The 288,358-nt window shown below is 38.3% G+C and overlaps 3 protein-coding genes, 1 long non-coding RNA gene, 1 other non-coding gene and 1 pseudogene across 5 annotated transcripts; 4 read left to right on the top strand and 2 right to left on the bottom strand.

The window, feature by feature from the left end:
* Positions 1 to 598: 598 nt before the first annotated feature.
* MAGT1 (magnesium transporter 1) lies at positions 599 to 48,573 on the bottom strand. Its single transcript, XM_070291871.1, has 10 exons — positions 48,198 to 48,573; positions 33,740 to 33,909; positions 30,016 to 30,133; positions 18,908 to 19,048; positions 18,030 to 18,170; positions 17,461 to 17,550; positions 16,742 to 16,805; positions 8,955 to 9,029; positions 3,877 to 3,967; positions 599 to 2,613 (listed from the first exon to the last, which is right to left on the bottom strand). The coding sequence occupies exons 1-10, from the start codon at positions 48,297 to 48,299 to the stop codon at positions 2,598 to 2,600; spliced, it is 1,008 nt and encodes a 335-aa protein (XP_070147972.1). The 5' UTR covers positions 48,300 to 48,573; the 3' UTR covers positions 599 to 2,597.
* On the top strand, positions 20,219 to 20,290 carry TRNAW-CCA (transfer RNA tryptophan (anticodon CCA)). Its single transcript has one exon. It is a non-coding gene; the product is annotated as a tRNA-Trp (tRNA).
* Positions 48,574 to 59,049: 10,476 nt separating the features above from the next.
* On the top strand, positions 59,050 to 63,367 carry COX7B (cytochrome c oxidase subunit 7B). Its single transcript, XM_070291872.1, has 3 exons — positions 59,050 to 59,209; positions 61,911 to 62,035; positions 63,166 to 63,367. The coding sequence occupies exons 1-3, from the start codon at positions 59,155 to 59,157 to the stop codon at positions 63,241 to 63,243; spliced, it is 258 nt and encodes an 85-aa protein (XP_070147973.1). The 5' UTR covers positions 59,050 to 59,154; the 3' UTR covers positions 63,244 to 63,367.
* A 1,002-nt stretch (positions 63,368 to 64,369) lies between these two features.
* On the top strand, positions 64,370 to 68,472 carry LOC138931099 (uncharacterized). The gene is made up of 2 exons (XR_011446406.1): positions 64,370 to 64,502; positions 66,804 to 68,472. It is a non-coding gene; the product is annotated as an uncharacterized lncRNA (long non-coding RNA).
* Positions 68,473 to 74,886: 6,414 nt separating this feature from the next.
* On the top strand, positions 74,887 to 226,157 carry ATP7A (ATPase copper transporting alpha). Its single transcript, XM_070291873.1, has 23 exons — positions 74,887 to 75,113; positions 152,778 to 152,918; positions 170,599 to 171,088; positions 171,588 to 172,313; positions 176,569 to 176,775; positions 180,259 to 180,422; positions 193,620 to 193,781; positions 195,596 to 195,672; positions 195,870 to 196,095; positions 197,213 to 197,446; positions 198,717 to 198,808; positions 200,631 to 200,758; positions 201,760 to 201,914; positions 202,128 to 202,262; positions 206,022 to 206,216; positions 210,821 to 211,003; positions 212,701 to 212,917; positions 217,705 to 217,851; positions 218,679 to 218,821; positions 220,315 to 220,518; positions 221,037 to 221,154; positions 223,193 to 223,295; positions 223,675 to 226,157. The coding sequence occupies exons 2-23, from the start codon at positions 152,799 to 152,801 to the stop codon at positions 223,949 to 223,951; spliced, it is 4,503 nt and encodes a 1,500-aa protein (XP_070147974.1). The 5' UTR covers positions 74,887 to 75,113; positions 152,778 to 152,798; the 3' UTR covers positions 223,952 to 226,157.
* LOC138931106 (small nuclear ribonucleoprotein G pseudogene) lies at positions 92,360 to 92,663 on the bottom strand (annotated as a pseudogene).
* Positions 226,158 to 288,358: the final 62,201 nt, after the last annotated feature.

Raw genomic sequence — 288,358 nt, forward strand, 5'->3', positions numbered from 1 at the left:
AATTCCATCATCTCCACTAGCTTTGTTCGTAGTGATGCTTGCTAAGGCCCACCTGACTTCACATTCCAGGATGTCTGGCTCCAGGTGAGTGTGAGTGATCGCACCTTCATGATTATCTGCGTCATGATCTTTTTTATATAGTTCCTCTATGTATTCTTGCCACCTCTTCTTAATATCTTCTGCTTCTGTTAGGTCCATACCATTTCTATCTTTTATCGAGCCCATCTTTGCATGAATTGTTCCCTTGGTATCTCTAATTTTCTTGAAGAGATCTCTAGTCTTTCCCATTCTGTTATCTAGTCACAATATTTACTGACTAGGACAAAATGTAACAAACCATTGAAACAGTCATTCATTTACATATCTTGATTGTTGTGACTAATCTAGAGGGTGACAGCATTAATAAAGGATAATGAATAGAATCCTGGAAGAACTTATTTAAATTGAGAAATGCCTAAGTAAATTGGCCTACCAAATTTACTGCCATTAGGATAATAGTATATTTAATTATAATTTCAAAATGGAATATCCTAATATTATACTTCTAGCGTAGTGTTTTCAATTCACCCTTCTTTAGATGTTAACCAAAAACTCAGAATTTAGATTGTAAAAGTTTATTGATATGATCAAAAAGCAAACAGCCAGACATTTGGTTATCTCAGCCACTACAATGTATAATTTTGAATAGTATTTTAAAATGCATAACAAATAATATTTAAATCAATACTAGAAAAGTAAATTTAAGAATCTACTTAAGGCACTTCAGATGAAATCTACTTTCAACATTTCCACAAAAGTAACACTATTCTAATTATAGTAAATCTGCCCTCTACAGAGTTTAGCCAGAACACAACTTATCTCCTTAAAGAAGAATGTGCTCTTAAGAGAGACACAAAAAATACAAAGAACTGTCATTCTTCAATGCTCATTGCAAATTATCTGGAGCTATAGGTTACATGGCAGTAATATTCCCCTGGTTAGTCTGTACACATCAGGGCATATTCATACAAGTCTCATAAGAATCACAGCGTAAATTTATTTGGCCTGAGACAAGTACAAAAACAGCAGATAAGGAATCTAGAATCAAGCAAGTTACAGTGGAGTAACAAAAATGGGCTTCAGTAGAGAGTAAATATCACCTCACCCACCAAATCTACTTAAAAAAAAAAAACACCAAAAAGCCCCACATAGAACATTTCTTCTTAGGCAACTATATTCATCTCTTCTTCAAACGTCTATTATGTAAGATTTCTAGACCATGAGGGAAAGTTATTAGATGGTAAATAGTAGCAGGCAGTCACAACATTATCTTAATGTAATACTTCTAAGATTTCTTAAAAATTTTTCACAATTGGAATTTGTATATTTCTATAATAGTGGCATTTCCAGATACTCTCTACAGTCATGGAGGAGATTATAGCTGTATCTACTGATAACCATCAACTTTTATTCTTCACAGAAATTTGGTTAGCACATATGCTTATTTTCACTGACAGAGAAAAGATCAAATTCAAATAGAACTTCAAATTATTACTTTGTTTCTCCACATAAAGTGAGAAGACTAAGGTTAAAATAATAGCAACAAAACAGAACAGTTTACAAGAAAAATTTACTTTCTATTCATAAGCAACAACAATGTTTCATTTTATTTTCCCAGTCTAAGGGAGTCCTTTTCCTAAATACAAGGGTTAATAAAATATGTTGTCACTGTAATACAGAAATTGATTTAACCAGATAAATCCATTTTTTTCTCTTAGGTACAAATGAAATAAGTGATCATCTCTGAGTTGCAGAAACATTTTGGTCCATTCTAAATTTACACTGACTTTAATACTAAGCTACATTTTTATTAGAGAGTGGCCCATCTTAAATAAATTAGGTAAACAGAATGAGCCTGAAATCATTCCAAATATAGGCAGCTAACACCACACTCATGAAGAAATCATAATCTTGTATTTAGGAATACTTCTTAATGTCTACAGCTACCAAGAAACATAGTCTGCACAGAATTTCAGGAGGGAAGATGGAGGACTGGCTTGTGATCTTTTTCTAAAGTCTAGATGTGAACTCTGAAGAATGGTGTTCCATTTTCAGAAGACACATAGCATATATGATTTATCTGCTCAAAAGGAAAGGTGTGTGAAGTATACACATCCATGCAACAATGGAAAAGCTAAGAATGGATTCCTGACGCTGTTATCAGTAACAGGCATATGCAAGAACACCTGGTCACCAGTCCCAACTACCTTTGGATAAGATTAAAAAACCACATGGCCAAAAGTTAAGCAACACAGTTTTGAACCTTGTTCTAATTAAAATGTAGTAGTTTTAAATTTTTTATAAAATTCCACTAAATTAAATGTTCCAGAGAGTTTACTGGGAAGGGAAGGTTAAGAGAAGAATTGTATCCAAATACTTTATGAAAATTGCTTGTTAAGGCACTATACATCTTCTTTGGTTAAATGATCAACTATTTTAATCACATGGAAAAAAAAGAGGTAATCCAAAATACATAAATTGCATTCTTCTTTTCATACACATATTTTTCATTTTTCAATTTCCATTACTCCAGTGTCTACATATCTCCGGAATCCTTTTTAACTCATCAGAAAGCTGAAACAAAAATATATACCAGTCTATTAATACCTGAAAGAAAAACAATCTTTACCTCTAATAAATATCTTGATTTTATCATATCAGATCAAAGAACATCTGGGTACATGTATAATAAACTTTGAGTACCAATAACAAAAAGTAAGAGACACTGAGATGCTGAGGTAGTCTTAGGAGAAAAGGAAGTAGAAATAAACTCAAATTAAAATATCTCCTGAAGAGATACCAATTAATAACTGAATCAACCACAGCGATCAAATAAGTAATAGAAGTACCAGAAAGATTACCCTTGCATCCCAGTTAGTATTCTATAGGGAATAAATTATTTTAAAATACATATAGACAGAAGAATGAAAGTATAGAGCTGGAGTATTATTAGTCAAGGATCAAAGTTCTAGTAGGTTTAAATCTTCAGAATTAAACAAGTTTGCAAGAAATGCAAAAGGAGATTAATTTAAGTTGTTCAGTGATTAAACTACATTTAGAAATGTTACAATATAATGAACTGGCCAGGGAGTTATTCAAAATTATCTATTAAAAACTTATGTTGAAAATACGAAAAATGAATTTGTGTCTCAAAAATACCACTTGATATACTTTACGTTAGTGTTCATGGTCCTTTTAAAACAGGACAAGGTTGTATTAAAGCTAGAATTGTAGTAAATGGCACTCAGATTATAAAACTAACTCATGATATTGCCTGTTATGTACAGGTACATTTCTTTTGGCTATTAACAGAATAAAATCAAGAAGTTATAACTAGGAGAATAATTTCTTCTCTGAGCTTTAGAGATCACTAAGAATATTTCAAGTCAATTAGACCTTCTTAAACACTCTTATTCTACAGTCTACAAATTGGATTCAATTCAAATGTTCTGTTTATTCTACCTAAACAGCCTGAAAAGTAGAGTGAAAAGTTTTGGAAAAAACATTAAAAAAATAATTTGTCCTCAAAAAGATATAAAGTATGCAAATATGGAACTGTGCGAGGGTATAAAATGTTCTAATCATTATGTGTTTGATAGATTTCTAGGTTAAATTAAGTGATGTCAGAATAGTCCTGAATGATTTTCCTGAGAAATCACATAGTTTTATTCACTATATCATAATTACTATAATTTCTATATGCAACATAACTCAATTAAAGCCTATCTCTATGTCAGAAGCTAGAGTAATCTGGAGGTAAAGTAAAAAAAATTATAAAGCACATCAACTCTAATCATTGAAAGCATAGGTAATCACTATACAAATGAAAAATAATACCTATATGGATATCCGTGATACTTAGATCTGAAAATAGAGAGCATCCAACTGAAGAATAATACAACAAGTCCAATACCAGCCACACACATTACTGCAGAAAAATAAAAGGAGAGTAAAATGAGCATGTTAAACATAGTAAAGAGTAAGAACATAAATTTTAGGCTACACTACTAAGAGTAAAATGCAAGGGCTATATCTACTGGTAAATCTAAACTACAACAAATTTCATTCCCATTTTTATATCTTCAGGAGTCTGCCTTCACCTTTAATTTGCTCTATTACACTATAATGGAGCAGACTCTTGGAGGGCACAAACAAAACCTTGTGCACACCAGGAGCCAGGAGAAAGCAGTGAGACCATAAGAGACTGAATCAGACTTGCCTGTGAGTGTCCAGGAGTCTCCAGTGGCGGCACAGTTGACAGTTTGGCCTCAAACAACAGTAAGGAAACACAGCCCCACCCATCAACAGAAAACTTGATTAAAGATTTACTGGCCCCATCCATCAGAACAAGACACAGTTTCCCCCACAGTCAGTCTCTCCCATCAGGAAGCTTCGGGAAGCCTCTTATCCTTATTCATTGGAGGACAGACAAAATGAAAACCACAATCCAGAAAACTAACCAAACTCATCACATGGACCACAGCCTTGTCTAACTCAATGAAACTATTAGCCATGCTGAGTAGGGCCAACCAAGATGGACAGGTCATGGTGGAGAGTTCTGACAAAATGTGGTCCACTGAAGAAGGAAATGACAAACCACTTCAGTATTCTTGCCTTGAGAACCTCATAGACAGTATGAAAAGACAAAAAGATTATGACACTGAAAGATGAACTCCCCAGGTTGGTAGGTGCCCAATATGCTACTGGAGAAGAGTGGAGGAATAACGCCAGAAACAATGAAGAGATAAAGCAAACACAACTCCAGTTGTGGATGTGACTGGTGATGGAAGTAAAGTCCAATGCTGTAAAGAACAATATTGCATAGAAACCTGGAATGTTAGGTCCATGAATCAAGGCAAATTGGAAGTGGATGATGCCACTTCCAACAGGAGATGCCAAGAGTGAACAGCAACATTTTAGGAATAAGTGAACTAAAATGGACCGGAAAGGGCAAATTTAATTCAGATGACCATTACATCTACTACTATGGGTACAAGAATCCCTTATAAGAAATGGAGTAGCCCTCATAGTCAACAAAGAAGTCTGAAATGCAGTACTTGTGTGCAATCTCAAAAATGAAAGAATGATCTCTGTTCATGTCCAAGGCAAACCATTCAGTATCATAGTAATCCAAGTCTATGCCCCAAACACTAGTGCTGAAGAAGCTAAAGTTGAACAGTTCTATGAGGATCTACAAGACCTTCTAGAACTAATACCAAAAAAGATGCCCTTTTCATCATAGGGGACTGGAATGCAAACGTAGGAAGTCAAGAAACACCTGGTGTAACAGGCAAGTTTGGCCTTGGAGTACAAAATGAAGCAAGGCAAAGGCTAAAAGAGTTCTGCCAAGGGAACACACTGGTCATAGCAAACACCCTCTTCCAACAACAGAAAAGAAAACTCTACACATGGACATTACCAGATGGTCAATAACAAAATCAGACTGACTATATTCTTTGCAGCCAAAGATGGAGAAGCTCTATAAAGTCAGCAAAAAGAAGACTGGGGGCGGACTGTGGCTCAGATCATGAACTCCTTATTGCCAAATTCAGACTTAAACTGAAGAAAGTAGGGGAAACCACTAGACCATCCAGGTATGATGTAAGTCAAATCCCTTACAATTTATACAGTGGAAGTAAGAAACAGATTCAAGGGATAAGATCTGATAGATAGAGTGCCTGAAGAACTATGGACAGAGGTTCATGACATTGTACAGGAGGCAGTGATCAAGACCATCCCCAAGAAAAACAAATGTAAAAAGGCAAAATGATTGTCTGAGGAGGCCCTTACAAATAGCTGAGAAAAGAAGAGAAGCTAAAGGAAAAGGAGAAAAGGAAAGATATACCCATCTGAATGCAGAGTTCCAAATAGCAAAGAGAGATTAAGAAAGCCTTCCTCAGCAATCAATGCAAAGAAATAGAGGAAACAGAATGGGAAAGACTAGAGATCTCTTCAAGAAAATTAGAGCTGCCAAGGGAACATTTCATGTAAAGATGGGCACAATAATGGACAGAAACCTTATGGACCTAACAGAAGCAGAAGATAATAAGAGGTGGCAAGAATACACAGAAGAACATCCAGTTCCATCACTTCATGGCAAATAGATGGGGAAACAATGGAAACAGTGACAGGCCTTTATTTTCTTGGGCTCCAAAATCACTGCAGATTGTGACTGCAGCCAAGAAATTAAAAGACACTTGCTCCTTGAAGAAAAGCTATGACCAACCTAGCTGCACATTAAAACAGAGTCATTACTTTGCCGACAAAGGTCCATCTAGTCAAAGGTATGATTTTCCCACTAGTCATGTATGGATGTGAGAGTTGGACTATAAAGAAAGTTGAGTGCCAAAGAATTGATGCTTCTGAACTGTGGTGTTGGAGGACTCTTGAGAGTCCCTTGGAATGCAAGATCCAACCAGTCAATCCTAAAGGAAATCAGTCATGAATATTCATTGGAAGGACTAAGGTGGAAGCTCCAATACCTTGCCCACGTGATGTGAAGAACTGACTCACTGGAAAAGACCCTGATGCTGGGAAAGATTGATGGGAGGAGGAGAAGGGGATGACAGAAGATGAGATGGCTGGATGGCATCACAGACTCAATGGACATGAATTTGAGCAAGTTCTGGGAGATGGTGATGGACGGGGAAGGCTGGTGTGCTGCAGTCCATGGAGTAGCAGAGGGTCGGACATGACTGAGCAACTGTACTGAACTGAACACTATAATATTTACACACTTGTGTAATTTAATTGTGTGAAATAATGAATTCCATTAAACATCACCACAGAATTTAGTGTTAGAAACAGTTTTACAACTAACAAGAAAATAACTCACTCTTTTAAAACAATTTGTTTTTTAATCAAAGGATAATTGCTTTAATATAACTCACTTTTTAAACTTCTTTTAAGTCCTTATTATGTATGGCCTTATTGTATTATTGATAAATATTGACTTAAAGACATCTGGTAATATCATTCTGACAGCCTTAGTTGAAAGTACTTTATTCATCAACACTGCTTGTATGAGGAAATCCTTCAACACAGATTCCCTATTTGAATTATGAGGGGATAAAACCCCTGACTCCTAGCCCTAAATTCATAGCTCTCTCCATTAATCCCACATGCTCTGGTTCAGCACAGCAGTTACCAACCTTAGCCCTAGATGATGACCCTACAATGCTCAAGTATGATTCCCATAACATGAGGATTTTTAAATCCCTAGACTAAGACTGGCTAAGAAGCAGAGAGGTAGGTGTGGAAAAGCATGGAAGCTTCAGGGAAACATATTTATTGGACAATACTAAAGACAATTTTTAGTTTTGGTATATTTAGAGAATAATCCATTTTCCCTTTACAATTCTCACACAATATGATTAGGGGCCAAAAATTTAAATCTTAAACAATTTTTTAATGAGTATTAACACATGCTCTTTGTAGAAGTCTTTTTTTCTTCTTAATCAAATGCACATATACATGTATATATAGCTTCACCCAGAATATATATTTGTATTCTAATTTTTTCACATATCTAAAAGTGCTTAGGAAAGTTCTTGATATATAATAAGTGCTAAAGAAATATTTATTAGTAATATTTGTGATCATCTCATTAGATTAGAATCTTATAAATAGATCAAATTGTGACTAACTTAATATATGTCACCAAAATGTTTTACAACTTAAATTCATCCCAGCATTGCAGTAGCACCCAGATGGCCTTTCTCCAAAAATGAATAGTGAAATAGGCATTTTTTCAAAAGTCATGAATTAAAGGATGTATATTGACTGGATAAAAAATTGCTGCATTAGCTCTATTTTTCTAATATGTAAAACTTCATTTCAATGCAACAGAAAAATTATCTTCCAAATTTAAAATCTAATATCATCTTTTTTTCTAGAAGGAAAAAGTAGATAGATTTATTAACCTAGGTTAATTTTGATGACATTTAACTCTTTAACCATAAAAGAAGAACTCAAACTGATTTCATGTTAAGCAAAGTACATTGTTAGCATTTTTTGTGACAAATATTAGCATATGAAAATTCTAATATATAAAAAGTCCATGCAAACCAATGGGAAAAGGAGTAACATTCTAATACATAAATGGCAAAAGACAAAAAGGTATTTTAGACAAAGGAAAACAAAACAGCTAATAAACATCTAAGAAAATATTCAACTACAGTAATAAACAAAGAAGTACAAAATAATATAACATCTCCCCTTTATCTGATAAGCAAATACACACTTGCATACATATTTTAAATAAAGTTCTCTAATGTTGATAAAAAGTTACAGTGAAAACAAGCATTCTGAAATGTCACTGGTAGGAATCTAAACTATTAAACATTTGGGTAAAGAATTTGGTATCATCAGCTTAAAACATCAAGATAAATGAAAACACTCATACACAGGACCACACAGTCACACTACTTTAAGGAATTAATATGAAAAGAGGATAAAGTTTAATATATACCATAATAGTCACTAAATAACTATTCATTATAATGAAAGGAAAAAACTAAATGTTTAACAAAACCAGAATGGTTAAATAAATAGCATAAACAGTAAATTAAAAATTATGTGTGGGAAAATATTAGTGAAATATTTTAACTCCAATTAAAAAAGGGGGTATTAAGATTCAAAATATTATACATACAGTTGAAAAGATGTTTTTAGAAATAGAAGAAACTTGTATTACAATGCTAAAATTATTAGCTTTTTAATGGTGGAATAATGGGTAACTCTATCTCCAAATGTTTCATTCTCTTATTTCCTCCAACACTTTCTACAATGAGCACATATTACTTTTATAATAGTGAAGTAAAATAATATAACTAAGAGGAGAAGTGATTAAGAGGACATTGCTTTTTTCTGTATAAAGGCAGAACTGCTACATCTTGGCATATGATATGACTTACTCTTTCGCTTTCCAATATCCATGTCAGATGTAGCAGCTTCACATAAAAGCACCATCCCTAAGGTAACCCCACCATCTTAGAAAAATCATTTAAGGAAAAATTCACAGAGAGAAATAACACAAACTTTAATATTCCTAAAGTAATACAGAATGAATAAATATATAAACCTTCAATTATAAAAACTAAGTAATTTAAAAAATTGTATTTGGGTAGAACTGATTTACAATGTTGTGGTAGTTTCAGGTATGCAGCAAAGTGAATCTGTTATACATATATCCACTCTTTTTCAGATTCTTTTTTCACATATAGGCCACTACAGGGCATTGAGTAGAGCTCTTTGTGCTATACAGTGAAAGTGAAAGTCCCTCAGTCACATCTGCTTCTTTGTGACCCCGTGGACTGTATAGTCCATGGAATTCTCCAGGCCAAAATATTGGAGTGGGTAGCCTTTCCCTTCTCCAGGGGATCTTCTCAACCCAGAAATCAAACCCAGGTCTCCTTTTATTACAGACAGATTATTTACCAGGTGAGCCACCAGGGAAGCCCATACAGTGCTATACAGTAGGTCCCTATTATCTATTTTATATATAGTAGTGTGTATATGTCAATCTCAATCTTCCAATTTATCCTCCCCATAACCAAGTAATCATGTGCCTATATAGTATGACAATTATTTACTATGAAAATATAATAAAAAATTAAGGTTAGAAAATTACTTCATTTGTACAAATAAAAACTGATATTTTAAACAAATGTCCCAATATAACTTATAGATAAAACATGAATTTTTCTCTAAAATTGTACTTTGAAATAAACTTCTGAAACATTCTTCCAATTATTGAGTCAATTTTGTATACATTAAAATAAATTAAGTAGCCATTTTGAATATTTCAACTACTTGCCAAAAAAGAACACATTTGAAATGTACATGATTTACAGAGAACATCAACTAACTTTTATTTGAAAAATAACTTAACAAATATTTTCTAGAATTTCAACAATTAACCTCAAAGCACAAATTACTACTAAACTACTTAAATTGTCCTATTTTAATAAAAAAAGAAAATCCTATGAGCCATGACTTCACTTTTATTCACCTTAATATAGAAGCTACATAAATACAAAATAGATGTACTCTTGCAAATAGATAGTACATGGCTTGGTTGAACAGTAAAATAAGAAAAATCAAATTCTGAAACAAAATAGAATGTGTTCAAGTAGAAAAGACAGATTTACCCTGCAGTTTGGTGAATACAAAGATTAATTTAAAATGCTCATATTAATTATTCATATACACATGCACATTGTATGCTATCTCATGTAGGTAAAAATAAGCAGAAAGGGAAAAATAGGTATTCAGATAAGGCCTGAATTTATAATTGGCTCTAAATTTGTCTGTTCATCCTTTCATTTCCATTTTACACACTCTTCTTAATAGTCTCTTTTTAGGGATGATACTCATTCATAGTTTTGTTGCTTAGCTAATTTGTTTTTTTCAGTTATCTTTTTTTTCTTACTAGGATTCTTTATTATACACCTTACTAGTATTCTGTATATTATACACCTATGCATACAGTGATGACTTTATTATTTTGGGCTCCAAAATCACTGCAGATGGTGACTGCAGCCATGCAATTAACAGACACTTACTCCTTGGAAGGAAAGCTGACTAACCTAGCTGCTGCTGCTAAGTCGCTTCAGTCGTGTCCAACTTTGTGCGACCCCATAGACAGCAGCCTACCAGGCTCTGCCCCTGGGATTCTCCAGGCAAGAACACTGGAGTGGGTTGCCATTTCCTTCTCCAATGTATGAAAGTGAAAAGTGAAAGTGAAGTCGCTCAGTCGTGTCCGACTCTTCGCGACCCCATGGACTGCAGCCTTCCAGGCTCCTCCGTCCATGGGATTTTGCATGCAAGAGTACTGGGGTGGGGTGCCATTGCCTTCTCCGATGACTAACCTAGAGAGCATGTTAAAAAGCAGACATTACTTTGCCAAAAAAGGTCCGTCTAGTCAAGGCTATGGTTTTTCCAGTGGTCATGTATGGATGTGAGAGTTGGACTATAAAGAAAGCTGAGTGCTGAAGAATTGATGCTTTTGAACTGTGGTGTTGGAGAAGACTCTTGAGAGTCCCCTGGACTGCAAGGAGATCCAACCAGTCCATCCTAAAGGAGATCAGTCCTAGGTGTTCATTGTAAGGACTGATGCTGAAGCTGAAACTCCAGTACTTTGGCCACCTCATGCGAAGAGTTGACTCACTGGAAAAGACCCTGGTGCTGGGAGGGATGGGGGGGCAGGAGGAGAAGGGGACGACTGAGGATGAGATGGCTGGATGGCATCACCGACTCAATGGACATGAGTTTGGGTAAACTCCAGGAGTTGGTGATGGACAGGGAGGCCTGGCGTGCTGCAATTCATGGGGTCGCAAAGAGGTGGACACGACTGAGCAACTGAATTGAATTGAACTGAACTGATGCATACCTGTATGCAGGTATGCATAAAGATGGGCTTCCCTGGTAGCTCAGCTGGTTAAGAATCTGCCTACAATGAAGGAGACCCCAGGTCGATTCCTGGGTTGGGAAGATGGCCTGGAGAAGGGGTAGGCTACCCACTGTGGTATTCTTGGGCTTCCCTGGTGGCTCAGCTGGTAAAGAATTTGCCTGCAATGTGGGAGACCTGCGTTCGATCCCTGGGTTGGGAAGATCCCCTGGAGGAGGGCATGACAACCCACTCCAGTATTCTTGCCTGGATAATCCCCATGGACAGAGGAGCCCGGTGGGCATCACAAAGAATTGGACACAACTGAGCTACTAATACATGCACATGCATGGAGATTGATCATTTCTAAAGGCTCTGGCCATAGACACTCTGATTAACGGTCGAGACTTGTTTTTGGACTGGTTTGCTTCTGTATCATGGTCTAGAGCTTTCCATCTTACACTATACCATCAAGGTTTTTGTGGGCTGTTGTTCTTAGCTATGAAGAGCTATGATGCACTTCCATATGTATTGCTTTATTTCATTTATAGACTCTTTAAACTTTTACTGTCTATTATAGGCAGGCACTATTAGTTGGAGTTACAAAGTTAGAGGAAATATAGACCATTCCTTGAACAAGTTTACACTCTAGTAGGGGATACAAACAACAAATAGTAAATAATTACATAATCATCTTACCCTGAGAGAACTGAATAGAAAATAGAGGAGGTGTTATTACATAACAAACAGGAACTAGGCTATTAAACAAGCTAGTAGATTTGTGGTTCAAGGTGGCAGAGTAGGAAGGAGAATGCAAAGCTCACCTCTCCACAACACACATGCCAAAAATACATCTATACTGGAATAATTCTCATGGAAAACTAACTGGATACTGGTAGAAGAAATCCTATACAACCAAAATTGCAAGAAAGATCTCCATGTAACCAGCAGTGTCAGCTTAGGACCTACCCACCTCAGAGGGATCTGTAAGGAAGAGAAGGTCCACACAGGCAGATCTTCACTCGGGGTGGGGGGTGGGGGCGATCACGTGGAGCCACAATCTGAGTATCCCAGTCTTTGCCTTCTGGGAAATCCACTGGGACAGACAAAAGGGCAAGAGGAGCCTAGACTCTACTTGCAAGGAGCACACACATGATGGCAGAGCGGACAGAGCCTTGCACTGCTGGCTGTCACCTAACCACGACTCCAAACTGAAGGGGCGGAGAAGACCCTGGCTGTGCTCACTCCACACCACAGCCTGGCATGAGACCTGGGCAAAGACTCGGTCTAACTATACAGAGACATATCACATTGCCTGGGGTGGTACTACAAGAACAGGCAGCAGCTAAGTGCTGAAATACCAAGCAGAGAGACTCAGGGACAGGACTCATGTAGGACAGACTGGAGGGCCTGGGGTGTGGTCTGGGTGTACACAGTGGTTCTATCCCAGCTGCGCTCAGCCTCTACCCACTCCACACCCAGCTTAGCTCTTGATCTGAGACAGACAGGTCCTGGGAGAAGACTGCCACAGAGGTAGCCCAGATCTCTTGTGGCAGTGCAGCCATCTCAATTCCTGCAGCCACAATGCCCCAGTCCCCAGCCTATTCCTCACCACAGCCTTGCACTAGATCTGGGACAAACACAACCAACGGACACAATCTTTTGCTGCCTTTGAGTGGAACCATAGACACTTACACAGACAGCATATAAGTCCTCTGTGACTGCACAGGCCTCACTTGCTTCAGCAATCACCTCTTCTGGGGCAGGGCATGCATTCAAGGGCAATAGAGCCTGATTGAACCTGACCTTCAGGGCTTCTACTCCAACAACTGAGGAGCAGACCTATCCCTGACAGGACAGTGACAACCACAGAGCAGGGAGGAAGCTCCACCTCAGTCTAGCACAGGCTCCAGAAACTCCAACACCAATCACATCCCCTATCAAGGGGACAATGGCCAGCACACCCTGAGGGAAGACGTGGCTGGCGCCCATACCAAAACTACCTTGTAGCAGAAACACTGAACATACTCAGTCTATACAGGGATACTCCCACTTAAAAATATCCCTTTAACATCACAGTAGATAATTTTTTCTCCTAAAGTCATAGAGACAGAGAAAGATAAGTAAAACGAAAAGGCAAATTCCAATGGTTAAGACTTCAAATTTCTACTTCAGGGGGCACACCTTTGATCCCTAGCCAGGGAACTAAGATCCTGCATGCAGCAAGTGCGGCAAAAAAAAACCACACACACACACACACACACACACACACACACACACACAAACACAAGGCAGAGGAACTACTTCCAATTAAAGAATGGCAGAAATCCCCTGAAAGAAAAAATAATGAAATAGAGCTCACCAGTCTACTAGACCCCGAGTTCAAAAAGGCGGTAATAAAAAGAACTGAAAGATGATGGATAGAAATCCAGATCATTATAACAGGGAACTAGATAAAGAGAAGATTCTAAAGGTAGCAAGAGGGAAAAAGAGGGTCAGTTACAAGAGAATGCCAATAAGGCTATCAGCTGATTTCTTTGTAGAAACACTGCTAGAAGGGAGTGGGATGATATATTCAAAGTACTGTGAGGGAAAAACCTGAAACCTAGGGTACAATACTCAGCAAGATTATCATTTAGAATAGAAGGAGAAAGAAACAACTTCTCAGACAAGTGAAAGCTAAAAGAATTCAGCAATACTAAACCTACCCTAAAAGAAATATTGGCATGTCTTCTCTAAATAGAAAAGAAGCAAGTATATATGGGAAAGGGAAAGAGTCACATTAAGAAAGGCAAATATATAGGATTTAAGGTCACTTAAATAAACCAGTAAATAGATTTAAAAAACAATCTAAAAATTGTAAAAGTGATTATAACTAAAATAAACAGTAAAAGGATGAGCATGAAGATGTAAAACAGGACATCAAAATCACAAAATGTGGGGGAGGGGAGTATATGCACATATATGAATATATATATATACACACACACACACACACACACACACATAAAAAGGGCTTCCCTGGTGACTCAGATAGTAAAGAATCTGCCTGCAATGCAGGAGATCCAGGTTTAATCTCTGGATCAAGATCTTCTGGAGAAGGGAATGGTTACCCAATCCAGTATTCCTGCCTGGAGAATCCCATGGACAGGGAAGCCTGGTAGGCTACAGTCTGTGGGGTCGCAAAAAGAGTCACAAACAACTGAGCAACTAAGCATGAGCATGGTACATAATATATATATATATAAATCCATGTATGAAACAGAAACAGGCTCATAGGCATAGAAAACAAACTTCATTATGAAAGGGGAGAGGGAGGGAAGGAAAAATTAGGGGTACAGGATTAACAAATACAAACTACTATCTATAAAATAGATAAACAACAAGGATTTATTATATTCAATATCCTGTAATAACCTATAATGGAATATAACCTAAAAAAACCTGAATCACTACCTGTATACCTGAAACCAACACAATATTATAAATCAATGATACCTCAATAAAAAATAAAAAGAGCCAGTAAAATAAAGTGTATCATAGATGATAAAGACAAAGATATTTGTATAAAATGAAGCATACTTACAGAATTCTAAAGAAATGTTTAAGTTACTTTGATTATTATTGTCCAAACAATATTTAAACAATTTCTTTTCCTACTGAAAGAGCAGTTTTAAAAAATAATGCATAACAATAATTAGGATTTGCCAGGGGTAGCAGAGTACATACGTATTTCTGGCACATATGTATTTCCCTACCCTCTGTTGGGGGGTGGCTGCGCTGTGAGGTATGTGGGATCTTAGTTTCCTGGTCAGGGATGGAGCCTGTGCCCCCTGCAATGGAAGCACAGAGTCTTAACCACTGAACTGCCAGGGAAGTCCATCAATTATTTTTATGTGCAAGAAAATATTTTTTGCAATATTCACCAATAGAGAATAACTGAATTATGACATATCTATTATGGACTTCCCTGGTGGCTCAGATAGTAAAGAATCTACCCATAATGCGAGAGACCTGGGTTTGATTCCTGGGTTGGGAAGATCCCCTGGAGGACATTTGCTAATGGTGACTGTTTTCCTTTTCCTTGCTTATATTTTCTTATTTTTCTGTAATTATCATGCATTTCATAACTACGAAGGCCATACACAATTTAGTAAATGCTTATAATACATTAAAAAACTAAACTGTATGAAAAGTATGTCTATAAATACAAAATATGGAATTCCTCTAAATCATCCAGATGACACAAAGGAGGGCAAATAACATTACCATCAAGCCACTGAGCAGATTCTCTAACTGTCTGGGCTACAACTGATTTCAATATGTCAATATCAGGACTCCTTGCCTGAGAAGCACAACCTAAAAGAACATGACATCTGTTCACCTTGTTGATTTGTTTCATAGAGTCACTGCTTATGCATTCAGGTAGGTAAACTATACTCAGTAATACTAAGAAATGTATACTCTTACCTATCTGATATCACTGTTATCTACCCTTGCAGCTTACAGAGACATCTATTTTCAGATGTGAGAAAGTAAAAATCTGTCCTATGGGACAGAGAACAGGAAAACACACATATAAAGTAGCTGCATAGTTCACAGGAAATAATATTTCTCCCTAGGACATGCTGCAGCTGTAAATGTCAAAACAAACTCCATCTTTGAGTAACTACTGCTTTCCTACTCAATGAGGAACACTGTAATCTAAAATAATAAACTGACTCCATCTACATAAGTAAGAAGGAAATATTCCATTCTTACCTGGAGGATTTAAGTCACTCGATCTACAAGTACAATTTCTAAGTAGCCTCAATTCAGAACCAAAGTGACAGAGCTTCAAAAAAGGAGTTTCTGAAAACAAACTGTACATTTATCTGAACTTTGTAGTTTCCAGGAAACAAAATTCTGGATCCACTTCAGTCCAGACTTGACACTGACCTCTTTACACTTAGCCTGGCTTTGCTTTGAGCTCATCAAAACATTGCTTCATTTACATTTCATCTAAGCACTATCTTTCCTTAAGTCCTATAACAACTCTATCTTTCCTTAGATAAGAAATCCCATGGTTCCTCTGATTTAGTTTCCCTTGTAGCAATGATCCAATAAACTTGGCTTTATCAGACTGCAGGTTTGTCCCTAGAGGTCTTCAGCTGATAAGGCTAGGGCAAGTGATACAGTAATAAAATTCCAAAGATATTATGCCTTGCATTAATAAGACAGCAACCTCAACCAAACGCTACAGAGAAAATACTGGAATGTGAGAAAACAGACAAATTAAAATGTGGCACCAAGAACTTATTATAAAGAGGATACTGAACAGAAGAACAATGTGTGTTTCAGCTACAAATTGAGCTTGGCTGCTTCCATGGATATAATTCTGGGGAAAAAAAAAAGACAAAATTTAATCTTTAAATAAATGTTAAAATTTGGTAATGTAATCCTAAAATTGGCTATTTTTAAATACTATGAAATTATTAATTCATCTGATGTATATAAACACTGGATCTGTAGAATTCACCTGTAAAAAGTTTGACTAAAATAAAAGCTATCTCTGTGTTATTTACTATTTATTCATACTTATATTTATTTGTACTTATTCATTATACTTATACTATGTTTTCAACAAATGAGAAAACTAGTATTTTAGTGTACAAGACCATGAGGTAAAATAATATAAACTCCATGAAAACAGGGACTACATTTTTTGTATCACTCTATCTAATAATACCTAGTACATTGCCTAGAAACAGTAAATGGTCAAGTACTTGATCAATTATTCTATTTAGTTGAAGACTGACTTTCATTCTTAGCCAGCTTACTCAAAAGAACTCATCAAAAAGGATTAAAAAAAAAACTTCCCCGTTTTAAGAGTATGGCATAGTCTTTTTAGCAATCGAAGTTCATTAATACAGAGCGATTGAAAAGTCAAAACTAAATCGGGTTCCTTCATATACTAGCACTGATCTAACAGGATATTAATCATTAAGGTTAACTTTGGTATATAATGTAAAGAAATTCTGGACTTCCCTTACCACATGTCCTGTGTGGGGATTCTTATGAGCATACGGTGGTCCTCTTATATGGTTCCACATTTGACCAGATGTCATAGCAAGCACAAAACACTAGGAAACAAAAAAAAATGAAATACTCATATAATATGGTATGGTCCCACTTTAATTAAATTAACAGGTATATGAAAAGTATACCTCTCAAGTAATACATGAAAAAAAATTTTCCATAAATGACAAAAAAGCTTATATTTCATCATAAGGATCACAAGAATCAATATTTACTTTGAAAGGAAAGCACTGTTTTAAAACTACAAATAAACTGATACAAGTTTAAAATTGAATACTGAAAAGCCTTTTAGAAGAATTTAAAGAATGGAGATTTTCATAGGGGTGACAGTCTTTCAGGTTGAATAAAAACTAGGTACAAGCTACTAATGAGATGATGGAGGAAACAAACTGATTTTACGGTAAAAAATAAAAATATCAATATATAAAATCTTTTCCCACAGATAAGAAAGAAACAAAATGCCACCTAACAATGTAATATTAGGAGTTTTATCTAAACAATTTTTCTTCCAACATTCACTCACCAGAGCAGCAAAAGCCCATCCAGTTTTATTAAAGAGAAATTCCATATTGCTCCTTCGAAGATACACAAGTCCACCAATAACAGCCAAAAGCAATCCCAACATCAGGGGACCAGCATAATTTGGGGGTCTAATTACTCTAATCTAATGAAAAGGAGAGAAAAACATTTTAAAATATGAAATTTATTCATTAAGTATATAGATCAAAATAATTTGAAATGAAAATCAAAATTAGTATGGTTACTTTCATGAAAAAATTACACTTTTTCTTTTCATCCTAATTAAAATAGCCTACAATGTATCCTAAAACGGTATGGATGCAATATTCTTTTTAACCACAACATAACATCTTTTAGGGAATTCCCAGGTGGCGCTAGTGGTAAAGAATCCACCTGACAAGGCAGGAGATGCAGGAGACAAAGGTTTGATCTCTGGGTTGTAAAGATCCCCTGGAGGAGAAAACGGCAACCCACTCCAGTATTCCTGCCTGGAGAATCCCACGGGCAGGGGAGCGTAGTGGGCTACAGTCCATGGTGTTGCAAAGAGTTGGACATGACTGAAGTGACTGAGCACACATATACATCTTTTAGATTAAGAAGTATTACTAAGTATTTACTAAGTATTACTAAGTATTGCCAAGTACAACTAGATACTCCATGGATTTAATGAGGACGAAAGAGTGGTTTCCATGCTGAATTGACTAAGTAATAGAGTATGTTTTAACGTCACTCTTTCATCAGGATGATTCTGTTAAATGCTACTGATAAAGGGACTGACAAACTATCACCATCTCAGTGATGTAAGGATGAGACCAATTAGGACCTCCCAGAAGAATAAGTGGATAATGACAAAGTAACTTTCTACAAAGCAAGGAAACTTACATTGACATCAGTTCTGTCAGCAATCCACCGGGCAATTTGCTCAGCTGAAAATCCACGCACCTGCAACTCATATGTATCACCCCGCTTCGGCTTCCCTTTTGCAGGAAAGTTGATGAAAGTTGGAGCTGAATTCATGTTTAGCTGAATAAAAAGTAGTCCATGAGAATACAAATTACCAAAAAAAAAAAAATCTTAACAGCAAATATCTTGAAATTTAGGCATTTTACAAAGACAAATAAGCCCAGGTTTAGGTGGGTTAAGTGATTCATCTAAGGAAAGTGGTAAGTGATCCAAGAGTCAAACCCAAGGCTGCTTGTGACCTTAACTAGTACACTTTACTGACAAAATATAAATTCCTAGCTAAGAAACCTACATTTTACTCCTTTAAAATGGAAAATTTCCCATACCACAATTAATCTGTTCCGACATTATGCAAAAAAAGAATACATTTATGAGAACTAAAATTCTCATGTAGCTTAGGTAATAGGAGAAGGCAATGGCACCCCACTCCAGTACTCTTGCCCGGAAAATCTCATGGATGGAGAAGCCTGGTAGGCTGCAGTTCGTGGGGTCACAAAGAGTTGGACATGACTGAGCAACTTCACTTTCACTTTTCACTTTCATGCATTGGAGAAGGAAATGGCAACCCACTCCAGTATTCTTGCCTGGAGAATCCCAGAGACGGGGGGAGCCTGGTGGGCTGCCGTCTATGGAGTTGCCCAGAGTTGGACACCACTAAAGTGACTTAGCAGCAGCAGCCGCAGCTTAGGTAAGCTTCAAATAGAGCACATTCTCAATGTGGAGGAAAGATCAGGTAAGAGAGTACTTTATTGTAGGGAAAACCAATACAAAATGGTAACCAATCAGCAGAAATAGTCAATTTAAAAGGTTCATAAGTATTTAGTGATAAGCATAACATTTCTCTGTCATGAGACCATGATATTCTTAAGATAACACTGGAATTGCTAAGGTAAAGAATCTAAGACCTACTCATTTGCATTGTATCTTTCCTGATGTGATAATACTTGCAGAAAATAGAAAATGTTAAGTCCAGGGAAAAGATGATCACCAACAGATGCAAGCATTCAGGTACCCTCAGCAGGTAACCCTTTAACAGACATTGGCTTGTATAAAGTAACTATAACTTAAAGACTTCCCTGGTGGCTCAGACGGTAAAGCGTCTGCCTACAGTGTGGGAGACCCAGGTTCAATCCCTGAATAGGGAAGATCTCCTGGAGAAGGGAATGGCAACCCACTCCAGTATTCTTGCCTCCCACCAACAAAAAGGGGCTCAAAGAAATATTTTGGGCTTCCCTGGTGGCTCAGAGGTTAAAGCGTCTACCTCCAATGCAGGAGACCCAGGTTCAATTCCTGGGTTGGGAAGATCCCCTGAAGAAGGAAATGGCAACCCACTCTAGTACTCTTGCCTGGGGAATGTCATGGATGAGGAGCCTGGTAGGCTACAGTCCACGGGGTTGCAAAGAGTCGGACATGACTGAGCGACTTCACTTTCACTTTAAAGACATCAACCAATAAAATAACCCACTCCCTTGCTTTGATTCTGTACTTAAGAGTAACCCTTCTAAGAGTAGTTTTTTTTTAACTTTCCTATAAGGGGAGAGGGTATACCGATTAGGTATATGATTAGTTTGGTCTTCTTGGCAGTAAAAGATGCTGAATTAGTGAATTTAAAAATTTAGCTCTTTGATTACCAATGTCCATGGATTTTTAGGGTTTGGCGAGTGTACACAAAGTCTGCAGAGCTAGCTAAATTCTGGCTACGCTGTTAAAAATTCAGTTTGAGTCCACAAAACTAAGACCTGAATAGTGTTCATGCCACCAAAGTGCTTCCCAAATTTTAGGCCAAACTCTTCAATAGTTGTTTATTTATATGGTGGTCCCCACTTGTCCACAGTTTCACTTTCTAAAGTTTAAGTTATCTGTGGTCAACTGCAGTCTGAAAATACTAAGTGGAGAATTCCAGAAACAAACAATTCAAAAATTTTAAATTGCAGCCATTCTGAGCAGTGTGATGAAATCTCTCACCATCTTACCCAGGATGTGAATGATCCCTTTGTCCAGCATATCCCACCCATTAGTCATTTAGTAGCTGTCTTGGTTTTCAGATCAACTGTTGTGATATCACAATGCTTGTACTCAAGTAACCCTTATTTTACTTAATAATGCCCCAAAACACAAGAGTAGTGATGCTGGCAATGAGATATGCCAAAGAGAAGCCATGAAGTGCTTCCTTTAAGTGGAAAGGTGAAAGCTCTCAATAAGGACAGAAAAAAAATCACTTGCTGAGGTTGCTATCTTCGTGAAATTGTAAAGGAAAAGAAATCTGCTAACTTTGCTGTTCCACTGAAAAAATTACGGTAAGTGATAAGTGCTTAATCAAGATAGAAAAGATAAATTTGTATAATAAGATATTGTGAGAGAGACCACACTCACATAACTTTCATTACAGTGAATCTGTTAGTCTCTCAGTCACCCAGACTCTTTACGACCCCATGGACTGTAGACATCAGGTTCCTCTGTTCTTGGGATTTCCCAGGCAAGAATACTGGAGTAGGTTGTCATTCCCTTCTCCAGGGGATTTTCCCAACCAAGGGATCAAACCTGGGTCTCTTGCAGTGCAAGCACCTGCTTTACCATCTGAGCCTATATTGTTTTAATTCTTCTATTTTGTTATTATTATTGCTACTCTTACTGTGCTTAATTTATAAGTTAAACTTTATCATAGGTAGGTATGTACATATGTATGTATAGGAAAAAATATAGTTACATATAGGGTTCAGTACTATTTGCAGTTTCAGAGTCTCAGAATGTATCCCCTGTGGATAAGCAGGGACTACTATACCACCTTTGGATTTAAAATATACATATATACATATGTGTCTAAAAGACCTATGTAATATATGAAATCCATTTCCTGTATGAAATTAAAAACAAAAAATTACAGGGTTATAAGGACCAACTCCAGTCCATTCTGCCAGCCACTATTACCATTTATAGACCTTTCTGAATTTATTCACATACATGTGTATATACTAGCAGAAAACATAATATTGTTTTGTGTCTGCCTTATTTAACAAAAATGGTATCACATTAACTGAAATATTCTACCTTTCATTTTGCTTTTTTTATTCAACCGTGTTTGAGATCTATCCATAACAGTGTGTATATATATATATATATATATATATATACACACACAGACACACATATACACACACACACACCAGGGAAGCCCCATATAATATGGGTGGCTCAGATGGTAAAGGATCCGCCTGCAATGCAGGAGACCTGGGTTAAATCCCTGGGTTGGGAAGATCCCCTGGAGGAGGGCATGGCAACCCACTCCAACATTCTTGCCTGGAGAATCCCCATGGACAGAGGAGCCTGGAGGGCTACAGTCCATGGGGACACAAAGAGTTGGACACAACTGTGTGACTAAGCACAGCATATATATATATATATATATATATATATATATATATATATATATATATATATATATATGTTGAGGTTGGTATACATACATATATATGTATGCTCTCATAGTTTACTAAGTAATTATGCTATTGTTGGCAATTTAGTTTTTTCCTTTTTTCCCAATCAAAAAGGATGTTTTAAGAAATAGTCGTGTACATATTTTCCTGTATATATGTGAAAATGTTTCTCTAGAAATGGAATAATTAGTTCATAGAGCAGAAACATTTTAAATGAAGATGGATAGAGCCAACATGCCTTCAAAAGTGGCTGTACCAATTAACACTCCTACCCAGCAACACAGGAAGGTATGTTTCCTTACATTCTTGCCAAAAGTTGATCTAATGGGTAAATATTGTAATAATATATATAATTTAACTTATATAATACATATAATTATATAACAACATTTGTATACTATATAATTTATATAATAACATCATTATTATAGTTTGTATTTCCATGATTACTAGTATAACATCTTTACACCAAATCAGCTCTTTAAAAGTATTTTGTAATCTATAGACACAATCAACAGTGAAAAAGCAATGGTTAAAAAAAATAATATATCTGATAAGGGGCTAATATTGAGACAACATAAAGAACTACAACTAAAAAACACATTTACTAAAAATTGGGCACAGGAAAAGAAAAGTTGGACAAAGGGACTTCCCTGGTGTCACAGTAGATAAGAATTTGCCTTGTAGTGCAGGGAACACAGGTTTGATTCCTGATCTGGGAAGTTCTACATGCCACGGAGCAACTAAGCCCATGAGCCAAAACTATTGAGCCAGTGCTCTAGAACCTGGGAGCCACAACTACTGAGCCCATGTGCTACAACTACTAAAGCCCGTGTGCCTAGAGCCTGTGCTCTGCAATGAGAGGCACCACAATGAGAAATCCACACACCACAACAAAGAGTAGCCCCCATTCACCGCAACTAGAGAAAGCCCACACAAAGCAATGAAGACCCATCATAACTAAAAATAAACAAATAATTTTTTTTAATTGGGCAACAGATATGGATAGACATTTCTCAAAAAAGATATACAAATTGCCAACAAGCACATGAAAAGATATTCTACATCTAATCATTAAAGAATTACAAATCAAAACCACAATGAGATACCATCTCACACTCATTAGGATAACTACTATCAAAAAATAATGCAAAATGGTGCAGCTGCTATGGAAAACAATATGAATGTTACTAAAAAATGAAAAATAGAACTACCATATGAGCTAGTAATTCCACCTGTGAGTTTAAATCTAAAAGAACTAAAAGCAGGGTCTTGAAGAGGTATCTGCATACCTATGTTGATAGCAGCATTATTCACAATAGCCAAAAGGTAGAAGCAACCCAAGTGTCCATCAACAGATGAATGAATAAATAAAATGTGGTATATGCATACAATGCAACATTATTGAGCCTTTCAAAGCAAGGAAAAAATTTTTAAATATTTATTTATTTATTTGGCTGCTCTGAGTTTTAGTTGTGGCATGTGAGATCTACTTTACCAACCAGGGATCAAACTCAATCTCCCTGCATTGGGGGCGTGGAGTCTTAGCCACTGGGGAAGTCCCTGAGACACATTAGGGCAGTCCCAAAAGCAAGACAATTTGGATGCATGCAACAACATGGATCAACTTCGAGGACAGTACACTAAGTGAAATAAGACAGTCACAAAAAGACAAGTATGTATGATTTGACTTATATGAGGTACTGACAACAGTCAAATTCACTGAGATAGAAAGCAGAATGATAGTTTCCAAGGGCTGGGGGAAGAGGGAATAAAGAGTTATTTGATGTGTAAAGAGTTTCAGTTTCATTGTACAAGGTGAAAAAAGTTCTGGAGATTGGTTATACAGAAATGTGAACATACTAAATACTACTGAACTACATTCAAGAATGGTTAAGATAGTACATTTCAGCACTAGTGGTAAAGAACCTGCCTGCCAATACCAGAGATACAAGAGATGCAGGTTCAATCTCTGGGTTGGGAAGATCCCCTGGAGGACATGGCAACCCACTCCAGTATTCTTGCCTGGTGAATCCTATGGACAGAGGAGCCTGATGGCTATATTTCATAGGATCACAAAGAGCCACACACGACTAAAGCAACTTAGCATGCACACACATATATTTTCTCACAATTAAAATTTGTTTTTAAATCTTATAGGCTTTGACAATCCTTAGATGTTAAAGAGCCAAAATAAGATGTATGGTTTTTGGTAGCTTATCACTTTTTATCCATGCATGGCTTTGGTATGCTGTGGCATATAACAATATTCTTTGGAGAAAGATTTGAATTTATTCCACAGATGGACACACTAACATCCTTATACCACTAACTCTAAATATAGCTCTAAAATGGTCATTGATATTAAAAGGTGTTTGATGTAGAAGAAAACTTTATGTGTATCTTGGTAAAATAAGTGAAATTACAATGTTTAATTTCCAAAACAATCCTTGCTTGAATAGTAGAGAATGAGAAAGCAATTTCTTAAACTCTAAAAACTGTTTCCTTTGGTCTAAAAAAGCCTAAATGCACTAATCTTTTAGGTTGCAGCATGTTTTATGAATACACTGATTGTGATTTATGGCTCTGTGTGAGACTAGAATATGACCAGCACAGTAACATACTGTAAAATGGAACATTAAGCCATTTGTTTGACATTTACTTGAACATCTATTATGTGCTTAGCACTAATAGCTACAAGATACTGGCTCTGTCCATAAGTAAGTATACTCTAAGAAGGGCTGTCAAGCAACACTAGGGCTGAAGGATAAAGTAGACAGCAAGCAAAAATAGATGAATAACATGAGAGATGGAAATCCTAAAAAGAACCAAAAAGAAATACCAGAGATGAAAACCACTGTAACAGAAATGAAGAATGCCTTTGATGGACTCAGTATACAGGACATGGCTGAGAAATCTCTGAGCTAGAGGATCTATCAATAGAATCCTTGAAAACTGAAAAGTAAAGAGAACAAAGACAAAAACAAAACAAAACAGAATATCCAGGGACTGTGGGTATACAAAAGGTGTAGCATATACATAATGGGAATACCAGAAGAAAGAGAGAGGAACAGAAGAAATATTAATGACTGAGAAATTTCCCAAAGTAATGTCAAACTCTAAATCACAGATTCAGAAAGCTCTAAGAATAAGTAGTGGATAAATGCCAACAACATTATACCCACGCATATAATTTAACTCAAAGAAATCAGAGATAAAGAAAAAACTCTTAAAGAAGTCAGAGGAATAAAATGCTTTACCCATAAAGTAAGAGAGATAAGAATTACATCCAACTTCTTTTCAGAAACCATGCAAACAGGAAGAAAGTGGAGTGAAATATTTAAAGTGTTGAGAGGAAAAAAATACTCTGTGAAATTATTCTTCAAAAGTGAGAGGGACTTCCTTGGTGGGCCAGTGATTAAGAATCCACGTTCCAATGCATGGGATCGGGGTTCAATCCCTAGTCGGGAAACTAAGATCCTACATGCTGCAGGGCAACTAAGCCTGTGTGCAGCAACTACTGAACCTGTACACTCTAAAGCCCATGTGCCACAACTAGAGAAGCCCTCTCACACTGTGACTGGAGAAAGCCTGCACACCATAACAAAGAGCCTGTGTGCTGCAATGAAGACCTAGCACAGTTAAAAATTTAAAAAAAAAAAACTTCTTCCCCCCAAAAGTGAAGGAGAAATAAAGACTTTCAGACAAACAAAGCTTGAGGGAATCCCTTGCAAGAAATGTTAAAAGAAGTTCTTTAGAGTAAAGGGAAATAAGGTAGGCTGGAAACTTGAATCTACATAAAGAAAGAAAGGGACTGAAAAGGGAATAAGTGAAGGTAAAATAAAAACTTGTTTTTCTTATTCTTAATTAACATATAACAGTTTGTTCAAAATAATAGCAGCAATGTATTCAACTGTATGTGCATATGTACCTATATATAAGTGAAATGAATGACAGAAATGAGCAAACTCCAGGAGACAGTGAAGACAGAGAAGCCTGGTGTGCTGCAGTTCATGGGGTCGCAAAGAGTGAGACTTGACTTAGCAACTGAACAACAACAATCAAAACAGTGTGGTATCCAAAGGAACAGAATAAAAAGCCCAGAAGTAGAACCACATATAGTCATCTGATTGTCAACAAAAGAGAAAAAGCAATTACGTGGAGAAAGTATAGTTTTAACAAATGGTGTTAAAATAACTAGATATCCATGAGCAAAAAAAAAAAAAAAAAACAAAACAGACCAAAAAAACCCCACAAAACCTAGACACAGACCTTATCCTGTTCACAAAAAATAACTCAAAATGGGACTTTCCTGGCAGTCCAATGGTTAGGACTCTGCGCTTCCAATGCAGGAGACATGGGTTGAATCCCTGGTTGGGGAATAAGATCCCGCATGCTGCAAAGCATGGTCAAAAACAGAAAAAAGAAAATAACTCAAAATGGATCAAACGCCTTAGTAAAAGACAAAATATAAAGTTCCTAAGAGATAACATAGTAGAAAATCTAGATGACGTCAGATATAGTGATGATTTTTTAGATACAACATCAAAGACACAATGTATGATAGAAATAACTGCTTAGTTGCTCAGTCATGTCTGACTCTTGTGATCCCATAGATTCTATGTAACCTGCCAGATTCCCTTGTCCATGGGATTCTCCAGGCAAGAATAGTGGAGTGGGTTGCCGTTTCCTTCTCCAGCAATCGAACTCAGGTCTCCTGCATTGCAGGCAGATTTTTTATCAACTGAGCTACAAGGGAAGCCCTTAATATATTATATGATCCAGCAACTGTGCTCTTTGGTATTTATGCAAAGGAGTTAAAACTTGTGTCTGCATAAAAACCTGCATACAGGTGTTTATAACAGTTTTATTCATAACTGCTAAAACTTGGAAGCAACCAAGATTTCTTCAGTACATGAATGAATAAACAAAATCTGGTATATCCAGACAATAGGATATTATTTAGCTCTTAAAAGAAATGCGCTATCAAGCCATGAAAATACACGGAGGAACTTTACATTCATATTACTAAGTGAAAGAAGTCAATCTGAAAAGTCTACATACTGTATGATTCCAAGTATATGACATTCTGGAAAAGGCCAAACTGTGGACACAGCTAAAAGATCAGTGATTACCAAGGGTTAGTGTGGAGGGAGGAATTAGTAGAGTACAGAGAATTTTAGGGCAGTGAAAATACTATTTATGAATACATATTGATGGATACATCTCACTATACATTTGTCCAAATCAGCAGAATGTACAAGACCGAGAGTGAACTACTATATAAACTATGCACATTGGGTGATTATGATGTATTAATGGAGGTTCACCAACTGTAACAAACATACCATTCTGGTGGGGGATGTTGATAATGGAGAGGCTATTATTCATGTGCAGGGGCATAAGACATAACATGAAAACTTTGTATCTACCTCTCAATTTTGCTGTGAACCATAAGCTCCTCAAAGAATAGTTTTAATTTAAAAAAACACAGGTAAGAGAGGTCATGATTGATAGAGCCAGTGGTATGGGATATAGGGCACAGGAAAAAGTTAAGTGTTGAACAAGAAGGAGCCTTTTCACTAAGACAAGCTGCAAGAAGTTAAAGGCAAGTACCTAGCTCTTACCAAAAACTACAGTATTACACTATCAGTCAGTTCAGTCGCAGTCATGTCCGACTCTTTGCAACCCCATGAATCGCAGCACGCCAGGCCTCCATGTCCATCACCAACTCCCAGAGTTCACTCAGACTCACGTCCATCGAGTCCATGATGCCATCCAGCCATCTCATCCTCGGTCGTCCCCTTCTCCTCCTGCCCCCAATCCCTCCCAGCATCAAAGTCTTTTCCAAGGAGTCGACTCTTCTCATGAGGTGGCCAAAGGACTGGAGGTTCAGCTTTAGCATCATTCCTTCCAAAGAACACCCAGGGCTGATCTCCTTCAGAATGGACTAGTTGGATCTCCTTGCAGTCCAAGGGACTCTCAAGAGTCTTCTCCAACACCACAGTTCAAAAGCATCAATTCTTCGGTGCTCAGCTTTCTTCACAGTCCAACTCTCACATCCATACATGACTACTGGAAAAACCATAGCCTTGACTAGACAGACCTTAATCAGCAAAGTAATGTCTCCGGTTTTGAATATGCTATCTAGGTTGATCATAGCTTTCCTTCCAAGGAGTAAGCGTCTTTTAATTTCATGGCTGCAGTCACCATCTGCAGTGATTTTGGAGCCCAAAAAATAAAGTCTGACACTGTTTCCACTGTTTCCCCATCTATTTCCCATGAAGTGATGGGACCAGATGCCATGATCTTCATTTTCTGAATGTTGAGCTTTAAGCCAACTTTTTCACTCTCCGCTTTCACTTTCATCAAGAGGCTTTTGAGTTCCTCTTCACTTTCTGCCATAAGGGTGGTGTCATCTGAATATCTGAGGTTATTGATATTTCTCCCAGCAATCTTATTTCCAGCTTGTGTTTCTTCCAGTCCAGCGTTTCTCATGATGTACTCTGCATAGAAGTTAAAGAAGCAGGGTGACAATATACAGCCTTGACATACTCCTTTTCCTATTTGGAACCAGTCTGTTGTTCCATGTCCAGTTCTAACTGTTACTTCCTGACCTGCATACAGAAATCTCAAGAGGCAGGTCAGGTGGTTTGGTATTCCCATGTCTCTCAGAATTTTCCACAGTTTATTGTGATGCACACAGTCAAAGGCTTTGGCATAGTCAATAAAGCAGAAATAGATTTTTTTCTGGAACTCTCTTGCTTTTTCCATGATCCAGAGGATGTTGGCAATTTGATCTCTGGTTCCTCTGCCTTTTCTAAAACCAGCTTGAACATCAGGAAGTTCACGGTTCATGTATTGCTGAAGCCTGGCTTGGAGAATTTTGAGCATTACTTTACTAGCATGTGAGATGAGTGCAACTGTGCAGTAGTTTGAGCATTCTTTGGTATTGCCTTTCTTTGGAACTGGAATGAAAACTGACCTTTTCCAGTCCTGTGGCCACTGCTGAGTTTTCCAAATTTGCTGGCATATTGAGTGCAGCACTTTCACAGCATCATCTTTCAGGATCTGAAATAGGTCAACTAGAATGCCATCGCCTCCACTAGCTTTGTTTGTAGTGATGCTTTCTAAGGCCCACTTGACTTCACATTCCATGATGTCTGGCTCTAGATGAGTGATCACACCATCGTGATTATCCGGGTCATGAAGGTCTTTTTTGGACAGTTCTTCTGTGTATTCTTGCCACTATTACACAATAGTGGGATTCTTGTTCTGAATCAAAAAGTTACTTGATAAATTGTTCACTTAAAAACAAAGTGGTACATTTTTTATTATATTTTACCACAATATATATATATAAACTTATATATATATAAGTTTACATGATTTCTACCCAATGTCCATATTCTAAGAAGTTAGTATTTACCACCATATTCATGTTTAGCTTAAGTTCAGCTTTTATTTCACCAACTACTCTAGATCTTACACAAGACAAGTCCTATTTAACATCTTGCAGCCATTGAAAAAGAGGTATTCCACATTATATATAGTTTACCTATTTCTATTTACCAGAATAACCAAATAACTTACCATCTGAAATACATCAGAGCCTTCATCAAAATCCACCATAGCAAAAAATATCCTGTTGGTAAATGCACTGGAATATCGCCAGGAGTTTGCAAGGATCTGGAATTCTTCATCAGCTTGCCTGGATGCAATTGGATTTGTAAAGATAACATATAAAACATTTTTAAGAACAATCTAGTGCAAGTCAGGCTCTGTTGATAGGGTTAGGACAAACCTTGGAAAACATTGCCACTGTTTTGGCATGAGAAATCTTATATCAAGAGTTGGGGATTTCAACAAGAAGTAGTGATTATCTGACTCTGCTTCATACTTTGTGCCTGTTTCTTATCAAAAAGCTCCTTCTAAATTCACTGGAAAAAAATCTAGCTACAATTTGTAATAGGCTAAATTACTTCTAAGAGTTCAAAGACAAAGAATTGAGATTAGTTGAAAGCTCAAGCTATATTTTACTTTTCCTGATTTCCCATATGCTTTTAATTCTAAGAGCTGACACTTTTTCCATCTGTGATTATCTTTTTTTGGTTTATCTTAAATTTGAATTTAATAGTATCATACATTTTCACTTCATAAATATGGTAACACTAACAACTGGCAATGACAGTTACAAGTTAACTGAAAGATTAAGGAGTGTAAATAGGAATCATAATATTAGATTAAGTGAAGAGATGAGTAACAGTATAAGAAAAAATATTTTCACCGGATTCTAATAGATAAGAAAACAGCTTTCCCCCTCAAAATGGAATTTACATGATTGTGAAATAAACCTTAAAGTTTATTCTACAGTTTCCAATTGTTGTTTGTTGTTTTAGTCGCTAAGTCATGTCTGACTCTTTGCGACTCCATGGACTGTAGCCTGCCAGGCTCCACTATCCATGAGATTTCCCAGGCAAGATATCAGAGTGCATAGCCATTTCCTTCTCCAGGGTGTGATTATCTTTTAATTCTATCCCTCCACATTTATTTTCATTGCTGTCACCTAAAGTTAGATCTTTACTATCTGACATTTGAATATTAACATTCTTTACTTTCTCCTCCTCCAATCCTTAAACATTGCAATATACCTCAATCTTTCTAAATAGTTATTTCTTGATACTCTTCCTCTTCTCAGAAACCATTGGTGCTTTTTTATTACCTTCAGAACACAATCTCCAAGCTCTTTCACTGGTTATTCAAGGTTCTTTATCATCTATTTCCAAAGAATTCATCTAGCTTTTACACAACCTTCAGTCAGTTCGGTCGCTCAGTCATGTCCAACTCTTTGCGACGCCATGGACTGCAGCACACTAGGCCTTCCTGTCCATCACCAACTCCCGGAGTTGACTCAAATTCACGTCCATTGAGTCAGTGATGCCATACAACCATCTCACCTTCTGTCAACCCCTTCTCCTCCCACCTTCAATCTTTCCCAGCATCAGGGTCTTTTCAAATGATTCAGTCCTTCGTATCAGGTGGCCAAAGTATTGGAGTTTCAGCTTCAGCATCAGTCCTTCCAGTGAATATTCAGGACTGATTTCCTTTAGGATGGACTGGTTGGATCTCCTTGCAGTCCAAGGGACTCTCAAGAGTCTTCTCCAAAACCACAGTTCAAAAGCATCAATTCTTTGGTGCTCAGCTTTCTTTATGGTACAACTCTCACATCCACACATGACTACTGGAAAAACCATAGCCTACTAGATGGATCTTTGTTAGCAAAGTAATGTCTCTGCCTTCTAATGCCTCTGTCTAGGTTGGTATTACTCAATCTCAAACAGGATCTCTTAATTCCAGCACTTTACTCCTATCTCTGTACCTTTCCACACATCATTACTTCTAAACAGAATATCCTACCGTCATATAAATCTGATCCGTCTGTCTAGCCCTAGTACAAGTCCTACCTTCTCTATTAGGCCAAACCTAACCATTCCTGTTATATGTCCTTCCTGAAATTTTATAGCATTTATTATGTGCACAATTCATTTAGTACTTAATCATAAACTGTCTCATTTTGACAGCTAAATTTTCATATGTGGAACTCATTACCCTAGCCAGATGATAAGAGTGAACAGCACTCTGGGATCAAGCACTCCTATACTTCTCATCCTAAGAGCACCAACTACATAGTATTATACTAATTACTGTTACTTAATTTTAGTTATTTGAATGAATTTAGGAAAATGTGAGCTAATTTAAAATTCGGTCTTGTAAAAAGATACTATTAAAAACATTAAGAATTCCATTAATTTGCATTCAATGTATAATTATGAAGGACTTTGTTTTCTGACATTTTTGTATACTCATGATTGCCAGTGAGTAAACTGACTGAATTATGAGTAATTGCAGAGTTTAAGTTTATTCATAGTTAATACTATTATTTTTCCTTCTTCTACCTATTTTCAATTTATATTCAGCATAATCCCATGCCTGAAAAAGAAGAACAGCACTCTGGGACCAAATATCTGGCCTATCTCCTACCTCTGGGGAGGAAATCTTTTAAGAAGTGTTATAGAGGCTTGGGGAAGCGTAACACATTATTCTGAAAGAAGGCTGTCTATTCCTTCACATGGGCTCAGGCTATCAGAATTTGGAAAAACCTCTCAAGATTTTACTAGTTTTTCACAGGGTAGCTGTATCATTTCCTTTAAAGTGATTTCCCAGACTACACATATGATCTAAAAATATAAGTAAATGAATAACAAAAAGCAAAAGCTATTTTATTTTTTAGTATCCACTATTTTTAATTATCTATAATGTTTTTGTTTAAAGAAATACCTTTTTTCCTAAAAGCATTCAGAAATAGTAAAATCAAATCAACTAAGCATTGTTTGATCAAAGTTTAAGTGAGATCAGTCTCCATTTCTAAGGTTTAAAATTACTACAAAATAATCTAGAAAAAAGAAATACCTCTACATCATGAATCTTTGTTTTCTTTAAAAGTTCTCCTGTAATTCCAAATTTTGGATGCAGTCACCATTATTGCATTAATAAATATCTCTAGCTTTCAGTATAGCATTTAAAACACTGGAAACTGTTTCTTCCAAAAATGAAAGATTTGTTTTACGTAACTTCTGGGACTGTTGTCATAAAACAAGAGCACAAAAGTACTACATCAATGCTATCAACATCCATTTATAGAACTTGGTATCAATTTATGATTTTTAGATTTTCTGTTATTTCTATGATGGTTACCATGATACTTTATCCTTGCTTTTTGTCCCTCCCCCACTAATACGGACAAAGACTGGGGACTTCCTTGGTGGTCCAGTGCTTGAGAATCTCCCGTCCAATGCAGGGGAGGCAGGTTCAATCCCTGGTCAAGGAACTAAGATGCTACATGCTTCAGGGCTACCAAGCCTGCACACCACAAATAGAGAAAAGCTGGTGTGCTGCAATGAAGACCCAGTGCAGCCAAAATGAATAAATAAACAAAACCTTAAAAAAAAAAAGACTATAAAAGAGTAGTACTATTATGTGTTAGTGAGAAGGGGATGGCAAACCACTCCAGTATTCTTGCCTGGAGAATCCCCATAGACAGGGGAGCCTGATGGGCTGCAATTCATGGGGTCACAAAGAGTTGGACATGACTTAGCAACTAAGCACAGCACATTATGTGTTACTACAGACACACTAAGTAAGGTATACACATTCATTGTTTATGTACCCACTGAACTAAACTCATTCTTCTGGGATTGAAAAATGGTTAAAATCTTTTGAGTTTTTTAATTTTTAAAGTGTAGTTGAAAGTTCATACTTGCACACGACACATTGTCTATGAAGTTGGAGAGCAGTGAACATGACAATAACGGAGTAGTTTCTTGGTGGGGCTTTAACAAGGCGACGGAACTTGTCTCCATTCATTCTTATTACAGGCCTTTTATTGGTCCATTCCATCAGTTGACTAACCTTTTCAGACAACACCATCTAAGAAAAAGATAAAGAATGCCATTAATACTCTCAACCTGGAATTTAAAGTTTTTTTTAACTAGGCCACTGAAAACCAAGCTAATAAGCAGAGGTACATAAAAAATATAAGAGAACTAAAAATTAAATTTTGTACTTGCGCCTGATGATGATAATTATTCTTAAAATTATATTATTTCATGATGAGATTTAAACATATACTACATTTTTATGTGCATGACTTATTTCCTAATAAATAAAATAAGATAAAATCATAAAAATTTTCATTGGCCAATGATTCCAAAGAATGTGGGAAGAGCTATTCTATCTAATTTTAAGGCTTATTATTCAGCTTCAGTAAGCAAGGCAGGGTGATACTGATAAAAGGATAGATACATAGATCAATGGAACAGAAATAAGACCTTGAAATAGACCTACACAATTATAGCCAAAGGTGCAAGATCAACTCAGCCTTTTCAATAAACAGTACTGAAATAACTGGATATCCATAGTCAAAAGTAAGAACCTCAAACAGAACTTCACACCTTATACAAAATTAATTTAAAAATGGATCACAAAATTAAATATAAAAATGAAAAGTATTAAAAATTAGGAGAAAATATTCAGGATCAATGAGTAGGCAAAGAGCTCTTAAGCTGACAACAAAAGCATAATTCAAAAAAGAAAAAAACAAAGATAAACTGGACCTCATCAAAATTAAAAACTTTTGTTCTGTGAAAGACCCTGTAAGGAGGATATGAAGACAAGCTATAGAGTGGGAGAAAATATTTTGAAACTACACACCTAAAACAGATTAGTAGTTTGAATATATTTTAAAACCATCAAAATTCAGAAAAACAAACAAAATAGACAAGACATCAAGAGACTTCATCAAAGATGATCTACAGATGACAAATAAACACACAAAAAGATGTTCAACATCAGTCATTACTAAAATGCAAATTAAGGGCACAATGAGCCATCAACACATATCTGTTACTAAAATAAAATATAGTCACAATACCAAATGCTGGCAAGGATGTAGAGAAACTGGGCCTCTCCTACATTGGTGGTAGGAATATACCATGGTCAGTCTTTGAAAAAGAGTTTGGCAGTTTCTTTAAAAAATTAAGCAAGTGACCTGTGAAAGTGAAAGTCGCTCAGTCGTGTCCGACTCTTTGCAACCCCATGGACTATACAATCCATGGATTTTTCCAGGCCAGAATACTGGAGTGGGTAGCCATTTCTTTCTCCATGGGATCATCCCAACCCAGGGATCGAACCCAGGTCTCCTGCATTGCAGATGGATTCTTTACCAACTGAGCCACAAGGGAAGCCCAAGAAAACTGGAGTGGGTAGCCTATGCCTTCTCCAGAGGATCTTCCCAACCCAGGAATCAAACCATGGTCTCCTGCATTGCAGGTGGATTCTTTACCAACAGAGCTATCAGGGAACTAACCATATAATCCAGCAACTGCATTCCCAAACATACATCTCAGAGAAATGAAAATGTATGTCTGTACAAAGAAAGAGCTAAATTTTGTTTGTTCCTTTTTATAAGTCAGTCATCATGAGGCAATGGAAAAGAAGCATGGTTAGTCAATGAGAATTTCAGTTTGAAATAAATGCAATCATATTCATTTATCATTCCTCTCACCTCTACCCTTATGTTCAAACTTTGCAAAAGTATTAAAAAGGGAAAAGATAAAAAAGAAGTGCAGAAGACAAGAATCTCAGTGCAAGGTTAATGCTAATTCATGGTTTTGTTCTTTACAAGACAGGGGTATGTTTGTTAATGGTTGGTAAATCATGGAGTGGTACACTATTCAGAAGCATCTGACCAATTACATTTCCCATTATTTACACTAAACTTTGGCCAGGGCACTGGCATTCAAACTGTAAAATCAATTCCTTCCCTTTAAACTCAATCATCAAGGAACAGATGTTAGGATGTGCCTTTTCACTTTGAAAGTAGATCAGGAATCTAATAGAGAAACAGCATTCTTTGAAAGACAGATGTCACTGTATGCCTGCTAAGTCACTTCAGCATATTAAAAAGCAGAGACATTACTTTGCCAACAGAGGTCCATCTAGTCAAAGCTATGGTTTTTCGAGTTGTCATGTATGGATGTGAGAGTTAGACCATAAAGAAAGTTGAATGCTGAAGAATTGATGCTTTTGAACTGTGGTGTTGGAGAAGACTCTTCAGAGTCCCTTGGGCTGCAAGGAGATAAAACCAGTCCATCCTAAAGGAAATCAGTTCTGAATATTCATCGGAAGGACAGATGCTGAAGCTGAAGCTCCAATACTTTGGCCACCTGATATGAAGAACTGACTCATCAGAAAAGACCCTGATGCTGGGAAAGATTGAAGGCAGGAAGAGAAGGGGACGACAGAGAATGAGATGGTTGGATGGCATCATTGACTTGATGGACATGAGTTTGAGAAAGCTCCGGGAGTTGGTGATGGACAGGGAAGCTTGGTGTGCTGCAGTCCATGGGGCCACAAAGAATTGGACACAAGTGAGCAACTGGACTGACCTTTAAAGCATGTCTGAATTCAACCAATACTGAAAAAAGTATTTATTTCCTGAGTACACTTTTATGAACAATAGAGAAAGATAGCATAGAAAGATAGTTTTGCAGCTGGGACTTCCCTGACGGTCCAGTGGTTAAAAATTTGCCTGCCAATGCAGGGGACACAAGTTCAATTTGACCCCTGGTCCAGGAAGATTCCATATGCCATGGGGCAAACCCATGCACCACAACTAGTGAAAACTGTGCACCCTAGAGTTCATGCTCCATAAGAGAAGTCAGGGCAATGAGAAGTCTATATACCACAATGAGAAAGTAATCCCCACTTGTCACAACTAGAGAAGACCCGGTACAGTAAAAATAAATAAATAAATTTTAATGAAAATAGTTTTGTAGCAGATAAAAGATAATTCCAGTAGGAGTCTCAAAATGAATATGTCACATGTGGAAAAATGAATATAGTCTTTAACAAGCCCACAGAGAAATATATACACTCTCAAAAGACTGGTATAACAAATAATTAACAAGACTTGTGGAACAATGAATGATACTAAGGAAACAGGCTGTGAGGGAGGGATAAATTAGGAATTTGCTGTACACCTAAAACACAACATTGTAAATCGACTATACTTAATTTTTTTTAAAAAAAGGAAACAGGTTGGTGGTAAAGACAGTAGAAGAGAGTGAAACAGAAGGCAGACAGGATAAGGAACAAGTGGTGGAGTCTAGTTCAACAATAGAATTAGTTACGAAAAATTGTCAAGAACAGAATATTTGATTTAAAATAAGGCTGCATAGATTAAACTCAGTTTTTCAAAACAAATGAATTGTTATCTGACACAGAATTAATGATCCTCTTAGCTGAGAGAACAATATTAGTTCACAGTTTAAAAATACACATTCAATATTCTAAAGCAGTCATCAATTTCTTTATATTTCAAATTAAATTTGACAGTTACCAGCAAATTGAAACATAACTTGGCTATTTTATTAACTTTAACTACAGATTCTATTTGGAGCTATTTTAGAAAAGAAAAAGTAAAGCAACAGCAGATATAGTTTCACATAGTCTATCTCTATTCAGTCATATAAATACATGATCATTCCAATAAAACAAATAAATATGCTTTGAATTAGTGATAAACAGTTGGAGTCTCGTTAAACAAAATCTCAAATAGGTCTGGGTAAAATTTTGTGATATCCCTCTTTCTGTTTATAACTGGAGAGACCAGATTTCTGGCCATACAATCCCTAAGTAACTTACCAAGTAGAAGAGATTAGTTCAAAGGAATTACAGACACTTTAAAACTCTGAAGAACTACACAAGAAAGGTCTTAATGACCCAGATAATCATGATGGTGTGGTCACTCACCTGGAGATGGACAACCTGGAGTGTGAAGTCACGTGGGCCTTAGGAAGCATTAGTACAAACAAAGCTAGTGGAGGTGATGGAATTCCAGCTGAGCTATTTCAAATCCTAAAAGATGATCCTGTGAAAGTACTACACTCAATATGTCAGCAAATTTGGGAAACTTATCAGTGGCCACAGGACTGGAAAAGGTCAGTTTTCATTCTAATCCCAAAGAAGGACAATGCCAAAGAATGTTCCAACTAGCATACAATTGCACTCATTTCACATGCTAGCAAGGTAATACTCAAAATCGTTCAAGCTAGACCTCAACAGTAGTTGAACCGAAAACTTCCAGATGTAAGCTAGGTTTAAAAAGACAGAGGAACCAGAGATCAAATTGCCAACATTCGTTGGATCATAGAAAAAGTAAAGGAATTCCAGAAAAACATCTAGTTCTGCTTCACTGACTACACTGAAGCCTTTGACTGTATGGATCAAATCATAACAAACTGTGGAAAATTCTTTAAGAGATAGGAATACCAGACCACCTTATGTCTCCTGAGAAACCTGTATGCTGGTCAAGAAGCAACAGTTAGAACCAGACATGGAAAAACTGACTATTTCAAAATTGAAAAAGGAGTTTGTCAAGGCTATATATTGTCACCCTGCTTATTTAAGTTACATGAAGAGTACATCATGCCAAATGCAGGACTAGATTAATCACAAGCTGTAATCAAGACTGCCAGGAGAAATATCAGCAACCTCAGATATGCAGATGATACCACCCTAATGGCAGAAAGCAAAGAGGAACCAAAGAGCCTCTTGATGAGGGTAAGAGAATAGTGAAAAAGCTGCCTTGAACTCAACATTCAAAAAATTAAGATCATGGCATCTGGTCCCATCACTTCATGGCAAATAGAAGGAGAAAAGTGGAGGCAGTGACAGATTTTATTTTCTTCGGCTCTCAAATCACTGCAGATGGTGACTGCCACCATGAAATTAAAAGATGCTTGCTCCTTAGAAAGAAGGTTACGAAAAAACCTAAACAGTATTAAGAAGCAGAGACATCACTTTGCCAACAAAGGTCAATCTGGTCAAAGCTATGTTTTTTTCCGTAGTCGTGTATGGTTGTGAGAGTTGGTCCATAAGGAAGGCTGAGTGCCAAAGAATTGATGCTTTTGAACTGTGGTGCTGGAAAAGACTCTTGAGAATCCCTTTTGACTGCAAGGAGATCAAACCAGTCAATCCTAAAGGGAATCAGTCCTGAACATTCATTGGAAGGACTGGTGCCAAAGCTGAAACTCCAATACTTTTGCCAACTGATGCAAAGAGCTGACTCACTGGAAGAGACCCTGATTCTGGGAAAGATTGAAGGCAAAAGGAAAAGAGGGCAACAGAGGATAAGATGGTTAGATAGCATCACCAACTCAACCGACATGAATTTGGGGAGATAGTGGAGGACAGAGGAGCCTGGCATGCTGCAGTCCATGGGTTCCCAAAGAGTCAGACATAACTCATCGACTGAACAACAACAACAACAAAATGGGATTATCACCTCAAAACACTGCTTAATACAGAGGCAATTAATTACTTTCTGAGTTCATTTTTGACAAATGAACTGAAGACAGATCACAACAAAATGTGAACTAGTTTTAAACTTTTACAAAAAAAGTACATAAACATAGCTCAGAGCATAATTAAAAGTTATAATCCTTATTCACAATGATCTAACCTTTAAAATTTTAATATGTCTCAAGATGGTAAGCCCATCTTGAATTGGTTTTATTGAGAAAATATAAGCTACTATTTGGAATGCCTTCCATGTATGTGTCAGGTAGCAACTTCTCTTCTTACAGAATGAACATTCAATTCAATGGGAGGCTTCCCTGGTGGCTCAGACAAGTAAAGAATCTGCCTGCAATGCAGGAGACCCAGATTCTATCCCTAGGTTGGGAAGATCCCTTGGAGAAGGGAATGGCTACCCACCACTCCAGTATTCTTGCCTGGAGAATTCCATAGACAGAGGAGCCTGGGGAGCTACAATCCATGGGGTCACAAATTCCTACAAGAACACAGTAAGGTTAAATACTCTATTTTTATTTCATTTAAATGTTGAGTAAACAGGATCAGAGAGGTTAAGTAACTTGGACAAAGTGTCACAGTTAGTAAGACACAAAGCTAGGATTCAAACAGATCATTCTAAATCAAGCAATAGCAGCATTACTAACATGTTGGACCAGGTAATTCTTTGTTGTGGGGAGCTGTCTGGCACATTGCTTACTAAGCAGCATCCCTGACCTCTACCTGTTGGATGTCTGTACCATCACCAGCTACCACCAACAAAAAATGTCTCCATACATTGCCAGGTAATCCTTGGGAAGTAAAATTCTTCACTCCCTCATTGAGAAACATTGTTCTAAACTGAAAAGGATTTTAACAGCTCAACTCAAGCTTTTATAATTTTATTATGTATTCAAAAATATTTGTATTAATTACTGATCAGAACACAATATAAAAGAAAGATTTGGTAGTAAAAGTAAGTAAAAACTTCCTGGAGAAAGCCGTTAGCACGATAGATAATAAAATTCCTAGGCCTGTGTTTCCCAAAGTGTGGCTAATGTAAAGGAGCCTATTAAAAGTACAGACTTCTAGGTTTCATCCTCCAGTAAATCTGATTCAGTAGATCTACATAAACTCCACTCAAAGGATGCTGATTAGCAGGTTAGCTGATATAAAAGACCTAGCAGCATGCCTGATTAAGACATATTGTCTGTCCAATAATGTGCTGGGTTTCCTGTCTGGTTTGGTGGGCCAAAAACACAGATGTTTTTCCATGAACCCAATACGAATTGAGTGTTATAAATCCATTCACTTACTTCTAAGAAACTGCTTGGTGAGCAGGTTGCTGAATTTTGTCGGGTTTATCAGTTACTGCTCCTGGCTACCTCTATGGTAAGATAGCACCACCATCAGTCACTGAGACTGAGGCTTTTATTTGCCAAGAAGGCATCATCCATATAGTGAACTCTTTAAACATGGAAAGGGAGAGGAACTTATGCTAAATCCTGACTCACCAACTAGTAGCAAATGGCAGAAGAGCTTCGGTACTCGCAGGGGAGACTATAAACATATATAGGAGGCCTTGCTACCTGAATATGAACGGACCTTGATCCCCACATGTCAGTAAGATGGCACAAGAAGGTGTTAGTGATGTCTAAGACTGTATAGCACCTGTCATCAGACTATGAAATGGATTTAGTTGCAGTCACAATGTCTGGGAGCAACAGTTGCAATCAGCTGGTAATAAGCTGCTATAAGACTTCAGTTCCTGTTAAGTCTTTTTTTTTTAACTGGCATTAAGGGCTAAGATACTACATCACTTACCATCTCTGATGCCTTTAAGTCTTTAATCAAGGCTGTGATTTCCCATTTTCTTTCTGGGGGAAGGGGCGGTTCTTAAGCTTCTGGTGGATTCCAAGAATGTGGAGTTTTAACATAAACCCAAAGTGATTTTTTATGCATTGAAGTTTCAGTATTGCTGTTCTACATTTTAATTCTTATGAGCAAGTCATCAAGACAGTATGGTACTGGCACAAAGACAGAAATATAGATCAATGGAACAAAATAGAAAGCCCAGAGATAAATCCACACACCTATGGACACCTTATCTTTGACAAAGGAGGCAAGAATACACTATGGAGAAAAGACAATCTCTTTAACAATCTCTTTCCCAGTGGTGCTGGGAAAACTGGTCAACCACTTGTAAAAGAATGAAACTAGAACACTTTCTAACACCATACACAAAAATAAACTCAAAATGGATTGAAGATCTGAACATAAGACCAGAAACTATAAAACTCCTAGAGGAAAACAGAGGCAAAACACTCTCTGACATCAATCACAGCAGGATCCTCTATGACCCACCTCATAGAAAATTGGAAATAAAAGCAAAAATAAACAAATGGGACCTAATTAAAGTTAAAAGCTTCTGCACAACAAAGGAAACTATAAGCAAGTTGAAAAGACAGCCTTCAGAATGGGAGACTATAATAGCAAATGAAGCAACTGACAAAGGATTAATCTCAAAAATATACAAGCAACTCCTGCAGCTCAATTCCAGAAAAATAAATGACCCAATCAAAAAATGGGCCAAAGAACTAAACAGACATTTCTCCAAAGAAGACATACAGATGGCTAACAAACACATGAAAAGATGCTCAACATCTCTCATTATCAGAAAAATGCAAATCAAAACCACAATGAGGTACCATCTCATGCTGGTCAGAATGGTCGCTATCCAAAAGTCTACAAGCAATAAATGCCAGAGAGGGTGCGGAGAAAAGGGAACCCTCTTACACTGTTGGTGGGAATGCAAACTAGTACAACCATTATGGAGAACAGTGTGGAGATTCCTTAAAAAACTGGAAATAGAACTGCCATATGACCCAGCAATCCCACACTACTGGGAATACACACCGAGGAAACCAGAATTCAAAGACACATGTACCCAAGTGTTCATCATAGCACTGTTTATAATAGACAGGACATGGAAACAACCTAGATGTCCATCAGCAGATGAATGGATAAGAAAGCTGTGGTACATATACACAATGGAGTATTACTCAGCCATTAAAAAGAATACATTTGAATCAACTCTAATGAGGTGGATGAAACTGTAGCTGATTATACAGAGTGAAGTAAGCCAGAAAGAAAAACACCAATACAGTATACTAACACATACATATAGAATTTAGAAAGATGGTAATGATAACCCTATAAGCGAGACAGCAAAAGAGACACAGATGTATAGAACAGTCTTTTGGACTCTGTGGGAGAGGGTGAGGGTGGGATGATTTGGGAGAATGGCATTGAAACATGTATATTATCATATGTGAAACAAATCGCCAGTCCAGGTTCGACGCATGAGACAGTGTGCTAAGGGCTGGTGCACTGGCATGACCCCGAAGGATGGGATGGGGAGGGAGGTGGGAGGGGGTTTCAGGATGGGGAACACATGTACACCCATGGCAGATTCGTGTCAATGTATGGCAAAATCACTACAATATTGTAAAGAAAAGAGAAATTCTTTTACAGAATTTAGCCTGTAATTAGCCTCCAATTAAAATAAATAAATTTATATTTAAAAAATTATTATAAGCAAGGACCCCATGTTATATAATTTATATGCAATTATATACAGAAATTAAATAAGCATTAAGCAATTTAAGTTATAAACAACAGGAAAAAATACACCATTCCTAAAAATAAACCTCCACATGTTTCTGAAATGGTTGATGAATGTGATATATTCAAGATAACTCAAATATAACACATATAATACCTTAATAATTCCTAGACACTTCTTTTACTACTCCTATCGTCTTTTCTGATTTTATAAAAGAATTTCTCTTCTCTTAATATTTGAGTTAAAAGTTTTCTTCATTGGAGTAAATCTCTAGTAATGAAGAAACTTCTTATTTAGGGGTGCTTCTCATCCATTGTTAAGAGCCCTTTGTTTCTGAAAGCTATGGCTCAGAAACAAAAGTTTCATTTTCCTATAGCCTCTACATTAAGTCCCACTAATCACTCTCTAGATATTCCTTTATCTTACAAAGTCATAATAATCAAAAGTAAAGGGTTAAGGGGCTTTCCTAGTGGCTCAGTGGTAAAGAATCCACCCTGCCAATGCAGGAGGCACGGGTTTGATCTCTGGTCTGGCAAGATCCCACGTGCCAGGGAGCACCTAAGCCTGTGCACCACAGTTATTGAGCTTGTGCTCTAGAGTCCAGGAGCTGTAACTACTGAGTCCACTTGCCACAACTCCTGAAGCCTGTGCACCCTAGAGCCTGTGCTCTATAAAGAGAAGCCACTGCAATGACAAGCCAACACACCACAACTAGAGAGTAGCCCCCACTCTCCACAACTTGAGAAAAAGTCCAAGCAGCAACAAAGACTCAGTACAGCAAAAAAAAAAAAAAAGGAAAAAAAAAAGAAAAAAATATATATATACACACACATATATATATTTAAAACGTAAACAGTTAAAATGTCACCTGCGCCCTTCAGGTCCTCCGACTTACTATTCAATACTTCAAAGTTATTAGTAAGAAACACACTTTCCAAGGATGATAGTACATGAAGGTAAGAGATTTATCAACCGAACTCAGCAACTCAAAGTAATAATTAATTTGGAACCAACTTTATTTCAAATACTTTTTCCACTAATTGTTTTAAAAAAAATTTGAGAAAATATATCCATCCAGTTTTAAAATGTGCTCTGGATATATTTATTCAAAACAAAAGTTTACTATGAAAAAACATTAGATTTATTTCTCCCCTTCTTGGAGTACATTACTTTCAAGTACTCAAATAAAACAAAAAGAAGACTGATAATATTCACAATCAAAATATAATACCAACAAAGTTAAGTAGTAAGCTTAAAGTCTTTCTCTCCTCTTGAAACACATAAATTAGTATGGCCACAAAATAATCCTGCTAACAGGAAGTCAATTAATATCTCTAATTCTGTTAGTAATAATCAAGTATGATGAATCTTTTAGGAATATAAGAAATTGCAGTGACAACAGTTTAATTTTATTCTACTTCCTTGCATAATATCTCAATTAGCTCTAGCAAAGTAGATTAAGCTTTAACAATTACAAATTCTATCAATGAATATCACTTATCAAAGATAGCATATAAGAATTCACTATCATTTAAATTCTGATTCTGCCATTAAGATTACTTTTAAATTTCAGAATAAAGCTAAGCATCACTGGTCTGAATTCCTCTAAAATGCACCTCCTTTTCCCTCAAAACTTACTTCATTGTATCTGTGTTCTAGACCATCATGGTTTATTCATAAAAATTCTTGATTTTTAGCTTTCCTGATAATCCACTAGTCTACAAGTGTTAGTTTAGAAAACTCCTGGTTAAGGAATAAATTTCCAATTCTATCCTTAAATTAAGAGTGAGACTTAACAGATCTGGAAACATAATTGGTAGATAATGATTGAAGGAGAAAGACAGTAAACAGAGAAGAGAGTATTTGTAATTCTTAAATGCTATCTGGTCTATTCTCAGTTTACATATTTCCTGGATAGGGCTAAAATATTCCACTATCCCTTCTTCTTGATGTTTTATTTTTGGAGGATGTCTCAATTTGCTTGTTTTGCAATGCTACTGAGTCTTTGGTTCTTGGTAATAAGGTATTTTCTAAGTAATTGCTGGGGTTTTTTGCATGTGACATTTTTATGTATCAGTTCTCAAAGCAATGTCAGAGAATATAGAAGTTTTTTCAGTATTGCCTGACTTGCCAAAATATGCAGATAATTTTATTTTCTGAATAATCTTCATAAAATCTTGACACAAAAAGATCAATTGAAAAATATTTTATATTGGGATTTCCCTGGTGGTCCAGTGATTAACAGTACACCTTGCAATGGAGGGGATGTGGGTTCGATCCCTGGTTGGGGAACTAAGACCCTACATGTTGTGGAGCAACTGGCCCCATGTGCCACAACTACTGAGCCAGCTCCCACAACTAGAGAGTCCATCTGCCTCAATGAAAGATCCCACGTAACACACAGGCCACAACTAAGACCCAACACAGCCAAATAAATTTCTAAAAAATGTATACTGCAGAGAAACAATTTTATTTTATAATATTCATCTAATGTCATCTACATGCCAGATATATTAGGCATTTTACAGGGTCCATCTCCTTTAATTTTCACAATATGAAAAGAAATAGGCATTTTCCCATTCTACTTTAAGGAAAATGAGACTCAGAGTAACTGGCTAAAGATCACCTGGATTGCATTAACATATATGCTGTTTAAAATTTTACACAATATTTTGAAAACTGAGTAAACGGAGGGAAAACTTTATCTGCCATCCTAGCATTATTAAGACCATTTTTTAATGTTTCGGTATGCTTCATGCATTGACTCTTTTCCAGGGAATTCCCTGGCAGCCCATAGGTTTGGATTCAGTGCTTTCACTCATGGGGCCCAGGTTTGATCCCTGGTCAGGGAACTAAGATCCCACATGACTTGCAGCTAGTATAGGGAGGAGCTTGAATTGAGATGAGTCTGCGAAGAAACAGATTATATAAGTTCTTTTGTACTTTGCAAAATACATTTTTTTAACCTTTTGGTTTTCAGTTTTTCTCCTTACCATCTCTGGCAACACTATGAAGGATGAGTTCAAGGACGATCAGTTAGACAGTTATGGCAATAAATTTGCAAGAGCATAACAGTCTTGAACAGTGGGCATGGTGAGAGGGGAGTTAGAATCTGATTCCTTAAAATATTTTATTGAGATAAAATTCACATAACATAAAATCTGTGTTAACAATTTTAAAGTGCACAATTCATTGCTGATCCCTTTTAAAAGTACTTTAATCCCTGCTAGTTTAGTGAGAGGCCAAATGAATAAATAATTTAATTAGCAGAAATACTGGTTATTAAAAATCTACACTTTTTTACTTAAAAAGGGTAAGTGGTGGTTGTAGAAATTTAGACAATACCAGCATACAAGGCAAAAAGTTAAAGTCTTCCCCTAATGAACAATCCCAAATATCCAGAGGTAGCCACTGTTCTATATTCTTACAAAGGTTTCTTTCTATATATACCTACCTAACTTGTATTTTTTTTTTTAAACATAAAAGGTCTCCAGAATATAAAACTATGTATTTCTCTACATCTTGTTTTCCACGTAAAAAATAGCTTGGAATCCTCCTTAAAAAGCCCATCGATTTCTAGTTCCAGTATAGGTGCTTGTTCATTTTGTACTTTGTATATTTTTAACTTCACTTTTTGCCAATCTAATATGTAACTCATTTTAATATGCTACCTTTTTTTATGGAATAGGACAAATATTCAGCAACAGAGAAGGCAGGTTCTTTTAAAATTCAGCTCAAGTTGACAAGCATCTGAGCCGATTAAATAGCATTTTTAAAGTGCATGTTAGATGAGGGGTCCAATACCTGGGTGGGGAAGACCCCCTAGAGGAGGGCATGGCAACCCACTCCAGTATTCCTGCCTGGAGAATTCCACGGACAGAGGAGCCTGGTGGGCTACAGTCCATGGGGTCACAAAGAGTCAGACACGACTAAAGCGACTTAGGAGGCACGAACACATAGGTATTGTGTACAAAAGGAAGCACAAAATGTACAGAAAATAGCATAAGACTAACCAAAGATCTTAGTCTTCATTCTTCAATGGTTAACCGTGTAAGCTTAGGACTTAGGTTTCCTCATTTATAAAATTAGAGCGCATAAACAATTGCTAGTAATTTGTAAAGCTCTTAAGAGCAAACGGCTCTAAGTCACAAATGTTTCAAAACAATAATGTTAAAAAATCCTCACCTTGGATTGCTTAACAGTGAGTAAAGAACATTGTATCTCCTCCACTTGTCAAAGCCAGTAAATTCCACAAGGAGGGACCTTAGTTTTGTTCACTTATGTATACTAAGTTCCCAGAACAATGGCTGGAACGCTTGATATTTGGTAAATGGTTGAAAATGGGTTAAGAACTTCACTCCCGTAAATAAAGAAAGCTGAGCCCGGAAGAATTGATACTTTTGAACTGTGGTTTTGGAGAAGACTCTTGAGAGTCCCTTGGACGGCAAGGAGATCCAACCAGTCCATCCTAAAGCAAATCAGTCCTGAATATTGGAAGGACTGACGCTAAAGCTGAAACTCCAATACTTTGGCCACCTGATGCGAAGAACTGACTCAATGGAAAAGATCCTGATGCTGGGAAAGATTGAAGGCAGGAGGAGAAGGGGACGACAAAGGATGAGATGGTTGGATAGCATCACCAAATCTATGAACGTAAGTTTGAGTAAGCTCCAGGAGTTGGTGATGGACAGGGAAACCTGGCGTGCTACAGTCCATGGGGTCACAAAGAGTCGGACAGGACTGAGCAACTGAACTGAAATTGCTTTCAATCAATTTTTTGGACAATGAAATAAACTTGGCATAGCTCCGCTCTTCTGTTTAATCCTCATTCCTGAAGTGAAAATGCTACATAATATAGTTCTTACACGTCTAAAAGGAAGTTACATCTATTGACAGCAGCGTCAGATATTCTACCCCTTGAACCTAAAGTCGAACTTCCCTCCACCACCTGATGGGGCCCATATTCAAATAAGTGTCAAAACTCGTAGTTTTGTTTATCTACACGCCTACAGAAGCCAGGCTGTCACCTACTCCGCATCACTATCAGACTCGACAATCCCAGAAGGAAAAGTGTTACGGTTTCTTCTCTTGCGAATCCCACAATTCTAAAAACGGCAGAACTGAAGCCACCAAAGACACAGAACTGACGGGGAAAGGGATCGGGAAGAAAAAAAAAAACAGATTCTCTCAAGCCCCTCTCGTTCGGAAAAGCCCGTGTTGCTGGAAACAGCGTCCTCACCTCCTTCTTTCTCTGGGCAGAGGCTGAGGGAACCCCAAAAACGAGCAGCAGTGCCACCGCCATGATTGCAAAGACACACCAACGCCACCAACGCGCTGCCATGTTCGTCTTCTCTCCCGCCTAGAAGGGAAACTTTCCTAGGGCTGGGTCTGAGGGTTGGTTGGGCGTGAGAACAGGCAAACCAGCCCCCTCTCCCCTTCTCATTGGCCCAGCTCAGCCCTGTCGGTAGTCCCCTCACAAAACGTCACGACGCTGTACTGCCAAAGGCCCGCTAAAAGACGGCTCACTTCTAATTGGTCTCCGTTAGCCAATACAAAAACGATAATCTGGAGGTTTTACATTGGTCCGCTAAGGATGATGGACCACCCCTTTCGTTAAACGTAAAGATGGCGGGTGTAGGCTCTTTAAACGCGCCTGCGCAGTTGTGAAGCATTGCGGCTTTTCAGTGTTGGAGATGGCCTAAGGTTACTAAAACAGGATATTTTCTCCTCAGATACTTTTAGAAGTCTTTGAAATCGACCGGACTTCACTGGTGGTCCAATGCTTAAGAAATCGCCTGCCAATGCAGGGGACATTGTTTGATCTTACTCCGTCTGGGAATATTCCACATGCTGCGAGGGCAACTAAGCCCCAGGCCACAACTACCGAGCCAGCGGGCCCTAGAGTCCGTGCTCCAGAACAACAGAGGCCACCATAATGAGAAAACGGGCATCGCATTTAGAGAGTAGCTTCTCTCCGTTTAACCAGAGAAACTGCCGGACAACCCCGCCCTTTCCACCACCACCGCGATACCTCCCCCCCTCCCCCAGCCCAGGAAGGGAGACACAAAGACTCAGACTAGCCAAAAGAATATAAAAAACTAAATTAATTTCAAAAAAAGAAACCCACCTCTTTCGTGTACTATTCTAGAAAAATTTTACTTAGCCATGTAACTGATAAGACCTATCCCGAGCCTGTCGTTTGGCCTCCAAAGTGTTTCAAATGCAAAAAAGGTAGAAAAGGCAAGAAAGGAAAAACAATATTGCTGAAAGAGAATTTTTTTAAGACGGTGCCACGTGTGCTGAACAGAGCACATGTCAAAAGTTATTTTCTAAAGTGATTATTCATGGCAATCTTTTAGATGTATGAGGCGGGCACCAACAAGGACTTAAATTTGATTTAAGACAGCAAATTTAAATTTGATTATAGACAGCAAAGGTTTTTTGTTTTGTTTTGTTTTGTTTTTTTACTTGTCATTAGTTTGAGGGGTGGATGGCACACTAAGGTCGTAAGAAAGCACTTAGGTCTTTTTTAAGTTTCTGTTTCATAATCGGTTATCTTAAATATCCAAATCCCTTTCCTAAAAAATAACAAAAATCCTACATAGCAGAACTTTCCCTTTATTTGTCCCAGTTCTGTTTATCATCAGTTCAGTTCAGTTCAATTGCTCAGTCGTGTCCGACTCTTTGCGACCCCATGAATCGCAGCAGGCCAGGCCTCCCTGTCCATCACCAACTCCTGGAGATCAGGCAAAGTCACTTCCATCGAGTCAGTGATGCCATCCAGCCATCTCATCCTCTGTCGTCCCCTTTTCTTCCTGACCCCCCAATTCCTCCCAGCATTGTCTTTTCCAATGAGTCAACTCTTTGCATGAGGTGGCCAAAGTACTGGAGTTTCAGCTTTAGCATCATTCCTTCCAAAGAACACCCAGGGCTGATCTCCTTCAGAATGAACTGGTTGGATCTCCTTGCAATCCAAGGGACTCTCAAGAGTCTTTTCCAACACCACAGTTCAAAAGCATCAATTCTTCGGTGCTCAGCTTTCTTTACAATCCAACTCCCACATCCATATATGACCAACTGGAAAAACCATAGCCTCAAGTAGATGGACCTTTGTTGGCAAAGTAATGTCTCTGCTTTTCAATATGCTATCTAGGTTGGCCATAACTTTTCTTCCAAGGAGTAAGTGTCTTTTAATTTCATGGCTGCAGTCACCATCTGCAGTGATTTGGGAAGCCAGAAAAATAAAGTCTGACACTGTTTTCCCATCGATTTCCCATGAAGTGATGGGACCAGATGCCATGATCTTAGTTTTCTATATGTTGAGCTTTAAGCCAACTTGTTCACTCTCCTCTTTCACTTTCATCAAGAGGCTTTTATTTCCTCTTCACTTTCTGCCATAAGGGTGGTGTCATCTGCATATCTGACGTTATTGATATTTCTCCCGGCAATCTTGATTCCAGTTTGTGCTTCTTCCAGCCCAGCGTTTCTCATGATGTACTCTGCATAGAAGTTACATAGGCAGGGCGACAATATACAGCCTTGACATACTCCTTTTCCTATTTGGAACCAGTCTGTTGTTCCATGTCCAGTTCTAACTGTTGCTTCCTGACCTGCATACAGATTTTTCAAGAGGCAGGTCAGGTGGTCTGATATTCCCATGTCTCTCAGAATTTCCCACAGTTTCTTGTGATCCACACAGTCAAAGGCTTTGGCATAGTCAATAAAGCAGAAATAGATGTTGTTCTGGAACTCTCTTGCTTTTTCCATGATCCAGCAGATGTTGGCAATTTGACCTCTGGTTCCTCTGCCTTTTCTAAAACCAGATTGAACATCTGGAGGGTCATGGTTCATGTATTGCTGAAGCCTGGCTTGGAGAATTTTGAGCATTACTTTACTGGCGTGTGAGATGAGTGCAATTGTGCAGTAGTCTGAGCATTCTTTGGCATGCCTTTCTTTGGGATTCGAATGAAAACTGACCTTTTCCAGTCCTGTGGCCACTGCTGAGTTTTCCAAATTTGCTGGCATATTGAGTGCAGCACTTTCACAGCATCATCTGTCAGGATTCGAAACAGCTCAACTGGAATGCCATCACCTCCACTAGCTTTGTTCATAGTGATACTTCCTAAGGCCCACTTGACTTCACATTCCAGGATGTCTGGCTCTAGGTGAGTGATCATACCATCGTGATTATCTTGGTTGTGAAGATCTTTTTTGTACAGTTCTTCTGTGTATTCTTGCCGCTTCTTCTTAATATCTTCTGCTTCTGTTAGGTCCATACCATTTCTGTCCTTTATCGAGCCCATCTTTGCATGAAATGTTCCCATGGTATCTCTAATTTTCTTGAAGAGATCTCTAGTCTTCCCCATTCTGTTGTTTTCCTCTATTTCCTTGCATTGATCGCTGAGGAAGGCTTTCTTATCTCTTCTTGCTATTCTTTGGAACTCTGCATTCAGATATCTTTCCTTTTCTCGTTTGCTTTTCACTTCTCTTCTTTTCTGGAGAAGGAAATGGCAATCCACTCCAGTATTCTTGCCTGGAGAATCCCATGGACGGAGGAGCTTGGTGGGCTACAGTCCACGAGTCGCAAAGAGTGGGACACGACTGAGCGACTTCACTTTCTCTTCTTTTCACAGCTATTTGTAAGGCCTCCCCAGACAGCCATTTTGCTTTTATGCATTTCTTTTCCATGGGGATGGTCTTGATCCCTGTCTCCTCTACAATGTCATGAACCTCCGTCCATAGGTCATCAGGCACTCTGTCAGATCTGGTCCCTTAAGTCTATTTCTGACTTCCACTGTATAGTCATAAGGGATTTGATTTAGGTCATACCTGAATGGTCTAGCGGTTTTCCCTATTTTCTTCAATTTAAGTCTGAATTTGGTAATAAGGAGCTCATGATCTGAGCCACAGTCAGCTCCCAGTCTTTTTTTGCTGACTATATAGAGCATCTCCATCTTTGGCTGCAAAGAATATAATCAATCTGATTTCGGTGTTGACCATCTGGTGATGTCCATGTGTAGAGTCTTCTCTTGTGTTGTTGGAAGAGGGTGTTTGCTATGACCAGTGCATTCTCTTGGCAAAATTCTATTAGCCTTTGCCCTGCTTCATTCTGTATTCCAAGGCCAAATTTGCCTGTTACTCCAGGTGTTTCTTGACTTCCTACTTTTGCATTCCAGTCCCCTATAATGAAAAGGACATCTTTTTTGGGTGTTTCTTCTAAAAGGTCTTGTGTGTATCATAGTGAAGTCACTCAGTCGTGTCTGACTCTTTGTGACTCGTGGACTGTAGCCCACCAAACTCCTCCGTCCATGGGATTCTCCAGGCAAGAACACTGGAGTGGGTTGCCATTTCCTTCTCCACTATGTGGGTATCATAGTGAGTTATAAAACTGGAATTTTTATTGAAGAAGAATAATATATTCAAGAGGAAAAGCAGCAACAAAATCAATCGCCTGTAATTTGGATTTATTTTCATGCTTTTTAATATCATATGACCATTCTTTTAGGCCCTGGTGGGACACACACACACACACACACACACACACACAGAGGAAAATAATTTCATTAAGCTAGAGAGACAGAGATGGGCATGAAAGGGAAAAGAACTGGTTCTGAAGAGATTTGATTTGATAAGAGAGGTGAAAAGAAATTAAAATGTTAAGAGACACTAATATGAAAAATACAAAAAAAAAAACAGTTGGATATGCCATATCATTCCATTTATGTGACATTCTAGAAAGTGAACAGATTAGTAGCTATCAGGGACTGGAGGTGGGGAGAGGGATTGACTACAAAAGGGCCACACAAGGAGATTTTTTTTGTGAGGGTGCAACCTTTCTCTCCTTAATTGTTGGAGTGGTTACATACTGTTTGCATTTGTCAAAACTCAGAATATTACACTTAAAAAACGTGAAATTTACTGCATGTAAATTTAACAAATAAAAAATTAAGGTTTTAAAGTACACAGAGAAATCTCAACTACCATTTTGGCAAAAATTCGATACGTGCTGTTATTGAGTCTTTGAGGAAGCAGGCACCCTCAAACATTGCTGGTAGCTATGCAAAATGGAGGATAACCTAACAATATCTAATACATTTATCCTTTGATTCAGCAATCCCACTTTTGGGGATATACTCCAATAATAAGATATATGTGCACAAAATTATTCATTTCAGTGCTATCTCTAATTGAAATATTATCAAAACCACTTAAACGTTCAAATGTAGGAGAATGACTATAGAACATAGATACCTTGGAGTTTTTCACAACTCTAAGGAAAAGAAATGAGGAAGAGCTGTATAAATGATATGGATTTTCAAGATCTATTTTTAAAATGAAAAAGCCCAATGCAAAAGTATGTACATATTATGCTACATTTGTATGAAATAGAAGAGGAAATAAGAAAATATATATATGTTTTACCATTTTCGCAAAAGGAAACACAGAAAGCTTAAATCAGAAACTAATGAAATTGGTTTCCTACGGGAGTTGGAGGCAATGGATTGAAACAGTTAAGGAAGGGAATGACACTTCTCTAAGTATACCATTTTGTATAATTTTGACTTTCCGAATAATGGTAATGGTTTTAAAATAAAATATAAGAGCAAATCATGTGGTTTTGCAAGATGAAAAAAGTTCTGGAGATGAATGTTAGTGATAGTTGTACAAAAATCTGAATGTACTTAATATCACTGAACTGTATCCTTTAAAAAGGTTAAAAGGGTAAGTTTTATGTCATGTATGTTTTACCACAATTAAAAATGTTAAACATTTTAAAATGACATCAGTAAGAATGGGTTAAAAAACTGAAATTGAATACAAAACAGAAAAAAGGGAGCGCAACTCTATTTCAAAAGAAAAACAACTGCACTAAAGAAAATAGAACTAATCTGAATAATTTATGAACACACTAATTATATACTATTAGTCTAAAGAAAAAAATAACTACAAGCAAATCTTAAACTCTACTAAGTAGATTTGTTTTTCGTAGATAACAATCTGGAATTATATTTTGTATAATGTAATATGTAAAAACATTGACGTTGAGAGCTAGGATTCTCACTGTAATAAGGGAGATACGAATATGAAATAAGGAAAAGTGAAAAAGAACTTTTGGGGGTTGGACTGGAATTGGCAGTATTTGCATAAATTTATCATTCATAACATATATTTCTAGCTCTGTTCACTGAAATGGCTAGAAGCAATGACACTCCAGTACAAATGTGCAAACCTAATGCCAAATGTAGGTTGGTAAATGCCATCCCTAAAAGAAATCAAGGCTCCTTAGGAAGATAGATTCCAGTGCTGGGGTAAAGAAAGTACAAGGTGAGCCTTATGTCAGAAAATAAAGAAGTCCTCAAAAAAATAAAATGATGGAGACCTAAAAAAAAAGACAAATAAGCCTTACTATAGGTAAGCTTATTCTCTGCATTTTACATATGAAGGAAGTGAGCACACTATCAAGATTAAGCAGTTTGAAGCAATATGTCTTATATAAGGCATATAAGTCAGAAGAGAATCCTACTGACTACATCTGAGACTACTGAGCCTTAAAACAAATCATGATAGCAATGGATTATAACCTTTGGAATCCATGAATCCAAACTGATAATAAACAAATAAATAGGGAAGAAGATAAAATTTCTCCTTGTAGTACAATACCTAGTGTTAAATATGGAAGAAATGATAGAGTTAGAAAAATCATCGTTTTGCAACTTTCATACTAATAATTCTTTTAGGCAAAAAGCATCAGTTCAGTTCCGTCACTCAGTCGCGTCTGACTCTTTGAGACCCCGTGGACTGCAGCACGCCAGGCTTCCCTGTCCATCCCAATTCCTAAAGCTTGATCAAACTCATTTCCATCGAGTCAGTGATGCCATCCAACCACCTCATCCTCTGTTGACCCTTTCTCCTCCCGCCTTCAATCTTTCCCAGCATCAGGGTCTTTTCCAATGAGCCAGTTCTTCGCATTGGGTGGCCAAAGCATTGGAGTTTCAGCTTCAGCATCAGTTCTTCCAGTGAATATTCAGGACTGATTTCCTTTAGGATTGACTGGTTGGATCTCCTTGCAGTCCAAGGGACTCTCAAGAGTCTTCTCTAAAACCACAGTTCAAAAGCATCAATTCTTCAGCACTCAGCTTTCTTTCTTTCTTTTGATTTTTAAAAATTATTTATTATTATTATTTTTTTTACTTTACAATATTGTATTTGTTTTGCCACACATCAACATGAATCTGCCACAGGTGTACGTGTGTTCCCAATCCCGAACCCCCCCTCCCACCCCAGTGCACCAGCCCCCAGCATCCTGCACCCTGTATCGAACTTATAGCCCAACTCTCACATCCATACATGACCACTGGAAAAACCATAGCTTTGACTAGACAGACCTTTGTTGGCAATGTCTCTGCTTTTTAATATGCTGTGTCTAAGTTAGTCATAGCTTTTCTTCCAAGGAGCAAGCATCTTTTAATTTCATGGCTGCAGTCACCATCTGCAGTGATTTTGGAGCCCAAGAAAATAAAGTGTCTCACGGTTTCCATTGTTCCCCCATCTATTTTCCATGAAGTAATGGGACTAGATGCTATGATCTTAGTTTTCTGAATGTTGAGTTTTAAGCCAGCTTTTTCACTCTCCTCTTTCACTTTCATCAAGAGGCTCTTTAGTTCTTTGCTTTCTGCCATAGGAGTGGTATCATCTGTGTATCTGAGGTTATTGATATTTCTCCCGGCAATCTTGATTCCAGATGGTGCTTCATCCACGATGAAAAATCGTCGATGAATACAAAAACTAGTGGGTAGAAGTTCGATAAAGAATAGGATATACACATAGTCTCAATGTATTCTCATATTACTTATTAATTAGAAAGAGGGAAACAGTAACTTTTTAGTATAAAAACTTGGAGGCCACACTTTTCACCAAATGATTAAAGTTGGCATTATCAATAATGAGACAAAGACTTCCCAGGTCATCCAATGGTTAAGTATCCACCTACCAATTCAGAGGACATGGGTTCCGCCCCTGCTTGGGGAAGATTTTACTTGCCCCTGGACAACTAAGCCAGTGCTGTCCTACTGAAACCTGAGTGCCCTAGAGCCCTCTGCAGTAAGAGAAGGCACCACAATGAGAAGCATGTGCACCACAACTACAGTAGTTCCCATTCAACCTCACTCGCCGAGACTAAAGCCTACGCACAGCATTAAAGATCCAGCACAGCCAAAAATAAAAAAAAGAAAATTAAAATTAAAAAATGAGACAAAATAATATTATATATAGGCTTACTGATAAGATACCCTAAAAAAACACACTTGTTATGTAGTATTTCCGTTAGAAGTGCTTTAACTGAATCTAACGGAGAAGGCAATGGCACCCCACTCCAGTACTCTTGCCTGGAAAATCCCATAGGCGGAGAAGCCTGGTAGGCTGCAGTCCATTGGGTCGCTAAAGTCGGACACGACTGAGTGACTTCCCTTTCACTTTTCACTTTCATGCATTGGAGAAGGAAATGGCAATCCACTCCAGTGTTCTTGCCTGGAGAATCCCAGGAATGAAGGAGCCTGGTGGGCTGCCGTTTATGGGGTCGCACAGAGTCGGACACGACTGAAGTGACTTAGCAGTAGCAGTAATTATAAGAAAACATCAAGTACACAAAAGTTGAGGGAACTGTTAGAAAATAACTGGCCTGTACTCTTCAAATATATTACAGAGCATAAACTTGTGTAGTCAAAAGGTCCATTACCCGTTCTGTTGCTTAAAATCACCTAATCTTGATACTGTACTCACTTCCTTCATATGTAAAATAGGGAGAATAAGCTTACCTATAGTAAGAAAATAATGCTTTTAAAGTGCTGCACTCAATATGCCAGCAAATTTGGAAAACTCAGCAGTGGCCACAAAACTGGAAAAGGTCAGTTTTCATTCCAATCCCAAAGAAAGGCAATGACAAAGCAAGTTCAAACTATGATACAATTGCACTCATCTCACATGCTGGCAAAGTAATGCTCCAAATCCTTCAAGCGAGGCTTCAATGGTATGTAACTGAGAACTTCCAGGTGTTCCAGCTGGACTTAGAAAAGGCAGAGAACCAGAGGTCAAATTGCCAACATCCATTGGATCATCGAAAAAGCAAGAGAGTTCCAGAAAGATATCTACTTCTGCTTTATTGACTACGCCAAAGCCTTTGACCAAATCACAACAAACTGTGGAAAATTCTTAAAGAGAGGGGAATACCACATCACTTTACCTGCCTCCTGAGAAATGCAAGTGACAAAGCAACAGTTAGAACATGTACATGGAACAACAGACTGGTTCCAAACTGGAAAAGGAGTATGACAAGGCTGTACATTGTCACCCTGCTTATTTAACTTATATGCAGAGTAAGTGAGTAAGTAAATATTGCTCAGTCATGTCCGACTCTTTGTAGCCCCATGGACTGTAGCCCACCAGGCTCCTCTGTCCATGGAAATCTCCAGGCAAGAATACTAGAGTGGGTTCCCATTACCTTCTGCAGGGCATCTTCCTGACCCAGGGATCGAACCTGGGTCTCCTGCATTGCAGGCAGCTTCTTTACCATCTGAGCCACCAGGGTACATCATGTGAAATGCCAGGCTGCATGAAGCACAAGCTAGAATCAAGATTGCCAGGAGAAATATCAGTAACCTCAGATATGCAGATGACATTTCACTTATGGCAGAAAGTGAAGGTGAAGAGGAACTACAGAGCCTCTTGATGAAAGTGAAAGAGAAGGGTAAAAAAGCTGGCTTAAAACGCAACATTCAAAAACTAAGATCATGGCATCCAGTCCCATCATTTCATGGAAAATAGATGTGGAAACAATGGAAACAGTGAGAGACTTTATTTTGGGGGCTCCAAAATCGCTGCACATGCTGACTGCAGTCATGAAATTAAAAGATGCTTTCTCCTTGGAAGAAAAGCTATGACCAAACTAGATAGCATATTCAAAAGCAGAGACATTACTTTGCCAACAAAGGTCTGTCTAGTCAAAGCTATGGTTTTTCCAGTAGTCATGTATGGATGTGAGAGTTGGACCATAAAGAAAGCTGAGTGGTGAAGAATTGTTGCTTTTGAACTGTAGTGCTGGAGAAGACTCTTGAGAGTCCCTTGGACTGCAAGGAGATCCAGCCAGTCTATCCTAAAGGAAATCAGTCCTGAATATTCATTGGAAAGACTGATGCTGAAGCTGTAACTCCAATGCTTTGGCCACCTGATGCAAAGAACTGACTCATTGGAAAAGACCCTGATGCTGGGAAAGATTGAAGGCAGGAGATGGGGACGACAGAGAATGAGATGGTTGGATGGCATCACCGACTCAATGGACAGGAATTTAAGAAAGCTCCGGCAGTTGGTGATGGACAAGGAGGCCTGGCGTGCTGCAGTCCATGGGGTCGCAAGGAGTCAGACACGACTGAACGACTGAACTGAACTGAAAATTAAGAAAAAAATTAATATCATGAAAGACAAAGAAAGGCGGAGGAACTCTTCAGTTTTATAGGAGACTAAAGGTGGCAACCGCTTGCCATGCAGGAGATATAAGAGACATGGTTTTGATAATATTTTATTATGAAAATGTCGAAACATACAGAAATATTGAAATAATTGTATTCTGAACACACACAGCCAAGATTCTATGATCAACAATTTGTTAAATTTCTTTATTACAGATTTTTCTATGTATTGAGAATTCCTTTTACTGTTCTTGCAACGTTCCTCATAACTTGAAATCATTCCAAAATTCAAAATTAAACAGTAGGTAGTAATAGGAAACAAAAAATGAAAGAAAAGAAGTTTGGAGGGAACAGAAAGTACTGGCTAGTGTGGAGCGAGATACAAGCTCAAGCCTCTGAACACCGTCTTGAAGTTGATGTTTTTGATGACTAGTCTAACATTAATGTCTCAGTTCTCCTCTAAAGAGCCCTAAACCTGGCTTCAAGGCAAGCGATTTTCTCATTGTTCAATACCCTGTTAAGGCATTTATAAAGCGTGAAACTACATTTCCCAAAAGGCGTGTATATTTGCGTGCTGTAAAGAGGACAAATTCTATAGGTCTTTAGAGGTCTCGCGAGAGATTTCATCAAATCTCTTTGAAGAGCGCAGCCGAGAGCCATTTTGTTTTTTAGGACTCTGCAAGGGTACTAGACGCCTAATTGATAGAGGCCAGCAGCTGTAGTTGCAGCCATTTTATGTTCAACCGCAGGATGTTTCCCTTGGCCAGAAACGCACTAAGTCGTCTGAGAGGTGAGCAAAAATTCTGAACAGATCATTTCCAACCAACTTTTATCCTTTTGTGCTCGTGGTCTCTCGTGCCCTTTCCTTCCATCTGCAGCCCGACCTTGTAATTCTAAAGGCTCGGTCTCCCACCTCACCCTAAGTAATTGGGAAGATGTCCTTAGCATTAGCCTAAATCGCACAGCGTTTCTGTTTGGTTTCCCAGCTCTCTTTCTGTTACTGGAGTTATAACCCTGCTGTGTTTCATTATTCGGTAGCCTACGATTTCAAGGGGGACACTTAGTGAATACTTCTTGTTCCTTAAGTAATTTCATAAATTTTAGCTTTGGGGATACAATTTACCCGCAAAAGAGCTTCTTATCCAGCTCCTGGTTTCATTGCAATGCTGCTACCTGCTAAATGGTAGCACTTTAGCATTTATGTTCTTTGTGGATTATTAACTGAATAATTGTGGTTGTTTTTATTCTTACCCAAAAGTTAGAAAAGACCCTGATGCTGGGAGGGATTGGGGGCAGGAGAAGGGGACGACAGAGGATGAAATGGCTGGATGGCATCACCGACTTGATGGACATGAGTTTGAGTAAACTCCGGGAGTTGGTGATGGACAGGGAGGCCTGCCGTGCTGCGATTCATGGGGTCGCATAGAGTCGGACATGACTGAGCGACTGAACTGAACTGAAAAGTTAGATAAGTACAGGGAAAATTTGAATCCAGAGTTACGTATTGAGAATGCTCTAGATTAGAGAAGTAGAAGTCATTTCCATACTTCATTTGCACGGAAGGTGACCTTGAGTAACGTGAATAGTTTTAAAATGAAAGTGACCTTGAGCAATTAGCATTTAGTTCATTAGCTACCTTTTTATTTTCAGCTTAAAGTCATTAGAAGTATTACTAGGTTGTATACGAAATACTGAAGCACCTTTGACAATAACGAAAAAATAGTTGCCTGACTGGTTTTTCATATTCTGAAAGCCACGTCTATTATCCCTTTCACTTTGGGCGAATAATTTAACGTCTCTGAACTTGATTTTCCTCTTTTGTAAAATAGGGGCTTAGTAAATATACCTACCTCATGGAGTTGTTGAGGTTTATATAAAATTATCAATAGGTGGTAACTGAACCGTTTTTTGTCACAGAGAAGAGGTCTAAAGAAATCCACTTGTGTAACTTGAGTGTTGAGGTCATGAGGTGTTGCAGAACAGTTTGGTAATATTATTTTCTTTGCCTTCTGAGAAGGTAGGGCCTTGGACTTCAGGGAAGGGGGTTTGGGAGTTGTTACTTTCAATGCGGAATTCACATGCTCACTTTTAACTGCTCTAGAACAGAATATATTGTGAAATGTTATAAATTTGCCCATTCGAAATGTAACCAATGGTGACAAAAACCTGTAAGGCACTTAGGAAACCATTACATGGTGTAGTAACTCTAGAAATAACCCATTGTATCACATAGAAGCCATTATATTCGTCAGTGCTAAGGAATGGGCAACATTTCTCTTCTTTAATACGATTTTCATTACATACTCAAATACCTTTTGAGGCTGTGAAACAATAAGGACCTGCTACTTAGATTGGAAAGGAAGAAAAAAAGCAGCTGGAAATAAGCATTTTCTAGTCTTTGTTCTTTCCCAAGCCCCCCAAGTGCCTCCAGAAGCAGTTTGGAAATTCTTTCTACTAGAATAACAGTAATGACAAGGTTTTAATGTTGTCATTCTGCTCAGAGACTTAGCTCTACCAAAAAAGTGGCTTCATTTCCTGTTACTAATGTATAGGGGCTTCCCGGGTGGCGCTAGTGATTAAGACGCCGCCTGCCAATGCAGGAGACATAAGAAACCTGCAGGTTCGAACCTTGGGTCAGGAAGATCCCGGGAGGAGGGCATGGCAATCCACTCCAGTGTTCTTGCTGAGAAAACCGCATGGACAGAGGAGCCTGATGGGCTACAGTCCATAGGGTCGCAGAGTCGGACACAATTGAAGCAATTTAGCACACATGCACTAATCTATACAACTTATCCTTCAAACGTGATTGGTTTTATAGTACACTGGGTTTTCTGTTTCTGCTTTTTTTCAGATTTTCTTTTCCCATATCTACATAACCAAATCCTGCCTGCTATTCAAAGTACTTAGCTAACATTTTACCTCCTTGTATTATAATGGTTTGTGTCTATGTATATAATAGACTTCTCTAGACTGTAAGTTACCTGAGAACAGTGTCTATGTATTATAGTTTTCAAGTTGTTGAGCACTGCTGAGTAAACTTTTGTGAAAATCAAAATCATAAATACTCAGATTAATGAAATAGGAGCCAAGTTCAAGGATTATACAAATACCAATTTATCATGGATGTTACTGACATCACTTATTCTTTGTTTTACCCACTCAACATTGTATTGGGGAAAATTTCAGACATATTGAAAAGTTGGAATAATTGTCTAATGAACACCCATGTACCCAGCATGTAGATTCTACAACTAACATTTTGCACTATTTGTTACATCACATACTATCCATTTGTCAATTCATCTTATTTGTGAAGCATTTCAAAGTATGCAACTTTGCTTTTAGCTACAATGTTTTAACATTTTATTATACTGCATAATGCTATAGAGTAACTTCCTTGGCTTTTGTTAAGTGGTAATATCAATTACAAATGTTCTCTTTTCCTGATAATTGGTAGATATGCTCCTGTATTCTCTTTCTTTCTCTTTAAGTTCAAAGCATTCAGCAAGCAGTGGCAAGGCAGATCCACCAGAAGCGGGCACCTGATTTCCATGACAAATATGGTAATGCCGTATTGGCTAGTGGAGCCACTTTCTGTGTTGCTGTATGGATATATGTAAGTACTATTGACTGATGATCTGTTTTAGATTTTTCTTATTGCCATTTAGTTTATGTATTCAAAATGTTTTCACCCAGTAGTGTACATTTCTAGTTAGGAGGGGCTTTAGAGATTTTCTAACGTAATTACCCACTCATTGCAGGAATTTTTCCTCAGCACTGAGCATTAGTTCATCTGTTCTTAACATTTTACTTATGGATCAAAAGGCAGTCTTTTCCATATTGTGTAGCTGTTGAAAACATCTTTTTTTTTTTTGAAAACATCTTATATTCAGTTAAAATCTGCCTCCTCCATATTTACCCATCATTCCATTGCAACACAAATTCTGATCATATTTCCATGTATCAGCCATTAGATACTAGAAAATTTCTGTTTCCTGGATCTTCTCTCTCATATTAAACATTCTTAGTTCTATCATTTTGCTATATGGTTTCTGGAGTTTTCACCATCTTAAGTCACCTTTCTTTGCTTAGTCAGTCTGCTGCATTCTACCCTTGGAACTGAGTACAGTGTTTTTGATGGATGAGATATAAAATGACTTGCTTTTAATATTTTAGTTTTTTGCATCTAACATTTACCAGTCTTATTTACCAGTCACTGTACTTGCTGGTTCAAGTAGGAGTCTAAGTGTGTGCTTAATTAGAAGAGTGAACAGATGTTGAACAAATGTGTTATCAGGGGCATTTTTGGAGGTGAAATTCTCCTTGATGAAGGGATATTACAAATGTCCTCCTTGGCAGTACTTCAGTAGTTGTGGTTGAGTGAAACAATAATTCGAGGAGGTAGTATAGAAATGTGAAATATCAATATGAATTATTTAAAAATTTTTTAAATGTACTTGCTCAGTCACGCTAGCTATATCTTAGTTGCTCACTAGCCATATGTGGCTAGTGGTTACTGTATTGGACAGTGCAGATACAGAACATTTCTGTCATCTCTGGAAGTTCTATTGAACAGCACTACCCTAGAGAATTAGAACAGCAATTAGCTTTGGCCTACATGGAGGGCACTGTGTGTTTTTAACCTATAGAGCAGAATACCTTTGCTACTTTAGGAAATAATCTCCAAGGGAGCATGAACTCTGATTTAAACATAACTGATAACTGACAGCATTTTAATTCTTACAGACGGCAACACAAATTGGAATAGAATGGAACCCATCGCCTGTTGGCAGAGTCACCCCAAAGGAATGGAGAGAACAGTAATCATCCCAGCTGGTTTAATACTGAATTGTTTCAAAATCAACTCATAATTAATTCCAAGTAAAAGTACTATGTACCCATTAAAATATGGCATGTTTGAAGAAATAAAGTATACTTGAAACCTTCATTGTAGGTCTGTTTGTTTTTTTTTGTAAATGAAACCAAGCTTGGTTGCTTTTATTTATTTAACCTTTGTGTTAATATTAAGGTCAAAACACTATACAATTTTTTTAATGCCCTGTGCTGCCTCCTTCATGCTGACATGAGCCTGAGGTGGAGGCCAGTCTGATGCACCTCTGTGTGCAGGTGAATGAGGGGCCAAGGCAGCGGGGTTTGTACAACTTCTTGAATAGCTTTTCTGTCTTAGGTAGTTTGAAAGGAAAGTTTGGCTATCACCTGGAAGTCAACTTTATGGTAGGCTGAAATTACAGTTCATGAATAACATCACAGAGTTACTTTGGGTCATTTTTGAGTTTAAAATTTGGTGTCCATATCTTGGTTATATCTACTTTTCAGTCTTGTTTATGTTTATATTTGGAATTGCCATTAAGTCCTTTTAACTCCTGCCAAGAGAACATAAGTTGTCACCAGATCCATGAGAAAACTGGTCCTATCAAATGAACCCCTAAGATGTCTGAAGACTAGCTAGCTTCTTGGCTGCCTTGGTACATTTATCTTAATAACCTTTTCAGCATATTTATTTGAGATTTTATGATATTATTGAAGAATCTGTGAGATGTGGTTTTACTTTCACTTATCTATTAGTGACCTCTGCTGTTGGCTTTCTGTAACTATACCAACTTCTGGATTTGTGGATTGCCCTGAATTCATTATAACATTGGATTTTATCTGTAAAATAGTAACTGAATAAAGCTCAATATCTTCAACCATGTGCTGCTTTACTCCTTGTTCAAAGGCTGTGAAGTGAGCCTCTTGTAGTAGTTTGTTTATAGTACTCAAGTAAGCAGAGAATGAAATTTGAGTTGAGTAACCTATCTGTATTGCTTAATTGCTTAGTTGCCAAGTTGCATCCAACTCTTCCACGACCCCATGGACTGTACCCCACCAGGCTCCTCTGTCCATAGATTTCCCAGGCAAGAATACTGAAATGGGTTGTTTCCTTCTCCAGGGGACCTTCTCAACCCAGGGACTGAACCTGCATCTCCTGCATTGGCAGTGGATTCTTTACCACTGAGCCACCAGGGAAACCCATTGGCTAAATTAAAAGATTTCTAAAATTAACTTATAATGTAGGTTATCAGGTAAGTGACTTAGGAATCTCCAGAATTTCCTGATGTAGATAAGGATTTATATTTAAGCAAACATTTGAAGAATGTTTACTCAGTATATGAAATACTAAAAGAATTGCTTTTATGGCAACATGTCCTGTTTTCTCATTAAATGTACCAAAGCCAGTAATTTCAAGTCAAGCAGGAAAAATTATTTGAATGTCATGTCAATAAAAGGTTCCAAGATTAGAAACTACATAGTGCCACTGTTTGATTAAATTTGAACATGTCATATTTAGAATGTTAAAAGTGTTCAAATGCATGTAATCAACATGATTAAGCAAAATAAATATGTCTAAGGAAGTTTCAACCTTTGTTCCTCAGTTGGCACTGAGACTTTCTAATATAATTTTCAGTATAATGAGTACCACTTCTGTCAGATTAGTGATAATTGTCACCTATTCTAATAGGCAAAAAGAAATAGTATGACTTTACCAGCATGTGTTGCCTTATGTGATGAAGTCTGATGGTGGTAGTTGGCACCTTTGAAAATACTTTTTTAAACTTAATTGTTAATTTTGGCTTGATGAGTAAGTATAAAACTACTATGGCCACTACCAGAAATGAAGCTGTAATTTAAATTGTTTTGTGCTATCACAATATTCTGACCTTGCTGCTTCCTTAGTGTATTCAAAGATCCTCTCACAGATGCACTCATTCTGTGTGAAGTTTATCCAATTAGTTCCCCTATAAAACATGTTTGAAGAATTTAGATAAATTAGGGTGAAGGTCATAAATGCCATTCTTAGACTCAAAACTATTTTAGCACACATTCTATTTTAATTAAACTTACTTAGAACTAGGTACTGTGGTAGTTGTAGAGACACATGTTGAGTTCTCACCCTCCTGACTTAACATTACTGGTGATATCAATAACCACTTCATATGCATTTAGGGGTCACCTACTCTCTGCTCAATGCCAGGAAAACTGATATACTTAAAGACATTCCCTTCTATTTGAAAACTCAGTTTAATACAGTAAAAAGTTTGAAAGTGTTGGTATGCTCACACATTGATAAGGGAGATTGGGGATGATTCATTTAGAGGTATGAAAGTGTTTTAAAAGTGAGGGAAAGGCCCAATGACTAAGGATATAGAGGGTCTTCTGATAAAGCTTTCAGGTTTCTGCCTTTCAGTAAGTTTCTTTGAAAGCTTGACACTGTTAATGAGTTACAAACCAACTTGCTAATAATTGGAAACCCACTTAAAAGCCATCTTAATTTTGTGTAATGTGAGTCAAGATTTTAAATTTGGGTCTGAATTTGTATTTTGATAGTTAAGGCTAGGCACACTGACAACTACAGTTGATAACCAGGGAGGTAGAGTCCTGAAGTGAATTTTTATGTGGGTGGGTGTAGAGGGTCAAGGGCTTTCTTGGTCAACAAAAAAGAATCCACCTGCAATGCTGGAGACACAGGAGATGCAGGTTTGATCCCTGGGTCAGGAACATCCCCTGGAGGAAGAAATGATAACCCACTCCAGTATTCTTACTGGGAAAATCCCATGGATGGTGAAGCCTGGTGGGCTGCAGTCCAGGGGGTCACAAAGTGGAATGTGACTGAGTACGCATGCAGAGGGACAAAGTGATCCTTTTTGAAACAGTTAATTGTAGGCCTAAGATTTAAATCTATGGGCAGTTTTGAAAAATATTTTTAATTGAAGGGTAATTGTATTGATTTCTGCCATACATCAACATGAATCAGCCATGAAAGTGAAAGTGAAGTCGCCCAGTCGTGTCTGACTCTTTGTGACCCCATGTACTGTAGCCTGTCAGGCTTCTCTGTCCATGGGATTTTCCAGGCAAGAGTTCTGGAGTGGATTGCTGTTTCCTTCTCCAGGGCATCTTCCCGACCCAGGAATTGAACCCGGGTCTCCCACATTGCAGGCAGGCACTTTATCATCTGAGCCACCAGGGAAGCCATATCACCTCCCTCTTGAACCTGCCTCCCACCTCCCATACCATCCCATTTCTCTAGGTTGTCACAGAGCACTAGCTTGAGCTCCCGGAGTCATAGAGCAAATTCCCACGGGCTGGCTATTTTACCTATGGTAGTGTATATGTTTCCACGCTACTCTGTCCATTTGTCCCAACATCTCCTCCTCCCTCCTTGTTCAGAACAGAACACAAGTCTGTTCTCTATGTCTGCATCTCCATTGCTGCCCTGCAAATAGGTTCATCAGTACCATCTTTCTAGATGCCATATATATGTGTTACATATGTGTTAATATATATATATTTTTTCTCTTTCTGACTTACTTCACTCTGTATAATAGGCTCTAGGACCAGAGATCAAATTGCCAACATCTGCTGGATCATGGAAAAAGCAAGAGAGTTCCAGAAAAACATTTATTTCTGCTTTATTGACTATGCCAAAGCCCTTGACTGTGTGGATCACAAGAAACTGTGGAAAATTCTTCAAGAGATGGGAATACCAGACCACCTGACCTGCCTCTTGAGAAACCTATATGCAGGTCAGGAAGCAGCAGTTAGAACTAGACATGGAACAACAGACTGGTTCCAAATAGGAAAAGGAGTACATCAAGGCTGTATATTGTCACCATGCTTATTTAATTTATATGCAGAGTACACCATGAGAAACACTGGACTGGAAGAAGCACAAGTTGGAATCAAGATTGCCGGGAGAAATATCAAGAACCTCAGATATGCAGATGACACCACCCTTATGGCAGAAAGTGAAGAGGAACTAAAAAGCCTCTTGATGAATGTGAAAGAGGAGAGTGAAAAAGTTGGCTTAAAGCTCAACATTCAGAAAACAAACATCATGGCATCTGGCCCCATCACTTCATGAGAAATAGATGGGGAAACAGTGGAAACAGTGTCACACTTTATTTTGGGGGGCTCCAAAATCACTGCAGATGGTGATTGCAGCCATGAAATTAAAAGACACTTTACTCCTTGGAAGGAAAGTTATTACCAATCTAGATAGCATTACTTTGCCAACAAAGGTCAGTCTAGTCAAGGCTATGGTTTTTCCAGTGGTCATGTATGAATGTGAGAGTTGGACTATAAAGAAAGCTGAGCGCTGAAGAATTGATGCTTTTGAACTGTGGTGTTGGAGAAGACTCTTGAGAGTACTTTGGACTGCAAGGAGATCCAACCAGTCCAACCTAAAGTAGATCAGTCCCGGGTGTTCATTGGAAGGACTGATGCTAAAGCTGAAACTCCAATACATTGGCCACCTCATGCGAAGAGTTGACTCATTGGAAAAGACCCTGATGTTGGGAGGGATTGGGGGCCGGAGGAGAAGGGGATGACAGAGGATGAGATGGCTAGATGGCATCACCAACTTGATGGACATGAGTTTGGGTGAACTCCGGGAGTTGATGATGGACAGGGAGGCCTGGTATGCTATGATTCACGGGGTCTCAAAAGAGTCCAACATGACTGAGCAACTGAACTGACTGAACTGAACTGAGGTTCATCCACCTCATTAGAACTGACTCAAATGTGTTCCTTTTTATGGTCGAGTAATACTCCATCATACATATATATACCACAGCTTCTTTATCTGTTTATCTGTCTATGGACATCTAGGTTGCGTCCATGTCCTAGCTATTGTAAATAGTTCTGTAGTGAACATTGGGCTACATGTGTCTTTTTCAATTGTAGTTTCCTCAGTATATGCTGTATTGGCAGTTTTTAAAGTATTGCCTGTCAAGGCTTCATAGGGATTTGAAACAGGATGAAAATTATTATAAACATGTAAATACAGATACTGTTTGCCACTTTTACAATTTTACAATAATATTTCCATTTTATGTACTTAGTTCTGCAACACTGTTTAACTTGATACTGTTTATGGTAACTGAGTTAAGTGGTTCAAGATGAAAATATAAATAATCCTGTGATTATTTTCCCCCAACATCTTATGACTGATGTTTAATGAGAGAAAGTAATAAAAGACCACATGTTGCTTCAAAATTAGCAACACAGAGCCTATCCCTCTTATTTTCAATATTTATAGTTTAAAACATTCTAGAATTTGGCTGCTTTTTAAAATGACAGATTCAGGAATAAAAAATACTTTTTTTTCTGAAATGCTTTCTGTACCACTTATTTATTGTATTGTATTGCTACATTTTAGGCATCTCAATTCTGTCTAAAATCAGGGTGATAGATACTCTAATGTTCTTTGCATCTTTGGAATTCTGTAGATTTTTAAGATCTTGGACAAATGAATGAATAAATGTGGAAGTGGTTGAGGGCTTAGAACAGTGATATGAAGGTAGTGTGAGGTGAGATCTCTGTCCTGACGTCAAATAATGCACATGTAAAAATTATGAAACTAAAACATGAATTTTAAAAAGCTATGAATGTTTGGGAATGCATGTAAGAATTAAAGATTTTAAAATTTAAAAAATAAAAAACTAAAATTAAAAAAAAAGCTATGAATTAAAAATGTTTGAGCTTTTGGGGGGTATATCTTTCTATTTATTTGTATTTCAAAGTTCTTTCATCAGTATCTTGAAGTTTCAGCGTACAAGAACTTTCAACTCCTTACTTAAGTTTACCTAAGTGTTTTATATTTTCATGCTATTTTAAATGGGATTTTTAATTCCCTTTTCATACAGTTTATTGTTTTTCCTTTCTGATTTTTATTACCACAGTTATTTGCCTTCTTTCAACTTCATATAAATGGAATCATAGTACATGTTCTCTTTTGTTGCTGGCTTCCCTCATGCAATACAATATTTTTGATATTCATACATGCTATTGCATGTGTCTTAAAATTTTCCTTTTATTGTCTGAATACACCATCATTTATTTATCCATTTTTCCTTTTATAGATGTTTGGGCTTTTTCCAATTGCTGACTATTAAAAATAAACTCACTAAACATTTTTTGTACAACATTTTGATCATTTTTTTGTGAATGTATATTTTTATTAATCTTTGATAAATACTTAAGAATGGGATTGCTGAATCATATGGTAGGGTATGTTTAATTATATGAAAAATTACCAAACAGTATTTTTTTTCAAGTCATTTGTACTATTTTTCACACAGTTGGCTCTGTTTTTTGTTTTTAAATTTTATTTATTTATTTTTTATTTTTGGCTGTGCTGGGTCTTCATTGCTGCTTGGGCTTTTCTGTAGTGGTGCTCAGGTTTTTCACTGTGGTGATTTCTCTTGAAGTGGAGCTGGGGCTCTCAGGTGCTCAGGCTTCAGTAGTAGCAATGCTTGGGCTCAGTAGTTGCAGTTCCTAGGCTCTAGAACACAGGCTCAAACGTTGTGGCACACAGGCTTAGTTGCTCTGCAGCATGTGGATCTTCCCAGACCAGGTATCAAACTTGTGTCCCCTGCATTGGCAGGCATATTCTTTTTCACTGAGCCACCAGGGAAGCCCCCAGTTGGCTGTATTTTTGATTGTTATTTAATTAAATATACATATCAATTTGGGATGAACTGACATCTTAGCAATATTGAGTCTTCCAGTCAATGAACATCATATCTGTCTCCATTCTCATTTTTTTTCCTTCTCTCATAAACATTTTGTTGTTAATCAACAAATGAGATGATTCATTCTGAAAGAGATGGGAATACCAGACCACCTGACCTGCCTCTTGAGAAATCTGTATGCACGTCAGGAAGCAACAGTTAGAACTGGACATGGAACAACAGACTGGTTCCAAATAGGAAAAGGAGTACATCAAGGCTGTATATTGTCACCCCGCTTATTTAACTTCTATGCAGAGTACATCATGAGAAATGCTGGACTGGAAGAAACACAAGCTGGAATCAAGATTGCTGGGAGAAATATCAATAACCTTAGATATGCAGATGATACCACCCTTATGTCAGAAAGTGAAGAGGAACTAAAAAGCCTCTTGATGAATGTGAAAGAGGAGAGTCAAAAAGTTGGCTTAAAGCTCAACCTTCTGAAAGCGAAGATCATGGCATCCAGTCCCATCACTTCATGGGAAATAGAGGGGGAAACAGTGGAAACAGTGTCAGACTTTATTTTTCTGGGCTCCCAAATCACTGCAGATGGTGATTGTAGCCATGAAATTAAAAGATGCTTACTCCTTGGAAGAAAAGTTATTACCAACCTAGATAGCATATTCAAAAGCAGACACATTACTGACTAAGGTCCGTCTAGTCAAGGCTATGGTTTTTCCAGTGGTCATGTATGGATGTGAGAGTTGGACTGTGAAGAAGCCTGAGTGCCGAAGAATTGATGCTTTTGAACTGTGGTGTTGGAGAAGACTCTTGAGAGTCCCTTGGACTGCAAGGAGATCCAACCAGTCCATTCTGAAGGAGATCAGCCCTGGGTGTTCTTTGGAAGGAATGATGCTAAAGCTGAAACTCCAGTACTTTGGCCACCTCATGCGAAGAGTTGACTCATTGGAAAACACTTTGATGCTGGGAGGGATTGGGGGCAGGAGGAGTCGGGGACGACAGAGGATGAGATGGCTGGATGGCATCACTGACTCGATGGACGTGAGTCTGAGTGAACTCCGGGAGTTGGTGATGGACAGGGAGGCCTGGTGTGCTGCGATTCATGGGGTCGCAAAGAGTCAGACATGACTGAGCAACTGAACTGAACTGATTGTTAAAATATAGAAATGAAACTGATTTTTATAAGTTGATTTTGTAACTTGCAACTGTACTGAATTAAGGTGACAAAAATACAAAATGGGGACTGGATAGTCTCTTGAACAAATGAGACTATATAGCCACATACAAAAGAATGAACTGGGGCATTTATCTTAACAGCATACGGGGCTTCCCAGGTGGCACAGTGGTAAAGAATCACCTGCTCGTGCAGGAGACGTGGGTTCGATCCCTTGATCAGGGAGATCCTCTGGAGTAGGAAATGGCAACCCACTCCAGTATTCTTGCCTGGAAAATCCCATAGACAGAGGAGTCTGGTTGCCTACAGTCCACAGGGTCTCAAAGAGTCGGATATGACTGAGTGACTGAGAATGCACAACACACACAAAAATCAACTCAAAATGAATTAAAGACTTAAATGTAATTAACACTTGTAGAAGAAAATATAGGGGAAAAACTCCATGACATTTGTCTTGACAATGATTTTATGGATATGATACCAAAAGTGTAAGTAACAAAAGCAAAAATGAACAGGTTGGACTATATCAAACTTAAAGGTTTCCGCATATCAGAAGAAAGAACAGAGTGGAAAAGCAATCTAAGGATTGGGAGAAAATATTTGCAAGCTATATATCTCACAAGGGGCTATGCTTGAAAATATATAATGAATTTCCACAACTCCATATTTGGGGGGAGGGGAAGCAATTCAGTTCAGTTCAGTCACTCAGTCATGTCCGACTCTTTGCGACCCCATGAATTGCAGCACGCCAGGCCTCCCTGTCCATCACCAACTCCCGGAGTTCACTCAGATTCATGTCCATCGAGTCAGTGATGCCATCCAGCCATCTCATCCTCTGCCGTCCCCTTCTCCTCCTGCCCCCAATCCCTCCCAGCATCAAAGTCCTTTCCAATGAGTCAACTCTTCGCATGAGGTGGCCAAAGTACAGGAGTTTCAGCTTTAGCATCATTCCTTCCAAAGAACACCCAGGGCTGATCTCCTTCAGAATGGACTGGTTGGATCTCCTTGCAGTCCAGGGGGCTCTCAAGAGTCTTCTCCAACACCACAGTTCAAAAGCATCAGTTCTTCATCACTCAGCCTTCTTCACAGTTCAACTCTCACATCCATACATGACCACAGGAAAAAGCATAGCCTTGACTAGACGGACCTTAGTCAGCAAAGTAATGTGTCTGCTTTTGAATATACTATCTAGGTTGATCATAGCTTTCCTTCCAAGGAGTAAGTGTCTTTTAATTTCATGGCTGCAGTCACCATCTGCAGTGATTTTGGAGACCCCAAAAATAAAGTCTGACACTGTTTCCACTGTTTCCCCATCTATTTCCCATGAAGTGATGGGACCGGATGCCATGATGTTTGTTTTCTGAATGTTGAGCTTTAAGCCAACTTTTTCACTCTCCTCTTTCACTTTCATCAAGAGGCTTTTTAGTTCCTCTTCACTTTCTGCCATAAGGGTGGTGTCATCTGCATATCTGAGGTTATTGATATTTCTCCCAGCAATCTTGATTCCAGCTTGTGCTTCTTCCAATCCAGCGTTTCTCATGATGTACTCTGCATAGTAGTTAAATAAGCAGGGGGACAATATACAGCCTTGACATACTCCTTTTCCTGTTTGGAACCAGTCTGTTGTTCCATGTCCAGTTCTAACTGTTGCTTCCTGACGTGCATACAGATTTTTCAAGAGGCAGGTCAGGTGGTCTGATATTCCCATGTCTCTCAGAATTTTCCACAGTTTATTGTGATCCACACAGTCAAAGGCTTTGGCATAGACATTTCTCAAAGACACACAAATGGCAAACAAATATATGAAAAGATATTCAACATTAGGTAAATGCAAATCAAAACCACAATATCACCTCAAACATGTTAGAATGGCTATGAACAGCAACAACAACAAAACCCCAAAAGACAGCATGTGTTTGCAAGAATGAGAAGAAAGTGGAACCCTTGTATATTGGTGCAACTGCTAAGGAAAACAGTAGGGAAGTTATTCCAAAAATTAAAAAATAGAACTACCATATGATCCCCTGATTCCACTTCTCAGTACTTTTCCAAAAGAATTGCAGAAATATTAGCACTGCCATGATCACTGCAGCACTATTTGAAACAGGCAGGACGTGGAAAGCACTTAAATGCCCATCAACAGATGAATGACTAAAGAAAATGTGTATATATATATATATATATATATATATATACACACACACATACACACAATGGAATATTATTCAGACTTAAAAAAGAAGGAAATTCTGCAATATGTGGCAACATAGATGAACTTTTAGAACATTAAGTGAAATAAACCAGTCACAGAAGGACATATACTACTACATGGTTCCTCTTAGTTGAGAAACCTGAAATAGTCAAAATCCTACAAGCAGAGAATAGAACCGTTGTTGCCTGGGGCAGAGGGTAAGGGAAATGAGGAGTTGCTAATCAGTGGGTATCAGGTTTCAGTTATGCAGGATGAATAAATTCTAGACAACTGCTATACAATCTGCCAGGGAATTAAACAACCTTTCCTTGAATGCTAACAATCATGTAAGTTCACTGCTGTGTGGTGTGCTTAGTCGCTCAATCGTGTCCAACTCTTTTGCGACCCTATGGATAGCAAGCAGCCCTCCAGGCTCCTCTGTCCATGGGGATTCTCGAGGCAAGACTACTGGAGTGGGTTGCCCTTCCCTCCTCGAGGATATTTTCCAAACCCAGGGAGCGAATCCAGGTCTTCCGCACTGCAGGCGGATTCTTAACTGTCATAACCACCAGGGAAGCCCAAGAATACTGGAGTGGGTAGCCTATCCCTTCTCCAGGAGATCTTCCCTGCCCAGGAACCAAACCATGGTCTCCTGTGTTGCAGGAGGATTCTTTACCAGCGGACATACCAGGGAAGCCCACTAGTAAGTTCACTAGTTTCGTCAAAAGGAAATAGTGTGTTCTGGTTCTGTTTCTGGTTTTGCTCCAATGTTTGGGTTTCCTCCGCCCGCCCAAGGCAAACCGATTCCTCTGGAGAGCGAAACCCAAGGCTCTGCTGCTCAGCCTGACTGACTGGTTTGGAATGGTGAAAAGCAGAGCAGAATCCATTTACAAGGTTTCTCAGTAGGGTGCTGAGGTGGAACAGATCCCTCCTTGTCCCCCACATTTGTTTTGCAAGAAAGCTTTAGCTTCCTGGGCCTTATAAGTTCACATACATGCGGTATTCTCACTCAGAATCTAACGTCACTCTTTCAAGCCTCAGCCATGGATTTTTTAAAACTTTTGAGGTACATTTGTTCACCTTTTTGTTGGAGAAACACGGAAGTGAAGCAAAGCGAATTCCACTTCGCGCAAAGAACGTGATCTCCCAAGGCCTAACCAGAGCGCGTAGAGAGATCATTTCTCAATCGAGGGGTAAGTTCATAGTTCTGACATTCACATCCGGGGTTACGCTACACAATCTGACAGGAGCACGTTAATTTCATGCTGTGAGAGGATGAACTACCCAGAAGAAGATTTATAAGGAGGACTAAAGTATTTCTTGGCTTCAGATTAGGAAACTACGGATTTTGGTGGCGGGAGGGCGTTGTTTTGTCCTTGGCGAAATGGGAAGAGGCCTTGCAGCACCAAAAAGGAAAACTCAACCGAGGCTGTGTGTCAGCCCGGGAGCAGCAGGGGGCGGGAGACGCTTGACTCTCCGCTGCGCTTTTCTCCTTTCACGTGACCCGTCCCTCGGCCTCGCTGGCTGCTTCCGGTCGGGGCAACACCCGGAAGTCGAGGGGAGGGAGGGTTGGGTCAAAGCGGCGGCCTGGCGGCGTGGGGGTGGAGCAAGAGAAGCAGCAGAGGGAGGAGTTGGGGCTGCCGCCGCAATCGCGGTGATCTCCGCTGCCGTCGCCATCGCCGGTGGGGCTGCCGTGACTTCTGCCGGAGTGTGAGATCGGAGTCCACGCGTTTGGGTTTGTTGCCGCCACCGGCTGCGTAGCTCCGGAGGTTTAACCATAGGACAGAAAAAAATACAGGTAAGTCCTATATGAATCCACTTCTATTGGAGGGGTATTCTGTACTGTCTGTACTACTGAGTGGAACAAGAATATCATTTTAATATGAGGGTGTTTCCAAACTCTCTCTGCTTCACAAGTCAGGTATTTACTGCAGTCTTGTTTTACGTCCCCCTAGCAGAGCACAGAGGAGGGGAGATTAGGTCCTGACCCCCTGTCGCTTTCTTGTTCCCTCCTGAGGAAGTGTCCTGGTCGTCCATGGCCCATGTTACCTAATTAATTGATGGTACAAGGTCTGTGAACTGTATTGAAAGTCACATGGACTGATCACCGTTAATGAAATAATGTAAAGAAATTATATATCTTGCTTCTTGTCTCGTTCTGGGAGTATGCACTAAAGTGCGAGAACACTTTTGTTTCCATTTCATTTTGTTCGTTCTTCCCCTTTCCCAGTAAAGCTACCCGCTGTCCTTATTGTACTCTGTGGCATCTTTGTCTTTGACACTTTTTGTTGTGTATGTTGAGGTTTATCCTAAGCACTAGCAACTCTTCTATCGTTTTGCAAGCCCTTTTTTCCCCAGCATCTGATATTTGTTTTAATTACAGCCTCTTCATCTACAGTAGTATGACTTTGTATTGAGAATATGTGCAGAACATTGAATTAGGTAGTATTGAGGTGTGGGGTGTGGTAGGGGTATACATAAGAAACAGGACAAAGTCCCTGGCCTTAAGAGAGTTTACATTCAATTTGAGTTCAAAAAGAGCAAGCAAAAATAACCCCAACATACCACAAGCTTTACTTCTGTGAGAGATCTAAGGCAACATATTCTTTCTTATAAATTCTTCATTATAACTGCTTTTATCTACATATTTTAAAATGCATGGCAAACTTTCATCTAGACTTTTGACACCCCAGGGAGTGAAAATAATTTTCTCTTGCCAGTTGGGAAAGTAAATTGTGAGGAGAGATTTGTCTGTCATGATACAGGCATTGGCATAAATGAGAAAGATATTTGGGGGTTTTGTCTCAAAAGTCCTTCTACTCATCTTTATTTAAGGGAAGTTCACCTTTTAAAGGTTTTACAGTTTTGGTTTTAAACAAATCTTTCTTAGGATATAAATCACAATGAGGGTGCAGGGTGAGAGAGAAACAGATGACAGTTGGCCTATTTCAGTTCAGTCTGTTACCCCAGCAACCATGTGTTTCATTTAGATCTCAGTCTTCAGGTGGCTTTCATATCACTTGTTTACTTAATTGCTGAGATAGTATGGCAGAAATAGTGTCACAATACTTTTCGAATGTGTTGCATTAAAGTGAAAGGGTAAGGTGTTTCTGGTTTCACAAATATGTTCCAACACTATTAGAAAATTGATTTAATCATCTTTGTGGGCTCAAATGTGTTGATATTGGTAGATTACATCAGTTTTCACAGATACTTCTATCTTTGAAGGAAATGAATATAAAGTAAGCTGTGCTTTGTCCCATGTTGCCCATTTATATTTAGAATTATACAACTATGGCTGAAGGATTGAATTTTTTAACCTATTTTTTCTTTATAGTTTTCTAGTGTAGACACTCAGTTTTCTAGATCTATAATCAGGAGATTTCTCCAGACCTGTAATCAGGAGAGCATTTTAACAATTTACTAATTGGAATAAATGGGTTATTCCACATCTTACGGAAATTATTTACCTTAGTTAATTTTGTTTCTAAACTGTTAAAGTTTTTTGTTTGATATTGTAATTGCTCCCGATCTGCTTGTGGATTTGATGTCACAACCAAAGTAGATAGGGAGGGAATAATACTGGAATTACTTCTTTCCCCTGATCCCACCTGAGTTTGGAGAACACTGTATATTTCTTGGAAATGTGGAGAAAATTGTTTCCCAACTCCTAAATGTTTACTTGAAGCATGCTACCTGCCACTCAGGAGAAAAGGGCATTAAGAGGGCTTCTGTTAAGACCTAAAACACTATCAACAAACGCAGAAGAATGGAAAGGAAGAATTTCACAGTGGAGAGCCTGCTGAACAAAATTGTCAGGCGTATTTAGGATAAATTTGTAGCTGATCTCTAGGGTCATTAGGATACTACAAGTTGATATTGAGCTAACAAAAGCTTAGAGAGCTTAGTTCTTAAAGAGTTCAACATGTAATTTCCTTTCTTGATCCTTTCACTTAAAATGGTAGGGAGAAAAGGCGTCTGACTTTTTTGGTAATGATAAAATTATTTGGTCTAAGAATTCTAATTGAACTACTAATCATTAATATAATAGTATTAAAATAGAAAGTATAGTGTATTGATAATTGGTAAGTAGATTAATAATATTATTTAAACAGTAATATTAATATTAAATTGTTTGTATACAGCTAATTTCCTTTTGACCAATAAATGCTTTCTCTTATTTTACTATAACATTTTACTGTTAGTTCTTAATATCAATTTTTAGTCCAGATTTATAGCCATAGTATCTTGGTAATAATTACTTATCATAACTGTACCTTTCTTTTACATATTAGCAATCAACTTGGTGTCGTATGTCATTAAGTATTGTCCATCTAAAGCAAGGTATTTTATCTTGCTCATCTGTTTCTAATTAGGTAACAATAGGATTTATTTTAGTCATAAAAACCTTTTGTAAACTTCAGATTGTTTTAAAGCCTTAAATTCATTGTATGATGATAGATAAAGGAATAAATTAATATTTGACCTTGAGTGTCACAGTATGATTAAGATTGCCTAATGAGGATATGAAGAAAAGGAAACCCTCATACACTGTTGGTGGGAATACAAATTTGTACAGCCACTGTGAGAACAGTATAGCAGCTTCTCAAAAAACTAAAAATAGAACTACTATATGACCTGGCAGTTCTACTTCTGGGTATATACCTGAAAAAACCAAAATGACTGATTTGAAAAGATATGTGTACCCCAATGTTTATAATAGCATTGTTTGCAATTGCTGAGATATTGAAGCAGCCTAAGCGTCCATCAACAGATAAATGGATAAAGCAACTGCACACACACACACATACACACATGGTGGAATATTACCCATCCATAAAAAAGGATGAAATCCTGCCATTTGCAACAACATAGATGGACTTGGAGGGTATTATGCTAAGTGAAATAAGTCAGACAGAGAAAGATAAATACTGTATGATATCACTTATATGTGGAGACTGAAAAATACACCAAACTAGTGAATATAACAAAAAATAAACAGACTCATAGATAATAAGAGAACAAACTAGTGGTTACCAGTGAGAAGAGGGAAGAAGGGAGGGGCAAGATATGGGTATGACATTAAGAGTACAAACAATTGCACATGAAATAAAGAAGCTATAAAGGATATATTGTACAACTCAGGAAATATAGCCAATATTTCATAAAAACTATAAAGGAATATAACATTTTAAAATTGTGAATCACTATATTGTAATAGCTGAAACATACATAATACTGTAAATCAACTATATCTCAGTAAAAAAAAAAAAAAGATTGCCTTAGAGTTTGTCCACTTTGTTTATTATAAAACTAACCTGTGAATTCCTGTTTCTTAACTTTGGGGCAAATGATAAGTCATGGGATTTTGAATCTTGCTTTTTCTTTCTATTGTGCATAAGTGATCCCTGCATGGATCACCACCTTGTGGTGGCGAAGGGGCTAACTCATTGAAGCTATGAGTCATGCCCTGCAGGGCCATCTATGATAGATGGGTCATAGTGAAGAGTTCTGATAAAATGGGGTCTACTAGAGAAGGAAATGGCAACCCACTCCAGTATTCTTGCTGTGAGAACCCATAAACAGTATGAAAAGGCAAAAAGATATGATTATGCCAGAAGCTAAGCTCCCGAGGTTGGAAGGTGTCCAATATGCTACAGGAAGAGCAGAGGGCAATTTCTAATAGCTCCAGAAAGAATGAAGCTAAACAAAACAGAAATCACACTGAATTGTGCATGTGTCTGGTGGTGAAAGTAAAGTCTGATGCTATAAAGAATAAACAATATTGCATAGAAACTTGGAAGATTAGGTCCATGAATCAAGGTAAATTGGACATCTTCAAGCAGGAGATGCCAAGAGTGAACATCGACATCTTAGGAATCCGTAAACTAAAATGGACGAGGATGGGTGAATTTAATTCAGATGACCGTTGTATCTACTACTATGGGCAAGAAACCCTTAGAAGAAATTCAGTAGCACTCATAGTCAGCAGAACAGTCTGAAATGCAGTACTTAAATGCAATCTCCAAAACGACAAAATGATCTTGATTTGTTTCCAAAGCAAATCAGCATCACAGTTATCCAAGTCTATGTCCCAACCTCTAATGCCAAAGAAGCTGAAGTTGACTGGTTCTATGAAAACCTACAAGACCTTCTATAACTAACACCCAAAAAAGATCCTTTTCATCATAGGGGACTGGAATGCAAATGTAGAAAGTCAAGAGATACCTGGAATAACAGGCAAGTTTGGCCTTGGAGTACAAAGTGAAGCAGGACAAAGACTAGCAGAGTTTTGCCAAGAGAACACACTGGTCATAGCAAACACTTTTCCAGCAACACAAGAGATGATTCTACACACAGACATCACCAAATGGTCAATACTGAAATCAGATTGATCATATTCTTTGTAGCTGAAGATGGAGAAACTCTATACAGTCAGCAAAACCAAGACATGGAGCTGACTGTGGGTCAGATCATGAGCTTCTTATTGCAGAGTTCAGACTTAAATTGAAGAAAGTAGGGAAAACTACTTAACCATTCAGGTATGACCTAAATCAAATCCCTTATGCTTATACAGTAGAGGTGACAAATAGATTCAAGGGATTAGATCTGGTAGACAAAATTGCTGAAGAACTATGGATAGAGATTTGTAACACTATACAGAATCAGTGTTCAGAACCATCCCCAAGAAAAAGAAATGCAAGAAGGCAAAGTGGTTGTCTGAGGAGGTTTTACAAATAGCTGAGGAAAGAAGAGAAGCAAAAAGCAAGGGAGAAAGGGAAAGATATACCCAGTTAAATGCAGAGTTCCAGAGAAAAGCAAGGAGAGATAAGAAGCCCTTCTTAAATGAACACTGCAAAGAAATAGAGGAAAATAATAGAATGGGAAAGACTAAAGATCTCCTTAAGAAAATTGGAGCTATCAGGGGGACATTTCATGCAAGGATGGGCATGATAAAGATCAGAAATGGTTAGGGACCTAACAGAAGCATAAGAGATTAAGAAGAGGTGGCAAGAATACTCAGAAGAACTATACAGAAAAGATCTTATTGACCAGGTTAACCACGATGGTTTGGTCACTTGCTTAGAGCCAGACATGCTGGAGTGTGAATTCAGGTGGACCATAGGAAAAATTACTGCAAACAAAGCTGGCAGAATTCTAGCTGAGCTATTTAAAATCCTAAAAGATGATGCTGTGAAACTGAGCACTCAGTATGTCAGCAAATTTGGGAAACTCAGCAGTGGCCACAGGACTGGAAAAGGTCAGTTTTCATTCTAATCCCAAAGAAGGGCAATGCCAAAGAATGTTCCAACTATCATACAGTTGTGCCCATTTCATATGCTAGCAAGGTTATGCTCAAAATCGTTCAAGCTAGGCTTCAACAGTAGGTGAACCGAAAACTTCCAGGGATACAAGCTGGATTCAGAAAAGGCAGAGGAACCAGAGATCAAATTGCCAACATTCATTGGATTATAGGAAAAGTAAGAGAATTCCAGAAAAAACATCTAGTTCTGCTTCACTGACAATGCTAAAGCCTTTGACTGTGTGGGTCACAACAAACTGTGGAGTATTCTTAAAGAGAAGGAAATAGCAGACCCCCTTACCTGTCTCCTGAGAAACCTGTGTGCGAGTTGAGAAGCAGCCGGTAGAACCAGACAAGGAACAACTGACTGGTTCAGAATTGGGAAAGGAGTATGACAAGGCTGTATTGTCATACAATTGTTACCCTGCTTATTTAACTTATATGCAGAGTACATTATGCAAAATGCCAGACTGGATGAATCACAAGCTGGAATCAATATTTCAAGAAAAATAACAAGCTCAGATATGCAGATGATACCACTCTAATGGCAGAAAGTGAAGAGGAACTAAGAAGTCTCTTGATGAGGGTAAAAGAGAAGAGTGAAAAAGTTTGCTTAAGACTCAACGTTAAAAAGCCTTAGATTGTGGCACTTGATCCCATGACTTCATGGCAGGTTTAGGGGGATAAGTGGAAGCAATGACCGATTTTATTTTCTTGGGCTCCAATTTCACTGCAGACAGTGACTGCAGCCATGAAATTAAAAGACTTGCTCCTTTGAAGGAAAGCTACAACAAACCTAGACAGTGTATTAAAAAACAGAGATGTCACTTTGCCGACAAACATCCCTATAGTCAAAGTTTTGGTTTTTCCAGTAGTCATGTAAGGTGTGAGAGTTGGACCATAAAGAAGGCTGAGTGCCAAAGAGTTGATCTTTCAGATTGTGGTGCTGGAGAATACTCTTGAGAATCCCGTGGACTGCAAGGAGATCAAACTGGTCAGTCCTAAAGGAAATCAACCCTGAATATTCATTGGAAGGACTGAAGTTGAAGCTCCATTACTTTGGCTACCTGATGCAAAGAGCTGACTCATTGGGAAAGACCCTGATGCTAGGAAAGATTGAAGGCAAAGGGGGAAGGGGGTGGCAGAGCATGAGATGATTAGATGGCATTACCGACTCAATGGACATGAATTTGAGCAAACTCCAGGAGATAGTGAAGGACAGGGAAGCCTAGCATGCTGCAGTCCACGGGATTGCAAAGAGTCGGACAAGCTCAGAATGAAAAACAATAACAACAAAGTGAAGAAGCCCAGAACTGTTCCTCTGTTATAGAAAAAAAATTATCTATTTTGTCTATTGTTTGCAATTTGGTAAAAGTTGATACATTCTTTCTTAGGGCCAAATTTTATTCCTAGACCTCAGTTCAGTTCAGTTCAGTGGCTCAGTCGTGTCCGACTCTTTGCAACCCCATGAATTCCAGCACGCCAGGCCTCCCTGTCCATCACCAACTCCCGGAGTTCACTCAGACTCACGTCCATAGAGTCAGTGATGCCATCCAGCCATCTCATCCTCGGTCATCCTCTTCCTCCTCCTACCCCCAATCCCTCCCAGCATCAAAGTCTTTTCCAATGAGTCAGCTCTTCGCATGAGGTGGCCAAAGTACTGGAGTTTCAGCTTCAGCATCATTCCTTCCAAAGAAATCCCAGGGTTGATCTTCAGAATAGACTGGTTGGATCTCCTTGCAGTCCAAGGGACTCGCAAGAGTCTTTTCCAACACCACAGTTCAAATGCATCAATTCTTCGGCGCTCAGCCTTCTTCACAGTCTAACTCTCACATCCATACATGACTACTGGAAAAACCATAGCCTTGACTAGACGGACCTTAGTCGGCAAAGTAATGTCTCTGCTTTTGAATATGCTATCTAGGTTGGTCATAACTTTTCTTCCAAGGAGTAAGCGTCTTTTAATTAGCAAGCAGCTAAAATGAGGTTTAAAGCCAGTCAGTCTGGCTTCAGAAACTATGTTCTTATCAGACATAAAGGAACTGTAGGTTTTAAAAATACACAGGTATTTGATGGGACTTCTCTGGTGGTCCAGTGGCTACGACTCTGTACTCCCAATGCAGGGATGCCAGGTTCAACCCCTGTTTAGGGAACTAGGTCACACATGCTGCAACTGTTCGCATGCTATAACTAAAAGATCCCTCGTGCACGCCACAACAGAGACCTAGTGCAGCCAAATAAATAAGTACTTATTTATTTATTTAAAAAAGTTTTTATGATCCTAGCATTCTTTTTTTAAATCTATTTTTAATTGGAGGATAATTGCTTTACAATGTTGTTTCTATTTCTGCCATTCATCTACATGAATCAGCCATAGGTATACATATGTCCCCTTCCTCTTGAACCTCCTTCCTACCCCTGTTTTTTAAACTTATTATTATTATTATTTTTGACTGCACTGGATCTTCATTGTGTCACATGGGCTCTTCGTTGCCACATGCAGACTTTCTCAAGTTGGAGTGCCTGAGGTTTTCTCTCGTTGCAGCACAAGGGCTTCTTGTTGCAGGCATGGGTTCACTAGTTGTGACATGGGTACTTAGTTGCCCTGTGGTGTAGGATCTCAGTTCCCTACCAGGGATAAAACCCAAGTTGCCTGCATTGGAAGGCAGATTCTTAACCACTGGGCAACCAGGGAAATTTTAAAAAGAATACATAACATTTGAGCAAACTTAGGTCTATTGTAATTAAGTTCCTTGTTTGTCCTAAAGAGGGAAATACTCATTTATCTTATTTGAAAGCATGAATGAGCAAACTGATTTGATGATTAAAAATTATTGTTAGCTCAAATTTCCTTGGTATTTTTATATGAAATTCCCCAAAAGTAAAGGCTCACAGTTTTGTTTTTGGCTAATTATACATTTTTAAGAGATATGCTAAATAACCTAATGCTTAAAATGATGCTAGTCTTATTTGATTTGTATTCTCGGAGTCTCCCAGGAAAAGAAATGGTTTATGTCTTTTTTTTATCTTCACAGTAAGCACATCTTTGAACTTGAGAAGACTTTGATATTTACCACATGCTTTGAATGTAAACTGTACTAAGAGAACATATAGTAAAAGTTAATAAGCAAGCATAAATTAAGACATTGCTAGTTACATTTTTATGGATTATTGGATATTTTTCTGTTGATAATTTCAAGGCTTTTAAACTTTTAACCATTGTATTGTAATCTGCTTTTTTGAGGGAGGCAGTATAATATAGAGTTAAGAGTGGGGCTTCAGGACCAGACTGCCTTGGTTGGAACCTCAGCTCCTCTGTTTATTGCTTATATGACCTTGGACTGGTCTCTTACCTTTTGTGCCTCAGTTTCTTCAACTTTCTAAAATAGCAACAATAATGGTAGGATTGTCAATGAATTAATACATGTAACACCCTAAGAGCAGTGCCTGGCAGGTAGTAAATACACAATGATGTTTAGTTATTGTTATTGTCTTTCAGTTCAGTTCAGTCACTCAGTCGTGTCCGACTCTTTGAGATCCCATGGACTGCAGCATACCAGGCCGCTGTGTCCATCACCAACTCCTGCACCGCAGTTTACTCAAACTCATGTCCATTGAGTTGGTGATGCCATACAACCATCTCATCCTCTGTCGTCCCCTTCTCTTCCTGCCTTCAATCTTTCCCAGCATCAGGGTCTTTTCCAGTGAACCAGTTCTTCGCATCAGGTGGCCAAACATTGGAGTTTCTGCTTCAGCATCAGTCCTTCCAGTGAATATTCAGGACTGATTTCCTTTAGGATAGACTGGTTGGATCTCCTTGTAGTCCAAGGGACTCTCAAGAGTCTTCTCCAACATCACAGTTCAAAAGCATCAATTTTTTGGTGCTCAGCTTTCTTTATAGTCCAACTCTTACATCCATACATGACTACTGGAAAAACCATAGCTTTGATTAGATGGACCTTTGTTGGCAAAGTAATATCTCTGCTTTTTAATATGCTGTCTAGGTTGGTCATAACTTTTCTTCCAAGGAGCAAGCGTCTTTTAATTTCATGGCTGCAATCACCATCTGCAGTGATTTTGGAGCCCAAAAAATAAAGTCTGACACTTTCCACTGTTTCCCCATCTATTTGCCGTGAAGTGAGGGGACTGGATGCCATGATCTTTGTTTTCTGAATGTTGAGCTTTAAGCCAGCTTTTTCACTCTCTTTCACCTTCATCAAGAGGCTCTTTTGTTCTTCACTTTCTGCCATATGGGTGGTGCCATCTGCATATCTGAGGTTATTGATATTTCTCCCAGCAATCTTCCAGCTGTGCTTCATCCAGCCCAGCATTTCTCATGATGTAGTCTGCATATAAGTTAAATAAGCAGGGTGACAATATACAACCTTGACATACTCCTTTTCCTATTTGGAACCAGGAAATTGTCCTTATATATATATATACACACACACACACACACACACATATATATATATATATATTTTGTATATAATTCACTATAAAGATATTTTTCAATTCAGTTCAGTCACTCAGTCATGTCTGACTCTTTGCGACCCCATGAATCACAGCACGCCAGGCCTCCCTGTCCATCACCAACTCCCGGAGATCACTCAGACTCATGTCCATCGAGTCAGTGATGCCATCTAGCCATCTCATCCTCTGTCGTCCCCTTCTCCTCCTGCCCCCAATCCCTCCCAGCATCAGAGTCTTTTCCAATGAGTCAGCTCTTCACATGAGGTGGCCAAAGTACTGGAGTTTCAGCTTCAGCATCATTCCTTCCAAAGAACACCCAGGGCTGATCTCCTTCAGAATGGACTGGTTGGATATCCTTGTAGTCCAAGGGACTCTCAAGAGTCTTCTCCAACACCACAGTTCAAAAGCATCTATTCTTCGGCACTCAGCTTTCTTCACAGTCCAACTCTCATATCCTTACATGACCACTGGAAAAACCATAGCCTTGACTAGATGGACCTTTGTTGGCAAAGTAATGTCTCTGCTTTTGAATATGCTATCTAGGTTGGTCATAACTTTCAGCAACCACTAAAATGTATATTATAGATTTACTGTAAAATTGTAAATTATATTATTTCATTTACCTAAGATTGTAAGTTATAGTTCAGTGTGTGACATTTAGTTGCCAAGTAGTGTCTGACTCTTTGCAAACCCATGGACTGTAACCCACCAGGTTCCTCTCTCCATAGAATTTTCTGGGCAGGAATACTGGAGTGTAAGTTTCCATGTTACTCTCTCCATACATCTCACTCTCTCCTCCCCTCTCTCCATGTCCATAAGTCTATTCTCTATGTGTGTTTCTCCATTGCTGTCCTGCAAATAAATTCCTCAGGAAACTCAGACAAGGGCTGTGTATCAATCTAGAGGGGTGGGATGGGGAGGGAGGTTCAAAAAGAGGGGATGTATGTATACCTATGGCTGATTTTTGTTGAGGTTTGACAGAAAACAACAAAAATTCTGTAAAGCAATTATCCTTCATTAAAAAAAAAAAAAGAATACTAGAGTGGGTTGCCATTTGCTTCTCCAGGGGATCTTTCTGATCCACAGATCAAACCTGTGTCTCTGTATCTCCTCAGTTGGCAGGCAGATTCTTTACCACTGAGCCACCTGGGAAGGCCTAAATGATAGTTTTACTGTACTATAAATTTAGTTAACTAGAGGAATAGCATACCTGTCAGTATCTGAATGAGATACTTAATTTCTAAGTTATGCCACAGAAAATAGGAAACTCAGATTGAGAGGGCACAATAACCTACAGTCTACGTATAATATGCTAACCATAGCATTTCAAAACTCATGACAGCTAGCAAATCAATTCACCCTGATATACTCATTCTAGTTCTCTACTTCTCCACCAAGAAAACTCAGAGCAGTCTGCTTTGTTCAATTAATGAGCTGCAGACTTTGGGACATCAGATTTTCTAGATTATTTCTCTGCCAAATGGTGAACCTTACTTGTGCTGAATGATTTCTGAAATATAAAATGTAGGCAACAGAAAAGGCTTTATGCATGTCTAACCTACTTTATAGAATAGCTGCTTTCTTATAAAAGTTGTATATAAATTGAATTTTTATAAAAAATATCAGCACTCTAATGAATAAATGTTACTTGTGATTGTTGTACATCTAGTGTTTACATAGACCCTGTGAGATATGCATAGAAGCATAAAATATACATTGAATGTCTAGTTAAGAAATAAGTCTAATGTCAAACAGTTGCATAGAAATTAGGTACTAAAACTATGATGCTGATTTTGGCAATATTCAGAATTCAATAAGAAAGTGGATATGAGGTTTTTTTAAAATTTTAATTGGAGGCTAATTACTTTACAATATTGTGGTGGTTTTTGCCATACATTCACATTAATCAGCCATGGGTGTACATGTGTTCCCCATCCTGACCCTCCCTGTCACCTCCTTTCCCATCCTATCCCTCAGGGTCATCCCAGTGTACCAGCCCTGATCACCCTGTTTCATGAATCAAACCTGGACTGGCAATCTGTTTCACATATGAAAATATACATGTTTCAGTGCTATTCTGTCAAATCATCACACCCTCGCCTTCTCCCACAGAGTCCAAAAGTTTGTTCTTTACATCTGTGTCTCTTTTGCTGCCTCACATATAGGGTCATTGTTACCATCTTTCTGAATTCCATATATATGCGTTAATATACTGTATTAGTGTTTCTCTTTCTGACTTACGTCACTCTGTATAATAGGCTCCAGTTTCATCCACCTCATTAGAACTGATTCAGATGCATTCTTTTTAATGGCTGAGTAATATTCTATTGTGTATATGTACCACAGCTTTCTTACCCATTCGTTTGCTGATGGAGATCTAGGTTGCTTCCATGTCCTGGCTATTGTAAACCGTGCTGCGATGAACATTGGAGTACACGTGTTTCTTTCAGTTCTTGTTTCCTTGGTGTGTATGCCCAGCAATGAGATTGCTGGGTCATATGACAGTTTTATTTCCAGTTTTCTTAAGTAATCTCCACACTGCTCTCCATAGTGGCTGTACTAGTTTGCATTCCCACCAACAGTGTAAGAGGGTTCCCTTTTCTCCGCACCCTCTCCAGCATTTATTGCTTGTAGACTTTTAGATAGCAGCCATTCTGACTGGAGTGAGATGGTACCTCATTGTGGTTTTGATTTGCATTTCTCTAATAATGAGTGATGTTGAGCATCTTTTCAGGTGTTTGTTAGCCATCTGTATGTCTTCTTTGGAGAAATGTCTGTTTAGTCCTTTGGCCCATTTTTTTTATTGCATTGCTTATTTTTCCGGAATTGAGCTGCAGGAGTTACTTGTATATTTTTGAGATTAATTCTTTGTCAGTTGCTTCATTTGCTATTATATTTTCCCATTCTGAAGGCTGTCTTTTCAACTTGCTTGGAGTTTCCTTCGTTGTGCAACAGCGTTTAAGTTTAACTAGGTCCCATTTGTTTATATTTGCTTTTATTTCCATTACTCTTGGAGGTGGGTCATAGAGGATCTTGCTATGATTGATATCAGAGAGTGTTTTGCCTATGTTATTCTCTAGGACTTTTAGTTTCTGGTCTTACATTTAGATTTTCAATCCATTTTGAGTCTATTTTAGTGTATGGTGTTAGAAAGTGTTCTAGTTTCATTATTTTACAAGTGGTTGACCAGTTTTTCCAGCACCACTTGTTAAAGAGATTGTCTTTAACACACTGTATATTCTTGCCTCCTTTGTCAAAGATAAGGTGTCCATAGGTGCATGGATTTATCTCTGGGCTTTCTATTTTGTTCCATTGATCTATCTTTCTGTCTTTGTGCCAGTAGCATACTGTCTTGGTGACTGTAGTTTTGTAGTAGAGCCTGAAGTCAGGCAGGTTGATTCCTCCAGTTCATTCTTCTTTTCCAAGATTGCTTTGGCTATTCAAGGTTTTTTGTATTTCCATACAAATTGTGAAGTTATTTGTTCTAGTTCTCTGAAAAATACCATTGGTAGCTTGATAGGGATTGCATTGAATCTATTGATTGCTTTGGGTAGTATACTCAGTTTCACTATATTGATTCTTCTGATCCATGAACATGGTATATTTCTCCATCTATTTGTGTCATCTTTGATTTCTTTCATCAGTGTTTTATAGTTTTCTATATATAGGTCTTTTGTTTCTTTAGGTAGATATATCCTAAGTATTTTATTCTTTTCATTGCAATGGTGAATGGAATAGTTTCCTTAATTTCTCTATTTTCTCATTATTAGTATATAGGAATGCAAGTTGTTTCTGTGTGTTAATTTTATATCCTGCAAATTTACTATATTCATTGATTAGTTCTATCTAGTAATTTTCTGGTGGAGTCTTTAGGGTTTTCTATGTAGAAGAGCATGTCATCTGCAAACAGTGAGAGTTTTACTTCTTTTCCAATCTAGATTCTTTTTATTTCTTTTTCTTCTCTGATTGCTGTGGCTAAAACTTCCAAAACTATGTTGAATAGTAATGTTGAGAGTGGGCACCCTTGTCTTGTTCCTGACTTTAGGGGAAATGCTTTCAATTTTTCACCATTGAGGATAATGTTTGCTGTGTGTTTATCATATATGGCTTTTATTATGGGATATGAATTTTTGACAGTGTTTTTCATGAAAGAGGTGGTATTTCAGTTCATTTGCTCACCCAGTTATTTTGAATAGCTATCATGTACAGGGTGCTAGGAGATGATAGTGAACACAACAGATATGATCACATTTTTGTGGAGTTTACAGATGAGTTGGGTGATAGGATTTAAATATGTAGAAGGTGAGGGGACAGTCTAAACAGAATCGTAGACATGGCAAGCATGGACTGTATGGCAGTGAGGGCAGTTCCCTGAGTGTAATAGAGATTTTATTTCTGGAAGGAGTATTGAATGTGATAGATGTGGGCTGTATTTTGTAACTCTCTGAAGAGCTATTTAAGTCTATGAGAAGCGGTGTGGAAACAGTCTGTTTGGACTGAGGCCTTAACCTGTGGTATCTGTTTCCATCTCCATGTGGATAGTGTTAGAATTTAGTTAAATTATAGGCCACCTAGCTGGTGTTGCAGAGAATTGCTTTGTGGGGAAAAATCTCCACGTGTCTGGTGTCAGAAGTGTTGTGAGTGTGGTATTTGTTTATTTATGTGGCTGCACTAGGTCTTAGTTGTGGCCTGTAGGATCTTTTAGTTGCGGCATGAGGGATGTAGTTTCCTGACCAGTGATCAAACTCAGGCCCTCTGCATTGGGAGCATGAAGTCTCAGCCACTGGACCACCAGGGAAGTCCCCACATTCAGTTTTCTTTTACATTCCTATCAGAAAGAATCTTTGCATTATCGTCAGCTTACTGGTGTAGTTTTGTGGATAAGAAGGCATTAATGTCAGTATTCTACAACCTATGGAGTATATTCTAGAAGACTTTAATCAATGAAATTGATTGATATGAATGGCTCATTTAAGTGATAAAAAGTAAAGTATCAATGATACCACATTTAGAAGACAACATTTTTTGTGACTCTGGAAACATTGATTTGATTCATGTTATGAAAACAATATACCATTATTTATAATATTCTATTTATTCCCAAAGAGGGAGCTAATAGTGTGAAAACTGGGACCCATTATACATTTTTTACTGGTTTGTGTGTTTTAAAAGATCTTTTGTCTACTTGTTTCTAAATCAAAAGCCTGCTCCTGGCGTTTTTGGTAAACCTTAAAATGCTACTTAATTCTCAGTGCTTATTTGCTTTGCTGATTTATTTATGGGAGTTTTTTCATATGTTAGATGCTGGAATCTTGGGAGACATCAGGTGGATTTATCAAGCCCCAATCTTAGCAGCTATTGGGGTAAGTTTAAAAGCCAGTATAGTTTAGAAGGGCTTCCCTTGTGGCTCAGATGATAAAGACTCTGCCTGCAGTGCAGGAGACCCAGGTTTGTTCTTCCCTGGATCAGAAAGGTCTCCTGGAAAAGGGAATGGCAACCAACTCCAGTGTTCTTACCTGGTGAATTCCATGGGGTAGCAAAGAGTCAGATACAATTGACTAACACATGCTCACACATAGTTTTTTAAAAAAGAAAAAAATGCATAATTCAACTGTTGCTAAAACCCAGAGAAAGTTTGTTACTTGGTTCTACAAAGGTTTAGGAAACTCTCACATTATAGAAATTGCTGTTGGGAGAGTCTGTGTTGGGGATCAGATCCTTTTTCATGGCTGACACTGAGATACATGAAGAAAGCACACACCCTCCCTTTAATCAGCTAGCATGCAGGAACACTCCTGTAAATTTCAAAATATTTAGAAATATTTATAGGTTCAAGCAGTTGGGAGATCCTAAAACTCTTTCTCCTTTTCAGCTGTTATTTTATAACATTCTGATCACTTGGTAGTAGGTCAGGAGGAGGAGGCAAAGATGAAATAAATAGGAGACCTGAGGAATTACTGAGAGAGAAAAATGATAGTATAGTTTATTATAAAGGATTGCCTAAAGCTTTTGTTTCACATACTTTCCCCAAGAAGTTAAGAGGATCCATATTGAATCAGACACTCCCTGGTGGTCTAGTGATTAGGATTTGGTGCTGTCACTGCCACAGCCTGGGTTCAATTCCCTTTCTGTCCTGCATTCATAGCTATACCTTTTTCAAAAAAAGGTGTTGTCAGAATTAGTTGTGTGTGTTTGTGCACATGAACCCTTCTTCAGAAGTAGCAAAAAAGGGCAGATAAGGCAAGAGAAGAAGTGCTTTAATAATTTATTTCAAAGACCTAACAGAATATACTAACCCATAATTTAGAATTTAGGTTTCTTAAAAAAATTAATTATTAATCTTTTTATTTTTGACTATGCTGGGTCTTCATTGCTGCATGCATACTTTCTCTAGTTGTGGCGAATGGGGGCTCCTGTTTGCTGTGGTGCACAAGCTTCTCATTGCAGTGGCTTCTCTTGTTGCAGAGCATGGGCCCACAGATTTTTAAGAATTAAGAAGGTAAACCCCCTTTAATTATTTTTTTTAATTTATTTAAATTTCTGGCTTCACTGGGTTTTCATTGCTGTAAGTGGACTTTATCCAGTTGCAGTGCTCAGGCTTCTCATTGTGGTGGCTTCTCTTGTTGCAGAGCATGGGTGCTAGAGCACTTAGGCATCAGTAGTTGCAGCACATGGGCTCATCAGTTGTGGCACACAGGCTTAGTTGCCCTGCAGCATGTGGGATATTCCTGGAGCAGGAATCAAACACATGTCGCCTGCATTGGCAGGCAGACTCCCAACCATTGGACCACCAGGGAAGTTCCTAAACCCTCTTTAAGTTAGTTAACTAACTGAAGGGAAACATCTACCTTGTGAAAACTGATTGTTTAAAATGGGGAAAAAGTCTCCTTTGTAGTAAAGCACATTTTTTGCTCTACTAGAGCAGCTTTTATTTTATTTTACTTTTTGAACATAGAGCACTCAATTTATTATTATTTACCATTAAAAATTTTTTTATGTTGGAGTAGAGTTGATTAGCAATCTTGTATTAGTTTCAGGTATACAGCAAAGGGATTCAGTTATACATATATATGTATCTATTCTTTTTCAAATACTTTTTCCATTTAGGTTATTACAGAGTATTGACCAGAGTTCCCAGTGCTATATAGTAGGTAGGTAGGTCCTTGTTAGTTATCTTATTTATTTATTTATTTATTATTATTATTTTTGGCTATTACAAAAGTTTATTTAACAAAAAAGTTCAGTAAGAAAATGTACACAACCCAATTTTCCTGGTAGTAAAATGTGGAGAGGGGACACATGGAAGCATTGATTTCTCTGGTGAACACAGCCATTGTTCATACTCGTTCCAAGGCTTCTAACATGATGATACTATTTCCTCGTATTACCACCATTCCAATATTGTTCTGTTGCCCACTAGTTGCCATCTTCACACATTCATCTATCACAAGATTCATAAAGGGATCAAATCCCCGCAATATTCCTTGGACATGTCTGCCACCATTTAATTTCAATGATAACTTCTTGTCCATAAATTTCTTCAACTTGGGAGGGTGAGCTTTGCTCATAATGTCTACTCTGCGAGATCAAAGAAGCCTGCAAACGGAATTCCTATTTTTTAAATTAACTAATTTTTTTGGCCATACCATGTGGCATGTGGGATCTTAGTTCCCTGACCAGGGATTGATCCCACGTTCCCTGCATTGGAAGTACAGTCTTAACCGCTGGCCCACCAATGAAATCTTTGGTTATCCATTTTGAATATAGCAGTGTGTACATGTCAATCCCAAACTCCTAAGCTACTACTTCCCCCTGCCCCCTGCCAGCTTCTACCAATAATCATAAGTGCCTTCTCTAAGTCTGTGAGTCTTGAACTTCTCTGGTGGTCTAGAGGTCAAGATTCCATACTTCTAGTGCAGGGGGCATGCATTTGATTCCTGGTTGGTGAAGTTCCACATGCCATGCAGCGTGGCCAGAAAAACTCTGAGTCTGCTTCTGTTTTGTAAGTAAGCTTGTTTGTATCATGTTTTTTAAATTTCTTACACAAAAGTTTATTCTTTTTAAAAAATACTTATTTATTTGGCTGCATCAGGTCTTAGTTGTGGCATGTGGGATCTAGTTCCCTGACCAGGGATTGAACCTGGGCTCCCTGCATTGGGAGCGTGGAGTTTTAGCCACTGGACCACAAGGGAAGTCCCAAAAGTTTATTCTTAAATGTACAGTGGATTCCAAGACATCACTACATTCTAGCTATAGGTGGAAACAGATGTTATGACAGGGGATTCAGATATTTAAATAGGAATAAAACTAAGGATCATCATCATTGCCTCAGGCACAAGGAACAGCTTACTTGCTGCCAGATTTCTTAATTGTACCTGTGGCCAGGGGGCTTTTCCCCACAGCCTTGGCTTTTAGCCTCAGGTTTCTTCTGCTCCTCCTTGTTTCTGCTTGAATACCTTATCTTCTTCATCCATCTCCTTGGTTTGATTCTTGGGCTGATTCAGGGGCTTCTTGCCACCTTTGCTGCCCAATATGGCACCTGCCAGCCCTTCCCCCAGACTCTGCCACTGGAAACAAACTTGTTTGTGTCATTTTTAAAACATTGTGCACGTAAGTGATACCATATGCTGTTTGTCTTTCTCTGTCCAACTTACTTTACTTAGTGTGATAATCTCCAGATTTATCCATGTTGTTGCACATGGCATTATTTCATTGTTTTTAATGGCTGAGTAATATTCCATTGTATATATGTACCACATCTTCTTTATCCATTCTTCTGTCAGTGGACATTTAGGTTGTTTCTATGTCTTGGCTATTGTAAACACTGCTGCAATAAAAATCAGGGATCTTTAATCCATTTTGAATTTATCTTTGTGTGTGGTGTTAAGAAAGTGTTCTAATTTCATTCTTTTATACGTAGTTGTCCAGTTCTCCTAGCACCACTTATTGAAGAGAGTTTTTTCCCATTGTATATTCTCGCCTCCTTTGTCAAAGATAGGGTGCCCATAGGTGTGTGGGTTTATCTCTGGGCTTTCTATCTTGTTTTATTGGAGAAGTGAGTTATTTTATCTCACAGGACACATGAGAGGCTAAGAATTTGAAGGTAAGTGGTTTTTCCTAAAAGGTAAGGAGGTGATCCAGGGCTGAAAATAAGGGAAATGTTTTAAAAACTGACAGAATGGGATTGGACCCCTTAGGTCTCTTCCCTTTCATGCTGCAGTAAGGTGATCCATCCACCTGCCCCCCCCCTCCAACTTCCACCCACCTTGAGTGGTAGAAGACCCAGAGGAGAGTCTCTGACCTAAGTGAACCTGACAGGCTTTGAGCTCTTGGACAGTGGGCAGAGTGAAGGGCACTGAAACAAAGGGCTGAGAACAGGGAGATTGAGTGGAAGTCTTTAGACCGAGTGGTTAGCCTCTTCCCCTCACTTTGCTTTAAATTTAGTGTCCTGGTGTATGCTTCCCAGGCAGGAGATTGGAGAATTAGTCTTCTGAAAAACATATGACTCTATACAAAAGAATTCCAGACACTAACATGTCAGTGTTTTACAATGAAAAAACAAAAACAAAAAAAAACAAAACAAAAACAGCTAGCTCCTAAAAGGATGGGCTCTAGAACTAGACTTTTTTAGTTTAAATTCAGGCTTAGCTACTTATTAGCTGTGTGACCTTGCAAGTTACTTAACCTATTTGTGCTTCTGTGTTCTCATTTGTAAGATGGGAGTAATTGTACTGTTTACCTCAAGGTTATTGTAAGGGTTCAATGAGTTAACACATGCTAAGTACTACTCATAGTAACCACTCAATAAGTGTTACCTGAGGAAAGAGGTGGTATTCAGGGACTTCCCTAGCTGCCAAAGGCAGTTCCACAATTTAAATGATATTCCACAGTGACCAGCAGACTTTTTTTCCTTAGTGTGGAAGCTGAGGCTTTGACCTCACAGTAGGTAACTTACCCCAGTCCCTCTCCATCATCCCCAACACTTTCTTTTAGGAACCCTTTTGAGCTATGACTGGCTCAGCAATGAGCTCTTCTTATTCATTTATTGTATAAATGTTTATTGGGTGCCTGCTCTATGCCAAGGACTGTTCAATCTGCTGGAATGATAGCCGTGAAGTGGGTCGATAACAATACTAGCATTTACTGAGTACTTATTGTATGCTAGGTTTTGCTAAGTGCTTTATGTAAAGTCACTTAATTCTCATAACAACTCTGTGAAACAGATGCCATTAACATTCTTGTCTTACAGATAAGGAAACTGAGGCACAGAGCTTCAGTAGCATGCTCGAGGTCACACAGCTAGAAAGCAGTAGAGACAGGAATCATATCCAGTCCCTCTGTCTTTTAACTGTTATGCCTCCCTGCTCTCATGGAGCTTACATTTTAGAAGAAGACAAACAGTAAATAAGTAAATAGAGAAAATAAATATCAAATGGCAATAAATGGTATGAAAAAATATGAAACAAGAAGATTGTGATCTAGTGGGATTGGTGGAGGGTAACTTTCAGTGAAGTGGTTTATGTTTATGAGATGAGATAAGGGACAGTTCTCTAAGAATTGATTGCTTAGTGTACTGCTGTCTACAGATTTACAAAATGTCCTTCCTGTGATTTAATTCCTAGTGCTGCCTCAAGTTCAGTTCAGTCACTCAGTCATGTCCGACTCTTTGCGACCCCATGGACTGCAGCACGACAGGCTTCACTGTCTATCACCAACTCCTGGAACTTGCTCAAACTCGTCTCCATTGAGTCGGTGATGCCATCCAACCATCTCATCCTCTGTTGTCCACTTCTCCTCCTGCCTTCAGTCTTTCTCAGCATTAGAGTCTTTTCTAAGGAGTTAGTTCTTTGCATCAGGTGGCCAAAGTATTGGACCTTCAACTTTAGCATCAGTCCTTCCAATGAATATTCAGGACTGATTTCCTTTAGGATTGACTGGTTTGATCTCCTTGTAGTCCAATGGACTCTCAGTAGTCTTCTCCAACAACACAGTTCAAAAGCATCAATTCTTAGACACTCAGCTTTCTTTATAATCCAACTCTCACATCCATACATGACTACTGGAAAAACCATAGCCTTGACTAGATGGACCTTTGTTGGCAAGGTAATGTCTCTACTTTTTAATATGCTGTCTAGGTTGGTCATAGCTTTTCTTCCAGTGAGCAAGCATCTTTTAATTTCATGGCTGCAGTCACCATCTGCAGCGATTTTGGAGCCCCCCAAAATAAATTCCGTCACTATTTCCATTGTTTCCCCATCTATTTGCCATGGAGTGATAGGACCAGATGCCATGATCTTAGTTTTTTGAATGTTGAGTTTTAAGCCAGGTTTTTTGCTCTCCTCTTTCACTTTCATCAAAGAGGATCTTCAGTTCCTCTTTGCTTTCTGCCATAAGGGTGGTGTCATTTGCATATCTGAGGTTATTGATGTTTCTCCCAGCAATCTTGATTCCACCTTGTGCCTCATCCAGCCTGGCATTTCTCATGATGTATTCTGCATATAAGTTAGATAAGCAGGGTGACAATATACAGCCTTGTCGTACTCCTTTCCCAATTTTGAACCAGTCCGTTGTTTCATGTCTAGTTTTAACTATTGCTTCTTGACGTGCATACAGATTTCTCAAGAGGCAGGTCAGGTGGTCTGGTGTTCCCATCTCTTTAAGAATTTTCCACAGTTTGTTATGATCTACACAGTCAAAGGCTTTGGAGTAGTCAACAAAGCAGAAGTAGATGTTTTTCTGGAGTTCTCTTGCTTTTTCTATGATCCAGTGGATGTTGGCAATTTGATCTCTGGTTCCTCTGCCTTTTTAAAATCTAACTTGAACATCTAGAAGTTCTTGGTTTATGTACCGTTGAAGCCTCGCTTGGAGAATTTTGAACAGTACTTTGCCAGTGTGTGAGATGAGTGCAATTGTGCAGTAGTTTGAAGCTATAAATTTTGATATTGCTAGTAAAAGAGCAACATTTCATGTGCATTGATGGCTTACTGTATACAAAGGACTGTGCCAAGCAGTTTGCACAGATTGTCTCATTTTAACCTCAGGAATGTTATTATTACTGTTATTTTTCAGCCATGGAAAACTGAAGCTTAAAGAGACAAAGTGACAGGCCTAGGGCTTTAAAGGTGGCACGTAGCAGAACTAGGATTTAAACCAGGGTAGCCTGATTCCAGGGCCATTGTTCTTAAATGCTTTCCATTTTTATAGATGAAGGGATTTGTCCAAGGTAACTCTTTTTTAATAAACAATAATAGCTAACTTTTATAGAGATTCAAAATACTATTCTAAGCATTACTGGGTCTTCACAATATCAGAGAAGCTTATGCATATTTTGGAGCTTCAAAATAGGATAAGTAACATATTTTGAGCGAATAGCATCTAGTGCTCTATGATTTTATCAACCCCAATTAGAAAATTTATAAGAACTAATATGCATAAGTTATTTCAGCACAAAGCCAGAGCCAGGATTTGACACCAAGCCATTTGACATCAGGTGTAGTACTGTTTCCCACTCCATTGCACATAAGCAAAGCGAAAAGACAGCCTTCAGAATGGGAGAAAATAATAGCAAATGAAGCAACTGACAAAGAATTAATCTAAAAAGTATGCAAGCAGCTCTTGTCACTCAGTTCCAGTAAAATAAATGACCCAATCAAAAAATGGGCCAAAGAACTAAACAGACATTTCTCCAAAGAAGACATACAGATGCCTAACAAACACATGAGATGCTCAACATCACTCATTATCAGAGAAATATAAATCAAAACCACAATGAGGTACCATCTCACTCCAGTCAGAATGGCTGCTATCAAAAAGTCTACAAACAATAAATGCTAGAGAGGGTGAATGCAAACTAGTACAGCCACTATGGAGAACAGTGTGGAGATTCCTGAAAAAACTGGAAATAGAACTGCCATATGACCCAGAAATCCCACTACTGGGCATACACACCGAGGAAACCAGAATTGAAAGAGACACGTGTACCCCAGTGTTCATCGCAGCACTGTGTACAATAGCTAGGACATGAAAGCAACCTAGATGTCCATCGGCAGACAAATGGGTAAGAAAGCTGTGGTACATATACACAATGGAATATTACTCAGCTATGAAAAAGAGCGTGTTTGAGTCAGTTCTAATGAGGTAGATGAAACTGGAGCCTATTATACAGAGTGAAGTAAGTCAGAAAGAAAAACACCGATACAGTATATTAACGCATATATGTGGAATTTAGAAAGATGGTAACAGTGACCCTATATGTGAGGCAGCAAAAGAGACACAGATGTAAAGAACAGACTTTTGGATTCTGTGGGAGAAGGCAAGAGTGGGATGATTTGAGAGAATAGCACTGAAGCATGTATATTATCATATGTGAAACAGATTGCCAGTCCAGGTTCAATGCATGAGACAGGGTGCTCAGGGCCAGTGCACTGGGATGGCCCTGACGATGGGATGGGGAGGGAGGTAGGAGGGGGGTTCAGAATGGGGGACACATGTACATACATGGCTGATTCATGTCAATGTATGGCAAAACCCACTACAATATTGTAAAGTAATTAGCCTCCAATTAAATAAATATATTTAAAAAAAGATAGCAGATAGCTTTTCTTTTTTCGGTGTACTTTGGGAAATCAATATATTGAAATTACAGTTAACAATTCCCAAGGAATGTTTGTTAAATTATTTGTAATTTCCTAAGATTTTATATATCTAAAAACAAAAGCTGAATAGACTTTTTCTTCATGGATTTGGAAACCATATAAGGGAACGGTCTGGAGTGAAAGCACTGGGGTCAGATTGTTCTCTCATCTGCATTCCTTGATTTACCTACTCAAACTTGAATAGGCAACTTTGCCTTCCAGGCCTCAGCTCCGTTACTTGTGAAAAAAGCATAGTATGGTATCTTCCTTGTAAGTATGAGGACTAAATGAGGCTACCTTTCTATAAAGTGCTGGGCAATGCCCCTTTTGGCTGGCTACCTCTCATCCTGGAAATGGACCCTCATTCATCATCCATGTAAAGTGAAGCTTTGGTTCCATTACTTTTTTTTCACCACTGCCATACAGTGTCCATGAGCTGTAGAACAGACACTTTCCTGACATACTGTTGCTTGATGGCAATTTTTTCTTTTTATTATGGTAAAATTATAAAACAAACTTAACCTTTTTTTTTTCTTTTTGGCCACTCGGCATGTAAGATCTTAGTTCCCTGACCAGGGATTGAAACTGCACCCCCTGCAGTGGAAGCTCAGAGTCTTAAGTTCTGGACCACCAGGGAAGTCCCAACTTAACCATTTTTAAGTGTACAGTTTGTTGAAATTAAATACATTCACATTGTTATGCCACCATCACCACCATCCATCTCTGGAACTCTTTTTTCTTCCCAAAATGAAACTCTGTACCCATTTAAAGAAAATTGATGGCAGTTTTTATTTGTTTTCAACTTTATGACTGAAGCTGTAGTTAGAAATATTACTCATATAAAGAAAGACATAAACAAAGAGATGTGATTAAAAATCTATATTATCCCCAAGCATAATCCATAAGTGAAAAAAAATGGATATATGGATTTTATTAAAATTAAAAAAAAAACTGTGAAAGAAAATGAAAACTCAAGTCACAAACTGGGATAAAATATTTGCAAATCACATTTCTAACAGAAAGTTATATCTAGAATAAAATTTAAAAACCCTTAAGTCAACAATGGAGGGGCAGGGAGGGAGGCTCAAGAGGGAGGGGATATATGTATACTCATGGTTGATTCACGGTTTTGTATGGCAGAAACTAACACAACATTTTAAAGCAATTATCCTCCAATTGAAAAAAAAAATAAAGTGTATTTTGTCTGAAAAAAAAATGTTAAAAAAAACAAGGCAAAATGATTTATAAAGAAAAAAAATAATGAGAAATAATCCAATGGGCAAAAGATCTGAATAAACACCTCACCTAGAAGATATACAAGTAACAAATGAAAGAAAGCCAAATTTAAATCATTAGAGAAATGCAAATTAAAACCACAGTGTTGATTGTAATAAATATACCAGTCTGATTCAGGATGTTCATAGTGGGGGAGGTTGCATGTGGGGGTGAAAGGAGTAAATGGGATATCTCTGTACTTTTCATTCAATTTTTCTCTGATCTAAAAATGCTCTGAGAAATAAAAAAAAATAATCATAATGAGACACCATATTGCTCCTATTAGAATGTCAAAACAAAACCAACAATACCAAAGGTTAGCAAGTCAGAGAAACTGGAACTTTCATACATTGCTAGTGGGAATGAAAAATGGAATAGCCACTTTGGAAGACAATTTGTTAGTTTCCTATGAAATTAAACATTTTAATCATATGACTCAGCAGTCTTATTTCTAGCTAGCTATCCAAGAGAACTGAAAATTTATGTTCATACAAAAACCTGACATGAATATTTATAGCAGCATTATTTAGCATTAGTCACCCCAGATTGGAAAAAACTCAGTTATTTCAACTGATGGATAAATAGGTTGTTTTATATCCACACTGTGAAATACTACTCTATGATAAGAAAGTAACTACCTATTGATTCATGCAGTAACACAAGTGAATCTTAAAATGCATTTAGCTAAGTGAAAGAAGCTAGATTTAAAAGGCTACATAATGTATTATTCCATTTATACGACGATCTGAAAAAGCAAACCTATAGGAAGGGAAAGAGGTTAGTGGATGCCAGGGTTTGGGGATATAGGGAAGTGTTTATAAAGGAGCAGCATGAGAGAAGTTTGGAAGTAATGGAATGTTTCTCTCTCCCTCCCACCCCTCCCACATACCCTTCTTGCCAGTTCTCACCAAATCAATAGACATGCTGTTGGTTAGTGTTAATATTTGTTCTGAAGAAATAAAGGGATTCTCTTAAGATGTATGTCAAGTTGGTAACATATACACTACAATTCAATTAATGAAAGTAAATATAACTTTATTAACTCTGAAGTCATGTAGAAAGTCATAGAAATGTCCTTTTCAATTAAACATGGGAAATCATATATTAACAAAACAAACCTTTTCACTTCACTGGTATTTACTGATCATACCAGAAAAACTTTTACCCCACTACTAGGTCATTCAGTAGACCATTTGTGTAAGGTAATGATAAATTTTGTGAGCATAGTATATCTACTTGAGCTTCTTGGACTCTTACAGAAAAGCATTTATCTTGCACTCTAGGCAGCCCAAAATGGAAGGTGCTAACAAGAGATAAGTACTTTTCTTTCACAAATATCCTGAAATTTTAAATATTATAGAGAGCAAGATTTTAACTCACATTTTCAAAAGGCTTATTTAGTTTTAGTGCTTCTTTTTCTAATAAAATCTTCTCATAAACATCAGGAATCATATGACCATTGTAAAACAGCTTGCTAGAGCTAGACATAGCCCAGTATTCTAACAGGATTGGATTAATCAAAGTGGAATTTCAACTTCTTTGAGGAATATACATGGGCAGTGGTCTGAATTGTCTAATTCCTAGGATTTATGGGTTTGACCAGCGCTTCTCCTATGGCTAAGTGGATAAAATATCTGCCTGCAATGCAGGAGACAGAGGAGACGCAGATTCAATCCCTGGGTCAGGAAGATCCCCTGAGGAAATGGCAACCCACTCCAGTATTCTTGCCTAGAAAGTTCCATGGACAGAGGAACCTGGTGGTCTACAGTCTATGAGGTCACAAAGAGTTGGACACGACTGAGCACATAGCACAGGCAGGCATGGGGTTGACCTCACATGGGTTGCTAGTCACTCTCTTTCAGTAAATAATATATTAACTGTAGAAAACTTTATAAAGTACAGCAAAAAATCATAACAGTGCTATCTCCAAGATAACTGTATATAGTCTTCCAAACTTTTTCCTGTGCAAATATACACTTTGGTCTGTCTATGTCTCTGAAAACAAAGACTTACTATTCAGTATACTGTTGACTGTCTCTCTATGTCAGAATATTTAAACTTCATAGCTGTACAGTATTCCACTAAATACATGGATCATCATTTATTTTACTAATCCTCATTTTTTTGAGTCTTTTAACTTGTATCCAGTTTTTTTGTGAAGAATATTCTTATGTTTATACAGTATCTTTGATTGTCTTTCCATTTATTTCCTTACAACTACCACTCTGACATGGCAGTACTGCTTTCAGGAATATACTGTAAGGAAATAAATGGAAAGCTTCTTTTTCATAACAAAAATAATATATATGTTCATAATAAAAAGTCACAAGGTACAAAAAGTAAAACGCTCTGAATTCCCAGCCCTTCCTCAAAGAAAGTGTTAGCACTTTCTTGTGTATTCTAAAACACTTCAGTGCATTTTCAAGCCTTTGTAATACCTATTTCTGCTTTTTCCTCTTTACACACATGGGATTATACTATACATATACTATTTTTCACTTTGCAGGTTTCATTTAGCATATCTTGTTCATCTTGTATGAAGAAATATAGACCTACTTCATTTTAGAGGATGATTATATGATGTTTCATCATGTGAATGTGCTGTATTTTATTTAATTAGTTCCTTTTTGGTTAACATTTAAGTTGTTTTTAGTTCTGTTCTATAATAGACAGTGCTTCAGTGAATATCCTTGTATATATATCTTTATGAGCCTATCTTCTAGATTAAATTCCTAGAGCCTACCTTCTAGATAGCATATTGAAAAACAGAGACATTATTTTGCCAACAAAGTTCAGTCTAGTCAAGGCTATGGTTTTTCCAGTGGTCATGTATGGATGTGAGAGTTGGACTGTGAAGAAAGCTGAGCACCGAAGAATTGATGTTTTTGAACTATGGTATTGGAGAAGACTCTTGAGAGTCCCTTGGACTGCAAGGAGATCCAACCAGTTCATTCTGAAGGAGATCAGCTCTGGGATTTCTTTTGAGGGAATGATGCTAAAGCTGAAACTCCAGTACTTTGGCTACCTCATTCGAAGAATTGACTCATTGGAAAAGACTCTGATGCTGGGAGGGATTGGGGGAAGGAGGAGAAGGGGACGACAGAGGATGAGATGGCTGGATGGCATCACTGACTCGATGGACGTGAGTCTGAGTGAATTCCAGGAGTTGGTGATGGACAGGGAGGCCTGGTGTGCTGCGATTCATAGGGTCACAAAGAGTTGGACACGACTGAGTGACTGAACTGAACTGAACTGACCTTCTAGATGAAATTCCTAGAAGTGGAATGGCTAGATCAAAGGGCACGTGCATTCTAAATTTTGGTAAATAGTGCCGAATTGCCCTCCAGAAAAGTGGTACACATTTATACTGCCACTAACAGCATATAAAAGTGGTGAGTACTTTGAAAGACTTTTGATACATACTCCCAAGTTGTCCTCCAGAAAAATATAATTTCATGCTTTCACTAGCAGTGTAGGAGTGTGTCTGTCTAACCATACTGGAGTGGGCAGCCTATCCCTTCTCGAGTGGATCTTCCCCATCCAGGAATCGAACCAAGGTCTCCTGCATTGCAGGTGGATTCTTTCCCAGCTGAGCTATCAGGGAAACCCTGATACTTCTAACAGTATCTGCCTAAGTGTGGTTAGACAGTTCTATCAGTATTACTACTCTCCAAGATAACTTTATATAGTCTTCCAAACTTTTTCTTGTGCAAACATAAACTTTGGTCTGTTTGTGTCTCCTTTGAAAACAAAGACTTATTATTCAGTATACTGTTGACTGTCTTTGTATGTCAGAATATTTAAACTTCCTAGCTGTACAGTATTCCACTAAATACATGGAATTGAACCTGTGCCCTCTGCAGTGGAAGTGTGGAGTCTTAATCGCTGGACTGCTCGGGAAGTCCTGATATAGAATTTAGTTTAGTTTAAGTATATTATATAGAGAATTAACTTTTATATTTTTTCAAAGTGAGTAACTGATTGTCCCAAGATCATTTGTTAATGAACCACTGTTTTTTACCTACTTAAAATGCTGTCACTATTTTATATATAGTGATATAAAGTTGTATATATAGAGACACCCTCCTTACCAGTCCTTAAAAATTAGTGTGTCCTCAAATATTTATTCTTTCATTTGAGCCTTAGGATTATTGTGTCAGCTTCTCCCCACCTCAGAATTCCACTGACTGTCTTAAATTTATAGACCAGCTTCAGCAATACATGAACCATGAACTTCCAGATGTTCAAGCTTGTTTTAGAAAAGGCAGAGGAACCAGAGATCAAATTGCCAGCATCCTCTGGATCATCGAAAAAGCAAGAGAGTTCCAGAAAAACATCTACTTCTGCTTTATTGACTATGCCAAAGCCTTTGACTGTGTGGATCCCAATAAACTGTGGAAAATTCTGAAAGAGATGGGAATACCAGACCACCTGACCTGCCTCTTGAAAAACCTATATGCAGGTCAGGAAGCAACAGTTAGAACTGGACATGGAACAACATACTGGTTCCAAATAGGAAAAGGAGTATGGCAAGGCTGTATATTGTCACCCTGCTTATTTAACTTCTATGCAGAGTACATCATGAGAAACGCTGGGCTGGAGGAAGCACAAGCTGGAATCAAGATTGCTGGGAGAAACATCAATAACCTCAGATATGCAGATGACATCATCCTTATGGCAGAAAGTGAAGAGGAACTAAAAAGCCTCTTGATGAAAGTAAAAGTGGAGAGTGAAAAAGTTGTCTTAAAGCTCAACATTCAGAAAACGAAGATCATGGCATCTGGTCCCATCCCTTCATGGGAAATAGATGGGGAAACAGTGTCAGACTTTATTTTTGGGGTCTCCAAAATCATTGCAGATGGTGACTGCAGCCATGAAATTAAAAGACGCTTACTCTTTGGAAGAAAAGTTATGACCAACCTAGATAGCATATTCAAAAGCAGAGACATTACTTTGCCAACTTTGTCCGTCTAGTCAAGGCTATGGTTTTTCCTGTGGTCGTGTATGGATGTGAGAGTTGGACTGTGAAGAAGGCAGAGCGCCGAAGAATCTTGATGCTTTTGAACTGTGGTGTTGGAGAAGACTCTTGAGAGTCCCTTGGACTACAAGGAGATCCAACCAGTCCATTCTGAAGGAGATCAACCCTGGGATTTCTTTGGAATGATGCTAAAGCTGAAACTCCAGCACTTTGGCCACCTCATGAGAAGAGTCAACTCCTTGGAAAAGACTTTGATGCTGGGAGGGATTGGGGGAAGGAGGAGAAGGGGACGACAGAGGATGAGATGGCTGGATGACATCACCGACTCGATGGACGTGAGTCTGAGTGAACTCCGGGAGTTGGTGATGGACAGGGAGGCCTGGCTTGCTGTGATTCATGGAGTCACAAAGAGTCAGACACTACTGAGAGACTGAACTGAACTGAACCTCTTTTAATAATATCTTTCTACACATTTCTTATTAAGTTTATTACTGAGTATTTAAAATATTTTCTTCAGGGAAATGTAGAGTGCTATATGAATGAATCTTTTCATTCTGCTTTCTAGTTGATTATTCTGCTACCCACTCCAGTATTCTTGGGCTTCCCTTGTGGCTCAGCTGGTAAAGAATCCTCCTGCTATGCAGGAGACCTGGGTTCAATCCCTGGCTGGGCAAGATCCCCTGGAGAAGGGAAAGGCTACCCACTCCAGTATTTTGGCCTAGAGAATTCCATGGACTGTATAGTCCATGGGGTCACAACGAGGCAGACACAACTGAGCGACTTTCACTTTCACTTTCATTGTCAGTGTATAAGCAATTGATTTTGATATATTTCCTTGTCAATCCTACTATACTCACTAATAACTCTCTGTAGTAACTAAACCTTAATAAACTCTGTAGTTAGAGTTACATTTCAGGAAATCAAGTGTATCATCTAATACACATAAATTTTCTATAAAATGTATGCATTTTAATGAACATATCTGCTTATTTTACTTTTTTCATTAGATCGAAATAACAACTTTATGATACAGATTAAGTAGCTATCATTCCCATATTATTTAGGACTATGTTTGTCAATGTATAGTCTTTGCGTTACTGTGTTAGAATCTTCATAGGTGTTTGTTAAAGTGTAAAGATTGTTTGACATCATTTCTCTCCTAATGAATAAGATCTTTGGGTGGAGAGCTTTGAAATCCAGAATTTAAAAATTCTCCCCTAGGTAATTAAGTACCTTGAAGTCTGGGGATCTTTGTAGCAAAGACTGTGACTGTGAGACCAATTAAATGACTTCCCCAGATTTGCATAGATAATTTATTCTTGACCCCGTGTTTCCTGACTCCACCTTTAGTGTTCACTGCATGTCTGTCTGCTCTGTCTGTGTGATTCCTAAAATAATAATAAAGTGTTCATTTGTATCCTTAGAATGTAATTCAGGAATAAGTTATTTTAACTTGTTTCCAGTTGCGTTAAAAGTTCTGTTGACTGGACATGAGAACTAACATCATGTACTATATAATTTAAATATAAAATATCTTTATATTAGTTACCTTAAAAGTTACGAGAATAAATTACTGTATTCCTTTGCTTATAGTATATTGCGCAAAGAATTTTTTTCCTCTGGGAACAATGTCAACCTATAAGTCTCAGAATAGAAATGATGTGACAGGGTAGAGATCCAGGTCTTTCAGCATTTTGAGTAGAGAGAATGTTCAGCAAAGTGTTTTACCAGTTTTATTGATACCATTTTTAGGCAGGTTGAAATGATTAGTGTTTTAATTATCAAGGCAGTATAACCTCTAAAATTACTTTGCCCAGGGCAGATTTATTGGTGTTATTTATTGTTGTTGAGCCTAAAAAAAGAAAGATTCTCTCAAAATCAAACCACCATATTATTTCCTAATGTCAAAATTTTCACTTAACATGCAACCCTCTGTAGCTGCTTTTTCATAGAGTTTTATAAGTACAGTAAGTCCCCTATATATGAATGAGTTCCATTCGGAGAGTGCGTTCATAAGTCCAATTAAAAAGTTAAGTCTGATGAAGTTAGCCTAGGTACCCAACTAATGCACTTGGCTATATAGTACTGTACTGTAGTAGGTTTATAGTACTTTTCACAGAAATAATACGTAAAAACAATAATAAGGAAAACATTTTAAATCTTACAGTAAGTACCTTGAAAAATACAGTAGTACAGCACGATAGGGTGGAGCCCGTGGTGAAGAACCCATCTCCCAGTGCAGGAGACGTAAGAGACGTGGGTTTGATCCCTGGGTTGGGAAGATCCCCTGGAGGAGGGCATGGTAGTCCATTCCAGTGTTCTTGCCTGGAGAATCCCACGGATAGAGGAGCCTGGCGGGCTGCAGTCCATGGGATCTCACAGAGTCAGACACGACTGAAGTGACTTAGCACGCATGCACAATACAACACCTGGTATACAGGTGCTGGCATCAAGTGAACAAGTAAGAAGAATTACTTACTGGAGGAAGGAGAGGAGGTGGGAGATGGTAGAGCTGAAGGACTATCAACAATAGGAGATGGAGTGCAAGCTGCAATTTCACTCAAGCCTAATGCAGATGGCACAGTTTCTGGTTCCTTGCTGGATTCAATTCTATCTACCCTCTTGAAAAAACGATCCAGTAATGTCTGGGTAGTAGCTCTTTTTATCTCATCATAGATGACATGGTTGCACTGGATTTGCATTCTGAATGGCTGCTGCAACCTTTGGGTCCTGTGTCTCAGAAACTAACAACGCCTCCTCAGATAAAGAAAATCTTGCCGTTTCCTGCATTGTGAATCTGTTTGTTTCTTCAGTTACTTCTTCCTGTTGTCTCTCTTCATCCTTTCTCTCAGCCTCTGGTTTCATCAGGTCTTCATTAGTAAGCTTCTCATGTTGCATGACAAGGAGTTCAGTGAAGTCATCCTTTTGCTGCTCTAGTTCATGCTTGTACACAAAAGGACAACCACTTGTAGAGGATGCATGCGTGTGACAATGTATGCCATACATGTAAACTAATGTGATCGGACATGTGAATGGAGATTCATATCTTTGAAAGTTTGCAACTTGAAGGTTAGTATGTAGGGGACTTAACTAATTTATATGTGTCTTATTTCTAATTTGATAGACTTGATATTACTAGGATTGAAGAAAACAGTTCATTTTGCTTATGGAAATTTTGCAAATTCCTTTGTCCCAAATCCATCCCTATAGTCAGATTATTAGGACATGCTGTATGTTTTCCTTGCTATTCCGAAGATTCTCAACCAGTTTGATAACTAGTTTGTTCTTCTTTTTCTGAAAGTATGTAAAATTTCCTGATCACAGTTGGATTTTTCTAGTCTTTTAAAACTAATTGTAGTGAGAGTTGTTGTTGTTGCTGCTTACAGTCTCTGTGACTGAAGAAACCTATTTCTCAGTTTTTCTTTTTTGCTTCTCTTTTTAATTTAAGGTTAAAGCATTATATTCTGTTCATTATTTTCAGGCCCAGCACTAAAAGAATCCCTTTTCCCACACTTCTCTGTCAACCATCTTTTACTATTCTTTCCCTCACTTCCTTTATTTTATACAGTCTCCTTTTTCTTTGTCACCCTTAACGTTTTTTTGTTTTCAAAAACAGGAACTGTATGTGACCTGCTTCCTCTTGTGTTTGGAAAAACGGTATCTGCAGATATCTAAAGCTCTAGAAAAAAATAGATATATCCACCTCAAGCAAAGAAAGTATGTTTAGCCAATTTTAGCTTTTTCTTTATTATTTTTTCTGAATACTAAAGTAATGCATGCTTATTTTAATGAAATTATAATGTAAGTATATAAAGTAAAAAAAAAAAAAAAAAACAGAAAGTCATCTCCACAAAGGGTAATCACTTTTAATGGTTTGTCTCTTTCTAAGACCTTTTTCTATTTATGGATATGGTTCCATGTCAGTATATGTAGATTTAGCTTATTCTCTTTAACTGCTATGTAGTCTTCTATAGTATGAATGCATCATAATCTATTTATTGATGTTTAGAGAATCTCCGAGTTTTAACTATTTTAAGTGTGCTTACCCTATGGCTTTGAACATCTGTGTACATTTTTTGTAGATTATAGTCTTTTAAGTAAAATTGCTTGGCTAAGGGTTATATACATGTGATAATTTTGATAGGCATTGCAAAACTGCCCTCCAAAAAAAAACCATGGTTGTTGGGGTCCTTTAATGGACCAGGACCTGGCAGTCTGGAGTCGATGATAAGAAAGTGAAAGAGAGAGCTGGAGGGAGGGAGGGAGAGAGAGAGAGAGACAGAAAGAAAGAAAAGAAAGAAAGAAAGACAGACAGACAGACACGGGGACACAAACTCTGATGGAGCAAAGGTGCTTTAATTATTTTTCTGTGAGTATATATAGGCTGTGGTACAAGAAATTTCTTTCGACAATAATAAAGATCAGAAAACCAAACGTACAGCAACTGTTACCAAGGGAACAAGGGATTAATAATGGTCACAAGGTCAGGAGACAATCCATATCTCAAGAAAGGGGATTGAGACTAAGCAGTTTTGTCGTAAAGAGAATGTTTACTAAAGGAGATTCAAGCCTGTCTCACACAATGACCACAGTTCCCAGGAGCAGTGTGCTGCTCTGCTTGAAAAGAAACAAAGGACTTGTGAGAAACAGCATGTAGGAATCCTCCTGTTAAACACTCCCCGACAATAGTGATTTATACATTTTTTTTTTTTTTCTGATTGTGCTGTGCGGCATATGGGATCTTGATTCCCTGACCAGGGATGGAACCTGAGCCCCCTGCAGTGGAAGCATGGAGTTTTAATCATTGGACCACTAGGAAAGCCCCATAGTGTTTTATACTTGATTGAGAGGATGGTGAAATATTTTTCTCATTCTTGATCATATTGAATAGATGCATTGGTCTTTTAAGTTTTTGCCTCCATGATAAGCAAAATATATGATGTTACTGTTTTAGTTAATATCTAATTTGTATTTCCCAAATTTTATTTTTAGCTAGTTTAAACATCTTTTCATTGAATAACATTAATAAGTTAATAAGTAGTTTAATAACTACCCCATTTAATAACATTATTCATTTAATAACCTCATGGACTACACAGTCCATGGAATTCTCCAGGCCAGAATACTAGAGTGGGTAGCCTTTCCCTTTTCCAGGGGATCTTCCCAAGCCAGGGATTGAACCCAGGTCTGCTGCATAGCAGGCAGATTCTTTACCAGCTGAGCCACAAGGGAAGTCCTTAATAATTATATTATATGTTGAATAAAGGATTGTAAGCATATACTATAATCACTCAGTAAGAAAAAATGTAGGTGTTAGAAGAAATCATGCAATCTTTATCCTCTCATTTCTTGCATATGGTGGGAAAGAAGTAATGAATGCATGAATTTTGTATGAATTGGTCATCTTTTCAGGTGCATATATAGAAATCCCAACTGATAGATTTCAGAATGTGTTGGGCTGATGGCTTGTCTCTTTCCTAGGCTGCACTCTTGCTTGTTATCTCCCTGAATAGGCCACTGCTCAAGTCTGTCTGTGAGGGTGACTTATCTTTGTGGATAGTTATGTCATTCCTGATGGTGGGCTAATTTTTTTTACTTTATAGATCTTTTTTAACCTGATGACTGATTAGTTCACTTGTATTTAACATCAACCTGCTATGAGACCTGTTTATTTACTTTATGCTTATAGGCCGAAGTCCCTGTAGGCATATGCACTAAATTGACCAGAATTACACAATAAAATCACAGAGCCAAAAGGCAGTAGAAGTGTAATTTGCCATATAATCTCTGTAGATTGACACTGAAATGATAAATTGTAAGTCACTGGGATTTGTGGTCTTCATTGAAACTTCAAAAATTGGACAGATTCTTCTCTCTTCAGTGATTATATATATATAACTGTGATTTTGTATATATGTATATAATATATATTATCTTACATAATTATATAAGATAATATATATTATAACACTGCCTTCACCTGAGAGATTTTATTTGCCGACCTTTGTTAAGAGTTCTGCCATTCTATATTGTTATATTTCTAAGGCTACAAATTATATATATATATATATATACACACACACACACATATACATATATATTTTAAAAGGACAGATATAGATTTTTTTGAAGATTCATTTATTGATTTTTGGCTGTGCTAGGTCTTTGTTGCTGCATGGGGGCTTTCCCTAATTGTGGTGAATGGGCTTCTGGTTGCAGTGGCTGTTTGTGGAGCACGGGCTCCAGGGTGTGTGGGCTTTAGTAGTTGTGGCATGTGGGCTCAGTAGTTGTGGGACATGGGCATATGGGATCTTCTTGGACCAGAGATCGAACCCATGTCCCCTGCATTGGCAGGTGGATTCTTAACTACTGTACCACCAAGGAAGCCCAGAACACATAGAGATTTTATTCTGACTTTTACTGTCCATCAAGAGGTGTGATTTAAAATAAATTTATAGATATAATAAGGTGGACTGAAGTTAGCAGTCTTTTTTCTTAAAGGTGTATTGAGGTATAATACATGTACAGCATTGTATAAGTTTAAGGAGGACAGCATAAGGACTTGACTTACATATATTGCAAAATAATTATCACAATAAGTTTAATAATATCCATCACCTCATATAGATACTAAAAAAGAGAAAAAAATATTTTTTTTTCCTTGTGATGAGAGCTTTCAGGATTTACTCTCTTCAGTTCAGTTCAGTTCAGTTCAGTCGCTCAGTTGACTCTGCAACCCCATGAATCGCAGCATGCCAGGCCTCCCTGTCCATCACCAACTCCTAGAATTCACTCAGACTCACGTCCATCGAGTCAGTGATGCCATCCAGCCATTTCATCCTCTGTCGTCCCCTTCTCCTGCCCCCAATCCCTCCCAGCATCAAAGTCTTTTCCGATGAGTCAGCTCTTCTCATGAGGTAGCCAAAGTACTGGAGTTTCAGCTTTAGCATCAGTCCTTCCAAAGAACAGCCAGGACTGATCGATCTCCTTGAGAATGGACTGGTTGGATCTCCTTGCAGTCCAAGGGACTCTCAAGAGTCTTCTCCAACACCACAGTTCAAAAGCATCAATTATTTGGCACTCAGCCTTCTTCACAGTCCAACTCTCACATCCATACATGACTACTGGAAAAACCATAGCCTTGACTAGACGGACCTTAGTCGGCAAAGTAATGTCTCTGCTTTTGAATATACTATCTAGGTTGGTCATAACTTTTCTTCCAAGGGGTAAGCGTCTTTTAATTTCATGGCTGCAGTCACCATGTGCAGTGATTTTGGAGCCCAAAAAATAAAGTCTGACACTGTTTCCACTGTTTCCCCATCTATTTCCCATGAAGTGATGGGACCGGATGCCATGATCTTCGTTTTCTGAATGTTGAGCTTTAAGCCAACTTTTTCACTCTCCTCTTTCACTTTCATCAAGAGGCTTTTTAGTTCCTCTTCACTTTCTGCTGTAAGGGTGGTGTCTTAGCAACTTTCAAATATATCATACAGCAGTGTTAACTATAATCGTCATTTGTACACTACATCCCTAGTACTTATTTATCTTATAACTGTAAATTTGTACCTTTTGACTACCTTCATTCAATTTTCTTACCCTTTACTCCCTGCCTCTGGTAACCACAGCTCTGGTCTTTTTCTAAATTGTTTTTTTTTTTTTTTTTAAATTCCACATACAGTGTTTATCTTTCTCTCTCTGACTTATTTCACTTAGCATAATGCAACCAAGTTCCATTCATGTTGTCCCAAATGACAGGATTTCCTTCTTTTTAATGGTGGAATAGTATTCCATCATATGTATGTGTGTGTGTGTGTGTGTATATATATATATATATCACATTTTATTTATCCATTTATCTATTGATAGACACTTAGGTTGTTTCTGTGACTTGGCTATTATAAATAATGCTGCAGTGAACATGGAAGTCCGGATCTTTCTTTGACACAGTGATTTCATTTCCTGTGGATATATACCCAGAGCGGAATTGCTAGATCCTATGGTAATTCTATTTTTAATTTTTTGAGAAACTTCCTATTATTTTCCATAGTGGCTTTACCAGTTTATATCTTACCAGCAATGCATAAGGGTTCCCTCTTTTCTATGTCCTTGCCAAGATTTATTATTTCTTGTTTTTTTGATGAGTTATAGTCTTTTAACCTCAAGATATGTTGATGAGTAGTTCTAACCTCTAAGGTCATCCCATATGTTCATATATGTTAAAACTTTTTTATATTAGATTTTGCATTTCAATCATGAACATATTTGTCAAAAAAGATGAGGTAATCAAACATATGCTTGTATGTATTAATAGAAAAATAGTTCTGATTTATAAATCCCTGAAGAGACAGGTTGTTTCTTCTCATATCCTCTAATGCCTGTGTAGAATAAAAATTCAGTAAATGCTGAGTGAATCAGATTTATTATAAAAGCATAAATATTAGCTATTAAAATTTGTCAGCATGTATCAAGAACTTTCAAAGTGCTTGTTTTTCATTTGGAATATCCTCCTACCCACACACAAACACAGAAAAATTGTCAAATAATCAGTACACAAGAGAAGAAAAGTGAGTGATTAAGAAATGTATAAAAAGATAACCAACCTCATTAATAATCTAAGAAACATGTAAAGAATGAAATATTTTTACCTGTTATATTGCTAAACATTAAAAAGAATACTTGGGTATACAATTATCTGTTTGAGTCCTTGCTTTCAGTTCTTCTGGATATAGACCTAGAAGCAGAATTTCTGAATCATATGGTAATTCTATGTTTAACTCTTTGAGGAACTGCTGCTAAACTTTTCCACAGTGAGTGCAGTATCTTATTTAATTTATTTATTAGAATGGTTTATTATACATTATATACATTATATATAATTTATTTTATTTATTAGAATGGTTTATTATACATTATACACATTATTATATACATTATATATTATACAAGTTTATTATACATTTTATTTTTTGTATTATTTATGTTATTTTTAATTGGAGTATAATTGCTTTGGGCTTCCCAGACAGCTCAAATGGTAAAGAATGTACCTGCAATGCAGGAGACCCAGCTTCGATCCCTGGGCCAGGAAGATCCATTGAAGAAGGGCATGGCAACCCACTCCAGTATTCTTGCTTGGAGAATTTAATGGACAGAGGAGCCTGGCAGGCTACAGTCCATGGGGTTGCAAAGAGTTGGACACAACTGAGTGACTTAACACATACACATAATTGCTTTACAATATTGTGTTAGTTTCTGCTGTACAACAATGTGAATCAGCAATATGTATACATATATCCCTCCTCTCTTGAGCCTTTCTCCAACCTCAACCTCATCCCATTCCTCTAGGTCATCACAGAGCACAGAGCTGAGCTCCCTGTGCTATATAGCAGCTAAAGTACACCATTTTACATTCCTACCAGCAATGCACAAGCGTCCCAGTTTCTCCACATCTTCACCAATGCTTTTTTTTTTTTATTATAGTCATCCTCAGTAGGTATGATGTGGTATCTCCTTGAGGTTTTGATTTACACTTCCCTAATGGCTGAAATGTTAAAATCTTTTCATGTATTTTTTTTTGCCATTTATCTTCTTTGGAGAAATGTTTATTCAGGTCCTTTGCCCATTTTTCAACTGATTTTTTGTTGTTGTTGAGTTCTACCATTTGTTTATATATTCTAAAAATACAATCTCTTATCAGATAACTATTTTGTAAATATTTTCTTCCATTGTAGGTGTTGTCTTTTCACTCTCTTGATAGTGTCCTTTGATGCATGAAAGTTTTTCATTGGAATCTGGTCCCATCACTTCATGGGAAACAGATGGAGAAACAATGGAAACAGTCTCAGACTTTATTTTTGGGGGCTCCAAAATCACTGCAGATGGTGATTGCAGCCATGAAATTAAAAGATGCTTACTCCTTGGAAGGAAAGTTATGACCAACCTAGATAACATATTCAAAAGCAGAGCTATTACTTTGCCAAAAATGGTCCATATAGTCAAGGCTATGGTTTTTCCAGTAGTCATATGTAGATGTGAGAGTTGGACTGTGAAGAAAGCTGAGCACCAAAGAATGATGCTTTTGAATTGTGGTGTTGGAGAAGACTCTTGAGAGTCCCTTGGACTGCAAGGAGATCCAACTAGTCCATCCTAAAGGAGACGAGTCCTGAGTGTTCATTGGAAGGACTGATGTTGAAGCTGAAACTCCAATACTTTGGCCACCTCATGCAGAGGATTGACTCACTGGAAAAGACCCTGATGCTGGGAAGGATTGGGAGCAGGAGGAGAAGGGGATGACAGAGGATGAGGTGGCTGCATGACATCACTGACTCGATGGACATGAGTTTGGGTATACTTCAGGAGGTGATGACGGACAGGAGGCCTGGTGTGTTGCGATTAATGGGGTCACGAAGAGTTGGACACGACTGAGTGACTGAACTGAATTGAACTGAGATTACCCGTTTTTCCTTTTGTTACTTGTGCTTTTGCTGTCATATCCAAGAAATCATTGCCAAATCCAGTGTCATGAAACTTTCTTACTATGTTTTCTCTGAAGGGTTTTATAGAGTTCACTCTTAAGTTTAGGTCTTTAACCCACTTTTAGTTAATTTTACTGTATGATATAAGTAAAGATTTAACTTCATTCTTATGCATGTAGATATTCAGTTTTCCTAGCCCCTTTGTTGAAGACACTGTCCTTTCTCCATTCAGTGGTCTTGGCACCCTTGTTTGAGATTATTTGACCTCATATTAGAGGGTTTGTTTCTGGGCTTCTATTCTGTTGGTCTATATGTTCATCTTTATGCCAGTACCACACTGTTTTGATTACTGTAGCATTGTAATATATGTTGAAACTAGGAACTATGAGACTTCTAATTTTTTTTCTTTTTCAAGATCGTTTTGGATACTTGGGGTCTCTTGAGATTCCATATAGAGTTTAGGATAGGTTTATTTCTATTTGTGCAAAAAAATATTCTGTGAGGTTTGATAGGGATTGCATTGAATCTGTAGATTGTTGGGGATAGTGTTGGCATCTTAATTTTATGTCTTCCAATCTGTGAACACAGGATGTCTTTCCATTTTTTGGAATCTCCTTTAATTTCTTTTAGCAATGTTTTGTAGTTTTCAGTATTCTGATCTTTCATATCCTTGGTTAAGTTTATTCCTACGTATTCTTTTTTATGCTATTATAAATGGAATTGTTAATTTTCTTTTCAGATTGTTTGTTGTCAATGTACAGAAGCACAACTGATTTTTGTCTGTTAACTTTATATCCTGAAACATTGCTGAATTCTTTATTAACTCTAACTTTTTTTTAAAATGTAGAGCCTTTGGGGATATAAGATCATGTCATCTGTAAACAGAGATCATTACTTTTCGTTTTTCAACTTAGATGACTTCCCTACTCCCCGCACCAGCGCCCCCCCCGCCCCCCCCCCCCTCCGCTGCCACCTAACTACTGTGGATAGGACTTCCAGTACTATATGAATTAGAAACTGCAAGGTTCAACATCTTTGCCTTATTCCTGACTTAAAGGAAAAGCTTTCTAGTATTTTGCTGTTAAGTATGATGTTAGTTGTAGGCTTTTCACAGACACCCTTTTTCAGATTGAAGTTCTTTCAGTTGTTCAATTTTCCATTTTCTGAGATTTTTTTAACAAGAAAGTCTGTTGAACTTTGTCAAATGTCTTTTCTGCATCCACTGAGATAGTTGTGTTTTTTTGTCCTTTATTCTAATACCGTGGTGTACATCATTGATTGATTTTTGTATGTTGAATCAACCTTGCAAATTCTACTTGATCTTGGTATATAGTCCTTTTTATTTATTTCTAGATTTGGATTACTAGGATTTTTCTGAGGATTTTTCTGTCTGTGTTCTTGCAATATTTGTACTTTTCTTTACTTGTGATACCTTTATCTTGTTTTTGTATCCAGCTAACATTGGCTCATAGACTTTAGTTAGGAAGTATTTTCCTCTTCCCCTTTTTTTTTTCTGAAAGTGTTTGTGAAGGGTGTGTATGGTTTCTTCCTTAAATGTTGGGTAGTGTTTACTACTGAAGTTATTGGGGCCTGGAGTTTTTCGTATAAAGTCAGTTTTGTTTTTACTGTAATTTAGATTCCTTTAATAGGTTAGGAATTTTAAGGCTATTTCTTTCTTCTTGGATGCACTTGTATCCTTCAGTGAAGTGGTCCATTTTGTTTAAATGTTACGTTCGTTGACATAAATTTGTTTATACTACTCCTTAATGTTCTTTTCATTCCTACAGAATATGTAATGATGTCACCTCTGCTGTTTCTGATAATGGTAATTTGTGTCATCATATTTTCCCTTCTAAATCTGGAGAGAGATTTGTCAATTCTACTGATCTTCTCAAAGAATCAGCACTTATTTATTTTCTCTGTTGTTTTTCTTCTTTTTCTTTTGTTGATTTTTGTTGTCATCTTTATTTTTTTTTCTTCTGCTTACTTTGGGTTTAGCTCCTCTTCTTTTTCTAGATTTTGGAGGTGGTACCTGTGGTCATTGATTTGAAACCTTTTTTCTTTTCTCATATAAACATTTAGTACCATAAAATATCCCCTAACTACTGCTTTAGTGTCATAGTACAGATTCTGGTATGTCACATTTTAATGCTGTTCAAAATACTTTTTAATTTCCTTTTTGATTTTGTCTTTGACCATAGTTATATGTAGTTGGCTTCCAAATAATTGTGGGTTTTCTAGAGATCTTTCTGTTTTTTATTTCTGCTAGAATTCCACTGCGGCCAGAGAACATATTTTCTTTGACTTGCATCCTTTTGAATTTAGGGAAACTTGCTCTGTAACTTAGGCTTCCCAGGTGGATCTAGTGGTAAAGAACCTGCCTGCTAATGCAGGAGACTTAAGAGATGTGGGTTTGATCCCTGGGATGGAAAGATCTCCTGGAGAAGGAAATGGCAGCCCACTCCAGTATTCTTGCCTGCAGATTCCCATGGACAGGGGAGCCTGGCAAGCTCCAGTCCATGGGGCTGCAAAGAATCAAACATGACTGAAGCTACTTAACATGGCATGGCATTCTGTAACTCAAAGTTTGGTCTATCTTGGTTAATGTTCTTTCTGAACTGAAGAAGAAAGTGTAATTCATTGATGTTAGGTGGACTATTCTGTGCTTGTCAGTGTGGTGAAATTGGTTGGTAGTGTGGATCAAATCTACTCTGTCCTCCTTGGCTTTCTGCCTACATGTTTTATCAATCATTAAGTGTAAGTAAGTAAGTGTTAGTTGCTCAGTTGTGTTCAACTCTTTGCAGTCCCATGGACTACAGCCTGCCAGGCTCCTCTGTCCATAGGATTCTCCAGGCAAGAATTCTAGAGTGGGTTGCCATGCCCTTCTCTAGGTGATCTTCCTGAACCAAGAATTGAGCCCAGGTCTTCTGCATTGTAGGCAGATTCTTTACCATCTGACCTACCAGGGAAGCACATCAATCATTAAGAGAGGGGTACTGAGATGTCTGACTATACTTGCAGGTTTTTATATTTCTCCTATTTCTCCTTGAAGTTCTTTCACTGTTTGCTTCATGAATTTTGAAGCTGTCATTTATTGCATAAACATTTAGAATTATTATGTCCTCTTCATGAATTGGCCCCTTTATCATTATGAAATGCCCTTTATCTCTGCTTTATAGTCTTTGCTCTGAAATATACTTATGTATTAATATAACCTCTTAGCTTTCTTTTGAATAGAGTTAGCATGGTATGTCAATTTTTTCTTATTAATTGTGATGATAATTTGTGATGATAAACTTCTTTAAACTTTGTTTAAAAGATTTCCTATAAGGTTAATTAAGGAGTTGTTGTTTAGTTGCTCAGTCATGTCTGACTCTCTGCCACCCCATGGACTGTATAGCCCACCAGGCTCCTCTGTCCATGGGATTCTCCAGGCAAGAATACTGGAGTGGGTTGCCATTTCCTTCTCCAGGAGATCTTCACGACCTAGGGATTAAACCCATGTCTCCTGCATCACAGGCAGACTCTTTACCACTGAACCACCAGGGAAGCCCAATTAAGGAGTATTTTGTACTTTTTTTTTGCTAATTGGTAACTATTTTGTAGGGTGGTACTTGTGATTACGTAAGTATCCTTTTTCTCATAAAACTTTTTTTTTTTTTTACCAATATTCAGTTCAGTTCAGTTCAGTCACACAGTCGTGTCTGACTCTTTGCGACCCCATGAATTGCAGCACGCCAGGCTTCCCTGTCCAGCACCAACTCCCAGAGTTCACTCAGTCTCACATCCATCGAGTCAGTGATGCCATCCAGCCATCTCATCCTCTGTTGTCCCCTTCTCCTCCTGCCCCCAATCCCTCCCAGCATCAAAGTCTTTTTCAATGAGTCAGCTCTTCGCATGAGGTGGCCAAAGTACTGGAGTTTCAGCTTTAGTATCATTCCTTCCAAAGAAATCCTAGGGCTGATCTTCAGAATGGATTGGTTGGATCTCCTTGCAGTCCAAGGGACTCTCAAGAGTCTTCTCCAACACCACAGTTCAAAAGCATCAATTCTTCAGCACTCAGCCTTCTTCACAGTCCAACTCTCACATCCATACATGACTACTGGAAAAACCATAGCCTTGACTAGACGGACCTTAGTCGGCAAAGTAATGTCTCTGCTTTTGAATATGCTATCTAGGTTGGTCACAACTTTTCTTCCAAGGGGTAAGCGTCTTTTAATTTCATGGCTGCAGTCACCATGTGCAGTGATTTTGGAGCCCCAAAAATAAAGTCTGACAGTGTTTCCACTGTTTCCCCTCTATTTCCCATGAAGTGATGGGACCGGAAACCATGATCTTCATTTTCTGAATGTTGAGCTTTAAGCCAACTTTTTCACTCTCCTCTTTCTCTTTCATCAAGAGGCTTTTTAGTTCCTCTTCACTTTGTGCCATAAGGGTGGTGTCATCTGCATATCTGAGGTTATTGATATTTGTTCTGGCAATCTTGATTCCAGCTTGTGTTTCTTCCAGTCCAGCGTTTCTCATGATGTACTCTGCATATAAGTTAAATAAGCAGGGTAACAATATACAGCCTTGCCATACTCCTTTTCCTATTTGGAACCAGTCTGTTGTTCATTCATTAATGATTTCTTCCTCAGTCAGTTATTACTGTGACATTTATCAAGTGGTGATTATTCTAATTTCATTATTCTGTCTACATTCATTAGTTGGCATTCTGAGAGGTACAGCTTTCCCTTCTGAAGTATTTGTAAACATATTGAATTAAAATATGCATCACCACCACTAACACAAAGTGTAGGAGGGTCGTGGTCACACAAAATAATAGCCTCACAAAGATGTATGTCTGAATCCCTGAAACCAGTGACTACCCTACAAGTAAAAAGGACTTTGCAGATGTGATTGATTTGAGAATCTTGAGATGGAAGCATCCTTGATTATATGGTTGGGTCCAATATGATCACAAAGGTCCTTGTAAAGTAAACGGGTATCAGGAGAGTCAGAGGAAATGTACAGGTAGAAGCAGAGGTCAGAGTTGTGCAATTGGGGGCTGAATTTAAGGAATGTTCAGTTCGGTTCATTTGCTCAGTCATGTCTGACTCTTTGCGACCCCATGGACTGCAGCATGCCAGGCTTCCCTGTCCATCTGCAACTCCCACAGCTTCGGTAATGCCATCCAGCCATCTCTTCCTCTGTCATCCCCTTCTCATCCTGCCTTCAAACTTTCCCAGCATCAGGGTCTTTTCCAGTGAGTCAGTTCTTTGCATCTGGTGGCCAAAGTATTGGAGTTTCAGCCTCAGAATCAGTCCTTCCAATGAATATTCAGGACTGATTTCCTTCAGGATTGAGTGGTTTGATCTCCTTGCAGTCCAAGAGACTCTTGAGTCTTCTCCAACACGACAGTTCAAAAGCATCAATTCTTTGGTGCTCAGCTTTCTTTGTAGTCCAACTCTCACATCAGTACATGACTACTGCAAAATCCAAAGCTTTGACTAGATGGACCTTTGTTGGCAAAGTGATGTCTCTACTTTTCTAGACAGTATATTAAAAACTTCCAAGGAGCAAGTATCTTAATATGGCTGCAGTCACCATCTGCAGTGATTTTGGAGCCCAAGAAAATAAAGTCTGTCACTGTTTCCATAGTTTCCTCATCTATCTGCCATGAAGTGGTGGAACCAGATGACATGACTTTCAGGAAATATAGGCAGCTGGAAAAATCAGAAAGGTGGATTCTCCCCTTGAGCCTTCAGATGGATACAGTCTGCCAGTATCTTGATTTTTCTTCCATTGCCTTCTGACTACAAGATGAAATCCTTTAGTTCCTATTATTTCCTGTATATTAGAAGTTAGCTCAAAAGGCTTGATTCAGTTCAGTCGCTCACTCGTGTCCGACTCTTTGCGACCCCATGAATTGCAGCATGCCAGACCACCATATCCATTACCAACTCCTGGAGTTTACCCCAAACCCATGTCAGTTGAGTCAGTGATTAAGCCAACTTTTTCACTCTCCTCTTTCAATTTCATTAAGAGGCTTTTTAGTTCCTCTTCACTTTCTGCCATAAGGGTGGTGTCATCTGCATACCTGAGGTTATTGATATTTCTCCCGGCAATCTTGATTCCAGCTTGTGCTTCTTCCAGCCCAGTGTTTCTCATGATGTACTCTGCAAATAAGTTAAATAAGTAGGGTGACAATATACTGCCTTGACGTACTCCTTTTCCTATTTGGAACCAGTCTGTTGCTCCATGTCCAGTTCTAACTGTTGCTTCCTGACCTGCATATAGGTTTCTCAAGAGGCAGGTCAGGTGGTCTGGTATTCCCATCTCTTTCAGAATTTTCCGCAGTTAATTGTGATGCACACAGTCAAAGGCTTTGGCATAGTCAATAAAGCAGAAATAGATGTTTTTCTGGAACTCTCTTGCTTTTCGATGATCCAGAGGATGTTGGCAATTTGATCTCTGGTTCCTCTGCCTTTTCTAAAACAGCTTGAACATCTGGAAGTTCACGGTTCATGTATTGCTGAAACCTGGCTTGGAGAATTTTGAGCATTACTTTACTAGCATGTGAGATGAGTGCAGTTGTGCAGTAGTTTGAGCATTCTTTGGCATTGCCTTCCTTTGGGATTGGAATGAAAACTGACCTTTTCCAGTCCTGTGGCCATTACTGAGTTTTCCAAATTTTCTGACATATTGAGTGCAGCACTTTCACAGCATCATGTTTCAGGATTTGAAACAGCTCCATTGGAATGCCATCACTTCCACTAGCTTTGTTCGTAGTGATGCTTTCTAAGGCCCACTTGACTTCACATTCCAGGATGTCTGGCTCTAGGTGAGTGATCACACCATCGTGATTATCGTGGTCGTGAAGATCTTTTTTGTACAGTGGAGAGGTCTGACAGAATGTGGTCCACTGGAGAAAGGAATGACAAACCACTTCAGTATTCTTGCCTTGAGAACCCCATGAACAGTATGAAAAGGCAAAATGATAGGATACTAAAAGAGGAACTCCCCAGGTCAGTAGGTGCCCAGTATGCTACAGGAGATCAGTGGAGAAATAACTCCAGAAAGAATGAAGGGATGGAGCCAAAGCAAAAACAATACGCAGTCGTGGATGTGACTGGTGACAGAAGTAAGGTCCGATGCTGTAAAGAGCAATATTGCATAGGAACCTGAAATGTTAGGTCCATGAATCAAGGCAAATTGGAAGTGGTCAAACAGGAGATGGCAAGAGTGAATGTCAACATTGTAGGAACCAGTAAACTAAAATGGACTGGAATGGGTGAATTTAACAGATGACCATTATATCTACTGCTGCAGGCAGGAATCCCTTAGAAGAAATGAAGTAGACGTCATGGTCAACAAAAGAGTCCAAAATGCAGTACTTGGATCCTATCTCAAAAATGACAGAATGATCTCTGTTGATTGCCAAGGCAAACCATTCAATATCATGGTGGTCCAAGCCTATGCCCCAACCAGTTACGCTGAAGAATCTGGAGTTGAATGGTTCTATGAAAACCTACAAGACCTTTTAGAAGTAACACCCCAAAAAGATTTCCTTTACATTATAGGGGACTGGAATGCAAAAGTAGGAAGTCAGGAAACACCTGGAGTAACAGGCAAATTTGGCCTTGGAATGCAGAATGAAGCAGGGCAAAGGCTAATAGAGTTTTGCCAAGAGAATGCACTGGTCATAGCAAGCACCCTCTTCCAACAACACAAGTGAAGACTCTACACATGGACATCACCAGATGGTCAACACTGAAATCAGATTGATTATATTCTTTGCAGCCAAAGATGGAGAAGCTCTATACAGTCAGCAAAAACAAGACCAGGAGCTGACTGTGGCTCGGATCATGAACTCCTTATTGCCAAATTCAGACTTAAATTGAAGAAAGTGTAGAAAACCACTAGAACATTTAGGTTTGACCTAAATCAAATCCGTTATGATCATACAGTGGAAGTGAGAAATAGATTTAAGGGCCTAGATCTGATAGATAGAGTGCCTGATGAACTATGGACGGAGGTTTGTGACATTGTACAGGAGCGAGGGATCAGGACCATCCCCATGGAAAATAAATGCAAAAAAGCAAAATGACTGTCTGAGGAGGCTTTACAGATAGCTGTGGAAAGAAGAGAAGTGAAAAGCAAAGGAGGAAAGGAAAGATATTAGCATCTGAATGCAGAGTTCCAAAGAATAGCAAGGAGACATAAGAAAGCCTTCTTCAGTGATCAGTGCAAAGAAATAGAGGAAAAGAACAGAATGAGAAAGACTAGAGCACTCTTCATGGAATTTAGAAATACCAAGGGAACATTTCATGCAAAGGTGGGCTCGATAAAGGACAGAAATGGTATGGACCTAACAGAAGCAGAAGATATTAAGAATAGGTAGCAAGAATACACAGAAGGCTTGATTAGGTACATCTTAAAGATTTTTGGAGAGTTAAGTTCCCTTGGACAGCAAGGTGATTAAACCAGTCAACTCTGAAGGAAATCGGTCTGAATATTCATTGGAAAGACTAATGGTGAAGCTCCAATACTTTGGCCACCTGATGCAAAGAGCCAACACATTGGAAAAGACCCTGATGCTGGGAAAGATTGAGGGCAGGAGGAGAAGGGGATGACAGAGGATGAGATGGTTGGATGGCATCACTGTCTCAATAGACTTGAATTTAAGCAAACTCTAGGAGATTGTAAAGGACCAGGAAACCTGGTATGCCGTAGTCCATGGTGTCACAAAGAGTGGACATGACTTAGCAACTGAACAAGAACAACAAAAAAGATTTTTGGTAAAAATGTTTAATAGGTGGTGCATAATATTTGCATGGATCACAATAAACTGTGGAAAATTCTGAAAGAGATGGGAATACCAGACCACCTGACCTGCCTCTTGAGAAATCTGTATGCAGGTCAGGAAGCAACAGTTAGAACTGGACATGGAATAACACACTGGTTCCAAATAGGAAAAGGAGTACGTTAAGGCTGTACATTTTCACCCTGCTTCTTTAACTTCTATGCAGAGTACATCATGAGAATCGCTGGGCTGGAAGAAACACAAGCTGGAATCAAGATTGCTGGGAGAAATATCAATAACCTCAGATATGCAGATGACACCACCCTTATGGCAGAAAGTGAAGAGGAACTAAAAAGCCTCTTGATGAAAGAGAAAGAGGGAAGTGAAAAAGTTGGCTTAAAGCTCAACATTCAGAAAACTAAGATCATGGCATCCGGTCCCATCCCTTCATGGGAAATAGATGGGGAAACAGTGTCAGACTTTATTTTTCTGGGCTCCAAAATCACTGCAGATGGTGATTGCAGCCATGAAATTAAAAGACACTTACTCCTTGGAAGAAAAGTTATGACCAACCTTGATAGCATATTCAAAAGCAGAGACATTGCTTTGCCAACTGAGGTCCATCTAGTCAAGGCTATGGTTTTTCCAGTGGTCATGTATGGATGTGAGAGTTGGACTGTGAAGAAGCCTGAGCGCCAAAGAATTGATGCTTTTGAACTGTGGTGTTGGAGAAGACTCTTGAGAGTCCCTTGGACTGCAAGGAGATCCAACCAATCCATTCTGAAGGAGATCAGCCCTGGGTATTCTTTGGAAGGAATGATGCTAAAGCTGAAACTCCAGTACTTTGACCACCTCACGTGAAGAGTTGACTCACTGGAAAAGACTCTGATGCTGGGAGTGGTTGGGGGCAGGAGGAGAAGGGGACGACAGAGGATGAGATGGCTGGATGGCATCTCTGACTCGATGGACGTGAATCTGAGTGAACTCTGGGAGTTGGTGATGCACAGGGAGGCCTGGCGTGCTGCAGTTCATAGGGTCGCAAAGAGTTGGACATGGCTCAGCGACTGAACTGAACTGAATATTCATGATACTAATATTTAAAAAATTTTATTGGCGTATAGTTGGTTTACAATGTTGTGTTATATAGCAAAGTGATTCAGTTATGTATGCATATATATATATGTATGTATGTATGTATATATATATATATATATATATATATTTACATATGCACTCTTTTTAAGATTCTTTTCCCATATTGGCCATTACAGGGTATTGAGCAGAGTTCTCTGTGTTATACAGCAGGTCCTTATTAGTTATCTGTTTTATATATAGTAGTGTGTATATGTCAACCCCAATCTCCCAATTTATCCCTCCCCCTCACTTACCCCCAGTAACCGTAAGTTTATTTTGTATATCTGTACCTGTTTTGTAGATAAGTTCATTTGTGCCTTTTCTTTTTTAATAAAAGATTCCACCTATCAGTTCAGTTCAGTTCAGTCACTCAGTTGTGTCCATCTCTTTGCAACCCTGTGGATTGCAGCATGCTAGTCTTCCCTGCCCATTACAAACTCCCAGAGCTTGCTCAAACTTCTGGAGCTTGGTCAAGAGATTTCACCTATAAGCGATCTCATATGATGTTTTTCTCTGACTGATTTCACTTAGTATGACAATCTGTAGGTCCATCCATGTTACTGCAAATGACATTATCATGGTATTTATGTTGATCACTAAGTGAAGGTGGACTTTTCTCCCTTCACTCTACTTCACCCAGTGAGACCTATTTTTGATTACTGACCTCCAAAATTGTAAGATAATAAATTTGCATTTATGGCAGTGTTTTTAAAGCAGCAATAAGAAACTGATGGATGAGGATGTTAAATGGAGTTAACATGTTTTATAAGTTTTTCACGACTTCCCTGTTGGTCCAATGGTTGACAATCCCTCTGCCAATGCAGGGGACATGGGTTTGATCCCTGGTCCAGGGGAATTCCACATGCCATGAAGCACAGTAGGCTCCTGTGCTACAACTACTGAGCCTGCACACTCTAGAGCCCATGGGCCACAACTATTGAGCCCGGGTGCTGCAGCTACTGAAGCCCTCGTATTCTAGAGCCCATGCTCTGCAACAAGAGAAGGCACTGCAATGAGAAGCCTCCATACCACAAGTAGCACTGTGCCCCCCGCCCCCTTTGCTTCAACTAGAGAAAGCCTGTGCACATCAGTTAAGACCCAGCACAGCCAAAAATAAATTTAAAATGAATAAAATTAAAAAAAATTTTACACTATGTAGGCATAGAATGAACGTTTGAATTTAAAGTAGACTGTAGTAAATCAAGGATACATGTTGTAATCTCTTGGGTACTATGGGAGTAATGTTTAACAACTATAATATATGAAGCTATTACATGGGTGTGCTGTGTTGTGCTAAGAAGCCCTATTACATGGGAAAAGAAGATAATGAAAGATACTTGATTAATGCAAAATAAAGCAAGAAAGGAGAAAAAGACTCAATACTTGAGCCAAATAGAAAACTATCAAGGAGATAGATATAAACCTTAAAATATTAGTAATTTTATTAAATGTAAATTGATCCAATATTACATTTCAAAGTATTACTTGCTGCTACTGCTAAGTCGCTTCAGTCGTGTCCAACTCTGTGCGACCCCATAGACGGCAGCCCACCAGGCTCCCCCATCCCTGGGATTCTCCAGGCAAGAACACTGGAGTGGGTTGTCATTTCCTTCTCCAATGCATGAAAGTGAAAAGTGAAAATGAAGTCACTCAGTCGTGTCTGACTCTTAGCGACCCCATGGACTGCAGCCTACCAGGCTCCTCCGTCCATGGGATTTTCCAGGCAAGAGTACTGGAGTGAGCTGCCATTTCCTTCTGTGAGAGTATTGCTTATGAGGATTCAGAAAACCAACTAAATGCTATTCAGAGACATAATATACAACTGTATGTCATCCATAAAAAGGTTGAACATAAAAATATGAAAAACATCTTAGGCAAATACTTCCAAAAGATAACTGGTGTGGTCATACTACTGGAGAATACTTTATAATGATAAAAAGATTAATTCAACAGATAGGCATAATATCTTAACTTTTTATGTAACCAATTTTATAGCCTAAAATGTATGAAACAAAAATTATAGTTGGAGATTTTAATACACTTCTCTCAATAACTGATATAACAGCCTTTCCACAAGGAGAACTTAGGGTCCAAGTGGCTTCTTCAGTGAATTCTTCCAGTTAGTAAAGAGCTAATACCAATCTAACACCAAATTTTCTAGAGAGCTGAAAAATGATGAATATTTTACAACTTTTTTTTTTTATGGAATAAGTGTAATCTTTATACCAAAAACTGAGAAGAACATTACATGTAAGGAAAATCTCCTTCAATAAATGGTAGTAGATCAATTCAATATCCTTGGGGAGGGAGGTGGGAGGGGGGTTCATGTTTGGGAATGCATGTAAGAATTAAAGATTTTAAAATTAAAAAAATAAAAAACTAAAAAAAAAAATTCAGTATCCTTATGGGGAAAAATGAGCTGGACTCCTACTTCATATTATATACAAAACATAGTTCCAAGTGGATCACAGGCTTAACTTTCAAAGGTAAAATAATGATCTAGAGGGGCTTCCCAGGTGGTGCTAGTGGTAAAGAACCCATCTGTCAATACAGGAGACATAAGAGATGTGGGTTTGATCTCTGGGTTGGGAAGATCCCCTGGGGGAGGAAATGGCAACCCACTCTAGTATTCTTGCCTGGAGAATCCCACTGACAGAGAAGCCTGGTGGGCTGCTGTCCATAGGGTTGCACAGAGTCAGACTTGACCGAAGTGACTTACCATGCACCCATGCGTGCCTGCACGTGCAGTGATCTAGAACAGCACTGTCCAATAGAAATAAAATGTGAACCACACATGTAATTTAAAATTTTCTAATAGCCACAATAAAAATAAATGCAAATGGGAAATTAATTTTCATAATATATTTTATTTAACTTTATATACAAGTTATTCTTTCAATATTTAATCAATATATACTTATTGAGATAGTTTGCATTCTTTTTTTCTATAACATCTTTTAAATCCAGTATATATATTTTCATTTAAAGCACATCTCATTTTTGATGAGGAAAATTTTGGATGCTCAATAGACACATTGTATTGTACAGCAAAAATACAGAACATTTCCAATACTGCAGAAAGTTCTATTGCACAGTGCTGCTATTGCTCCACCTTCTGAAGTTTTCTGATTATTTCCTCATATTGTCATTAACATCATTCTTTATTCCTTCTTATTTCCTGTACATTGGAAATTAGAGGTAACTAGGTTAGGTTACCTCTAACTGCCAATGTCAGTTAAGGATTTTTGGTGAGAATACTTTTTTAACAGGTGGTACATAGAAGGCATACAATGCCTGGTAGTTTCACTATCAGTGATAACTAATATTGATTACTTAGTTAAGGTGAATTTGTTCCTTTTCATTTTGCAGTCAGAGGAAAAGTAAAGAGTATCTGGAAAATATCTCAGAATGTTAGTAGTTTCCCACCATATTTGGGCCTCTGACTAAGAAGAAATCACTTTCCCTCATTCATCTTTCTTATCTCATGGCAGAATTCAGAGTTGGTTTCTCTGTCCGGCAAGTCAACTGACCATCCACCCAATAACAAAAAAGTGTTTATTGAAAAACTGCTTTGGGTTACTCTTTGTTTGGGTGTCTCTCCTCCCAGCCTGGTTTTCTCCCTAGTTCATATTTGGAATATTTGAAATAGGTGATTTTCATCTAAGTAAGAGGGGAAACAATAGAGGCACAGGTTTATGCTGTAGCTATATCTGCCACTAGTTGGGAGTCCCTATGGAGAAGCAAAAAAGTGATTAATGTTGGATCAGTATTTGGCTAAGTATATGTGATTTTGGCTCATGCCATTAATCTCTGTCTTTTTATTGTATAGTAATAATACTTACTATATAACTATAACACATGTAGCAATAACTAGTACTAGGTTGCTGTTTATATACATTTGCCTAATTTAAATAGGTATAATTTCCTACTTAAATTTTCCTGAGATTTCATGCAGTTTCATTGGCCCTAAAGGTGTTACAAATTATTTTATTCTTCTGTGGGAGACATTTATATCAAAGCATAGGTGGGTTGAGAACTAATATTTGTGTTTTTTTAAGTATTTTTTTCATAATTTTACTTATTTGTTTTTGATTGTGCTGAGTCGTCATTGCTGCACAGGATTTTCTCTAATTTTCTCTAATTTCAGGGCTACTCTTCGTTGCGGGCTTCTCATTTTGGTGGCTTCTCTTGTTGTGGAGCACAGGCTCTAGGGCACATGGGCTTCAGTAGTTGCAGCACGTGGGCTCAGTATTTGTGGCTCATGGGTTTAGTTGCTCTGCAGAATGTGTCATCTTCTTGGGTCAGGGATAAAACCCATGTCTCCTGCATTGGCAGGTGGATTCTTTACCACTGAGCCTCCAGGGAAGCCCTGAAGACAAGTATTTGAATAAATAACTTCACTGTGCAGCATACAGGATCTTGAACCGATGCCTCCTGTAGTACAAGCATGAAGTCTTAACCACCAGACTGACAGGGAAGTCCAAGAATAAGTAACTTTTAATGATAGCATTCAGTCCCTCTGCTATTACTTTCCAAAGTAGATATAACAAAGAAGTTGTGGAGGGAAATAGAGTAATATGTTCCTAGATTCTAGGTAACGACCACATCCTCTTCACTAGTCAGTCAACTTTGCTTTAGTAATTATACCTAGTATTGCTTCCTCAGCTATCAATGCAAAGGAATAGAGGAAAACAACTGAATGGGAATGACTAGAGATCTCTTCAAGATAATTAGAGATACCAAGGGGACATTTCATGCAAAGATGGGCTCGATAAAGGACAGAAATAGTGTGGACCTAAGAGAGGCAGAAGATATTAAGAAGAGCTGGCAAGAATACACAGAAGAACTGTACAAAAAGGATCTTCATGACCCAGATAATCACGATGGTGTGATCACTCACCTAGAGCCAGACATCCTGGAATGTGACGTCAAGTAGGCCTTAGAAAGCATCACTATGAACAAAGCTAGTGGAGGTGATAGAATTCCAGTTGAGCGATTTCAAATCCTGAAAGATGATGCTATGAAAGTGCTGCACTGAATATGCCAGCAAATTTGGAAAACTCAGCAGTGGCCACAGGACTGGAAAAGGTCAGTTTTCATTTTAATCCCAAAGGAAGGCAATGCCAAAGAATGCTCAAACTATTGCACAATTGCACTCATCTCACATGCTAGTAAAGTAATGCTCAAAATTCTCCAAGCCAGGTTTCAGCAATACATGAACCGTGAACTTCCAGATGTTCAAGCTGTTTTAGAAAAGGCAGAGGAACCAGAGATCAAATTGCCAACATTCTCTGGATCATGGAAAAAGCAAGAGAGTTCCAGAGAAACATCTATTTCTGCTTTATTGACTATGCCAAAGCCTTTGACTGTGTGGATCACAATAAACTGTGGGAAATTCTGAGAGAAATGGGAATACCAGACCACCTGACCTGCCTCTTGAGAAATCTGTATGCAGGTCAGGAAGCAACAGTTAGAACTGGACATGGAATAACACACTGGTTCCAAATAGGAAAAGGAGTACGTCAAGGCTGTGCATTTTCACCCTGCTTCTTTAACTTCTATGCAGAGTACATCATGAGAATCGCTGGGCTGGAAGAAACACAAGCTGGAATCAAGATTGCTGGGAGAAATATCAATAACCTCAGATATGCAGATGACACCACCCTTATGGCAGAAAGTGAAGAGGAACTAAAAAGCCTCTTGATGAAAGAGAAAGAGGGAAGTGAACAAGTTGGCTTAAAGCTCAACATTCAGAAAACTAAGATCATGGCATCCGGTCCCATCCCTTCATGGGAAATAGATGGGGAAACAGTGTCAGACTTTATTTTTCTGGGCTCGAAAATCACTGCAGATGGTGATTGCAGCCATGAAATTTAAAATACACTTACTCCTTGGAAGGAAAGTTATGACCAACCTAGCTAGCACATTCAAAAGCAAAGACATTACTTTGCCAACAGAGGTCCGTCTAATCAAGGCCATGGTTTTTCCTGTGGTCATGTATGGATGTGAGAGTTGGACTGTGAAGAAGGCTGAGCACCGAGGAATTGATGCTTTTGCACTGTGGTGTTGGAGAAGACTCTTGAGAGTCCCTTGGACTGCAAGGAGATCCAACCAATCCATTCTGAAGATCAGCCCTGGGATTTCTTTGGAAGGAGTGATGCTAAACCTGAAACTCCAGTACTTTGGCCACCTCATGTGGAGAGTTGACTCATTGGAAAAGACTCTGATGCTGGGAGGGATTGGGGGTAGGAGGAGAAGGGGACAACAGAGGATGAGATGGCTGGATGTCATCACCAACTCGCTGGATATGAGTCTGAGTGAACTCCGGGAGTTGGTGATGGACAGGGAGGCCTGGCGTGCTGCGATTCACGGGGTCGCAAAGAGTCAGACATGACTGATCGGCTGCACTGAACTGAACTGTTGGCTTCATTATTGTTTAACTATTCATTTATAGTGCTGAAAGCACAATAATGCATCCTTTAGTATACTGTTTGGGCTTCCCTGGTGGCTCGGAGGTTAAAGCGTCTGCCTGCAATGTGGGAGACCTGAATTCGATCCCTGGGTTGGGAAGATCCCCTGGAGAAGGAAATGGCAACCCACTCCAGTATTCTTGCCTGGAGAATCCCATGGATGTAGAAGCCTGTTGGGCTATAGTCCACGGGTTTGCAAAGAGTCAGACACGACTGAGTGACTTCATTCACTCAGTATACTGTTATTAGCTTTAGGAAAAACTTTAGAGAAATGTACTTAAATCTGAAAGTTAAGTTTCTGAAGAACTGCTGTAAATAAAATTTGCAACATTTCCTCTTTTTATATACACTACAAAAATAAGCAAACATTGATTCAAGAATTGGGGCCATGACATATAACTGGAGGGATTTTAGTTCCCTGACCAGGGATTGAACCCAGCCCACAGCAGTGAGAGCACTGAATTCTAGCCATTGGACCACCAGGGAATTTCCACATCTTCTTATCCCGTTCCCTTTGAATTCATCCCGTTATTGTATTAATTTATTAAGCTAGTCACTCATAAAATAGGACTGAAAGATAATCTTTCACATTTACACTATATAGTGTAGGGACTTCCCTGGTAGTCCAGGTTAAGAATCTGCATTCTGATGTAGAGGACACAGTTTTGATGCCTGGTTGGGGAACTAAGATCCCACATGTCATGGGGCAGCTAAGCCCGTATGCCACAACTACTGAGCCAATGTACTCTGGAACCCACTCACCACAACTAGAGAGAAGTCCGAGTGTCACAAGGAAGAGCCTGCGTGCTGCAACTAAGACCTGATGCAGCCAAAAATAAATAGATAGTAAAAAAATAAAGTATATATTGTAACCAGTTCTTGTCATGAAATCAGAATGTAGGAGAAATTGTTAAGAAATAGTATACAAATGCATTGTAAATGAAATAAAATAACAATGAAATAGCTGATAATGAAAGATCATGGCTTTCCATCTACTTCATAATTTAGCGTTAATTCACTAATTCCTTTTTAAAAAGCATGCATTTATTTATTTGGCTTCACCTGGTCTTAGTTTCAGTACTTAGGATCTTCAATCTTTATTGCAGCATGCAGGATTTTTGGTTGCAACATGTGAACTCTTTGTGGCATGTGGGATCTACTTCCCTGACCAGGGATCAACCCCAGACCTCCTACATTGAAAGTGTGGAGTACTGGACCATTAGAGATGTCCCTTATTCACAAATTCTTCTTTTTTAATTTTAAAATCTTTAATTCTTACATGCATTCCCAAACATGAACCCCCCGAAAGCAGAAAATAACACAAGGATGTAGAGAAATTGAAACTCCTGTGTTGGTAGAAATGAAAAATGGTACAGTCACTGTGGAAAACATTATGGTGATTCCTTAAAAAATTAACTGTGGAATTACCAAATGATTCAGCAATTTCAAGTCTGAGTATATCACCAAAAGAATTAAAATAAAGAAATTGAACAGATATTTATATAGTAGTGGTTATAGCCGCATTATTCACAATAGCACACAAGTAGAAACAACCCAAAGGTCTATTAGAACACAGGTCCCCAACCTCTGGGTCGTGGACCAGTACCTCCTGTCAGATCAGTGATGGAATTAGATTAGCAATGAAGTGCACAGTAAATGTAATGCACTAAAATCATCCCCAAACCATTCCCTGCCCCATGGTCTGCGGAAAAATTGTCTTTCATCCAACCTGTCCTTGGTGCCAAGAAGGTTTGGGACTGCTGTGTCAGAAGACGAGTACATAAACAAAATATAGTATACACATACAATGCAATATTATTCAGCCTTAAAAAGGAATAACATTCTGACATGTGATACAGTATGGATAAACCTTTAACATATGATGCTAAATGAAATACAGCAGAAAACAAAGGATAAATGATTCTACTTATATGAGGAAACCAGAGTAGTCAAATTATAATAGAGTCAGAAAGTAGACTGGGGGTAGATAGAGGGGATGTGGGTAATTAGTGTTTACAGTTTCAGTTTACAAACATGAGCAAGTTCTGCAGATGGATGATGATGATGGTTGCACAAGAGTGTGAATGAACTTACTGCCACTGAACTGTATACTTCAGTTCAGTTCAGTCACTCAGTCGTGTCCGACTCTTTGCGACCCCGTGAATCGCAGCACGCCAGGCCTCCCTGCCCATCACCAACTCCCAGAGTTCACTCAAACTCATGTCCATCGAGTTGGTGATGCCATCCAGCCGTCTCATCCTCTGTTGTCCCCTTCTCCTCCTACCCCCAATCCCTCCCAGCATCAGAGTCTTTTCCAATGAGTCCCCTCTTCGCATGAGGTGGCCAAAGTATTGGAGTTTCAGCCTCAGCATCAGTCCTTCCAAAGAAATCCCAGGGCTGATCTCCTTCAGAATGGATTGGTTGGATCTCCTTGCAGTCCAAGGGACTCTCAAGAGTCTTCTCCAACACCACAGTGCAAAAGCATCAATTCCTCGGTGCTCAGCCTTCTTCACAGTCCAACTCTCACATCCATACATGACCACTGGAAAAATCATAGCCTTGACTAGATGGACCTTTGTTGCCAAAGTAATGTCTCTGTTTTTGAATGTGCTGTCTAGTTTGGTCATGACTTTCCTTCCAAGGAGTAAGTGTCTTTTAATTTCATGGCTGCAATCACCATCTGCAGTGATTTTTGAGCCCAGAAAAATAAAGTCTGACACTGTTTCCTCTGTTTCCCCATCTATTTCCCATGAAGTGATGGGACCAGATGCCATGATCTTTGTTTTCTGAATGTTGAGCTTTAAGCCAACTTGTTCACTCTCCACTTTCACTTTCAAGAGGCTTTTTAGTTCCTCTTCACTTTCTGCCATAAGGGTGATGTCATCTGCATATCTGAGGTTACTGATATTTGTCCCGGCAATCTTGATTCCACCTTGTGCTTCTTCCAGCCCAGCGTTTCTCATGATGTACTCTGCATAGAAGTTAAATATGCAGGGTGACAATATACAGCCTTGATGTACTCCTTTTCCTATTTGGAACCAGTCTGTTGTTCCATGTCCAGTTCTAACTGTTGCTTCCTGACCTGCATACAGATTTCTCAAGAGGCAGGTCAGGTGGTCTGGTATTCCCATCTGTTTCAGAATTTTCTGAAATGTTGTTGAGTTAATCTATGTCAAAGGAGGCAAGAATATACAATGGGGAAAAATAGTGTCTTCAGTAAGTGGTATTGGGAAAGTTTGACAGCTGTACAAAAAGAATGAAACTTGAACATTTCCTCACATCATATTCAAAAGTAAGCTCAAAATGGATTAAACACCTAAATGTAAGATCTGAAACCATTGTTGTTGTTCAGTCTCCCAGTCGTGTCCAACTGTTTGCAGTGCCATGGACTGCAGCATGCCAGGTTTCCCTGTCCTTCACCATCTCCCGGAGTTTGCTCCAACTCATATCTAATTAGTCGGTGATGCCATCCAACCATCTGTCATCCCCTTCTCCTTGGCCTTCAGTCTTTCGCAGCATCAGGGTCTTTTCCAGTGAGTTGGCTCTTTGCATCAGGTGGCCAAAGTACTAGCGCTTCAGCTTCAGCAGTCAGTCCTTCCAATGAACATTCAGGGTTGATTTCATTTAGGATGGACTGGTTTGATCTCCTTGCTGTCCAAGGGACTCTCAAAAATCTCCAGCACCACGGTTCGAAGGCATCAATTCTTCAGTGCTCAGCCTTTTTTATTATCTAGCTTTCACATCTGTACATGACTACTGGAAAAACCATAGCTTTGACTATACCCACTCCAATATTCTGGCCTAGAGATTTCCATGGAGTTTATAGTCCATGGGGTTGCAAAATATCGGACGTGACTGAGCAACTTTCACTTTGACTATATGGACCTTGGTAGGCAAAGTGATATCTCTGTTTTAATATTCTGTCTAGTTTGTCATTGCTTTTCCAAGGAGCAAGCATCTTTTAATCTCATGGCTGTAGTCATCATTCACAGTGACTTTGGAGCCCAAGAAAAGAAAGTCTGTCACTGTTTCCATTTATTCCCCATCTATTTGCCATGAGGTGATGGGACTAGATGCCATGATCTTCGTTTTTTCAGTGTCGTTTTAAGCCAGCTTTTTTACTCTCCTTTTCAGCTTCATCAAGAGGTTGTGTAATTCCTCTTTGCTTTTTGCCTTAAGGGTGGAGTAATCTGAAACCATAGAACTCCTAAAAGAAAACATAGGCAGCATGCTCTTTTACATTGGTCTTATGAATAGTTTTTTTATCTGTCTTCTCAGACAAGAGAAACAAAAGCAAGCATTTAAACATGAGAGTTAATCAGACTTAAAAACTTTCGCACAGCAAAGGAAACCATCAACAAAATGAAGAGACAACCTTGAATGGAAGAAGACATTTGCAAACAATATGTCTGATGAATTAAATCCAAAATATATAAGGAACTCATACAGCTCAATATTAAAAAACAGTTTGATTAAAAAATGGGCAGAGAACCTGAATAGGCGTTTCTTCCCAAAAAACATATACAGATGGCCAGCAGATGTATGAAAAGATGCTGAATATCACTAACCATCACAGAAATCAAAACCACAAAGAAATATCACCTCATACCTGTCATAATGGCTATCATCAAAAAGACAAGAAATAAATATTGGCGAGGATGTGGAGAAAAGGGGGCCTTCATACACTGCTGGTGGGCATGTAACTTGGTACAACCACTATAGAATGCAATATAAAAGTTCTTTAAAATATAGAACTACATGTGATCTAGCAGTGCCACTTCAAGGTATTTATCCAAAGAAAATGAAAAAACCAATTATATATATATATATGTACATATATATATACACACGTGCACCTCAATGTTGTTTGCAGCTTTATTTCCAGTTAGCAAAGATATTGAAGCAGCCTAAGTGGCCATCAGCAGATGAATGGATACTGAGGTTGTCGTGTGTATATATGTGTGTGTATATATACACACACACACTGGAATATTTGTCAGCCATTGAAAAATGAAATTTTGCCATTTGTGACAACATGGATGGACCTGGAGTGTATTATGCTTAGTGAAATAACTCAGAGAGAAAGACAGATATTGTATATTTTAACATTATTTGGAATCCAAAAATCAAAATACATGAACAAATAGAACAGAAACAGATAACATAGATACAGGGAACAAACTAGTGTCTACCAGAGGGAAAAGAGTGGGAGGAGGGGCAAAAGAGCTGAAGGGAACTAAGAGGCACAGACTACTAGCTATAAAGTAAATAAGTTACGAAGATGTAATGTATAGCACAGGGAACAAAATATCTTATGATTTTTTAATGGAATATATTCTATGAAAATATCAAATTACTGTATTACCTGAAACTAATATATTGTAAATCAACTATAATTTAAAGTATAGTTAAAATGATCAATTTATGTATATTTTACCACACACACACACACACACACACACACACACACACACACACACTTTTACAAAGTATCTGCCTTTATCAGGAAATAGTCATTTTTCTAAGCCCATAAATACTTCTAGAGGAAAAAGAAATGCCATATAAAACTATGTGAGGAAAATCATCTCTGGCTTCCACTGAGGATTCTGAATGGAAACAAAAAATAGCATAATGTATTGGACATAGCTATTGTGATTGACAGTTGTAATATTTCATGTCTTTAGAGGACAAACAGGACATTCATAATGGGAAGAAAATTCTTTAAAGTCTCAATTTCAGTGATGTCCTTGTTAGGGATATACTCTCTGAAACCTACCTTGTTATTCAACTATTTACAAAATTTTTAGTCAAGGCTGAAAATGAAAACTATTAGGGCCCTTTAAAACAAAATGGAGTCAGGTATTTTTTCCTCTTTGTTCTGTGGTATATCCTAGAGACTTCCTCACAGAAGTTGGAAATAACGATAGAAACTCCTAAACCATCCAGTGGTTTGTCAGTTGAAGAAAGGAACCGTAGTAACTCTGTATATGTAGCCTGTTCATTTTTTTTTTTGTTTTTGTTTATACCTGTTCGTTTTGTAAAAACCTGGAACATATATGTTCATTCATCCCCCAATATTTATATGTAGGCCCAAGGCTTTTTGTTTGTATATGGGTCCTTTGAAATCCTCCTTTTCTTTGTAGTATAGCCATATCCATATTGTTTCATTCCAGGTTTCCAAATTTCCAGCTTCTAGTTTGCTTTCATGAAAGTAGAGAACAGAATTTTTAAATTTTTGTGATCTCCTCACCGCTCCCCCCCAATTCTGTTAAAGTTGCTTCATGTACAGCTATTTTGGCAGTTACTGTTCACCTTTATTGAATGTCTCTAAAGCATACACCTTTGTTTTCATAGAAATAATAACTCTCTTTTATACTCACATTTCATCAGTTTACATAATATTTAATTAAGTCATATTAAAGAAAGGTCAATGGGCATACACAAGCTTGGAACAAACACAGTTGAAACTAAGCATATCAACACTGCTGATGGGACAAGGAGTGCTCTTAAGCTTGCTGTGAGCATCTGAATATTTTAGTGATAGAATGGAGACTATCAGTTAATCCACTGATGGTTGGTTAAGAGAACTTTTTGCAGAGTGAAAATTTGCTTTTTTTCACTTAATGTATTCTGAACATTAATGTATTTTTCCCATCAGTAAATGGAGATCTACATCATTGTTTTTAATGGCCACATGGTATTTATTGTACATGTATTATGATGAGTTTTAGCTGGCAAGCAACATGAAACAGCTTGACTCACTTAACCAGAGAAGGAATTAATTGGTAGGCTATTAAGACTGTGTATAGAGTCAACAGGAAAGATGATCAGCCAGGTTTGGAAAAATGGGCAGAAGCCCAGGGAGGCTAAAACAGCCAAGGTCACGGTCCCCATGACAGTCTGGTAGTCGTCTGCAGTGGCACTAGCTTTCTCAGGACTTCTGCCACCACCACTGCTAGCATCTTGACTGTGTTGCTGCAGCTGCTGCAAATTCTTTTAAATTATCACTGTGTATTTGTGTCACTTTCTCAGAATTCAAAACCCTGGGCAGAAGCATCTGCCCAGTCAGATCTAGACTTACTTAGCAGTGTCTCAGCTTCAAGGATGAAGGGAAAAGGAATGTCTCCTCCTCCAAACTTTGGCTTCAGTAGTCAGGACCCAGTCCTACTGCCTATCACCAAGACTCTCTCTCACAGCAGGGGATTTCCTTAACCTAGAGACTGTGTGGGTAGCCAAAAATATGACAACCATCTGTAAAAGTGTGAATATACTAGAGTTTATTTAACCAGTGCCCTACTGTAAAAAAAAATGTAGGTTGTTTCCTATTTTGCTGATTTAAGCTACATGGTAATATACACATTTTACTAATCCAGTAGGTAGAAAACATTATATCTTAGTTGTTTTAATTTATAACTTTATAACTTTAAATAGTTATATATACTTATTATTTATAACTAATATAAAAGTTATATATAATATATTATTTATAATTAATATAAAAGTTATATATAACTATTATTTATAACTAATATAAAATTTATACATAATAGTTTCATATGTTTATTGGAATTTTGGATTTCTTATGTTGTTTTTTCTTTTTTTAACTTTATTTTGAATTACAGAATAATCACTTTACCAGATTGTGATAGGTTTTGCCATATATCAACATGAATCAGCCATAGGTATACATATGTCCCCTACCTCTTGAACCCCCCTGCCACCTCCCTCCCTGTCCCACCCCTCTAGGTTGTCACACAGCAATGACTTTGGATGCCCTGTGTCACACAGCAAACTCCCACTGGCTATATGTTTTACATATGGTACTGTATATGTTTCAGTGCTATTCTCTCCAATCATCCCACCCTTTCCTTCCCCCACTGTGTGTAAAAGTCTGTTCTTTATGTCTGTGTCTCTTTTGCTGCCCTGCAAGTAGGATCATCAATACTGACCTTCTAGATTCCATATATATGCATTAATATACAATATTTGTTTTTCTCTTTCTGACTTAATTTCCTCTGTATAATAGGCGCTAGGTTCATCCACCTCATTAGAACTGACTCAAGTGCATGCCTTTTTATGTCTGAGTCATATTCCATTGTGTATATGTACCAAAGCTTCTTTATCCATTTATCTGTTGATGGACATCTAAATTGCTTCCATGTCCTAGCTATTGTAAACATTGCTTCAGTGAAAATTGAGGTACATGTGTCTTTTTCAATTATGGTTTCCTGAGGGTATATGCTCAGTGGTGGGTTTGCTGGGTCATATGGTATATTTATTCCTAGTTTTTAAAGGAATCTCCATACTGTTTGTTGTCCATAGAGGCTGTATCAGTTTGCATTACCACCAACAGTGCAAGAGGGTTCCCTTTTCTCCACACCCTCTCCAGCATTTATTGTTTGTAGACTTTTTGATAATAGCCATTCTGACCTGTATGAGATATCTCATTGTAGTTTAGATTTGAATTTCTTTAATATAGAGCAGTACTGAGCATCTTTTCATGTGTTTATTAGCTATCAGTATGTCTTCTTTGGAGAAATGTCTGTTTAGGTCTTCTGCCCACTTTTTTGACTGGGTTGTTTGTTTTTCTGTTATTGAGTTGCATGAGCTGCTTGTATATTTTGGAGATTAATTCTTAGTTGTTTCATTTGCTATTATTTTCTCCTATTCTGAGGGTTGTCTTTTCACCTTGCCCATAGTTTCCTTAGTTGTGCAAAAGCTTTTAAGTTTAATTAGGTCCCATTTGTTTATTTTTGTTTTGATTTCCATTACTCTCAGAGGTGGGTCATAGAGGATCTCATATATGGAGGCTGGGGAGATATCCAAAGATCTGCAGAGGGTCCCCCTTGAGTCTTCAGTGGGGAACAAATCAATGCATCAATTCAATGGTTTATGTCAGAGAGTGTTCTGCCTATGTTTTCTTCTAAGAGTTTTATAGTTTCTGGTCTTACATTTAGAAATCAAAGACCATACAAACAGATGGACAGATATACCATGTTCTTGGATTGGAAGAATCAATATAGTGAAAATGAGTATACTACTGAAAGCAATCTATAGAGTCAATGCAATCCCTATCAAACTACAAATGGTATTCTTCACAGAACTAGAACAAATAATTTCACAATTTGTATCGAAACACCGAAGACCCTGAATTGCCAAAGTGATCTTGGTAAAGAAGAATGGAACTGGAGGAACTGGAGGAATCAACCTTTCTAACTTTAGACTATACTACAAAACCACAGTCATCAAGACAGTATGGTACTGGCACAAAAATAGAAAGATAGTCCAATGGAACAAGATAAACAGCATGGAAATAAATCCACTTACCTTTGGGCATCTTATCTTTGACAAAGGAGGCAAAAATATACAATGGAGAAAAGACAATCTTTTCAACAAGTGGTGCTGGTAAACTGGTTAACTACATATAATGAAATTAAAATACTTCCTAATACCATCCACAAAAATAAAGTCAAAATGGATTAAAGACCTCAACATAAGACCAGAAACTATAAAACATTTTGTTAATTACCTGACATATATTACATATATGGACTTTTTTGAAATATAATTTAGATGTCATAAAATTTACTATAATTTTATATGTGTAATTCTGGGGTTTTTAGTATATTCACAGACTTGTGCACCTATTACTACTACCTAATTCCAGAACATCACTCCAGAAAGAAACCCCATGCATATATATTTTTGTAATTTGCTTACATGGATATTTTTTCTTTTATTTTAAAAAACTTTTTAAAAATTATTTTTTTAATTGAAGTAGAATTGTGTTGGTTTCTGCCAATCATCAACATGAATCAACACATGGGTTTTTTTTTTCTTTGTCACATGACATTTTTAAAATTCATAAAAGTTAAATTAAAAAATCTTTTCTATCTGCTTTTGTCTTAGGCTTAGAAAGGCCTTCCCACCCCAAATTTTGTTGTTGCTGTTGTTGTTAATTATTATCCACTGTTTTATAGCATTAAATTTTTTTTTTACAGTTTAGTCTTTAATTCATTTAGAATTAATTTTGGAATAATATGGAGTCTAAACATGTTTACCTCACATGGTTAGCATGTTATAGCAACACCATTTATTTCTCCATTAATTTGAATATTTCCCTTATTATATACTAAATTCTTATATATACACACATGTCTGTTTCTGGTACTCTCTGTTCTGTTACCAAGAATCTGTCTGTTCTGACATTAGTAGTATTGTACACATGAAACTTATATAGTGTTATAAACCAATTTAAAAAATAAAACTTCTAAAAATATTTTAATGTGTCGTAGGGTAATTAGCATTATTATCCTTTTTAGTGATGGTTTTTATAAAATTAATGACATACTTGGAAAGTTTTAGTCACACTGAATTGTCATTTTCAACCTCATCAAACCTTTATCGTTTATTTTACAGTTTTTTTTTTCTTAATCAGTTATAGCAAATATAAGTGCTTTTTCAGCTTACTGTATATAGTGTTTAAGTACTGTCAGTTGTTTTCTTTTTCATAGGTATTTAATGTTATTTCATCGTTGATTTAGGGCACAGTTTTGTCTTAGAACTAAAATTAGAAGATGGATTTTTCTTTGCAAAAAGAGCTATAGCATTACAAGTGGACCATGACTTAGCTACAGATTATATCTGAGAAGCTTGAAACAGGTGATTGTTTTTATGGGGGAAAAAAGCATTCCAGCTACTAAATAATCTTAGAATCTAAGTTAGATTACTGCACCAAGACCATATTTAATCCATAATGTGATTGAAAAGTAGTTGACATATTTTGATGTCAAATTGTTGAAAACTATTTGCCTCTACTTTTTCTGGGATAAAAATGGCCTTGTCTGAGGCAAGAAAAGTTTCACCCAAAAGCATATTCCTCTAGTCTATTATTGACAAGGCAGCAAATGTTCAGTTCCTGGTAGAAAGGCAGATAGTAACTTGAGGTCTGTTTCTCAGTTTCTGAGTAACTTGTCCCCTCACCTGTGTTCATTGCAGGGTAACTATTTTTTCAAGCATTTTCCTCAGTTCCAAAGATGGGAGCATCTTTGTCTGGTTTTCTTTTATGCCTTTTGCAGACATTACCTTATTAAGTTAATTCCTTTGAGGCTATTGTTAGCTCTAGACTCTAGCTTGAATTGGCTGTATGAGCATAGGTAAGTCTGAGTATACTCAGTGAAGCTATGAACCATGTTGTGCAGGGCCACCCAAGATGGACAGATCATAGTGGAGAGTTCTGACAAAATGTGATCCACTGGAGGATGAGATAGCTCTTGAGAGTGCCTTGGACTGCAAGGAGATCAAACCAGTCAATCCTAAAGGAAATCAACCCTGAATATTCATTGGAAGGACTGATGCTGAAGCTCCATTACTTCAGCCACCTGATGCGAAGAGCCTACTCATTGGAAAAGACCCTGATGCTGGGAAAGATTGAGGGCAGGAGGAGAAGGGTATGACAGAGAATGAGATGGTTGGATGGCATCATCGATTCAATGATCATGAGTTTGAGTAAACTCCAGGAGATAGTGAAGGACAGGGAAGCCTAGTCCATGAGGTTGCAAAGAGTCAGACATGACTTATTGACTGAACAACAACGAAGTCTGAGTATTAGCGTCCTTAAAAGGAGGCTACTACCTTATTTATATTGCAGGATTGTTGTGAAATTATGTATATGAAAGTTTTGTCAACTATGCAATGCTATAGGACTCTGAAATATCTCTAGTTATCCAAACGATAACACTTTTTAAAGAGGCAGTGATTTTTCTAGGAATCATAAAAATAGCCAGCAGAGCACATTGCCTTTTCCTAATTTGAATGTTTTGATCTTTTTTGACCTTAACTAATATGTCTGAAGTCCTGACTCCTGATCTTTTGTGCATGTGTGCTAAGTTGCTTTAGTTGTGTCTGATTCTTTGTGACCCTATGGACTGTAGCGTGCCAGGCTCCTCTTTCCATGGGATTCTCCAGGCAGAATACTGGAGTGGGTTGCCATTTCCTTCTCCAGGGGGTCTTCCTGACCCAGGCATCGAACCCATGTCTCTTACATCTCCTACATTGGCAGGCGGGTTCTTTATCACTAGCGTCAATTTTGGGAATCATCAATTGAGTAGAACAGCTATGTTTTGAAACATACATTTGTCTACTCCACCTGTTTCATCTGGAATCTTAGTCTTTTGTTTGTATAATGACAATTGTCTGATGAAAGGGATTAGACACTCGATATTTTGAAAACAAGGAGTAAGATGTGTTCATTTTAAATGTTCATGCAATTTAAACAAGATGTGTTATATAAAATAATAAAGAAGCCAATACTTTCTCCCTTTTGTTTTCAATTTAGAGGTAGTAGATTTTAAATAAAAGCAAATAGGAAAAAACTAAATAAAAAATTTGATTTAGCAATATATACTCTGGAGACAGCTAGTTCAATGTTGTTTGCATAGCTAAAAAGTATCAGTTTGCTTAACAAAATAGGGGTATTTTTTATAGCCCTGGTGTAATAGACTGGGTAATTTATGCCTGTTTATATGTTTCAGTTTATTATTAGTCTCACTTATTGAATTATTTCAATTTTGGTAACTTTTCTCTTAATTGCTGCACATTTTTTCTTCTTTATTTCCCCCTAAAGTTGGCTGTGTTTTTAAAGAATCTTTCTTCCTCCATCTTTCTTTAGGTATAATTGACAAATAGAAACTGTTGATATTTAAGTTGTACAATGTGATGCTTTGATATAATTGTGATATGGTTACTGCAATCAAGCTCATTATCATATCCATCACCTCACATAGGTACCATTTTTTGTTGTTGAGAACAGTTAAAATCTCTTTTTAGCAAATTTCAAGTAAACAGTACAGTATTATTAACTGTAGTCATCACACTGTGTATTGAATTTCCAGAGTTTATTCATCCTGCATCATTTCCCCAACTCCCCAGCTCCTGATAACCACAATTCTAGTCTCTGCTTCTAAGACTCAGACTTCAGATTCCACATGTAAGTGAGATCATGCAGTTTTTTGTTTTTCCGTGTCTGACTTATTTCACTTAACATAATGTCCTCCTGGTTTATTCATTTATTTTCCTTTGAAAAATTCTTATAATGAAATAACTTAGACCTACAAAGAGTATAGGAAACCCTATAACATATGTGTGTATCCTCTTCTTAGCCTAAGAAATTAAACATTACATATACAGTTGAAGTTTCCCTTTGTGCTCCAATTGCATCCCTTCCCCCCTCCCCAGACTTCTGAATTTGGAGTTTATTATTCCCATGAATATTTTAATATTTTAACTAGCAGTACTATATATGAATGTATACAAAACCAATATTTGATATTATTTTACATTTTTAGGCTTTTGTATCCTTCTGAAACTTTTTATTTCCTCAACTATGTTTGTGAGATTTTTCCATGTTGCTACATATAGCCCTAGTTTTCAGTTTCTCAATCTCTGTTTTGTTGCCATTTGTTGCTATTTCTTTGTTGTGAGGCCCTTTCTTGTCCTTTATAGGAATTTTAGCAATATCCCAGTAGCACTTTCCCCTCTATTCCCCAGCCCAGTTGTGATAACCAAAAATGTCTCCTGACATTGCCAATGTCCCTTTCATGGCGAAATCTCCCTTCTCCCAGTGAGAACCATTATTTTACTTCATTCATTTTAACTACTTTGTCATGCTTCATGATGTATATATCACCACTTATTTTTCCATTTTCCAGTTGATAGACATTTAGATTATTTCTAAAGTTTTTTTTTTCTTTTCTGCAGTGAATATTTTTGTTCATGTTTTCTTACACAGTGTGAGATTTTCTGTAGGGTAATAGGCTTAGGAGTGAAAATGTTGAGTTCTAATCTATGCATATCTTTAACTCTACCAGATATTGCCAACCATGTTCTGTAATAGTTGTACTAATTTACACTCTCACCAGCTGAATAAGTGAGATCCTGTTGCTCCACACTCTAATTAACACTTTGGTATTATCAGATTTTGAAATTTATGTCTACCTGATAGGTGTAAATGATATTCATTGTAGTTTTAATTTTCATTTTCTTGATTACTGCAGTGATCAAAAATTACGCAGGTGGAGCTGTATCCAAAAAATTTAACTTTACCATATAATTTATTAAGAATCCAGAAACCTTTCTCAAATTATGAGGACTCATTATTTTAGGTGGATTTAAAAATAATGTTTGAGCTTCTTTGATCAGCTTTAGGAAGTGGTTTTCAGCCATCAGACTTCATGCATGTCATGCTTGTTTGTACTCAACTTCTACAGTTTCTGTTTCCAAACCAGAGATGATGATCTAGTCATAATACTCTTCTTCCTCTTACAAAATGTTATTACTGATAGTGATTACCATCTGTGTTTAGGGAGTGGTTGAAAATACTTTAATAACTAGAAGTTATTTCCCTCAGTGTTGTTGGATGCTCTTTTTCTCAGTCACCTCATTACTAATAGCTGCATGCCAGATTTGTTTCTTTGATATTGACACTGTATGCAATTATTTATATTCTTACTTTGTTTTCTGAGTCATTCTGCTAAATGTAGTGAGAGTTACAAAGGATGTTCTTGACTTTGTATCTATTTTTGAGACATTTAAAATTCAAAAGATTGGCATAGCATATATTTACAAAATTAGTGAGTTGTGTGTTATATATTGTATATAAATATATGTACAATATATGAAAAAATAAAATAGTATGTAATAGATGGAATTCCTCAGGTTTTGAGTATAAGGCCCACTTTAAATATAGTTTTGGAGAAAAATGCAGGTGAATTATGAAGGCAAGGGAAATATGTTATTCATAGATGATTTGATATGCTTAAATTAGGACGTAGTGGGAAAAGTGGCTATATTAATGTAATTTTCATTCATGCTCAGAATTTCTTTGGTACCTAATACATATTTCCGGGACTTCCCTGGTGGCTCAGACAATTAAGAATCTGCTTGCAATGCAAGAAAGAGACTTGGGTTCAATCCATGGCTAAGGAAGACCCCTTGGAGGAGGAAATGGCTTGACACTCAAGTATTCTTGCCTGGAGAATCCAATGGACAGAGGAGCCTGGTGGGGAAAAGTCCACAGGGTCACAAAGAGTTGGACACGACTGAGTGACTAACACACACACACACACACATTTCCAGGGTAAATAATCCAGTCACTTTAAAAAGTGCTTTGCTGCTTAACTAGTCTCTCTCAGTTCCTCTTTGGCCTGGGACATGGCCCAAAATAAAACTGTATTTCCGTTTTACATTCCTAACTAACCAGATAAACTAGCCTTCATAAGCTGAGTATATTGTATTCCAAAAGTTTGTTACCGATTCTGTTTTTTGAACTCGACAGTTTCTTATAAAACAATTTAGTCAGTTTTGATAATGTACCTGGATGAGCCCTGAAAAGCTCTATTTTGACCCATAACATATCTGAGCCATATTGGTACTAAGTGTGAATGTTTTGACCTAGAGGCAAGCAACCATGTGCTACAAGAGGAAGCGTATTCTTTTTTAAGGACAAGACTAATGGTAGGCAAAATTTTGATAAAATCTGTTTGTTTTAGACATTATTCTACTTACCTTTTTGTGTATATTAGTGCTTCCCAGTGACCCTCTCCCTAGTGGTAGCCCTAAAGCCTTCATGCTTGCCTTGAGTACCCCACCTTAGACTTTTAACCTGGGCCTACGAATTCCCTATATCCCAAGAATTCTTTGTTCACAATTACCTGCCTTTTCTGTTCCATTTGGGCTTCTGTTCTATTGTAGTAATTGATCTTACCTAGTTTTTAGGAGATGTAATTCCAGCTGTCAGTGTCTAGAACTGTCAAAGAGGAGTCTGTATTTTAAAAAGAGGATACAATGTCTCAGACAGCTGACCTAGGTTCTTCAAAAAGTTTCTTACCAGGAAAGAGATATGGGAGAGAGGCTGTTCTAGATTAAATGAAACAAAAGAGATACATCCAAATGCAGAATGTGAACCTTGTCTGGATCCTGATTTGGAAAAATATAAAAGCTGTAAAGAAAGCTGAGCAAAGAAGAATTGATGCTTTTGAACTGTGGTGTTGGAGAAGACTCTTGAGAGTCCCTTGGACTGCAAGGAGATCCAACCAGTCCATTCTGATGGAGATCAGCCCTGGGATTTCTTTGGAGGGAATGATGCTGAAGCTGAAACTCCAGTACTTTGGCCACCTGATGCAAAGAGCTGACTCATTGGAAAATACCCTGATGCTGGGAAAGATTGGGGGCAGGAGGAGAAGGGGACAACAGAGGATGAGATAGTTGGATGGCATCACCGACTTAATGGACATGGGTTTGGGTGCCCGGGAGTTGGTGATGGACAGGGAGGCCTGGTGTGCTGCTGTTCATGGGGTCACAAGGAGTCAGACATGACTGAGCGACTGAACTGAACTGAATGGATATTCTTGGGACAAATGGGACAGTTTAAATAGAAAATTTGTATTAAAGGATGTACGATGATTTTATTTATTTTTAATATAAATTTATTTATTTTAATTGGAGGTTAATTACTTTACAATATTGTATTGGTTTTGCCGTACATCAACATGAATCTGCCACAGGTATACATCTGTTCCCCATCCTGAACCCCCCTCCCTCCTCCCTCCCAGTCCCATACCTCTGGGTCATCCCAGTGCACCAGCCCCAAGCATCCAGTATCATGCATCAAACCTGGACTGGCAATTCATTTCATATATGATATTATACATGTTTCAATGCCGTTCTCCCAAATCATCCCACCTTCTCCCTCTCCTACAGAGTCCAAAAGACTGTTCTATACATCTGTGTCTCTTTTGCTGTCTTGCAAAAATAACCTGTATAGGGTTATCATTACCATCTTTCTAAATTCCATATATATGCGTTAGTATACTGTATTGGTGTTTTTCTTTCTGGCTTACTTCACTCTGTATAATAGGCTCCAGTTTCATCCACCTCATTAGAACTGATTCAAATGTATTCTTTTGAATGGCTGAGTAATACTCCATTGTGTATATGTACCACAACTTTCTTATCCATTCATCTGCTGATGGACATCTAGGTTACTTGCACATCCTGGCTATTATAAACAGTGCTGCGATGAACATTGGGGTACACGTGTCTCTCAATTCTGGTTTCCTTGGTGTGTATGCCCAATAGTGGGATTGCTGGGCAGGTCTATTTCCAGTTTTTTAAGGAATCTCCACACTGTTCTCCATAGTGGCTGTACTAGTTTGCATTTCCACCAAGAGTGTAAGAGGGTTTCCTTTTCTCCACACCCTCTCCAGCATTTATTGTTTGTAGATTTTTGGATAGTAGCCATTCTGACTAGCCTGATGTCCTCTGCCAGCATTCAGAAGTTGTTTTGTGGAATTTACTCAGTGTTTAAATGTTCTTTTGATGAATTTTTGGGGGAGAAAGTGGTCTCCTCGTCCTATTCCTCCACCATCTTAGGACCGCCTCCGATTAATTTTCTTAGCTGTGATCGTAGTATTGCGGTTATGCAGCAGTTCTTAATTCGTTGGAAATGCATGCTGAAGTATTATGATCTCTAAAACTTAGATTAGAAAAATAAAGCAAATACAGCAAAATATTAGCAGTTGTTGAACTCATGTAGAGGATATACAGATAGATGTTCATTGTACTATTTCAGCTTTTATGCGTAGTTGAAATTTTTCATAATAAAGATTTGGAAAACAGGGAAGCTCTTCATTAATAGAATAATATTTAAATTGTAAATTTCATGCAATGGAGAATTCAGACAGTATGAAGAACTTCTTGAGCTGGAGTAACTAGTTCTAGCTCCTCTAAATTTCTACTGTTGTTGTTTAGTCGCTAAGTTGTGTCCAACTCTTTTGTGACCTTGTGGACTGTAACTCGCCAGGCTCCTCTGTCCATGGGCTTTCCCAGGTAAGAATACTATAATGGGTTGCCATTTCCTTCTTCAGGGCATCTTCCCGACCCAGGGATCAAACCCACGTCTTCCGCATTGGCAGGCGGGTTCTTTACCACTGAGCCACAGGGGAAGCTCTCATTTCTACTGCTTCTTCCCTATTCCACTTAACCATTCATTCAAAGATTCAGATTTTGTCCTGTTGACAGCAGCTGCTCAAGCTAGAGGAAGGACGATGAAGTTTCTCAGAGTGATGACAGCTTATTTTTACATATAGAATATAAGTCATAAATTACCAGAATGTGAATATCACTGGCAGTACAGTTCATTAGAGATTGTTGGTTTTTTTTACTTTGAATAAAGGCTATTTCAAGTCATTAAAAACAAAAGTTAGATAAACTATATTCTTTTATATTGAATGGATATTATAATCTATATAAAAATTGATAATACTAATTTCATAAGAAGAATTAGTGGACATAACAGTTGTTAAGTGTTGCATTTGGAATAACTTTGGCTCTAAAAGTAACAAAAATAGTCTATTTCAGATCAAATCAAACTATAAAGTACAGTTCCATAATTAGTGTTAGTTGAAATTAAGACTGAGAAAGATGCAGCTAGTGTTGAATTTTTCTTTCAGCTTTGTGAAGATTTTTACATTTAAAAAATAGATATGGAAAACAGTATAGATGTTCTAAAAAATTAATAAGCAGAACTATCATGATCTACTAACTCCTGGGTATTTATCCAAGGGAAATGAAGTCACTATCTCAAAGGTATCTGCACCCCCATATTCATTGCAGCATTATTTGCAACAGTCAACATGTCAAAACAACCAATGTCCGTCGGTAGATGAATAGATAAAGAAAATGTGATACACATATGCATATTATTCACCATAAAAATGAAGAAAATCCTGCCACTTGTGATAACATGGATGGACCTTGAGGGCATTATGCTAAGTGAAATAAGTCAGATAGAGAAAGACAAATATTGTATGAACTCACTTATATGTGGAATCTGAAAAAACCTGAACTCATAGACACAGAGAACAGATTGATGGGTTGGTTACCAGAGGTAGGGGGTGGGGAGTGGACAAAATGGATGAAGATGGTTAAAAGATGTAAACTCCTAGCTATAAGATAAATAAGTCCCAAGGATACAATGTACAGCATGGTGACTATAGTTAGCAATATTCTATTGTATATTTGAAGGTCACTAAGACAGTAGACCTTAAAAATTCTTATCACAGGAAAAAATTGTAACTGTGTGGTGATGGGTGTTAACTTTTGGTGGTACTTTTGCAATATATACACATATCAAATCATTGTACACTTAAAACTAATATGATGTTATATATCAATTATATCAATAAATGGAAATTTTATGTGATTCAAACTAATTATCAATGGAAAAAAAAAAGACTCCTGCCTTCATAGAATTTTCATTTTAATGAGGAGTTTATTACAGTATAACATATTATTCCAAAATTTAGTGGCTTGAAAAAACCAACAATTATTATCTCACAGTTTCTGTGGGCCATGAATTTGGGAGTGGTATAGATGGGAGGTTCTGGCCTAAGATCTCTCATGAGGTTGTAAGTCTATATGTCAGCTGAGGCTGCAGGCATCTAAAGACTTAACTGAGTCTGAAGAATCAGCGTCCAAGACAGTTCACTCACCTGTTTATTGGCAGGAGGCCTTATGTCTTTGCTGGTTATTGATTGTAGGCCTCAATTTCTCACCATGTCAGCCTCTCCATAACGCTGCTTGAGTGTCCCATGACATAGCAGGTGGCTTCCCCTAGATGGGGTGATTGAAGAGAGAGGATAAGGAGCAAGCCACTGTGACTTTTCCCCCAAAATGCAGTGCCTTTTATCTTGGAAATCACACATTGTCACTTCCACTAGTGATTTGGAAGCAAGTCACTGAATTGAGGCCATACTCGATTTGATCTCTTGATCAAATTTGATCTCTTGAATGAAGGAGTGACAAAGAATTCATGAACACATTTTAAAACAACAGGAAGACATAATAAGCAATAAAGATAGCAAGTAAATTAATGGAGCTTATTAGAAGGTTTTAAATTCTATGAAAATAAGAAATAAAGAGGGCAGAAATAAGGGGAATCAGAGTATGTGTGTGTGTGGAAGGGATGTAGGTTGCAGTTTTCAACAAGGTGGTCAGTGTAAGACTCATTAGGAAGATTAGATTTGAGTAAAGACTTGAAAGAGATGAAGAAGTTAGCTAAGCAGATATCTAAGAGAAGAAAGCACTAAATCAAGGGAATAGATGACCTAAAAGTGCTGGGATGGGAGTAAAATGAGGTGAGAGAAAAGAATGCTAACCGTATTATATTAGTAGTGTATTTTCAGTTGGGCAAGTGGGAACGTTGAAGGATTCTTTTTTCTTTTTCTTGTAACTTAAAGTTTTTGTTGTTTTTTGTTTTTTTAAGTTTTTATTCTATATTAGAGCATACTTGATTAGCAATTTTGTGTTAGTTTCAGGTGTATAGCTAAGTGATTGAGTTATACATATACATGTATCTATTCTTTTTCAAATTCTTTTCCCGTTTAGGTTATTACAGATGCTCCCTGTGCTATACAATGGGTCCCTATTGATTATCTATTTTAAATATGGTAGTGTATATGTGACAATCCCAAATTCCCAATCTATCCCTGCTTCCCACCTTCCCCCCCAAAACCATAAGTTCCTTCTCTTAAGTCTGTGAGTCTGCTTCTGGCTTTGTAAATAAGTTCATTTGTATCATTTTTTTAGATGCCACATATAAATTATATGATATTTGTCCTTCTCTTTCTGGCTTATTTCGCTTTTTATGATAATCTCTAGGTCCATCCATGTTGCTGCAAATGGCATGGTTCATTCTTTTTTATGGCCAAGTAATATTCCACTGTATGTACCACATCTTTATCCATTCATCTGTTGGTGAATATTTAGGTTGTTTCCATGTCTTGGCTATTGTAAACAGCACTGCAATGAACACTGGAGTACATGTAAGAGGAAGGGTTATTTCCATGGCTGATATTTATAAGTTTATTGTTTCTAATAGGAATGTAAAGAAGAAATCAAAATGGATCTGAGTATGAGTGTGAATTCTGTCACCATCTCTGTTGAGGGAATGACATGTAGTTCCTGTGTTTGGACCATTGAACAGCAGATTGGAAAACTGAATGGTGTACATCATATTAAAGTAAGTTACTCCTTGGAAATCAATACTGTTGACTGGAATTCTTCTGGGAAATTATACTTCTAACACTGAAATAGATGCAGAAACACTAACATGTATGACACAAAGACTGTCATACTTCAAACCTTGAAGCTGAGTAAATTTTCTTTGGCCTGTTAACTTATTTTCTTGTTAAAGACAATAATAAATTATATATTTTTTAAATTTAAAAACATCTGAACATTGAGTCTTGATGTTATGGTTGTATCAGTTTATATTTTATAAGTATAGGTGCTGACATGAGTTTGAACAAACTCTGGAAGATAGTAAAAGACAGTGAATCCTGGTGTGCAAAGAGTCAGACAAGACTTATTGACTGAACAACAACAACAGTATTTTTTATTACTGTTGATGTCATATTGAACTAAAATACATGTTCTCAAAGGAAGGATTATGGGGTTTCTTTCTCTTTTATATCATGACAGTTAGTATGTTAATAATAATGTAGTCTTCCCTAAGAACGTGCATACAAAGTGTAACTAATTTTCTAAACATTTTCACTTTAGTTTTTAATTGCAAAACTAAAATAGACTTTTGTTAGACTATCTTAACACATTCCTGCTGTAATTCATCTCAGAATCCTATTTAGTGAAAAAGAGTGATTTATCATATATTCTAGTTTCTCTGTAGTGAACATGAATTGTTATTATAATTATTATACATAAATAAGAAAAGCTAAGCTTTGTTTACAACCCACTCTAGTACTCTTGCCTGGAAAATCCCATGGATGGAGGAGCCTGGTAGGCTGCAGTCCATGGGGTCACTAGTAGTCGGACACAACTGAAGCGACTTAGCAGCAGCAGCAAGCTTTGTTTAACACCTTTTAAACACAAAGGCCAAAAGTAGCAAAGTCAACACAGGACTACCCAAAAGGAAACAAAATGATACCATGCCCCCTATATCCTGTAAAAAATGTCTTTGAATGTTTCCTGTGCTCGTTTTTTTTTGGCATAGACATAGTGTGTTAAAGCAGCAAGGGGTCTTAGATATGACTTAAGTAGTCTAACCCCCTCATTTTACACATGGACAGACTGAAGCCCAGATAAGGAAGTGATTTGTGCTAAATTGCACAGCTACCTAATACCAAATAAAACTAGAACTCAAGTTCCATGATTCCTGGGCCGGAATGTTTTCTGGTCATACAGTATTTACAAATGCATTTTAATTTGCATATGGTTCTCAAATTTGTGATCTCCAATTTATTCTGTCACATAACTTCCAAAAAAAAAAAAAAAGCAGCCTGGTATTTTCATCATCAACTTGCTTTCTACCACGAAATTGCTGTTTTAGTGCTGTGCCACTATTCTCTATATAAATTCTTCTCAGAATAATTCTAATATTTTTAGCATGAGATGCCTTGAATTATATTTTATTTGTCACTGTCTTTTTAATCTTTCTATTTCCATGTTCATAAAGGTTTCTTTGAAGTTAAAGCCTTTGAGGTTAAAAATATGTTTTGACGAGGTCCAACTTTCTCAGTTTCAGCACTGTTGACATTTTGGGCTGGATAACTCTTTGTCTTAGGAGAGTGCTTCAAAGGATATTTAGCAACATCCCTGGCCTCTAACCATGAGATGCCAGTACCCTCTCCTTCCACTTGTGACAACCAAAAATGTCTCCAGACATTGCCAGTGTTCCCTAGGGATGAAATTGCCCTCGGTTGAAGATCACTCCTGTAGTCCCTTCTCAGTTCAGTTCAGTTCAGTTCAGTCGCTCAGTTGTGTCCAACTCTTTGCGACCCCATGAATAGCAGCACGCCAGGCCTCCCTGTCCATCACCAACTCCCGGAGTTCACTCAGACTCGCGTCCATTGAGTCAGTGATGCCATCCAGACATCTCATCCTCGGTTGTCCCCTTCTTCTCCTGCCCCCAATCCCTCCCAGCATCAGAGTCTTTTCCAATGAGTCCCCTCTTTGCATGAGGTGGCCAAAGTACAGGAGTTTCAGCTTTAGCATCATTCCTTCCAAAGAAATCCCAGGGCTGATCTCCTTCAGAATGGACTGGTTGGATCTCCTTGCAGTCCAAGGGACTCTCAAGAGTCTTCTCCAACATCACAGTTCAAAAGCATCAGTTCTTCATCACTCAGCCTTCTTCACAGTCCAACTCTCACATCCATACATGACCACTGGAAAAACCATAGCCTTGACTAGATGGACATTTGTTGGCAAAGTAATGTGTCTGCTTTTGAATATGCTATCTAGATTGGTCATAACTTTTCTTCCAAGGAGTAAGCGTCTTTTAATTTCATGGCTGCAGTCACCATCTGCAGTGATTTTGGAGCCCCCAAAAATAAAGTCTGACACTGTTTCCGCTGTTTCCCCATCTATTTCCCATGAAGTGATGGGACCAGATGCCATGATGTTTGTTTTCTGAATGTTGAGCTTTAAGCCAACTTTTTGACTCTGCTCTTTCACTTTTATCAAGAGGCTTTTTAGTTCCTCTTCACTTTCTGCCATAAGGGTGGTGTCATCTGCATATCTGAGGTTATTGATGTTTCTCCCAGCAATCTTGATTCCAGCTTGTGTTTCTTCCAGTCCAGCATTTCTCATGATGTACTCTGCATATAAGTTAAATAAGCAGGGTGACAATATACAGCCTTGACGTACTCCTTTTCCTATTTGGAACCAGTGTGTTGTTCCATGTCCAGTTCTAACTGTTGCTTCCTGACCTGCATACAGATTTCTCAAGAGGCAGGTCAGGTGGTCTGGTATTCCCATCTCTTTCAGAATTTCCCACAGTTTATTGTGATCCACACAGTCAAAGGCCTTGGCATAGTCAATAAAGCAGAAATAGATGTTTTTCTGGAACTCTCTTGCTTTTCTGATGATCCAGTGGATGTTGGCAATTTGATCTCTGGTTCCTCTGCTTTTTCTAAAACCAGCTTGAACATCAGGAAGTTCACGGTTCTCGTATTGCTGAAGCCTAGCTTGGAGAATTTTGAGCATTACCTTACTAGCGTGTGAGATGAGTGCAATTGTCCCTTCTCAGAGAACGTCTATTATATACCCTTTGGCTCTTTAGTTATTATTTGATGATGGTAAATTGAGTTTCAAACAGGCTCATGTGCCCCTTTCTCTTCATATTAGCTTCTTATGGTTCTTTTTTGCCAGTGATGGGTATAGTGAACAGTGTTCTCAAACCACAGCATGAGAATCACCTGTAAGGCTTGTAAAACATAGATTGCTTTAAAACATAAAACGCCCAGAGTTTCTGTGTTAGTAGTAGATCTGAATGGGGCCTAAGAACTTAACTAAAGCTGTGGTTCTGGGACCACAGTTTAAGAACCATTGTATTGCATGAGTTATACTTACACTAAAGATTATTTGTCATTTGTTTGAAATTTAATTTAACTGGGTCTGTCCTATATTTTCATTTACTAAATCTAGTTGGTAACCTACTTTGAAATCATTCCCCTTTACTTTTAGACCCTCATAAGCACTGATTTATTTATTGTTCCTATAGCTTTAATTTTTAAAAACTACCATATAAATAGAATCATATAATATATAGCCTTTTGAGCCTGGCATCTTTCATTTAACATTGTGCATCTGAGATTCATCCATGTTGTTGCATGTATCACTGGCTCTTTCCTTTTTGTTTCTGAGGCGTTATTCTCTTGTATGGATTATGCCAAAGTTTGTTTACCCATTCATCTATTGAGAGACATTGGATTGTTTTAAGTTTCTTTTGTGATTATGAAAAATCCTCTGAATGTTTACATCCAAGTCTTTGTGTGGACATAAGTTCTGATTTCTCTTAGGCAGATTCCTAGGATTGGATTTATTCTATCATGTGGTAAGTGTATGTTCAGCTTTTTGAAACACTGGCAAATGATTTACCATAGTGGCTATACTATTTTATGTTCCCAGCAGCAATGTGTGAGGATTCCACTTCTCTCACATTCTCTACAGCACTTTGTATTACCAGTCCTTTTAGTTTTAGACATTCTCGTGGGTGTGTAGTGGTATCTCAATTCTCATTCCCTTAATGGATAATGATATTGAGTATCTTATTTTGTGCTTCTTAGGCATTTGTATACCTTCTTTGTGAAATGTCTGTCAAACCTCTTGTGAAATTTTTAGCTGCATGTTTCGTTATTATTCAATTTTGATTGTTTTCTATATATTCTGAATATGTCTTCTATTAGATATGTGTCTTCCAATTTTTTCCCCAGTCCATGGGTTGACTTTTTAATCTTTTAAAAATGTCTTTCCCAGAGCAGCAGTTTTTACTTTTGTTGAATTCCAATTTATCCAATTTTTTATGGAGCATGCTTTTGGTGTTATCGCTAAGAAATCTTGACCTTACCCAAGATCACAAAGATTTTATAACTGTGTCTTCTAAAAGATTTTACCTTTAGATCTATGATCCATATTAAATTAATTTGTATACATTATGAAGTATGAGTTGAGGTTAATTGTCTTAAATATGGATATCCAGTTTGCTAAGCAGCTCTATTTATTGAAAGGTAATTTTTACTCCATTGAATTGCCTTTGCACCTTTGTTGAAGCTCAATTTACCATATACTTATGGATATGGTATGATCTGTGTGTCTGTCCTATAAATATCACACAATCTTGATCATTGTAGCTTTGTAATGAACCTTAAAATCAAGTAGTATAATTTCTCAACTTGGTTATTTTTCAGAATTGTTTTGGCTATTCTGTTTTCTTTCCCTGTACACATAAATTTTAGAATCAGTGTATAGGTTTCTACAAAAATATCGCCTGGGAATTTGACTGTGACTGTGTTTATTCTATCTATTTGGATAGAATTAACATCTTAATAATACTAAGTATTCACACCTTTGCACATGATATAACTCTCCATTTATTTAGGTATTCCTTATCAGGGATCTGTAGTTTTCATTGTAGAGATCCTACATATATTTTATTAAACTTATATTAAGTATTTTCTGTTTTTAGATGATGTTTAAATGGTACTTTTAAAAAAAATTCCAATTTCAGTTGTTCATTACAAACATACAGAAATGCGGTTGGTTTTTGTATGTTGACTTTGTATCCTGAACTTTGCTAAACTGTCATTAAATCTGTTAGGTTCCCTGAAGATTCTTTGAGATTTTCCACATAAGCAATTATATCATCAGGGCATAAAAATAGTTTTATTTCTTCCTTTCTATTGTATGTCTTTTATTCATTTTCTGTCTAGAACTTCCATTACAATTTTTAATAGGAGTGTTGAAAGTGAACATCTGTGTCTTGTTCCTGATTAAGGGGGAAAACATTGTCCTTCACCTTTAAGTATTATGTTAGTGTAGGGTTTTGTAGATGCCCTGTATCAGGTTAAGGAAATTCTTTCCTCTTCCTGGTTTTCTGAGAGCTTTTATTTGTAATCATGAATAGATGTTGAATTTTTTCAAGTGCTTTTTCTGCATCTAGAGGTGATCATATTGTTTTTCTTCTTTAAGGCTGTTAATATGGTGAATTACATTGATTGATTTTCAAATGTTATACTAGCCATACACTCCCAGGATAAGCCCAACTTGGTCAAAGAATACTTTTAAAGAAAAATTTCAAACGTACACAGAAGTACAACTTTTACCGGTCACTGACAGAATTCCTTGCTGTTTATTTTCATGACAGCATCATTTGATTTTGATAATGTATTTTGCTGATGCTTTTGAAGATTTGTTCTGGGCCTTCCTGCCTGTTCTGCTTTGTTTAAGGTAGAGGTCCCTGACTATGCTTAGTCACTCGGTCGTGTCCATTTCTTTGTGAACCCATGGACTGCAGCATGTAAGGCTCCTCTGTTCATGGGGATATTCCAGGCAAAATTACTGGATGGGTTGACATGCCCTCCTCCGGGGATCTTCCCAACCCAAGGATCGAACCCAGGTCTCCCACACTGTGGAAGGATTCTTTACCCACTGAGGCACCAGGAAAGCCCTGACTAATGGATTGGAAATTCCTAGTATATCTCCATGCCATTTTCAAGCCTTTTTGCTGCCCCCTGTCGACTTCCTTTTTTCTTGTCACTCTTCAGAATTCTCAGCATTGTTTGGAGCATAATTTCAGCACTCTTCCCCATGCTTCATTCAGTTTGGTTCCCCACTTGTTCTCTCCTATTTCTCTCCAACTTATATCCGAGGGCCCAAAGACATTAACAATATCTCCTTGCCAAAAGTTTGGGGATTTCTACTATAATGATGGTACATCACCAGATGGTCAACACCGAAATCAAATTGATTATATTCTCTGCAGCAAAAGATGGAGAAGCTCTGTACAGTCAACAAAAACAAGACCAGGAGCTGAGTGTGGCTCAGATCATGAACTCCTTATTACCAAATTCAGACTTAAATTGAAGAAAGCAGAGAAAACCACTAGACCTTTCAGATATGACCTAAATCAAATCCCTTATGATTATACAGTGGAAGTGAGGAATAGATTTAAGGGCCTAGATCTGATAGAGTGCCTGATGAACTATGGAATGAGGTTCGTGACATTGTACGGAAGACAGGGATCAAGACCATCCCTGTGGAAAAGAAATGAAAAAAAGCAAAATGGCTGTCTGGGGAAGCCTTACAAATAGCTGTGAAAAGAGAAGTGAAAAGCAAAGGAGAAAAGGAAAGATATAAGCATCTGAATGCAGAGTTCCAAAGAATAGCAAGAAGAGATAAGAAAGCCTTCTTCAGTGATGAATGCAAAGAAATAGAGGAAAACAAGAGAATGGGAAAGACTAGAGATCTCTTCAAGAAAATTAGAGATATCAAGGGAACATTTCATGCAAAGATGGGCTCAATAAAGGACAGAAATGGTTTGGACCTAACAGAAGCAGAAGATATTAAGAAGAGGTGGCAAGAATACACAGAAGAACTGTACAAAAAAGATCTTCACAACCAAGATGATCACGATGGTGTGACTGCTCACCTAGAGCCAGACGTCCTGGAATATGAAGTCAAGTGGGCCTTAGAAAGCATCACTATGAACAAAGCTAGTGGAGGTGATGGCATTCCAGTGGAGCTATTTCAAATCCTGAAAGATGATGCTGTGAAAGTGCTGCACTGAATATGCCAGCAAATTTGGAAAACTCAGCAATGGCCACAAAACTGGAAAAGGTCAGTTTTCATTCCAATTCCAAAGAAAGGCAATGCCAAAGAATGCTCAAACTACCGCACACTTGCACTCATCTCACATGCTAGTAAAGTAATGCTCAAAATTCTCCAAGCCGGGCTTCGGCAATACATGAACCGTGAACTTCCTGATGTTCAAGCTGGTTTTAGAAGAGGCAGGGGAACCAGTGATCAAATTGCCAACATCCGCTGGATCATGGAAAAAGCAAGAGAGTTCCAGAGAAACATCTATTTCTGCTTTATTGACTATGCCAATGCCTTTGACTGTGTGGATCCCAATTAACTGTGCAAAATTCTGAAAGAGATGGGAATACCAAACCACCTGACCTGCCTCTTGAGAAACCTATATGCAGGTCAGGAAGCAACAGTTAGAACTGGACATGGAACAACAGACTGGTTCCAAATAGGAAAAGGAGTACGTCAAGGCTGTATATTGTCACCCTGCTTATTTAACTTCTATGCAGAGTACGTCATGAGAAACGCTGGGCTGGAAGAAACACAAGCTGGAATCAAGATTGCTGGGAGAAATATCAATAACCTCAGATATTCAGATGACACCACCCTTATGGCAGAAAGTGAAGAGGAACTAAAAAGCCTCTTGATGAAAGTGAAAGAGGAGAGTGAAAAAGTTGGCTTAAAGCTCAACATTCAGAAAACAAAGATCATGGCATCTGGTCCCATCACTTCATGGGAAATAGATGGAGAAACAGTGAAAACAGTGTCAGACTTTATTTTTCTGGGCTTGAAAATCACTGCAGATTGTGATTGCAGCCATGAAATTAAAAGTCGCTTACTCCTTGAAAGGAAAGTTAAACAGCATATTGAAAAGCAGACACATTACTTTGCCAACAAAGGTCCATCTAGTCAAAGCCATGGTTTTTCCAGTAGTCATGTATGGATGTGAGAGTTGGACTGTGAAGAAAGCTGAACACCAAAGAATTGATGCTTTTGAACTGTGGTGTTGGAGAAGACTCTTGAGAGTCCCTTGGACTGCAAGGAGATCCAACCAGTCCATTCTAAAGGAGATCGGTCCTGGGTGTTCTTTGGAAGGAATGATGCTAAAGCTGAACCTCCAATACTTTGGCCACCTCATGTGAAGAATTGACTCACTGGAAAAGACTCTGATGCTGGGAGGGATTGAGGGCAGGAGGAGAAGAGGATGACAGAGGATGAGGTGGCTGGATGGCATCACCGACTCGATGAACATGAGTTTGGGTGAACTCTGGGAGTTGGTGATGGACAGGTAGGCCTGGCATGCTGCGATTCATGGGGTCGCAGAGAGTCGGACACTCCTGAGAGACTGAACTGAACTGAGGAGCAGATTAGAAGCTAAGTCTTACTAATTAAGTGTGTGCTAATTTCAGTAAAGCTATGTTAACCATCTAGAAACTAGTTCACATAGTTTTTCTCCAAATTACTTAGGTTCTTATTGTCTATGACAACTAATACATTTTCCAAAACCCTCAACTCTGTGACGAACTGTTTTAGATTATTAAATTCATCCTAGTTATCTATGTAAAACTAAAGGATGAGATTCTGTTTTGACATTTGCAAGTACATTCCTGTATAAATTTTCCCCTAGAGACTTATTGTACCCCACTCATAGGTAAGGCTGCTATGTTTACTGCATCTTCCCAGAATTTACCACTGCTTAATGGCCTATCTAAAGTCAGAGAAATGTAATTAAATTGTATTAAGCTGTACTAGAAAAGTAGCAGAAGTATAACATGAAAGCACTTTGTGTTATCAACAGTGATTTATATGGATCCTAGTGACAGATACTTAAGGCTATAGTTTCCAGAGTACATTCATAATTTGTTTGCTAAAAATGAAGGTAGACATGCTTTTTCTACCTTTTCTAGCTCTGCCTCTGCAGTCAGAAGCCCATATGATACAGAGTATACTAGTAATCCTTCTTTTCTCCTTCCTTTAAAAAGTATATTACTAAGTGTTGTTTTCTAGGCCCAGAGACAGATTTTTGGTGACGTTAAGCTTAAGTTACAGAGCCTGCCACTTGCATCTACCCCTTCTAAGACCTGGAAGGAATCGTAGCAATGTTCCCATGGTTATCTTTTTCTGTGAAAGTAAAATAATTTAACCACAATCCTTTAAATCCATTGTGTACTTCCACTTCGACCCAGCTCTTTTAGACTTCCCTTTTATGTAGGTAGTATTGGATGTGCCATAGGCATTTTGGGGATCTGATTAATAGGTTGAATTGAGGATATGTTTAGTTTGGGGTTAAGGGGCGGTAAGGGGCTTCACAGGTGGTGCTAGAGGTAAAGAATCTGCCTGCCAATGCAGGAGACACAGGAGATGCAAGAGACACGGGTTCGATCCCTGGGTCAGGAAGAAGGGAATGGAGAAGGGAATGGCTACCCACTCCAGTATTCTTGCCTGGAGAATTTCATGGACAGAGGAGCCGGGCAGCCTACAGTCCATGGGGTCGCCAAGAGTCGGACATGACTGAGCATGCATGCATGCAGATACACACACGGTTCTTAGTTGCTTCTGTGTATAATGAAATTTGTGCTACAGGTTCTGGTAGGATAATGTCCTTACCACCCATGATGCCAACACACCAGGGTCATGGCATAAAGGAGTAGGGCTTAGTGTAAAAGTGATAAATGAGTGTTACCAATTCAAAGAGTATTTAAAACTAGTTCACTGCACAAGTAAACTTTTCTGAAATGCCCAGAGATCTTATTGTTCATATATGAAAGAAACTTGATAGTTTTCCCAAATTTGACAATCATATATAAAATGATTTTACAAAATCACTGTTAAATGGAGCAGCAATCAAAGTACATATATAGCCAAACGTGTAGAAAGAGAAAATATTATACAGGTATAGGAGGTATTATTAATAAAAAAAGTTACTTTAATGGATTTTATAGTATTTGGTAAGTTTCAAAAGTTTATAACTTGTAATTTTGATACTCATTTAGAATATTTGCATTTGTACAGATGTTTTTTCATTTCTAGTTTTGTGCTGTTTTCCTTAATGAAGGTCCCTCATAATGCTTACATTTCAGAGGCAACAAAAGGTGAATTCACCTCTTTCTAGGCACTGTATGGAAAATTGTCCTTGTCCGAACATAATTTATAGTCAGGATGCAGCTTAACATGTTAACACATAAATATTGGTCACTTCTCAAAGACTGTTAAGGTTTAAATTTTCTGGATCATAGTTTCTGAGATTATAATTAAGACTAATGTGTAGTCAATTCAGAAACCAGATTTGAAGAGGACATTGTTTCAGCTAAGTCTAGGAGCTGTTCGTTGTATTTGGAATAAAACTCTGATATGAATTAATATAATTTTGGTGTTAAAGTCGAAGAGATGTTTGTTGTGTTTGGAATAAAATTCTGATATGAATTAATATAATTGTGATGTTAAACTGAGTATGATTGTTTTATTTAAAAAATGTTGCAGTGGAACAGATTAGAGATTTAATTAACAGGATTCAAGGCAAGTGAATAGTCAAGAAGTCTCTAATTTTGAAATAAGAATGAATATGATTATACCTCTTGCAGCTTCAGCATTTAAATATATTTTGGGTATTATATCTTAAATTGCAAAGTTTATAAATGAGTGTTATACTCTTGTTCTGCCAAGACTGTAGACTTTAAAGAGATTAACTTGAAGCTTTATTTAATTGCCACAGTTGTCTGTTCAGGGGGAAGATAAAATGGGTAGATAATGTGAAAGTCTTTCTCTGAGATTGGCCTTTTTGAAAGTGGTAATGTAAAATTAAATTTAATTAGATATAAGCACCAAATGGCTCTAAAGGTTAATGCCTTATTAACAGATTACTTTGTCCTTGAAACTTAACTGCATTTTGTGTGCTTTTTCCTTTACTCAGATAAAGGCTGCAGTCCATTTTCCTAACACAGACTATCCTTTAAAAAAATGACCACTTAGGTAATTCCCTTGCAATTCAGTGGTTAGGACTCACTGCTGAGGGTCCAGGTTTAATCCCTGGCCAGGGAACAAAGATCACACAAGCTGCACAGTGTGGCCAAAAAAAAAAAAAAACACCAATCTAGATGCTAGCAGTTACCAAATTCATCCTGTGGATCAATACATTCCTTACTCTCCTTAATATTAACTATTTTTTAAAATTATTGAAAAAGTAACATATGTCCAGAGTAAAATCCCCTTCCAAAAGAAACCAGTTATCAGTTTCCTATGTATGAATTCTCCTAGAAATAGACTGAATATAAGATGAATAACATTTGTAGATCTATATGCTGACTGAACAACCTAGGTTTGAACTGCACGGGTCCACTTATACACATTTTTTCAATAAATATGTGTTATAGTACTACATGATCTGTGGTTGGTTGAATCTGAGGGTGTGGAACTAAGGATATGGAGGGCCAAATGTAAAGTTATACATGAGGTGGGTGCCCTCACCCTCATCTCCTTGTTGTTTAAGGGTTAACTGTGTATATATGTGTGTGTATCTCCTTTGTATATAAATGGAAGCATACTATATACATACTGTTCTAACCTTGCTTTTTTTCACCTAGCAAATACATCTTATTGTTTCCTGTCAGCATATAGAAATCCATCTTTATTTCTATTCGGAACTTTTTCTCTTTAACATTTGGTATGGCAAATGATGATAGTGCATTGAACATTTCTTTTTTTCAAATGCTTTATTAGAGTAATATAGGCATTTTGCCTTGTATAAATTCTTAGGTAATAAATGACCATCCATGAAGATGTAGAATCAGTTATTCAAACAGGCTTAGGTTTCTGATTTAGTTGAACCAAGGATCAAAGAAATATCAAATCAAAGGTTAAAAACTAGCAGTAGAGGAATCATGTAAAGAAGGACTTTTACTATTTCCTTTTTTTGTATATAAATTTTTATAATGAATAATCATTCATTAGTTACATAATTTTTGAAGAAAATGAAATTATATTAGTAATGAAAATTCAGACAAAACACTCAATTTATAGAAAAACAATACTACAACTTTTTTTTTTTACTACAACTTAAACTAACAAAATCTCCACATCTTTTTCATTTTCAAACATTTGACCTTTGAATTTTTAGAGTGGTTTTGGGCTGTTGTCTTAGTCTCTAAGAATTGTCTTTTGCTAGTTCGTAGATTGATTTAAAATTTTTCAGTTGTAACTTTTATTTGGGTTGGTCAAATTGGATAAATATCAATAGAATTTGATGCCTTCCTCTTATACTTTAATTTTCAGTATCTTTTATTGAAACATCAGAGTGTTACTCAGTTAAAATATATATATATATATTGTTTTTTCAGCAAACAGCAATAAAATTTATATTGAGACATATGTAATATAAATGAGATTCCTATTGTGTATTTTATATAGTATTTAGTTGGCAAAATATATTGTGTAAGAAGAATCAGACATATTAGAAATTCAAGATTATTGATGAATCATTTTACTTTTCTGAGTTTAGTTTCTGTTGAAGGACAGGATCCTTTCAAGCTCCTGCAAAACCTCTGAATCCCTCTATATTGAGTTGTTATGAAAATGTTAGAAAATAGGCTTTAAACCATTTGAAGATTTCCCCACTGGCTTAGTAGCATGGGGGAAAAGCAAGAGAGTTCCAGAAAAACATCTATTTCTGCTTTATTGACTATGCCAAAGCCTTTGACTGTGTGGATCCCGATAAACTGTGGGAAATTCTGAAAGAGATGGGAATACCAGACCACCTAACCTGCTTCTTGAGAAATCTGTATGCAGGCCAGGAAGCAACAGTTAGAACTGGACATGGAACAACAGACTGGTTCCAAATAGGAAAAGGAGTACGCCAAGACTGTATATTGTCATCCTGCTTATTTAACTTATATGCAGAGTACATCATGAGAAACTCTGGACTGGAAGAAACACAAGCTGGAATCAAGATTGCTGGGAGAAATATCAATCACCTCAGATATGCAGATGACACCACCCTTATGGCCGAAAGTGAAGAGGAACTAAAAAGCCTCTTGATGAAAGAGAAAGAGGGAAGTGAAAAAGTTGGCTTAAAGCTCAACATTCAGAAAACTAAGATCATGGCATCCGGTCCCATCACTCCATGGGAAATAGATGGAGAAACCGTGGAAACAGTGTCAGACTTTATCTTTGGGGTCTCCAAAATCACTGCAGATGGTGATTGCAGTCATGAAATTAAAAGATGCTTACTCCTTGGAAGAAAAGTTATGACCAACCTAGATAGCATATAGAAAAGCAGAGACATTACTTTGCCGACTAAGGTCCATCTAGTCAAGGCTATGGTTTTTCCTGTGGTCATGTATGGATGTGAGAGTTGGACTGTGAAGAAGGCTGAGCACCGAAGAATTGATGCTGTTGAACTGTGGTGTTGGAGAAGACTCTTGAGAGTCCCTTGGACCGCAAGGAAATCCAACCAGTCCATTCTGAAGGAGATCAGCCCTGGGATTTCTTTGGAAGGAATGATGCTAAAGCTGAAACTCCAGTGCATTGGCCACCTCATGCGGATAGTTGACTCATTGGAAAAGACTTTGATGCTGGGAGGGATTGGGGGCAGGAGGAGAAGGGGACGACAGAGGATGAGATGGCTGGATGGCATCGCTGACTTGATGGACGCGAGTCTGAGTGAACTCCGGGAGTTGGTGATGGACAAGGGAGGCCTGGCGTGCTGTGATTCATGGGGTCTCAAAGAGTAGGACACGACTGAGCAACTGAAGTGAACTGGACTGACTGAATCTGAATTTATTATGTTGATGTATCAATTAACTCCTGAGGGGATAAAAGAGAATTTCAGTGTGCTAAAGCAAAGTACCTTTCCCAAAGTGACTTTTAAAAATGGGGAAATGTTAGAATATAGAATATAATTGTCAAATCTTGGTAAAAACCTAAGGAAATACGTTCTGTTAGTCATTTTTTAATTTAAACTGGTATGGAAGAAGATATGAAATGTAGAGGGGAAAAGTAAACATAGAACTAAAATTTAGTTCACACACTAGAAATATTTCATACTTATCAGGTATTTTTATTTATAAGTCACAAATTGTTCAAATCACAGGCATAGAATTTTGGTTTTTCGAGGAGATCAGAGATCATCTAGCCTCATCATGTATAAGTGGAAAGAGTATGGACTTTGGAGTTACAGAGACCTACATTTGAATTCTAGCTCTTTCATTTTCTTGCTGAATTTCTTGAGCAATTTATTCAGTGTCCTAGCCTTCAGATAGGAAGTTGGATCACCTTTTATTATCAGATGAGAAGGAATACACAAAAGAAAATATACTAATGACAACCCAAGAAGTGGTAATAACAGTTTTTAGCTTTTATAGAAAATTAGAAGTCAAAAGAACTGTCTTTCAAGAAACTTAAGCCCTTAGATTTGTCTTAAGTTTCTTGCTTGAGAATAGATGATGCAGCCTTTTTATATTTATGCAAATTATACAGAAATTACATACAGATAAAGTATATGATGCTTGAATTTCATGTTTTAGACATTTCAGTAGACAAATAACTCCTTATGCATTAAAATAATGGATCTTTACAATATCTATGGACAGCACCCTCTATACCACTGTTAATACTGTTGAGGCCACAGAGTATATTTGGTTTCTTTTCTTCTTTCACTCCTGCTGCTGCTGCTGCTGCTGCTAAGTCGCTTCAGTCGTGTCTAACTCTATGCGACCCCATAGATGGCAGCCCACTAGGCTCCTCTGTCTCTGGGATTCTCCAGGCAAGAATACTGGAGTGGGTTGCCATTTCCTTCTCCATCTTTCACTCCTACCTTCATCTAAATATAGTGAACAGTGCTCCATCTTGAGTCCTTCATAGGAGCCACTGGATGTTTATTTTCAGGGGAACTATTGATAAAATAGAAACGTAGTTCCCCTGGGAAAAAAACAAAACAACATTGATTCCTAATGAAAGATTCTGAGAGGAAAAACAAGCAGTTGAAACTTTGGAGCACTGTGGGGAATAGGCGAAGGTGGTTTGCATTGGTGGTGTTCAAGGAGAGTGGCACAGACCCAGAATCAGACAGATTGCTCCCAGCAATTTCCAGTTCTTTGGAGTCTGTGCTTGCTTTTACTCACCATTGGATAACTAGCACGTGATAGGTATTCAGTAAATGTTTGTTAAATAAATAAGTGCTATTTTAGCTTCCTGCTCAAGGATTTGGCATCCAGAATAGTATTGTGATAAACACTTGGTGAATTTCCTCTTACACAAAGGTGCTGCCTGTTTTTGTTTCCTTTGAGACCTTGGGCTTGAAAAATCTCTTTGATATCTAACATTCAGAGGAAAAGTCAATTGCTGTTATCCCAAAGGGGAACATTTTTTTTTTTGTGCTAGGTATGGCTGACCTGGCCTTAAAACACACAAATAGAAGTTACTGAATAAGGAAGTGTTTTCTGGTTTGCAGCATGAAAACAAAATAGGATAATACAACTTTTTTGTATAGTATTTTATATACATAGTTTCCTTGGTTTTTTTATGTCTTTTATATCTAGAAGACAGGCTATGGCAATAAAAAGTATAGCAAATCATTGGATGATAAAGTGATTTTTGCTTTTAAAAATCAATTTTCACAATACTTCCTCGTTGGGTACGTTGGTAAATTGAAATTTGGCAGGAGGAGTTGGGGATTAGCTCAAAATCAGGACTTGTTTATGAGATACCAGATATATTTAAGCCTAGAGGGGGAAAAATCCCCTTCCCTTTTTAAAAGTTTGGCACTTGATCAGAAGTAGAGTAATACATAGAGCAGTACTGTCCAATGGAACATTCTGTAATGGTGAAAATGTTCTGTATTTACTCTGTCCCTTGTGGCAGCCACATTGGCCATTGAACACTAGAAATGTGGCTAATGCAATTGAGGAACTGAATTTTTTAATCTTTTCATTTTTGTTTCTAAAATTATACTCCCAAATTGACTTCTTTTTGGCATACAGTTCTATGAATTTTTTGTTTGTTTGCTTGCTTTTTTTAGGTTTGGTTAATTTTAACGCATGTATAAATTAATTTGGAGAAGTAAATGGCAACCCACTCCAGTACTCTTTCCTGAAGAATCCCATGGACAGAGGAGCCTGGCAGGCCGCAGTCCATGGGGTCGCAAAGAGTCTGACATGACTGAGCGACTAACACACATAGATTAATTTAACTACCCCAAGCCAGGACAGCACAGTTCCATCACTCCAAAATGATTCTTCTCTAAATGCAAATATAACTATGTCATTCCCCTGCTTAACTTTTCCATGACTCTCTATTACTTATAGAATAAAGCACAGATGATTATTGGCATACAAGAGCCCCCATGGTAAAGCAGTTGCCTAATTATGCAGCCTTTCATTTTTCTCTACTTTTGTGTTTACATTTGTCATGAGTTCCCTGCTTCAAATGTCCTTGCTAATTTCTGTTATTCCTTTGACATTCAGGTATTATCTCCCCTAAGAAGCTTTTTTGACACACATTCCCTGGGATGAATGGGTGTTCATTTTTTCTGTCCTCTTTTCTAGCATTGCTCCCTGTGACTATGTCATGATCAGCTTTGTATCATGAGAATCTTAGTTCCTGGCACATATAATAAGTGTTTGATAAATATTAGTTTTTCAGTGTTTACTTTTATATGACTTACTGCTTCAAAGAACTACTTTCCTATTTACTCATATGATCCTTATAACAACCCTGGAAGATAATAGAGCACATTTCTTCATTTTTCTGATGGTAGAGCTAGTGAGTGTGGTTAACTTGTAAGTGGAGAATTGACACTGGAGCTCAAATCTTCTGACTCAACCAAGTTTTGTGTGTGTGTGGGTGTGTGTATGTGACTACTTCATAAATCTTTATAACCCATGTGTTACCCAAAGAGATGTAGGGTAAGATGTCCAGGTAGTAGTTAAATTATATTCAGTTGCTGAGCTTTAAGAATACAGTCATTATTTTAATAATCAAATCAGGAAAAATTATAAAGATGTTCTTATTTTGCACAAAAGTAATACTGGACTATAGTAGAAGGTTATAGAAATACTTGCTAAAATCAAGTGAAAGGAAAAAAAATCAAGTGAAAGGAAAAAAAATAAAGTGAAAGGAAAAAAAAAAACCTATGAATATTGTCTTCATAAACCAGCATGTTTATACCTTTTCTTGCAACAAGTTTATCTTAATTGAACATTTTAAAACTTTAAACTTCATTTCCAATTTGTTTTATGTAGGTGATCCTCTTTCCTGAAATTATCTTTTGAATTGGTAGAGTGCTAAGTGTTGGAATACTTTGTGAAAGGAGATGAAGAGTAGTTTGTTCTCTGTTATGAAATTCTAAGGTGTGTTTGTCTGTGCACATTTCAAATGCCTAATCATTACCTGAGTCAAGTACACCTACATAGAGCTTTACCATTCCTGTAGGTACACAAGACATTTTGTGCTGCTTTCTAAAGAGAAAGGAAAGATGAGAACTAATAAAGAAACTCTATTTGATTTAATTATTTGTTTCATTCTTGATGGTGGTGTGATGATTGATAATTTTAAGTTCCATATCATAAAATTTAATTAAAATGACTTCTGCAATTTCTTTCCCAAAGGTTTCACTGGAAGAAAAAAATGCAACTATTATTTATGACCCCAAACTACAAACTCCAAAGACCCTGCAGGAAGCTATTGATGACATGGGCTTTGATGCTATTCTCCACAATCCTAAGCCTCTCCCTGTTTTAACTGAAACTGTGTTTCTGACTGGTACTGCTTCACTGGTTCCGCCATGGGACCATATCCAAAGCACATTGCTCAAGACCAAGGGTGTGACAGATATTAAAATTTCCCCTCAGCAGAGAACTGCAGTGGTGACAATAATCCCTTCTATAGTGAATGCCAATCAGATAGTAGAGCTGGTTCCTGATCTCAGTTTAGATACTGGAACTCTGGAAAAAAAGTCAGGAACTTGCGAAGATTATAGTATGGCTCAACCAGGTGAAGTCATGCTGAAGATGAAGGTGGAAGGGATGACCTGCCATTCGTGTACTAGCACCATTGAAGGAAAAATTGGGAAACTGCAAGGTGTTCAGCGAATTAAAGGTAGTATGACTGATATTGTTTATTTGATTGCTTTGTAAGGCTTGGTTTTCTGTTTTGGTCTTTTAACTTTAGCATTTTCCTTTAAGCATGGGTTTTGAATCTGTGGGACTAGAATGTTACTGCTTCATTGAAGTCTGAGAAACAGTGTATTCCCAGGATTAATGTCAAGTAAAGTTAATGATTATAATTAAAAGTTACATGAATCTTGAACTAGCATAAAAGGCAGACAAGGTGGCATTCATGGAGTTCAGGGTTCTTAATGCAACATGCCTAGGGTCCTCTTGACCTCTATTTCTATTCAGGCATGCAGAAACTTGGAGACCACAGATACAGTGGTCACATCAGTAACATTTTCTGAAAAGAACAGAATTATTTTAAGAAAGGATAATGACAACAATGAGAGAGAAACAATTATGTGTGGTATTAATTTGGTCTACAGAATGTTTTCTGAAGTGGCTCAGGAATAACTGAATTAAATATTTTTCTTTCTATTAACTAGTTTCCTTGGACAATCAAGAAGCTACTATTGTTTATCAACCTCATCTTATCACAGCAGAGGAAATAAAAAAGCAGATTGAAGTTGTGGGCTTCACAGCATTCATCAAAAAACAGCCCAAGTACCTCAAATTGGGAGCTATTGACATAGAACGTCTAAAGAACACACCAGTCAAATCCTCAGAAGGATCACAGCAAAGGAGTCCATCATACACCAGTAATTCAACAGTCATTTTCACCATAGATGGCATGCATTGTAAATCATGTGTGTCAAATATTGAAAGTGCTTTATCTACACTCCAACATATAAGCAGTGTAGTAGTTTCTTTAGAGAATAAATCTGCCATAGTAAAGTACAATACAAGTTTAGTCACTCCAGAAACACTGAAAAAAGCAATAGAGGCCATATCACAAGGGCAATATAGAGTTAGTAGTGCAAGTGAAATTGAGAGTACCTCAAACTCTCCCTCCAGCTCATCTCTTCAAAAGAGTCCTTTGAACATAGTTAGCCAGCCTCTAACTCAAGAAACTGTGATAAACATTGATGGCATGACTTGTAATTCATGTGTGCAGTCTATTGAAGGTGTCATATCAAAAAAGGCAGGTGTAAAATCCATACACGTATCACTTGCAAATGGCAAAGGGACTGTTGAGTATGATCCTTTACTAACCTCTCCAGAAACCTTGAGAGAAGCAATAGAAAACATGGGATTTGATGCTTCCTTGTCAGGTAATTATCATTTTTTTCTTTGATTCCTCTAATGTTCTTTTATTTACACTTTGCTAATTCTTTTGGCTTTTATCAGTGAAAAATGAGTAATAGGCACTGTAGTTCTACTTTTTAGAAATATGACATATGTCAGCAGCATATATGAAGCATATATAAAGATGCATAATGATGTTTGCATAATTATATAGAAACTAGAAACATTAAATAAAGCATGATACCTCCATATGAGGAAATGCTCTGAAGCCATAAAAATTATGGTGTTGAAGATACTTAATGCCACGGGAAAGTGAGATATTTTGTTAAATGAAAAAGCAAGTGAAAAAGTCATATGGTCAAAATTTTATAAACACATGTATAAGGATTTATGCTATGTTTGTTATTTATGTATATGAATAAAATTCCTGATAGAATGTGAACAAAATTTTAATCGTAGTTATTTGTGAGTGGTAGGATAAAGGTGATAATTTGTTTTCATTGTGCTTTCCTATGTATTTTAAGTTTTTTGTGACAGGGTTATATGTATATTTGTATATATTTATGTATATATAATATGGGAGAAGCAAATGTTATTTTAAAAGAAAAAATAGAGCCTCAAATGTAGAAAACAAACTTACAGTTACCAAGGGATGGGGGAGGAGGGATAAATTGGGAGATTCGGTTGACATATACACACTATTATATATAAAACAGGTAACTAATAAGAACCTGCTGTATAGCCCAGGGAACTCTACTCAGTGCTCCATAATGGCCTATATGGGAAAAGAATCTTAAAAAAAAAAAAAAGGATATATGTATATGTATAGCTGATTCACTATGCTGTACACTTGAAACTAATATAATATTGTAAATCAACTATATTGTAAACAAAAATTTTAAAAAGAAAATGAAAATAGTAGAGATAAATAGTAGATTTAAGCAGTAGTTTCAAATTTAGGCATTCTAATTAACCTGACTCTAGAACTGGCCCAAAGTCTTCCTGTTTTCTGGCAGCTCTTACCTTGAACTGAAACCAGAGATGTATATCCAATGGAATTTGCCCATGTGAACTTGTTTTGAACTAGAATTGAACCTAACCTTGAATTAAACTGGAAATTCCCTAAATGAAATTTCTTGCTCTGAATATTAATGGAAAAGTTGAATAACTAATTTCTAGACAGTGTCATTGGACTTCCCTGGTGGCTCAGCGGTGAAGAATTCACCTGCAGTGCAAGAGACATGGGTTCAATCGCAGGGTCAGGAAGATCCTTTGAATGAGGGCATGGCAACCCACTCAAGTATTCTTGCCTGGGAAATCCTATGGACAGAAGAGCCTGGTAGGCTATACTTCGTGGGGTCACAAAAGAGTCAGATATGACTTAGTGACTAAGCAGCAACAATAACAAACATTTTAAAAGCCATAATGAATAGGTAGAAAACCTTGGCAGAGTGATTATGACCATAAAATAACTTATGAATTATGACTACAGTAACCCATATTATTGGGATAAAAAGTTAATATCAATTGACTGCATTGTGTGTTTCGGCTATAGATCAGTCAGAGTTTAAGATGCCACCAGAATTGTGGCTGCCCATTTTCTAGTGTCAGTGCCGGTCCAGGCTTCATAGTCTACCACTCTGAAACCTGTTCATATAGACTTAGAGGGATCATTGCATTTTGCCTTCATGTCATACCAGTCCTGGGTGGACAATAAATGTTAATAAACAAAATAGAAATATAGGAGGTGCTTTTTATCATGACCACCAATATCGTCATTATCGTAAGAAGATATATAATATATGAAGTTGTCTTCACTAACCAATTAAAGCAAACAAAACACTCAGTTAAATTCCTTTTCCTTTTTTGTAACTTTTTAATCTTTAATTTCAAACTTACAGAAAAGCTGCAAGAATAGTACAAAGAATTCCTGTTTACCAATTTTACTCGGATTCCATTGTTAATACTGTTGCTGCATTTGTTTTATCATTCTTTTTCTCTAAACATATGTCTATAGACATATATTCAAACACACAATACACACACACACGTAGCTCTCTTTTTCTGAATCATTTGAGAGTAAGTTGCAGACATGATGTTTATAGTTAAACATAAACATAGTTGTTTTTAAGCCATTTTCTGATTATATATTTATTCATATTACTTTAGACTAAACCTGCCAGTTTTGAGGATCAGACTAGAAACCCTTTCTTGAAATTTTTGGATTCTTTTCTGATTGTTGCCTCACATTCAGGAGAGTCAGTCTTCTTTTGAATTCATTTATGCAAAAGTAGTATTGCTACAGTTTATAGAAAAGCCAGTTTAAAGAAACTAGCCATTTAATTCACTGTGGCTTTTTAACACCTGTACTGCCTCTGTGAAAGATGGAAGCATTTGCTCTTGCCACGTTCACTGGGGTAAAGGTCACAATTTTGTGAATCTTTGTTGAGAAATCATGCCATTGTAACTAAAAGGGGTTACCTCTATGACTTATTTTAATTCAATACTGTACTTCTAGAGTGTGAAATTGCAGATGGTGTTTTGGTTACTTCTGGTACCTGAAATAACTAAATTACTCTTTAATAAGACTTAAAGTAATTGGTAATATAAACTTTCTTTTCATTGTCCAAGTTCAAAATTTTAAATCTTCATAATAATTAGGATAGAATGAATAAGCTCTTGGCTAGACTAAAATAATGTTTTTTCCCCCAAGCCAAAGCTATTTCCTTTGAGCAAATGAGCCTCCTTTTTGAATTTTTGGTACTATTTGGTAAATTTTATCCTCTTTGTTCTAAATAATACTCTCGTAATCTGAATGAATATCATTTCCTGAATTGATTCACATATAAGATCAGAGACTGTCTAATTTTGGGAAGTGTCCTTTGCTATACCCAGACTGGCAGTACTGCCATCACTTGGAAGCTTATTGGAACAGAATTTCAGGCCTCACCCTCAATGTACTGAATCAGAATCTGCATTTTAGCAAGATCCCCCAGGTGATTATATGTCAAAATTTAAGAGCCTTTATTATAACTGATTTGAGAAGTCAGGCTTTTGTTATGGAAGTGGTCAGGCTTTTGTTAAAGTTTCTTCAAAAATGCCTTTTTTCGGTATCCTAAAAACCAGCTCTGCTATGAAGGGTTTCCTCTATGGACTAGCCAAATAGACTTGAATCAGTTTTTTGCCCAAGGGAAAGAAGTAACATATTAGTGGAAATTTCCACATCACTTCTTTTCCTCCTTATCTCTGCAGCAGAGTTGAAAATCTTTAGCTTTTTTGCAGGCACATGGAAGTGCTAAAAAGAATACTTTCTCCCTTCTTGGGAGGTGATTAATACTGAAATGGATAACTAAGTCTCCACTAAGACTGCAGGGGAGCTTCTGGGATGACAGATGCTTTCCACTGTTTCACAGTCCATAAACATTCTACAGAAAAATTCTCTGAATACTTTGTGAAAAATGAAGATTATTGCTGACTTACTCCTTGCCTCTTCTTCCATTGTCCACCAAAGACATTTTAATTTAAAAAACACTATGTATTATTGTTAAAATTCAAGCATACAGCAGTGTCTATAGAGGAAATTGGTTCATCTTTCTGTTATTCTATTCCTGCTATAACCTGATTCCCCAGAAATAGCCTCTACTAGTAGTTTGGTATGTGCCTTCCTAGGCTTGCTTATGCATGTTCTCGTGTATGCACTCTAACAATTTTTAAATGACATTGTACTGCATTGCTGTTTTGCAGATTGCTTTTTGTCCCACTTACACGAATTGCTTTACTGCCAGTATGTAAATCATTAACATAATGATAGAAATTCATTATAAAACTAAAGTCTTTCTATTAATAAACCACTGTCTACTGGAGTTTGGGGTAGAGATAATGGGCTTGAAGATCTTGATATAAAGTTCTGTTTATTCAGCTAGTTCCGATTTTCCCAAGAATTGGGATGGGCAGTGTTGAACTTGGAAGTCACATCCTGGAAAGTGTAAAGATAGCATTGCACAGGGCTCTAGGTCCATGACAGTTTTAAAGGAATGGGTTGACAGTGCCTGGAGAAGGAAATGGCAACCCACTCCAGTATTCTTGCCTGGAGAATCCCGTGGACAGAGGAGCCTGGTGGGCTGCTGTCCATGGAGTCACACAGAGTCGGACACAACTGAAGCGACTTAGCAGCAGCAGCTGAAGCAGCGTTGACAGTGCCAGGAGGTGTGGATTGTGATAAATGACAAGGATGCAGCTGGAGAATACCTCAAATGAAAAGAATCTTTCCCTGTCCACCAGATACAAATGAGCCGTTGGTAGTAATAGCTCAGCCCTCATCAGAAATGCCACTTTTGACCTCAACTAATGAATTTCACACCAAAATGATGACACCAATTCATGACAAGGAGGAGCCAAAGACTTCATCTAAGTGTTATATACAGGTCACTGGTATGACTTGTGCTTCCTGTGTAGCAAACATTGAACGGAATTTAAGACGAGAAGAAGGTAAGACACTCTTAAAACTTGCTATTTTATGTACTAATTTGAGAACTCTGTCCTTTTTGTCCTCTTATGTGTTTTGTAACCATGTTTATGATTATTGCCAAAGCCTCATAAAGACTATCAGTGATTTACAGGACAACCTTGACTTCCTGATAGCCAGTTTTTGTTAATGTTTTTGTTCCCTTAGATATAGTTCCTGTCTCATTAATCTCATGGCTGCACTTTCATATCAGTGAAATTTGTAGTCAAATAGCAGAAGGAAAGGAGAAGGCAATGACACTCCACTCCGGTGCTCTTGCCTGGAAAATCCCATGGATGGAGGAGCCTGGTAGGCTGCAGTCCATGGGGTCACTAAGAGTTGGACACGACTGAGTGACTTCACTTTCAGTTTTCACTTTCATGCATTGGAGAAGGAAATGGCAACCCACTCCAGTGTTCTTGCCTGGAGAATCCCAGGGATGGAGGAGCCTGGTGGGCTGCCGTCTATGGTGTCGCACAGAGTTGGACGCGACTGAAGCGACCTTGCAGCAGCAGCAGAAAGAAATACATAAGATTATTATTCTTTATGGACCTTGGCTGTAGTAGATTTTAAGAAACATAAATTTTCTGATAAAGCTATGCTTAAAACTAACAGCTAGAATCCATAATTTTCAGTATTACTATACCCAGGGCAAGCACTGGACCAAAGCCAAGTTTTAGTGTTCTCTTCCAGCAGTTTGATTACTGATCTTTACTTGCAGTAAAAGTGTTCAAAAGTTACTCAATATTGTGTACAAGTGTTCATTTTTGGTTACAAATTCTTAGAAAATCTGCAATATGTTTTTTTATTTAGTCACACTCAGATGTTTTAGCTTTTAATTTTGCATTCACATTAATGGACTTCATTGCATAGTGTAGTAGATTTGTTAACCATAGAGATAGGTGATTATGTTTAATGAGCCTGAAGTCATAGGTTTGGTACTCAGGTAGCCCTAGCTCCAGGTATCTTGCTGATAGTCACAAGGGCTGAATAAATAAGATTAGTATAAGCTTATCATCACTATTGGGGAAATAAAGTATATAGAGTAATAATACAGACCTATGGCTAATAAACTCACCTTATATGTAAAGATCAGAACATTTGTAACAAAATGTATTATTATATACTAGAGCTAACTTAAGTTCAATATTATCTTGTCCACGTTCTGTCATTTCTACATCCTTCATTTCATCTTGCATTATATCTAATTAGAATGCAGTCTGGGCTAAATTATACTTTGAGTGATTAACAATAGGAGGAAGGTTGCAAGAAAATGAAAGCAAAAAGAAATTTCCAAGGGGCTTGTTTAACTTTAGAACCAACTATTTTAGGAGAAGTTCAGATACAGACTTTCTCATGAGACAAGCAATGGCTACTACAGATAACAATTACAGATTTTTTTTTAATCCCTAAAACTGATTATTTCACTTACTTTCTATTGCTCCTTTACCACCTTTTAACCTAGTTAGAAATATCTTTGGCCTAGCTGGGGTCAACCTTCACTACATTCACAATCTACCTATATTCACTTCTGTTTTTTTTTTTTTTTTAATTAAGTGGCACTGGTCTTCCCTCAGTTTCATCTGGATTATATTTTTTAAAATGAATAGAAAAAAGTTCTAATTGTATTTTGAAGTAAAAATTTTAAAAATTGTCCATAATTTATATAAGTATAAAATGTTTTTAAAACTTGAAAAAACAGATTTTCTATTTCTTTTTGGCTATAGATTACCTTCAACTGAAGTGAAAAGATATTTTTCGTTTCCCTATATCCTTCTCTTATCACTGATACTTTCCTATGATCTGATCCTCTGAATTATTTGGTATTCACAAAGCCCAGTGTGTAACTACCTTTTTTCTCCAAAGAGTACTTTTTTTTTTGGTAGCCAATTTCATGTAGAAAGCTTAGATTATATTAGATAGTTTATTTTCATATTAAAAACTATTATTAAATTAGTATTTGGATATTTTTTCTTTTTATCAGACCCCAGAGCTGACCTATGGACTGCTGATTCCTATTCCCTGTTAGGTAGCCACTAAGTGCCACAGATTCCTAGAAGGAACTGCCATTTCTGCTGCATGTTATTAATTTTCTTCCTGGAAATGACAGCAATAGCTGACCTAGAGAAGTGGAGTGGTTGTTAACAAAATGCTGATACCAGAGAACAGCATGACTGCCATAAAATGAACTGCTTTGTTAAGCTGTGTGGCACTTTTTGGAGGGGGGTGGAATAAGAGCATTTTAGATTAATGTGTGTCAGGCAATACAATTTGAGAGAGAAATGACTGTTATTTGATAATATTATAATGTGTATGTTGGTATATTCTTAGATTCTTTGCTACAATTACGTTGATTTCCTAAGTAAATGAGTTCTTTTCTCTAGGACTCTATCTTACAGGTTTCTAAAAATACTTTATATTCATTTCCTAAAAATACTTTATATTTGGATTGCAATTCAAACAGTGTTAAACAGTTCTAAGACAGTTGTGGAAATGTGAATATTGCCTGGATGTTTGATGATACTGAAGAATTATTTTAGGTTTTGATAATGGTATTTTTTTTTTTAAGAAAAGAGTCTTTTTTAAAGGGTTATTTATTTATTTATTTTGGCTGTGCTGGGTTTTCAATTTTTGCTGTGTGTGGGCTTTCTCTAGTTGTGGTGAACGGGGCTTCTCTAGTTGCAGTGCGAGGGCTTCTCATTGTGGTGGCCTCTCGTTGTGAAGCACGAGCTCTAGGGACACAGGCTTCAATAGTGCGGCTCGCAGGCTCAGTAGTTGTGGTACATGGGCTTAGTTGCCCTGTAGCATGTGGGATCCTCATGGATCAGGGATTGAACCCATGTCCTCTGCATTGGCAAGTGGATTCTTAACCACTGGACCACCAGGGAAGTCCAAGAAAAAGAGTCTTATCTTTAAGAGATACATATTTAAAATTTTACATATTATATGATATTTGGGATTTGCTTCAGAATAATCAGGGTAGAGGGTAGGGATGAGTGGGTAGGAATATGTATGAAATTTGAGTAGCCCAGTATTATTGATAGTTATTGAAGCTGAGAGATGGGTACATTGAGTTTATTATGTTGTTCTGTCTTGAGTGTGTGTGTGTATTTGAAATTTTCCATAATAAAAAGTTTTTAAAAATGAGGACAAGTTTTAAAAATTCTTATTTGGGTTCAAGATTGTATAAAAGTGAAGAAATAAAATTTTCCAGATTCACTTAACCCTTTCATAGTTAAATGAAAAGAAAACTACTATAACATTATTCTTGGGAACTTCCCTAATGGGCCAATGGCTAACACTCAATGCTGTAAATTCAGGTGACCTGGGTTCAATTCCCAGTGAAGGAATTAGATCCCACATGCTGCATTAAGACCTGGCACAGTCAAATAAATAAATATTTTTTAAAAGACTGCTCTTTTTATGAGAAATGTTATCTGACTTGTTTTTCTTATCAATATTCCTAGGAATATATTCTGTACTTGTGGCTCTGATGGCTGGCAAGGCAGAAGTGAGGTATAACCCTGCTCTCATACAACCCCCAATGATAGCCGAGTTAATCCGAGAGCTTGGATTTGGAGCCGTTGTGATAGAAAATGCTGATGAAGGAGATGGTGTTTTGGAACTTGTTGTAAGTAAGAAGGTTTGTGTGGTTAATAGAATTTCCAGGAAAAACTTGGCAAGAAATCAGAAAAGAGATCCAAAAATAATTAAAATGTTGGGAAAGTAAAACATAAAATGAAAATGAAGGAAACTGGAAAGATATTGACAATGGTGACCTTCAAGTGCAGAATGTAAAAGATAATCATCATCTCTATTAAGAACCAATAAACAGGAATTGGGTTTGAATGAATAAATGAAAATTAACTTTTAAAATATAGTATAATTCCTACCTAGTAGCATATAAAAGAATAAATTCTAGATGCATTAAAGACTTAAATTTTATAAATAAAGTCATAAAGCTAGGTATAAGTTATATTGGTTTAAAATGACATTTTTGCCAACCCAGAAAATATTTTATTTGTATAACTTGAATAATTAAAACAAAAAATTTAACCTTGTACCAAAGTTCCAGCTCAGACAAAAATTTGAATGTAAAAAGTGGAACCATGAATTACTAGAAGACATATTTAGAGTTTTTTTTCAATGTTTTATTATAAAAATTTCAGACATTGGAAAAGTCAAAAGAATTGTGCAGTTGAACACTCTCAAACACACTGCATGTATTCTACAATTAATGTTTTACTCTATTTGTTTTATCATACATTAGTCCATCAGTCCATTGTGGAAATAATTTTAAAATCACAAAGAAGTTGCAAAAATAGTACAGAGGATTTCCTTGTAACCACTACCTAGTTTTTCCCAATGATAACACCTAATTTAACGTTTAAAAAATAATATTAGAGTAGGAAGAGTCTTTTTAAGTGTCATACAAAATACATAAAAGACAAGATTGATAAATTCGGGTACATAAAAATTTCATGTTTGGAGAGAAAACCATAACCAAAGTCAAAAGGTAAGTAATGTTAAGAGTAGGCACCCTTGTCTTGTTCCTGATTTTAGAGGAAATGCTTTCAGTTTTTCACCACTGAGGATAATGTTTGCTATGAGTTTGTTGTATATGGCTTTTATTATGTTGAGGTATGTTCCTTCTGTGCCTACTTTCTGGAGAGTTTTTATCATAAATGGCTGTTGAATTTTGTCAAAGACTTTCCCTGCATCTATTCAAACAATCATATGGTTTTTATCTTTTAATTTGTTTATATGGTATATCACATTGATTGATTTTCATATATTGAATAATCCTTGCATTCCTGGAATAAAGCCCACCTGATTATGATGAATGGTCTTTTTAATGTTATTGGATTCTGTTTGCTAGAATTTTGTTGAGGATTTCTGCATCTATGTTCATCAGTGATATTGGCCTGTAGTTTTCTTTTTTTGTGGCATCTTTGTCTTGTTATGGTATTAAGGTGATGGTGGCCTCATAGAATGAGTTTGGGAGTTTGCCTTCCTCTGCAGTTTCCTGGAAGAGTTTGAGTAGGATAGGTGTTAGCTCTTCTGTAAACTTTTGGTAGAATTCACCTGTGAAGCCATCTGGTCGTAGGCTTTTGTTTGTTGGAAGATTTTCATTATAGTTTCAATTTCTGTGCTTGTGATTGGTCTGTTCAAATTTTCCATTTCTTCCTGGTTCAGTTTTGGAAGGTTGTACTTTTCTAAGAATTTGTCCATTCCTTTGAAGTTGTCCATTTTATTGGCATATAGTTGCTCATAGTAGTCTCTCATGATCTTTTGTATTTCTGTGTTGTCTGTTGTAACATCTCCTTTTTCATTTCTAATTTTACTGATTTGAGTCTTCTCCTTTTTTTTCTTGATGAATCTTGCTAATGGTTTATCTATTTTGTTTATCTTCTCAAAAAACCAGCTTTTAGTTTTATTGATCTTTGCTGTAGTCTTCTTCATTTCTTTTTCATTTATTTCTGCTCTGATCTTTATGATTTCTTTCCTTCTTCTAACTTTGGTGGGTTTTTGTTCATCTTTTTTAGGTTGCTTTGGATGTTAGGTTAGGTTGTGTATTTGATGTCTGTCTTGTTTCTTGAGGTAGGTTTGTACTGCTATGAACTTCCCTCTTAGCACCACTTGTACTGAATCCCATAGGTTTGGGGTTGTCATGTTTTCATTGTCATTTGTTTCTAGGCATATTTTAATTTCCTTTTTGATTTCTTCAGTGATCTGTTGGTTGTTCAGAAGTGTGTTGTTTAGCCTCCATATGTTTGTGTTTTTTATAGATTTTCCCTGTAGTTGATTTTTAATCTTACAGCATTGTGATCAGAAAAGGTGCTTGAAATGACTTCAGTTTTTTAAAACTTTACCAAGGCTTGGTTTGTGGCCCAGGATGTGATCTATCCTGGAGAGTGTTTCATGTGCACCTGAGAAAAGGTGAAATCCATTGTTTGGGGGTGAAATGCCCTGTCAATATCAATTAGGTCCAACTGGTCCAAGGTATCATTTAAAACTTTTGTTTCCTTATTAATTTTTGGTCTGGATGACCTGTCCATTGGTGTGAGTGGGGTATTAAAGTCCCCCATGATTATTGTGTTACTGTCAGTTTCCCCTTTAACAGTAGTTAGGATTTGCCTTGTGTGTTGAGGTACTCCTATGTTGGGTTCATATGTATTAATAATTTTTATATCCTCTTGGACTGATCCCTTGATCATTATGTAGTGTCCTTAGGGCTTCCCTGATAGCTAAGTTGGTAAAGAATCCACCTGCAATGCAGGAGACCCTGGGTTGATTCTTGGGTCAGGAAGATCCACTGGAGAAGGGACTGGCTACCTGCTCCAGTATTCTTGGGCTTTCCTTGTGGGCTCAACTGGTAAAGAATATACCTGGAATGCAAGAGACCTGGGTTTGATCCCTCGGTTGGGAAGATCCCCTGGAGAAGGGAAAGGCTACCCACTCCAGTATTCTGGCCTAGAGAATTCCGTGAACTGTATGGTCCATGGAGTTGCAAAGAGTCAGACACGACTGAGTGACTTTGTCTTGTTCACTTAACTTCTTTGTCTATTATGATGGTCTTTATTTTAAAGCCTATTGTATCTGATATAACTATTGCTACTCCCACTTTCTTTTGATCTCTGTCTGCGTGAAATAGCTTTTTTCAGCCCCTCACTTTCAGTCTGTATGTGTCCCTAGGTTTGAGGTGAGTCTCTGGTAAACAGTATATATAGGGATGTTGTTTTTGTATACATTTGGCAAGTCTTTGTCTTTTGGTTGGAGCATTTAACCCATTTATGTCAAGGTGATTATTGATAAATATGATCCTGTTAATATTTATTTTATTGTTTTGGATTTGATTTTATAGGCCTTTTCTGTGTTTCCTGTCTAGAGAAAGGCCTTTAGCATTTGTTGAAGAGCTGGATTGGTGCTGCTGAATTCTCTTAGCTTTTGCTTGTCTATAGAGCTTTTGATTTCTCCTTCGAATCTGAGTGAGATTCTTGCTGGGTAGAGTAATCTTGATTGTAGGTTTTTTTCCTTTCATCACTTAAAGTATATCCTGCCACTCCTTTCTGGCCTGCAGAGTTTCTGTTGAAAGATTGGCTGTTAGCCTTATGGCTTGTTGTTTGTTGTTATTTGTCATTGTGATTGTTTTTTTTTAGTGATTTCTGAGCTGATTATATAAAGTCAGTGTTCTTTGTTCTGTGTGTCCACTGAAGTCTCTGTTTGGTTAGCTCAGTAGTCAGCTAACAATTCCACAGTGATTTCCTTAAATATATGGAACCAATAAGTATCCCAGCCCTTAGGAATAAAACCACCGTATGATGCAGCAATCCCATTCCTAGGCATATACCCCGAGGAAACCAAAATTGGAAAACCACTTGTACCCCAGTGTTTGTTGCAGCACTGTTTACAATAACTAGAACATGGAAGCAACCTAGATGTCCATTGACAGATGAATGGATAAAGAACTTATGGCACATATACACAATGGAATATTATTCAGCCATAAAAAGTAATGTATTTGAGTCAGTTCTAATGAGGTGAATGAACCTAGAGCCTATTATACAGAGTGAAATAAGTCAGAAAGATAAATAGCATGTACTAATGCATCACTGAACTGGAAGAAACACAAGCTAGAATCAAGATTGCCGGGAGAAATATCAATAACCACAGATATGGAGATGACACCACCCTTATGGCGGAAAGTGAAGAGGAACTAAAAAGCCTCTTGATGAAAGTGAAAGAGGAGAGTGAAGAAGTTGGCTTAAAGCTCAACATTCAGAAAACGAAGATCATGGCATCTGGTCCCATCACTCCATGGGAAATAGATGGGGAAACAGTGGAAACAGTGTCAGACTTTATTTTTTGGGCTCCAAAATCACTGCAGATGGTGACTACAGCCATGAAATTAAAAGACGCTTACTCCTTTGAAGAAAAGTTATGACCAACCTAGATAGCATATTCAAAAGTAGAGACATTACTTTGCCGACTAAGGTCCGTCTAGTCAAGGCTATGATTTTTCCAGTGGTCATGTATGGATGTGAGAGTTGGACTGTGAAGAAGGCTGAGCACCGAAGAATTGATGCTTTTGAACTGGTGTTGGAGAAGACTCTTTTTCTTTTTTTTGGAGAAGACTCTTGAGAGTCCCTTGGACTTCAAGGAGATCCAACCAGTCCATTCTGAAGGAGATCAACCCTGGGATTTCTTTGGAAGGAATGATGCTAAAGCTAAAGCTCCAGTACTTTGGCCACCTCATGCGAAGAGTTGACTCATTGGAAAAGACTCTGATGCTGGGAGGGATTGGGGGCAGGAGGAGAAGGGGACGACCGAGAATGAGATGGCTGGATGGCATCACTGACTCGATGGATGTGAGTCTGAGTGAACTCTGGGTGTTGGTGATGGACAGGGAGGCCTGGCGTACTGCGATTCATGGGGTCGCAAAGAGTCAGACACAACTGGGTGACTGAACTGAACTGAGCTGAACTGAATGCATACATATGGAATCTAGAAAGATGGTACCAAAGAATTTATTTCAGGGCAGCAATGGAGAAACAGACACACAGAACAGACTTACGGACATGGGGAGAGGGGAGGAGAGAGGGTGAGACATATGGAGAGAGTAACATGGAAACTTACATTCAGTTCAGTTCAGTTCAGTCACTCAGTTGTGTCCGACTCTTTGCGACCCCATGAATCACAACACGCCAGGCCTGCCTGTTCATTACCATCTCCCGGAGTTGATTCAGACTCAAGTCCATCGAGTCAGTGATGCCATCCAGCTGTCTCATCCTCAGTCGTCCCCTTCTCCTCCTGCCCCCAATCCCTCCCAGTATCAGAGTCTTTTCCAATGAGTCAGCTCTTCGCATGAGGTGGCCAAAGTACTGGAGTTTCAGCTTTAGCATCATTCCTTCCAAAGAAATCCCAGGGTTGATCTCCTTCAGAATGGACTGGTTGGATCTCCTTGCAGTGCAAGGGACCCTCACGAGTCTTCTCCAACACCACAGTTCAAATGCATCAATTCTTCGGCGCTCAGCCTTCTTCACAGTCCAACTCTCACATCCATACATGACCACTGGAAAAACCATAGCCTTGACTAGATGGACCTTAGGCGGCAAAGTAATGTCTCTGCTTTTGGATGTGCTATCTAGGTTCGTCATAACTTTTCTTCCAAGGAGTAAGTGTCTTTTAATTTCTTGGCTGCAATCACTATCTGCAGTGATTTTGGAGCCCAAAAATAAAGTCTGACACTGTTTCCACTGTTTCCCCCTCTATTTCCCATGAAGTGATGGGACCGGATGCCATGATCTTCGTTTTCTGAATGTTGAACTTTAAGCCAACTTGTTCACTCTCCACTTTCATCAAGAGGCTTTTTAGCTCCTCTTCACTTTCTGCCATAAGGGTGGTGTCATCTGCATATCTGAGGTTATTGATATTTCTCCCGGCAATCTTGATTCCAGCTTGTGGTTCTTCCAGTCCAGCATTTCTCATGATGTACTCTGCATAGAAGTTAAATAAGCAGGGTGACAATATCCAGCCTTGATGTACTCATTTTCCTATTTGGAACCAGTCTGTTATTCCATGTCCAGTTCTAACTGTTGCTTCCTGACATGCATACAGATTTCTCAAGAGGCAGGTTAGGTGGTCTGTTATTCCCATTTCTTTCAGAATTTTCCACAGTTTATTGTGATTCACACAGTCAAAGGCTTTGGCATAGTCAATAAAGCAGAAATAGATGTTTCTCTGGAACTCTCTTGCTTTTTCAATGATCCAACTAATGTTGGCAATTTGATCTCTGGTTCCTCTGTCTTTTCTAAAACCAGCTTGAACATCAGGAAGTTCACGGTTCATGTATTGCCGAAGCCCGGCTTGGAGAATTTTGAGCATTACTTTACTAGCATGTGAGATGAGTGCAATTGTGCAGTAGTTTGAGCATTCTTTGGCATTGCCTTTCTTTGGGATTGGAATGAAATCTGACCTTTTCCAGTCCTGTGGCCACTGCTGAGTTTTCCAAATTTTCTGACATATTGAGTGCAGCACTTTCACAGCATCATCTTTCAGGATTTGAAACAGCTCAACTGGAATTCCATCACCTCCACTAGCTTTGTTCACAGTGATGCTTTCTAAGGCCCACTTGACTTCACATTCTAGGATGTCTGGCTCTAGATGAGTGATCACACCATCGTGATTATCTGGGTCATGAAGATCTTTTTTGTACAGTTCTTCCATGTATTCTTGCCAGCTCTTCTTAATATCTTCTGTTTCTGTTAGGTCCATACCATTTCTGTCCTTTATTGAGCCCATCTTTGCATGAAATGTTCCCTTGGTATCTCTCATTTTCTTGAAGAGATCTCTAGTCTTTCCCATTCTGTTCTTTTCCTCTATTTCTTTGCATTGATCGCTGAAGAAGGCTTTCTTATCTCTCCTTGCTATTCTTTGGAACTCTGCATTCAGATGCTTATATCTTTCCTTTTCTCCTTTGCTTTTGCCTCTCTTCTTTTCACAGCTATTTGTAAGGCCTCCCCAGACAGCCATTTTGCTTTTTTGCATTTCTTTTCCATGGGGATGGTCTTCATCCCTGTCTCCTGTACAGTGTCACAAACCTCATTCCATAGTTCATCAGGCACTCTATCTATCAGATCTAGTCCCTTAAATCTATTTCTCACTTCCATTGTATAATCGTAAGGGATTTGATTGAGGTCATACCTGAAAGGTCTAGCAGTTTTCCCTGCTTTCTTCAATATAAGTCTGAATTTGGTAATACAGAGTTCATGATCTGAGCCACAGTCAGCTCCTGGTCTTGTTTTTGTTGACTGTACAGTATGTAAAATAGATAGCCAATGGGAATTTGCTGTATGTCTCAGGGGACTCAAACCGGGTCTCTTTATCAACCTAGAGGGGTGGGATGGGGAGGGAGATGGGATGGAGGTTCAAGAGGGATTAGACATATAGTTATATATGTATACCTATGGCTGATTCATGTTGAGGTTTGACAGAAATCAACAAAATTCTGTAAAGCAATTACCTTCAATTAAAAAATAAAAAATTTGTTTAAAAAAGAAAGGAAAGGGTCCAAGTCTTTGCTAAAGAGCTCTTTGTAAATGTTGAGGCATGCCTTGAACACTCAGCCAAGCAGTTGTCAGTTTTGCCTTAAACTTCAATTCCTGCTTCTACAGAGCCTAAAGCTCAGCCTGAGGTGAGAACTTAGGGCTCTTTCAGTTCTTTTCTGAAGATACACACAGCCCTGAACATGTGCATAGCCATATGCATGTGCATGGTCTTCTAGATTCCTAGGAATGTGCTGGAACTCTTATGGACATCTTCCTTCCCAGCTTTTTCCCTTTTAGGGTCTTTTGTTAGTCTGTTGTTTTCCCCAGCTGTTATCCATTGGCTCAGGCAACCATAAGGTTAAATAATTTCCCCTTATTGTTTTGACAAATTCTCCTGGGGAAAAGGCTTTTTGTATGCACTGAGATTGTCGAGGATAGACAGCTTTGCAAGTGGAATATTTCAGAGAACCATCAGACAGGTCAAATAATGGCAGTTCTATGGGAATGAGACTTTGAAGACATGCCAATCCTTTTTTTCCCTCTCTGGTGGCTCAACTGATGCTGTTTTTCACCAGGATTGTGGCCTGTTGGTCTTCATAGCTACCACCGAGCTGGAGAGAGGGGATGGGAATACAGCAAATTGTAATGCCACATAGCTTACTATTTTACTGGAATTTATCTGATTGTCTTGAATAAATGCTTCCTGCATTGCTGTAAGCTTTTAATTTCCACTTCTTTTTTAATCAGTTTTTTAAAATTGAGGTGTAGTTGAGTTACAATATTATATTAGTTTCAGGTATACAGAATAGTGATTCAGAATTCTTACAGATTATATTCTGTTTAACGTTATTGTAAAATATTGGTTCTATATCCTGTGGTGTACAATATATCCTTATAGCTTATTTTGTACATAGTAGTTTGTTCCTTTTAATCCCTACCCCTATATTGTCCCTCTTCCCTACTTTCTCCCCGTTGATAACCACTAATTTGTTCTCTATGATCCTGTTCCTGTTCATTATATTCATTTGTTTTATTTTTTAGATTCCACATATACATGATAAGATAGAGTACTCATCTTTCTCTGTATGACTTATTTTGCTAAACATGATATCCTCCAACTCCATTCATGCTGTTGCAAATGGCAAATTTTCATTCTTTTTGTGGTTGAGTAGTATTCCCCTGTGTGTGTGTGTATATATATATATACGTATACATACATACAACATCTTCTTCATCCATTTGTCTGTTGATGGAACTTAGGTTGCTTCGATATCTTGGCTATTGTAAATAATGCTGGTATGAACATTGAGATACTTGTATCTTTGTGAACTAGTGTTTTTGCTTTCTTTGGATTTGCACCCAAAAGTGGAATTGCTGGATCATATGGTAGTTGTGTTTTTAGTTTTTGAGGAAGATCCATCCTGTTTTCCATAGTGGCTGCAGCCATTTTCATTCCCACCAACTTTCTAACTTTTCTGAAATAGTTGGTACTGACAACTTTTACAGATTTTCTCATTTCTTTTAGGGAGGGGAGAATTTTCAGAAATCCTTCCTCTGCTATTGATAATGTTCTTTTAGTGGATATTCTTGAATAAATACTTTGTAAGTTGTTATATAATCCTTTTGGTTACTTCTCATAATATTTCAGTGGTTGGGTTTTGAAACTTTTGTCCAGTGATTAAACTTTGCAGTTTAATCATTGCCGTTTGGGGCAAGGATTTGCTGAACTCCTTGCACAGTCATTCCAGAAGTCCTGCCCTTCCACTGTAGAATTTATAACTTTACTCAAGACATAGGACAAAATACATTTTTGGAGAAAGGTAGAACACGTTTGTCCTTTACTAACCTTCACTAGAAGTAATAGTAAAAGATATATATGAACATACATACATATATATGTATATACATACCTACATACATACATATGCTTTAGCAGGGTGGTCCACTGGAGAAGGAAATGGCAAACCACTTCAGCATTGTTGCCTTGAGAACCCCATTAACAGTATGAAAAGGCAAAATGATAGGAAATAGAAAGATGAATTTCCCAGGCCAGTGGGTGCCCAGTATTCTTCTGGAGAACAGTGGAGAAATAACTCCAGAAAGAATGAAGAGACAGAGCCAAAGCAAAAAATAACACCCTGTTGTGATTGTGACTGGTGATGGAAGTAAATTCCAAATTGTAAAGAACAATACTGCATAAGAACCTGAAATGTAAGGTCCATGAATCGAGGTAAATTGGAAGTGGTCAAACAGGAGATGGCAAGAGTGAACATCAACATTTTGGGAATCAGCGAGCTAAAATGGACTGAGATGGGTTAATATAACTCAGATGGCCATTATATCTACTATTGTGGGTAAGAATCCCTTAGAAGAAATGGAGTAGCCCTCATAGTCAACAAAAGAGTCTGAAATGCAGTGAAAGAAAAGAAAGTGAAGTCGCTCAGTCGTGTCCAACTTTTTGTGACCCCATGTACTGTAACCTGCCAGGCTCCTCTGTCCCTGGGATTCTGCAGGCAAGAATACTGGAGTGGGTTGCCATTTCCTTCTCCAGGGGATCTTCCTGACCCAGGGATTAAATCCGAGTCTCCTGCATCGCAGGCAGATACTTTACCCTCTGTGCCACCAGGGAAATGCAGTACTTGGATGCAATCTCAAAAACGATAGAATGAACTCTGTTCATTTCTAAGGCAAACCATTCAATATCACAGTAATCCAAGTCTATGCCCCAACCACTAATGCTGAAGAAGCTGAAGTTGAACAGTTCTGTGATGAGCTACAAGACTTTGTAGAACTAACACCAAAAACAGATGTCTCCTTTTCATTATAGGGGACTGGAATGCAAAAGTAGGAAGTCAAGAGATACCTTGGAGTAGCAGGCAAATTTGGCTTTTGAGTACAAAATGCAGCAGGGCAAAGGCTAATAGAATTTTGCCAAGAAAACACACTGGTCATAGCAAGCACCATCTTCCAACAACACAAGAGAAGACTCTGCACATGGGCATCACCAGATGGTCAATACCAAAATCAGATTGATTATATTCTTTGCAGCCGAAGATGGAGAAGCTCTATTCAGTCACCAAAAACAAGACTGGGAGCAGACTGTGGCTCAAATCATGATCTCCTTATTGCCAAATTCAGATTTAAATTGAAGAAAGTAGGGAAAACCACTAGACCATTCAGGTATGACCTAAATCAAATCCCTTACAGTGGAAGTGACAAACAGATTCAAGGAATTAGATCTGATAGATAGAGTGCCTGAAGAACTATGGACGGAGGTTTGTAACATTGTAGAGGAGACAGGGATCAAGACCATCTCCAGGAAAAAGAAATGCAAAAAGGAAAAATGGCTGTCTGAGGAGGCCTTACAAATAGCTGTGAAAAGAAGAGAAGTGAAAGGCAAAGGAGAAAAGAAAAGATATATCCATTTGAATGCAGAGTTCCAAAGAAGAGAAGGAAGAGAGAAGAAAGCCTTCCTCAGTAATGAATGCAAAGAAATAGAGGAAACCAATAGAACTGGAAAGACTAGAGATCTCTTCAAGAAAATCAGAGATACCAAGGGAACATTTCATGCAAAGTAGGGCACAATAAAGGATAGAAATGGTATAGACCTAACAGAAGCAGAAGATATTAAGAAGAGGTGGTGAGAATACATAGAAGAACTATACAAAAAAGATCTTCACGACCCAGATATTCACGATGGTGTGATCACTCACCTAGAGCCAGACATCCTGGAATGTGACGTCAAGTAGGCCTTAGAAAGCATCACTATGAACAAAGCTAGTAGAGGTGATGGAATTCCAGTTGAACTATTTCAAATCCTGAAATACGACGCTGTGCAAGTGCTGCACTCAACGTGCCAGCAAATTTGGAAAACTCAGCAGTGGCCACAGGACTGGAAAAGGTCAGTTTTCATTCCAATCCCAGAGAAAGGCAATGCCAAAGAATGCTCAAGCTGCCGCACAATTGTACTCATCTCACATGTTAGCAAAGTAATGCTCAAAATTCTCAGTATGTGAGATAGTATGTGAACCCTGAACTTCCAGATGTTCAAGCTGGATTTAGAACACACAGAGGAACCAGAGATCAAATTGCCAACATTAGTTGGATCATTGAAAAACCAAGAGAATTACAGAAAAACATCTGCTTCATTGACTACACTAGAGCCTTTGACTTTGTGGATCACAACAAACTGTGGAAAATTCTTAAAGAAATGGGAGTACCAGACCACCTGACCTGCCTCTTGAGAAATCTGTATGCGGGTCAGGAAGCAACAGTTAGAACTGGACATGGAACAACAGACTGGTTCCAAATAAGAAAAGGAGTACGTCAAGGCTGTATATTGTCACCCTGCTTATTTAACTTCTATGCAGAGTACATCATGAGAAATGCTGGGCTGGATGAAGCATAAGCTGGAATCAAGATTGCTGGGGGAAATATCAGTAACCTCAGATATGCAGATCATACCACCCTTATGGCAGAAAGCGAAGAAGAACTAAAGAGCTTCTTGATGAAAGTGAAAGAGTGGAGTGAAAAAGTTGATTTAAAACTCAACATTCAGAAAACTAAGGTCATGACATCTGATCCCATCACTTCAGGACAAATAGATGGGGAAACAATGAAAATAGTGAGAGACATTATTTTGGGGGGCTCCAAAATCACTGCAGATAGTGACTGCACCCATAAAATTAAAAGACACTTGCTCCTCGGAAGAAAAGCTATGACCAACCTAGACAGCATATTAAAAAGTAGAGACATTTGCCAACAAAGGTCTGTCTAGTCAAAGCTATGGTTTTTCCAATAGTCATGTGTGGATGTGAGAGTTGGACTATAGAGAAAGCTGAGCACCAAAGAAGTGATACTTTTGAACTGTGGTATTGGTAAAGACTCTTGAGAGTCCCTTGGATTGCAGGGAGATCCAACCAGTCCATCCAGAGGAAATCAGTTCTGAATATTCATTGAAAGGAGTGATGCTGAAGCTGAAACTCCAATTCTTTGGCTACTTGATGGGAAGAACTGACTCATTTGAAGATACCCTGATGCTGGGAAAGATTGAAGGCCGGAGGAGAAGGGGATGATAGAGGATGAGATGGTTGGATGGCATCACCAACTTGATGGACATGAGTTTGAATAAGCTCCCAGAAATGGTGATGGACAGGGAAGCCTGGCGTGCTGCAGTCCATGGGGTCTCAAAGAGTTGGTTATGAATGAGTCACTGAATTGAGCTGAACTGAGCAGGGTGAGAAAAATTTAGAGGCACTGAATACAAGAAACAGTGATAATTGTCAAATCCTCTATCAGTGAGTGTAACAGGAAGAGGGAGACTTTTAATGAGATCCTCTTCTGTTTAACCTGTTGCTAGCTAAGTCATTTCAGCTATGTCTGACTCTCTGTGACCGTATGGACTGTAGCCCACCCGGTTCCTCTGTCCATGGGATTCTCCAGGCAAGAATACTGGAGTGAGGTGCCATTTCCTTTTTCAGGGGATCTTCTCAGCCCAGGGATGAAACCTGCATCTTTTTGTCTTCTGCATTGGCAGCCAGGTTCTTTTACCACTAGCGCCACCTGGGGAGCCCTTAACTTTTGTAGCTGGGACCATATCTTTGTTCAATGTGATATAAAAACAGTGTTCTAATGGTCGTATCTAAAGCATATTAATAGTGCAGATAAGATTTTTTTTTGTTAATACCGTGTTATAGGATTTCTTTCAGTTTAAAGTAATAACACGTTTAATGGAGAGAAATAAGTGCATTTCTGAATAACAAAGCCTTTGTCTTTAACAGGTGAGAGGAATGACATGTGCCTCCTGTGTCCATAAAATAGAGTCTACCCTCACAAAACACAGAGGGATCTTCTACTGCTCTGTGGCCCTGGCAACCAACAAAGCACATATTAAATATGATCCAGAAATTATTGGTCCAAGAGATATTATTCATACAATTGAAGTAAGTTCAACACTTTACATTTCCATGTTCTTACCTATCCAGTCAGCACTCCCTCAGATCATTTCTGGTTTATATCAGAAAGAAATGATGAAAAAAATCTGATTCCTTTGCTTATAGGTAATAATTGTCTCAAAATTTAATAAGCATGTGTTACCATTTTATTTTTTATTTTTTGGACTTTGTCAGGAGGAATTAGCTAAAGGCACATTGATAGTATTAATCAGGATGGGACTTGAAGTAGAACCTCAGGTCATTTAAAATGTTTAGAAAATATAAGTAAAGGATAATTTCTTTTGAGTAAAATTCATATTAATCATTACAAAAGTGAAACATCCTGCTAGATGCTATATTGTTTGTTAGGTCAAAGCTTTAACTAATACCTTAGTTAAAGTAAGAAATATAAAAGACCAAACGTTTTTCATTGTGACGAATTCATCCTGTATTCTTCAGTAACTTGTAAATGGTAGTACATGTGAAGTATAGCATGTATTGTTTCAATGTGGTGTAGCATTGTTGTTCTAATGACCTAAAAAGCATATTAATTATTTAGATAAGATGCTGTTAATGTAGACAGTAGTACCATTAACACATTTGTGAAACTAGCATTTTCGAGTATTTTCTATGTGCCAGTTACGCAAATTGCAAAGCTTCAGCTCTTGATTTAATTCTCACAACAGTACTGTCGTCTTCATTTTGTAGGTGAGGAAACTCAGGTTATGAGATGTTAAGTTACTTCCCCAAAGTCACATAAGCTAGTAAGTGTCATGCCAGGGATTTGAGCCTAATCTTCCTGACTCCAGTGTTCATGCTTGCTCTTTTCTCTGTGCTACACTGTCAAAAAATATAAGAAGGCAGCATTTTCCCTAGCAGCTGAAAATATAGTGTATTTTACTGTCTATGTTCATATGAAACTTATGTAGATATAATTTTCTTTCAATACTTTATTTTATTGAGGAAAAATTTCATTCTTGTTATTTATTCCTGCTAGAACAAGAGTAAAGACTATATATGCAAAGCCTTGAATAATATGTTTAGCATGGTGCTAACTTTTATGGCCTATCATTCAGTTTTCTGTGCTCTCGGGGATGTATGGATGGATAGATAGATGTCAAAACTAAAAGTAAAAATAAACTCATTAAATGGCAACCCACTCCAGTATTCTTGCCTGGAAAAGTCCACGAACAGAGAAGCCTGGTAGGCTACAGTCCGTGAAGTCTGAGTCACGACTGAGCAACTTCACTTTCACTTTCTACAGTATACATCAGTACTAGTAGATGCTTGTCCAAGTGTAAGATTTATGATTTTACTGCTGAGTTCTGTTGTTATTAGATCATCATACAGTTTGTCAACTTGACCAAGCCATAGATTTCTGCTTTTTTTTTCCAAAATTACTTATTAGAGGCTTTAGTTTACTTCTTGATAGAAGAACCTCTACTGAGGACAACTACACTTGAATTAAATCAATAATTTGGAAATAGTAGGATAGATATTAACTAGAATTGAGGAAACATTTATTTCTTTGATGAAAGACTAGAAACAAAGATGATTAAGAAATGGAGAAGGAAATGGCAACTTACTCCAGTACTCTGGCCTGGAGAATTCCATGGACAGAGGAGCCTGGTGGCCATAGTCTGAGGCGTCAAAACAGTCAGACACAGCTGAGCATGCAAGAGAAGGAAGCACATCTTCATCTTTATATTTCCCATAATGATTTGTACTTGAATTATTCTTAATGACAATACCACAGCTTAAAATTTCTGTACATAATATTTATACATTCAGAGAAATAATTGTTTTCTCATGAATTTCCTTAGAGCTTGGGTTTTGAAGCTTCTTTGGTCAAGAAGGACCGATCAGCAAGCCACCTAGACCATAAACGAGAAATAAGACAGTAAGTGCTTTTGGAGTGTCAATAAAAATCAGATTTTGATTTATGTTACAAATTTAACATACTGTTAGCATGTCAGTTATTTTTTCAATAGCATCCTTACACTGGGTGGGAATTGGTCACAAGTTATATTTTGCTATGGTACACAGAATCTTTAACCATTAGATGTTTACTCAAATGATCTTTCTTTTCTATATTAGATGGCGACGGGCCTTTCTTGTGAGCCTGTTTTTCTGCATACCTGTAATGGGACTGATGATATATATGATGGTTGTGGACCACCATCTTGCAAGTCTTCACCATAATCAGAACATGAGCCAAGAAGAAATGATCAGTATTCATTCTTCTATGTTCCTGGAGCGCCAGATCTTGCCAGGATTGTCCATTATGAATTTGCTATCTTTTTTATTGTGTGTTCCTGTACAGGCAAGTGAAATGTTAGCAAGTATATTTGTTAATAATGAAAACTAGTCAAAACTAGTAGGTGAGGCTATTTTCAATTGTATGACAAATACTGGTCAGAAGTATGATCATTTTATGCTGGATGCTTTACAAAAATAATTTTAAACTGAGGATTAAAGTATATAATGAATTTCATTTTAATCCCTAAAGGATATTATTTAATGACAGAGCAAATAATAAGAGTTCAATTCGTATTTAGATATGAATTTGGCATTCATATCTGCCACTCTGTACAACTTCATATTTACAGTTATTATAATAATAAAATACATTATTTTATTTCTTTATATTTTCATTAAAATTATTTTATATGATATATTTTATTTTAGCATATTTATTATTTATTTATTCTATTAAATAATCATAACAGTGATATTATTTTTATTATTTCTCCATGGCACTTAAGTTCATTATTCTTTGTATGTTTTCAACTCTTCTTTTCAGATAAATATTTCCTGTGGAACACTTCTAATAGATTTATTCCTTTTTCTGATCCTCATAAAAAACAATAATGATTTTTAAAACATCCTAGTATGTTTCTCTTAACTAATGAAAAATAAGCTTTTCAGTTATGCATTCTAATGAAAACAGTGGACAGATCCAGTAGCTTGTGATGTACCATTCAGGTTGAATTTTGAAAAGAAGGCGAGTTTTATATTTAAAAAATCATTGTCAAAGAATGTAATTCTTTCCCTAGTTCTTGTTTTTGCTAGCTTCAAAAGAAAAATCCAAGAATCATTTGACTTTCTTTATATTATGGACTATTCATTAAATCATTGAGGATGACTGCCAAGGGCTTTACAGCACTTTGAATCCCTACACACATGTATCTGCTAAACTACAAACACTTTTGTTTCAGCTTTAAAAAAGCCGTAGGGGAATTTCTCCATGGCCTGGGTTCTGTCCCTGATGGGGGTACTAAGCCACGTTGTGTGGCTAAAAAAAAATTCTCCTTAGTTGTTTATGGATTAGATAAAAGCGGAAGGAAGTTAACATTGATACTTTATCTTAAGTTATTGAGGTATAAATGTGAATGTCAGCTTTTTTTAAAAAAGCACTGATCACTGTTTCTGTATTACAGTTTTTTGGAGGCTGGCACTTCTATATTCAGGCCTACAAAGCACTGAAGCATAAAACTGCAAATATGGATGTATTGATTGTGCTGGCAACAACCATTGCATTTGCTTACTCTTTGGTTATTCTTCTGGTTGCAATGTATGAGAGAGCCAAAGTGAACCCTGTTACTTTCTTTGACACACCTCCTATGCTATTTGTGTTTATTGCACTAGGCCGGTGGCTGGAACATGTAGCAAAGGTAAAGTAAAAAAGGGTGACATTTGTTAAAAATCTTGGGTAGATAAATGACTATAATATTTTCTAGACCAATTATTGGAAATATACATTGATTTATGTTGTTAACCATGTACTAAAAGAAATATTCTTATTTTAGCACTATTTTAGGTTAAGTATTCCTTTGGAGGGCTTCCTGGTGGGTCAGTGGTAAAGAATCTGCCTGCCAATAGTTTGATCCCTGGGTCAGGAAGATCCCCTGCAGTAAGGCACAGCAACCTTCTCCAGTATTCTTGCCTGGGAAATCCCATGGACAGAAGAGCCTGATGGACTATAGTCCAAAGGGTTGAAAGAGTTGGACATGGCTGAGCAAACTAAACAATAGCACAACACAAGCACATTTTACTTACATCACATTATTAATGGAAAAATTGATGTGACCACAAGATTTAAAATAACAATGGAAAAAAATTCACCCACAGTCCCATGCTATAATGGAAATAACTTTCCAATCCTATTCCATATTCATTTATATTTTACAGAGTGGTATATATACGGTATATATACACCACTTTGTACCCTTAACATTTTAAAGTTTTTCCCCTATTTTTGCAGTCTAGATAATTATTCAGTATTTCTAAATAATACTCTCTCAAGTCATTGTGCTATAATTTACTAAACCATTCTGCTTTTGTTCTAAGTTAGATTGTTTCCAGTGTTTAATTTTAGATAATCCTGCATTAAACATATTCATGTTTAATAGTTATTTCTGTTGAATTAATATCTTAGGATAAATTACAAAAGATGATTAAAGGACATAAATATTCTGTCACTCATGCTATTAATCTTAACAATTTTTGCCATCAAGAGTATGTAAGTAGTTTTACTACAACTTCATCAGCACCGATTCCTATCTAAATTTTTGCCAAGTTACTAGGTATTAAATGGTATCATAGAGTTGTTCTAGTTTTCATTTCTTCTATTAGTATCAGTAATAAACATTATTCTACACATCAGGTATTATATTTCTTCTTAAATGAATTGCTTATTTATGTCCTTTGCCTTTGTACCTATTGGGTTCTGATGCTTTTCTTATTATACATTATTTTTTATGAATTATACCTAATAATATATTTTATATCTTGTGTACTTTTTATTTTCAAAGTCAGACATCTGATATGAACTAATTAACATTCCTAAAGTGGTATCTTAGGTAAATTTTAAAGATTATGTCTTTATTTTACATAAGACTTTTTCTTCCTTGGCATTGTTTACATGTGTGTTTTAATTTATAGGGCAAAACATCAGAGGCTCTTGCCAAACTAATTTCACTACAAGCTACAGAAGCAACTATTGTAACTCTTGACTCTGATAATATCCTCTTGAGGTATTTATCTTCATTATTCCTCTTCTTCTTTACCTTTTAGGAAAGATACTGAATATACACAGAAGTAGAGAGAAGGGTGGGGCTTCACTGGTGGCTCAGTGGTAAAGAATCCACCTGCAATGAAGGAGACATGGGTTCTATCCCTGGGTTGGGAAGGTCTGCTGGAGTAGGAAATGGCAACCCACTCCACTATTCTTGCCTGGAAAATTCCATGGATAGAGGAGCCTGGTGGGCTACAGTCCATGGGGTCGCAGAGTTGAACGTGACTTGGTGACTGAGCATACATCAGAGAGAAGGGTATAATAAACCCATATAATCTTTCTCCAAGATTTAACAATTATTCACATTTTGCCACACTTTACTTCATCTGTATGATCTTTCTTTTGTTGTAGTAGAATTTTAAAGTAAATCCCAGTCATATGGTTTCACTGCCAATATTCCTATTGTATCTTTAAAAAAAGACATATTCTTATATAATTATAATACCATATTGCATCTAAGAAAATGAACAATAATTCTTTAATATGGTCTAATACACAGTCCTTATTAACATTTCTCTTGTTGTCTCCAAAATGTTTTGAGTTTCTTTGTTTGAAATGGAATTCAAAGTCCATGTATTATTGCATTTGACTAACATGTATTTTTTAAATTTTTAATTGAGTTATAGTTGATGTATGATATTGTGTGTTACAATGATTTAGTATAGTGATTCACAATTTAAAAGGTTATATACCCCATTTGTAGTTATTATAAAATACTGGCTATATTCTCCATATTGAACAATATATACTTGTAGGTTTTTTTGTACCTAATGGTTGGTACCTCTTAATCCCTTACCAGTGTTCCTCTTCACCCTTCCCTCTCCCCACTGATAACCCCTAGTTTGTGCTCTGTATCTGTGAATCTGATTCTTTTTTATTATATTCACTAGTTTGTTGTATTTTTTAGATTCTACATATATAATAAGTGATATCATACAGCATAAGAACTTGTGGTGCACTGGTAAAGATCACAGGGAGTTGGGCACAACTGAGTGAATAAGCACAGCACAGCCAGTACAGAAGATGTGAGTTTGATCCTTAAGTCAGGAGGATCTCCTGGAGAAGAAAATGGCTACCTACTCCAGTATTCTTATCTAGAGAATCCCATGCACAGAGGAGCCTGGCAAACTACACGCCATGGGGTCACAAATAATCAAACACAACTGAACACATACACACACGCACACACATCATACAGTTTGTCTTTCTCCTGACATGTTTGTTTTAATCTGGAACAACTCCTCTCTCCAGTTCTCCCTCCCTCATTTCTTGCTGCTCCTCCCTCTCTCCATACATTTAACTTGGTAAAGAAACATCTGTCAGTTGTCCCTGAAAATATGCCACAGTCCATTTGTCTCTGTTTCCTTCTGGAATCATTTCACTTGTTCTGTAACTCCTATATTACCTGTAAACTGAAAGTTAGAGCTAAAGACTTGATTATATTTCATTCTTTCATATTTCTCATTTCTGTCCATATAAAACTGTGTAAATAAGTGGTTTTGTTAAATAAAACCTATTACTTTATTTCTAAAGCTTTCATGTATTTGTTCAGTGACTATTCAACAAATATTTAGAGTGCTACTTTGTGCCAGGTACTAAGCTATTCCCCAACAATGAAAAGGAATGACTGACATTGTAGTTCCTAACTCAAGTGTTGGCTCTAACTTCCATTGGTAGCAGTTAATGGAGCTATAAGCGTGATGTGAACTATAAAACTTGCATGGAAAGATCACAGGGAGAAGCAGATTTTCATAGTAACTTTTATTTTAACTCATATGTAGTGAAGAACAAGTGGATGTGGAACTTGTACAGCGTGGAGACATTATTAAAGTGGTTCCAGGAGGCAAATTTCCAGTGGATGGGCGTGTTATTGAAGGACATTCTATGGTAGATGAGTCCCTCATCACAGGTATGATCTTTCAGAGTATCATGACATGAAGGTGAAGTGAATCCAAAGTATTAATTAAAAATTGCGTGAAAGGTGAAAAGCTCTTTATAGAAACTGTGGACTGAATAAATAATAAGCATAGAGGATATGAGTTCTTTTTAAGACCGTTTTAAATCAATTTCTGCAGATTTACTTTGTGATTTTACTTATGCTACTGAAGGCTCTTTTTCACTGAGGATTGTTAATTACTAGGGTGTATAACCAGAAGAAGTTGTCATATCCTGCTGTAGAGCCCAATACACTTTGACAAATTTTCCTGAGTTCCTGCCCTAAAGACCCATCTAGTCTTAGCTGGGATAGGACTCCATGTTTTCAACATCAGGGTCAGCTCTAAAAAGAATAGACCTGGAGTAGTTTTAGAGATCTTAGATAACTAAGGCCAATCTAAAGTAGAACCAAACTAACACCTTTCCTACCTCAATCCTTATCATAGTACCAGAAGAGGCTCAGCTTATGAACTGTGTGTGAAAATAATGTAGGATTCTTCATTTCTCAGTAGGGGTGCTATCACTTATTGGATGGGACAGTTCTTAGTTCTCTCTGACTATCCTGTACATTATGGTACATTTAGTATCCCTGATCCTGACCCACTAAGTTGGGGTAGCAATACCCTGTGCCCCATCCATAGTTACTACAGATAAGAACTCTCTTACATTTATAAATGCTCCTTGGGAACAGGTTGAGAACCAATGATCTAAGACTAGTGTGGAGTTCCAAAAGTACCTACCAAAAGAGTTAGCACATTAGATTTTTCCAGTTTAACATATATATATCCCTGGGGTTTGGCCCAGAACTGGCATAAGGAAAAAGTCAGGCAATTTGCACCTAGGTGTTTGTCCAGATTCTGTTGCATGAAGGAAGAATCTCCTTTCTAGATGATTTTTTGATAATTAACAAATAATGGTGTATTTCAAGATAGTATTTACTTATGCTCCCTAAATCTATCTTTTTTCCTTCCATAGGAGAGGCAATGCCTGTGGCAAAGAAATCTGGAAGCACAGTGATTGCTGGTTCCATTAACCAGAATGGGTCACTCCTTATCCGTGCAACCCATGTTGGAGCAGACACAACCCTTTCTCAAATTGTCAGACTTGTAGAGGAAGCACAAACATCAAAGGTAACTTAATTCTCTAGAAACAGAAAGTATTTTCATTAAAGCCCACTCAGTATAAATCTTGGTCTGGTTTGATAGGTTCCTTTGTTTAATTCCAGTTGTATTAATATGGAGTTTATTAAAATATTTCTGCTCAATAGTACATATACTCTGTATTCATTATCAAAACAAGAGACTTTCACATACATATCATTATTATTATTTTTTTAATTGTAGGCTCCTATCCAGCAGTTTGCAGACAAACTCAGTGGCTACTTTGTTCCTTTTATTGTTATTATTTCCATTGCTACCCTTTTGGTTTGGATTATAATTGGATTTCTGAATTTTGAAATCGTGGAAACCTACTTTCCCGTGAGTGACTTATAAACATCTCTTTATCATATATAAAACAGTTTGTGAATCTTTTGCATAAGTAATTAATTTGAAAATAACTTTAATAATTACTGGTATCTTTAACAGACTGGAGTGAAAAGCTGATAAGAATAACATTTGCATTTCTTTGCATTTCCAAAAGATTTCCTTTTGGAAAGATTTTTTTCATTATAACTTGTTATTTTCCCAAAGCAAGTACAGGCGTACCTTGTTTTAGTGCATTTTGCTTTATTGCGCTTTGCAGATATTGTGTTTTTTACAAACTGAAGGTTTGTGTCAACCCTGTGTCAAGTCTATTGATGGCATTTTTACAACAGCATTACTTTTTAAATAAGGTATAACATATTTCCTTGGCCTTTTCGGGGCTTCCCTGGTAGTTCAGTTGGTAAAGAAACTGCCTGCAGTGCAGGAGACCCGGGTTCAATCCCTGGGTCAGGAAGAGCCCTTGGAGAAGGAAATGGCAACCCGCTCCAGTATTCTTGCCTGGAAAATCCTATAGACACAGGAGCCTGGTGGGCTTCAGTCTATGGGGTCGCAAGAGTCGGATACAACTTAGTGACTAAACCAACACCAAACATTTCTTTAGAGATAATGATATTTCATACTTAATAGACTACAGTATAGTGTACAGTATGGGCTTCCCGGATGGCTCAGTTGGTAAAGAATTTGCCTGAAATGCAGGAGACCTGGGTTTGATCCCTGGGTAAGGAAGATCCCCTGGAGAAGGGAATGGCAACCCACTACAGTATTCTTGCCTGGAGAATCCCATGGACAGAAGAGCCTGGTGAGCTACTGTCATGGGGTCGCAGAATCAGACGTGACTGAGAGGCTAACACACACAGTGTATAGTATAGTATAAACATAACTTTTACCTTCTTTGGGAATTCAAAAATTCATGTGACTCACTTTATTTTGGTGGTCTGAAACTGAACCCACAGTATCTCTGAGGTATGCCTATAATGAGGTTATTGATACCATTATCAGTAACCTCAGACAGGCAGATGACACCACCCTTATGGCAGAAAGCGAAGAAGAACTAAAGAGCCTTTTAATGAAAGTGAAAGACGAGAGTGGAAAAAGCTGGCTTAAAACTCAACATTCAAAAAGTGAAGATCATGGCGTCTGGTCCGATCACTTCATGGCAAATAGATGGGGAAACAGTGGAAACAGTGACAGACTGTCTTTTCTTGGGCTCCAGAATCACTGCAGATGGTGATTGCACCTAAGAAATTAAGACACTTGCACCTTGGAAGAAAAGCTATGACCAACCTAGGCAGCATATTACAAAGCAGAGACATTACTTTGCCGACAAAGGTCCATCTAATCAAACTGTGGTTTTTCCAGTAGTCATGTATGGATGTGAGAGTTGGACCATAAAGAAAGCTGAGCGCTGAAGCACTGGTGCTTTTGAACTGTAGTGTTGGTGAAGATTCTTGAGAGTCTCTTGGACTGCTAGGAGATCCAACCAGTCCATCCTAAAGGAAATCAGTCCTGAATATTCATTGGAAAGACTGATGCTGAAGCTGAAGCTCCAATACTTTGGCCGCCTGATGTGAAGAACCGACTCATTAGAAAAGACCCAGTTGCTGGAAAAGATTGAAGGCGGGAGGAGAAGGGGACAACAGAGGATGAGATGGTTGGATGGCATCACCGACTCAATGGACATGAGATTGAGCAAGCTCCGGGAGATGATGATGGACAGGGAAGCCTGGCGTGCTGCAGTCCATGGGGTTGTAAAGTGTCGGACACAACTGAGTGACTGAACTCAACCGATGCCTATACTGACCTTTCACATTTTATACACAGTCTCAATCCTAGCATGATTTTGCTTTCACCAAGGACTATGGATATATTGAGAAAAACCTTGAAATCTCAGCTCTGTCACAATCAGTGTGATCTGAGGTCAATTTAATTTCTCTTTGAGCTTCAGTTTTCTCAAGTGAGATTTTAATAGTACTCATCCAACATAACTTGCAGTTGTCATAAAAGTTAAATGATATATTAGAAACTCTTTGTAATTTATTGAACTCTTTATAAATATAAGGTAATATTCAGTTCAGTTCAGTTGCTTAGTTGTGTCCGACTCTTTGTGACCCCATGAATTGCAGCATGCCAGGCCTCCCAGTCCATCACCTACTCCCAGAATTCACTCAAACTCATATCCATCGAGTCGATGATGCCATCCAGCCATCTCATCCTCTGTTGTCCCCTTCTCCTTCTGCCCCCAATCCCAATATTAAGGTAATATTAATGTCTGCTTCTCTCAAAGTCTATGATAGTCTCTATGGTATGGTATTTAAAGTGGTATAGTAAACCTAGACTGTGCCTCATGTTAGAGATATAACCTTTAATTCACTTAGCTTCTCTTATCTTCAGTTTTGTCATTTGTAACATAGTGATAATAATACCTAAATTTCAGGATTGGAATTAGTGTATACATTTAAGACATACATGAAAGCATAAGCTTAGATGTCTATGAAAATACCTTCCAGTTCTCTCTATAACTCTTAGATGATCACTTAGTTTAAGTATTTGAAGTGGGAGGGGGGCTCAGAATGGGGAACACATGTACACCCGTGGTGGATTCATGTTGATGTATGGCAAAACCAATACAATGTTGTAAAACAAAATAAAATAAAGAAATAAAAATGAAAAAAATTTAAAAATTAAAATGTAAAAAAAAAAGTATTTGAGAACTTAGTAAGAATACAGCACTGTAAAACCATTATTACTAAGAAGATCTTTGTTGAATTTTTTCTTTTAAAAATGCCATCCTATATATACATTGTTTCATAGTGTTTGTCCCTTCAATTAAAGAATGGGTAGAATCAGAACATCTATTCCATGATGTGATCATTAGTATAAAAAGTTTCTTGAAATGATTCATATTGGTTGAATTGGAGAAGGCAGTGGCAACCCACTCCAGTATTCTTGCCTGGAGAATCCCATGGACTGTAGCCTATCAGGCTCCTCTGTCCATGGGGTCACAAAGGTTGGACATGACTTAGTGATGAAACCACCACTCATTGGTTAAATACTCACTAAACAACAGGATTGCTGAGAAGTATTTTGGAATGTGTTTCCTTCAGGAATTTTTCTCATGAGTTCAGAGGGTCTTAGGGGATTTCTCATAATACTATCAATCATTTTTACTCATGGAAGCACATACTCAATGTCAGTAAGAGCTTTACTACCAGATGCACTCATTAACATTGCTTTGTCCAAAAGAATTTTACTGAGATGTAATTAAGCAACATTTGCAAGCTGAGTGATTTTTTTCATTGTCTTCAAAAAAAGTGTGAAAGACAGTTTTATGGTCTTAGTGTACAGGACAGAATTATTTTTGTTTTGGGTCAAATATGTTGAGAATTAGATCGCATGTTTGCAGCCATTTCTGAAAGTGCCTAATAAAAACACTTATTCTCAATATGGGGAGTGGAGAAGCTTACTTTTCTTGTTTTTTATAGTCACTCCATAGTGTGTAACTCTGGAATCAGCAAAATTGAAATCTTGAATTTTAGAACTGTAACTTGTTTACAGTTATGTCAATAATTTCTTATATTCATAAAAGAAAAAAAAGTGTTTTCTTACTAAAAGTGTTTTCATATTAAAACTTATGTTCATAGCTAAGTAGGATTATGTGTTACTCCAGAATTGTGGTTTTATTTAAGTTAAGCTTTGTTCTTTTTGTTTTATTCAGTTCTAAATCAGTAATCAAAATTCATGTTTCTTCTCAAGGGCTACAACAGAAGTATCTCCAGAACAGAAACAATAATACGCTTTGCTTTCCAAGCCTCTATCACAGTTCTGTGCATTGCATGCCCCTGTTCATTGGGACTGGCCACTCCAACTGCTGTGATGGTGGGTACAGGAGTAGGTGCTCAAAATGGCATACTAATCAAAGGTGGTGAGCCCCTGGAGATGGCTCATAAGGTAAGATAGTTCCTAGAACTAAGAGTTGTCTCATCCAAACTGGCAATAGCACCCCTACTGAAAAACAGAGTCTTAAATTATTTCTACATTGCCTGTAAGCTGAGCTTCTTCTGGCATTGTCCTGAGGGTGGAGGTAGAAAAGGTGTTATTTTGGTTCTGCTCTGAATTGGCAGAGAGTATAAGATCTCTACTCCAGACTTGCTCTCTTTAGAGTATACTCTCATGTGGAAAACCTAGAGTCCTGTCCCAACTCATTCTAGACTAGTCTTTAGGGCAGGAAGATATCATAGATATTTGCTAAGGCAATTTGCCCAAGTCTGTCAGGCCTCTCACCTATTTGTGTGTGACTCCATGTTTGTGCTGTTCAACATTTGATAGTGCTTGCCCTTATTTTCATCTTTGCTGCCACCAGCTGACAGTTTGCAACTATGATTTCAAGAATATATAATCCTGTCCCTGATTTCTCTCATGTTAGAATTTCCATTACAATCTCAATCAAAGCCACTTGACTTCAACTAAAACCATGTTCCTTCTAGTATATTCTTATTATGAGGATGTAAATTATATACACATGCCTCTACTAAACACAGAACGCAACTTAGAACAACTTTAGAACTTCATCTAGCCAGTGAATACAAGCTACTAATTTTTATAGTAATTTTAAATTTTGACATAATTTCAAACTTATATAAAATTTGCAAGAATAGTATAAAGAAATCTCACACACCCTTTACTGAAAATATCAAGCTCCTTTCCTAAGAACAAGGACAGTCTCTTACATACACATAGTACAAAGATCAAAATCAAGAAGTTGATACTGATAAAATACTGTTGTCTAATCTCTTGTCCATATTCCAGTTTCCTTAGTTGACTCCATAATCCTTTATAGTTATTTTTTTCTTTTGTCTGGAATCATGCTTTGTATTTAGTTGTCATATCTCTTTTCAAGTAACCAGCAAATTTGACCTTGGAGTACAGAATGAAGCAGGGCAAAGTCTAATAGAGTTTTGCCAAGAGAACGCACTGGTCCTAGCAAACACCCGCTTGGAACAACACAAGAGAAGACTCTACACATGGGCATCACCAGAGACTCAATACTGAAATCAGATTGATTACATTCTTTGCAGCTAAGATGGAGAAGCTCCATACAGTCAGCAAAAACAAGACTGGGAGGTGACTGTGGCTCAGATCATGAACTCCTTATTGTCAGATTCAGACTTAAATTGAAGAGAGTAGAAAAACCACTAGACCATTCAGGTATGACCTAAATAAAATCCCTTACGATTTTACAGCGGAAGTGACAAATAGATTCAAGGGATTAGATCTGATAGAGTACCTGAAGAACTATGGACAGAGGTTCATGACGTTGCATAGGAGGTAGTGATCAAGACCATCCCCAAGAAAAAGGCAAAATGGTTGTCTGAGGAGGCCTTACAAATAGCTGTGAAAAGAAGATAAGCGAAAGACAAAGGAAAAAAGGAAAGATATACCCATTTGAGTGCAGAGTTCCAGGGAATAGCAAGGAGAGATAAGAAAGCCTTCCTCAGCGATCAGTGCAAAGAAATAGAGGAAAACAATAGAATGGGAAAGACTAAAGATCTCTTCAAGAAAATTAGAGATACCAAGGGAACATTTCATGCAAAGATGGGCACAATAAAGGACAGAAATAGTATGGACCTAACAGAAGCAGAAGATATTAAGAAGAGACGGCAATAATACACAGAAGAACTATACAAAAAAGATCTTCATGACCCAGATATTCACGATGGTATGATCACTCACCTAGAGCCAGACATCTTGGAATATGAAGTCAAGTGGGCCTTAGGAAGCATCACTACAAACAAAGCTAGTGGAGGTGATGGAATTCCAGTTGCTGCTGCTGCTGAGTCACTTCAGTTGTGTCCGACTCTGTGCGACCCCATAGATGGCAGCCCACCAGGCTCCCCAATCCCTGGGATTCTCCAGGCAAGAACACTGGAGTGGGTTGCCATTTCCTTCTCCAATGCGTGGAAGTGAAAAGTGAAAGTGAAGTTGCCCAGTCCTGTCCGACTGTTAGTGACCCCATGGACTGCAGCCTTCCAGGCTCCTCCATCCGTGGGATTTTCCAGGCAAGAGTACTGGAGTGGGGTGCCATTGCCTTCTCCGGGAAGTCCAGTTGAGCTATTTCAAATCCTAAAAGATGATGCTGTGAAAGTGCTACACTCAATATGCTAGCAAATTTGGAAAACTCAGCAGTGGCCACAGGACTGAAAAAGGTCAGTTTTCATTCTAATCTCAAAGAAAGGCAATGCCATAGAGTGCTCAAACTGCTACACAATTGCACTCATCTCACATGCTGGTAAAGTAATGTTCAAAATTCTCCAAGTCAGGCTTCAACAGTATGTGAACTGTGAACTTCCAGATGTTCAAGCTGGATTTAGAAAAGGCAGAGGAACCATAAATCAAATTGCCAACATCCATTGCATCATCAGGAAAGCAAGAGAGTTGCCAAAAAAAATCTACTTTTGCTCTATTGGCTATGCCTAAGCCTTTGACTGTGTGGGTCACAACAAACTGTGGAAAATTCTTAAAGAGATGGGAGTACCGGAACACCTGACCTACCTCCTGAGAAATCTGTATACAAATCAAGAAGCAACAGTTAGAACTGGACGTGGCACAACAGACTGGTTCCAAATAGGAAATGTACTACATCAAGGCTGTATATTGCCACCCTGCTTATTTAGCTTGTATGCAGAGTACATCATGAGAAATGCTGGTCTGGATGAAACACAAGCTGGAATCAAGATTTCCGGGAGAAATATCAATAATTTCAGATATGCAGATGACACCACAGTTTATGGCAGAAAGCGAAGAAGAACTAAAGAGCCTCTTGATGAAAGTGAAAGAGGAGAGTGAGAAAGTTGGCTTAAAACTCAACATCAGAAAACTAAAATCATGGCATCTATTCCCATCACTTCATGGCAAATAGATGGGGAAACAGTGACAGACTTTATTTTGGGGGGGGGGGCTCCAAAATCATTGCAGATGGTGACTGCAGCCATGAAATTAAAAGACATTTGCTCCTTGGAGGAAGAGCTATGATCAACCTAGACAGCATATTAAAATGCAGATACATTACTTTGCCAGCATAGGTCCATCTAGTCAAAGCTATGGTTTTTCCAGTAGTCATGTATGGATGTGAGAGTTGGACTGTGAAGAAGGCTGAGTGCCGAAGAATTGATGCTTTTGAACTGTGGTGTTGGAGAAGACTCTTGAGAGTCCCTTGGACTGCAAGGAGATCCAACCAGTCCATTCTGAAGGAGATCAACCCTGGGATTTCTTTGGAAGGAATGATACTAAAGCTGAAACTCCAGTACTTTGGCCACCTCATGCCAAGAGTTGACTCATTGGAAAAGACTCTGATGCTGGGAGGAATTGGGGGCAGGAGGAGAAGGGGACGACCGAGGATGAGATGGCTGGATGGCATCACGGACTCGATGGACATGAGTCTGAGTGAACTCCAGAAGTTGGTGATGAACAGGGAGGCCTGGCGTGTTGCGATTCATGGGGTCACAAAGAGTCAGACACGACTGAGCGACTAAACTGAACTGAACTGAGCACCAAAAAATTGATGCTTTTGAACTGTGGTGTTGGAGAAGACTCTTGAGAGTCCCTTGGACTGCAAGGAGATCCAACCAGTCCATCCTAAAGGAAATCAGTCCTGAATGTTCATTGGAAGGACTGATGCTGAAGCTGAAACTCCAATACTTTGGCCACCTGTTGTGAAGAGCTGACTCATTTGAAAAAACCCTGATGCTGGGAAAGATTGAAGGTGCGAGGAGAAGGGGACGAGAGAGGATGAGATGGTTGAATGGCATCACCACCTCAATGGACATGAGTTTGAGTAAGCTCCAGGAGTAATGATGGACAGGAAGGCCTGGCGTGCTACAGTCCATGGGATTGGAAATATTTGGACGCGACTGAACTGAACTGAACTGATCTCTTCTCATCTTGGTTCCTCAAGCTATTCATTTCTCAAGGTTCGTTGTCTGAATTTACTGTGAGGCAACTATGTTCTCTAATTCCAGATTATTCCTCCTTGCTGCCTGATCTGATGTTCCCTCATTGATTTCCTGAGCTGTATTCTCTGGCCAAGCTTCTCATCTAGTCTCAATAAAGTCAAAGCAACCCAGGTTTTAGCTGGTGCACACTTCAAGTTAATTCCTCAATTGTAATTATTTACCTACTTCCCAGATTTTTTCCCCCTACAGATCTAAAATTCATTAGTATTGAAAGTCTTTTTCTTTCCCCAGAGGCACTAGAGGCCTAAGTTACCTATTAACAGTCAACTCTTAATGGGTAGTTCTAGCTATTTAACACATGTTCCCAGCACATTGAACATTTGCAAGGGAGGGTTATTAGGTGTAACTAACAATATTTCTTCCCTTATTCTCCCTTCTTTTTAGTCTCCCAAAGACCATTAAAGTCCAATTAAATCAAAGTCAGCTCATTAAGAAACAAAATAGTAATGTGTTTGTCACAGTAAACCTTCTTTCTCATTTCTGGAATGCTGATACTAAGAATTATGAAGTCATACAGTGCATTCTGCTTTGATTTTCTTACAGGTAAAGGTGGTGGTATTTGATAAAACTGGAACCATTACCCATGGAACCCCAGTAGTGAATCAAGTAAAGGTTCTAGTGGAAAGTAACAGAATGCCACGCAATAAGATCCTGGCTATTGTGGGAACTGCTGAAAGTAACAGTGAACACCCTCTGGGAGCAGCCATAACCAAATACTGCAAGCAGGTACAATTTTTCCCTTGTTTATTCATGATTTACATATATAATTCGTATGGAACTAGAGAGACTTGTGTTTTCTAATTTTGTTTTGTATGTCTTAATTTCTTCATACAGAAAAGTATAAAGATGAAAATTAACTGTAACCCTACAGCACAGATAACCTCAGTCAACTAAGAAATAAAAAAGAAATAATACATATTTATGGGAGGAAATTTTAGATAGTTCAGCATTACGTAATGAAAAAGGAAAGCCTCATTCCCTGCCCCTTTCCATAATTCCTCTCTCCAAAGTTTAACAAGTATTAACCTGTTAACAGGCTTTTTGAACAACAGCTTTATTGAGATAAAATTCACATACTCTAAAGTTCACGCTTGGAAAGTGTACAAGTCAATAATTTTCAGTATATTTACAAAAGTGTGCATCTGTTAACCATTTTTAGTGTATATACCAACATTTGTTATTTTTAAACTTTACATAGAAAGGTGATAATACAATGACCAGTCTTTGGTGTTTTTTAAAAATTTGTATTAAGTGATTTTTTCCTTATCAAGACATACAGATTTGCTTCATTATTTTTAATGCCTGTATTATATTCCATTGTATGATTGGCTTTTTGGCTCTTAAAACCTGTAGTTAACATCCTTGTCAGCTTTTTCAAGTTTATCTCTAATGTTTAATGCCTATCAATGTAATTGCTGGATCAAAGGATAGGTATAGTTAAATTTTGATGAATGCTACCAACGCTCAAATGGCAAATGTTATCAACACCCACACAAAAAGGTATACCAGTTTATACTTTTACCAGAAGTTGAATGACATTTCCCCGCATTCTCACTAACACTTAATTTTTCCAATTCAGTAAGTAAAAAATATTTATTCATTGACTGTTTACTTTGCATTGTCTTAATTGTGAATAAGGTTGAGCATCTTTCCACATGCGTATTGGTTATTTGCATTTCTTCCTATACCCTGTTTGCTTGTATCTGTTGCCTATTTTTTTCATAAGATTGTTTACCTTTTCTTATTGATTTGTATAAGTTCTTTGTAAATTATCTCACATAATTTTTCTGTTAAAATGTGGCAGTTTCACCATTGATGTTGCCATTTCTTTATTTGTTCTTTCCTTTTTACCTATTAACTATTACTGATCTGGCTTCTATACACCCAAATCAAACAATGGAGAGGACAAAGATATAAAGAGCCAGGAAACAGTGATGGTCACCAGAATTCTTTGGCTTACTAAGGACACAGAATCATACTAGAGAGGCCCTCTGGTAACTAAAGGCTCTGTTCTTTGTTACCCTTTGCCCTGTACTAAATAGAAAATCTAACTTGACAATAGAATTAAATATTTAACTTGTAATTCTCTACTGGAAAGGACAGAGAATATTGATAAACCTTCCACATTTTCTTCCCCTAAATTTGGTATAAATCTTATGGAATGGGATTTTTTTAAAGGATTATGAGGTTCTCCTGTAACTTTGAACATTATACTCAAAATGCTCTGTTCCTTTGTCCTTATCAAAACCCACTATCAAATAGGCAATGATAAGTGACAATTTTATTCTAAACATTTAGAATTAACCAGGCCTGTAGATTGTATCTAAACATTTAGAATTAACCAGCAATAATCTTTGATCTTGCTAATGATGACCTTGGATTGTTAGAACAGCAGAAGAAATCCTTCTGTTTCTATTTGTTAGGAGCTGGACACTGAAACCTTGGGTACCTGCATAGATTTCCAGGTTGTGCCAGGCTGTGGCATTAACTGTAAAGTCACCAATATTGAAGGCTTGCTACACAAGAATAACTGGAAGATAGAGGAAAATAATATTAAAAATGCATCCCTGGTTCAAATAGATGAGAGTAATGAACAGTCATCAACTTCGTCTTCCATGATTATTGATGCTCAGTTCTCAAGTAAGCTAATTTTTTTTTTTTTGTAGTACCACTTATGGGACAGTTATTAACAGGTATCTAACCTTATAAATTGAACTGTTACATAAGAAGCAAAGATTGGCATCATGGTTTCATTCTTGTAAATCAGTTTCACCACAGGCCTTCTAATTATTTCACAGAATTGCTTAAGAATGTTTTTCAACTTCACTCCTTGATTACAATAGAGGGTGATAACCCCTAGCTCTAGCTGATTTTCCATCTTAGTTCAGCTGTCTTTATTTCTCACCACAACTGCTCCAGACCTTTTGTATCTTTCACAAGCTCTTATGGCCTTCTCCCTAGTTCTCTAAGCAAATTGTCTGGCTTATTTTTCACACAGAAATTTAAGATTCTCAGACATGTGTTCTTTCCATTTCTTTTCTCTTTTTTTTGCCTAGAATGTTTCCGTTTTCAGAGAAAAAAGTATACCGTTTCTTACCTAATGAATCCCTTCATCTTTGGTCCAGATCTCACCCTCTCTTGATTCCTCAAGGACCTCACACTCTGTTATAGTATATCCCTTTGCTGCTTTTATTTTCCAACTCTTTGTCATAGCTCCTTCTCCTAAACATAGAAACATTTCTCCCATCAAAATCACTGTATTCCCATCTAGATTTTTGTCCCATCTGTCTGTCTTTTCGTTAATATCCAAGCTTCTAGAAGGACTAGTCGAAGCTGACTGAATTCACTGCACAGTCTGGCTTCGGCCCCATCCATACTAGTGAAACTATTTTAAGTTCACCAATGACCTTGTTTAGTCCCCTCTCCAGTGGTTAGTTTTCAGTCTTCATTGCTGCATGACTTCGCTAAGGCACTTGACAATGTTGACCATTTCTTCTTTCCTAAATTTTTTTTTCTCCCTTGATTCCATGACCCTGCTTTCTCTAGAGTCTTCTCTCACCAATTTGGCTGTTCTTTTTAATCTTCACCTGATTGCTCTTTTCTCCTCCTCTCAAATGTTGGGTGTCCTCAGAGTTTTGGTCTTTTGTCTTTTGCTGATTTTACATATTCTCTCTATATAATCTCGTTCATGCTTATTGCTTATTCTACCACTTGCAGGATTTCCACCGCCACTCTAAAATCCATATCTGCAGCAACGCCACTTTACCGAGTTTCTTGTTGGTCTATCCATCTGACCAAAACCAAGATATATATACCTAAGTGTACTTGCACCTCCCCACACATTTGTACTTGAGTAATTTTGCTAACATTCAAACCTGATTATATCACTTTCTGACTAATACCTTTTATTGCAGTGGTTTATAACCTATTTTTGAGTCATGAACCTTTGGAGGAATGAGATAAAAGCTATTCCCACTACTCAGAAAATTTCTGATTTGCACATTTGTATATATCCCTAAGCCCCTCCGTGGAAATCTGTTAAGGATCCTGGCTTTATAGGCTCTCCGTCTCTGACAGGACAAAGTCCAGTCTCTCTGTGTTTTGTTCAAGATCTGTTCCCCATGATATGTCTCCTGCCTCCCTGCACCACCCATCTTGTGTTTTTCCACTGTCACCCATGTACCCTGTGTTTTGTTCTTATGGAACTACTTAAAGTTTCTCTGTACATCGTGTCATTACATGCCTGTTAGATCACTTTATTTACTATTTTCTCATCTTTGAAGACTCAGCTCACATCTCTCTTTAGTGAAGCCTCCACTGACTGACATACATAGGCAGAGATATTTGCTCTTCCTTTTTAGTCATAACTATACTTTATCTGGCACACTGCATGATAATTCTTTATTTATCTGCCTGATTCTACTAAGTTGTGATTTCTTTATTATTTGTCTATGAATTCATAGTATCAAGCACACTGACACATAGTGATTTCGTTCATCTGACAGGTTTTATAAGCACTGTTCAAGATACTAAAGAATCAGCAGTGAGCAGAATAGACAAAGGCCCTATCTCATGGAGTTTACATTCCTGGTGAAAGAACGCTAGACAGTGTGCAAATAAGCAAGTAGAGTCTGGCTGATGGATAGTGCTATGAAGAAAATGAAGAAGAGCAAGTGGTATTGGGCATGCTAGGGAATGCTATTTTATATAGACTGACCAGGGTAGGCCTCATTGAGAAGGTGCTGTTTGAGCAAAAACCTAAGGCGAGGGAGGAAGAATATGTGAATATCTGTGACAAAAGCATTCCAGTTAGGAGGAATATTGAGTACAGAAGCCTTAAGTCAGTAGTGTGCTTGACTAGTTTGAGGAACCCTGTGGCTAGAACAGAGGAAATGATTGGACTTTGTAAGGAGTTTGGTTTTTACTGTGAGGTGGAAAGCCGTTGGAGAGTTTTGAGCATAGGAGTGACAGAATCTGACTTAATATTTTAAAAGTATTACTTGGGCTTCTTTGGTAAAAATATACTGTTTCCGTGGGTAGGGACAAGGACAGAAGCAAGGGGATAAGTTAGTGGGCTGTTGCCATAATCTAGGTAAAAGATGATGGCTTGGACCAATGTAATAACAGTAGAGGTTGTAAGAAGTGGTCAAATTCTGGATGTATCTTCTTTTTTTTGACCATGCCACGTGGCTTGTGGGATCTTAGTTCCTCCACCAGGAATCAAACCTGTGTACCTTTGCAATGGAAATCCTAACCACTGAACTGCCAGGGACTTCCCCAGGATGTATCTTGAATGGAGAGATGACTGATATATCTCACATATTGGAAATGGGGTATGAGAGAAACAAGAGTCAAGAATTAGACCAAAGTTTGCAGCCTAACCAATTTAGAAGGATGGGGTTACCATTCAAACAAGATGGAGATCACAGGAGAGATAATGTTGAGGAAAAGTGATTAGGAGTTCAGTTTTTGACATGTTAAGTTTGAGTGCCTGTTAGGTGTTCAAGTAGAGATGTGTAAATGTTCTGTCAAGGAGGCAGGTGGCTATACAAGTCTGTAGACTTGGGAGTCATCCATTTATAGATCTGTGCTATCCAGTGTGGTAGCTACTAGTTTCATGTGACTATTTAAATTAATTAAAATTTAGTTTAAAACTCAGCCCTTCAGCCATACTAGTCACATTTCAGTGCTCAATAGCCTCATGTTGTTAGCGTCTACTGTATTAAACAGCAGATGTAGAATATTTCTGTCATCACAGAAAGTTCTGTTGGACAGTGCTGATGATATAGGTGGTCTTTAAAGTGATGAGACTGCATAAAATCTTCAAAGAGTTGGGAATTCCCTGGTGGTCCAGTGGTTAGGGGGCTTCCACAGTGGTTCAGCAGTAGAGAATCCACCTGCAATGCGGGAGATATGGGTTCGATCCCTGGGTCAGGAAGATCTCTTAGAGGAGGGCATGGCAACCCACTCCAGTATTGCCTGGAGAATCCCATGGACAGAGGAGCCTGGTGGACTATAGTTCGTGGGGTCTCAAAGAGTCAGACATGACTGAAGCAACTGAGTATTCACACATGCCAGTGATTAGGACCAGGCACTTTGACTGCCATGGGCCTGGGTTCGATCCCTGGTCAGAGAACTAAGATTCTGTAAACCATGAGGTGAGCCCCCCCAAAAAAATCAGGAAATGAGAGTAGATTGGTGCGGAAGAGGTTTAAGGATTAAGCCCTGCAACACTACAAATTAAGAGGTCAGGGAGATGAAGAATGATCAGTAAAAAAAACAGAAGTGGTAGGAGGTAACTCATAAGAATGTGGTACTCTAGAAGCCAAATAAAGAAAGTATTTCAAGGAGAGAATGGTCAACTGTGTTAAATGCTAATAGGGCAAGTAAGATGAAGACTAAGAATTACCCTTTACATTTATTAAAGATCACTGGTGTTCCATATGAACAATTCTTTGGCATAAGAGAGACAAAAGTTCTATTGGAACAGGTTCACAGGAGAATGGGAAGCTGATACAGACAACACTGTAGGAGTTTTGCTATGAACAGAAGCAAAGAAATGGGGCAGTAGCTAGAGAGATAAATGAGATCTGTTTTGTTTTCTTTTTTAAAAATAGGACTGTGTGCAGCAGAAGTAGAAAATACGATAATGCAGAAGAGAGAGGAGAGAATTGTTGGGGAGAGATGTTCTGAAATAGGCAAAGGAGAGGGATCTATTTATGCAAGTGGAGAAGTTGGCCTTAAATAGGAGTTGGGGCTGTTTATAGTAACAGAAAAGAAACTAGATCAGTATGTACAGAGGCTTAGGTAGTTGGGTATATATGGCAATGAGAGCTTCTGGAAGTTCTTTTCTGATTGCTTTTATTTTCTTTCGGAAGTAAGAAGCACGTCATCATCTGTTATGAGAATGGGAGAAGAAAAGGTATAAAATAGCCATCTAGAAGGAATGGAGAATGAATGGACTAGGGAAATAATAGTAGCATTGCCAGAAAGCACTAAGGACCCACTTAAAGTTAGTAAGATATCATTGTAGTTCTGTGTTCTTATCTAACCATTGATGGTTGTACTGATGTACACTAAATATTTTTAACTTTATTCAGTTGTCATGGAAGATCATAAGGAAATGTTGAATGGAAAGCATCACCAAGAAAGTAATGCTTGAACTAGCTTTTAAGGAATATGATGCAATTTGGTATTTGGAGAGGAGAGGTGAGGACCTCCAGGTGGAGGCAGCAACGTGTGCAAAGGCCCAGAGGCATAGAAGAGCAGAGTGTCTTCCTTGAACATTTGGAAATCACTGTTATAGGCTATGTTCTACCAAAAAAACCAATGTAGTAACTGCAAGCTTAGAGAGGAAGAATGTCCCTAAAGGGTTGTTATAAATATTAAACGAGTTCACTAAATATTTCTTCTGTACTTTCTTTCAGATACTCTTAATGCTCAGCAGTACAAAGTTCTCATTGGCAACCGGGAGTGGATGATTAGAAATGGTCTTGCCATTAATAGTAATGTAAATGATTCCATGACTGAACATGAGAGAAGAGGTCGGACTGCTGTACTGGTAGCAGTTGATGGTAAGGTTTTCCTTAAGTACACTGTGACTCAGTGTTGTGATCTCAATTGTTTTCTGTGTATTTTTGAGAGACATCTGAACTATGAGGGTTATTCAAAAGCAGCCTGAATGCAAAATAAAAAGTGTCAGCAATACATAATTGTTACTGATTAATTTAAAATTATCTTGCATATGCCTGGCTTTTATTAAATTATTTCTTAGGGTAAGTTTATAGCTGTGAGATTAATTAGTTAACATTTATCATCTTTGCTAAGTATGAAGGTAGTATCTTTCTATGGCCTTTTTAGGTCCAGGAAAAAAGCAGAAAATACCATTTACTTTCATTTTTGAAATAAAATAGCTACTTGCAGTGATTTTTTTCCCCCAGTGTAAAATGCCAGTTTTGTTTTCATCCACCCCTTCACCTTTGAAAGGAAGAAAGTGTTGGGTTTCAGTTTCATTTGCCTTTAAATTAGCTGAAGTGTTTGGAGCTCTTGGCAATACTTCTCTAAAGGAAGAATGTAAGTCTTTTAGTATATCCAGTAAAGTTTATTTTCATTTTCCTATTATTACCTTCATTAGTAACCTCTACATCACTCTGAGATTTTCACAGCCAAGAATAGGGGCTTACTGTGGGGTTACTGTGGGGTTACTGTGGGGTTTGTGGTATTTTCACAACCAAGAATAGAGGCTTACTGTGGGGTTGTGTGGTCTTGGGGGTATTTGGAGTTAAGCTAAGCCCTGAACAACTTTGTTTAACAAAAATCATTTATTTCTGAAATTTTAAGTCAGAATATTATTCTGCTTTCACCATATTCCAAATTCTATTTTCTGCTGCTCCTATATTAGATGAGCTGTGCGGTTTGATAGCTATTGCTGATACAGTGAAGCCTGAAGCAGAACTGGCTGTCCATATTCTGAAATCTATGGGCTTAGAAGTAGTTCTGATGACTGGAGACAACAGTAAAACAGCTAGATCTATTGCTTCTCAGGTAATGGGTTTACTTAGTAGTTGGGGTGGGAGTATGTGTTAACTTCTAACTCTTCACGTACATTTTCTTTCTTGCCTTCAGGTGCTAAAGAATTGGTACTACCTATTATATTCATTATCCCTGAGTAGCCATACCTGGTTCCTTAAAAAAGAGTTGACATACTGTCTGCACAGGAAGGACTTTGTGCTTTTTTCTGGAACTGTTATAAGTAAAAAGCTATTTGCTTAATTCATGAGATGCTTAGTGACATTGTACACAGTTTCTGTTGATGCTTCCTTTGAAATGTTGCTCATAGTCTCTACCAGTGCTGCCAGCCTAAGCTAGGCTCTCATCCTCTCATGCCTAAAGTACAGCAGTAGCTCCACGCATGACCCTCTCTAGTCCATCCTGGATACCACTGATAGAATGAGCCATCTCTTCCGTAGCATTTTCCTGCTACTGATCCCCCACTTTTGCTTTCTCTTTAAAACTTTTCTCATGTTAGTCTTTTCTACTTTGGAATGCCTTCTCCCCTCTTGTATTGACTAATAGAAGTAATATATAAATACTGTCTTGTATAAAAAGATACAGAAGGATATAAAGTAAAAAGTTTGTCACCCTTTTCCCAAGCTCCCTGTCCAGCCCTCTCCCCTTACACTTTTTCATATACTTATTGTTCATGTACAGATGTATAGTTCTGGTATTTTCAATATAAATTGGATCATTTTTGTACAAATTGTTTAGCAGTTTACTTTCTTTCAGATAATAATATGTATGCCTTGTCCATGTCCGTGGAGCTTTGTCCATGTCTGAACATATAAAGTTACTTCATTCTTTCTACATCATTGCATTGAATTCCATGGTGTGAATGTATCATAATTGGCTTAACCATTCCTCTAATAAAAAATAATAATTTATGTGCTTTTGAAAATTTTGTTGTTACAACTAAGGCAGTAATATACATCCTTGGGCATACATCTTTTTATACATGTATAAGAATGTCCAAAATATAGCTAGGAGTGGAATTCCTTAACCAGATGACATGCACACTTTGATAGATGCTGGTACATGCCCTCCAAAATGACAGTACACATTTACATACCCACCAACAGTATCTAAGAGAGCTCATTTTCCTGTAGTCTTACTATCCCTAGATATTACTAATATTTTAAAATTTGGACATCTGGAAGGTGGAAAATGAACCATCATTGTTATGTATATAAAATCACTGTAAAATAATAAATATTTTATATAAAATATAACAGTTATATTTTAGGCCTTGTTGTTTTTGTTATTTAGTTGCTCAGTCATGTCTGACTCTTTTTGACCCCATGGACTGTATAGCCCACCAGGCTTCTCTGTCCATGAAATTTCCCAAGCAAGACCAGGGGTTGAACCTGCATCTCCTGCATTGGCAGACAGATTCTTTGCCACTGAACCACCAGGGAAGCCCTGTATTTCACATACTCAGTAATATTTCTTGAAATGAGTGGAGTTTGTTTTCCCTCATGTAGGTTGGCATTACTAAAGTGTTTGCTGAAGTTCTACCTTCCCACAAGGTTGCTAAGGTGAAGCAACTTCAAGAGGAGGGGAAACGGGTAGCAATGGTAGGAGACGGAATCAATGACTCCCCAGCTCTGGCCATGGCTAATGTTGGAATTGCTATTGGCACAGGCACAGACGTAGCCATTGAAGCAGCTGATGTGGTTTTGATAAGGGTAAGTCTGGTGGCCTGACCTTTGAGGAGTGTGAGACTGCTCTGCATGGTCAGAGATAATGTTGTATATTGAGCATATGACTCTGTCCTTCTAATTTCCATCCTCCTGGCCTTTGAGAAAGGGAGAATTCAGGATGGGAGTATGAGAAGTCTTAGTAATTACTTTCAGACTTTCTCAATTCAGGGGAGCAAATGAGAACAACAAGCTTCTAAATGAAGAATTAAATTTAGGAATATGCATAGAACACAATTATCTTCAGCAAGTACTTGCTGAAGTTATTTTAGTGGGGTTTAGTCCCTGTACCAGCATACAACCCTAAAAGTGTTTTCAGAACCCTGAGAAAAAAATTCTGAAAAACCTCTTCCAAGACTGACTCAAATTTTTAGCACTATCTGAGATTTGAGTTAATTCACATATTTCCTTAAGATACATATCATCTTTGTCATACATAGTATCAAATACAAGTTACTAGTTAAGTTAGAATCTGTTGTTAATATCATAAATATTTCTGTTCTCAGAATGATCTTCTGGATGTAGTGGCAAGTATTGATTTATCAAGGAAGACAGTCAAGAGGATTCGGATAAATTTTGTCTTTGCTCTAATTTATAATCTGATTGGAATTCCTATAGCTGCTGGTATGTGATGGTTAACTTGTATTGCTTTTTTCCTGAAGTCGTTAGATGCCTACCATATTGGAAGTTTTACTCTTCTTCTTACTAGTTTTGAGCCCAGTTTTGTATGTAGCCTGCTGGTATGGTGAGAGAGAATATTAAAGTGAAAGTGAAAGTCACTCAGTCATGTCCTACTCTTTGCGACCCCATAGACTATATAGTCCATGGAATTCTCCAGGCCAGAATACTGCAGTGGGTAGCCTTTCCTTTCTCCAGGGGATCTTCCCAACCCAGGGATCAAACCCAGGTCTCCTGCATTGCAGGCAGATTCTTTACCAGCTGAGCCACAAGGGAAGCCCAAGAATACTGGAGTGGGTAGCCTATCCCTTCTCCAGTGGATCTTCCCAACCAAGGAATTGAACCAGAGTCTCCTGCATTGCGGGCAGATTCTTTACCAACTGAGCTATCAGGGAAAATCAGTAATTTAAATTTTCAGCATTTTCATTATGCCTTAAAATGTATAATCATTCAGACAGGTTTATTTTATTTTACCGTTTTTCCCCTCCAACTTTGTATTTTGAAATTTTCAAACCTACGAAAGGGAAAAAATGATATAATAAAATCTGTATACCCTTCACCTAAATTCACAGTCAATATATCTTGCCACATTGCTTCATCTCTTTCTCCATATGTACTTATTTACTTGGTCATTTATTATTTTTGCTGAAGAGAATAAATTTACCTTTAATCTCACTACCCAAATACAACTACTGTTGGTATTTTAGTTTGTACATGTCTTTCTGATCTTTTTTACTCTGTATCAGTTTTTATCTTGTTTCATTTTTGTAATTGTAACATACAGAGAATGTTCTTAATGTTTTAAAATACCAACAGTTTTTTTAGGTTGGGGAGCCAGGGGTGTGTGTGTGTGTGTGTGTGTGTGTGTGTGTGAGAGAGAGAGAGAGAGAGAGATTGAACAAAAGAATATGACCCCCCCAAAAGCAGGTTACAATTATTTAATAAGCATCTGATCATCCCTGTTACCTAGGGGCTTGGTAGGTGTTAACAATAACATGAGAAAAATAGTTATCAGACTTCCCTGGTGGTCCAGTGATTAAGAATCCTCCTGCCAGTTCAGGGGACACGGGTTCAATCTTCCCTGGTCTGGGAAGATCCCAAATGCCATGGAGCAACTAAGCCTGTGAGCCAGAACTACTGGAGCCCATGCTTCTCAATTACTGAAGCCATCACAGTGAGAAGCCTGTGCACTGCAGTGAAGAGTAGCCCCTGCTTGTTGCAACTAGAGAAAGCCCATGTACAACAATGAAGACCCAGCACAATCAAAAATAAATAAAAACTAAATAATTTTTTTAAAAAAGAAAGAAAAATAATTATCACTTTCTTTTTGTTCTCTCTGGTTAGAGAGCCAAAGATGAACATGAAGAACATGAGAACAATTACAAAGCTGGTTATCAACAGGGAAACACAGATACAGAGAGGACAAAGTAAAAGAACAAAGTCCAGGGAGATTAATTCATGGAGCAAGTTATTTATGAAAAATTATACAAGTAATATATGGTCACTGTAGAAAAAGTATAAAAATACAGATTAGTACATAAAAAACTACAAGTACAGTAAGTCTATCTCATCTCTATCATTTGAACAAATTTTAAAATGTCTGTCAAAACCAAGTGTAGATAAGTTTGTAGAATATGAACTCTAATACATTATTGGGGGGTTTGTGATCTGGTATAGCCACTTTGGAGAGCAACTGAGAAGCATCTACCTAAAGTTGAAGGTGTGCCCATGTTATAATCCAGCTGTTTCACCTCTAGGTATGTACCCTAGGGAAGTTCTCAAACATACACAAGGAGACATGTACAAGAATGTTCACAGCAACACCGTGTTAGTGAAAAATTGGCAATGACATAAATCTATACCAACAGGAGGATAAATTGCTGATTAAATATTGAGGAAGGAAATGTTTATATATATGTATTAGGAACACATTGGTAATGTGTTTAGTACTGTCTGCTCTAATTAATCCAAACTTATTTCCTAGGAGTTTTTATGCCCATTGGTTTGGTTTTGCAGCCCTGGATGGGATCTGCTGCAATGGCTGCTTCATCTGTTTCAGTAGTACTTTCTTCACTCTTCCTTAAACTGTAAGTATAATGACTTGCTCACGCTTCTCTTTTGTATTCCTTTTATCATCCACAGTCAGTCTTGCTAGGTTTTATTCTTGTATTGATTAATGATAAGCCCAAACTGTTTTTAATAATAAATATTAACTTTATGTAATTATCACCTTGTGTAGTCTATACAGAGCAACCACAAGCACTGAGGGGTGTAATATCTAGTACACTGGCTCTGAGAAGTAGGATTTCTGATCATGTGACCTCATACAACTCCTTTTGAGCTAATTTCCTAGCAGGGACCACCTTTATACATTTCATACTATCCAAATCTCTTCATTTTTGAATGTAACAAGTGCCTGGTTCACATTTGATTATTTCAAACTAGTATACTTTTGCATCTTTCCAGTTACAGGAAACCAACTTACGAGAATTATGAACTACATGCCCGAAACCAAATGGGACAGAAAAGTCCTTCAGAAATAAGTGTTCATGTTGGAATAGATGATACCTCAAGAAATTCTCCTAAACTGGGTTTGCTGGACCGAATTGTTAATTACAGTAGAGCCTCCATAAATTCACTACTATCTGATAAACGATCACTGAACAGCGTTGGTACCAGTGAACCTGACAAGCATTCACTCCTGGTCGGAGACTGCAGGGAAGATGACGACAGTGCGTTATAACAGGCCACAGAGAATGCTGCTAGATGGTGTTGTCCTGCACTGACACAGTATTCATGATCACCTTAGCTTTTTAAAATATTGCAAGGCTTTATGTTGGTCTCATGCTCTCATTTTAGGGAATCTGTTTGAATTGCATTTGTCTGATGGCAAAAATATCTTTTTCAGGGCATCAGCTCAGAACCTAGCTTTATTGAAAATGAAATTCCAGTATTTTTTGTTTTCACTAGCAACAGATAAGGCAGAGCAGTGAGGTTTACAAGTCCTACAGCTGAAGATGTTGAATTGCTGCTGAAGTCATAAATAATTTTTTATTTGACTAAAAGTTCAAGAAAAAATAATTAAACATTGTAAAATTTGAGTGCATAATCTTGAGATTCTTGAGCCCTTCTCCCTGCCTGCCAGATTAGGGAGCAGTGGCTTTCAAAGCACTGTATAAAACATCTAGTTTTTGAAGGAAAACAGTAGAAATTGTTTAAAAATAGACGTGCCTTGTTTATTACAGACTTTCTTCCCCTCTTATTCTCCCTGCATCTTGGTTTTTGTGGTTGCTTTCTTAGATGCCCCAGTGTGTTTACTTTTGTTATGTTCTTTCAAGTGAGCTAAGTGTAGATAGCTTCTCATTGACAAAAGTAACTGATGACTTTTCCAGTACCTTCTTTGTTTCTTTATCTTGTAGTTCAAAGACCTTAAGGGCCTATACACTACATAGTTCCCTGCTTCCCATCTTTCCACTGTTAAAAAAAAATACATCAGATTCTTCCTTCAGTGACTCCTTCAGTTCAGTTCATTTCAGTTCAGTTGCTTAGTTGGGTCTGACTCTTTGCGACCCCATGAATCGCAGCACGCCAAGCTCCCTGTCCATCTCCTGGAGTTCACCCAAACTCACGTCCATTGAGTCAGTGATGCCATCCAGCCATCTCATCCTCTGTCGTCCCCTTTTCCTCCTGCCCCCAATCCCTCCCAGCATCAGAGTCTTTTCCAATGAGTCAACTCTTCACATGAGGTGGCCAAAGTATTGGAGTTTCAGCTTTAGCATCAGTCCTTCCAAAGAACACCCAGGGCTGATCTCCTTTAGAATGGACTGGTTGGATCTCCTTGCAGTCCAAGGGACTCTCAAGAATCTTCTCCAACACCACAGTTCAAAAGCATCAATTCTTTGGCACTCAGCTTTCTTCACACTCCAACTCTCACATCCATACATGACCACAGGAAAAACCATAGCCTTGACTAAATGGACCATTGTTGGCAAAGTAATATCTCTGCTTTTCAATAAGCTGTCTAGGTTGGTCATAACTTTTCTTCCAAGGAGTAAGCATCTTTTAATTTCATGGTTGCAGTCACCATCTGCAGTGATTTTGGAGCCGAAAAAGATAAAGTCTGACACTGTTTCCACTGTTTCCCCATCTATTTGCCATGAAGTGATGGGACCGGATGCCATAATCTTAGTTTTCTGAATGTTGAGCTTTAAGCCAACTTTTTCACTTTCCTCTTTTACTTTCATCAAGAGGTTCTTTAGTTCCTCTTCACTTTCTGCCATAAGGGTGGTGTCATCTGCATATCTGAGGTTATTGATATTTCTCCCAGCAGTCTTGATTCCAGTTTGTGCTTCTTCCAGCCCAGCGTTTTTCATGATGTACTCTGCATGTAAGTTAAATAAGCAGGGTGACAATATACAGCCTTGACGTACTCCTTTTCCTATTTGGAACCAGTCTGTTGTTCCATGTCCAGTTCTAACTATTGCTTCTTTACCTGCATACGCTCTGTGTAATCTTTCAGTTCACTCCTGCTGAGTTCAGCTATAAGTTCTTAGTATTTCAGCCTCTATTCAGGAACTTAAGATTTTGTACCACTTCTACAATTGATTTTTTTTTTCCCAAAAGATTGACACTACCATCTTTAACATATACTGGTCATAAAGTTACCTTGTTGTTATTCTTGCTGTTGTTCAGTCACTCAGTCACATCTAACTCTATGCCACCCCATGGATTGCAGCATGCCAGGTTTCACTGTCCTTCACCATCTCCCAGAGCTTGCTCAAACTCATGTGTATGAAGTCAGTGATGTCATCCAACCATCTCATCTTGTGTTGTCCCCTTCTCTTCCTGCCGTGAATCTTTGCCAGCATCAGAGTCCTTCCCAGTGAGTCATTTCTTCACATCAGATGGCCAAAGTATTGGATCTTCAGCTTCAGCATCCATCCTTCCAATGAATATTCAGGACTGATTTCCTTTAGGATTGACTGGCTTGATCTCCTTGTAGTCCAAGGGACTCTCAAGAGTCTTCTCCAACACCACAGTTTAAAAGCATCAATTCTTCGGTGCTTAGCTTTCTTTATGTCCAACTCTCACATCCATAAGTAACTACTGGAAAAACCACACCTTTGACTATATGGACCTTTGTTGGCAAAGTAATATCTCTGCTTTTTAATATACTGTCTAGATTGGTCATAGCTTTTCTTCCAAGGAACAAGTGTCTTTTAATTTCATAGCTATGGTCACAGTCTGTGTGTGGAACCCAAGAAAATAAAGTCTGTCACTGTTTCCATTTATTCCCCATCTACTTGCCCTGAAGTGATGGGACTAAATGCCATGATATTCGTTTTTTGAATATTGAGTTTTATTTTTTAGAAAGTTTATTTTCCATCAACCAAATTTCCATTTTGGTGGAAGTTTGTGGAAGTTCTACAAGTGTGGAAGAGCAGCTTACGACCACTCAGTGGTGGTTCCTACCCATTCCGTGGCCTGGGCGGTGGGGGCTGCAGACCAGTCTTCAGTGGAAGGCTGAGCACTCCACTGAGTTTTAAGTCAGCTTTTTCACTGTCCACTTTGACTTTCATCTAGAGGCTGTTGAGTTCCTCATCACTTTCTACCGTAAGTGTGGTGTCATCTGCATATCTGAGGTTGTTGATATTTCTCCTGCCAGTCTTGATTCCAGGTTGTGCTTCATCCATCCTGACATTTCGCATGATGTACTCTGCATATAAGTTAAACAAGCAGGGTGACAATATATAGCCTTGATGTACTCCTTTCCCAACTTGGAACCAGTCTATTGTTCCTTGTCTGGTTCTAACTGTTGCTTCTTGACCTGCATACAGGTTTCGCAGGTGGCAGTTAAGGTGGTCTGGTACTCCCATTTCTTTAAGAATTTTCCACAGTTTGTTTTGATCACAAAGTCAAAGGCTTTAGTGTAGTCAATGAGGTAAAAGTAGATGTTTTTCTAGAATTCTCTTGCTTTTTTCTTTGATCCACTGGATATTGGCAATTTGGTCTCTGGTTCCTCTGCCTGTTCTAAATCCAGCTTGAACATCTGGAAGTTCTTGGTCCACATACTGTTGAAGCCTGGTGTGGAGAATTTTGAGCATTACTTTACTAGCATGTGAAATGAGTGCAGTTGTACGGTAGGTTGAACATTCTTTGACATTACCCTTCTTTGGGATTGGAATGAAAACCTGGATTCACTAAATCTGTCCTTTTTGGAGAGAATACAAGACATTAGCTGATATTTATAATTTAATAGATTTTAATTTTCTTATTGTTTTAGATAATCTCTCAAAATGACTTTAAAATAATATCATTACACTAAGCTGCTTTTTCCAAAAACTGTACTAAATTGTAATACAGAAATGAGAATTTCCCTAGGTTATGATACCTTTTAGCCAAATCTATATTTGTCTGTAGTTTAAAATATTTGCATTTGCTAGTTAGTGTGATTGGCAGATTTATGGGCTTCTCATTGGCATATAAACTTAGAAATTGCCCTGTGAGTGCCTGAGAGTTAATACATTGGTCAGAGGTCTGGTACTTGTATGACTATTTAAACTAATTTGTTATCTGCAAGGTGGATTTCAGATGCAGAATATGTAAGTGAAAAAAACTCATAAGTTCCTAATGTCTAGTCCCATTGTCACATGTAAAGCTGCTAACTCAATGCCTAGCACATAAGATTTATACTCAGTAAATATTAGTTATTATATCCCCTTGAGGTCAGCAATAAATATTAAAAATTGTTTTTACAGAGCAGAGTCAAATCATGTGGGAGTAGGGGATGGGTTTCTTCTTCCCCAACTTCCTTTTTCTCTTGTTCTTTCATACAGACTCAAAAAGTTTACAACATAATTCTACATTGACTTTTAAGATTTGGAAAAGATCTTGTTTTTATCTCAGCTATCTTAAAAAGAGAACTAAAATGTGATGAAGGTGCTTTTAATCTAGAAAAGCAAACCAATTTTAATGAAGTATGAATGAATTTGTATGTCTAGGCTCTTTTTAGACCAATGCCTATGCCATCCTCCATGCTTTCAATTTGAATTTTAATACTTGTTTTTTATTTCAATCCCAGTGGTCCATCATACCATAACTTGTTTCTTCTAGAAGAAATAGCTAATACAAAAAAAATGTATAATAGAGACTTTTGAAAAAAGAGACACCTTTCCCCTCATTCTCATTGCTGTCTCTCTGAAGCACTTGAACATAGTCAGTTACTACTTTTATTTCATGTGTGTGTTAGAGTTGTCCATTTGGCCCCACATGCCAAGAGATGCACACCATAGGACAATGAGAAGAGAGCCTATATAATCTCAGAAAAATCAATAATATAATTTAGCCTTTTGTACAGGAATAGAAAACATGCCATTTCAAAAGAATCCTGCTTTAAATATCTGTCACTATCTTTGAATTCTCTTCCACAAGTCTCTTGAAATTCTGAGCTCCTATTAGCTTCATAGAGCACCTGTAGTCACCAAAGAGAGAGGTGATATACGGAGGGGATCAAAACCCCTGCTTTGAGTTAGTAACTAGCTTTAGGTAATTATTTACTAATAAGAACAAACTTTATAAATGTGTGCATATGCATCTGTGTTTACTCGTATCATACACATATACACGTTACCATATAGAAGGAAATGGATTTATATTTGAATTTGATATTAGACTATTTGAAGTTCGTTTTTTGTTGTTTCTTCGTCAGTCTTCTGTATTCATTCAGCAACCATGCCCTCAGTCTGATGATAACAAGGATGTTGTCATATCCAGTGCTGATTCAGACTCAACTAAGGGGCATCTTTTATCTTAAATACCCAAAGATGCCTTTTAAAATTCAAAGGTTAAAACATAACTATTTAGTGTCATTGTCTAAAGAAGTATGGTTGTCAGTTGTGAGAATAGAAGTGTTATTTTTCCTAGTTTAGTATCAACATTTTAGAGTATTAGATTTGATGCCTTGTGAACAAATAATTTTATACTTTGCTTTAACTTTTTAAAAGTTATTCTATTGGATGTATTCCTTGTTAAGAATACTTAAAATTGCGTTGTAGACAAAATGTTTCCAAAAATTTAAATGTCCATATCTTTTATATATGCAGCTTAAAAATCAAAAATGTATGTTCTTAGAGAAATTTTTCCATTACTTGTGGATCTTGCTTTAAAATTATTTTCCTTAATATTTATTTTACTCTATTTTATTATTTTCTTTGGGTGAGGCATCTGGTTACTGGTTGTTTTAATAAAATAAAAACATTTCTGGCCTCACTCCTTTTAGATTTTTTTTCTTTTCTATATTTTAAAAATACTGTTTTACCAAATATAAAATATTTAGATTCATGCCAAATTATTAGCTATTTTTACACTAACTTTCTGTAGTCTTTCTGAAAGTTTATCTGGTATGGGTAACCAGATAAAATACAAAAGCACGAATTCTTGTTCTTCAGTAAAAAGAGCTTCTGTAATGACATTGATAATAAATGCCTTTTATAGCCAAAACCAGGCGTCTCAATCTTATGCTTTTAGTTAAAGAAATGTTTAATTAACCATTGTTGAACATTAATTAATACCCAAAACATCAGTGGACGATGTTGTGCAATAATCATCTACTGTAGATAAGATATTCAGTAGTTTGTTCTTCCATAAGCATGCAACTGATCATATTTCTGCCAAGGATGTGCCTTCAATTTTACAATTATAGTATTCTAAAAAAAATTTTTTTTGTCAGTGTCTATTTTGTTATATCATCCAACTCCTCTACCAGAAGTTCCAAACTACCTTGTGGTTTTGGTGTCTTTTTTTTTTTTTTTAATCAACAATGGGGCAGGATTGGAGGCAGTACCACACATTCACTAAGAGTGAGAGGAGAGAAATCTGTTTTCCTTCAGACTTCACTCCTCTTGCTGTATCTTTTAGTGATGATAAGAAACAAAGGAATATAACTGTCCTCCTTTCCTTCATAGCCTGTAATACTTTCTTTATAGATTGTCTACCCTAAGTGAGCTAAATGGAGACAAGAGCTTTTCTAGCAACTGGGGAGTCCTATTTGTGTATGAGGATCCCACCCAAAATATATTCCCATACCTAACACTTATTCAAGTTAAGGAAGGGTTTTAAACTTATTTGTAAGGAAAAACTAAGTTTTATTTCCCTCTCAAATCCTTGGGATTATTCAGGGTATGAAAATAAGATTAAAAATGAAAGCAGAATAAAAAAAATCACTGAGGTATCTGCTTGGCTGGCCAGCCCTCTTTCCTATTGGAGTCTTGACTGACCTCTGAGAAAGACGTCAGGTTTCAAAACCTCCCAGACAAAACCAAAACAAAACAAAGAAGCCAGAAACCTGTTGGGGGAGGCTTTAAAGGCCCTGCTAAAATTCAGATAGAGATGAGAGATTGGGCTGCTGCTTTCACAAATTTGACTAGAGCCAGTGAGCCCTAGTCAAATTTGTGAATTGCTTAATGCTTCCTTTTCATAGATGTGACCACTAGTTGTGGAAATGAGTGATGAGTAAGGTGTGAAAGGCAAGGTTCTTGAGGACAAGGTTTAAATGAAATTGCTAGTATAAACAGGATCACATGCAATTTAAATCTGAAAACTTCCATGCAGGTAGTTCTCTGAAAAAGTTTGAAATAGTCTGGCATATTGTGTCTATTGCCCTCGAATGGCCCCCAGCTTTTCATTGTCAAAGCCCTTCCCCCAACCCCCAGGCCTGTCTGTAAACTCAAGTGCTGCCATTACTTGAGCATTATTTGCTTAACCCTCACCCAATCAAAATTTCAATTTCTTCATTGCAGTTATTAGAATCACATAATAAAAAACTGAGATTAATTCATTCTAAAGTACTAATGACCTTTAGATCTAGCCAGAAGTATTAGCAATTACTTTAAAAGATTATTTTAAATCCAAATAACTTTATTGAAATGAAAAACAACAGGCCATGTAGAAGGGGTCATATTGTAGAACACAGAATCAGTTGTAAGCTCTTCTTCCTTCTTGTAGCTTTTTACCTTTCACTTTTGCATCCACTGTTTCTTTTCTTTAATATTTATTTATTTATTTATGGCTGCACTGGGTCTTTGTTGCTGCATGCAGGCTTTCTCCAGTTGTGGCAGTTGGGACCTACTCTCTAGGTACAGTGCACGTGCTTCTCATTGTGGTGGCTTTTGTTGCAGAGCATGGGCTCTAGGGCACATGGGCTCAGTAGTTGCAGCACCAGGCTTAATTGCCCCATGGAATGTGGGACCTTCCAGGATATTATAATATTATAAAATTATATTTTAAATATTTTACATTATAAAATTATAATATTATAAAATATTGAGTAGGTCCTTGTTGATTATCTATTTTATAGGTAGTAATGTATATATGTTAATCCCATATTCCTAATTTATCCCTCCCCTGCCCTTTTGTCTTCGGTAGCTATAAATTTTTTTTCTATGTCTGTGGGTCTATTTCTATTCTGTAAATAAGTTCATTTGTATTTTTTAATTATTTTAATTGGAGGCTAATTACTTTACAATATTATAGTGGTTTTGTCATACATTGACATGAATCAGCCATGGGTGTACATGTGTCCCCCATCCAGAAACCCCCTCCCACCTCCCTCCCCATCCCATCTCTCAGGGTCATCCCAGTGCACCAGCCCTGAGCACCTTGTCTCATCGAACCTGGACTAGCGATCTATTCCACATATGATAATATACATGTTTCAATGCTATCTCTCAAATCATCCCACCCTTGCCTTCTCCCACAGAGTCCAAAAGTCTGTTTTTTACATCTGTGTCTCTTTTGCTGTCTCACATATAGGGTCATCGTTACTATCTTTTCTAAATACCATATATATATATTAGTATACTGTATTGGTTTTTTTCTTTCTGACTTACTTCACTCTGTATAATAGACTCCAGTTTCATCCACCTCATTAGAACTGATTCAAATGCATTCTTTTTAATAGCTGAGTAATATTCCATTGTGTATATGTACCACAGCTTTTTTATCCATTCTCATTTGTATTTTTTAAAGCTTTCACATATAAGTGATATCACATGATATTTGTCTTTGTTTACTTCACTTAATATGATAATCTCTAGCTGCATCCATGTTGCTGCAAATGGTAATTCTTTTTTTCTTTTTATGGCTGAATAATATTCCATTGTATATATGTACCACATCTCCTAAGTATAAAGGAGATATATTATGTCACACAGCAAGAAGTCCTGAGAGGGGCAGTTCCAAAGTTCATTACCACTGACATAATCAAAGACAAGATGACTATAGCAGCTCCTGGAATCACAGCTTCACTTAATAACATCCAAAAACCTTGCGTCCCAGATTTTTAAAAACTTATTTAAAAAAATTTTAGGACTTCCCTGGTGGTCCAGTGATTAAGAATCTACCTTCCAATGCAGGGAATGCAGGTTCAATCCCTGATCAGGGAACTAAGATCCCACATGCCATGCGGCAACTAAGCCTATGAGGCACAACTAGAGAGAGAAGCCTACACCTTGTCAGGAAGAGCACATGGGCCATAGCTAAGACCTGATGCAGCCAAATTAATTTTTTTTTTACTTTGAACATACAATAAAATTGGATCTTTCTTTTGGTATACAGTTCTGTAAGCTATAGCACATGTAAACACCACAGTAGTCAGTATACAGAAGACTTCTACTACCCACCAAAACTCAACTCATGTTATCCCTTTGCCACATTTTCCCTTCATTCCTAACTTCTGGCAACCACTGATCTACCTTTTTGTCCTTATAATTTTGACTTTTCAAGAATGTCATGTAAATGGAACCATACATTCTGTAACATTTTGAGATTGACTTTCACTCAGCATAATAACTTTCAGGTCCATTAAATTTAATGTGTATATCAATGACTTTTTTTTTTTTTTTGCTGTAGTAGTACTACTACACTGCATGGACTTAGCATTGTTTTCTTATTCCTTTCTCCATTGAAGGATATTTGGGTTCTAGTTTTTGGCAATTGTGAATAAGACACTCATGAACATTTGGGTTTAGGTATTTGCATGAATTGGGTTTGCATGAACTTGTTTCATTTCTCTAGCAATGTGGTTCTCAAGTGGGTGCTATTTTGCAATCTCAAGGGCTATCTGACAATGTTTGGAGACATTCTGATTGTCTCATCTTGGTGGAAGGGGGTGCTACTTGCATCACTGGAATGCACAAATCAGGGATGCTGCTAAACATCCTCCAAAGGATAGAACAACCTGCTCCCCACCACCCAATCAAGAATTAGCTGGCCTGAGATGTCAATAGTGCCAGGGTTGAGAAATCCTGGTCTAGGGTAAATGCTCAGGAGTTTGTTTGCTGGGTCATATGATGAGTGTCTGTAAGAAATAACCAAACTCCTCTAGACTGGTTGTGCCATCTTACCTTCCTGCCAGTATTATAGGAGAGTTCCAGCTATTCTTGCATTCATGGATCACAGCCTTGTGGCAAAGGGGCTTGCATAACTCAATGACGCTATGAGCCATGTCATACAGGGCCATCCAAGACAAAGGGGTCGTAGTGAAGAGTTCCTACAAAACGTGGTCCACTGGAGAAGGAAATGGCAACCCATTCCAGAATTCTTACTGTGAGAACCCCATGAATAGTATGAAAACACAAAAATATATGATACCAGAATATAAGCCCCACAGGTAGTAAGGGGTCCAATATGCTACTGGGGAAGAAGGGAGGGCAGTTACTAATAGCTCCAGAAAGAATGAAGTGGCTGGGCCAAAGTGGAAATGACACTCTGCTGCGGATATGTCTGTGGTCAAAGTAAAGTCCGATGCTGTAAAGAACAATATTGCTTAGGAACCTGCCAAGGATATTGCATAGGAATAGTTAGATCCATGTATCAACCCAGCTCACCAGCAGAAAGTATAGGGATTAAGAGAAGCCACATGGTCTTGGGTAAATAGTGATACCATCACAGCTCTGTTCCTTACCGGCTAGGTGACCTTGGACTACTTATTTTTCTGTGTCTGTTTCCTCATCTAAAAACTGGAACAATGATATTTCCTTCATAGAGTTACTTGTTACCCTAGTAAATACATGTAAAGTACTAATTACACCTGGCAGATGATAAATTGTTTCTATTTATTTATTATTTATTGGCTGCATTGAGTCTTAGCTGAGACATGTGGAATCTTTCCTTGTGGCACAGAGGCTTCTCCCTAGTTGTGGTGCACAGGTTTAGTTGCCCCAAGGCATGTGGGATCTTATGTCCCTGACCAGGGATCAAACCCACGTCCCCTGCATTGGAAGGCATATTCTTAACCACTGGACCACCAGGGAAGTTGCCATTTGCTATTTTTATTCAAAAACAAAAGAGGATACATAGAATAGGTGAGAGTTTTGAAAAAGCCAAAAAGGGGTCCTTTCCTCCCAAGAAAGGCATTGCTACAAACCTCAGGGATCCTGCTAGGGAATGTTTCCTGACTCACAAAAAAGATGTTGTCCAGGGGTTACCCCTCCTCCCCATTATGATGTTTTTGCAAAACATGCTATTATGCTTTTATCTCTTTTTCTGAGAAACACTTCTACTGAAACCTTGTAGTTTCAGTACTTAAAAGTGAGAAGCACTGGGCTATCAAAGGAAGGTTTCTCTCCAAGTTTCTGAAGTGTGACACACATGGTACAAAATCTTGGCCCCAGATACTCTAGAGGTGTATGAAGGAGAGAGTACTAAGGTTAAAACTACTAAGACCTAGCTAGAAATTTCTCAGTTCTGCCAAGAATTGGCCCTATAAATGGGTTTTTGTGATGTTTCTTCCTCCCACCCTTTAGTAATGGTTTCAAGTTAGTTCTTGATCATGTTGTAGGTTCAGAATTCAGTCTCTTTACTTTTTTTTTTTTTTTTACTTTACTTTTCTCTTGGCCATCATTAGGAGAAAATAACAAATTCTGCACTTCAAAGAAAATATAAGACAACACAGGCAATACTGTCATACTGGCAGCCAAGTTTGTGGTAGAAAGGAGTCAGAGGGGAAGGAAGCAGGATGAGACAGCCTGCCCACAATGCTCAGACACAGCTGAGATCTGGATGATGAAGCACACCCAATCCATATGTGCAATTCTAGACATATTGGCTAGAATTTCTCTCAACGCAGGGCTTGAACCAGCAGAGTAACCCCAAGAGCTCCCAGGGAGGAAGAAATCTGGAGAAACTTGTGGTGAGCAGAAAGTGAAATCTTCTCACTAAAAATGTTTCATAACACATGTCAAGCAGGATTTGAAACTCCCTTAGTTCCTCGGGGTGGGGGGGGTGCAGGGGGGAAACAAAAAGATGAGATCCAAAGAGGAAGAAAATGCTTTTAGCTTGGTCACATGTCCTAAGAGCTCAGCAATCATCTTGAGGTTTTGAAGATTCCCAAGAGAAAAGTTTATTTTAGAGAAAATCTGACTACAGAAAGATGAGCAGCAGGAATATGTACCAAGAGCTTCTCACAGGTATGTTGTTTCCCTTGACCCTTGGTTGCATCCCAGCAATATACAGGGAATTATGGGAGGAAATCCTTCCCAGAATGGTAGCAAGAGATAGCAGTATTAGAGACTGGAGGATCGAGACAATAATGTTTTTTTCAAAGTAATTCGTTCACAAATTCCACTATAGACAGTGGCATTACATGGAGGTGGCATAACATTTCTTTTCATATCACTCAACAAGCCTTATTTCCTACTGCTTAAACCTTTCCACCTGTACCCGATGACCTAAGAAGCTCTAAGAATTTGGGATCTAAAGAGATATCTGCACCTCCATGTTCACTGCAGTACTATTCACAATAGCAAAGATCTGGAAATAAATGTCCAACAGTGGATGACTGGATAAAGAAAATGTGGTATTTATATGCAGGGAATAAAACTCATCCATAAAAAATAGAGAAATCTTCCCGCTTGTAACAATATGGATACACTTTGAGGGCACTATGCTAAGTGAAATAAGTCAGAGAAAGACAAATAGTATATGAGCTCGCTCTTATGTGGAATCTAAAAAACAAAATTCATAGAAACGGATCAGATTTGTGGTTGCCAGAGGCAGGAGATGGGGGTAGGGCAATTGGGTGAAAGTGTTCTAAAGGTACAAGCTTCTGGTTATAAGATAAATAAGTTCTGAGGATCTAATGCACAGCATGATGACTGTAACTAAAAGTACCATTTTGTATATTTGAAAATTGCTAAAAATAGTAGGTCTTAACAGTTCTCTTCACAAGGAAAAAAATTTTTGTAACTGTGAGGTGATGGATTTTAGCTAAACTTATTGTGATAATCATTTTTCAACATATACAAATATCGCATCATTGTGTTGTATACCTTACACAATTTTATATGTCAATTATATAACACTCCAGTGTTCTTGCCTGGAGAATCCCAGGGATGGGGGAGCCTGGTGGGCTGCCGTCCCTGGGGTCGCACAGAGTCGGACACGACTGAAGCGACTTAGCAGCAGCAGCATAACAATATAACAATAAAACTGGAATAAAAGAATTTGGGATCCCCAGGTACATCCTAAACTAAGTGCTGCTGTAACTACTGGGCAGAATATGCTTTCTAGCTTTTCACAGTCCTTTAAAAAATGCACTTGTTAGTCTAATATACTCACTAAGATTACATATGCAAGTTTAGAGCTAATTTTGATTTTGACTACCACAGTGATTCTTGACTGGGTTTCACCACACCTCAGAAGTATCAAGAGTGAGCATTTAAAAGAAAAGAATAGAATTCTAGATAGCATTCTGGGCCCATGTCACCAACAGTCCCTTCAGCAGTACTTGGAGAGCAGGTGTCAAGGTCTGTTTGCACCACCTGTGCTGAGGCGGTAAGAGCAGTGGAATGGAGGTCAAGAGGACTGGATTTGTTATATTTGTTTATTGAAGTATAGCTGATTTACAATGTTGTATTAGTTTCTGGTGTACAGCAAAGTGATTCAGTTATACATATATTCTTTTCTATTATAGGTTATTACAAGATATTGAATATAGTTCCCTGTGCTATACAGTAGAACCTTGTTGTTTATCCTATATATAGTAGTTTGTATCTACTAATTCCAAACTCCTAATTTATCCTTCCCCATCTCCCCTCCAATCACCTTAATTTTGTTTTATATGTCTAAGAGACTGTTACTATTTTGTAAGTAAGTTCATTTGTATCATTTTTTAGATTACACATTTAAGTAATATCATGATATTCATCTTTCTTGAATTTTCTTCACTCAGTATAATAATCTCTATGTCCATCCATGTTATTGCAAATGGCACAGCTTCATTCTTGTTTATGTCTCAGCAATATTCCATTGTCTATATGTACCACATCTTTATCCTTTCCTCTGTTGATGGGCATCTAAGTTGTTTCCACGTCCTGGCTATTGTAAACAGTGCTGTAATTAACTCTGGGGTGCATGTATCTTTTTGAATTATGGCTTTCTCTGGGTATATTCCTGGGAGTGGGATTGGTACGTCATATGATAGCTCTATTTTTAGTTTTTTCTAAGGAAATGCCATACTGTTTTCCATAGTGGCTGTACCAATTTACATTCCTACCAACAGTGTAGGAGGGTTCCCTTTCTCTGTACCAAGAGGCCTGGATTTGAATCTCAACCCTATGTAATCACTTACCAGCTGAGTGCAAAGTCATGCTACTTGTCTTGGCCTCCTTTCCTCTCCTGTAAAATTTCACAGCGAAATATGTGACAGAACTGTAAATTGGAAAGTGCTAATTCCAGACTGTCTTTTCTGGGTGTCAGGCCCACAGACTCCTCAAAGTAGAGCATGAAATATGGATCATATCTGCTCTCATCTCCCCTATCCTCAGCTGAGTTTTCAAGTTGTCAAGTTGTCAAGAAACTTCCAAGAATTGAAATAAAAGCATCCACTCTTTCTAATTTCACAGAGAAAGCATAGAATATTTTAAAAATAATAGTAATAACAAGATATAAACAGTTTAATTTGTGTCAGACTTTCAGCCAATACTGTTAGAATGCCTGTTTGCAGATGAGTTCAGTTCAGTCACTCAGTCGTGTCCGACTCTTTGTGACCCCATGAAATGCAGCATGCCAGGCCTCCCTGTCCATCACCAACTCCCGGAGTCTACCCAAACTTATGTCCATTGAGTCAGTGATGCCATACAACCATCTCATCCTCTGTCATCCCCTTCTCCTCCTGCCCTCAATCTTTCCCAGCATCAGGGTCTTTTCAAATGAGTCAGCTCTTCGCATCAGGTGGCCAAAGTATTGGAGTTTCAGCTTCAACAAACACCCAGGACTGATCTCCTTTACAATGGACTGACTGGATCTCTTTGCAGTCCAAGGGACTCTCAAGAGTCTTCTCCAACACCACAGTTCAAAACCATCAATTCTTTAGCGCTCAGCTTGCTTTCTAGTCCAACACTCACATCCATACATGACTACTGGAAAAACCATAGCCTTGACTAGACAGACTTTTGTTGACAAAGTAATGTCTCTGCTTTTTATTATGCTGTCTAAGTTGGTCATAACTTTCCTTCCACGGAATAGATGGAGTGTCATACTCTCAGGTTCTGTGTGAGTCATGAAACTGTGTTTTCTAAAAACATTCACTAGGACCTTACCCACATTTTAGAGGGAAAATTCCTTTGGTCCTTTCCTCTTTGTACAAGTTCAAGAATGTCTCTGAAGTGATAGCTTATGGTGAGTGGTGTCAGATTTGTGATCTCTGAAGAAGAGAATTTTGCTTTGGGACCAAAGACGCAGCTTCAGGCACTCAGATCTTTGTGTGGGAAGTTTTATTACAGTAAAAAAGGGATAGAAAAAGCTTCTGGCATAGACATCAGAAGGGGGCAGAGAGTGTCCCACTCACTAGTTTGTGTAGGGTTTTATATACTTTGGGGCTTCCATGGCAGCTCAGATGGTAAACTGTCTGTCTGCAATACAGGAGACCTGGGTTTGATCCCTGGGTTAGGAAGATCCTCTGGAGAAGAAAATGGCAGCCCATTTCACTATTCTTGTCTGGAAAATCCAATGAACGGAGGAGCCTGGTAGGCTACAGTCCATGGGGTCGCAAAGAGTTGGACATGACTGAGCGACTTCAATTTCACTTTATATACTTTTACAATTGGTTACTAACTATGGAAAGGTCTTATCAGACCCAGTCATACAACATGCATCTTAAGATAACAGGATAGCCAGAAGGTTTTTGTTAAGGAGAAACATGTCCTAGATCAAGATATATTGTTGCTATATAATCATTAGCATAGAGCTTAGGAAAAACATACCCTTGAGCAAGATATGCACCTGAGCAGTGGCCACGTGGCACTAGAGCGACTTTGAGGAGTGTAGGAGGGTTCCCTTTCTCTGTACCAAGAGGTCTGGATTTGAATCTCAACCCCACGTCCAAGGGCAAAGAAGCCTTGTGTGCACTAGGACCCATAGACCCCACAGAGACTGAGAACTTATATCAGTGTCTCCTGTGGAGATAAGGGTCAGCAGTGGACTGCCACAGGGGCAGGGGCTCTGGGTGCAGCAGACTTGGGTATGGCATAAGCCCTCTTGGAGGAGGTCATCGTAAACCCCATCGTAGAGCTGCAAGAACTTACAAAGGACTGGGAAATAGACTGTTGAAGGGCACAAACAGAACCTTGTGTGCACCAGGACCCAGGAGAAAGGAGCAGTAACCCCACAAGAGACTGACCTAGACTTGCCCAGGAGTGTCAAGGAGTATCCACTGGAGGCGTGGGTCGGCGGTGGCCTGCTGCAGGGTGGGGGGCACTGAATAAGCAGTACATGCACGGGACATTTTGAAGGAGGTTGCCATTATCTTCATTATCTCCACCATAGTTTAGCCCTAGGTAAATAACAAAAGAGTCCAAAATGCAGTACTTGGATGCAATCTCAAAAATGACAGAATGATCTCTGTTCATCTCCAAGGCAAACCATTCAATATCATGATAATCCAAGTCTATGCCCCAACCAGTAATGCTGAAGAAGCTGAAGTTGAATGGTTCTATGAAGACCTACAAGAACTTTTAGAACTAACATGCCAAAAAGATGTCCTTTTCATTATAAAGAACTGGAATGCAAAAGTAGGAAGTCAAGAAACACCTGGAGTAACAAGCAAATTTGGCCTTGGAATGCAGAATGAAGCAGGGCAAAGACTAACAGAGTTTTGCCAAGAAATTGCACTGCTCATAGCAAACACCCTCTTCCAACAACACAAGGACATAACCAGATGGTCAGCACCGAAATCAGACTGATTATATTCTTTGCAGCCAAAGATGGAGAAGCTCTATACAGTCAACCAAAAAAGACCAAGAGCTGACTGGCTCAGATCATGAACTCCTTATTACCAAATTCAGACTTTAATTGAAGAAAGTAGGGAAAACCGCTAGACCATCCAGGTATGACCTAAATCAAACTCCTTATGATTATACAGTGGAAGTGAGAAATAGATTTAAGGGCCTAGATCTGATAGAGTGCCTGATGAACTATGGACAGAGGTTCGTGACATTGTACAGGAGACAGGGATCAAGACCATTCCCATGGAAAAGAAATGCAAAAAAGCAAAATGGCTGTCTGGGGAGGCCTTACAAATAGCTGTGAAAAGAAGAGAAGTGAAAAGCAAAGAAAAAAAGGAAAGATATAAGCATCTGAATGCAGAGTTCCAAAGAATAGGAAGAAGAGAAAAGAAAGCCTTCCTTAGTGATCAATGCAAAGAAATATAGGAAAACAACAGAATGAGAAAGACTAGAGATCTCTTCAAGAAAATTAGAGACACCAAGGGATCATTTCATACAAAGATGGGCTCGATAAAGGACAGAAATGGTATGCACTTAACAGAAGCAGAAGATATTAAGAAGAGGTGGCAAGAATACACAGAAGAACTGCACAAAAAAGATCTTCACGACCACGATAATCACGATGGTGTGATCACTCACCTAGAGCCAGACATCCTGGAATGTGAAGTCAAGTGGGCCTTAGAAAGCATCACTACGAACAAAGCTAGCAGAGGTGATGGAATTCCAGTAGAGCTATTACAAATCCTGAAAGATGATGCTGTGAAAGTGCTGCACTCACTATGCCAACAAATTTGGAAAACTCAGCAGTGGCCACAGGACTGGAAAAAGTCAGTTTTCATTCCAATCCCAAAGAAAGACAATGCCAAAGAATGCTCAAACTACCACACCATTGCACTCATCTCACACGCTAGTAAAGTAATGCTCAAAATGCTCCAAGCCAGGCTTCAGCAAAACGTGAACCATGAACTTCCAGATGTTCAAGCTGGATTTAGAAAAGGCAGAGGAACCAGAGATCAAATTGCCAACATGTGCTGGATCATTGAAAAAGCAAGAGAGTTCCAGAAAACCTCTATTTCTGCTTTATTGACTATGCCAAAGCCTTTGTGTGGATCACAATAAACTGTGGAAAATTCTGAAAGAGATGGGAATACCAGACTATCTGACCTGCCTCTTGAGAGACCTATATGCAGGTCAGGAAGCAACAGTTAGAACTGGACATGGAACAACAGACTGGTTCCAAATAGGAAAAGGAGTACATCAAGGCTGTATATTGTCACCCTGCTTATTTAACTTATATGCAGAGTACATCATGAGAAACGCTGGACTGGAAGAAACACAAGCTGGAATCAAGATTGCCAGGAGAAATATCAATAACCTCAGATATGCAGATGACACCACCCTTATGGCAGAAAGTGAAGAGGAACTAGAAAGCCTGTTGATGCAAGTGAAAGAGGAGAGTGAAAAAATTGGCTTAAAGCTCAACATTCAGAAAAGGAAGATCATGGCATCTGGTCCCATCTCTTCATGGGAAATAGAGGGGGCAACAGTGGAAACACTGTCAGACTATTTTTTGGGGCTCCAAAATCACTGCAGATGGTGATTGCAGCCATGAAATTAAAAGACGCTTACTCCTTGGAAGAAAAGTTATGACCAACCTAGATAGCATATTCAAAAGCAGAGACATTACTTTGCCAACAAAAGTCCACTAGTCAAGGCTATGGTTTTTCCAGTAGTCATGTATGGATGTGAGAGTTGGACTGTGAAAGAAGCTGAGTGCCAAAGAATTGATGCTTTTGAACTGTGATGTTGGAGAAGACTCTTGAGATTCCCTTGGACTGCATGGAGATCCAACCAGTCCATTCTGAAAGAGATCAGCCCTGGAATTTCTTTGGAGGGACTGATGCTGAAGCTGAAACTCCAGTACTTTGGCCACCTCATGTGAAGAGTTGACTCATTGGAAAATACTCTGATGCTGAGAGGGATGGAGGGCAGGAGGAGAAGGGGATGACAGAGGATGAGATGGTTGGATGGCATCACTGACTCGATGGACTTGAGTCTGAGTGAACTCCGGGAGTTGGTGATGGACAGGGAGGCCTGGCGTGCTGCGATTCATGGGGTCTCAAAGAGTCGTACATGACTGAGTCACTGAACTGAACTGAAATAACAGGGAGGGAACACAGCTCCACTCATCAACAGAAAATTGGATTAAAAATTTACTGAGCATGGCCCTGCCCATCAGAACAAGACCTAGTTTCCCCCTCAGTCAGTCTCTCCCATCAGGAAGCTTCCATAAGCCTCTTATACTTTACCATCAGAGGGCAGGCAGATTGAAAACCACAATCACAGAAAACTAACCAATCTGATCACATCCACCATAACCTTCTCAAACTCAATGAAACTGAGCCATGATGTGTAGGACCACCCAAGACAGATGGGTCATGGTGGAGAGCTCTGACAAACGTGGTCCACTGGAGAAGGGAATAGTGAACCACTTCAGTACTCTTGCCTTGAGAACCCCATGAACAGTATGAAAAGGCAAAAATATAAGACACTGAAAGATGAACTCCCCAAGTTGGTAGATGCCCAACATGGTACTGGAGATCAGTGGAGAACTAACTCCAGAAAGAATGAAATACGGAGCCAAAGCAGAAACAATATCCAGTTGTGGGTGTGACTGGTGATAGAAGCAAAGTCCGATTCTGTAAAGAGCAATATTGCATAGGAACCTGGAATGTTAGGTCCATGAATCAAGGCAATTAGAAATGGTCAAACAGGAGATGGCAAGACTGAACGTCAACATTTTAGGAATCAGCAAACTAAAATGGACTGGAATGGGTGATTTTAACTCAGATGACCATTATATCTACTACTGTGGGCAAAAATCCCTTAGAAGAAATGAAGTAGACATCATAGTCAACAAGAGTTCAAAAAGCAGTATTTGGATGCAATCTCAGAAAGAACAGAATGATCTCTGTTCATTTCCAAGGCAAACAATTCAATATCACAGTAATCCAAGTCTATGCCCCAACCAATAATGCTGAAGAAGCTGAAGTTGAATGGTTCTATGAAGACCTACAAGACCTTCTAGAACTAACACCCAAAAAAGATGTCATTTTCATTATAGGGGACTGGAATGGAAAAGTAGTAATTCAAGAAATACCTGTAGTAACAGGCAAATTTGGCCTTGGAATACAGAATGAAGCAGGGCAAAACCTCACAGAGGTTTGCCAAGAGAACACACTGGTCATAACAAACAAACTCTTTGAACAACTCAAGAGAAGACTACATGGACATTACCAGATGGTCAACACCGAAATCAGATTGATTATATTCTTTGCAGCCAAAGATGGAGAAGCTCTATACAGTCCGCAAAAACAAGACCAGGAGCTGACTGTGGCTCAGATAATGAACTCCTTATTGCCAAATTCAGACTTAAATTGAAGAAAGTAGGGAAAACCGCTAGACCATTCACGTATGACCTAAATCAAATCCCTTATGATTATACAGTGGAAGTGAGAAATAGATTTAAGGGCCTAGATCTGATAGATATAGTGCCTGATGAACTATGGACAGAGGTTCATGACATTGTACAGGAGACAGGGATCGAGACCATCCTCATGGAAAAGAAATGCAAAAAAGCAAAATGGCTATCTAAGGAGGCCTTACAAATAGCTGTGAAAAGAAGAGACGTGAAAAGCAAAGGAGAAAAGGAAAGACATACCCATTTGAATGCAGAGTTCTAACGAACAGCAAGGAGAGATAAGAAAGCCTTCCTCAGTGATCAGTACAAAGAAATAGAGGAAAACAATATAATGGGAAAGACTAGAGATCTCTTCAAGAAAATTAGGGATACTAAGGGAACATTTCATGCAAAAATGGGCACAATAAAGGACAGAAATACTATGGACCTAACAGAAGCAGAAGATATTAGGAAGAAATGGCAAGAATACACAGCAGAACTATACAAAAAAGGTCTACACAACCCAGATAATCACGATGGTATGATCACTCACCTAGAGCCAGACATCCTGGAATGTGACGTCAAGTGGGCCTTAGGAAGCATCATTACAAACAAAGTGGAGGTGATGGAATTCCAGTTGAGCTATTTCGAATCCTAAAAGATGATGCTGTGAAAGTACTCCACTCAATATGCCAGCAAATGTGGAAAACTCAGCGGTGGCCACAGGACTGGATAAGGTCAGTTTTCATTCCAATCCCAAAAAAAGGCAATGCCAAAGAATGCTCAAACTATGGCACCATTGGACTCATCTCACATGCTAGCAAATTAATGCTCAAAATTCTCCAAGCCAGGCTTCAACAGTACATGAACTGTGAATTTCCAGATGTTCAAGCTGGATGGAGAAAAGGCAGAAGAACAGATCAAACTGCCAACATCTATTGGATCATTGAAGAAGCAAGAGAGTTTCAGAACAACATCTACTTATACTTTATTGAATATGCCAAAGGCTTTGACTGTGTGGATAACAACAAACTGTGGAAAATTCTTAAAGAAATGGGAATACCAGAACACCTGACATGCCTCCTGAGAAATCTGTATGCAGGTCAAGAAGCAATAATTAGAACTGGACACGGAACAAAGACTGGTTCCAAATTGGGAAAGGAGTACGTCAAGGCTGTATATTGTCACCCTGCTTATTTAACTTATGTGCAGAGTACATCATGAGAAACGCTGGGCTGGAGGAATCACAAGCTGGAATCAAGATTTTCTGGAGCAATATCAATAACCTCAGATATGGAGATGAAACCACACTTAAGGCAGTAACGAAGAAGAACTAAAGTGCCTCTTGATGAAAGTGAAAGAGGAGAGTGAAAAGTTGGCTTTAAACTCAACATTCAGAAAACAAAGATCATGGCATCTGGTCCCATCACTTCATGGCAAATAGAAACAGTGGAAACATGGGAAACAGTGGAAATGGTGACAAAATTTATTTTGGGGGGCACGAAAATCACCGCAGATGGTGACTGCAGCCATGAAATTAAAAGACTCTTGCTCCTTGGATGAAAAGCTATGACCAACCTAGTTCAGTTCAGTTCAGTTCAGTTCAGTTGCTCAGTTGTGTCCGACTCTTTGCGACCCCATGAATCGCAGCATGCCAGGCCTCCCTGTCCATCACCAACTCCCGGAGTTCACTCAGATTCATGTCCATCGAGTCAGTGATGCCATCCAGCCATCTCATCACCTGCCGTCCCCTTCTCCTCCTGCCCCCAGTCCCTCCCAGCATCAAAGTCTTTTCCAGTGAGTCAACTCTTCACATGAGGTGGCCAAAGTACTGGAGTTTCAGCTTTAACATCATTCCTTCCAAAAAAAATCCCAGGACCAATCTCCTTCAGAATGGACTGGTTGGATCTCCTTGCAGTCCAAGGGACTCCCAAGAGTCTTCTCCAACACCACAGTTCAAAAGCATCAATCCTTCAGCACTCAGCCGTCTTCACAGTCCAACTCTCACATCCATACATGACTACTGGAAAAATCATAGCCTTGACTAGATGGACCTTAGTCGGCAAAGTAATGTCTCTACTTTTGAATATGCCATCTAGGTTGGTCATAACTTTTCTTCCAAAGAGTAAGCGTCTTTTAATTTCATGGCTGCAATCACCATCTGCAGTGATTTTGGAGTCCCAAAACATAAAGTTTGACACTGTTTCCACTGTTGCCCCCTCTATTTCCCATGAAGAGATGGGACCAGATGCCATGATCTTCGTTTTCTGAATGTTGAGCTTTAAGCCAACTTTTTCACTCTCCTCTTTCACTTTCATCAAGAGGCTTTCTAGTTCCTCTTCACTTTCTGCCATAAGGGTGGTGTCATCTGCATATCTGAAGTTACTGATGTTTGTCCCAGCAATCTTGATTCCAGCTTGTGTTTCTTCCAGTCCAGCGTTTCTCATGATGTACTCTCCATATAAGTTAAATAAGCAAGGTGACAATATACAGCCTTAACATACTCCTTTTCCTATTTGGAACCAGTCTGTTGTTCCATGTCCAGTTCTAACTCTTGCCTCCTGACCTGCATATAGGTTTCTCAAGAGGCAGGTCAGGTGGTCTGGTGTTCCCATCTCTTCCAGAATTTTCCACAGTTTATTGTGATCCACAGTCAAAGGCTTTGGCATAGTCAATAAAGCAGAAATAGAGGTTTTCTGGAACTCTCTTGCTTTTTCCATGATCCAGTGATGTTGGCAATTTGATCTCTGGTTCCTCTGCCTTTTCTAAAACCAGCTTGAACATCAGGAAGTTCACGGGTCATGTATTGCTGAAGCCCGGCTTGGAGCATTTTGAGCGTTACTTTACTAGCATATGAGTTGAGTGCAATTGTGTGGTAGTTTGAGCATTCTTTGGCATTGCCTTTCTTTGGTATTGGAATAAAAACTGACCTTTTCCAGTCCTGTGGCCACTGCTGAGTTTTCCAAATTTGTTGGCATAGTGAGTGCAGCACTTTCACAGCATCATCTTTCAGGATTTGAAATAGCTCAACTGGAATTCCATCACCTCCACTAGCTTTGTTCATAGTGATGCTTTCTAAGGCCCACTTGACTTCACATTCCAGGATGTCTGGCTCTAGGTGAGTGATCACACCATTGTGATTATCGTGGTCATGAAGATCTTTTTTGTACAGTTCTTCTGTAACACCTCTTCTTAATATCTTCTGCTTCTGTTAGGTCCATACCATTTTTGTCCTTTATCGAGCCCATCTTTGCATGAAATGTTCCCTTGGTATCTCTCATTTTCTTGATGAGATCTCTAGTCTTTCCCATTCTATTGTTTTCCTCTATTTCTTTGCATTGATTGCTAAAGAAAGCTTTCTTTTCTCTTCTTCCTATTCTTTGGAACTCTGCATTCAGATGCTTATATCTTTCCTTTTCTCCTTTGCTTTTTGCTTCTCTTCTTTTCACAGCTATTTGTAAGGCCTCCCCAGACAGCCATTTTGCTTTTTTGCATTTCTTTTCCATGAGGATGGTCTCGATCCCTATCTCCTGTACAATGTCATGAACCTCTGTCCATAGTTCATCAGGCACTATATCTATTAGATCTAGGCCCTTAAATCTATTTCTCACTTCCACTGTATAATCATAAGGGATTTGATTTAGGTCATACCTGAATGGTCGAGCGGTTTTCCTTACTTTCTTCAATTTAAGTCTGAATTTGGCAATAAGGAGCTCATGATCTGAGCCACAGTCAGCTCCTGGTCTTTTTTTGTTGACTGTATAGAGCTTCTCTATCTTTGGCTGCAGAGAATTAATCAATCTGATTTTGGTGTTGACCATCTGGTGATGTCCATGTGTATATTCTCTTGTGTTTGGAAGAGGGTGTTTGCTATGACCAGTGCATTTTCTTGGCAAAACTCTATTAGTCTTTGCCCTGCTTCATTCTGCATTCCAAGGCCAAATTTGCCTGGTACTCCAGGTATTTCTTAAATTTCTACTTTTGCATTCCAGTCCCCTATCATGAAAAGGACATCTTTTTTGGGTGTTACTTCTAAAAGTTCTTGTTGGTCTTCATAGAACCATTCAACTTCAGCTTCTTCAGCATTACTGGTTGGGGCATAGACTTGGATAACTGTGATATTGAATGGTTTGCCTTGGAGATGAACAGAGATCATTCTGTCGTTTTTGAGATTGCATCCAATTACTGCATTTCGGACTGTTTTGTTGACCATGATGGCTACTCCATTTCTTCTGAGGGATTCCTGCCCACAGTAGTAGATATAATGGTCATCTGAGTTAAATTCACCCATTCCAGTCCATTTTAGTTTGCTGATTCCTAGAATGTCGACATTCACTCTTGCCATCTCCTGTTTGACCACTTCCAACTTGCCTTGATTCATGGACCTGACTTTCCAGGTTCCTATGCAATATTGCTCTTTACAGAATTGGACCTTGCTTCTATCACCAGTCACATCCACAGCTCAGTATTGTTTTTGCTTTGGCTCCATCCCTTCATTCTTTCTGGAGTTATTTCTCCACTTATCTCCAGTAGCATGTTGGGCACCTACTGACCTGGGGAGTTCCTCTTTCAGTGTCCTATCATTTTGCCTTTTCATACTGTTCATGGGGTTCTCAAGGCAAGAATACTGAAGTGGTTTGCCATTCCCTTCTCCAGTGGACCACATTCTGTCAGACCTCTCCACCATGACCCGCCTGTCTTGGGTTGCCCCGCAGGCATGGCTTAGTTTCATTGAGTTAGACAAGGCTGTGGTCCTAGTGTGATTAGATTGACTATTTTTCTGTGAGTATAGTTTCAGTGTGTCTGCCCTCTGATGCCCTCTTACAACACCTACCATCTTACTTGGGTTTCTCTTACCTTGGGAGTGGGGTCTCTTCACAGCTGTTCCAGCAAAGCGCAGTCTATGCTCCTTACCTTGGATGAGGGGTATCTCCTCACTGCTGCCCTTCCTGACCCTCAACATGGGATGGCTCCTCTAGGCCCTCCTGCGCCCGCACAGCCACCGTTCCTTGGACTTGGGGTTGCTCCTCCTGGCCACTGCCCCTGGCCTCAGACTCAGGGTGGCTCCTCCCGGCCGCCGTCCCTGGCCTCGGAAGGGGGGTGGCTCCTCTAGGCTGTTGCCCCTGACCTCGGACTCTTGGTGGCTCTTCCCGGCTGCTGCCCCTGACCTCGGATGTGGGGTAGCTCCTCTTGGCCGTTCCTGCGCCGTCACAGCCTGGCACTCTCAGTGGCTGCCCCTCACCTTGGACGTGGGGCAGCTCCTCTCAGCCGTGGTTAGTGCGCCGGTTGCAGCTGCCTGCGAACCTAGACAGCATGTTAAAAAGCAGAGACATTACTTTGCCAGCATAGGTCTGTCTAGTCAAAGCTGTGGTTTTTCCAGTAGTCATGTATGAATGTGAAAATTGGACTAGAAAGAAACCTGAGCGCTGAAGAATTGATGGTTTTGAACTGTGGTGTTGAAGAAGACTCTTGAGAGTCCCTTGGACTGCAAGAAGATCCAACCAGTCCATCCTAAAGGAAATCAGTTCTGAATATTCATTGGAAGGACTGATGCTGAAGCTGAAACTTCAATACTTTGGCCACCTGATGTGAAGAACTGACTCATTTGAAGAGACTCTGATGCTGGGAAAGATTAAAGGTGGGGGGGAGAAGGGGACAACAGAGGATGAGATAGTTGTATGGCATCACCGACTCAATGACCATGAGTTTGGGTATACTCCAGGAGTTGGTGATGGACAGGGAAGCCTGGCCTGCTGTAGTCCATGGGGTTGCAGAGAGTCGGACACAACTGAGCAACTGAACTGAACTGAGTTGTGCAAGGTATGTCATTTAGTTGTGTAATCATTAGCTCTGGGCTTAAAGAAAGTTCATCTTAGAACAAATAGTTTGTTGCCATAATAACTCAGAGCTTAAGAAAAAAAAGTTTTATGTGACTAAGAGGAAAGAATGTAGTTAGAAAAAAAAGTTTGTCCCTTTCTCCTCCTCATGGGCCCCAGACCCTTTTCTCCTCCCCTAGGACCCTAGACTCCTTATCAGCCTACCTATGAATTAACTCTCTCAGAAGGACACAGGGCAGGGTAAAAGCAATGAGGTCATCAGCCTTGGAAAAGAACCTTAAGAATTCTCCTGAGGCATGATAATCCTTGTAAATGTGACAAGTTTTGTCTTCTGTTCTCAGACTTATGCTTATCTCCTGCTAGGAAATGTCTTGATTTATCTGCACAGTGATTTACTTCCCCAAGTTGCTCTCTGTTTTAGGTGAGCCTCAGTGAGACTGTGTCAGAGGCTGCTGTTCCCTGCTGGGCCAGCCCTTCTCTTCAGGATCCAGGAGGTGTTAGGGGGAAATTTTACATTATGAAGCAGATGGCTTTAGGTGCATGAATGTGTGCTTAGCCCAGAAGATCTTGGCAGTGTTGTGAGCTGATTGTTTTTTGTAGTGGTCCACAGAGTAGGTAGAGATTGACTTGATAACTGAGGGTTTGGGCTGGTTCAATTTTCCTCAGCACTTGTTTGGTACAGGGATCACCTGAGGTAGAGGCCATGAGAACTGCTTGAATCGAGGCCAAACTCAGATAAAGAGGTAATGCCAGTTGCTCACAAGAGTGTGGTCCCTGGACCAGTAACAACACCATCTGGGAACTTGAGGAAAATGCAAATTCTTGGGCCCCTCTCCAGACCAAATAAATCTATCACTGTGGGAGTGGGGCCCAGCAATCCATGTTTTAAAAAGCCATTCAAGTGATTCTGACTCATGTTCAAACTTGAAAACTATAGGATTAAGGGCTTCTCATCCCTGGCTGCACACCTGAGGCATTTGTTTAAAATACAGAGTTTGGAGTGGGGCCCAGAAAATCCCTGTTTTTAATCCCTGCATGATACTGTTGCTCAGGCAGTTGAGAAGCACAAGTGCATTCTATCCTTAAGAACAAGTTTCTCGAGATTGTACCAAGTTTTTGTCATGGGCTTTCCAATCCATTGTCTGGACTATAGATTGTAGGATTAGATAGCATTTCCTGGCTCAGGGCCTGTCTCTGTGATGGAATTAAGGCCTAGGCAGAGTGAATCCTGTGTTTCTTGGTAAGGAAGCTAGAGTGCCTCTGCCCATTGGTCCCGTCTCTTCTTCTTTAAAGGTCTAGAAAAAGCAATTTTCCATATAGGGTTCCTGTATAGAGACCTAGAATAAGAGGTTCTGAAGAAAATAGTGACTGGGGACAGTGGTTGCTAAAATACAGCTACTGTAAAGTCCATGAATATTCTTCATTTCAAACTAGACATCTCTAGTCCCTTCATTTCTTTCATTATCCCCTCATTACTCCCAACTCCCCTAGTCACAAAATCTTATGACCTCAGATCGGGCACTTCTTTTGCTTTCATTTCTCCATTTTAGAAAGTGGGACTAATGCCTGACATCACTCAAAGCACGAAGGGGGCAGGCAGGGCTGAGAGAAAGACCACCCACATTTGACAATGTATTAAATGCACAGTACAGTGAAACCACCTCCATTACACAGTGAAATTTTTATGGGGAAAAGTCTGTACTCATCATATTTATGTAAAAAGTGGTTTTCAGGGGCAAAATTATTTCATACATGTAACTATTGAATCCTGAAGCAGCAGAGAGAAAATATGAACTTCTGTTTGAAGTTAAATCAGTCTATTATTTTACATCTTCTCTTGGCTTACTGTTATAATAAAGGTGTATAGAAACAGAGTCATGTTTACATACATGTGTGGGAATGCATGTTGCACAGGGGCAAATATGGTTATATTAATTGAGGGTCTATGTCATTTTATTTATAATCACTGTTATTTGATCCTTTCAATAATCTTGTAGGATTCTTACTTCGTTTTACAGAAAAGACTGAACTTATATGACCTGATTCCCAAAGGACACACAGTGTCAGGTAGGATTTGAATGCAGGTTATGTCTGATTTGTGGAAGCTTTTTTCCTGTTACAATCACCAGACACGCTGTCATTTCCCTAAACTTCACAGTAACGTGGTTGTTTAAGAAGCAAGCCAGGCTGAAGTGAACCCTTACTAATAGGTTTAGATCCAGGGGAGGAATAAGATTTGTTCCAGATAATTAAACAAGCTAAGACCAAAATCTAAGTTTTCTGACTGTCTGCCAAACCAGAAAGTGCATCTTATGTCCAAAAGATAAGCAATCCCTTCTTGCTTGCTTGCAACTGCAGTGCCAACATGACCAAGACATCAAGAAAGATGCTAGGTTGTCCTTAGTTCCCTGGATTCTGAAATAGCATCCTGACATTTCAGATTGACAAAAGAAGGTCCTTGGAGATCTGCTCAAAAGGTAAGCATGATATGCGAGTCACATTATCAGATATATATATCAGTTCAGTTCAGTCACTCAGTTGTGTCCAACTCTTTTTGACCCCATGAATCACAGCACGCCAGGCCTCCCTGTCCATCACCAACTCCCGGAGTTCACTCAAACTCATGTCCATTGAGTCCATGATGCCATCCAGCCATCTCATCCTCTGTCGTCCCCTTCTCCTCCTGCCCCCAATCCCTCCCGGCATCAGAGTCTTTTCCAATGAGTCAACTCTTCACATGAGGTGGCCAAAGTATTGGAGTTTCAACTTTAAGCATCAGTCCTTCCAATGAACACCCAGGACTGATTTCCTTTAGAATGGACTGGTTGGATTTCCTTGCTGTCCAAGGTACTCTCAGGAGTCTTCTCCAACACCACAGTTCAAAAGCATCATATGCATCACATATAACTGGAGTTGAGAGATCAGCCTTCTTTTGGGCTATAGTTTGGTCCAGGCTTTTTACATCTTCAAAATATATGGTACTTTGGATTTCAAAATATATGTTATTATACACACACACACACACACACACACACACAAAGTGAAGGGGCAGAAAATTTATTGAAAAAAACATTTATATGGTTTTTACTCTGTTCTAGGTGCTGGTACTTGCCATATATTAACTCATTTAATCTTTAATAACTTTATGTAGAAGGTACAATTATTATCCCAGTTTTACAAATGAAGAAATTGAGACCCTGAGAAATTAAATATTTGCTCAAGTCCAGAAAGTCAATAGTCAGGAGTTAAACTTTGGCAGTCTGGTTCCAGACTTCATACTCTCAATCACTGTATTGTATTGCCTCTCAAGGCTGCAAGCAAATTTCTAAAACAATAGCCTCTGAGTTGGAAAGGTCATTAAAGGACTTTCAGTCCAACCTTCCAACCAACACAAGAATCCCCTCTATGTAATTCCTGCCCTGCTTGAACATTTTCAATACCTGGAGCTTAGTATCTCAAAGGTCCAATATGGACCATCTCTGACTGTTGAGAAGTTTATCTTTACAGTGAACTGATCAACTCAGTGCAAATAAGCTGAGCCAAAAGTATGTTTAAACCACTCTATTTTGTATATACAAAGATAAGGAAAATAGAGTCTTCGTCCATTATAGATTTTTAAGACAAACATGCATACAATGGCAGAATGTGGTATCTGCCATAATATAAATACTATAAAATTTATATTACATGCTATAACATAGGTAATATAATACAAATAAAATAAATATAAAGATGACCTGCTGGAGTACAGAAGAGGTGAAACCAATTTCAAAGATGGGAGTTAGGGAAGGCATCATAGAGATGATAAGAACTAAGCTCTATCTTGAAGTTTGGGTAAGATTTCAGCAAGCCCAGTTGAGGCAGAAGGGCAAGGAAGAAACATCAAATAAGTATGAAAGCGCTTTCTTATGGCCACCCTTCAGATAGCTGATGACATCAGATAATGCTCTGGGTCTGCCTACCTCCTGTTCCCTCAGTTGTTTAGCTTTCCAATTTACTATTTAAGAGCGTGGGTACTGGGTTTGGATCCTAGTTCTATCACTCATTACCGGGGCCATATTATGAGTTTCATGGGCCCTAGATGCCTTTACCTTGTGGGCCTTTTCTGTTAAAGAAAAAAACCTATAAAAATTAGAATTTTCAACTGTGTTGGTACAAAGACAAATATATTATGTATTAAAACATTTCCTTCAACTTGAAAGTTCATATTTGATTTGAAAAAGACAATAAAACATTTTTATGGGCTCCTACTTATTTAACTTATATGCAGAGTACATCATGAGAAACGCTGGACTGGAAGAAGCACAAGCTGGAATCAAGATTGCCGGGAGAAATATCAATAACCTCAGATATGCAGATGACACCATCCTTATGGCAGAAAGTGAAGAGGAACTAAAAAGCTTCTTGATATAAGTGAAAGAAGAGAGTGAAAAAATTGGCTTAAAGCTCAACATTCAGAAAACAAAGATCATGGCATCCAGTCCCATCACTTCATGGGAAATAGATGAGGCAACAGTGGAAACAGTGTCAGACTTTATCTTTTTGGGCTCCAAAATCACTGCAGATGGTGACTGCAGCCATGAAATTAAAAGACACTTACTCCTTGGAAGAAAAGTTATGACCAACCTAGATAGCATATTCAAAAGCAGAGACATTACTTTGCCAACAAAGGTCCATCTAGTCAAGGCTATGGTTTTTCCTGTGGTCATGTATGGATGTGAGAGTTGGACTGTGAAGAAACCTGAGCGCCAAAGAATTGATGCTTTTGAACTGTGGTGTTGGAGAAGACTCTTGAGAGTCCCTTGGACTACAAGGAGATCCAACCAGTCCATTCTAAAAGAGATCAGTCCTGGGTGTTCTTTGGAAGGAAAGACGCTAAAGCTGAAACTCCAGTACTTTGGCCACCTCATGCGAAGAGTTGATTCATTGGAAGACTCTGATGCTGGGAGGGATTGGGGACAGGAGGAGAAGGGAACGACTGAGGATGAGATGGCTGGATGGCATCACTGACTTGATGGGCATGAGTTTGAGTGAACTCCGGGAGTTGGTGATGGACAGGGAGGCCGGGCATGCTGCAATTCATGGGGTCACAAAGAGTCAGACATGACTGAGTGACTGAACTGAACTGAACTGAATGTATCTACTTGTATAGATATATTGTAGATACAGTGTCTACTTAGCCCTAGACCCTGTATCTACTTGTGCCTAACTGATGTCAGTCCTGTTCATTACCTTTATGATCTGGGGATGCATATTTACACACTCAGAGACTCAGCTTCCTCATTCACATAATGGGAATAATGATATAACACCTATATTATAAGGTTGTAATAAGGATTAAGTGAAATTTTGCATGACAAATATTCAGTTCAGTTCAGTGCAGTCACTGAGTCATGTCTGACTCTTTGCAACCCCATGAATCACAGCATGCCAGGCCTTCCTGTCCATCACTAACTCCCGGAGTTCACTCATACCCAACGTCCATCAAGTCGGTGATGCCATCCAGCCATCTCATCCTCTGTCATCCCCTTTTCCTCCTGCCCCCAATCCCTCCCAGCATCTGAGTCTTTTCCAATGAATCAACTCTTCGCATGAAGTGGCCAAAGTACTGGAGTTTCAGCTTTAGCATCATTCCTTCCAAAGAACACCCAGGACTGATCTCCTTTAGAATGGACTGGTTGGATCTCCTTGCAGTCCAAGGGACTCTCAAGAGTCTTCTCCAACACCACAGTTCAAAAGCATCAATTCTTCGGCACTCAGCTTTCTTCACAGTCCAACTCTCACATCCGTACATGAGTGCTGGAAAAACTATAGCCTTGACTAGACGGACCTTTGTTGGCAAAGTAATGTCTCTGCTTTTGAACATGCTATCTAGGTTGGTCATAAATTTCCTTCCAAGGAGTAAGCATCTTTTAATTTCATGGCTGCAATCACCATCTGCAGTGACAAATATTAGGACACTATAAATGGCACTAATAAATATTAGCTGTACATATGTAGGGTAACCATAATTTCATCACTCAACCTCAATAATTTGGAGAATGGGAGGGGATAATAATTGAATGGAATGACAGCAATAGGCATAAACTGAGACATAATGGTCACTGTGTATATAGTGACTCTCTCTCTCTTTCTCTTTCTCTAAGATTCCCAGGTGGCTCAGTGGTAAAGAATCCGCCTACCAATGCAGGAGACACAAGAGACTTGGGTTTAGTCCCTGGGTTGGGAAGATCCCCTGGAGAAGGAAATGGCAACCCACTCCAGTATTCTTGCCAGGAGAAGCCCACAGACTGAGAAGCCTGGCGGGCTATAGTCCATGTGGTCACAAACAGTCAGACACGACTGAAGTGACTTAGCACACACACATACATTCTTTTACCAATACCTTAACTATCTTGGCATTCAACTCCCTCTTAGTCATATTTATTCTATCCTTTCCAACTTGAAAATGTTGATTGCTGTTGTTTTGACTTGGAAGCTATAAATAAAATATAATTGAGTAATCTGGATTTCTTTTTGTTATCTTAGATATGTTATTTTATTATTTTTAAATTTTATTTTTATTTTTTGACTGGGCTGGATCTTCATTTCTGTGCATGGGCTTTCTCTAGTTGTGGTTAGTGGGAGCTACTCTCTAGTTGCAGTGTGCTAGCTTATTGTGGTGGCTTCTCATTATAGGGCATGGGCGCTAGAGCATGCAGGCTTCAGTAGTTACAACTTGTGGGCTCAGCAGTTAGTGAGGGCTCAGTAGTTGTGGCACATGGACTTTGTTACCTGGCACCACATGAAATCTTCCTGGACCAGGGGTCGAACCAGTGACCCCTGCATTGGCAGGTAGATTCTCAACCACTAGACTACCAGGGAAGTCCAGGTGTGTTATCTTATAATCAAGGGGACCAGATGTTGTAGTCTTCTACAGCTCAATTAGTGCCTATTGTGTTTAATGCCACTTTCACTTTCAAAAGTGTCCTAATTTGGTTGATAAATTATATGTATTCATCTTTTTTATGTCATGTTCCTTTTTCTTTCTGTTCAGAACGTAACTGAAGAATTCCTTAGGTTGTCCTCTTGTCCCCAGTATATCTTATTTTATAGGCATGTTTCATTTTTACATTTATCCTAGCTAGGTACTGTGTGCTATAGCTTCTCTTCACTTCTAGAAAGTCCAATAAAAAGGAATAAATTTAAGCTGCAGAGAATAAGGTTGGAAGATCAGGGCTATAAGGAACCACTAAACAAATACTTGTATATGTAAACCGAGAAGGTTGTGGACTCTCCTCCCCTGGACCCTGACAAATTGGCTCAGAATTCATCCGTTGTGTATGCAGAGGCCTGTATGCAGAGGCCTGTTTGATGGTCTTTCCCAGTCCTGAAGTCCCTCCCAGTCCTGAAATTCTCTACTTAAAAAAAAAAAATTATTTATTTGAGTGCATTGAGTCTTAGTTGCTTCTCTCTGGAGGTAGCATGCAGGCTTGTTTCCCCACAGCACATGGGATCTTAGTTCCCCTACCAGGGATCAAACCCACATCCCTTGCACTGCAAGGCAGATCCTTAACTACTGGATCACCCGGGAAGTCCCTCTAACTGCTTTTTAAAGCTAGATTAGCAATAAAGGTCAGTTAGCTATATCTGGAGCTAGGATCTGCAGATGATCCCAGGATGGATTAAGCCATAGGGCAAGAAAATCTCTGTTGGGAAAGGAGCAGATTGGTGGCAGTCTAGACATCTCTTAGTGAAATTTCTGGGTCCATCTATCTAAAGCTGGTTCCTAACCTCATCCACAGAAGTCAAGGGCAGTGTAGCCTGTACCCTATTCTGCCTAAGTCATACTTCTACTCCTCATTTTTCCATTTAAGAGCACCTGGCTTATGGGAGGAAGGATGGGGGGAAGGGATAGTTAGAGAGTTTGAAATGGACATGTACACACAGCTATATTTAAAATAGATAACCAACAAAGACCTACTGTATAGCACTGGGAACTCTGCTCAATGTTATGTGGCAGTCTGGATGGGAGGGGAGTTTGAGGGAGAATGGATACATGTATATGTATGGCTGAATCCCTTCACAACTTGAAACTATCACAACACGTTTGTTAATCGGCTATATCACAATACAAAACAAAAAGTTTTTTAAAAGTACAAAAAAAAAAAGAAAAAAGAGCAGACAGCTTAGCTTCTGGCATGGGAGAGGCCAGAGTGCCCAAAGCCCCATCTGCTCTGAAAGCTCCCTAGTGACTGCAGACTAAGTAAACCACAGTTTTCTGAATCAGCCTCTTGCATAACTTTGTTATTTAAGGTCAAACTTTTCCAGTATTAGCGCTTTACAGCTTTCCTCCCAACCCCTATGCTACCTCCACTTTCATTTCCAGCTCCACCCAGTGTTGGTTCCTGTTGCCCAAGCAAAATAATGCTTCTGTGGAGTACACAGTAGCCTTCAGTCCCCTCTTGGGTTTTGCTGAAATGGCCCAGGAATTCAGACATGATTCTAGTCCCACCCCACCCCCCAGCATGGTCAAAAGGATATTTGCAGCTCCTTTAGCAACACAGAATATTTCTTCCTATGCCCCTCTCCATTGGGCACCTTGGCCCCTCTGTTCAGTTCTGCTTTTCTCCAGGAGTAACTCCAGTTGATGGGTAACATTACAAAGAGACCATGGACTGACCAGAAGCCTGGTTGCTCAGTGCTCCACAACAAGATTTTGGCCTGAGTTACAATGGATATTAGGCCACTGATTGACTTCTAGATTGTAGATGAGGAAATCAAGACTGAAGCAAGTATACAATTTGAGCATAGCTGGTAAGTGACAGAGCTGGAACTTGAAGCCAGATTTTCCAGATTTCAAAGCTGAGTCTACCTCTAGTCAGGTCAGCCCAAGAACTTCCCACCTCTTTTTCTTACTTCCCAGGAATGAGATGGATTGAGACGATAAGGTGCTCCCTGTAAGATTTTTAAATGGGTTTTAGAGAATTCAAAGTCTTCAGTCTTCTTAGGGTCCAGGCAATTTGCAGTCAATTAACAATCTGTCTTGCTGAGAGATGCACTGGAAATCAGCTTGTATTAGGCTTGTATAAACTGTTAAAATTAGGTCCTCTTATGGTATAGACTGGGGCTTCCCTGGTGGCTCAGAGGTTAAAGCGTCTGCCTGCAATGTGGGAGACCTGGGTTTGATCCCTGGGTTGGGAAGATCCCCTGGAGAAAGAAATGGCAACCCACTCCAGTACTCTTGCCTGGAGAATCACATGGACAGAGGAGCCTGGTGGGCTACAGTCCACGGGATCGCAGAGTTGGACATGACTGAGCAACTTCACTCACTCACTCACTCACTCATGGTATAGTCTTGGCACAGAGTCAAAGCACAAATCCAACTTCAACTTTTTCTTAAAATCTTTTCTATAGATTTTCTTAAAGATACATGGGTTTACATAGCATGTCAAACAGTGAGGCTTGATAAAATTCCCCTTCTCTTGTCCATCTCCACAGCCACAGTTCAAATCTCTTTCTGTCACTTCCTCTTCTGCTGGTGTCCAGCCTCAGCAGAATCCAGGGATACCCTCAGGATGAACGGCATTGGTGAAAAGAATGACATGAGGAAACCAAGCTTTGGTGAGTGAGGCCTGTAACTTTATTTTCAAAAGGGGCTTTTATACCCTGACTTGTACATAGAGGAAAATGAAAGATGCAAGGTCATGCAGAGTCAGCTCAAACACTCCAGCAGTTTTGCCCTTTTCGAAACCAGGATTTTTTTCTGCATACCTTTCCCATAAACAAGGGTCTTATGTTGTGTACATTATCTTCTGGCCTTGGAGGCCTGTTGACATTTTATGACCCTTTTTTGATGAAGGTTGATCAACCAGAAAACTTGTTTTCCCTTGAAGTGTTTTTTCTTTATACCTCTAATCTGTGTCAGCCTCAGAAAGTACTAAACAAAGTTACATTCTCATGGAGCAAAGGTGCCGTGGGTTACAACAACAACAAAAAAGAACTTATTAGCTCAAAGGTCTGATGTGGTTAGTACCAAGGCTACTACTTGTTTTTCTTACATTCCAACTATATTAACTAATGCACTCCCAGGCACACAATGGATAAGGGATATGAGAACTTGGCAGCAAGCATTCGCTCAACAATGAAACCCTTCACCGTATTATTTTAATAAAACTTTTTCACCCTTCTAAGGGCTCTATATCTTTAGAATGCTTAGGCTTCCCGTGTCATGGTTGGGATGTTGTGAACAAGCATATGCGTAGTTGCAAGAGTCTGGATAAACCTTCCAAGCAAGCTAGAATGCTAACACAGGGGTTTGAATTGAAATGCTCCTTTCATGCCCAGGAGACTTATCAACTAGAGCCCTAAGTTGATTTTCTCCAAAGAAAGGTGGTCGGGGATAGCCCCCTGTTAATGTCAGAAGAGTTGGTGAAAGGCATAATATAGTAAACAGTAGACAGACAGATTTTGGTTTGGGGTAGATGCTCGAGCAGGTCCAGGGAGTCCCTCGAGTCCTGATCCACCTTGCTTGTCAGGTCTCCTCCGCATGACCTTGTCATAGGTGGGATCTCCCCTGCTGGCTCCCGGCACTCTTCACTCTTTCTTTCCCACTCCATGTTGCTTCCTCTACTTCTTCCTTCTCAACACAAGTAAAAACTTGTTCTCTTTGCCTTCAGGCTTCTAGGACACAGGTAATGCCCTGAGACATCTAATCTGTCTCTTGCTCTGGATGTTTTTCTGCTGCAGGGAGCAGCTCCACTCTTAATTCTGGTGAATACTGAATTTTGGTTTCCTTCTTGTTAAACCTGTGTGACGTAGAAATGATCATTATGTTATGCAAATCCTGAAAAACTGATTATATTATCAACGAACATAATACTCTTACTATTTCCAACCTGAAAACACTTAGACTTGTCTTTTACAGCCTTCTTGTATCTGAGATATCAAAAAGGCCTTGTTGTTCAGTCGCTCAGTCATGTTTGGCTCTTTGTGATCCCATGGACTGCAGCACATCAGGCTTCCCTATCCTTCACCATCTCCTGGAGTCTGACAAAACTCCTGTCCATTGAGTCACTGATGCCATCCAACTATCTTGTCCTCTGCTGTCCCCTTCTCTTCCTGCCTTCAATCTTTCCCAGCATTAGGGTCTTCTCTACTGAACTGGCTCTTTGTATCAGGTAGCCAAAGTATTGGAGCTTCGGTTTCAGCATCAGTCCTTTCAATGAATATGCAGAGTTGATTTCTTTTAGGATTGACTGGTTTGATCTCCCTGCAGTCCAAGGGACTCTCAATAGTCTTCTCCAACATCACGGTTCAAAAGCATCAATTCTTTGACATTCAGCCTTCTTTATGGTCCAATTCTCACATCAGTACACAACTACTGGAAAAACCATAGCTTTGACTATACAGACCTTTGTCAGCAAAGTGATGTCTCTGCTTTTTAATACACTGTCTAGGTTTGTCATAGCTTTTCTTCCAAGGTGTATGCATCTTTTAATTTCATGGCTGTAGTCATCATCTGCAGTGATTTTGGAGCCCAAGAAAATAAAGTCTGTCAGTGTTTTCATTTATTCCCCATCTATCTGCCATGAAATGATGAGATCAGATGCCATGATCTTTGTTTTTTGAATGTTGAGTTTTAAGCAAGCATTTTCACTCTACTCTTTCACCTCCATCAAGAGGCTCTTTAGTTCCTCTTTGTTTTCTGCCGAAATGGTTGTATCATCTGCATATCTGAAGTTATTGATATTTCTCCTGCCAATCTTGATTCCAGTTTGTGCTTCATCCAGCACAGCATTTTGCATGATGTACTCTGCATATGAGTTAAATATGTAGGGTGACAACATATTTCTTTCCTAATTTTGAGCCTGTCTGTTGTTCCATGTCTGGTTCTAACTGTTGCTTCTTGACCTATATACAGGTTTTGCAGGAGGCAACTGAGGTGATCTGGTATTCCCATCTCTTTAAGAATTTTCCACAGTTTGTTGTGATCCACACAGTCAAAGGCTTTAGAGTAGTCAATGAAGCAGAAATATATGTTTTTCTGGAATTCTCTTGCTTTTTCTAAGGTGCAACAGTTGGCAAAGCCTAAGTTCCTACTATTAGGAATTGACATTTATTAAGCACATATGATCTTCCAGGCCCTGTGCTAGCCAGTTTCATCCATGTTATCATATGTAAACTTTGCTGTGTGTGGTGTGGATTTTTAACTCATTTTATAAATGTTCTAGTACTAAGGTTCTCAAGGATTAAGTCCAGTGTTACACAGAGCAAAAGTTGAAATCTGATTCTGAAACCCATATCCTTTCCACTGTATCAAATTGCATCTTATAGGAGAAGTGAGATGAAACAATATAATAAGTTACTTGATGCCTAAAAATATTTCAGAATGTTTCCTAATTCTACTCTATAATTATTAAACATATTTTTGCCACTGAATAAAGACAATTTAATGACAGACAAGTGTGGTGTTTTCTACACCATAAATCATAAAGTACAAAGCTAGTACACTTTTTTATTATAAATACTTGACTAATCTACAGATATACTATCTTTTTAATTAAAAAAAGATTCTTAAATTTTCCCTTTTGGAAAAAGTTCTAAACCTTTTGGTCAATGGAGATTTTGCTGAAAATATGATTGGACCAGCATTAAATATATGTCTTGTGGCAATGATATTGTTAGGAAAGAATTATCCCTTTGTTTCCCTTTATTGTTCTTATCTTAAAGGAAACATTGTATTCCTGTTTGTGAGATAGCCATCCATCTAGCAAAGTAACATCATTTCTAGTAGGACTTTCATTGCCCTTTCTGCCATCTGTGGGACTGGAACTTACATGGACAACCTAATGGAAGATAAAATCATCTTAAAATTGGTAAACTTGGGTTCTTTTCATGGCTTTTCTTTTGACAAGTCACTTCATCTCTCCAAATGTATTATTTTTTTAAGGATTTATACTGAGTCATGATAGAGATGGGCTAGTCTTCCACACAAATGGTTTGGCAAGTTAATTCAGTATATGTGAAATTCTTTCATATCATTTGTCTTTCTTAATCAAAAAAGCTGAGTTTAAAAGTGAATTAGTATTTATACCTGAGTGTATAGTGACAGAGGGGATGGAGTCAAGATGGTGGAGTAGGAGGTCACAAAGTTTGCATCTTCTCACAAGTAGGGCATCTACTGGATGCTCGTGGGGGACTTCCACAGCTAAGTGGACAAGAGGAGCCCTCAAGTGACTGGGTAGGACATGGGGGGAGCAAGGGGGGAGAAGAAATGGAGGCAGGATGGGACTAGTGCCCCTGAAGGGCAGTTGAGGAATCGGAGGGGTTCCTACCTCTGGAGGGGTCCACTCACTGTGAAAGGATCAATGGGGAAGAGGAGGAGACCCTTGGGAAATAAGGGGGAACTCTGCTAGCATTTCCGCTCACATACTTGGGCCCCTGTGAGCTTACTGAAATTCTGGGCCTGATCCTCCACCCTCCAAGGCCAGAGGTAATCTGGGGCCCCCTCTGGCAGTGCTGACCCTAAACTCTGCCCCAGCCCCCACCCCCCAAGGCCTTGTTCAGCTTCCTAGATCATGAGCATAGGCCCCACCCCCACCTAAATCCCACTTCATCTAAGCTCTGCCCCCCACAGTCAAGGCCTTTTCTGGAATTTTTTGTTCTTTTGCTATTATGGTTTTGTTTTACCTTGTTGTTTCATTTATATTTTAATTTTTCTAACATATCTGTATTTTTCTAATTTTATTTTATTTCTTATTTTTTGTTATTGTTCTGCTCCTTTTTTTTTTTTTTGCCTCACCATAGCACTTGCAGGATCTTGGTTCATGCACCAGGGGTTGGGCCCAAGCTCCTGTGGTGAGAGCACCAAGTCCAAACCATTGGACTAACAGAACCTCAGACCCCAGAGAATATCAATCAGACTAAGATCTCCTGGAGTTCCTCATCTTGACACCAAGACCCAACTCTACTCAACTGCCTGCAAACTCTGCTGCTGGAAGCTTCAGGCCAAACAACCAGTAAGACAGGAACACAGTCTCACTCATCAAAAAAAAAAATGAGATGGCAAAAAAAATATATTATAGATGAAGGAACAAGGTAAAAACCCACCAGACCAAATAAATGAAGAATAAGTAGGTAACCTACCTGAAAAAGAATTCAAAATGATGATAGTAAAAATGATCCAAAATCTTGGAAATTGAATGGAGGCACAGATTGAGAAAATACAAGAAATGTTTAACAAAGACCTAGAAGAACTAAAGAACAAACAGAGATGAACAACATAATAACTGAAATGAAAAATACACTAGAAGGAATCAATAGCAGAATAACTTAGGCAGAAGAACAAATAAGTGAACTGGAAGATAGAATGGTGGAAATAATTGCTGAGAAGCAAAATAAAGAAGAAAGAATTGAGAACAGTCTCATAGACCTCTGGGACAACATTAAATGCACCAGCATTTGAATTTATAGAGTTCTCATATGAAGAAGAGAAAAAGAAAGGGCCTGAGAAAATATTTGAAAAGATTATAGTCAAAAACTTCCCTAACATGGGAAGAGAAATAGTCACTCAAGTGCAGGAAGTGCAGAGAATCCCACACAGGATAAACTCTAGGAGAAACTAATCAAGACAAATATTAATCAAACTAAGAAAAATTAAATTCAAAAAAAAATTTAAAAGGATCAAGAAAAAAGCAACAAATAACATACAAGGAAATCCTCATACGGTTATCTGCTGATTTTTGGCAGAAACTCTGCAGGCCAGAAGAGAGTGGCAGGATATATTTAAAATGATGAAAAGCAAAAACCTACAACCAAGATTACCTAGTAAGGATCCCACTCATATTTGACAGAAGCAGACAGAAAAGCAAAAGCTAAGAGAATTCAGCACCACCAAACCAGCTTTATAACAAATGCTAGAGGAACTTCTTTAGGCAGGAAACACAATAGAAGAAAAAGGCCCACAAAAACAAACCCAAAACAATTAAGAAAATGGTAATAGAAACATACGTATTGATAATTACCCTAATTGTAAATGGATAAAATCCTCCAACCAAAAGACACAGACCGGCTGAATGAATACAAAAACGAGACCCACATATGTGCTGTCTACAAGAGATCCACTTCAGACCTAGGGACATATACCGACAGAAAGTGAGGGGATGGAGAAAGATACTCCATGCAAATGTAAACCAATAAAAAGTTGGAATATCAATACACATCAGATGAAATTGACTTTAAAATAAAGACTAAGGCATAAGGGATAAGGAGGGACACTACATAGTGATCAAGTGACAAATCCAAGAAGATACAGCAATTATAAATATTTATGCATTCAACATAGGAGCACCTCAATACACAAGGCAAATGCTAACAGCCGTAACAGCGGAGATCAACATTAACACAATAATAGTGGAGGGCTTTAACAGCCCACTTACATCAATGGACAGACTATCCAGATAGAAAATAAATAAGGTAACTCAAGCTTTAAATTAGACAATAGACCAGATAGATTTAATTGATATTTATAAGGCATTCCATCCAAAAGTGGCAGAATACACTTTCTGTTCAAGCACACATAAAATATTCTCCAGGATAGATCACGTCTTGGGTCACAAATCAAGCGTTAGAAAATTTAAGAAAATTGAAATCATATCAAACATCTTTTCTGACCACAACAGTATGAGATTAGAAATCAATTAGAGGAAAAATATTGTAAAAAAACACAGACACATGGAAGCTAAACAGTGTGATGCTAAATAACCAAGATATCACTTAATAAATAAAATAGGAAATAAAAAATGCATAGAAACAAATGACAATGAAAACATGATGACCCAAAACCTATGGGATGCAGTAAAAGCAGTTCTAAGAGGGAAGTTTATGGCAATTCAATCTCACCTCAACAACCAAGAAAAATCTCAAATAAACAACCTAACCTTATACCTAAAGCAACTAGAGAAAGAAGAACAAAGAAAATCCAAAGTCAGTAGAAGGAAAGAAGTAATAAAGATTAGAGCAGAAATAATGAAGTAGAAGTGAGGAAAATGATAGCAAAGATCAATAAAAGTAAAAGTTTGTTCTTTGAGAAGATAAACAAAATTGATAAATCTTTAGCCAGACTCCTCAAGAAAAAAGTCAATAAAAGTAGAAATGAAAAAGGAGATGTTACAAGTGACTTCACAGAAATAAGAGACTACTAGGAGTAACTGTATGCCAGTAAAAAGGACAACTGGAAGAAATGGACAAATTCTTGGAAAGATACAACTTTCCACGACTGAACCAGGAAGAATTAGAAAATACTAATAGACAAATCACAAGTAATGGAATTGAAGCTGTAATCAGAAATCTTTCAACAAACAGAAGTCCAGGACCTGATGAACTCTATCAGACATTTAAAGAAAAGTTAACACCTATCTTTCTCAAAATCTTCCAAAATATTGCAGAGGAAGGAACACTCCTTAACTCATTCTGTGAGATCCTCATCACCCTGATACCAAGACCAGACAAAGATATTACAAAGAAAGAAAATTAAAGACCAATATCACTGATAAACATAAATGCAAAAATTTTCAGCAGAATACTAGCAAACAGAATCTAACAACTCCTTAAAAGGATCATATACCATGATCAAGGGGGATTTATCCCAGGAATGCAAAGATTCTTCAGTATAATGCAAATATTAACAAATGTGATACACCATACAACAATTTGAAAGATAAACCATATGATCATTTCAATAGATGTAGAAAAAGCTTTTGACAAAATTCAACACCCATTTATGATTAAAAAAAATTCTCCAGAAAGGGAGCATAGAAAGAACTACCTCAACATAATAAAGGCCATATATGACAAACCTACAGCTAACATCAAACCTACAGTTAACATCATACTCAATAAAAAACTGAAAGCATTTCCTCTAGAAGAGGGAACAAGACAAGGATGTCCACTCTAACCACTATTATTCAACATAGTTTTGGAAGTCCTAGCCACGGCAATCAGAAAAGAAAAAATTCTGTGTGACAGGCCTAAACTGAAGCTGCAAAAAACAGCACTGTTTGGGTCTTTGCTGCACAGATTCTTTTCTATTCTTTTTATTGCTTGTCTGCTCTTTGCTCTCATCTCCCTGGCATGCTGAACTTAGTTTCACAACTGCTTCTAGAAGCCCTTCATTTTGCTTACCTTTAAGTACTTCTCTTCTTCTATGGTTTTTCAGGTCTCAGCTCCCTGCTCTGATGCTGACTTTGAATGCTCCTTTGATTGCAGTAACAGCAGCAGTTTCAGGTAAAAGAAACCTCTTCCACTAGCCCTGTCCCCGTGAAACATTTGCCAACAAAGCTTGTCCCTTTGTGTACCTTGTCAGGGCAGGCTATTTGGATGTTTGGATCTTTACCCTTTCCTTTCATTTAAAATTTCCTGTGACAAGCAGAGATAGATATTGGGGATCATATTGGTAACCCTTGTCATCTATGAGAGCAGAGAACACATGAATCCAGTAATGTCATCTTGTTGCACCCAGTTTCCTTGAGCCCCACCTCACACTTATGCAAGACATATTTACTTATACTACTACCTTTTCTTCCTCTTCTGCTCCTTCTCCTCTTTTCCATTCTTTTTCTTATATTTACTTTTACAAAGAAATCTCTCATCCTTTCAACAATTTCCTTCTTGTTGCCTAACAAAGTTAACATATTTTAAAGCATTGGCCTCCAGCACTGAACCAATCCTCACCAATCCCCCAATACCAGGGGGCTGACTAAAATTGAAATTGAAACTATCATTAGATCATTGTTGTTTTTTTTTTTTTCATTTTTCTCAGTCATTGACATGAATATAAATTGTAAGTGTGAACTTAGGACACCACCTTTTCTGGAATATTCTAGAATTTATATACCAAATTAGCATTTATCAAAGCAATCAGAGTTGTTATGAGTATCCTTGTGATGTAACCCTTGTTACAAATGTTTGGGGACTGCTTTTTTGGAATTAAGGGGTGACAGGGTGTAGTGGAAAGAGCATGAGGTTTGGAGATGATACAACCTTTGCTTTGAATCGCTAATCTGCCATACATTAGCTGTGCAATATTTGTGCAAGCCCACTCTCTGAGCTTCCAGTTCCTCATTCATAAAATGCGGTTAAGACTGTTTATCTTGCTGAATTTTATTGTGGTTTATTCCTATCAAAATGCTGAACACACAATAAGTGCTTGATATTTTCATACTTCTGTACTTACTGCCAGTTTATCATGCAAGAAAGTTGTCCCTGTACACTCTCCCTTAGTTGATGGCTTTATTCCCCCCTCACTCTTTTGTGCTCTGGTCAAACTCAACTACTATGCGTGCATGCATGCGTGCTAAGTCACTTCAATCATGTCTGACTCTTTGTGATCCTAAGGACTGTAGCCCGCCAGGTTCCTCTGTCCATGGGGATTCTCCATGCAAGAATACTGGAGTGGGTTGCCATGCCCTCCCCTAGGCGATCTTCCCAACTCAGGGGTTGAACCTGAGTCTCTTAATAAGTTTCCTGCATTGGCAGGTGGGTTCTTTACCACTAATACCACCTGGGAAGCCCAAACTCAACTATAATCTTCCTTAAAACATTAGGACTATAAGCACAATTTTCTGACTTGATATATATTAAAACTTACAGCAAATAAAATAATGGAAAAATCTGTAGATGTTATCCTAGTAACAAAAAATTCTATCATCACTATGACTTAACATAGGGAGATTGTGACCAGTATTATGAGACTAGCATAAAAAAGGGCATAGGGAATTATGAATTTGAAAAAGATATATAGCTTCTATTACCTACAGAGAATATAATCATTAACAGATTAATAGAATAAACACGCTGTTTATGTATTTTTATTTTTGGGTATGCTAGGTCTTCATTGATGAGCTGATTTTCTCTAGTTGTGGAGAGCAGGGGCTACTCTCTAGTAGTGATATGTAAGCTTCTCATTGTGTCGGCTTCTCTTGTTGCAGGGCACTGATTCTAGGGCGTGCGGGCTTCAGTATTTGCAGCACATGGACTCAGTAGTTGTGGCTCCTGGGCTCTAGAACACTGCTCAATAGTTGTGGTGCACAGACTTAGTTGTTCCACGGCATGTGGGATCATCCCAGATCTGGGATTGAACCTGAGTTCCCTGCATTGGCAGGCAAATTTTTTACCACTGAGCCATCAGTAAAGCCCAATGGTCACATTTTTAAAACTAATAAAAGTTCAGAAAGCTTTTTATGCTTATGCTGTGCTATGCTTAGTCGCTCAGTCATGTCCTACTCTTTGCAACCCCATGGACTGTAGCCCGCCAGGCTCCTCTGTCCATGAGGATTCTCCAGGCAAGAATACTGGAGTGGGTTGCCATGCCCTCCTCCAGGGAATCTTCCCAACTCAGGGATCAAACCCACGTCTCCCACATTGCAGGCAGATTCTTTACCATCTGAGCCACCAGGGAAACCCTTTCTGCTTATGATCAACAATTTAAAAATTTAAACTAAAAGAACACTAAAAATTGTAAAGTAATTAGCCTCCAATTAAAAGAAATAAATTTATATTAAAAAAACTTATGGTTCTCTTGCTATTCCTAACTAGAAAATTAAATAAGAAAAATAAGATATTTCCCAAAATAATAAAATCTAAAAGTGTCTAGGAAATACTCTAACGCAGAGACACAAAATTTTACAGAGAATATTTTAAAACTTTTTAAAAATATACAGGAAGTTTTGACTAAATGAAAACATTCCATGCCTATATTTGGGGTGATTTAACATAGCAATTGCACCAATTCATCTCACATTAACTTGCAAATTCAGTGCAGTCTCAAATCGAACGCCAGCAGAACTTTGGGAAACTTTATCACATTTATAGTGAAAAAAATTCATGAATAATCACTTTGAAAATCAACTTGACAAAGAAAAGCTGTAAGAAAGGATTCACTCTAATAGATATTAAGATACACTTTAAGGCCGTGGTAATAAAATAGCATGGTACCTTTCTTATAGGAACTCATAAGTAAACAAAGGAACAGAAAAGTGAGCTCAGAAATACATTCACCTATGTAGGGTAATTTGATATATGATAAAGATACCCCTAAAAACATCAGAAACACAACTGATTTTTTTTTTCAGTTTTTGTGAGCTACTTTGTTAATTCGAGGGCTTCTCTGGTGGCTCAGATGGTAAAGAATCTGCCTACAATGCAGGCGACTAGGCTCTATCCCTGTACCTTAGTGATCTATGATAAAGATAGCCCTAAAAACATTAGAAACACAACCGATTTTTTTTTCCATTTTTGTGAGCTACTTTGTTAATTTGGGGGCTTCCCTGGTGGCTCAGATGGTCAAGAATCTGCCTACAATGCAGGAGACCTAGGTTCTATCCCTGTACCTTAAGTGAAGTCGTTCAGTCGTGTCCGGCTCTTTGTGACCCCATGGATTGTAGCCTACCAAGCTCCTCTGTCCATGGGATTTTCCAGGCAATAGTGCTGGAGTGGATTGCCATTTCCCTCTCCAGGGGATCTTCCCGACCCAGGGATCGAACCCAGGTCTCCCGCACTGTAGACAGATGCTTTTACCATCTGAGCCAACAGGGAAGTCCTTTATACAATATGCAAAACTGCAATTTAGATGGATTAGATGTAAATGGGAAAGGTAAAGTGCCGGGGTCCAGCCCCAGTGGATCCAGGGAATTCGAAGGGTGGACGGCGTTGGCGTGGAAAGACTTGTTTATTTATTAATATAAGATTAGATTAAGAAACAATAGTGTAGTAGGAGAATTAAGTGGAGGAAGAGGGCTGAATAGCTTGGATTACGCGGAAGACCAATAAAATTCCAGACAAGGAATTTGCACCATCTACGTTGGGCCACTGGCGCTCGCTTGAATATCTAAGGGTGCCTCGCCTTAGGCTCCCTTTCCCGCAGGTCTTAACAGCCAGGGCAAGTAAGTATACTTGGTGGGCCTCTGCGCCCCAGGTGGAAATTCAGCCTGAAGTTAAAGAGCAGAGGGAAGGAAAGGGAGAGAAGAAGAGAGAGAGAGACACGGGGGGAGCCAGATTCCCAAGAAACCAGACCGAGACTAGTTCGAGAAACTGGTCCAATCCTTTATTGTTCAGAAGGCCTTTTATACTTTTGATAAAACATGGAGATCAATGGGTAACACAAAATTATGTAGTGTTTGCAGCCCAGACTCTTTCTGTATATCATTTTGTATACAAAAGGTCTCAGGTGATTTACATTATCTTCTGGCCAAGAGGCTTGTTAACACCTTTTGGCTCTCTTCCTTAATGAATGTTAATTTCGTTTTCCCTGAAGTGTTTTTCTTTAATCTACATCTCCTTAAAGTGCTAAAATTACATCTCTATAGAACAAAGGCGCAGTGGGTTATAACAAAGAAGGTACTTAACTCAAAGATCTAATGTTGCTAATACCAGGTCTACTACTTGTTTTTCTATATACCAACTATATCTAAAAATAAAGGATATGAAAATTTGGCAGCAAGTATTGGCTCAACAAATGAAACTTTTAATCAGTCATAGTCTAATGATTTTGACTCTTCGAAAGCCCCTACATTCCTAGGATGTTTTAAGCTTCCTGTGCCTCCTGCGGTCAGGAGGCCTCAAACAATCACATGCACAGCTGTATGAGTCCTGCAGGCAGGCTAGAAAGCCATCAGAGGGGTTTTTGGATTGAAACACTCTTTCAAATGCAGAAGATTAAAGCCCTGAATTGACTTTTTCCAGAGAATGTCAGAAGAGTGGAAAAGCAGGCAGATTCTTATTTTTTGGGAGGGATGCTCAGGAAATTCCAGGGGGAAAACCTGAGGTCTGATTAGCCTTGCCATCAGAGCTCTGCCACATGACCTTGTCAAGGGTGGAATTCCTCATGCTGGCTCCCGGCAGTAAAGCTCCTATTGTAATCTAAGGTAAAGCTCCTATTGTAATCTAAGGAGGCAAAAGCTTTTTTTTTTTTAAAGCAAAAATTTGATGGCTTTTACCATATTATCATTAAAATTTTCTGGTCATTAAGAATATCATAAAAAAAAGAATATCATAGACAATGTTAATTAAGTGATAAATGACATATAGATGATATCTAAACTATTACAGCCAACAAGGAATTAGCATCTTGTTGTTATTTAGTTGCTCAGTCATGTCTGACTCTTTGCAACCCCATGGAATATAGCCCACCAGGCTCCGCTGTCCATGAACTCTCTAGGCAAGAAACCTGGAGTTAGTGGCCATTTCCTTCTCCAGGGGATCTTCCTGACCCAGGAATCGAATCTGCATCTCCTGTGTCTCCTGCGTTTCCTGCATTGAAGGCAGATTCTTTACTACTGAGCCACTTGGGAAACCCTAAATATATGGAAAGATTTTCAAAATCACAAATATTCAGAAATATGTTAGTAAAAGACAAAATTATATCACTAATATCACCAGAATTGCAAAAATTATAGAAATAATACCAAGTGTTACTGATGTGAGCCGATGGCCCTTCTTATGCAGTAGTCTTGAGAATCTTAATATTACAGACTTCAGCAAATGGCTTACTTTACTTATAAAAGCTTTTCAAAGTCATATTTTGTGATTCTATTCACTATAATACCATCATAATTATAAATATACCAATCCAAAAAATTCCCATTTTATAAGTTATATACCGAACTCAACTATACTGCTTCTCTTCTTCCTTTGTGGCTACCAGTGCTCTTGAGACAAGAGCTAGAAAATCCACACAGAGATGGTATACTAATGTTGGCCTAGAGTTAAAGTAAAAAGAAGGAAATGATCTTTTTTGAGCTCCACAGTGTACTAGGCATCAAGCTGAGCACTTTAAATTGTCTCATTGAATCTATACATCGTTATGAGGGAATAGGTACTATTAGCCCATTGTTTGGATAAGGAAACATGTTCAGAGAGGTTAAATAATTCGTCAAAGGGCACAGATTGCAGTCCATGTCTGGTCTGGTCCACTTTCCAATACATTACCACAAATGACTGAGAACAAACAGGTTGAAACTGGGAGACAAGAGTAGGGAAACACTGGGCAGCACACATCAGAAAGTAGACTGACAGATCTATGCTTATTGTGCTTTTATTTTTCCTGCTTACCAGAAATACCATATCCTCATAATGAATATGATTGCCTAAGAGATGTAAATTGTGGTGAAATAAGTGGCTTTAAAGCAGACTCTGCATTCATTCACATTAAGATAGAGGTAACCTGTAAAACTCTTGAGAAATCTGTATGCAGGTCAGGAAGCAACAGTTAGAACTGGACATGGAACAACAGACTGGTTCCAAATAGGAAAAGGAGTATGTCAAGGCTGTATATTGTCACCCTGCTTATTTAACTTATATGCAGAGTACATCATGAGAAATGCTGGGCTGGAAGAAACACAAGCTGGAATCAAGATTGCCAGGAGAAATATCAATAACCTCAGATATGCAGATGACACCACCCTTATGGCAGAAAGTGAAGAGGAACTAGAAAGCCTCTTGATCAAAGTGAAAGAGGAGAGTGAAAAAGTTGGCTTAAAGCTCAACATTCAGAAAACGAAGATCATGGCATCTGGTCCCATCACTCCATGGGAAATAGATGGGGAAACAGTGGAAACAGTGACAGACTTGATTTTGCGGGGGCTCCAAAATCACTGCAGATGGTGACTGCAGCCATGAAATTAAAAGACGCTTACTCCTTGGAAGAAAAGTTATGACCAACCTAGATAGCATATTCAAAAGCAGAGACATTACTTTGCCAACAAAGGTCCGTCTAGTTGAGGCTATGGTTTTCCCAGTGGTCATGTATGGATGTGAGAGTTGGACTGTGAAGAAGGCTGAGTGCCGAAGAATTGATGCTTTTGAACTGTGGTGTTGGAGAAGACTCTTGAGAGTCCCTTGGACTGCAAGGAGATCCAACCAGTCCATTCTGAAGGAGATCCGTCCTGGGATTTCTTTGGAAGGAATGATGCTGAAGCTGAAACTCCAGTACTTTGGCCACTTCATGCGAAGAGTTGACTCATTGGAAAAGACTCTGATGCTGGAAGGGATTTGGGGCAGGAGGAGAAGGGGACAACTGAGGATGAGATGCCTGGATGGCATCACTGACTTGATGGACATGAGTCTGAGTGAACTCCAGGAGTTGGTGATGGACAGAGAGGCCTGGCGTGCTGCGATTCATAGGATCGCAAAGAGTCGGACATGACTGAGGGACTGAACTGAACTGACTGAACCTGTAAATCTTGTTTTTTCCCCCCTACCATGATGATTATCTTTTACCTGGACATCTCCAGTTGTGGAATCTCAGGTATCAGTGCAAACAGTCAGTGGGTAATTTATTGTGCAGGGGTGAGAGTAGGGCTGGAGTGCATCTTAATTCTCTAAATCAAATCAAGTGTGTAATTGCCTTCTCTGCCTCCATGTGCTAACAACTTTGATTACAGGAAAAATAACACTGGTTTTTAATGATCTGTACAGAGATTGCTTTGGAATTTGATTTGTTTCTAAATTTAACTTTGGGACATTGTTTTTTTAGTTTTCCTGAAGCAGCTATGAAGTATTTATTAGAAGAGAGAAATGTAAACTAAATAACTTTCCATTTTTCTTTGTAGCAAATTGAAATGGAAGGACCATTCCTTCAAAAATGAGTGTCATACATATGAAGGGATTTTTTCTTAATAGTAACTCTGAGGTCTGGGGCTGACAAGATGAGTTTAGAGAACCTACTGCCTCCTCAACCATTCTGGCTCATTTTAATTGGGTTTTCTTTGCTGTCTTTGGCAGAGACATGGGTTCAGCAAATGCACACAGTATTAATTGGACATTCACCATGTGTTCTTCATTTGGAAGAAGATCACCAACTTAACAGATGCCATTCATGACATCCCTGGATACACTACTCACCTCAAACTGACACAGAACCAAATTCAGGTCCTTCCTCCCTACTGCTTCACTAATTTGTCTGCTCTGGTGGACTTGCGATTGCAATGGAATTTCATTTGGAAGATTGATGAGAGGGCATTTTGGGGACTAGAAAGTCTAACCCTTTTGAATTTAGTGGAAAATAAGATTCAAACTGTGAACTACTCCTTTGAGGGCCTGTCCAACTTGGAAACTTTGCTCCTGAGTCACAATCAGATCACCCATATTCATAAAAATGCTTTTGTCCCTCTTGTCAAATTGAAACATTTAAGTTTATCTCAAAATTTTATTACGATTTTTCCAATATTCTTGAAGCAGTCCAGCATCTGCTGCACCTGGAATACCTTGATCTTACTAACAACAGCCTTGATCCTTGGATCACAGCCCCAGATCATTGGTCTCCCTGACCCAGCTGGGGATGCAGGGGAACAAACTAACAGAATTAAACTTCTCTGCCCTGTCCACTGCCTAATCTGACCACTCTGGATCCATTGAGTCATTCAGAATGTGGATCTGGAAACTCTGCCCCAACTGAGGAGCTTGAATCTGAGTGGAACACTGGTGAAACTAGAGATGCTTCCAGCCAAACACCTACAGAATCTAAGTGAAATGGATCTTAGTAACCAGAAGTTTAGAGGTAGTCACTTAAACCTCCTCCAGAGGTTGCCTCCTCTGTGTTGCCTCCTCCAGAAGTTACCTATATTGAAGGCTTTGGTTTTTAGGAAAAATGCCATTAATGCAGGGAGCATAAAGCACCTTGACAACTGTACCAGGCTTTTATCCCTTGACCTGAGCCAAAGCAATGATCTGGTTCACCTCAATGACAGTGAGTTTGATGCTATACCCAGCCTCCAAAGGCTGAATCTAAACAAGTGTCAACTTTCTTTTGTTAGCGACAGGACCTGGAATGCCCTCGAGAACTTGAGAGCTCTAGACCTGAGCCACAGCAAGTTTAAAAACTTTCCAGATTTTGCATTTTCACCCTTGAGGTACTTACAATGACTCTTTCTCTCTAGAAATTCCATCACAGAACTCAATAGTATCCCCTTTTAAGGGCTGTATTCATTAAAGGAGCTCAATTTGGCTGGGTGCTGGATAGTAAAAATTGACAAATACTGCTTTGCTCAATTTCCAAATTTAAAGAGTTTAAATCTTGAATACAACAATATTTGGACCCTGAAACACAAAACCTTTCAGTTTCTGAAGAAGCTCCAAGTTCTCATTCTCTCCCAGAACCACCTGAGCATCATAGAGAAGTATGCATTTTCTGGCCTCAATCACCTCTATTAAATCGACTTGGCATACAATATCTTGTCAAGTTTTCAAGCTGGCCTTTTCTTGGGCCTGGAAAATCTAGAAGTTTTGAATCTCAGATTTAATAAAATCACTTATTAAACCACTAGGACCTTGCCATTTCATCCATTTATGAACCTCAAGTCTTTGAAACAACTCAACCTAGAAGGACAAATACATGGGATTCAAGTTGTTCCAACCAACTTCTTCCAAGGGCTGAATGACCTGCAGGAGCTACTCCTAGGGGAAAATCCCATTGTATTCCTAGACCACCTTCAATTTGACTCCCTGATTAATCTCACAAAGTTGGATATCTCAGGAACAAAATCTGGAGACTGAAGTCTCAGTTTAAATGTTTTTTATTCCAAAAACTCAAAAGACTAAAAATACTGTGCCTGGAAAACAACAACTTAGAGTCACTGACTCCTGGCATATTCTCTGCCTTAGAAAGCCTTCAGATCTTCTCTTTAAGATTCAACAACCTAAGGGTCATTAATCAAAGTCATCTGGAGAATCTGAAATCTCTGAAGTACTTTGATATCTATTGGAATAAACTTCAGTGCAGCTGTGACAATGCATGGTTCAAGAATTGGTCAATAAACACAGCAAATGTCCATATCCCTTACCTCCAGAGCTACACCTGTCAACAGCCAAATATCAAAAATTTGTTGATAGATTTGATGATTCTATGTGTACTGTTGATCTGGGAAAATGTGCTTCTTCTGCTCCTTCAGTCTGATCCTCACAACCATGATCTTCTCTTGGTTCATTGACAAGATGGTTCCATCTCTATGGTATGGGCTCTACATAGTTAGAGCCTAGTACCTGGCCAAGTGGCATTGGACAAAGAAGGAGTTCATCTATAATGCCTTTGTTTCTTTCACTGCCACTGATGAGCAGTGGGTATATGAAGAGCTTGTTCCAGCCCTAAAGGAAGTTGGCCAGCCTACCTTTAAGCTCTGCTTTCACCACTGAGACTTTGAGCCAGGCACAGATATCTTTGAGAACATCCAGAATGCCATTGACACCAGCCGGAAAACTTTGTGTGTGGTGAGTAACCACTGCCTGCACAGTGAATGGTGCTGGCTTGAAGTACAGTTGGCCAGCATCAAGATGTGCTATGAGCATGAAGATGTCATCATCTTGATCTTCCTGGAAGAGATCCTGAACTATAAGTTATCCAGCTACCACCAACTCAGGAAACTTGTGAACAGGCAGACATTTATCACCTGGCCAGACAGTGCCCAGGAGAGGCCACTCATCTGGGCTCACATTAGAAATGCATTGGGCAACAAATCTGTGGAGAAAGACAACACACAACTAATTGTGGCCCAGTGACGGGAAGTCTTTGTGACTTCAAATCCAATGTTGCCTAAGGTGTGTACAGGCTATGAGTGTGACTGAACATAACTGCTCTGCAGGGAGAAGGCTGCTTATGACTGTTATTTGGCTAATGTCCATCAGGCAACTGGAAGAGTGAAGGAAGCTGCTTGAGGAAGCTTCAGGAATGTTGTTAAAGGAAGTAATCCCAATATTAGAGTATTGGATATCTGGAAAGTATTCTTGTTTTATTAAGGGGAAGCTTGGGAGACAAAGCACTAGGATTTCTGAGGACAAGCAGGGCCCTCATATGTACTTGAGAACATTGTTCATCTAGTTTATCCAAATCAGTTCCTGTCAAGATAGATTGAACTGCACTTCTTCCAAGAACCTATAAGAACAGAAACACCACACAGGCTTCAATAAAAGCAAAAAAGAGGATTCTGGTGTATTCTCTGTTAGGGCATGAAATTCCAAAGGCCAGCTTCTGTTTAAGTCAGAGCCCAAGAGTTAGAAGAGTCCTAGATTGATTCCACTGATTTACTCAAAGGGAAGCAGCCTTGATCTAGCAGCACAATGAGGGTTGCAGAAACTATCACCTAGCTGTGATAAAATCAGACTTCATAGACCAAGCAGTTTTTGGTAGCCATTCTTAGACTGGGTTGTATTCCCAATGGGTTCATCTTTCAGAGGCACCAGTGTCCTATAGCAGGCAATGTTTATAGGGAACAACACCCAGCATAGGGGCCATGGCTCTGGTAGTAGGCGAAAGTGCTACAAATTCCTGTAGAAGGGAATTTCTTATAGGAAAATTACTATAAATTCGTGGAGCAAGAGGGGCCATAGAGATCTAGAGCTCAGTCTATACCAGATGAGTAGGGTACCAACATGGCTCTCTTCTGGTTGTCTCTCCACAAGGACTTGGTCTTTATGACTGGCTTCCTTCTCCAGTCCTCCTTTATCCCCAAGACTCTAGGAAGAATTTGTTGAGGAAAAAAAGACCCTGACAGGCAGAATCTTTAGCAGCTGGGGTAGTCAAATGTTTACCTCAGTGGGCCCTTGCCAGATCTCTCTGTATAGAAATGACATCCCTGTGTGAAGGGAGGTCAGCAGCATGTTTCGGACAGGACTTTGGTTAAACTGTTATGGAAAAATCCAAAGGCATTTGCATGGGAAATTGTGAGTCATCAGCTGGATGTTTGTGGGTTAAATATTACACTGTTGCAAGAAATAATTTACAACTGCCTTATAAGGCATGCAAGAAATAGCACATTACTTAATTTTTAAAAAATCAAAAGATATCTGATTTTAAGGCCCTGTTCTACTAGATTGGTGGAAAAGTCTACCTTAGAAATTATGGGTTCCTCCCTCTCACCCACTAACCCCTCATGTTCTTGTATAAGGCAAAAAAAAAAAAAAGAAAGAAAGAAAAAGTTGGTGGAAGACTTTTGTAGAAAAGAAGTGCTCAGCAACAAAGGAAACTATAAGCAAGGTGAAAAGACAGCCCTCAGAATGGGAGAAAACAATAGCAAATGAAGCAACTGACAAAGGATTAATCTCAAAAATATACAAGCAACTCCTGCAACTCAATTCTAGAAAAATGAATGACCCAATCAAAAAAATGGGCCAAAGAACTAAACAGACATTTCTCCAAAGAAGACATACAGATGGCTAACAAACACATGAAAAAATGTTCAACATCACTCCTTAACAGAGAAATGCAAATCAAAACCATAATGAGGTACCATTTCATGCCAGTCAGAATGGCTGCTATCCAAAAGTCTACAAGCAACAAATGCTGGAGAGGCTGTGGAGAAAAGGGACCCCTCTTTCACTGTTGCTGGGAATGTAAACTAGTACAGTCACTATGGAGAACAGTGTGGAGATTCCTTAAAAAACTGGAAATAGAACTGCATTATGACCCAGCAATCCCACTGCTGGGCATACACACCGAGGAAACCAGAATTGAAAGAGACACGTGCACATTGTACACGTGCAATGTTCATCGCAGCACTGTTTATAATAGCCAGGGCATGGAAGCAACCTAGATGTCCATCAGCAGACGAATGGATAAGAAAGCTGTGGTACATATACACAATGGAGTATTACTCAGCCATTAAAAAGAATACATTTGAATCAGTTCTAATGAGGTGGATGAAGTTGAAGCCTATTATACAAAGTGAAGTAAGCCAGAAAGAAAAACACCAAATACAGTATACTAATGCATATATATGGAATTTAGAAAGATGGTAATGCTAACCCTATATGCGAGACAGCAAAAGAGACACAGATGTATAGAACAGTCTTTTGGACTCTGTGGGAGAGGGCTAGGGTGGGATGATATGAGAGAATGGCATTGAAACATGTATAATATCATATGTGAAACAAATTACCAGTCCAGGTTCGATGCATGATATAGGATGCTTGGGGCTGGTGCACTGGGATGACCCAGAAGGATGGTATGGGGAGGGAGGTGGAAGGGGAGGTCAGGATGGGGAACACGTGTACACCTGTGGTGGATTCATGTTGATGTATGGCAAAACCAATACAATATTGTAAAGTAAAAAAAAAAAATAAATAAATTAAAAAGAAAGAAAGAAAGAAAAGAAGTGCTCAGGAGGAGTAAAACATAACAACTTTTTGCATCCTGAAGAAAACGGGTGGCAAATCCTCCAGTCTTTGGCCCACATTGATTACCCTTTATATGCCCATTGTCCAAGTCAGATCCCTGGAATATGAGGACAATGCTGCCTCTGGGCTGTGTTTAACAATGCATTTTTTCCCCCTTAAATTGGGCATAGCCACTCACTTCCATGGATATGGACTATGTCTTGAATCCTTCTACTCAAGGAAACAGCAAGTAGACTTCTGTTATTTTCCTGGTCTTTAGTAACCTTTACCTCTCTGGCTGCTTTGATGCCCTGCTCTCTCCCCATCACACACACACACACACACACACACACACACACACACACACACACACTCACACACTCACACACTCACACACACACACAGTGGCATGACTCAATGAAATATGACAGGAATAGAGGTTGTATTCAGACAACTTCAACAGGTATAGGAGCATGTTCCCTTTGGATAGGGGGAGCTATATTTCTCTTATTCTTCCTGATTCTTACACAGCAAGAAAAATAAAGCAAAAATATCTCTATATATTATCCTTGCTGTGAAATTAATAAGTGAAAATGACAGGCAAACGGAGATAATTGGGCAGCATGCCAATCAATGACAGTATAGGATTCCTTGAAATTATAGTGTGTGATATAAGAGACACAATACCATGAACAGGGTGATGACTGTAGCCTATTAGGAAAGTACACATTGGTGCATATGTGTGTAATCTTTCTTAGAAGGAAAGGTGAATAATTAATACCTTGAACTGGTTTCATTTCTGAAATGATGAGGCAACCATGCTGGAACAGAGACTAAATTTTATACACATATTCTAGGTAAGTAGATGAATGGCAGTGTTTACCCATATACTTGGAATCAGCTACATAAGTTCAGGGCCTAGTGTGAAAATGTGTGATCACTTGTCCAAAAATGTTCAGAATTTCAAGACAGAGATGGCAGAGCATTGAACCAAGTATAGGGACCTTCTGAGTGTGGGGCCCTGTGTGACTGCACATGGCCATGACACCCGCCCTGCTTATGACTATCAGCCAGGTGCATAGGATTGGTTTCTTACAACTTAAATCTCCAAATAGGAAAACAGCAGGTATTTTCCCACAGAACATATTATTTAATCCAGTAAATGGATGATTACTTCTTTGAATGAAACTATCTCACCAGTCTTTGAGGTCATCTAAAAAAATAAATGGAATTGTCTTCTGTATTAAAAAAAAAATCACTGCCACAGATTAAATGCTGTTGTCATTTTTTGTTGTTTTAATCTTAGATAGGACTGGGGTAGTAACTCAAGGCATGCATGTTATACAAAGGTTTGCATTATGTCTTTACATGTATCAAATATTTACTTAGCTGTTCAGTTCAGTCACTCAGTCATATCTGACTCTTTGCGACCCCATGAACCACAGCACACCAGGCCTCCCTGTCCGTCACCAACTCCCGGAGTTCACTCAGACTCACATCCATCGAGTCAGTGATGCCATCCAGCCATCTCATCCTCTGTCGTCCCCTTCTCCTCCTGCCCCCAATCCCTCCTGGCATCAGAGTCTTTTCCAATGAGTCAACTCTTTGCATGAGGTGGCCAAAATATTGGAGTTTCAACTTCAGCATCAGTCCCTCCAATGAACACCCAGGACTGATCTTCTTTAGGATGGTTGGATCTCCTTGCAGTCCAAGGGACTCTCAAGAGTCTTCTCCAACACCACAGTTCAAAAGCATCAATTCTTTGGCACTCAGCCTTCTTCACAGTCCAACTCTCACATCCATACATGACCACTGGAAAAACCATAGCCTTGACTAGCTGGGGTACAGGGAAATTCATTTCCTAAACTAAATTACTATAACTATAGGCATTTTGGGCTTCCTAGGTGGCGCTAGTGGTAAAGAACCAGCCCGCCAATACAGAAGATGTAAGACAGTCTGGTTTGACACCTAGTTTTGTAAGATCCCCTGGAGAAGGGCACAGCAACCCACTCCAGTATTCTTGCCTGGAGAATCCCATGGACAGAGGAGCCTGGCAAGCTACAGTCCACGGGGTTGCACAGAGTTGGACATGACTGAAGCAACTTAGCACACACACATAGGCATTTTAAAATGAAGTCATTGGAGCTCTGATTATATAAAAAAAGATATTTGCAAACAATGACATAGTTAATTCGGAGTAACAAGAGGTTTAACTTGGAATAGAAAAAAATTTAGATGAGAGGAAGAGAAATGTTTCTACCAGTAAAGTTAGAAATATATTAAGCTTAATTTGCTAGAAAGATCTGAAAGATTTTTCCCTACAGATACTGAAAAAAGGGATAGAAATCTGTTTCAAATTATTTATATGGGCTTGAATGATTTTTAAACTTATCTTCCAAATCAGAGTTTAAGTGCCAGCTCTGTATTTATGGGAAAAGGATAATGTCTCCACCTACTGAATATATGTTTCTTTGTAAAAACACATTTGCCCTTAATAATAGGATTAATGATTGGGTTTAAGAGGCAAAGCCAAAACTATTCCTTGGCATGCACAGTGTAGTCCAGAGATCAGAAGCATGAGCAACCCCCTATAGCTTGTCAGAAATGCAGACTCTCAGGCCTATCCCAGACCTACTGAACCAGAATCTGCATGTCAACAAGATCTCCAGAAGATTCTTATGCACATTAAAGCTTGAAAAGCACTGGGTTAAGAAATTATTTACATTGAGGAAGCTCTGGGAAGGTTCTTCTATCTTCAAATATTAATTCCTCTTAGGTTACACAGTGACCAAAATGTAATCATTACATATTCTTTGGATTTCTCTTCTTGTGATATTTCTCAAAAAAATAACAGTAACAGTACTATAATTTTACATGTGTTGTTGATTACTGTTTCCAAAGCACTTTCATACCTATGATCTTACTTGATAACTGTGATGGGTAGCCCACTAAACAAGTGTACCCTAATCATTCTACCAATAAATATGAAGGTAGGTCAATACTGTATTGCCTTTGCCAAAGGCCATTAAAAAGAATGCTATGATGGTAATAATTTTACAGTATATAAAGTATCAAATCAACACATTGTACACCTTAAACATACACAATATTATGTCAGCTATATATCATTAAGGCAGGGGAAAAACTGCAAGAATAATATATAGGTAAGGGCGTGTGTGCTAAGTCACTTCAGTCATGTCTGACTCTTTGCAACCTGATGGACAATAGGCCACTAGGCTCCTCTATCCTCCATGGGATTTTCCCGACCCAGGGATTGAACCTGCATCTCTTATGTCTCCTGCATTGACAGGCATGTTTTTTACAACTAGTGCCACTTGGGAAACCCTTAATATATAGGTACAGTGAAATTCAAATAAATTATGAGTACAAAATAGATATGAGTCTTAAGATAAAAGATAATATAGTGAGGATATATTTTTAAGCATGAAAATAATAGAATTGTTCATAGACTCCTAGAAAGACTCTTCTTCATCATTGGGTAGATTAAATTACTATGTCTAAAATAACATTCATTCTAATTGTTGAAGTGAAAAAAGGGTTCTGGAAGCTATACATGTGTTCATTTAAAATAGTAAACAACTTGAGTTAAAATTAGCCTAAGAAAATGCAGATATTAAATGGAAAAATGAGAACAGTGTAGAGGATCTATTAACTTGGGAACTATAAAAACAGATTTGCAGATGTGTCTGGACACTGCTGTAAAGGTTTGTTGGCAGATTAAGAAGATGACACTGACCCAATAATGTCACTTACTACAATTATCTTTGATTTTTAAAAATAGTACCTCTAGGAGGAATTTAAGCCTGTCCTAGGTGGTGTATTGCATCCCAAAACATTTAGGAAGAATGAGATAAAGCTATTGTGGATTATGGTGGTTCTGAGTCCAGTCCTAACAATTTTTGTAGCTTCGAAATAAAGTTCTCAATGGAATCTTTCTAAATTGAAAATCATTAAACAAAGTGGCACAGACCGGGGTTCTAACTGTGGGAACTATTTCCCAAGATGATAAATGTTGAGCATTTTTGAAAAGCTACAACTTTTAGGCTCACTACCTCAAATGTTGTGTGGGCTGCAAACACAGCTTAAATTGTAATCCCTAGGTTAATGGAGCTTGCAACTTAATCAGGAGATAACATATATTTATGTAACAAAATTAAAATGCTAGTCAAATGAGTGATACAGACAGTAAATGCTAAGTTAATTAGAGAAGAGAAAGATGATCAGAATCTGAGTAGCACTAAGGAATGGCAATTAATATCAAATGACCAAGGTTTGAGGCTTGACTCCACCACTTAGGAACTGTAATTCTATTATTCAACCTCTCTAAACCTCAATTTTCCGTTTTGTAAAAATCAGGTTAATTATAATAGTTTTTTTTTTCTAAGCTGTTTTAAAGACTGAATAAAACAATGGGTAGAAGGTCTTAGGAGGATGCCTGGCTTATAGATGTTAGCTAAGAAATGCACCTTCCTCATTACTGAAGGACCTGGAGCAGAAAGAGCAATGTGTGTCTGAGGATGCGCTTACTAAAGAGGAGCAGCTAGAAATATAGAGGCCACCAGCTCTGTACAGTTCACCATTTACTAAAGGTCATCTCAAAGGGATACCTAGGTTGTTTCCCTCAAAGGATACAGCTCTGCTTTAATGGTACTTCAAGATTTGTAGAGTATCTCTGCTGATGGTGATTGCAGCCATGAAATTAAAAGATGCTTACTCCTTGGAAGGAAATTTATTACCAACCTAGATAGCATATTCGAAAGCAGAGACATTACTTTGCCAACAAATGTCCGTCTAGTCAAGGCCATGGTTTTTCCATTAGTCATGTATGATGTGAGAGTTGGACTGTGAAGAAAGCTGAGCACCAAAGAATTGATGGTTTTGAACTGTGGTGTTGGAGAAGATTCTTGAGAGTCTCTTGGACTGCAAGGAGATCCAATCAGTCCATTCTAAAGGAGATCAGTCCTGGGTGTTCTTTGGAAGGAATGACGCTAAAGCTGAAACTCCAATACTTTGGCTACCTCATGCGAAGAGTTGACTCATTGGAAAAGACTCTGATGCTGGGAGGGATTGAGGGCAGGAGGAGAAGGGGACGGCAGAGGATGAGATGGCTGGATGGCATCACTGACTCGATGGACGTGAGTTTGAGTGAACTCCGGGAGTTGGTGATGGACAGGGAGGCCTGGCGTGCTGCAATTCATGGGGCCACAAATAGTTGGACACGACTGAGCGACTGAACTGAACTGAAAAGATAGATTTCATTTCATTGCTTACCATCCCCTGACGTGCCCAACCTAATCTCTATAATCTAAAGTACCCCTGGATACCCAAGGCCCAAGCCTGCAGCTATTTACGATCAGAAAAAAGATCGGAGTCCGTGAGTTGCAGCGAGGAAAGGAAAAAAGAGAACACGCAGCAGCAGAACGTGTTTTCTTGCTATCCCCTGCACGTACTGCCACCTGGTGGTTATGTAATGATCTACGCTATCTTCTCCTCCCATATGCGTGCTCCGTCATGTCCGACTCTTTGAGAGCCGGTGGACTGTAGCCCACTAGGCTCCTCTGTCCATAGAATTTTCCAGACAAGAATACTGGAGCGGGTTGCCATTTCCTCCTCCATTTCCTCATACAGTCTTGTTCTAATGTGCACCCTTAGTGTTAACTGAGAGAACGGGATGATACACTGTATTCATTTCTGGTAATCGCTATAACAAATCACTACAAAGATGGTGACTTAAACGAGAGAAATTTATTCGCTCAGTGTTCTGGAGACCAGAAGTCCAAAATGAAGGTGTGGGAAACGCCATTATGCCTCTAGAAGCTCTAGGAGAGAATCTGTTCCTTGCCTTTTTCAGCTTCTGGTGGTTGCTGGCTGCTATTGCAGAGTTTGTGGCTACATCACTCCAATCTCTGCTTGACTACTCCATATGGTCTTCTCCAGTTTTGTGTGTCTGATATTTCTTTGTCTCTCTTTTATAGGGAAATGGCATTTAGGGCCAACTGGAATATCAAGTATCTTCTCCTCATTTTAAGACTCTTAATTCAATCAGTTCAGTTCAGTTGCTTGGTCGTGTCCGACTCTTTGTGACCCCATGGACTGCGGCTTGCCAGGGCTCCCTGTCCATCACCAACTTCTGGAGTTTGCTCAAACTCATGTCCATCAAGTCGGTGATACCATCCAACCATCTCATCCTCTGTCGTCCCCTTATCCTCCTGCCTTCAATCTTTCCCAGCATCAGGGGCTTTTCAAATGAGTCAGTTCTTTGTATCAGGTGGCCAAAGTATTGGAGTTTCAGCTTCAGCATCAGTCCTTCTAATGAATATTCAAGACTGATTTCCTTTAGGATTGTCTGGTTGGATCTTCTTTCAGTCCAAGGGACTCTCAAGTATCTTTTCCAACACCACAGTTCAAAAGCAGTAATTCTTTGGTGCTCAGCTTTCTTTATAGTCCAACCATCACATCCATACATGACTACTGGAAAAAAAATAGAGGAAAACAATAGAATAGGAAAGACTAGAGATCTCTTCAAGAAAATTAGAGATACCAAGGGAATATTTCACGCAAAGAGAGGCACAATAAAGGACAAAAACTGTATGGACCTAACAAAAGCAGAAGATATTAAGAAGAGGTGGCAAGAATACACAGAAGAACTGTACAAAAAAGATCTCCACGACCCAGATAATCATGATAATCACTTATCTAGAGCCAGACATCCTGGAATGTGAAGTCAAGTGGGCCTTGGAAAGCATCGCTACGAACAAAGCTAGTGGAGGTGATGGAATTCCAGTTGAGCTGTTTCAAATCATGAAAGATGTTGCTGTGAAAGTGCTGCACTCAATATGCCAGCAAATTTGTAAAACTCAGCAATGGCCACAGGACTGGAAAAGGTCAGTTTTCATTCCAATCCCAAAGAAGGGAAATGCCAAAGAATGTTCAAACTACCGCACAATTTCACTCATCTCACATGCTAGCAAAATAATGTTAAAATTCTCCAAGCCAGGCTTCAAAAGTACATGAACCATGAACTTCCAGATGTTCAAGCTGAATTTAGAAAAGGCAGAGGAACCAGAGATCAAGTTGCCAACATCCATTGAATCATCAAAAAACAAGAGTTCCAGAAAAACATCTGCTTCTGCTTAATTCAATAGACATCTGCAATGACTCTTTTCCAAATAGGGCAGGAAACACTCTAGTCATTTGATGTGGATAGCTTTTGGGGACCATTTTTTTGGCTTAACATATTTCTCTTTATTATCATTTACATTGTCAGTAATGAATATATAAGATCAATCTGCTGGCCAGGGCATGCTGATGCAGGATATTGAGTTTTGAATTTGGATGTAGGGATGAGATAGGAAGGAAAAGTCGAGTGTTTTCTCGGGAAGGCTGGCTTGGGTGGACAGCTTGGTGAGAGACCTTGGGTGGCTGGGAAGTAGCACAGAAGACTCTGGTATGGAGGAGAGAGAATAGAAAGAGCAAGAAAGGGGTGGTGAGCCAAGATTTAACTTTTGTTTGTTTTTAATAAGCTGAATGTGAGTGATCCTGACTTTTTAAATCCTCTACATGTATAAGGAAATGGGCACTCTCAGACATTGCTGGTGAGATGGGTGGAGTTGGTAAAATCCTTTTGGAGAACTGGAGAACAATTCTACATATATATTATACACTTCTATCCAGTAATTCTACGTCTAGAAATCTATTTTAAGGAAATAATCAGAATATAGGAAGATTTATGCGCAAAGACATTCCTATACCTTTTTAAGGTACTCTTGAATATTGAAAACAGCTCAAATGTCTACCTTTAGAGAGTAATAGTTGAGTGAATTATGGTTCCTCCATATGAGGAAATATAGTCATAAAAATTATGTTTATGAAAAGTGTACCATAACATGAAAAATGCTTTTATGTGAGATGTTAAGTAAAGTAAGTAGGGATTATAAATACATACATGCATATTTTATAAATATTATTTCCAAATTGATTCAAGTTTTTTTTTCCTTTTTTGATTCAAAAAATTTAAAAATATGTATATATGACATCTTTATATGTATAAATACATATTGAACTCTCAGAAATTGTTTTTGCATAAATTTTTAGATGGCATAAGCACCTCTCAAAAAGCACTAACATCATATCATTTCTTTTATCTTTGTTTTCACCTAGCTCAGTAAAATCTTGCTTCTTGAAGTTAAATATCTTTCCCTCTATCTTTAGTTCAATTTTTGTTCCCAAGCAGTTATGCTTAAATATTTGTAGGTACATGCAATGAGTCTGTGATACATGATAAATTACTGCAGGAACTGGGGCTATAAACTGAACAAATGTAGGTGAATGGCCTTGGTCCTAAAGGCTATAAGGGACTTTGACAAAACCAAATAGAGTGGCAGCACTGCCATTGGTCTTGGAGGTCATGGTATTTGAATTTTAGTACTGAT

This window comes from Ovis canadensis, chromosome X (assembly GCF_042477335.2).
Source record: "Ovis canadensis isolate MfBH-ARS-UI-01 breed Bighorn chromosome X, ARS-UI_OviCan_v2, whole genome shotgun sequence".
NCBI classification, from domain to species: domain Eukaryota; kingdom Metazoa; phylum Chordata; class Mammalia; order Artiodactyla; family Bovidae; genus Ovis; species Ovis canadensis.

Excerpts from the sequence above, each read along its gene's own strand:
- MAGT1 (XM_070291871.1), bottom strand. The coding sequence starts at position 48,299 with ATGGCAGCGCGTTGGTGGCGTTGGTGTGTCTTTGCAATCATGGCGGTG. Across the intron at positions 16,806-17,460 it reads ATCCCCACACAGGACATGTG|AATTATATCCATGGAAGCAG; the intron begins GTAAGGGAAGTC and ends TTTTTTCCCCAG. Across the intron at positions 3,968-8,954 it reads GGATATTGGAAAGCGAAAGA|TAATGTGTGTGGCTGGTATT; the intron begins GTAAGTCATATC and ends ATTTTTCTGCAG.
- ATP7A (XM_070291873.1), top strand. The coding sequence starts at position 152,799 with ATGGATCTGAGTATGAGTGTGAATTCTGTCACCATCTCTGTTGAGGGA. Across the intron at positions 176,776-180,258 it reads GAATTTAAGACGAGAAGAAG|GAATATATTCTGTACTTGTG; the intron begins GTAAGACACTCT and ends CAATATTCCTAG. Across the intron at positions 221,155-223,192 it reads TGGAATTCCTATAGCTGCTG|GAGTTTTTATGCCCATTGGT; the intron begins GTATGTGATGGT and ends CTTATTTCCTAG.
- COX7B (XM_070291872.1), top strand. The coding sequence starts at position 59,155 with ATGTTCAACCGCAGGATGTTTCCCTTGGCCAGAAACGCACTAAGTCGT. Across the intron at positions 59,210-61,910 it reads CGCACTAAGTCGTCTGAGAG|TTCAAAGCATTCAGCAAGCA; the intron begins GTGAGCAAAAAT and ends TTTCTCTTTAAG. Across the intron at positions 62,036-63,165 it reads GTGTTGCTGTATGGATATAT|ACGGCAACACAAATTGGAAT; the intron begins GTAAGTACTATT and ends TAATTCTTACAG.